Raw genomic sequence first — 288,358 nt, 5'->3', positions numbered from 1 at the left:
TGAGCATTGTCACCCTGGGCACTGTCATCATGGGCACGGTCACCGTGAGCACTATCTCCATGAGCACAGCCACTGTGAACACCATCACCATAATCACTGGCCTCATCGGTACTGTCACCATGAGCACTGTCACAATGAGCACTGTCAGCATGGGCACTTCCCCCATGAGCACTGTCTCTATGAGAACTGCTACCATGGGTATTTTCACCATGAGTACTGTCACCCTGTGAATTGTCACCATTTGCACTGTCACCATGTGGACTATTACCGTGAGCGCTATCACCGTGAGATCTCTCATCATGGTCACTCTCACCATGGCACCTTGTGCACTGTGGGCTGTCAACATGAGTGCTCTCACCATTGGCATTATCACCGTGAGCATTCTCACTGTGGTCAGTGTCACCATGAGCACTGTCAACATGGGCACTCCTACAGAGGGCACTGTCAATGTGAGAACTGTCACCATGGGTACTGCGACTATGAGCAGTTTCTCTGTGAGTACTGTCAGCATGGGTTTTTACCGTGAGGACTGTCACCATGAGCCCTGTCACCATTTTTCAGTGCCACCATGTACACTACCACCATGTGCACTCTCACCATGGGCACTATCACCGAGAACACTGTCACCATATGTACTCTCTTCATGTGCACTGTCATCAAGGGCACGGCCATCATGTGAACTGTAACCATTGTCAGTGTCACTGTGAGAAGTGTCACCATGGGAATTACCAACATAGGCACTGTCATCATGAGCACTTTCACAATGGGATCTGTCACCATGGGCACTATCACCGTGAGGATTCTCACCATTGGAATTATCGCCATGGGCACTCTCAGCATTAGAACTGTCACTGTGGTCGCTCTCACGATGGAATTTGTCACTGTGAGCACTGTCACGATACGCAAAGTAACGGTTTGCACTGTCCCTTTGGGCCCTGTCACAGTGAGCACTATCACTTTGACGGTGGTGTCCATGGGCACTGCCACCATGGACACTACCAACTTGAGAATTATCACCATTTGTACTCTCAGCGTGGTCATGGTCAACAAGTGCACTATCACTATGCTCACTATGACTGTGAGCACTGTCACCATGGGCACCTTAACCATGGGCACTATCACCGTGAGCACTATCACCATCGGCACTATCACCATGGACACTATCATGGAGAGCACAGTTAAAATGATCATTGTAAATGTGAGCACTGTCACAATGGGTATTGCAACCATGAGCCCAGTCACCGTGAGCACTGTCAGCATGGGTTGTCACCTTGTGCACTGTCAGCATGAGCACTGTCACCATGGGCACTATAACTATTTTTTAGTGCCGCCATGTGCATTACAAACATGTGCACTGTCACCTTGTACACAAACACCATGTGCACTGTCACCATGAATACTGTTATCATGGGCAATGACACAGCCACCATCTGCAATCTTACCATGGTCACTATCATTATGAGCTCTGTCACCAATGGAACTACCAACATGGGCACTGTCATCATGAGCACTTTCACCATACGAACTGTCACCATGGGCACTATGAACGTGAGAACGGTCACCATGGGCACTGTCACCATGAGCATTGTCACCATAGGCACTGTCACCGTGAGAACTGTCACCATGTGCAGTGTCAACAAGGGCACTATCACATGGAACATTATCACCATGTGTACTGTCACCATAGGCACTGTCACCATGGGCACAGTTACCAAGTACACTATCACTATGCTAACTCTTACTCAGAACACTGTCACCATGGGCACCTTAACCATGGGCACTATCTCTGGGAGCATTATCAGCATCGGTACCACAATCATGATAACTGTAACCATGGGTCGTATAACCGTAAGCACGGGTACCATGGGCACTGTCACCATGTGCACTGCCCCATCGGTACTCTCACAGTGGGAATTGCCACCATGAGTACTGTCACCATGAGCACTGACACCACGAGCCCTGCCACCGAGGGCACTTCAACCATGAGCACAGTCACCATGAGAAATGTTACTATGAGAAATGTAACCATGGGCATTTTCTCGATGAGTACTCTCACCTTGGGTATTTTCACCTTGGGCACTCTCAACGTAAACATTATTACCATGAGCACTTTCACTGTGAGCACTGTCACCATGGGCACTGTCATAGTGCGGAGTGTCACCATGAGCCATGTCACCATGGGAAATGTAACCGTGAGAAGTGTCACCATAGGCAATGTCACCATGGGCAATGTCACCATGGGAAATGCCATTTTGAGCACTGTCACCATGGGTACTGCCACCATGAGTACTGACACAATGAGTACTGTCACCATTGGCAGTATCACCATGGGAACTGTCACCATGGGCACTATCACCATGAAAACTCTCAGCGTGAGCACTGTCACTGTGGGCACTGGCATCGTCAGCAATTCCACCATGGGCAATGTCACCATGGGCACTATCACTGTGAGGACTCTCAACATGAGCACGTCAACATAAGCCCTGTCACCATGGGCAATGTCACCGTGAGAAGTGTCACCATAGGCAATGTCATCGTGGGCACTGTCACCATGATCACTGCCACCACTGTCACTGTCATTTTGAGCACTGTCACCAAGGGCACTGCAACCATGAGCACTGTCACCATGAGCACTGTCACCATTGCGAGTATCACCATGTGCACTGTCACCATGGGAACTATCACAATGAGAACTGTCAGCGTGGGCACTGTCACTGTTGGCAAGGGCACCGTGGGCACATCACCATGGACAACGTCACCATGGGCACTATCATTGTGAGCACTGTCAACATGAGCACGTCACCATGGGCACTGTCAACATGTGTACTATCTCGAAGGGCAATGTCACCATGAGCATAGTCAGGATGGGCAATTACACCAGGTGCACTGTCACCAAAGGCACTATCACCATGAGCAATGTCACTGTGGGCCGTGTCACCAGGGGCACTATCACCATGGTTAATGTTATCATTGGCACTTTCCCCGTGAGCATTGTCACCCTGGGCACTGTCATCATGGCACGGTCACCGTGAGCACTATCTCCATGAGCACAGCCACTGTGAACACCATCACCATAATCACTGGCCTCATCGGTACTGTCACCATGAGCACTGCCACAATGAGCACTGTCAGCATGGGCACTGTCACAATGCGGAGTGTCACCATGAGCCATATCACCATGGGAAATGTCACTGTGAGAAGTGTCACAATAGGCAATGTCACCATGGGCAATGTCACCATGGGAAATGCCATTTTGAGCACTGTCACCATGGGTACTGCCACCATAAGTACTGTCACCATGAGTACTGTAACCATTGGCAGTATGACCATGTGCACTTTCACGATGGGCACTATCACCATGACAACTCTCAGCGTGAGCACTGTCACTGTGGGAACTGGCATTGTGTGCAATTCCACCATGGGCAATGTGACCATGGGCACTATCACTGTGAGCACTGTCAATATGAGCACGTCTACATGAGCCCTGTCACCATGAGCAATGTCACCGTGAGAAGTGTCACTATAGGCATTGTCACCGTAGGCACTGTCACCATGGTCACTGCCACCACTGTCACTGTCATTTTGAGCACTGTCACCATGGGTACTGCAACCATGAGCACTGTCACCATGAGCACTGTCACCATTGCGAGTATCACCATGTGCACTGTCACCATGGGCACTCTCACAATGAGAACTGTCAGTGTGGGCACTGTCACTGTTGGCAAGGGCACCGTGGGCACTTCCACCATGGGCAATGTCACCATGGGCACTATCACTGTGAGCACTGTCAACATGAGCACGTCGCCATGGGCACTGTCAACATGGGTACTATCTCGAAGGGCAATGTCACCATGAGCATTGTCAGGATGAGCAATTTCACCATGAGCACTGTCACCAAAGGCACTATCACCATGAGCAATGTCACTCTGGGCCGTGTCACCAGGGGCACTATCACCATGGTTAATGTTATCATTGGCACTTTCCCCGTGAGCATTGTCACCCTGGGCACTGTCATGATGGGCACGATCACCGTGAGCACTATCTCCATGAGCACAGCCACTGTGAACACCATCACCATAATCACTGGCCTCATCGGTACTGTCACCATGAGCACTGCCACAATGAGCACTGTCAGCATGGGCACTACCCCCATGAGCACTGTCACTATGAGAACTGCTACCATGGGTATTTTCGCCATGAGTACTGTCACCCTGTATATTGTCACCATTTGCACTGTCACCATGAGGACTATTACCGTGAGCACTATCAAAGTGAGATCTCTCACCATGGTCACTGTCACCATGGCACATTGCACAATGGGGAATGTCAAAATGAGTGCTGTCACCATTGCCACTATCACCGTGAGCCTTCTCACTGTGGTCAGTGTCACCATGGGCACTGTCACCATGAGCACTGTCAGCATAGGCAATGTCACCGTGGTCAGTGTCACCATGAGCACTGTCAACATGGGCACTCATACAGTGGGCACTGTCACTGTGAGCACTGTCACCATGGGTACGGCCACCATGAGCAGTGTCTCTGTGAGTACTGTCAGCATGGGTTTTTACCGTGAGCACTGTCACCATGAGCCTTGTCACAATTTTTCAGTGCCACCATGTGCACAACCACCATGTGCACTCTCTCCATGGGCACTCTCACAGAGAACACTATCTCCATAAGAACTGTCTTCCTGGGCACTGTCACCAAGGGCACGGCCATCATGTGAACTGTAACCAATGTCAGTATCACTGTGAGAAGTGTCACCATGGGAATTACCAACATAGGCACTGTCATCATGAGCACTTTCAGAATGGGAACTGTCACCATGGGCCCTATCAACGTGAGGACTCTCACCATGGGAATGATCGCCATGGGCACTATCAGCATTAGAACTGTTACGGTGGTCACTGTCACGATGGAATTTGTCACTGTGAGCACTGTCACGATAGGCAAAATCACGGTTTGCACTGTCCCCTTGGGCCCTGTCACAGTGAGCACTATCACTTTGCCGGTGGTGTCCATGGGCACTGCCACCATGGACACAACCAACTTGATAATTATCACTATTTGTACTCTCAGCGTGGTCATGGTCAACAAGTGCACTACCACTATGCTCACTATGACCGTGAGCACTGTCACCATGGGCAACTTAACCATGGGCACTATCACCATGAGCACTATCACCATCGGCACTATCACTGTGATCACTATCACCATGGACACTATCATGGTGAGCACAGTTAACATGAGCATTGTAACAGTGAGCACTGTCACAATGGATAATGCAACCATGAGCCCAGTCACCGTGAGCACTGTCAGCATGGGTTGTCACCTTGTGCACTTTCAGCATGAGCACTGTCACCATGGGCACTATACATATTTTTCAGTGCCACCATTTGCATTACAACCATGTGCACTGTCACCTTGCACACTATCACCATGAACACTGTCACCATGAGTACTGTCATCATGGGCAATGGCACAGCCACCATCTGCAATCTTACCATGGTCACTATCACAGTGAGCACTGTCACCAATGGAACTACCAACATGGGCACTGTCATCATGAGCACTTTCACCATACGAACTGTCACCATGGGCACGATGAACGTGAGAATGCTCACAATGGGCACTGTCACCATGAGCATTGTCATCATAGGCAATGTCACCGTGAGAACTGTCATCATGCGCACTGTCCACAAGGGCACTATCACATTGAGCTGTAACACCATGTGTACTGTCATCTTGGGCACAGTCACCATGGGCACACTCACAAAGTACACTATCACTATGCTCACTATTATTCTGAAAACTGTCAACATGGGCACCGTAACCATGGGCACTATCACCGGGAGCATTATCAGCAATGGCACAACAGGCGTGATAACTGTCACCATGGGTCATATCACCGTGAGCATATTTGCCATGGGCACTGTCACGATGGGCAATGCCCCATTGGTACTCTCATCATGGGAACTGCCACCATGAGCACTGTCACCATGAGCTCTGACACCACGAGCACTGCCACCGAGGGCACTGCAACCATGAGCACTCTCACCATGAGAACTGTTACTATGAGAAATGTAACCATGGGCAATTTCTCGATGAGTACTCTCACCATGGGTATTTTCACCTTGGGCACTCTCAACGTAAACAGTATTACCATGAGCACTTTCACTGGGAGCACTGTCACCATGGTCACTGTCACAATGCGGGGTGTCACCATGAGCCATGTCACCATGGGAAATGTCACCGTGAGAAGTGTCAACATAGGCAATGTCACCATGGGCAATGTCACCATCGGAAATGCCATTTTGAGCACTGTCACCATGGGTACTGCCACCATGAGAACTGTCACAAGGAGTACTGTCACAATTGGCAGTATCACCATGGGCACTATCACCATGGGCACTATCACCATGACAACTCTCAGCGTGAGCACTGTCACTGTGGGCACTGGCATCGTGAGCAATTCCACCATGGGCAATGTCACCATGGGCACTATCACTGTGAGCACTCTCAACATGAGCACGTCACCATGAGCCCTGTCACCATGGGCAATGTCACCGTGAGAAGTGCCACCATAGGCAATGTCATCGTGGGCACTGTCACCATGGTCACTGCCACCACTGTCACTGTCATTTGGAGCACTGTCACCAAGGGTACTGCAACCATGAGCACTGTCACCATGAGCACTGTCACCATTGCGTGTATGACCATGTGCACTGTCACCTTGGGCACTATCACAATGAGAACTGTCAGCGTGGGCACTGTCACTGTTGGCAAGGGCACCGTGGGCACTTCCACCATGGGCAATGTCACCAAGGGCACTATCACTGTGAGCACTGTCAACATGAGCATGTCACCATGGGCACTGTCAACATGGGTACTATCTCGAAGGGCAATGTCACCATGAGCATTGTCAGGAAGGGCAATTTCACCAGGAGCACTGTCACCAAAGGCACTATCACCATGAGCAATGTCACTCTGGGCCGTGTCACCAGGGGCACTATCACCATGGTTAATGTTATCATTGGCACATTCCCCGTGATCATTGTCACCCTGGGCACTGTCATCATGGGCACGGTCACCGTGAGCACTATCTCCATGAGCACAGCCACTGTGAACACCATCACCATAATCACTGGCCTCATCGGTACTGTCACCATGAGCACTGTCACAATGAGCACTGTCAGCATGGGCACTTCTCCCATGAGCACTGTCGCTATGAGAACTGCTACCATGGGTATTTTCACCATGAGTACTGTCACCCTGTGTATTGTCACCATTTGCACTGTCACCATGAGGACTATTACCGTGAGCGCTATCACCGTGAGATCTCTCACCATGGTCACTCTCACCATGGCACCTTGCGCACTGTGGGCTGTCAACATGAGTGCTCTCACCATTGGTGTTATCACCGTGAGCATTCTCACTGTGGTCTGTGTCACCATGAGCACTGTCAACATGGTCACTCCTACAGTGGGCACTGTCAATGTGAGAACTGTCACCATGGGTACTGCGACTATGATCAGTGTCTCTGTGAGTATTGTCAGCATGGGTTTTTACCGTGAGCACTGTCACCATGAGCCCTGTCACCATTTTTCAGTGCCACCATGTGCACTACCACCATGTGCACTCTCACCATGGGCACTATCACCGAGAACACTGTCACCATATGTACTCTCTTCATGTGCACTGTCATCAAGGGCACGGCCATCATGTGAACTGTAACCATTGTCAGTGTCACTGTGAGAAGTGTCACCATGGGAATTACCAACATAGGCACTGTCATCATGAGCACTTTCACAATGGGAACTGTCACCATGGGCACTATCACCGTGAGGATTCTCACCATTGGAATTATCGCCATGGGCACTCTCAGCATTAGAACTGTCACTGTGGTCGCTGTCACGATGGAATTTGTCACTGTGAGCACTGTCACAATAGGCAAAGTCACGGTGTGTACTGTCCCCTTGGGCCCTGTCACAGTGAGCACTATCACTTTGACGGTGGTGTCCATGGGCACTGCCACCATGGACACTACCAACTTGAGAATTATCACCATTTGTACTCTCAGCGTGGTCATGGTCAACAAGTGCACTATCACTATGCTCACTATGACTGTGAGCACTGTCACCATGGGCACCTTAACCATGGGCACTATCACCGTGAGCACTATCACCATCGGCACTATCACCATGGACACTATCATGGTGAGCACAGTTAAAATGAGCATTGTAAATGTGAGCACTGTCACAATGGGTATTGCAACCATGAGCCCAGTCACCGTGAGCACTGTCAGCATGGGTTGTCACCTTGTGCACTGTCAGCATGAGCACTGTCACCATGGGCACTATAACTATTTTTTAGTGCCGCCATGTGCATTACAAACATGTGCACTGTCACCTTGTACACAAACACCATGTGCACTGTCACCATGAATACTGTTATCATGGGCAATGACACAGCCACCATCTGCAATCTTACCATGGTCACTATCATTATGAGCTCTGTCACCAATGGAACTACCAACATGGGCACTGTCATCATGAGCACTTTCACCATACGAACTGTCACCATGGGCACTATGAACGTGAGAACGGTCACCATGGGCACTGTCACCATGAGCATTGTCACCATAGGCACTGTCACCGTGAGAACTGTCACCATGCGCAGTGTCAACAAGGGCACTATCACATGGAACATTATAACCATGTGTACTGTCACCATTGGCACTGTCACCATGGGCACAGTTACCAAGTACACTATCACTATGCTCACTCTTACTCAGAACACTGTCACCAAGGGCACCTTAACCATGGGCACTATCTCTGGGAGCATTATCAGCATCGGTACCACAATCATGATAACTGTAACCATGGGTCATATAACCGTAAGCACGGTTACCATGGGCACTGTCAGCATGTGCACTGCCCCATCGGTACTCTCACAATGGGAATTGCCACCATGAGTACTGTCACCATGAGCACAGACACCACGAGCCCTGCCACCGAGGGCACTGCAACCATGAGCACTGTCACCATGAGAACTGTTACTATCAGAAATGTAACCATGGGCAATGTCTCGATGAGTACTCTCACCTTGGGTATTTTCACCTTGGGCACTCTCAACGTAAACATTATTACCATGAGCACTTTCACTGTGAGCACTGTCACCATGGGCACTGTCAACATGGGTACTATCTCGAAGGGCAATGTCACCATGAGCATTGTCAGGATGGGCAATTTCACCAGGAGCACTGTCACCAAAGGCACTATCACCATGAGCAATGTCACTGTGGGCCGTGTCACCAGGGGCACTATCACCATGGTTAATGTTATCATTGGCACTTTCCCCGTGAGCACTGTCACCCTGGGCACTGTCATCATGGCACGGTCACCGTGAGCACTATCTCCATGAGCACAGCCACTGTGAACACCATCACCATAATCACTGGCCTCATCGGTACTGTCACCATGAGCACTGCCACAATGAGCACTGTCAGCATGGGCACTGTCACAATGCAGAGTGTCACCATGAGCCATATCACCATGGGAAATGTCACTGTGAGAAGTGTCACCATAGGCAATGTCACCATGGGCAATGTCACCATGGGAAATGCCATTTTGAGCACTGTCACCATGGGTACTGCCACCATTAGTACTGTCACCATGAGTACTGTAACCATTGGCACTATGACCATGTGCACTTTCACGATGGGCACTATCACCATGACAACTCTCAGCGTGAGCACTGTCACTGTGGGAACTGGCATTGTGTGCAATTCCACCATGGGCAATGTGACCATGGGCACTATCACTGTGAGCACTGTCAATATGAGCACGTCTACATGAGCCCTGTCACCATGAGCAATGTCACCGTGAGAAGTGTCACTATAGGCAATGTCACCGTAGGCACTGTCACCATGGTCACTGCCACCACTGTCACTGTCATTTTGAGCACTGTCACCAAGGGTACTGCAACCATGAGCACTGTCACCATGAGCACTGTCACCATTGCGAGTATCACCATGTGCACTGTCACCATGGGCACTATCACAATGAGAAATGTCAGTGTGGGCACTGTCACTGTTGGCAAGGGCACCGTGGGCACTTCCACCATGGGCAATGTCACCATGGGCACTATCACTGTGAGCACTGTAAACATGAGCACATCACCATGGGCACTGTCAACATGGGTACTATCTCGAAGGGCAATGTCACCATGAGCATTGTCAGGATGGGCAATTTCACCATGAGCACTGTCACCAAAGGCACTATCACCATGAGCAATGTCACTGTGGGCGGTGTCACCAGAGGCACTATCACCATGGTTAATGTTATCATTGGCACTTTCCCCGTGAGCATTGTCACCCTGGGCACTGTCACCATGGGCACTGTCACCATGAGCACTGTCAGCATAGGCAATGTCACCGTGGTCAGTGTCACCATGAGCACTGTCAACATGGGAACTCATATAGTGGGCACTGTCACTGTGAGCACTGTCACCATGGGTACGGCCACCATGAGCAGTGTCTCTTTGAGTACTGTCAGCATGGGTTTTTACCGTGAGCACTGTCACCATGAGCCTTGTCACAATTTTTCAGTGCCACCATGTGCACAACCACCATGTGCACTCTCTCCATGGGCACTCTCACAGAGAACACTATCTCCATAAGAACTGTCTTCCTGGGCACTGTCACCAAGGGCACGGCCATCATGTGAACTGTAACCAATGTCAGTATCACTGTGAGAAGTGTCACCATGGGAATTACCAACATAGGCACTGTCATCATGAGCACTTTCAGAATGGGAACTGTCACCATGGGCCCTATCACCGTGAGGACTCTCACCATGGGAATGATCGCCATGGGCACTATCAGCATTAGAAATGTCACCGTGGTCACTGTCATGATGGAATTTTCACTGTGAGCACTGTCACGATAGGCAAAATCATGGTTTGCACTGTCCCCTTGGGCCCTGTCACAGTGAGCACTATCACTTTGACGGTGGTGTCCATGGGCACTGCCACCATGGACACTACCAACTTGAGAATTATCACCATTTGTACTCTCAGCGTGGTCATGGTCAACAAGTGCACTATCAATATGCTCACTATGACCGTGAGCACTGTCACTATGGGCACCTTAATCATGGGCACTATTACCGTGAGCACTATCAGCATCGGCACTATCACTGTGATCACTGTCACCATAGACACTATCATGGTGAGCACATTTAACATGAGCATTGTAACAGTGAGCACTGTCACAATGGGTAATGCAGCCATGAACCCAGTCACCGTGAGCACTGTCAGCATGGGTTGTCACCTTGTGCACTGTCAGCTTGAGCACTGTCACCATGGGCACTATAACTATTTTTCAGTGCAACCATGTGCATTACAACCATGTGCACTGTCACCTTGGACACTATCACCATGAGCACTGTCAACATGAGTAGTGTCATCATGGGCAATGGCACAGCCACCATCTGCAATCTTACCATGGTCACTATCACTGTGAGCACTGTCACCAATGGAACTACCAACATGGGCACTGTCATCATGAGCACTTTCACCATACGAACTGTCACCATGGGCACTATGTACGTGAGAACACTCACCATGGGCACTGTCACCATGAGCATTGTCACCATAGGCACTGTCACCGTGAGAACTGTCACCATGTGCAGGGTCAACAAGGGCACTATCACATGGAGCAGTATCACCATGTGTACTGTCACCATAGGCACTGTCACCATGGGCACGTTCACCAAGTACACTATCACTATGCTCACTATTACTCTGAACACTCTCAACATGGGCACTATCTCCGGGAGCATTATCAGCATCGGTACCGCAATCATGATTACTGTAACCATGGGTCATATTACCGTAAGCACGGATACTATGGGCACTGTCACCATGTGCACGGCCCCATCGGTACTCTCACCATGGGAACTGCCACCATGAGCACTGTTACCATGAGCACTGGCACCACGAGCACTGCCACCCAGGGCAGTGCCACCATGAGCACGGTCACCATAACTGTTGGTATGAGAATTGTAACCATGGGCCATTTCTCAATGAGTAATGTCACCATGTGTATTTTCACCTTGGGCACTCTCAACATAAACAGTATTACCATTAGCACTTTCACTGTGAGCACTGTCACCATGGGCACTGGCACAATGTCGTGTGTCACCATGAGCAATGTCACAATGGGAAATGTCACCGTGAGAAGTGTCACCATAGGCAATGTCACCATGGGCAATGTCACCATGGGAACTGCCATTTTGAGCACTGTCACCATGGGTGCTGCAACCATGAGTACTGTCACCATGAGTACTGTCACCATTGGCAGTATGACCATGTGCACTGTCACCATGGGCACTATCACCATGACAACTCTCAGCGTGAGCACTGTCACTGTGGGAACTGGCATTGTGTGCAATTCCACCATGGGCAATGTCACCATGGGCACTATCACTGCAAGCTCTGTCAATATGAGCACGTCTACATGAGCCCTGTCACCATGAGCAATGTCACCGTGAGAAGTGTCACTATAGGCAAGGTCACCGTAGGCACTGTCACCATGGTCACTGCCACCACTGTCACTGACATTTTGAGCACTGTAACCATGGGTACTGCAACCATGAGCACTGTCTCCATGAGCAGTGTCAACATGGGCACTCATACAGTGGGCGCTGTCACTGTGAGCACGGTCACCATGGGTACTGCCACCATGAGCAGTGTCTCTGTGAGTATTGTCAGCATGGGTTTTTACCGTGAGCACTGTCACCATGAGCCCTGTCACCATTTTTCAGTGCCACCATGTGCACTACAACCATGTGCACTCTCACCATGGGCACTATCACCGAGAAAACTGTCACCGTAAGTACTGTCTTCATGGGCACTGTCACCAAGGTCACGGCCAACATGTGAACTGTAACCATTGTCAGTATCACTGTGAGAAGTGTCACCATGGGAATTACCAACATAGGAACTCTCATCATGAGCACATTCAAAATGGGAACTGTCACCATGGACACTATCACCGTTTGGACTCTCACCATGGGAATGATCGCCATGGGCACTAACACCTTGAGAATTATCACCATGAGTACTGTCACCATGGGTATTGTCATTATGGGCACTATCAGCATTATAACTGTTACGGTGGTCACTGTCACGATGGAATTTGTCACTGTGAGCACTGTCACGATAGGCAAAGTCACGGTTTGCACTGTCCCCTTGGGCCCTGTCACAGTGAGCACTATCACTTTGACGGTGGTGTCCATGGGCACTGCCACCATGGACACAACCAACTTGAGAATTATCACTATTTGTACTCTCAGCGTGGTCATGGTCAACAAGTGCACTACCACTATGCTCACTATGACCGTGAGCACTGTCACCATGGGCAACTTAACCATGGGCACTATCACCATGAGCACTATCACCATCGGCACTATCACTGTGATCACTATCACCATGGACACTATCATGGTGAGCACAGTTAACATGAGCATTGTAACAGTGAGCACTGTCACAATGGATAATGCAACCATGAGCCCAGTCACCGTGAGCACTGTCAGCATGGGTTGTCACCTTGTGCACTTTCAGCATGAGCACTGTCACCATGGGCACTATACATATTTTTCAGTGCCACCATTTGCATTACAACCATGTGCACTGTCACCTTGCACACTATCACCATGAACACTGTAACCATGAGTACTGTCATCATGGGCAATGGCACAGCCACCATCTGCAATCTTACCATGGTCACTATCACTGTGAGCACTGTCACCAATGGAACTACCAACATGGGCACTGTCAACATGAGCACTTTCACCATACGAACTGTCACCATGGGCACGATGAACGTGAGAATGTTCACCATGGGCACTGTCACCATGAGCATTGTCATCATAGGCAATGTTACCGTGAGAACTATCATCATGCGCACTGTCCACAAGGGCACTATCACATTGAGCTGTAACACCATGTGTACTGTCATCTTGGGCACAGTCACCATGGGCACACTCACCAAGTACACTATCACTATGCTCACTATTACTCTGAACACTGTCACCATGGGCACCGTAACAATGGGCACTATCATCGGGAGCATTATCAGCATTGGCACAACAGGCGTGATAACTGTCACCATGGGTCATATCACCGTGAGCACTGTTGCCATGGGCACTGTCACGATGGGCAATGCCCCATTGGTACTCTCACCATGGGAACTGCCACCATGAGCACTGTCACCATGAGCACTGACACCACGAGCACTGCCACCGAGGGCACTGCAACCATGAGCACTGTCACCATGAGAACTGTTACTATGAGAAATGTAACCTTGGGCAATTTCTCGATGAGTACTCTCACCATGGGTATTTTCACCTTGGGCACTCTCAACGTAAACATTATTACCATGAGCACTTACACTGTGAGCACTGTCACCATGGGCAGTGTCACAGTGCAGAGTGTCACCATGAGCCATGTCACCATGGGAAATGTCACCGTGAGAAGTGTCACCATAGGCAATGTCACTATGGGCAATGTCACCATGGGAAATGCCATTTTGAGCACTGTCACCATGGGTACTGCCACCATGTGCACTGGCACCATGGGCACTATCACCATGACAACTCTCAGCATGAGCACTGTCACTGTGGGCACTGGCATCGTGAGCAATTCCACCATGGGCAATGTCACCATGGGCACTATCACTGTGAGCACTCTCAACATGAGCAAGTCACCATGAGCCCTGTCACTATGGGCAATGTCACCGTGAGTAGTGTCAACATAGGCAATGTCATCGTGGGCACTGTCACCATGAGCACCACTGTCACTGTCATTTTGAGCACTGTCACCAAGGGCACTGCAACCATGAGCACTGTCACCATTGCGAGTATCACCATGTGCACTGTCACCATGGGCACTATCACAATGAGAACTGTCAGTGTGGGCACTGTCACTGTTGGCAAGGGCACCGTGTGCACATCCACCATGGGCAATGTCACCATGAGCACTATCACTGTGAGCACTGTCAACATGAGCATGTCACCATGGGCACTGTCAACAAGGGTACTATCTCGAAGGGCAATGTCACCATGAGCGTTGTCAGGATGGGAAATTTCACCATGAGCACTGTCACCAAAGGCACTATCACCATGAGCAATGTCACTGTGGGCCGTGTCACCATGGGCACTATCACCATGGTTAATGTTATCATTGGCACTTTCCCCGTGAGCACTGTCACCCTGGGCACTGTCATCATGGGCACAGTCACCGTGAGCACTATATTCATGAGCACAGCCACTGTGAACACCATCACCATAATCACTGGCCTCATCGGTACTGTCACCACGAGCACTGCCACAATGAGCACTGTCAGCATGGGCACTTCCCCCATGAGCACTGTCACTATGAGAACTGCTACCATGGGTATTTTCGCCATGAGTACTGTCACCCTGTGTATTGTCACCATTTGCACTGTCACCATGAGGACTATTACCGTGAGCGCTATCACCGTGAGATCTCTCACCATGGTCACTGCCACCATGGCACCTTGCACAATGGGGGCTGTCAACACGAGTGCTGTCACCATTGGCACTATCACCGTGAGCATTCTCACTGTGGTCAGTGTCACCATGGGCAATGTCACCATGGGAAATGCCATTTTGAGCACTGTCACCATGGGTACTGCCACCATGAGTACTGTCACAAGGAGTACTGTCACCATTGGCAGTATCACCATGGGCACTGTCACCATGGGCACTATCACCATGACAACTCTCAGCGTGAGCACTGTCACTGTGGGCCCTGGCATCGTGAGCATTTCCACCATGGGCAATGTCACCATGGGCACTATCACTGTGAGCACTCTCAACATGAGCACGTCACCATGAGCCCTGTCACCATGGGCAATGTCACCGTGAGAAGTGCCACCATAGGCAATGTCATCGTGGGCACTGTCACCATGGTCACTGCCACCACTGTCACTGTCATTTTGAGCACTGTCACCAAGGGTACTGCAACCATGAGCACTGTCACCATGAGCACTGTCACCATTGCGAATATCACCATGTGCACTGTCACCTTGGGCAATATCACAATGAGAACTGTCAGCGTGGGCACTGTCACTGTTGGCAAGGGCACCGTGGGCACTTCCACCATGGGCAATGTCACCAAGGGCACTATCACTGTGAGCACTGTCAACATGAGCATGTCACCATGGGCACTGTCAACATGGGTACTATCTCGAAGGGCAATGTCACCATGAGCATTGTCAGGATGGGCAATTTCACCATGAGCACTGTCACCAAAGGCACTATCACCATGAGCAATGTCACTCTGGGCCGTGTCACCAGGGGCACTATCACCATGGTTAATATTATCATTGGCACTTTCCCCGTGAGCATTGTCACCCTGGGCACTGTCATCATGGGCACGGTCACCGTGAGCACTATCTCCATGAGCACAGCCACTGTGAACACCATCACCATAATCACTTGCCTCATCGGTACTGTCACCATGAGCACTGTCACAATGAGCACTGTCAGCATGGGCACTTCCCCCATGAGCACTGTCTCTATGAGAACTGCTACCATGGGTATTTTCACCATGAGTACTGTCACCCTGTGTATTGTCACCATTTGCACTGTCACCATGAGGACTATTACCGTGAGCGCTATCACCGTGAGATCTCTCACCATGGTCACTCTCACCATGGCACCTTGCGCACTGTGGGCTGTCAACATGAGTGCTCTCACCATTGGCATTATCACCGTGAGCATTCTCACTGTGGTCAGTGTCACCATGAGCACTGTCAACATGGGCACTCCTACAGTGGGCACTGTCAATGTGAGAACTGTCACCATGGGTACTGCGACTATGAGCAGTGTCTCTGTGAGTACTGTCAGCATGGGTTTTTACCGTGAGCACTGTCACCATGAGCCCTGTCACCATTTTTCATTGCCACCATGTGCACTACCACCATGTGCACTCTCACCATGGGCACTATCACCGAGAACACTGTCACCATATGTACTCTCTTCATGTGCACTGTCATCAAGGGCACGGCCATCATGTGAACTGTAACCATTGTCAGTGTCACTGTGAGAAGTGTCACCATGGGAATTACCAACATAGGCACTGTCATCATGAGCACTTTCAGAATGGGAACTGTCACCATGGGCACTATCACCGTGAGGATTCTCACCATTGGAATTATCGCCATGGGCACTCTCAGCATTAGAACTGTCACCGTGGTCGCTGTCACGATGGAATTTGTCACTGTGAGCACTGTCACGATACGCATAGTAACGGTTTGCACTGTCCCCTTGGGCCCTGTCACAGTGAGCACTATCACTTTGATGGTGGTGTCCATGGGCACTGCCACCATGGACACTACCAACTTGAGAATTATCACCATTTGTACTCTCAGCGTGGTCATGGTCAACAAGTGCACTATCACTATGCTCACTATGACTGTGAGCACTGTCACCATGGGCACCTTAACCATGGGCACTATCACCGTGAGCACTATCACCATCGGCACTATCACCATGGACACTATCATGGTGAGCACAGTTAAAATGAGCATTGTAAATGTGAGCACTGTCACAATGGGTATTGCAACCATGAGCCCAGTCACCGTGAGCACTGTCAGCATGGGTTGTCACCTTGTGCACTGTCAGCATGAGCACTGTCACCATGGGCACTATAACTATTTTTTAGTGCCGCCATGTGCATTACAAACATGTGCACTGTCACCTTGTACACAAACACCATGTGCAGTGTCACAATGAATACTGTTATCATGGGCAATGACACAGCCACCATCTGCAATCTTACCATGGTCACTATCATTATGAGCTCTGTCACCAATGGAACTACCAACATGGGCACTGTCATCATGAGCACTTTCACCATACGAACTGTCACCATGGGCACTATGAAAGTGAGAACGGTCACCATGGGCACTGTCACCATGAGCATTGTCACCATAGGCACTGTCACCGTGAGAACTGTCACCATGCGCAGTGTCAACAAGGGCACTATCACATGGAACATTATCACCATGTGTACTGTCACCATAGGCACTGTCACTATGGGCACAGTTACCAAGTACACTATCACTATGCTCACTCTTACTCAGAACACTGTCACCATGGGCACCTTAACCATGGGCACTATCTCTGGGAGCATTATCAGCATCGGTACCACAATCATGATAACTGTAACCATGGGTCATATAACCGTAAGCACGGTTAGCATGGGCACTGTCACCATGTGCCCTGCCCCATCGGTACTCTCACAATGGGAATTGCCACCATGAGTACTGTCACCATGAGCACTGACACCACGAGCCCTGCCACCGAGGGCACTGCAACCATGAGCACTGTCACCATGAGAACTGTTACTATGAGAAACGTAACCATGGGCAATTTCTCGATGAGTACACTCACCTTGGGTATTTTCACCTTGAGCACTCTCAACGTAAACATTATTACCATGAGCACTTTCACTGTGAGCACTGTCACCATGGGCACTGTCACAGTGCGGAGTGTCACCATGAGCCATGTCACCATGGGAAATGTCACCGTGAGAAGTGTCACCATAGGCAATGTCACCATGGGCAATGTCACCATGGGAAATGCCATTTTGAGCACTGTCACCATGGGTACTGCCACCATGAGTACTGACACAATGAGTACTGTCACCATTGGCAGTATCACCATGGGCACTGTCACCATGGGCACTATCACCATGACAACTCTCAGCGTGAGCACTGTCACTGTGGGCACTGGCATCGTCAGCAATTCCACCATGGGCAATGTCACCATGGGCACTATCACTGTGAGAACTCTCAACATGAGCACGTCAACATAAGCCCTGTCACCATGGGCAATGTCAACGTGAGAAGTGTCACCATAGGCAATGTCATCGTGGGCACTGTCACCATGATCACTGCCACCACTGTCACTGTCATTTTGGGCACTGTCACCAAGGGCACTGCAACCATGAGCACTGTCACCATGAGCACTGTCACCATTGCGAGTATCACCATGTGCACTGTCACCATGGGCACTATCACAATGAGAACTGTCAGCGTGGGCACTGTCACTGTTGGCAAGGGCACCGTGGGCACATCACCATGGGCAAAGTCACCATGGGCACTATCACTGTGAGCACTGTAAACATGAGCACGTCGCCATGGGCACTGTCAACATGGGTACTATCTCGAAGGGCAATGTCACCATGAGCATTGTCAGGATGGGCAATTTCACCATGAGTACTGTCACCAAAGGCACTATCACCATGAGCAATGTCACTGTGGGTCGTGTCACCAGAGGCACTATCACCATGGTTAATGTTATCATTGGCACTTTCCCCGTGAGCATTGTCACCCTGGGCACTGTCATCATGGGCACGGTCACCGTGAGCACTATCTCCATGAGCACAGCCACTGTGAACACCATCACCATAATCACTGGCCTCATCGGTACTGTCACCATGAGCACTGCCACAATGAGCACTGTCAGCATGGGCGCTACCCACATGAGCACTGTCACTATGAGAACTGCTACCATGGGTATTTTTGCCATGAGTACTGTCACCCTGTGTATTGTCACCATTTGCACTGTCACCATGAGGACTATTACCGTGAGCACTATCAAAGTGAGATCTCTCACCATGGTCACTGTCACCATGGCACCTTGCACAATGGGGAATGTCAAAATGAGTGCTGTCACCATTGCCACTATCACCGTGAGCCTTCTCACTGTGGTCAGTGTCACCATGGGCACTGTCACCATGAGCACTGTCAGCATAGGCAATGTCACCGTGGTCAGTGTCACCATGAGCACTGTCAACATGGGCACTCATACAGTGGGCACTGTCACTGTGAGCACTGTCACCATGGGTACGGCCACCATGAGCAGTGTCTCTGTGAGTACTGTCAGCATGGGTTTTTACCGTGAGCACTGTCACCATGAGCCTTGTCACAATTTTTCAGTGCCACCATGTGCACAACCACCATGTGCACTCTCTCCATGGGCACTCTCACAGAGAACACTATCTCCATAAGAACTGTCTTCCTGGGCACTGTCACCAAGGGCACGGCCATCATGTGAACTGTAACCAATGTCAGTATCACTGTGAGAAGTGTCACCATGGGAATTACCAACATAGGCACTGTCATCATGAGCACTTTCAGAATGGGAACTGTCACCATGGGCCCTATCAACGTGAGGACTCTCACCATGGGAATGATCGCCATGGGCACTATCAGCATTAGAACTGTCACCGTGGTGACTGTCATGATGGAATTTGTCACTGTGAGCACTGTCACGATAGGCAAAATCACGGTTTGCACTGTCCCCTTGGGCCCTGTCACAGTGAGCACTATCACTTTGACGGTGGTGTCCATGGGCACTGCCACCATGGACACTACCAACTTGAGAATTATCACCATTTGTACTCGCAGCCTGGTCATGGCCAACAAGTGCACTATCAGTATGCTCACTATGACCGTGAGCACTGTCACTATGGGCACCTTAATCATGGGCACTATTACCGTGAGCACTATCAGCATCGGCACTATCACTGTGATCACTGTCACCATAGACACTATCATGGTGAGCACATTTAACATGAGCATTGTAACAGTGAGCACTGTCACAATGGGTAATGCAGCCATGAACCCAGTCACCGTGAGCACTGTCAGCATGGGTTGTCACCTTGTGCACTGTCAGCTTGAGCACTGTCACCATGGGCACTATAACTATTTTTCAGTGCAACCATGTGCATTACAACCATGTGCACTGTCACCTTGGACACTATCACCATGAGCACTGTCACCATGAGTACTGTCATCATGGGCAATGGCACAGCCACCATCTGCAATCTTACCATGGTCACTATCACTGTGAGCACTGTCACCAATGGAACTACCAACATGGGCACTGACATCATGAGCACTTTCACCATACGACCTGTCACCATGGGCACTATGAACGTGAGAACACTCACCATGGGCACTGTCACCATGAGCATTGTCACCATAGGCACTGTCACCGTGAGAACTGTCACCATGTGCAGGGTCAACAAGGGCACTATCACATGGAGCAGAATCACCATGTGTACTGTCACCATAGGCACTGTCACCATGGGCACGTTCACCAAGTACACTATCACTATGCTCACTATTACTCTGAACACTCTCAACATGGGCACTATCTCCGGGAGCATTATCAGCATCGGTACCGCAATCATGATTACTGTAACCATGGGTCATATTACCGTAATCACGGATACTATGGGCACTGTCACCATGTGCACGGCCCCATCGGTACTCTCACCATGGGAACTGCCACCATGAGCACTGTCACCATGAGCACTGGCACCACGAGCACTGCCACCCAGGGCTGTGCCACCATGAGCACTGTCACCATAACTGTTGGTATGAGAATTGTAACCATGGGCCATTTCTCAATGAGTAATGTCACCATGTGTATTTTCACCTTGGGCACTCTCAACATAAACAGTATTACCATTAGCACTTTCACTGTGAGCACTGTCACATTGGGCACTGGCACAATGTCGTGTGTCACCATCAGCAATGTCACAATGGGAAATGTCACCGTGAGAAGTGTCACCATAGGCAATGTCACCATGGGCAATGTCACCATGGGAACTGCCATTTTGAGCACTGTCACCATGGGTGCTGCAACCATGAGTACTGTCACCATGAGTACTGTCACCATTGGCAGTATGACCATGTGCACTGTCACCATGGGCACTATCACCATGACAACTCTCAGCGTGAGCACTGTCACTGTGGGAACTGGCATTGTGTGCAATTCCACCATGGGCAATGTCACCATGGGCACTATCACTGCAAGCTCTGTCAATATGAGCACGTCTACATGAGCCCTGTCACCATGAGCAATGTCACCGTGAGAAGTGTCACTATAGGCAATGTCACCGTAGGCACTGTCACCATGGTCACTGCCACCACTGTCACTGTCATTTTGAGCACTGTAACCATGGGTACTGCAACCATGAGCACTGTCACCATGAGCAGTGTCAACATGGGCACTCATACAGTGGGCGCTGTCACTGTGAGCACGGTCACCATGGGTACTGCCACCATGAGCAGTGTCTCTGTGAGTATTGTCAGCATGGGTTTTTACCGTGAGCACTGTCACCATGAGCCCTGTCACCATTTTTCAGTGCCACCATGTGCACTACAACCATGTGCACTCTCACCATGGGCACTATCACCGAGAACACTGTCACCGTAAGTACTGTCTTCATGGGCACTGTCACCAAGGTCACGGCCAACATGTGAACTGTAACCATTGTCAGTATCACTGTGAGAAGTGTCACCATGGGAATTACCAACATAGGAACTCTCATCATGAGCACATTCAAAATGGGAACTGTCACCAAGGACACTATCACCGTGAGGACTCTCACCATGGGAATGATCGCCATGGGCACTAACACCTTGAGAATTATCACCATGAGTACTGTCACCATGGGTATTGTCATTATGGGCACTATCAGCATTAGAACTGTTACGGTGGTCACTGTCACGATGGAATTTGTCACTGTGAGCACTGTCACGATAGGCAAAGTCACGGTTTGCACTGTCCCCTTGGGCCCTGTCACAGTGAGCACTATCACTTTGCCGGTGGTGTCCATGGGCACTGCCACCATGGACAGAACCAACTTGAGAATTATCCCTATTTGTACTCTCAGCGTGGTCATGGTCAACAAGTGCACTACCATTATGCTCACTATGACCGTGAGCACTGTCACCATGGGCAACTTAACCATGGGCACTATCACCATGAGCACTATCACCATCGGCACTATCACTGTGATCACTATCACCATGGACACTATCATGGTGAGCACAGTTAACATGAGCATTGTAACAGTGAGCACTGTCACAATGGATAATGCAACCATGAGCCCAGTCACCGTGAGCACTGTCAGCATGGGTTGTCACCTTGTGCACTTTCAGCATGAGCACTGTCACCATGGGCACTATACATATTTTTCAGTGCCACCATTTGCATTACAACCATGTGCACTGTCACCTTGCACACTATCACCATGAACACTGTCACCATGAGTACTGTCATCATGGGCAATGGCACAGCCACCATCTGCAATCTTACCATGGTCACTATCACAGTGAGCACTGTCACCAATGGAACTACCAACATGGGCACTGTCATCATGAGCACTTTCACCATACGAACTGTCACCATGGGCACGATGAACGTGAGAATGCTCACAATGGGCACTGTCACCATGAGCATTGTCATCATAGGCAATGTCACCGTGAGAACTGTCATCATGCGCACTGTCCACAAGGGCACTATCACATTGAGCTGTAACACCATGTGTACTGTCATCTTGGGCACAGTCACCATGGGCACACTCACCAAGTACACTATCACTATGCTCACTATTACTCTGAACACTGTCACCATGGGCACCGTAACCATGGGCACTATCATTGGGAGCATTATCAGCATTGGCACAACAGGCGTGATAACTGTCTCCATGGGTCATATCACCGTGAGCACGGTTGCCATGGGCTCTGTCACGATGGGCAATGCCCCATTGGTACTTTCACCATGGGAACTGCCACCATGAGCACTGTCACCATGAGCACTGACACCACGAGCACTGCCACCGAGGGCACTGCAACCATGAGCCCTCTCACCATGAGAACTGTTACTATGAGAAATGTAACCATGGGCAATTTCTCGATGAGTACTCTCACCATGGCTATTTTCACCTTGAGCACTCTCAACGTAAACAGTATTACCATGAGCACTTTCACTGGGAGCACTGTCACCATGGTCACTGTCACAATGCGGGGTGTCACCATGAGCCATGTCACCATGGGAAATGTCACCGTGAGAAGTGTCAACATAGGCAATGTCACCATGGGCAATGTCACCATGGGAAATGCCATTTTGAGCACTGTCACCATGGGTACTGCCACCATGAGAACTGTCACAAGGAGTACTGTCACCATTGGCAGTATCACCATGGGCACTATCACCATGGGCACTATCACCATGACAACTCTCAGCGTGAGCACTGTCACTGTGGGCACTGGCATCGTGAGCAATTCCACCATGGGCAATGTCACCATGGGCACTATCACTGTGAGCACTCTCAACATGAGCACGTCACCATGAGCCCTGTCACCATGGGCAATGTCACCGTGAGAAGTGCCACCATAGGCAATGTCATCGTGGGCACTGTCACCATGGTCACTGCCAACACTGTCACTGTCATTTTGAGCACTGTCACCAAGGGCACTGCAACCATGAGCACTGTCACCATGAGCACTGTCACCATTGCGTGTATGACCATGTGCACTGTCACCTTGGGCACTATCACAATGAGAACTGTCAGCGTGGGCACTGTCACTGTTGGCAAGGGCACCGTGGGCACTTCCACCATGGGCAATGTCACCAAGGGCACTATCACTGTGAGCACTGTCAACATGAGCATGTCACCATGGGCACTGTCAACATGGGTACTATCTCGAAGAGCAATGTCACCATGAGCATTGTCAGGAAGGGCAATTTCACCAGGAGCACTGTCACCAAAGGCACTATCACCATGAGCAATGTCACTCTGGGCCGTGTCACCAGGGGCACTATCACCATGGTTAATGTTATCATTGGCACTTTCCCCGTGAGCATTGTCACCCTGGGCACTGTCATCATGGGCACGGTCACCGTGAGCACTATCTCCATGAGCACAGCCACTGTGAACACCATCACCATAATCACTGGCCTCATCGGTACTGTCACCATGAGCACTGTCACAATGAGCACTGTCAGCATGGGCACTTCCCCCATGAGCACTGTCGCTATGAGAACTGCTACCATGGGTATTTTCACCATGAGTACTGTCACCCTGTGTATTGTCACCATTTGCACTGTCACCATGAGGACTATTACCGTGAGCGCTATCACCGTGAGATCTCTCACCATGGTCACTCTCACCATGGCACCTTGCGCACTGTGGGCTGTCAACATGAGTGCTCTCACCATTGGCATTATCACCATGAGCATTCTCACTGTGGTCTGTGTCACCATGAGCACTGTCAACATGGTCACTCCTACAGTGGGCACTGTCAATGTGAGAACTGTCACCATGGGTACTGCGACTATGATCAGTGTCTCTGTGAGTACTGTCAGCATGGGTTTTTACCGTGAGCACTGTCACCATGAGCCCTGTCACCATTTTTCAGTGCCACCATGTGCACTACCACCATGTGCACTCTCACCATGGGCACTATCACCGAGAACACTGTCACCATATGTACTCTCTTCATGTGCACTGTCATCAAGGGCACGGCCATCATGTGAACTGTAACCATTGTCAGTGTCACTGTGAGAAGTGTCACCATGGGAATTACCAACATAGGCACTGTCATCATGAGCACTTTCACAATGGGAACTGTCACCATGGGCACTATCACCGTGAGGATTCTCACCATTGGAATTATCGCCATGGGCACTCTCAGCATTAGAACTGTCACTGTGGTCGCTGTCACGATGGAATTTGTCACTGTGAGCACTGTCACAATAGGCAAAGTCACGGTGTGTACTGTCCCCTTGGGCCCTGTCACAGTGAGCACTATCACTTTGACGGTGGTGTCCATGGGCACTGCCACCATGGACACTACCAACTTGAGAATTATCACCATTTGTACTCTCAGCGTGGTCATGGTCAACAAGTGCACTATCACTATGCTCACTATGACTGTGAGCACTGTCACCATGGGCACCTTAACCATGGGCACTATCACCGTGAGCACTATCACCATCGGCACTATCACCATGGACACTATCATGGTGAGCACAGTTAAAATGAGCATTGTAAATGTGAGCACTGTCACAATGGGTATTGCAACCATGAGCCCAGTCACCGTGAGCACTGTCAGCATGGGTTGTCACCTTGTGCACTGTCAGCATGAGCACTGTCACCATGGGCACTATAACTATTTTTTAGTGCCGCCATGTGCATTACAAACATGTGCACTGTCACCTTGTACACAAACACCATGTGCACTGTCACCATGAATACTGTTATCATGGGCAATGACACAGCCACCATCTGCAATCTTACCATGGTCACTATCATTATGAGCTCTGTCACCAATGGAACTACCAACATGGGCACTGACATCATGAGCACTTTCACCATACGAACTGTCACCATGGGCACTATGAACGTGAGAACGGTCACCATGGGCACTGTCACCATGAGCATTGTCACCATAGGCACTGTCACCGTGAGAACTGTCACCATGCGCAGTGTCAACAAGGGCACTATCACATGGAACATTATAACCATGTGTACTGTCACCATTGGCACTGTCACCATGGGCACAGTTACCAAGTACACTATCACTATGCTCACTCTTACTCAGAACACTGTCACCATGGGCACCTTAACCATGGGCACTATCTCTGGGAGCATTATCAGCATCGGTACCACAATCATGATAACTGTAACCATGGGTCATATAACCGTATGCACGGTTACCATGGGCACTGTCACCATGTGCACTGCCCCATCGGTACTCTCACAATGGGAATTGCCACCATGAGTACTGTCACCATGAGCACTGACACCACGAGCCCTGCCACCGAGGGCACTGCAACCATGAGCACTGTCACCATGAGAACTGTTACTATGAGAAATGTAACCATGGGCAATTTCTCGATGAGTACTCTCACCTTGGGTATTTTCACCTTGGGCACTCTCAACGTAAACATTATTACCATGAGCACTTTCACTGTGAGCACTGTCACCATGGTCACTGTCACAGTGCGGAGTGTCACCATGAGCCATGTCACCATGGGAAATGTCACCGTGAGAAGTGTCACCATAGGCAATGTCACCATGGGCAATGTCACCATGGGAAATGCCATTTTGAGCACTGTCACCATGGGTACTGCCACCATGAGTACTGACACCATGAGTACTGTCACCATTGGCAGTATCACCATGGGAACTGTCACCATGGGCACTATCACCATGACAACTCTCAGCGTGAGCACTGTCACTGTGGGCACTGGCATCGTGAGCAATTCCACCATGGGCAATGTCACCATGGGCACTATCACTGTGAGGACTCTCAACATGAGCACGTCAACATAAGCCCTGTCACCATGGGCAATGTCACCGTGAGAAGTGTCACCATAGACAATCTCATCGTGGGCACTGTCACGATGATCACTGCCACCACTGTCACTGTCATTTTGAGCACTGTCACCAAGGGCACTGCAACCATGAGCACTGTCACCATGAGCACTGTCACCATTGCGAGTATCACCATGTGCACTGTCACCATGGGCACTATCACAATGAGATCTGTCAGCGTGGGCACTGTCACTGTTGGCAAGGGCACCGTGGGCACATCACCATGGGCAAAGTCACCATGGGCACTATCACTGTGAGCACTGTCAACATGAGCACGTCACCATGGGCACTGTCAACATGTGTACTATCTCGAAGGGCAATGTCACCATGAGCATAGTCAGGATGGGCAATTACACCAGGAGCACTGTCACCAAAGGCACTATCACCATGAGCATTGTCACTGTGGGCCGTGTCACCAGGGGCACTATCACCATGGTTAATGTTATCATTGGCACTTTCCCCGTGAGCACTGTCACCCTGGGCACTGTCATCATGGCACGGTCACCGTGAGCACTATCTCCATGAGCACAGCCACTGTGAACACCATCACCATAATCACTGGCCTCATCGGTACTGTCACCATGAGCACTGCCACAATGAGCACTGTCAGCATGGGCACTGTCACAATGCAGAGTGTCACCATGAGCCATATCACCATGGGAAATGTCACTGTGAGAAGTGTCACCATAGGCAATGTCACCATGGGCAATGTCACCATGGGAAATGCCATTTTGAGCACTGTCACCATGGGTACTGCCACCATTAGTACTGTCACCATGAGTACTGTAACCATTGGCAGTATGACCATGTGCACTGTCACCATGGGCACTATCACCATGACAACTCTCAGCGTGAGCACTGTCACTGTGGGAACTAGCATTGTGTGCAATTCCACCATGGGCAATGTGACCATGGGCACTATCACTGTGAGCACTGTCAATATGAGCACGTCTACATGAGCCCTGTCACCATGAGCAATGTCACCGTGAGAAGTGTCACTATAGGCAATGTCACCGTAGGCACTGTCACCATGGTCACTGCCACCACTGTCACTGTCATTTTGAGCACTGTCACCAAGGGTACTGCAACCATGAGCACTGTCACCATGAGCACTGTCACCATTGCGAGTATCACCATGTGCACTGTCACCATGGGCACTATCACAATGAGAAATGTCAGTGTGGGCACTGTCACTGTTGGCCAGGGCACCGTGGGCACTTCCACCATGGGCATTGTCACCATGGGCACTATCACTGTGAGCACTGTAAACATGAGCACATCACCATGGGCACTGTCAACATGGGTACTATCTCGAAGGGCAATGTCACCATGAGCATTGTCAGGATGGGCAATTTCACCATGAGCACTGTCAACAAAGGCACTATCACCATGAGCAATGTCACTGTGGGCGGTGTCACCAGAGGCACTATCACCATGGTTAATGTTATCATTGGCACTTTCCCCGTGAGCATTGTCACCCTGGGCACTGTCACCATGGGCACTGTCACCATGAGCACTGTCAGCATAGGCAATGTCACCGTGTTCAGTGTCACCATGAGCACTGTCAACATGGGCACTCATATAGTGGGCACTGTCACTGTGAGCACTGTCACCATGGGTACGGCCACCATGAGCAGTGTCTCTGTGAGTACTGTCAGCATGGGTTTTTACCGTGAGCACTGTCACCATGAGCCATGTCACAATTTTTCAGTGCCACCATGTGCACAACCACCATGTGCACTCTCTCCATGGGCACTCTCACAGAGAACACTATCTCCATAAGAACTGTCTTCCTGGGCACTGTCACCAAGGGCACGGCCATCATGTGAACTGTAACCAATGTCAGTATCACTGTGAGAAGTGTCACCATGGGAATTACCAACATAGGCACTGTCATCATGAGCACTTTCAGAATGGGAACTGTCACCATGGGCCCTATCACCGTGAGGACTCTCACCATGGGAATGATCGCCATGGGCACTATCAGCATTAGAACTGTCACCGTGGTGACTGTCATGATGGAATTTTCACTGTGAGCACTGTCACGATAGGCAAAATCATGGTTTGCACTGTCCCCTTGGGCCCTGTCACAGTGAGCACTATCACTTTGACGGTGGTGTTCATGGGCACTGCCACCATGGACACTACCAACTTGAGAATTATCATCATTTGTACTCTCAGCGTGGTCATGGCCAACAAGTGCACTATCAATTTGCTCACTATGACCGTGAGCACTGTCACTATGGGCACCTTAATCATGGGCACTATTACCGTGAGCACTATCAGCATCGGCACTATCACTGTGATCACTGTCACCATAGACACTATCATGGTGAGCACATTTAACATGAGCATTGTAACAGTGAGCACTGTCACAATGGGTAATGCAGCCATGAACCCAGTCACCGTGAGCACTGTCAGCATGGGTTGTCACCTTGTGCACTGTCAGCTTGAGCACTGTCACCATGGGCACTATAACTATTTTTCAGTGCAACCATGTGCATTACAACCATGTGCACTGTCACCTTGGACACTATCACCATGAGCACTGTCAACATGAGTAGTGTCATCATGGGCAATGGCACAGCCACCATCTGCAATCTTACCATGGTCACTATCACTGTGAGCACTGTCACCAATGGAACTACCAACATGGGCACTGTCATCATGAGCACTTTCACCATACGAACTGTCACCATGGGCACTATGAACGTGAGAACACTCACCATGGGCACTGTCACCATGAGCATTGTCACCATAGGCACTGTCACCGTGAGAACTGTCACCATGTGCAGGGTCAACAAGGGCACTATCACATGGAGCAGTATCACCATGTGTACTGTCACCATAGGCACTGTCACCATGGGCACGTTCACCAAGTACACTATCACTATGCTCACTATTACTCTGAACACTCTCTACATGGGCACTATCTCCGGGAGCATTATCAGCATCGGTACCGCAATCATGATTACTGTAACCATGGGTCATATTACCGTAAGCACGGATACTATGGGCACTGTCACCATGTGCACGGCCCCATCGGTACTCTCACCATGGGAACTGCCACCATGAGCACTGTTACCATGAGCACTGGCACCACGAGCACTGCCACCCAGGGCAGTGCCACCATGAGCACTGTCACCATAACTGTTGGTATGAGAATTGTAACCATGGGCCATTTCTCAATGAGTAATGTCACCAAGTGTATTTTCACCTTGGGCACTCTCAACATAAACAGTATTACCATTAGCACTTTCACTGTGAGCACTGTCACCATGGGCACTGGCACAATGTCGTGTGTCACCATGAGCAATGTCACAATGGGAAATGTCACCGTGAGAAGTGTCACCATAGGCAATGTCACCATGGGCAATGTCACCATGGGGACTGCCATTTTGAGCACTGTCACCATGGGTGCTGCAACCATGAGTACTGTCACCATGAGTACTGTCACCATTGGCAGTATGACCATGTGCACTGTCACCATGGGCACTATCACCATGACAACTCTCAGCGTGAGCACTGTCACTGTGGGAACTGGCATTGTGTGCAATTCCACCATGGGCAATGTCACCATGGGCACTATCACTGCAAGCTCTGTCAATATGAGCACGTCTACATGAGCCCTGTCACCATGAGCAATGTCACTGTGAGAAGTGTCACTATAGGCAATGTCACCGTAGGCACTGTCACCATGGTCACTGCCACCACTGTCACTGTCATTTTGAGCACTGTAACCATGGGTACTGCAACCATGAGCACTGTCACCATGAGCAGTGTCAACATGGGCACTCATACAGTGGGCGCTGTCACTGTGAGCACGGTCACCATGGGTACTGCCACCATGAGCAGTGTCTCTGTGAGTATTGTCAGCATGGGTTTTTACCGTGAGCACTGTCACCATGAGCCCTGTCACCATTTTTCAGTGCCACCATGTGCACTACAACCATGTGCACTCTCACCATGGGCACTATCACCGAGAACACTGTCACCGTAAGTACTGTCTTCATGGGCACTGTCACCAAGGTCACGGCCAACATGTGAACTGTAACCATTGTCAGTATCACTGTGAGAAGTGTCACCATGGGAATTACCAACATAGGAACTCTCATCATGAGCACATTCAAAATGGGAACTGTCACCAAGGACACTATCACCGTGAGGACTCTCACCATGGGAATGATCGCCATGGGCACTAACACCTTGAGAATTATCACCATGAGTACTGTCACCATGGGTATTGTCATTATGGGCACTATCAGCATTAGAACTGTTACGGTGGTCACTGTCACGATGGAATTTGTCACTGTGAGCACTGTCACGATAGGCAAAGTCACGGTTTGCACTGTCCCCTTGGGCCCTGTCACAGTGAGCACTATCACTTTGCCGGTGGTGTCCATGGGCACTGCCACCATGGACAGAACCAACTTGAGAATTATCCCTATTTGTACTCTCAGCGTGGTCATGGTCAACAAGTGCACTACCATTATGCTCACTATGACCGTGAGCACTGTCACCATGGGCAACTTAACCATGGGCACTATCACCATGAGCACTATCACCATCGGCACTATCACTGTGATCACTATCACCATGGACACTATCATGGTGAGCACAGTTAACATGAGCATTGTAACAGTGAGCACTGTCACAATGGATAATGCAACCATGAGCCCAGTCACCGTGAGCACTGTCAGCATGGGTTGTCACCTTGTGCACTTTCAGCATGAGCACTGTCACCATGGGCACTATACATATTTTTCAGTGCCACCATTTGCATTACAACCATGTGCACTGTCACCTTGCACACTATCACCATGAACACTGTCACCATGAGTACTGTCATCATGGGCAATGGCACAGCCACCATCTGCAATCTTACCATGGTCACTATCACAGTGAGCACTGTCACCAATGGAACTACCAACATGGGCACTGTCATCATGAGCACTTTCACCATACGAACTGTCACCATGGGCACGATGAACGTGAGAATGCTCACAATGGGCACTGTCACCATGAGCATTGTCATCATAGGCAATGTCACCGTGAGAACTGTCATCATGCGCACTGTCCACAAGGGCACTATCACATTGAGCTGTAACACCATGTGTACTGTCATCTTGGGCACAGTCACCATGGGCACACTCACCAAGTACACTATCACTATGCTCACTATTACTCTGAACACTGTCACCATGGGCACCGTAACCATGGGCACTATCATTGGGAGCATTATCAGCATTGGCACAACAGGCGTGATAACTGTCTCCATGGGTCATATCACCGTGAGCACGGTTGCCATGGGCTCTGTCACGATGGGCAATGCCCCATTGGTACTTTCACCATGGGAACTGCCACCATGAGCACTGTCACCATGAGCACTGACACCACGAGCACTGCCACCGAGGGCACTGCAACCATGAGCCCTCTCACCATGAGAACTGTTACTATGAGAAATGTAACCATGGGCAATTTCTCGATGAGTACTCTCACCATGGCTATTTTCACCTTGAGCACTCTCAACGTAAACAGTATTACCATGAGCACTTTCACTGGGAGCACTGTCACCATGGTCACTGTCACAATGCGGGATGTCACCATGAGCCATGTCACCATGGGAAATGTCACCGTGAGAAGTGTCAACATAGGCAATGTCACCATGGGCAATGTCACCATGGGAAATGCCATTTTGAGCACTGTCACCATGGGTACTGCCACCATGAGAACTGTCACAAGGAGTACTGTCACCATTGGCAGTATCACCATGGGCACTATCACCATGGGCACTATCACCATGACAACTCTCAGCGTGAGCACTGTCACTGTGGGCACTGGCATCGTGAGCAATTCCACCATGGGCAATGTCACCATGGGCACTATCACTGTGAGCACTCTCAACATGAGCACGTCACCATGAGCCCTGTCACCATGGGCAATGTCACCGTGAGAAGTGCCACCATAGGCAATGTCATCGTGGGCACTGTCACCATGGTCACTGCCAACACTGTCACTGTCATTTTGAGCACTGTCACCAAGGGCACTGCAACCATGAGCACTGTCACCATGAGCACTGTCACCATTGCGTGTATGACCATGTGCACTGTCACCTTGGGCACTATCACAATGAGAACTGTCAGCGTGGGCACTGTCACTGTTGGCAAGGGCACCGTGGGCACTTCCACCATGGGCAATGTCACCAAGGGCACTATCACTGTGAGCACTGTCAACATGAGCATGTCACCATGGGCACTGTCAACATGGGTACTATCTCGAAGAGCAATGTCACCATGAGCATTGTCAGGAAGGGCAATTTCACCAGGAGCACTGTCACCAAAGGCACTATCACCATGAGCAATGTCACTCTGGGCCGTGTCACCAGGGGCACTATCACCATGGTTAATGTTATCATTGGCACTTTCCCCGTGAGCATTGTCACCCTGGGCACTGTCATCATGGGCACGGTCACCGTGAGCACTATCTCCATGAGCACAGCCACTGTGAACACCATCACCATAATCACTGGCCTCATCGGTACTGTCACCATGAGCACTGTCACAATGAGCACTGTCAGCATGGGCACTTCCCCCATGAGCACTGTCGCTATGAGAACTGCTACCATGGGTATTTTCACCATGAGTACTGTCACCCTGTGTATTGTCACCATTTGCACTGTCACCATGAGGACTATTACCGTGAGCGCTATCACCGTGAGATCTCTCACCATGGTCACTCTCACCATGGCACCTTGCGCACTGTGGGCTGTCAACATGAGTGCTCTCACCATTGGCATTATCACCATGAGCATTCTCACTGTGGTCTGTGTCACCATGAGCACTGTCAACATGGTCACTCCTACAGTGGGCACTGTCAATGTGAGAACTGTCACCATGGGTACTGCGACTATGATCAGTGTCTCTGTGAGTACTGTCAGCATGGGTTTTTACCGTGAGCACTGTCACCATGAGCCCTGTCACCATTTTTCAGTGCCACCATGTGCACTACCACCATGTGCACTCTCACCATGGGCACTATCACCGAGAACACTGTCACCATATGTACTCTCTTCATGTGCACTGTCATCAAGGGCACGGCCATCATGTGAACTGTAACCATTGTCAGTGTCACTGTGAGAAGTGTCACCATGGGAATTACCAACATAGGCACTGTCATCATGAGCACTTTCACAATGGGAACTGTCACCATGGGCACTATCACCGTGAGGATTCTCACCATTGGAATTATCGCCATGGGCACTCTCAGCATTAGAACTGTCACTGTGGTCGCTGTCACGATGGAATTTGTCACTGTGAGCACTGTCACAATAGGCAAAGTCACGGTGTGTACTGTCCCCTTGGGCCCTGTCACAGTGAGCACTATCACTTTGACGGTGGTGTCCATGGGCACTGCCACCATGGACACTACCAACTTGAGAATTATCACCATTTGTACTCTCAGCGTGGTCATGGTCAACAAGTGCACTATCACTATGCTCACTATGACTGTGAGCACTGTCACCATGGGCACCTTAACCATGGGCACTATCACCGTGAGCACTATCACCATCGGCACTATCACCATGGACACTATCATGGTGAGCACAGTTAAAATGAGCATTGTAAATGTGAGCACTGTCACAATGGGTATTGCAACCATGAGCCCAGTCACCGTGAGCACTGTCAGCATGGGTTGTCACCTTGTGCACTGTCAGCATGAGCACTGTCACCATGGGCACTATAACTATTTTTTAGTGCCGCCATGTGCATTACAAACATGTGCACTGTCACCTTGTACACAAACACCATGTGCACTGTCACCATGAATACTGTTATCATGGGCAATGACACAGCCACCATCTGCAATCTTACCATGGTCACTATCATTATGAGCTCTGTCACCAATGGAACTACCAACATGGGCACTGTCATCATGAGCACTTTCACCATACGAACTGTCACCATGGGCACTATGAACGTGAGAACGGTCACCATGGGCACTGTCACCATGAGCATTGTCACCATAGGCACTGTCACCGTGAGAACTGTCACCATGCGCAGTGTCAACAAGGGCACTATCACATGGAACATTATAACCATGTGTACTGTCACCATTGGCACTGTCACCATGGGCACAGTTACCAAGTACACTATCACTATGCTCACTCTTACTCAGAACACTGTCACCATGGGCACCTTAACCATGGGCACTATCTCTGGGAGCATTATCAGCATCGGTACCACAATCATGATAACTGTAACCATGGGTCATATAACCGTATGCACGGTTACCATGGGCACTGTCACCATGTGCACTGCCCCATCGGTACTCTCACAATGGGAATTGCCACCATGAGTACTGTCACCATGAGCACTGACACCACGAGCCCTGCCACCGAGGGCACTGCAACCATGAGCACTGTCACCATGAGAACTGTTACTATGAGAAATGTAACCATGGGCAATTTCTCGATGAGTACTCTCACCTTGGGTATTTTCACCTTGGGCACTCTCAACGTAAACATTATTACCATGAGCACTTTCACTGTGAGCACTGTCACCATGGTCACTGTCACAGTGCGGAGTGTCACCATGAGCCATGTCACCATGGGAAATGTCACCGTGAGAAGTGTCACCATAGGCAATGTCACCATGGGCAATGTCACCATGGGAAATGCCATTTTGAGCACTGTCACCATGGGTACTGCCACCATGAGTACTGACACCATGAGTACTGTCACCATTGGCAGTATCACCATGGGAACTGTCACCATGGGCACTATCACCATGACAACTCTCAGCGTGAGCACTGTCACTGTGGGCACTGGCATCGTGAGCAATTCCACCATGGGCAATGTCACCATGGGCACTATCACTGTGAGGACTCTCAACATGAGCACGTCAACATAAGCCCTGTCACCATGGGCAATGTCACCGTGAGAAGTGTCACCATAGACAATCTCATCGTGGGCACTGTCACGATGATCACTGCCACCACTGTCACTGTCATTTTGAGCACTGTCACCAAGGGCACTGCAACCATGAGCACTGTCACCATGAGCACTGTCACCATTGCGAGTATCACCATGTGCACTGTCACCATGGGCACTATCACAATGAGATCTGTCAGCGTGGGCACTGTCACTGTTGGCAAGGGCACCGTGGGCACATCACCATGGGCAAAGTCACCATGGGCACTATCACTGTGAGCACTGTCAACATGAGCACGTCACCATGGGCACTGTCAACATGTGTACTATCTCGAAGGGCAATGTCACCATGAGCATAGTCAGGATGGACAATTAGACCAGGAGCACTGTCACCAAAGGCACTATCACCATGAGCATTGTCACTGTGGGCCGTGTCACCAGGGGCACTATCACCATGGTTAATGTTATCATTGGCACTTTCCCCGTGAGCACTGTCACCCTGGGCACTGTCATCATGGCACGGTCACCGTGAGCACTATCTCCATGAGCACAGCCACTGTGAACACCATCACCATAATCACTGGCCTCATCGGTACTGTCACCATGAGCACTGCCACAATGAGCACTGTCAGCATGGGCACTGTCACAATGCAGAGTGTCACCATGAGCCATATCACCATGGGAAATGTCACTGTGAGAAGTGTCACCATAGGCAATGTCACCATGGGCAATGTCACCATGGGAAATGCCATTTTGAGCACTGTCACCATGGGTACTGCCACCATTAGTACTGTCACCATGAGTACTGTAACCATTGGCAGTATGACCATGTGCACTGTCACCATGGGCACTATCACCATGACAACTCTCAGCGTGAGCACTGTCACTGTGGGAACTAGCATTGTGTGCAATTCCACCATGGGCAATGTGACCATGGGCACTATCACTGTGAGCACTGTCAATATGAGCACGTCTACATGAGCCCTGTCACCATGAGCAATGTCACCGTGAGAAGTGTCACTATAGGCAATGTCACCGTAGGCACTGTCACCATGGTCACTGCCACCACTGTCACTGTCATTTTGAGCACTGTCACCAAGGGTACTGCAACCATGAGCACTGTCACCATGAGCACTGTCACCATTGCGAGTATCACCATGTGCACTGTCACCATGGGCACTATCACAATGAGAAATGTCAGTGTGGGCACTGTCACTGTTGGCCAGGGCACCGTGGGCACTTCCACCATGGGCAATGTCACCATGGGCACTATCACTGTGAGCACTGTAAACATGAGCACATCACCATGGGCACTGTCAACATGGGTACTATCTCGAAGGGCAATGTCACCATGAGCATTGTCAGGATGGGCAATTTCACCATGAGCACTGTCAACAAAGGCACTATCACCATGAGCAATGTCACTGTGGGTGGTGTCACCAGAGGCACTATCACCATGGTTAATGTTATCATTGGCACTTTCCCCGTGAGCATAGTCACCCTGGGCACTGTCACCATGGGCACTGTCACCATGAGCACTGTCAGCATAGGCAATGTCACCGTGTTCAGTGTCACCATGAGCACTGTCAACATGGGCACTCATATAGTGGGCACTGTCACTGTGAGCACTGTCACCATGGGTACGGCCACCATGAGCAGTGTCTCTGTGAGTACTGTCAGCATGGGTTTTTACCGTGAGCACTGTCACCATGAGCCTTGTCACAATTTTTCAGTGCCACCATGTGCACAACCACCATGTGCACTCTCTCCATGGGCACTCTCACAGAGAACACTATCTCCATAAGAACTGTCTTCCTGGGCACTGTCACCAAGGGCACGGCCATCATGTGAACTGTAACCAATGTCAGTATCACTGTGAGAAGTGTCACCATGGGAATTACCAACATAGGCACTGTCATCATGAGCACTTTCAGAATGGGAACTGTCACCATGGGCCCTATCACCGTGAGGACTCTCACCATGGGAATGATCGCCATGGGCACTATCAGCATTAGAACTGTCACCGTGGTGATTGTCATGATGGAATTTTCACTGTGAGCACTGTCACGATAGGCAAAATCATGGTTTGCACTGTCCCCTTGGGCCCTGTCACAGTGAGCACTATCACTTTGACGGTGGTGTCCATGGGCACTGCCACCATGGACACTACCAACTTGAGAATTATCATCATTTGTACTCTCAGCGTGGTCATGGCCAACAAGTGCACTATCAATTTGCTCACTATGACCGTGAGCACTGTCACTATGGGCACCTTAATCATGGGCACTATTACCGTGAGCACTATCAGCATCGGCACTATCACTGTGATCACTGTCACCATAGACACTATCATGGTGAGCACATTTAACATGAGCATTGTAACAGTGAGCACTGTCACAATGGGTAATGCAGCCATGAACCCAGTCACCGTGAGCACTGTCAGCATGGGTTGTCACCTTGTGCACTGTCAGCTTGAGCACTGTCACCATGGGCACTATAACTATTTTTCAGTGCAACCATGTGCATTACAACCATGTGCACTGTCACCTTGGACACTATCACCATGAGCACTGTCAACATGAGTAGTGTCATCATGGGCAATGGCACAGCCACCATCTGCAATCTTACCATGGTCACTATCACTGTGAGCACTGTCACCAATGGAACTACCAACATGGGCACTGACATCATGAGCACTTTCACCATACGAACTGTCACCATGGGCACTATGAACGTGAGAACACTCACCATGGGCACTGTCACCATGAGCATTGTCACCATAGGCACTGTCACCGTGAGAACTGTCACCATGTGCAGGGTCAACAAGGGCACTATCACATGGAGCAGTATCACCATGTGTACTGTCACCATAGGCACTGTCACCATGGGCAAGTTCACCAAGTACACTATCACTATGCTCACTATTACTCTGAACACTCTCAACATGGGCACTATCTCCGGGAGCATTATCAGCATCGGTACCGCAATCATGATTACTGTAACCATGGGTCATATTACCGTAAGCACGGATACTATGGGCACTGTCACCATGTGCACGGCCCCATCGGTACTCTCACCATGGGAACTGCCACCATGAGCACTGTTACCATGAGCACTGGCACCACGAGCACTGCCACCCAGGGCAGTGCCACCATGAGCACTGTCACCATAACTGTTGGTATGAGAATTGTAACCATGGGCCATTTCTCAATGAGTAATGTCACCAAGTGTATTTTCACCTTGGGCACTCTCAACATAAACAGTATTACCATTAGCACTTTCACTGTGAGCACTGTCACCATGGGCACTGGCACAATGTCGTGTGTCACCATGAGCAATGTCACAATGGGAAATGTCACCGTGAGAAGTGTCACCATAGGCAATGTCACCATGGGCAATGTCACCATGGGGACTGCCATTTTGAGCACTGTCACCATGGGTGCTGCAACCATGAGTACTGTCACCATGAGTACTGTCACCATGGGCACTATCACCATGACAACTCTCAGCGTGAGCACTGTCACTGTGGGAACTGGCATTGTGTGCAATTCCACCATGGGCAATGTCACCATGGGCACTATCACTGCAAGCTCTGTCAATATGAGCACGTCTACATGAGCCCTGTCACCATGAGCAATGTCACCGTGAAAAGTGTCACTATAGGCAATGTCACCGTAGGCACTGTCACCATGGTCACTGCCACCACTGTCACTGTCATTTTGAGCACTGTAACCATGGGTACTGCAACCATGAGCACTGTCACCATGAGCAGTGTCAACATGGGCACTCATACAGTGGGCGCTGTCACTGTGAGCACGGTCACCATGGGTACTGCCACCATGAGCAGTGTCTCTGTGAGTATTGTCAGCATGGGTTTTTACCGTGAGCACTCTCACCATGAGCCCTGTCACCATTTTTCAGTGCCACCATGTGCACTACAACCATGTGCACTCTCACAATGGGCACTATCACCGAGAACACTGTCACCGTAAGTACTGTCTTCATGGGCACTGTCACCAAGGTCACGGCCAACATGTGAACTGTAACCATTGTCAGTATCACTGTGAGAAGTGTCACCATGGGAATTACCAACATAGGAACTCTCATCATGAGCACATTCAAAATGGGAACTGTCACCAAGGACACTATCACCGTGAGGACTCTCACCATGGGAATGATCGCCATGGGCACTAACACCTTGAGAATTATCACCATGAGTACTGTCACCATGGGTATTGTCATTATGGGCACTATCAGCATTAGAACTGTTACGGTGGTCACTGTCACGATGGAATTTGTCACTGTGAGCACTGTCACGATAGGCAAAGTCACGGTTTGCACTGTCCCCTTGGGCCCTGTCACAGTGAGCACTATCACTTTGCCAGTGGTGTCCATGGGCACTGCCACCATGGACACAACCAACTTGAGAATTATCACTATTTGTACTCTCAGCGTGGTCATGGTCAACAAGTGCACTACCACTATGCTCACTATGACCGTGAGCACTGTCACCATGGGCAACTTAACCATGGGCACTATCACCATGAGCACTATCACCATCGGCACTATCACTGTGATCACTATCACCATGGACACTATCATGGTGAGCACAGTTAACATGAGCATTGTAACAGTGAGCACTGTCACAATGGATAATGCAACCATGAGCCCAGTCACCGTGATCACTGTCAGCATGGGTTGTCACCTTGTGCACTTTCAGCATGAGCACTGTCACCATGGGCACTATACATATTTTTCAGTGCCACCATTTGCATTACAACCATGTGCACTGTCACCTTGCACACTATCACCATGAACACTGTAACCATGAGTACTGTCATCATGGGCAATGGCACAGCCACCATCTGCAATCTTACCATGGTCACTATCACTGTGAGCACTGTCACCAATGGAACTACCAACATGGGCACTGTCAACATGAGCACTTTCACCATACGAACTGTCACCATGGGCACGATGAACGTGAGAACGTTCACCATGGGCACTGTCACCATGAGCATTGTCATCATAGGCAATGTTACCGTGAGAACTATCATCATGCGCACTGTCCACAAGGGCACTATCACATTGAGCTGTAACACCATGTGTACTGTCATCTTGGGCACAGTCACCATGGGCACACTCACCAAGTACACTATCACTATGCTCACTATTACTCTGAACACTGTCACCATGGGCACCGTAACAATGGGCACTATCATCGGGAGCATTATCAGCATTGGCACAACAGGCGTGATAACTGTCACCATGGGTCATATCACCGTGAGCACGGTTGCCATGGGCACTGTCACGATGGGCAATGCCCCATTGGTACTCTCACCATGGGAACTGCCACCATGAGCACTGTCACCATGAGCACTGACACCACGAGCACTGCCACCGAGGGCACTGCAACCATGAGCACTGTCACCATGAGAACTGTTACTATGAGAAATGTAACCTTGGGCAATTTCTCGATGAGTACTCTCACCATGGGTATTTTCACCTTGGGCACTCTCAACGTAAACAATATTACCATGAGCACTTACACTGTGAGCACTGTCACCATGGACAGTGTCACAGTGCAGAGTGTCACCATGAGCCATGTCACCATGGGAAATGTCACCGTGAGAAGTGTCACCATAGGCAATGTCACTATGGGCAATGTCACCATGGGAAATGCCATTTTGAGCACTGTCACCATGGGTACTGCCACCATGAGTACTGTCACCATGGGTACTGTCACCATAGGCAGTATCACCATGTGCACTGTCACCATGGGCACTATCACCATGACAACTCTCAGCATGAGCACTGTCACTGTGGGCACTGGCATCGTGAGCAATTCCACCATGGGCAATGTCACCATGGGCACTATCACTGTGAGCACTCTCAACATGAGCAAATCACCATGAGCCCTGTCACTATGGGCAATGTCACCGTGAGTAGTGTCAACATAGGCAATGTCATCGTGGGCACTGTCACCATGAGCACCACTGTCACTGTCATTTTGAGCACTGTCACCAAGGGCACTGCAACCATGAGCACTGTCACCATGAGCACTGTCACCATTGCGAGTATCACCATGTGCACTGTCACCATGGGCACTATCACAATGAGAACTGTCAGTGTGGGCACTGTCACTGTTGGCAAGGGCACCGTGTGCACATCCACCATGGGCAATGTCACCATGAGCACTATCACTGTGAGCACTGTCAACATGAGCATGTCACCATGGGCACTGTCAACATGGGTACAATCTCGAAGGGCAATGTCACCATGAGCGTTGTCAGGATGGGAAATTTCACCATGAGCACTGTCACCAAAGGCACTATCACCATGAGCAATGTCACTGTGGGCCGTGTCACCATGGGCACTATCACCATGGTTAATGTTATCATTGGCACTTTCCCCGTGAGCACTGTCACCCTGGGCACTGTCATCATGGGCACAGTCACGGTGAGCACTATATCCATGAGCACAGCCACTGTGAACACCATCACCATAATCATTGGCCTCATCAGTACTGTCACCGTGAGCACTGCCACAATGAGCACTGTCAGCATGGGCACTTCCCCCATGAGCACTGTCACTATGAGAACTGCTACCATGGGTATTTTCGCCATGAGTACTGTCACCCTGTGTATTGTCACCATTTGCACTGTCACCATGAGGACTATTACTGTGAGCGCTATCACCGTGAGATCTCTCACCATGGTCACTGCCACCATGGCACCTTGCACAATGGGGGCTGTCAACACGAGTGCTGTCACCATTGGCACTATCACCGTGAGCATTCTCACTGTGGTCAGTGTCACCATGGGCACTGTCCCCATGAGCACTGTCACCGTGGTCAGTGTCACCATGAGCACTGTCAACATGGGCACTCATACAGTGGGCACTCTCACTATGAGCACTGTCACCATGGGTACTGCCACCATGAGCAGTGTCTCTGTGAGTACTGTCAGCATGGGTTTTTACCGTGAGCAGTTTCACCATGAGCACTGTCACCATTTTTCATTGCCACCATGTGCACTACCACCATGTGCACACTCACCATGGGCACTATCACCGAGAACACTGTCACCATAAGTACTGTCTTCATGGGCACTGTCACCAAGGGCACGGCCAACATGTGAACTGTAACCATTGTCAGTTTCACTGTGAGAAGTGTCACCATGGGAATTACCAACATAGGCACTGTCATCATGAGCACTTTCAGAATGGGAACTGTCACCATGGGCACTATCACCATGAGGACTCTCACCATGGGAATGAGCGCCAGGGGCACTACCACCTTGAGAATTATCACCATGAGTACTGTCACCATGGGTATTGTCACTATGGGTACTATCAGCATTAGAACTGTTACTGTGGTCACTGTCACGATGGAATTTGTCACTGTGAGCACTGTCACAATAGGCAAAGTCACGGTGTGTACTGTCCCCTTGGGCCCTGTCACAGTGAGCACTATCACTTTGACGGTGGTGTCCATGGGCACTGCCACCATGGACACTACCAACTTGAGAATTATCAAAATTTGTACTCTCAGCGTGGTCATGGTCAACAAGTGCACTATCACTATGATCACTATGACCGCGAGCACTGTCACCATGGGCAAATTAACCATGGGCACTATCACCATGAGCACTATCACCATCGGCACAATCACTGTGATCACTATCACCTTGGACACTATCATGGTGAGCACAGTTAACATGAGCATTGTAACTGTGAGCACTGTCACAATGGGTAATGCAACCATGAGCCCAGTCACCGTGAGCACTGTCAGCATGGGTGGTCACCTTGTGCACGGTCAGCTTGAGCACTGTCACCATGGGAACTATAACTATTTTTCAGTTCCACCATGTGCATTACAACCATGTGCACTGTCACCTTGCACACTCTCACCATGAGCACTGTCACCATGTGTACTGTCATCATGGTCAATGGCACAGCCACCATCTGCAATCTTACCATGGTCACTATCACTGTGAGCACCGTCACCAATGGAACTACCAACATGGGCACTGTCATTATGAGCATTTTCACCATACGAACTGTCACCATGGGCACTATGAACGTGAGAACGTTCACCATGGGCACTGCCACCATGAGCATTGTCATCATCGGCAATGTCACCGTGAGAACTATCACCAGGCGCACTGTCCACAAGGGCACTATCACATTGAGCTTTATCACCATGTGTACTGTCATCTTGGGCACAGTCACCATGGGCACACTCACCAAGTACACTATCACTATGCTCACTATTATTCTGAAAACTGTCAACATGGGCACCGTAACCATGGGCACTATCACCGGGAGCATTATCAGCAATGGCACAACAGGCGTGATAACTGTCACCATGGGTCATATCACCGTGAGCATATTTGCCTTGGGCACTGTCACGATGGGCAATGCCCCATTGGTACTCTCATCATGGGAACTGCCACCATGAGCACTGTCACCATGAGCACTGACACCACGAGCACTGCCACCGAGGGCACTGCAACCATGAGCACTCTCAACATGAGAACTGTTACTATGAGAAATGTAACCATGGGCAATTTCTCGATGAGTACTCTCACCGTGGGTATTTTCACCTTGGGCACTCTCAACGTAAACAGTATTACCATGAGCACTTTCACTGGGAGCACTGTCACCATGGGCACTGTCACAATGCGGAGTGTCACCATGAGCCATGTCACCATGGGAAATGTCACCGTGAGAAGTGTCACCATAGGCAATGTCACTATGGGCAATGTCACCATGGGAAATGCCATTTTGAGCACTGTCACCATGGGTACTGCCACCATGAGTACTGTCACAAGGAGTACTGTCACCATTGGCAGTATCACCATGGGCACTGTCACCATGGGCACTATCACCATGACAACTCTCAGCGTGAGCACTGTCACTGTGGGCACTGGCATCGTGAGCAATTCCACCATGGGCAAAGTCACCATGGGCACTATCACTGTGAGCACTCTCAACATGAGCAAGTCACCATGAGCCCTGTCACCATGGGCAATGTCACCGTGAGAAGTGCCACCATAGGCAATGTCATCGTGGGCAATGTCACCATGGTCACTGCCACCACTGTCACTGTCATTTTGAGCACTGTCACCAAGGGTACTGCAACCATGAGCACTGGCACCATGAGCACTGTCACCATTGCGAGTATCACCATGTGCACTGTCACCTTGGGCACTATCACAATGAGAACTGTCAGTGTGGGCACTGTCACTGTTGGCAAGGGCACCGTGGGCACTTCCACCATGGGCAATGTCACCATGGGCACTATCACTGTGAGCACTGTAAACATGAGCACGTCACCATGGGCACTGTCAACATGGGTACTATCTCGAAGGGCAATGTCACCATGAGCATTGTCAGGATGGGCAATTTCACCATGAGCACTGTCACCATAGGCACTATCACCATGAGCAATGTCACTGTGGGCCGTGTCACCAGGGGCACTATCACCATGGTTAATGTTATCATTGGCACTTTCCCCGTGAGCATTGTCACCCTGGGCACTGTCATCATGGGCACGGTCACCGTGAGCACTATCTCCATGAGCACAGCCACTGTGAACACCATCACCATAATCACTGGCCTCATCGGTACTGTCACCATGAGCACTGCCACAATGAGCACTGTCAGCATGGGCACTTCCCCCATGAGCACTGTCACTATGAGAACTGCTACCATGGGTATTTTCGCCATGAGTACTGTCACCCTGTGTATTGTCACCATTTGCACTGGCACCATGAGGACTATTACCGTGAGCACTATCAAAGTGAGATCTCTCACCATGGTCACTGTCACCATGGCACCTTGAACAATGGGGAATGTCAAAATGAGTGCTGTCACCATTGCCACTATCACCGTGAGCTTTCTCACTGTGGTCAGTGTCACCATGGGCACTGTCACCATGAGCACTGTCAGCATAGGCAATGTCACCGTGGTCAGTGTCACCATGAGCACTGTCAACATGGGCACTCAGACAGTGGGCACTGTCACTGTGAGCACTGTCACCATGGGTACGGCCACCATGAGCAGTGTCTCTGTGAGTACTGTCAGCATGGGTTTTTACCGTGAGCACTGTCACCATGAGCCTTGTCACAATTTTTCAGTGCCACCATGTGCACAACCACCATGTGCACTCTCTCCATGGGCAATCTCACAGAGAACACTATCTCCATAAGAACTGTCTTCCTGGGCACTGTCACCAAGGGCACGGCCATCATGTGAACTGTAACCAATGTCAGTATCACTGTGAAAAGTGTCACCATGGGAATTACCAACATAGGCACTGTCATCATGAGCACTTTCAGAATGGGAACTGTCACCATGGGCCCTATCAACGTGAGGACTCTCACCATGGGAATGATCGCCATGGGCACTATCAGCATTAGAACTGTCACCGTGGTGACTGTCATGATGGAATTTGTCACTGTGAGCACTGTCACAATAGGCAAAATCACGGTTTGCACTGTCCCCTTGGGCCCTGTCACAGTGAGCACTATCACTTTGACGGTGGTGTCCATGGGCACTGCCACCATGGACACTACCAACTTGAGAATTATCACCATTTGTACTCTCAGCGTGGTCATGGCCAACAAGTGCACTATCAATATGCTCACTATGACCGTGAGCACTGTCACTATGGGCACCTTAATCATGGGCACTATTACCGTGAGCACTATCACCATCAGCACTATCACTGTGATCACTGTCACCATAGACACTATCATGGTGAGCACATTTAACATGAGCATTGTAACAGTAAGCTCTCTCACAATGGGTAATGCAGCCATGAACCCAGTCACCGTGAGCACTGTCAGCATGGGTTGTCACCTTGTGCACTGTCAGCATAAGCACTGTCACCATGGGCACTATAACTATTTTTCAGTGCAACCATGTGCATTACAACCATGTGCACTGTCACCTTGGACACTATCACCATGAGCACTGTCACCATGAGTACTGTCATCATGGGCAATGGCACAGCCACCATCTGCAATCTTACCATGGTCACTATCACTGTGAGCACTGTCACCAATGGAACTACCAACATGGGCACTGTCATCATGAGCACTTTCACCATACGAACTGTCACCATGGGCACTATGAACGTGAGAACACTCACCATGGGCACTGTCACCATGAGCATTGTCACCATAGGCACTGTCACCGTGAGAACTGTCACCATGTGCAGGGTCAACAAGGGCACTATCACATGGAGCAGTATCACCATGTGTACTGTCACCATAGGCACTGTCACCATGGGCACGTTCACCAAGTACACTATCACTATGCTCACTATTACTCTGAACACTCTCAACATGGGCACTATCTCCGGGAGCATTATCAGCATCGGTACCGCAATCATGATTACTGTAACCATGGGTCATATTACCGTAAGCACGGATACTATGGGCACTGTCACCATGTGCACGGCCCCATCGGTACTCTCACCATGGGAACTGCCACCATGAGCACTGTTACCATGAGCACTGGCACCACGAGCACTGCCACCCAGGGCAGTGCCACCATGAGCACTGTCACCATAACTGTTGGTATGAGAATTGTAACCATGGGCCATTTCTCAATGAGTAATGTCACCATGTGTATTTTCACCTTGGGCACTCTCAACATAAACAGTATTACCATTAGCACTTTCACTGTGAGCACTGTCACCATGGGCACTGGCACAATGTCGTGTGTCACCATGAGCAATGTCACAATGGGAAATGTCACCGTGAGAAGTGTCACCATAGGCAATGTCACCATGGACAATGTCACCATGGGAACTGCCATTTTGAGCACTGTCACCATGGGTGCTGCAACCATGAGTACTGTCACCATGAGTACTGTCACCATTGGCAGTATGACCATGTGCACTGTCACCATGGGCACTATCACCATGACAACTCTCAGCGTGAGCACTGTCACTGTGGGAACTGGCATTGTGTGCAATTCCACCATGGGCAATGTCACCATGGGCACTATCACTGCAAGCTCTGTCAATATGAGCACGTCTACATGAGCCCTGTCACCATGAGCAATGTCACCGTGAGAAGTGTCACTATAGGCAATGTCACCGTAGGCACTGTCACCATGGTCACTGCCACCACTGTCACTGACATTTTGAGCACTGTCACCATGGGTACTGCAACCATGAGCACTGTCACCATGAGCAGTGTCAACATGGGCACTCATACAGTGGGCGCTGTCACTGTGAGCACGGTCACCATGGGTACTGCCACCATGAGCAGTGTCTCTGTGAGTATTGTCAGCATGGGTTTTTACCGTGAGCACTGTCACCATGAGCCCTGTCACCATTTTTCAGTGCCACCATGTGCACTACAACCATGTGCACTCTCACCATGGGCACTATCACCGAGAACACTGTCACCGTAAGTACTGTCTTCATGGGCACTGTCACCAAGGTCACGGCCAACATGTGAACTGTAACCATTGTCAGTATCACTGTGAGAAGTGTCACCATGGGAATTACCAACATAGGAACTGTCATCATGAGCACGTTCAAAATGGGAACTGTCATCATGGACACTATCACCGTGAGGACTCTCACCATGGGAATGATCGCCATGGGCACTAACACCTTGAGAATTATCACCATGAGTACTGTCACCATGGGTATTGTCATTATGGGCACTATCAGCATTAGAACTGTTACGGTGGTCACTGTCACGATGGAATTTGTCACTGTGAGCACTGTCATGATAGGCAAAGTCACGGTTTGCACTGTCCCCTTGGGCTCTGTCACAGTGAGCACTATCACTTTGCCGGTGGTGTCCATGGGCACTGCCACCATGGACACAACCAACTTGAGAATTATCACTATTTGTACTCTCAGCGTGGTCATGGTCAACAAGTGCACTACCACTATGCTCACTATGACCGTGAGCACTGTCACCATGGGCAACTTAACCATGGGCACTATCACCATGAGCACTATCACCATCGGCACTATCACTGTGATCACTATCACCATGGACACTATCATGGTGAGCACAGTTAACATGAGCATTGTAACAGTGAGCACTGTCACAATGGATAATGCAACCATGAGCCCAGTCACCATGAGCACTGTCAGCATGGGTTGTCACCTTGTGCACTTTCAGCATGAGCACTGTCACCATGGGCACTATACATATTTTTCAGTGCCACCATTTGCATTACAACCATGTGCACTGTCACCTTGCACACTATCACCATGAACACTGTCACCATGAGTACTGTCATCATGGGCAATGGCACAGCCACCATCTGCAATCTTACCATGGTCACTATCACAGTGAGCACTGTCACCAATGAAACTACCAACATGGGCACTGTCATCATGAGCACTTTCACCATACGAACGGTCACCATGGGCACGATGAACGTGAGAATGCTCACAATGGGCACTGTCACCATGAGCATTGTCATCATAGGCAATGTCACCGTGAGAACTATCATCATGCGCACTGTCCACAAGGGCACTATCACATTGAGCTGTAACACCATGTGTACTGTCATCTTGGGCACAGTCACCATGGGCACACTCACCAAGTACACTATCACTATGCTCACTATTACTCTGAACACTGTCACCATGGGCCCCGTAACCATGGGCACTATCATCGGGAGCATTATCAGCATTGGCACAACAGGCGTGATAACTGTCACCATGGGTCATATCACCGTGAGCACGGTTGCCATGGGCTCTGTCACGATGGGCAATGCCCCATTGGTACTCTCACCATGGGAACTGCCACCATGAGCACTGTCACCATGAGCACTGACACCACGAGCACTGCCACCGAGGGCACTGCAACCATGAGCACTCTCACCATGAGAACTGTTACTATGAGAAATGTAACCATGGGCAATTTCTCGATGAGTACTCTCACCATGGGTATTTTCACCTTGGGCACTCTCAACGTAAACAGTATTACCATGAGCACTTTCACTGTGAGCACGGTCACCATGGGCAGTGTCACACTGCAGAGTGTCACCATGAGCCATGTCACCATGGGAAATGTCACCGTGAGAAGTGTCACCATAGGCAATGTCACTATGGGCAATGTCACCATGGGAAATGCCATTTTGAGCACTGTCACCATGGGTACTGCCACCATGAGTACTGTCACCATGGGTACTGTCACCATAGGCAGTATCACCATGTGCACTGTCACCATGGGCACTATCACCATGACAACTCTCAGCATGAGCACTGTCACTGTGGGCACTGGCATCGTGAGCAATTCCACCATGGGCAATGTCACCATGGGCACTATCACTGTGAGCACTCTCAACATGAGCACGTCACCATGAGCCCTGTCACCATGGGCAATGTCACCGTGAGTAGTGTCAACATAGGCAATGTCATCGTGGGCACTGTCACCATGAGCACCACTGTCACTGTCATTTTGAGCACTGTCACCAAGGGCACTGCAACCATGAGCACTGTCACCATGAGCACTGTCACCATTGCGAGTATCACCATGTGCACTGTCACCATGGGCACTATCACAATGAGAACTGTCAGTGTGGGCACTGTCACTGTTGGCAAGGGCACCGTGTGCACATCCAACATGGGCAATGTCACCATGAGCACTATCACTGTGAGCACTGTCAACATGAGCATGTCACCATGGGCACTGTCAACATGGGTACTATCTCGAAGGGCAATGTCACCATGAGCGTTGTCAGGATGGGAAATTTCACCATGAGCACTGTCACCAAAGGCACTATCACCATGAGCAATGTCACTGTGGGCCGTGTCACCATGGGCACTATCACCATGGTTAATGTTATCATTGGCACTTTCCCCGTGAGCACTGTCACCCTGGGCACTGTCATCATGGGCACAGTCACCGTGAGCACTATCTCCATGAGCACAGCCACTGTGAACACCATCACCATAATCACTGGCCTCATCGGTACTGTCACCATGAGCACTGCCACAATGAGCACTGTCAGCATGGGCACTGTCACAATGCAGAGTGTCACCATGAGCCATATCACCATGGGAAATGTCACTGTGAGAAGTGTCACCATAGGCAATGTCACCATGGGCAATGTCACCATGGGAAATGCCATTTTGAGCACTGTCACCATGGGTACTGCCACCATTAGTACTGTCACCATGAGTACTGTAACCATTGGCAGTATGACCATGTGCACTGTCACCATGGGCACTATCACCATGACAACTCTCAGCGTGAGCACTGTCACTGTGGGAACTGGCATTGTGTGCAATTCCACCATGGGCAATGTGACCATGGGCACTATCACTGTGAGCACTGTCAATATGAGCACGTCTACATGAGCCCTGTCACCATGAGCAATGTCACCGTGAGAAGTGTCACTATAGGCAATGTCACCGTAGGCACTGTCACCATGGTCACTGCCACCACTGTCACTGTCATTTTGAGCACTGTCACCAAGGGTACTGCAACCATGAGCACTGTCACCATGAGCACTGTCACCATTGCGAGTATCACCATGTGCACTGTCACCATGGGCACTATCACAATGAGAAATGTCAGTGTGGGCACTGTCACTGTTGGCAAGGGCACCGTGGGCACTTCCACCATGGGCAATGTCACCATGGGCACTATCACTGTGAGCACTGTAAACATGAGCACATCACCATGGGCACTGTCAACATGGGTACTATCTCGAAGGGCAATGTCACCATGAGCATTGTCAGGATGGGCAATTTCACCATGAGCACTGTCACCAAAGGCACTATCACCATGAGCAATGTCACTGTGGGCGGTGTCACCAGAGGCACTATCACCATGGTTAATGTTATCATTGGCACTTTCCCCGTGAGCATTGTCACCCTGGGCACTGTCACCATGGGCACTGTCACCATGAGCACTGTCAGCATAGGCAATGTCACCGTGGTCAGTGTCACCATGAGCACTGTCAACATGGGCACTCATATAGTGGGCACTGTCACTGTGAGCACTGTCACCATGGGTACGGCTACCATGAGCAGTGTCTCTGTGAGTACTGTCAGCATGGGTTTTTACCGTGAGCACTGTCACCATGAGCCTTGTCACAATTTTTCAGTGCCACCATGTGCACAACCACCATGTGCACTCTCTCCATGGGCACTCTCACAGAGAACACTATCTCCATAAGAACTGTCTTCCTGGGCACTGTCACCAAGGGCACGGCCATCATGTGAACTGTAACCAATGTCAGTATCACTGTGAGAAGTGTCACCATGGGAATTACCAACATAGGCACTGTCATCATGAGCACTTTCAGAATGGGAACTGTCACCATGGGCCCTATCACCGTGAGGACTCTCACCATGGGAATGATCGCCATGGGCACTATCAGCATTAGAACTGTCACCGTGGTGACTGTCATGATGGAATTTTCACTGTGAGCACTGTCACGATAGGCAAAATCATGGTTTGCACTGTCCCCTTGGGCCCTGTCACAGTGAGCACTATCACTTTGACGGTGGTGTCCATGGGCACTGCCACCATGGACACTACCAACTTGAGAATTATCACCATTTGTACTCTCAGCGTGGTCATGGCCAACAAGTGCACTATCAGTATGCTCACTATGACCGTGAGCACTGTCACTATGGGCACCTTAATCATGGGCACTATTACCGTGAGCACTATCAGCATCGGCACTATCACTGTGATCACTGTCACCATAGACACTATCATGGTGAGCACATTTAACATGAGCATTGTAACAGTGAGCACTGTCACAATGGGTAATGCAGCCATGAACCCAGTCACCGTGAGCACTGTCAGCATGGGTTGTCACCTTGTGCACTATCAGCTTGAGCACTGTCACCATGGGCACTATAACTATTTTTCAGTGCAACCATGTGCATTACAACCATGTGCACTGTCACCTTGGACACTATCACCATGAGCACTGTCACCATGAGTAGTGTCATCATGGGCAATGGCACAGCCACCATCTGCAATCTTACCATGGTCACTATCACTGTGAGCACTGTCACCAATGGAAGTACCAACATGGGCACTGTCATCATGAGCACTTTCACCATACGAACTGTCACCATGGGCACTATGAACGTGAGAACACTCACCATGGGCACTGTCACCATGAGCATTGTCACCATAGGCACTGTCACCGTGAGAACTGTCACCATGTGCAGGGTCAACAAGGGCACTATCACATGGAGCAGTATCACCATGTGTACTGTCACCATAGGCACTGTCACCATGGGCACGTTCACCAAGTACACTATCACTATGCTCACTATTACTCTGAACACTCTCAACATGGGCACTATCTCCGGGAGCATTATCAGCATCGGTACCGCAATCATGATTACTGTAACCATGGGTCATATTACCGTAAGCACGGATACTATGGGCACTGTCACCATGTGCACGGCCCCATCGGTACTCTCACCATGGGAACTGCCACCATGAGCACTGTTACCATGAGCACTGGCACCACGAGCACTGCCACCCAGGGCAGTGCCACCATGAGCACTGTCACCATAACTGTTGGTATGAGAATTGGAACCATGGGCCATTTCTCAATGAGTAATGTCACCATGTGTATTTTCACCTTGGGCACTCTCAACATAAACAGTATTACCATTAGCACTTTCACTGTGAGCACTGTCACCATGGGCACTGGCACAATGTCGTGTGTCACCATGAGCAATGTCACAATGGGAAATGTCACCGTGAGAAGTGTCACCATAGGCAATGTCACCATGGGCAATGTCACCATGGGAACTGCCATTTTGAGCACTGTCACCATGGGTGCTGCAACCTTGAGTACTGTCACCATGAGTACTGTCACCATTGGCAGTATGACCATGTGCACTGTCACCATGGGCACTATCACCATGACAACTCTCAGCGTGAGCACTGTCACTGTGGGAACTGGCATTGTGTGCAATTCCACCATGGGCAATGTCACCATGGGCACTATCACTGCAAGCTCTGTCAATATGAGCACGTCTACATGAGCCCTGTCACCATGAGCAATGTCACCGTGAGAAGTGTCACTATAGGCAATGTCACCGTAGGCACTGTCACCATGGTCACTGCCACCACTGTCACTGTCATTTTGAGCACTGTCACCATGGGTACTGCAACCATGAGCACTGTCACCATGAGCAGTGTCAACATGGGCACTCATACAGTGGGCGCTGTCACTGTGAGCACGGTCACCATGGGTACTGCCACCATGAGCAGTGTCTCTGTGAGTATTGTCAGCATGGGTTTTTACCGTGAGCACTGTCACCATGAGCCCTGTCACCATTTTTCAGTGCCACCATGTGCACTACAACCATGTGCACTCTCACCATGGGCACTATCACCGAGAACACTGTCACCGTAAGTACTGTCTTCATGGGCACTGTCACCAAGGTCACGGCCAACATGTGAACTGTAACCATTGTCAGTATCACTGTGAGAAGTGTCACCATGGGAATTACCAACATAGGAACTGTCATCATGAGCACGTTCAAAATGGGAACTGTCATCATGGACACTATCACCGTGAGGACTCTCACCATGGGAATGATCGCCATGGGCACTAACACCTTGAGAATTATCACCATGAGTACTGTCACCATGGGTATTGTCATTATGGGCACTATCAGCATTAGAACTGTTACGGTGGTCACTGTCACGATGGAATTTGTCACTGTGAGCACTGTCATGATAGGCAAAGTCACGGTTTGCACTGTCCCCTTGGGCTCTGTCACAGTGAGCACTATCACTTTGCCGGTGGTGTCCATGGGCACTGCCACCATGGACACAACCAACTTGAGAATTATCACTATTTGTACTCTCAGCGTGGTCATGGTCAACAAGTGCACTACCACTATGCTCACTATGACCATGAGCACTGTCACCATGGGCAACTTAACCATGGGCACTATCACCATGAGCACTATCACCATCGGCACTATCACTGTGATCACTATCACCATGGACACTATCATGGTGAGCACAGTTAACATGAGCATTGTAACAGTGAGCACTGTCACAATGGATAATGCAACCATGAGCCCAGTCACCGTGAGCACTGTCAGCATGGGTTGTCACCTTGTGCACTTTCAGCATGAGCACTGTCACCATGGGCACTATACATATTTTTCAGTGCCACCATTTGCATTACAACCATGTGCACTGTCACCTTGCACACTATCACCATGAACACTGTCACCATGAGTACTGTCATCATGGGCAATGGCACAGCCACCATCTGCAATCTTACCATGGTCACTATCACAGTGAGCACTGTCACCAATGGAACTACCAACATGGGCACTGTCATCATGAGCACTTTCACCATACGAACTGTCACCATGGGCACGATGAACGTGAGAATGCTCACAATGGGCACTGTCACCATGAGCATTGTCATCATAGGCAATGTCACCGTGAGAACTATCATCATGCGCACTGTCCACAAGGGCACTATCACATTGAGCTGTAACACCATGTGTACTGTCATCTTGGGCACAGTCACCATGGGCACACTCACCAAGTACACTATCACTATGCTCACTATTACTCTGAACACTGTCACCATGGGCCCCGTAACCATGGGCACTATCATCGGGAGCATTATCAGCATTGGCACAACAGGCGTGATAACTGTCACCATGGGTCATATCACCGTGAGCACGGTTGCCATGGGCTCTGTCACGATGGGCAATGCCCCATTGGTACTCTCACCATGGGAACTGCCACCATGAGCGCTGTCACCATGAGCACTGACACCACGAGCACTGCCACCGAGGGCACTGCAACCATGAGCACTCTCACCATGAGAACTGTTACTATGAGAAATGTAACCATGGGCAATTTCTCGATGAGTACTCTCACCATGGGTATTTTCACCTTGGGCACTCTCAACGTAAACAGTATTACCATGAGCACTTTCACTGTGAGCACGGTCACCATGGGCAGTGTCACACTGCAGAGTGTCACCATGAGCCATGTCACCATGGGAAATGTCACCGTGAGAAGTGTCACCATAGGCAATGTCACTATGGGCAATGTCACCATGGGAAATGCCATTTTGAGCACTGTCACCATGGGTACTGCCACCATGAGTACTGTCACCATGGGTACTGTCACCATAGGCAGTATCACCATGTGCACTGTCACCATGGGCACTATCACCATGACAACTCTCAGCATGAGCACTGTCACTGTGGGCACTGGCATCGTGAGCAATTCCACCATGGGCAATGTCACCATGGGCACTATCACTGTGAGCACTCTCAACATGAGCACGTCACCATGAGCCCTGTCACCATGGGCAATGTCACCGTGAGTAGTGTCAACATAGGCAATGTCATCGTGGGCACTGTCACCATGAGCACCACTGTCACTGTCATTTTGAGCACTGTCACCAAGGGCACTTCAACCATGAGCACTGTCACCATGAGCACTGTCACCATTGCGAGTATCACCATGTGCACTGTCACCATGGGCACTATCACAATGAGAACTGTCAGTGTGGGCACTGTCACTGTTGGCAAGGGCACCGTGTGCACATCCACCATGGGCAATGTCACCATGAGCACTATCACTGTGAGCACTGTCAACATGAGCATGTCACCATGGGCACTGTCAACATGGGTACTATCTCGAAGGGCAATGTCACCATGAGCGTTGTCAGGATGGGAAATTTCACCATGAGCACTGTCACCAAAGGCACTATCACCATGAGCAATGTCACTGTGGGCCGTGTCACCATGGGCACTATCACCATGGTTAATGTTATCATTGGCACTTTCCCCGTGAGCACTGTCACCCTGGGCACTGTCATCATGGGCACAGTCACCGTGAGCACTATCTCCATGAGCACAGCCACTGTGAACACCATCACCATAATCACTGGCCTCATCGGTACTGTCACCATGAGCACTGCCACAATGAGCACTGTCAGCATGGGCACTGTCACAATGCAGAGTGTCACCATGAGCCATATCACCATGGGAAATGTCACTGTGAGAAGTGTCACCATAGGCAATGTCACCATGGGCAATGTCACCATGGGAAATGCCATTTTGAGCACTCTCACCATGGGTACTGCCACCATTAGTACTGTCACCATGAGTACTGTAACCATTGGCAGTATGACCATGTGCACTGTCACCATGGGCACTATCACCATGACAACTCTCAGCGTGAGCACTGTCACTGTGGGAACTGGCATTGTGTGCAATTCCACCATGGGCAATGTGACCATGGGCACTATCACTGTGAGCACTGTCAATATGAGCACGTCTACATGAGCCCTGTCACCATGAGCAATGTCACCGTGAGAAGTGTCACTATAGGCAATGTCACCGTAGGCACTGTCACCATGGTCACTGCCAACACTGTCACTGTCATTTTGAGCACTGTCACCAAGGGTACTGCAACCATGAGCACTGTCACCATGAGCACTGTCACCATTGCGAGTATCACCATGTGCACTGTCACCATGGGCACTATCACAATGAGAAATGTCAGTGTGGGCACAGTCACTGTTGGCAAGGGCACCGTGGGCACTTCCACCATGGGCAATGTCACCATGGGCACTATCACTGTGAGCACTGTAAACATGAGCACATCACCATGGGCACTGTCAACATGGGTACTATCTTGAAGGGCAATGTCACCATGAGCATTGTCAGGATGGGCAATTTCACCATGAGAACTGTCAACAAAGGCACTATCACCATGAGCAATGTCACTGTGGGCGGTGTCAACAGAGGCACTATCACCATGGTTAATGTTATCATTGGCACTTTCCCCGTGAGCATTGTCACCCTGGGCACTGTCACCATGGGCACTGTCACCATGAGCACTGTCAGCATAGGCAATGTCACCGTGGTCAGTGTCACCATGAGCACTGTCAACATGGGCACTCATATAGTGGGCACTGTCACTGTGAGCACTGTCACCATGGGTACGGCCACCATGAGCAGTGTCTCTGTGAGTACTGTCAGCATGGGTTTTTACCGTGAGCACTGTCACCATGAGCCTTGTCACAATTTTTCAGTGCCACAATGTGCACAACCACCATGTGCACTCTCTCCATGGGCACTCTCACAGAGAACACTATCTCCATAAGAACTGTCTTCCTGGGCACTGTCACCAAGGGCACGGCCATCATGTGAACTGTAACCAATGTCAGTATCACTGTGAGAAGTGTCACCATGGGAATTACCAACATAGGCACTGTCATCATGAGCACTTTCAGAATGGGAACTGTCACCATGGGCCCTATCACCGTGAGGACTCTCACCATGGGAATGATCGCCATGGGCACTATCAGCATTAGAACTGTCACCGTGGTGACTGTCATGATGGAATTTTCACTGTGAGCACTGTCACGATAGGCAAAATCATGGTTTGCACTGTCCCCTTGGGCCCTGTCACAGTGAGCACTATCACTTTGACGGTGGTGTCCATGGGCACTGCCACCATGGACACTACCAACTTGAGAATTATCACCATTTGTACTCTCAGCGTGGTCATGGCCAACAAGTGCACTATCAGTATGCTCACTATGACCGTGAGCACTGTCACTATGGGCACCTTAATCATGGGCACTATTACCGTGAGCACTATCAGCATCGGCACTATCACTGTGATCACTGTCACCATAGACACTATCATGGTGAGCACATTTAACATGAGCATTGTAACAGTGAGCACTGTCACAATGGGTAATGCAGCCATGAACCCAGTCACCGTGAGCACTGTCAGCATGGGTTGTCACCTTGTGCACTGTCAGCTTGAGCACTGTCACCATGGACACTATAACTATTTTTCAGTGCAACCATGTGCATTACAACCATGTGCACTGTCACCTTGGACACTATCACCATGAGCACTGTCACCATGAGTAGTGTCATCATGGGCAATGGCACAGCCACCATCTGCAATCTTACCATGGTCACTATCACTGTGAGCACTGTCACCAATGGAACTACCAACATGGGCACTGTCATCATGAGCACTTTCACCATACGAACTGTCACCATGGGCACTATGAACGTGAGAACACTCACCATGGGCACTGTCACCATGAGCATTGTCACCATAGGCACTGTCACCGTGAGAACTGTCACCATGTGCAGGGTCAACAAGGGCACTATCACATGGAGCAGTATCACCATGTGTACTGTCACCATAGGCACTGTCACCATGGGCACGTTCACCAAGTACACTATCACTATGCTCACTATTACTCTGAACACTCTCAACATGGGCACTATCTCCGGGAGCATTATCAGCATCGGTACCGCAATCATGATTACTGTAACCATGGGTCATATTACCGTAAGCACGGATACTATGGGCACTGTCACCATGTGCACGGCCCCATCGGTACTCTCACCATGGGAACTGCCACCATGAGCACTGTCACCATGAGCACTGGCACCACGAGCACTGCCACCCAGGGCTGTGCCACCATGAGCACTGTCACCATAACTGTTGTTATGAGAATTGTAACCATGGGCCATTTCTCAATGAGTAATGTCACCATGTGTATTTTCACCTTGGGCACTCTCAACATAAACAGTATTACCATTAGCACTTTCACTGTGAGCACTGTCACCATGGGCACTGGCACAATGTCGTGTGTCACCATGAGCAATGTCACAATGGGAAATGTCACCGTGAGAAGTGTCACCATAGGCAATGTCACCATGGGCAATGTCACCATGGGAACTGCCATTTTGAGCACTGTCACCATGGGTGCTGCAACCATGAGTAGTGTCACCATGAGTACTGTCACCATTGGCAGTATGACCATGTGCACTGTCACCATGGGCACTATCACCATGACAACTCTCAGCGTGAGCACTGTCACTGTGGGAACTGGCATTGTGTGCAATTCCACCATGGGCAATGTCACCATGGGCACTATCACTGCAAGCTCTGTCAATATGAGCACGTCTACATGAGCCCTGTCACCATGAGCAATGTCACCGTGAGAAGTGTCACTATAGGCAATGTCACCGTAGGCACTGTCACCATGGTCACTGCCACCACTGTCACTGTCATTTTGAGCACTGTCACCATGGGTACTGCAACCATGAGCACTGTCACCATGAGCAGTGTCAACATGGGCACTCATACAGTGGGCGCTGTCACTGTGAGCACGGTCACCATGGGTACTGCCACCATGAGCAGTGTCTCTGTGAGTATTGTCAGCATGGGTTTTTACCGTGAGCACTGTCACCATGAGCCCTGTCACCATTTTTCAGTGCCACCATGTGCACTACAACCATGTGCACTCTCACCATGGGCACTATCACCGAGAACACTGTCACCGTAAGTACTGTCTTCATGGGCACTGTCACCAAGGTCACGGCCAACATGTGAACTGTAACCATTGTCAGTATCACTGTGAGAAGTGTCACCATGGGAATTACCAACATAGGAACTGTCATCATGAGCACGTTCAAAATGGGAACTGTCATCATGGACACTATCACCGTGAGGACTCTCACCATGGGAATGATCGCCATGGGCACTAACACCTTGAGAATTATCACCATGAGTACTGTCACCATGGGTATTGTCATTATGGGCACTATCAGCATTAGAACTGTTACGGTGGTCACTGTCACGATGGAATTTGTCACTGTGAGCACTGTCATGATAGGCAAAGTCACGGTTTGCACTGTCCCCTTGGGCTCTGTCACAGTGAGCACTATCACTTTGCCGGTGGTGTCCATGGGCACTGCCACCATGGACACAACCAACTTGAGAATTATCTCTATTTGTACTCTCAGCGTGGTCATGGTCAACAAGTGCACTACCACTATGCTCACTATGACCGTGAGCACTGTCACCATGGGCAACTTAACCATGGGCACTATCACCATGAGCACTATCACCATCGGCACTATCACTGTGATCACTATCACCATGGACACTATCATGGTGAGCACAGTTAACATGAGCATTGTAACAGTGAGCACTGTCACAATGGATAATGCAACCATGAGCCCAGTCACCGTGAGCACTGTCAGCATGGGTTGTCACCTTGTGCACTTTCAGCATGAGCACTGTCACCATGGGCACTATACATATTTTTCAGTGCCACCATTTGCATTACAACCATGTGCACTGTCACCTTGCACACTATCACCATGAACACTGTCACCATGAGTACTGTCATCATGGGCAATGGCACAGCCACCATCTGCAATCTTACCATGGTCACTATCACAGTGAGCACTGTCACCAATGGAACTACCAACATGGGCACTGTCATCATGAGCACTTTCACCATACGAACTGTCACCATGGGCACGATGAACGTGAGAATGCTCACAATGGGCACTGTCACCATGAGCATTGTCATCATAGGCAATGTCACCGTGAGAACTATCATCATGCGCACTGTCCACAAGGGCACTATCACATTGAGCTGTAACACCATGTGTACTGTCATCTTGGGCACAGTCACCATGGGCACACTCACCAAGTACACTATCACTATGCTCACTATTACTCTGAACACTGTCACCATGGGCCCCGTAACCATGGGCACTATCATCGGGAGCATTATCAGCATTGGCACAACAGGCGTGATAACTGTCACCATGGGTCATATCACCGTGAGCACGGTTGCCATGGGCTCTGTCACGATGGGCAATGCCCCATTGGTACTCTCACCATGGGAACTGCCACCATGAGCACTGTCACCATGAGCACTGACACCACGAGCACTGCCACCGAGGGCACTGCAACCATGAGCACTCTCACCATGAGAACTGTTACTATGAGAAATGTAACCATGGGCAATTTCTCGATGAGTACTCTCACCATGGGTATTTTCACCTTGGGCACTCTCAACGTAAACAGTATTACCATGAGCACTTTCACTGTGAGCACGGTCACCATGGGCAGTGTCACACTGCAGAGTGTCACCATGAGCCATGTCACCATGGGAAATGTCACCGTGAGAAGTGTCACCATAGGCAATGTCACTATGGGCAATGTCACCATGGGAAATGCCATTTTGAGCACTGTCACCATGGGTACTGCCACCATGAGTACTGTCACCATGGGTACTGTCACCATAGGCAGTATCACCATGTGCACTGTCACCATGGGCACTATCACCATGACAACTCTCAGCATGAGCACTGTCACTGTGGGCACTGGCATCGTGAGCAATTCCACCATGGGCAATGTCACCATGGGCACTATCACTGTGAGCACTCTCAACATGAGCACGTCACCATGAGCCCTGTCACCATGGGCAATGTCACCGTGAGTAGTGTCAACATAGGCAATGTCATCGTGGGCACTGTCACCATGAGCACCACTGTCACTGTCATTTTGAGCACTGTCACCAAGGGCACTGCAACCATGAGCACTGTCACCATGAGCACTGTCACCATTGCGAGTATCACCATGTGCACTGTCACCATGGGCACTATCACAATGAGAACTGTCAGTGTGGGCACTGTCACTGTTGGCAAGGACACCGTGTGCACATCCACCATGGGCAATGTCACCATGAGCACTATCACTGTGAGCACTGTCAACATGAGCATGTCACCATGGGCACTGTCAACATGGGTACTATCTCGAAGGGCAATGTCACCATGAGCGTTGTCAGGATGGGAAATTTCACCATGAGCACTGTCACCAAAGGCACTATCACCATGAGCAATGTCACTGTGGGCCGTGTCACCATGGGCACTATCACCATGGTTAATGTTATCATTGGCATTTTCCCCGTGAGCACTGTCACCCTGGGCACTGTCATCATGGGCACAGTCACCGTGAGCAATATATCCATGAGCACAGCCACTGTGAACACCATCACCATAATCACTGGCCTCATCGGTACTGTCACCATGAGCACTGCCACAATGAGCACTGTCAGCATGGGCACTTCCCCCATGAGCACTGTCACTATGAGAACTGCTACCATGGGTATTTTCGCCATGAGTACTGTCACCCTGTGTATTGTCACCATTTGCACTGTCACCATGAGGACTATTACCGTGAGCGCTATCACCGTGAGATCTCTCACCATGGTCACTGCCACCATGGCACCTTGCACAATGGGGGCTGTCAACACGAGTGCTGTCACCATTGGCACTATCACCGTGAGCATTCTCACTGTGGTCAGTGTCACCATGGGCACTGTCACCATGAGCACTGTCACCGTGGTCAGTGTCACCATGAGCACTGTCAACATGGGCACTCATACAGTGGGCACTGTAACTATGAGCACTGTCACCATGGGTACTGCCACCATGAGCAGTGTCTCTGTGAGTACTGTCAGCATGGGTTTTTACCGTGAGCAGTTTCACCATGAGCACTGTCACCATTTTTCATTGCCACCATGTGCACTACCACCATGTGCACTCTCACCATGGGCACTATCACCGAGAACACTGTCACCATAAGTCCTGTCTTCATGGGCACTGTCACCAAGGTCACGGCCAACATGTGAACTGTAACCATTGTCAGTATCACTGTGAGAAGTGTCACCATGGGAATTACCAACATAGGAACTGTCATCATGAGCACGTTCAAAATGGGAACTGTCATCATGGACACTATCACCGTGAGGACTCTCACCATGGGAATGATCGCCATGGGCACTAACACCTTGAGAATTATCACCATGAGTACTGTCACCATGGGTATTGTCATTATGGGCACTATCAGCATTAGAACTGTTACGGAGGTCACTGTCACGATGGAATTTGTCACTGTGAGCACTGTCATGATAGGCAAAGTCACGGTTTGCACTGTCCCCTTGGGCTCTGTCACAGTGAGCACTATCACTTTGCCGGTGGTGTCCATGGGCACTGCCACCATGGACACAACCAACTTGAGAATTATCTCTATTTGTACTCTCAGCGTGGTCATGGTCAACAAGTGCACTACCACTATGCTCACTATGACCGTGAGCACTGTCACCATGGGCAACTTAACCATGGGCACTATCACCATGAGCACTATCACCATCGGCACTATCACTGTGATCACTATCACCATGGACACTATCATGGTGAGCACAGTTAACATGAGCATTGTAACAGTGAGCACTGTCACAATGGATAATGCAACCATGAGCCCAGTCACCGTGAGCACTGTCAGCATGGGTTGTCACCTTGTGCACTTTCAGCATGAGCACTGTCACCATGGGCACTATACATATTTTTCAGTGCCACCATTTGCATTACAACCATGTGCACTGTCACCTTGCACACTATCACCATGAACACTGTCACCATGAGTACTGTCATCATGGGCAATGGCACAGCCACTATCTGCAATCTTACCATGGTCACTATCACAGTGAGCACTGTCACCAATGGAACTACCAACATGGGCACTGTCATCATGAGCACTTTCACCATACGAACTGTCACCATGGGCACGATGAACGTGAGAATGCTCACAATGGGAACTGTCACCATGAGCATTGTCATCATAGGCAATGTCACCGTGAGAACTATCATCATGCGCACTGTCCACAAGGGCACTATCACATTGAGCTGTAACACCATGTGTACTGTCATCTTGGGCACAGTCACCATGGGCACACTCACCAAGTACACTATCACTATGCTCACTATTACTCTGAACACTGTCACCATGGGCACCGTAACCATGGGCACTATCATCGGGAGCATTATCAGCATTGGCACAACAGGCGTGATAACTGTCACCATGGGTCATATCACCGTGAGCACGGTTGCCATGGGCTCTGTCACGATGGGCAATGCCCCATTGGTACTCTCACCATGGGAACTGCCACCATGAGCACTGTCACCATGAGCACTGACACCACGAGCACTGCCACCGAGGGCACTGCAACCATGAGCACTCTCACCATGAGAACTGTTACTATGAGAAATGTAACCATGGGCAATTTCTCGATGAGTACTCTCACCATGGGTATTTTCACCTTGGGCACTCTCAACGTAAACAGTATTACCATGAGCACTTTCACTGTGAGCACGGTCACCATGGGCAGTGTCACACTGCAGAGTGTCACCATGAGCCATGTCACCATGGGAAATGTCACCGTGAGAAGTGTCACCATAGGCAATGTCACTATGGGCAATGTCACCATGGGAAATGCCATTTTGAGCACTGTCACCATGGGTACTGCCACCATGAGTACTGTCACCATGGGTACTGTCACCATAGGCAGTATCACCATGTGCACTGTCACCATGGGCACTATCACCATGACAACTCTCAGCATGAGCACTGTCACTGTGGGCACTGGCATCGTGAGCAATTCCACCATGGGCAATGTCACCATGGGCACTATCACTGTGAGCACTCTCAACATGAGCACGTCACCATGAGCCCTGTCACCATGGGCAATGTCACCGTGAGTAGTGTCAACATAGGCAATGTCATCGTGGGCACTGTCACCATGAGCACCACTGTCACTGTCATTTTGAGCACTGTCACCAAGGGCACTGCAACCATGAGCACTGTCACCATGAGCACTGTCACCATTGCGAGTATCACCATGTGCACTGTCACCATGGGCACTATCACAATGAGAACTGTCAGTGTGGGCACTGTCACTGTTGGCAAGGGCACCGTGTGCACATCCACCATGGGCAATGTCACCATGAGCACTATCACTGTGAGCACTGTCAACATGAGCATGTCACCATGGGCACTGTCAACATGGGTACAATCTCGAAGGGCAATGTCACCATGAGCGTTGTCAGGATGGGAAATTTCACCATGAGCACTGTCACCAAAGGCACTATCACCATGAGCAATGTCACTGTGGGCCGTGTCACCATGGGCACTATCACCATGGTTAATGTTATCATTGGCACTTTCCCCGTGAGCACTGTCACCCTGGGCACTGTCATCATGGGCACAGTCACCGTGAGCACTATATCCATGAGCACAGCCACTGTGAACACCATCACCATAATCACTGGCCTCATCGGTACTGTCACCATGAGCACTGCCACAATGAGCACTGTCAGCATGGGCACTTCCCCCATGAGCACTGTCACTATGAGAACTGCTACCATGGGTATTTTCGCCATGAGTACTGTCACCCTGTGTATTGTCACCATTTGCACTGTCACCATGAGGACTATTACCGTGAGCGCTATCACCGTGAGATCTCTCACCATGGTCACTGCCACCATGGCACCTTGCACAATGGGGGCTGTCAACACGAGTGCTGTCACCATTGGCACTATCACCGTGAGCATTCTCACTGTGGTCAGTGTCACCATGGGCACTGTCACCATGAGCACTGTCACCGTGGTCAGTGTCACCATGAGCACTGTCAACATGGGCACTCATACAGTGGGCACTGTAACTATGAGCACTGTCACCATGGGTACTGCCACCATGAGCAGTGTCTCTGTGAGTACTGTCAGCATGGGTTTTTACCGTGAGCAGTTTCACCATGAGCACTGTCACCATTTTTCATTGCCACCATGTGCACTACCACCATGTGCACTCTCACCATGGGCACTATCACCGAGAACACTGTCACCATAAGTACTGTCTTCATGGGCACTGTCACCAAGGGCACGGCCAACATGTGAACTGTAACCATTGTCAGTTTCACTGTGAGAATTGTCACCATGGGAATTACCAACATAGGCACTGTCATCATGAGCACTTTCAGAATGGGAACTGTCACCATGGGCACTATCACCGTGAGGACTCTCACCATGGGAATGAGCGCCAGGGGCACTACCACCTTGAGAATTATCACCATGAGTGCTGTCACCATGGGTATTGTCACTATGGGTACTATCAGCATTAGAACTGTTACTGTGGTCACTGTCACGATGGAATTTGTCACTGTGAGCACTGTCACAATAGGCAAAGTCACGGTGTGTACTGTCCCCTTGGGCCCTGTCACAGTGAGCACTATCACTTTGACAGTGGTGTCCATGGGCACTGCCACCATGGACACTACCAACTTGAGAATTATCAAAATTTGTACTCTCAGCGTGGTCATGGTCAACAAGTGCACTATCACTATGATCACTATGACCGCGAGCACTGTCACCATGGGCAAATTAACCATGGGCACTATCACCATGAGCACTATCACCATCGGCACAATCACTGTGATCACTATCACCTTGGACCCTATCATGGTGAGCACAGTTAACATGAGCATTGTAACTGTGAGCACTGTCACAATGGGTAATGCAACCATGAGCCCAGTCACCGTGAGCACTGTCAGCATGGGTGGTCACCTTGTGCACGGTCAGCATGAGCACTGTCTCCATGGGAACTATAACTATTTTTCAGTTCCACCATGTGCATTACAACCATGTGCACTGTCACAATGCACACTCTCACCATGAGCACTGTCACCATGTGTACTGTCATCATGGTCAATGGCACAGCCACCATCTGCAATCTTACCATGGTCACTATCACTGTGAGCACCGTCACCAATGGAACTACCAACATGGGCACTGTCATTATGAGCATTTTCACCATACGAACTGTCGCCATGGGCACTATGAACGTGAGAACGGTCACCATGGGCACTGCCACCATGAGCATTGTCATCATCGGCAATGTCACCGTGAGAACTATCACCAGGCGCACTGTCCACAAGGGCACTATCACATTGAGCTTTATCACCATGTGTACTGTCATCTTGGGCACAGTCACCATGGGCACACTCACCAAGTACACTATCACTATGCTCATTATTATTCTGAAAACTGTCAACATGGGCACCGTAACCATGGGCACTATCACCGGGAGCATTATCAGCAATGGCACAACAGGCGTGATAACTGTCACCATGGGTCATATCACCGTGAGCATATTTTCCATGGGCTCTGTCACGATGGGCAATGCCCCATTGGTACTCTCATCATGGGAACTGCCACCATGAGCACTGTCACCATGAGCACTGACACCACGAGCACTGCCACCGAGGGCACTGCAACCATGAGCACTCTCACCATGAGAACTGTTACTATGAGAAATGTAACCATGGGCAATTTCTCGATGAGTACTCTCACCATGGGTATTTTCACCTTGGGCACTCTCAACGTAAACAGTATTACCATGAGCACTTTCACTGGGAGCACTGTCACCATGGTCACTGTCACAATGCGGAGTGTCACCATGAGCCATGTCACCATGGGAAATGTCACCGTGAGAAGTGTCAACATAGGCAATGTCACCATGGGCAATGTCACCATGGGAAATGCCATTTTGAGCACTGTCACCATGGGTACTGCCACCATGAGTACTGTCACAAGGAGTACTGTCACCATTGGCAGTATCACCATGGGCACTGTCACCATGGGCACTATCACCATGACAACTCTCAGCGTGAGCACTGTCACTGTGGGCACTGGCATCTTGAGCATTTCCACCATGGGCAATGTCACCATGGGCACTATCACTGTGAGCAGTCTCAACATGAGCACGTCACCATGAGCCCTGTCACCATGGGCAATGTCACCGTGAGAAGTGCCACCATAGGCAATGTCATCGTGGGCACTGTCACCATGGTCACTGCCACCACTGTCACTGTCATTTTGAGCACTGTCACCAAGGGTACTGCAACCATGAGCACTGTCACCATGAGCACTGTCACCATTGCGAGTATCACCATGTGCACTGTCACCTTGGGCAATATCACAATGAGAACTGTCAGCGTGGGCACTGTCACTGTTGGCAAGGGCACCGTGGGCACTTCCACCATGGGCAATGTCACCAAGGGCACTATCACTTTGAGCACTGTCAACATGAGCATGTCACCATGGGCACTGTCAATATGGGTACTATCTCGAAGGGCAATGTCACCATGAGCATTGTCAGGATGGGCAATTTCACCATGAGCACTGTCACCAAAGGCACTATCACCATGAGCAATGTCACTCTGGGCCGTGTCACCAGGGGCACTATCACCATGGTTAATATTATCATTGGCAATTTCCCCGTGAGCATTGTCACCCTGGGCACTGTCATCATGGGCACGGTCACCGTGAGCACTATCTCCATGAGCACAGCCACTGTGAACACCATCACCATAATCACTGGCCTCATCGGTACTGTCACCATGAGCACTGTCACAATGAGCACTGTCAGCATGGGCACTTCCCCCATGAGCACTGTCTCTATGAGAACTGCTACCATGGGTATTTTCACCATGAGTACTGTCACCCTGTGTATTGTCACCATTTGCACTGTCACCATGAGGACTATTACCGTGAGCGCTATCACCGTGAGATCTCTCACCATGGTCACTCTCACCATGGCACCTTGCGCAATGGGGGCTGTCAACATGAGTGCTCTCACCATTGGCATTATCACCGTGAGCATTCTCACTGTGGTCAGTGTCACCATGAGCACTGTCAACTTGGGCACTCCTACAGTGGGCACTGTCAATGTGAGAACTGTCACAATGGGTACTGCGACTATGAGCAGTGTCTCTGTGAGTACTGTCAGCATGGGTTTTTACCGTGAGCACTGTCACCATGAGCCCTGTCACCATTTTTCATTGCCACCATGTGCACTACCACCATGTGCACTCTCACCATGGGCACTATCACCGAGAACACTGTCACCATATGTACTCTCTTCATGTGCACTGTCATCAAGGGCACGGCCATCATGTGAACTGTAACCATTGTCAGTGTCACTGTGAGAAGTGTCACCATGGGAATTACCAACATAGGCACTGTCATCATGAGCACTTTCACAATGGGAACTGTCACCATGGGCACTATCACCGTGAGGATTCTCACCATTGGAATTATCGCCATGGGCACTCTCAGCATTAGAACTGTCACCGTGGTCGCTGTCACGATGGAATTTGTCACTGTGAGCACTGTCACGATACGCATAGTAACGGTTTGCACTGTCCCCTTGGGCCCTGTCACAGTGAGCACTATCACTTTGATGGTGGTGTCCATGGGCACTGCCACCATGGACACTACCAACTTGAGAATTATCACCATTTGTACTCTCAGCGTGGTCATGGTCAACAAGTGCACTATCACTATGCTCACTATGACTCTGAGCACTGTCACCATGGGCACCTTAACCATGGGCACTATCACCGTGAGCACTATCACCATCGGCACTATCACCATGGACACTATCATGGTGAGCACAGTTAAAATGAGCATTGTAAATGTGAGCACTGTCACAATGGGTATTGCAACCATGAGCCCAGTCACCGTGAGCACTGTCAGCATGGGTTGTCACCTTGTGCACTGTCAGCATGAGCACTGTCACCATGGGCACTATAACTATTTTTTAGTGCCGCCATGTGCATTACAAACATGTGCACTGTCACCTTGTACACAAACACCATGTGCACTGTCACCATGAATACTGTTATCATGGGCAATGACACAGCCACCATCTGCAATCTTACCATGGTCACTATCATTATGAGCTCTGTCACCAATGGAACTACCAACATGGGCACTGTCATCATGAGCACTTTCACCATACGAACTGTCACCATGGGCACTATGAACGTGAGAACGGTCACCATGGGCACTGTCACCATGAGCATTGTCACCATAGGCACTGTCACCGTGCGAACTGTCACCATGTGCAGTGTCAACAAGGGCACTATCACATGGAACATTATCACCATGTGTACTGTCACCATAGGCACTGTCACCATGGGCACAGTTACCAAGTACACTAACACTATGCTCACTCTTACTCAGAACACTGTCACCATGGGCACCTTAACCATGGGCACTATCTCTGGGAGCATTATCAGCATCGGTACCACAATCATGATAACTGTAACCATGGGTCATATAACCGTAAGCACGGTTACCATGGGCACTGTCACCATGTGCCCTGCCCCATCGGTACTCTCACAATGGGAATTGCCACCATGAGTACTGTCACCATGAGCACTGACACCACGAGCCCTGCCACCGAGGGCACTGCAACCATGAGCACTGTCACCATGAGAACTGTTACTATGAGAAATGTAACCATGGGCAATTTCTCGATGAGTACACTCACCATGGGTATTTTCACCTTGGGCACTCTCAACGTAAACATTATTACCATGAGCACTTTCACTGTGAGCACTGTCACCATGGGCACTCTCACAGTGCGGAGTGTCACCATGAGCCATGTCACCATGGGAAATGTCACCGTGAGAAGTGTCACCATAGGCAATGTCACCATGGGCAATGTCACCATGGGAAATGCCATTTTGAGCACTGTCACCATGGGTACTGCCACCATGAGTACTGACACAATGAGTACTGTCACCATTGGCAGTATCACCATGGGCACTGTCACCATGGGCACTATCACCATGACAACTCTCAGCGTGAGCACTGTCACTGTGGGCACTGGCATCATCAGCAATTCCACCATGGGCAATGTCACCATGGGCACTATCACTGTGAGGACTCTCAACATGAGCACGTCAACATAAGCCCTGTCACCATGGGCAATGTCACCGTGAGAAGTGTCACCATAGGCAATGTCATCGTGGGCACTGTCACCATGATCACTGCCACCACTGTCACTGTCATTTTGGGCACTGTCACCAAGGGCACTGCAACCATGAGCACTGTCACCATGAGCACTGTCACCATTGTGAGTATCACCATTTGCACTGTCACCATGGGCACTATCACAATGAGAACTGTCAGCGTGGGCACTGTCACTGTTGGCAAGGGCACCGTGGGCACATCACCATGGGCAAAGTCACCATGGGCACTATCACTGTGAGCACTGTAAACATGAGCACGTCGCCATGGGCACTGTCAACATGGGTACTATCTCGAAGGGCAATGTCACCATGAGCATTGTCAGGATGGGCAAATTCACCAGGAGCACTGTCACCAAAGGCACTATCACCATGAGCAATGTCACTGTGGGCCGTTTCACCAGAGGCACTATCACCATGGTTAATGTTATCATTGGCACTTTCCCCGTGAGCATTGTCACCCTGGGCACTGTCATCATGGGCACGGTCACCGTGAGCACTACCTCCATGAGCACAGCCACTGTGAATACCATCACCATAATCACTGGCCTCATCGGTACTGTCACCATGAGCACTGCCACAATGAGCACTGTCAGCATGGGCACTACCCCCATGAGCACTGTCACTATGAGAACTGCTACCATGGGTATTTTCGCCATGAGTACTGTCACCCTGTGTATTGTCACCATTTGCACTGTCACCATGAGGACTATTACCGTGAGCACTATCAAAGTGAGATCTCTCACCATGGTCACTGTCACCATGGCACCTTGCACAATGGGGAATGTCAAAATGAGTGCTGTCACCATTGCCACTATCACCGTGAGCCTTCTCACTGTGGTCAGTGTCACCATGGGCACTGTCACCATGAGCACTGTCAGCATAGGCAATGTCACCGTGGTCAGTGTCACCATGAGCACTGTCAACATGGGCACTCATACAGTGGGCACTGTCACTGTGAGCACTGTCACCATGGGTACGGCCACCATGAGCAGTGTCTCTGTGAGTACTGTCAGCATGGGTTTTTACCGTGAGCACTGTCACCATGAGCCTTGTCACAATTTTTCAGTGCCACCATGTGCACAACCACCATGTGCACTCTCTCCATGGGCACTCTCACAGAGAACACTATCTCCATAAGAACTGTCTTCCTGGGCACTGTCACCAAGGGCACGGCCATCATGTGAACTGTAACCAATGTCAGTATCACTGTGAGAAGTGTCACCATGGGAATTACCAACATAGGCACTGTCATCATGAGCACTTTCAGAATGGGAACTGTCACCATGGGCCCTATCAACGTGAGGACTCTCACCATGGGAATGATCGCCATGGGCACTATCAGCATTAGAACTGTCACCGTGGTGACTGTCATGATGGAATTTGTCACTGTGAGCACTGTCACGATAGGCAAAATCACGGTTTGCACTGTCCCCTTGGGCCCTGTCACAGTGAGCACTATCACTTTGACGGTGGTGTCCATGGGCACTGCCACCATGGACACTACCAACTTGAGAATTATCACCATTTGTACTCTCAGCGTGGTCATGGCCAACAAGTGCACTATCAGTATGCTCACTATGACCGTGAGCACTGTCACTATGGGCACCTTAATCATGGGCACTATTACCGTGAGCACTATCAGCATCGGCACTATCACTGTGATCACTGTCACCATAGACACTATCATGGTGAGCACATTTAACATGAGCATTGTAACAGTGAGCACTGTCACAATGGGTAATGCAGCCATGAACCCAGTCACCGTGAGCACTGTCAGCATGGGTTGTCACCTTGTGCACTGTCAGCTTGAGCACTGTCACCATGGGCACTATAACTATTTTTCAGTGCAACCATGTGTATTACAACCATGTGCACTGTCACCTTGGACACTATCACCATGAGCACTGTCACCATGAGTAGTGTCATCATGGGCAATGGCACAGCCACCATCTGCAATCTTACCATGGTCACTATCACTGTGAGCACTGTCACCAATGGAACTACCAACATGGGCACTGACATCATGAGCACTTTCACCATACGACCTGTCACCATGGGCACTATGAACGTGAGAACACTCACCATGGGCACTGTCACCATGAGCATTGTCACCATAGGCACTGTCACCGTGAGAACTGTCACCATGTGCAGGGTCAACAAGGGCACTATCACATGGAGCAGTATCACCATGTGTACTGTCACCATAGGCACTGTCACCATGGGCACGTTCACCAAGTACACTATCACTATGCTCACTATTACTCTGAACACTCTCAACATGGGCACTATCTCCGGGAGCATTATCAGCATCGGTACCGCAATCATGATTACTGTAACCATGGGTCATATTACCGTAATCACGGATACTATGGGCACTGTCACCATGTGCACGGCCCCATCGGTACTCTCACCATGGGAACTGCCACCATGAGCACTGTCACCATGAGCACTGGCACCACGAGCACTGCCACCCAGGGCTGTGCCACCATGAGCACTGTCACCATAACTGTTGGTATGAGAATTGTAACCATGGGCCATTTCTCAATGAGTAATGTCACCATGTGTATTTTCACCTTGGGCACTCTCAACATAAACAGTATTACCATTAGCACTTTCACTGTGAGCACTGTCACCATGGGCACTGGCACAATGTCGTGTGTCACCATCAGCAATGTCACAATGGGAAATGTCACCGTGAGAAGTGTCACCATAGGCAATGTCACCATGGGCAATGTCACCATGGGAACTGCCATTTTGAGCACTGTCACCATGGGTGCTGCAACCATGAGTACTGTCACCATGAGTACTGTCACCATTGGCAGTATGACCATGTGCACTGTCACCATGGGCACTATCACCATGACAACTCTCAGCGTGAGCACTGTCACTGTGGGAACTGGCATTGTGTGCAATTCCACCATGGGCAATGTCACCATGGGCACTATCACTGCAAGCTCTGTCAATATGAGCACGTCTACATGAGCCCTGTCACCATGAGCAATGTCACCGTGAAAAGTGTCACTATAGGCAATGTCACCATAGGCACTGTCACCATGGTCACTGCCACCACTGTCACTGTCATTTTGAGCACTGTCACCATGGGTACTGCAACCATGAGCACTGTCACCATGAGCAGTGTCAACATGGGCACTCATACAGTGGGCGCTGTCACTGTGAGCACGGTCACCATGGGTACTGCCACCATGAGCAGTGTCTCTGTGAGTATTGTCAGCATGGGTTTTTACCGTGAGCACTGTCACCATGAGCCCTGTCACCATTTTTCAGTGCCACCATGTGCACTACAACCATGTGCACTCTCACCATGGGCACTATCACCGAGAACACTGTCACCGTAAGTACTGTCTTCATGGGCACTGTCACCAAGGTCACGGCCAACATGTGAACTGTAACCATTGTCAGTATCACTGTGAGAAGTGTCACCATGGGAATTACCAACATAGGAACTCTCATCATGAGCACATTCAAAATGGGAACTGTCACCATGGACACTATCACCGTGAGGACTCTCACCATGGGAATGATCGCCATGGGCACTACCACCTTGAGAATTATCACCATGAGTACTGTCACCATGGGTATTGTCATTATGGGCACTATCAGCATTAGAACTGTTACGGTGGTCACTGTCACGATGGAATTTGTCACTGTGAGCACTGTCACGATAGGCAAAGTCACGGTTTGCACTGTCCCCTTGGGCCCTGTCACAGTGAGCACTATCACTTTGCCGGTGGTGTCCATGGGCACTGCCACCATGGACACAACCAACTTGAGAATTATCCCTATTTGTACTCTCAGCGTGGTCATGGTCAACAAGTGCACTACCACTATGCTCACTATGACCGTGAGCACTGTCACCATGGGCAACTTAACCATGGGCACTATCACCATGAGCACTATCACCATCGGCACTATCACTGTGATCACTATCACCATGGACACTATCATGGTGAGCACAGTTAACATGAGCATTGTAACAGTGAGCACTGTCACAATGGATAATGCAACCATGAGCCCAGTCACCGTGAGCACTGTCAGCATGGGTTGTCACCTTGTGCACTTTCAGCATGAGCACTGTCACCATGGGCACTATACATATTTTTCAGTGCCACCATTTGCATTACAACCATGTGCACTGTCACCTTGCACACTATCACCATGAACACTGTCACCATGAGTACTGTCATCATGGGCAATGGCACAGCCACCATCTGCAATCTTACCATGGTCACTATCACAGTGAGCACTGTCACCAATGGAACTACCAACATGGGCACTGTCATCATGAGCACTTTCACCATACGAATTGTCACCATGGGCACGATGAACGTGAGAATGCTCACAATGGGCACTGTCACCATGAGCATTGTCATCATAGGCAATGTCACCATGAGAACTGTCATCATGCGCACTGTCCACAAGGGCACTATCACATTGAGCTGTAACACCATGTGTACTGTCATCTTGGGCACAGTCACCATGGGCACACTCACCAAGTACACTATCACTATGCTCACTATTACTCTGAACACTGTCACCATGGGCACCGTAACCATGGGCACTATCATTGGGAGCATTATCAGCATTGGCACAACAGGCGTGATAACTGTCTCCATGGGTCATATCACCGTGAGCACGGTTGCCATGGGCTCTGTCACGATGGGCAATGCCCCATTGGTACTCTCATCATGGGAACTGCCACCATGAGCACTGTCACCATGAGCACTGACACCACGAGCACTGCCACCGAGGGCACTGCAACCATGAGCACTCTCACCATGAGAACTGTTACTATGAGAAATGTAACCATGGGCAATTTCTCGATGAGTACTCTCACCATGGGTATTTTCACCTTGGGCACTCTCAACGTAAACAGTATTACCATGAGCACTTTCACTGTGAGCACTGTCACCATGGGCAGTGTCACAGTGCAGAGTGTCACCATGAGCCATGTCACCATGGGAAATGTCACCGTGAGAAGTGTCACCATAGGCAATGTCACTATGGGCAATGTCACCATGGGAAATGCCATTTTGAGCACTGTCACCATGGGTACTGCCACCATGAGTACTGTCACCATGGGTACTGTCACCATAGGCAGTATCACCATGTGCACTGTCACCATGGGCACTATCACCATGACAACTCTCAGCATGAGCACTGTCACTGTGGGCACTGGCATCGTGAGCAATTCCACCATGGGCAATGTCACCATGGGCACTATCACTGTGAGCACTCTCAACATGAGCAAGTCACCATGAGCCCTGTCACCATGGGCAATGTCACCGTGAGTTGTGTCAACATAGGCAATGTCATCGTGGGCACTGTCACCATGAGCACCACTGTCACTGTCATTTTGAGCACTGTCACCAAGGGCACTGCAACCATGAGCACTGTCACCATGAGCACTGTCACCATTGCGAGTATCACCATGTGCACTGTCACCATGGGCACTATCACAATGAGAACTGTCAGTGTGGGCACTGTCACTGTTGGCAAGGGCACCGTGTGCACATCCACCATGGGCATTGTCACCATGAGCACTATCACTGTGAGCACTGTCAACATGAGCATGTCACCATGGGCACTGTCACCATGTGCCCTGCCCCATCGGTACTCTCACAATGGGAATTGCCACCATGAGTACTGTCACCATGAGCACTGACACCACGAGCCCTGCCACCGAGGGCACTGCAACCATGAGCACTGTCACCATGAGAACTGTTACTATGAGAAATGTAACCATGGGCAATTTCTCGATGAGTACACTCACCTTGGGTATTTTCACCTTGGGCACTCTCAACGTAAACATTATTACCATGAGCACTTTCACTGTGAGCACTGTCACCATGGGCACTCTCACAGTGCGGAGTGTCACCATGAGCCATGTCACCATGGGAAATGTCACCGTGAGAAGTGTCACCATAGGCAATGTCACCATGGGCAATGTCACCATGGGAAATGCCATTTTGAGCACTGTCACCATGGGTACTGCCACCATGAGTACTGACACAATGAGTACTGTCACCATTGGCAGTATCACCATGGGCACTGTCACCATGGGCACTATCACCATGACAACTCTCAGCGTGAGCACTGTCACTGTGGGCACTGGCATCATCAGCAATTCCACCATGGGCAATGTCACCATGGGCACTATCACTGTGAGGACTCTCAACATGAGCACGTCAACATAAGCCCTGTCACCATGGGCAATGTCACCGTGAGAAGTGTCACCATAGGCAATGTCATCGTGGGCACTGTCACCATGATCACTGCCACCACTGTCACTGTCATTTTGGGCACTGTCACCAAGGGCACTGCAACCATGAGCACTGTCACCATGAGCACTGTCACCATTGTGAGTATCACCATTTGCACTGTCACCATGGGCACTATCACAATGAGAACTGTCAGCGTGGGCACTGTCACTGTTGGCAAGGGCACCGTGGGCACATCACCATGGGCAAAGTCACCATGGGCACTATCACTGTGAGCACTGTAAACATGAGCACGTCGCCATGTGCACTGTCAACATGGGTACTATCTCGAAGGGCAATGTCACCATGAGCATTGTCAGGATGGGCAATTTCACCAGGAGCACTGTCACCAAAGGCACTATCACCATGAGCAATGTCACTGTGGGCCGTTTCACCAGAGGCACTATCACCATGGTTAATGTTATCATTGGCACTTTCCCCGTGAGCATTGTCAACCTGGGCACTGTCATCATGGGCACGGTCACCGTGAGCACTACCTCCATGAGCACAGCCACTGTGAATACCATCACCATAATCACTGGCCTCATCGGTACTGTCACCATGAGCACTGCCACAATGAGCACTGTCAGCATGGGCACTACCCCCATGAGCACTGTCACTATGAGAACTGCTACCATGGGTATTTTCGCCATGAGTACTGTCACCCTGTGTATTGTCACCATTTGCACTGTCACCATGAGGACTATTACCGTGAGCACTATCAAAGTGAGATCTCTCACCATGGTCACTGTCACCATGGCACCTTGCACAATGGGGAATGTCAAAATGAGTGCTGTCACCATTGCCACTATCACCGTGAGCCTTCTCACTGTGGTCAGTGTCACCATGGGCACTGTCACCATGAGCACTGTCAGCATAGGCAATGTCACCGTGGTCAGTGTCACCATGAGCACTGTCAACATGGGCACTCATACAGTGGGCACTGTCACTGTGAGCACTGTCACCATGGGTACGGCCACCATGAGCAGTGTCTCTGTGAGTACTGTCAGCATGGGTTTTTACCGTGAGCACTGTCACCATGAGCCTTGTCACAATTTTTCAGTGCCACCATGTGCACAACCACCATGTGCACTCTCTCCATGGGCACTCTCACAGAGAACACTATCTCCATAAGAACTGTCTTCCTGGGCACTGTCACCAAGGGCACGGCCATCATGTGAACTGTAACCAATGTCAGTATCACTGTGAGAAGTGTCACCATGGGAATTACCAACATAGGCACTGTCATCATGAGCACTTTCAGAATGGGAACTGTCACCATGGGCCCTATCAACGTGAGGACTCTCACCATGGGAAAGATCGCCATGGGCACTATCAGCATTAGAACTGTCACCGTGGTGACTGTCATGATGGAATTTGTCACTGTGAGCACTGTCACGATAGGCAAAATCACGGTTTGCACTGTCCCCTTGGGCCCTGTCACAGTGAGCACTATCACTTTGACGGTGGTGTCCATGGGCACTGCCACCATGGACACTACCAACTTGAGAATTATCACCATTTGTACTCTCAGCGTGGTCATGGCCAACAAGTGCACTATCAGTATGCTCACTATGACCGTGAGCACTGTCACTATGGGCACCTTAATCATGGGCACTATTACCGTGAGCACTATCAGCATCGGCACTATCACTGTGATCACTGTCACCATAGACACTATCATGGTGAGCACATTTAACATGAGCATTGTAACAGTGAGCACTGTCACAATGGGTAATGCAGCCATGAACCCAGTCACCGTGAGCACTCTCATCATGGGTTGTCACCTTGTGCACTGTCAGCTTGAGCACTGTCACCATGGGCACTATAACTATTTTTCAGTGCAACCATGTGTATTACAACCATGTGCACTGTCACCTTGGACACTATCACCATGAGCACTGACACCATGAGTAGTGTCATCATGGGCAATGGCACAGCCACCATCTGCAATCTTACCATGGTCACTATCACTGTGAGCACTGTCACCAATGGAACTACCAACATGGGCACTGACATCATGAGCACTTTCACCATACGAACTGTCACCATGGGCACTATGAACGTGAGAACACTCACCATGGGCACTGTCACCATGAGCATTGTCACCATAGGCACTGTCACCGTGAGAACTGTCACCATGTGCAGGGTCAACAAGGGCACTATCACATGGAGCAGTATCACCATGTGTACTGTCACCATAGGCACTGTCACCATGGGCACGTTCACCAAGTACACTATCACTATGCTCACTATTACTCTGAACACTCTCAACATGGGCACTATCTCCGGGAGCATTATCAGCATCGGTACCGCAATCATGATTACTGTAACCATGGGTCATATTACCGTAAGCACGGATACTATGGGCACTGTCACCATGTGCACGGCCCCATCGGTACTCTCACCATGGGAACTGCCACCATGAGCACTGTCACCATGAGCACTGGCACCACGAGCACTGCCACCCAGGGCTGTGCCACCATGAGCACTGTCACCATAACTGTTGGTATGAGAATTGTAACCATGGGCCATTTCTCAATGAGTAATGTCACCATGTGTATTTTCACCTTGGGCACTCTCAACATAAACAGTATTACCATTAGCACTTTCACTGTGAGCACTGTCACCATGGGCACTGGCACAATGTCGTGTGTCACCATGAGCAATGTCACAATGGGAAATGTCACCGTGAGAAGTGTCACCATAGGCAATGTCACCATGGGCAATGTCACCATGGGAACTGCCATTTTGAGCACTGTCACCATGGGTGCTGCAACCATGAGTACTGTCACCATGAGTACTGTCACCATTGGCAGTATGACCATGTGCACTGTCACCATGGGCACTATCACCATGACAACTCTCAGCGTGAGCACTGTCACTGTGGGAACTGGCATTGTGTGCAATTCCACCATGGGCAATGTCACCATGGGCACTATCACTGCAAGCTCTGTCAATATGAGCACATCTACATGAGCCCTGTCACCATGAGCAATGTCACCGTGAGAAGTGTCACTATAGGCAATGTCACCGTAGGCACTGTCACCATGGTCACTGCCACCACTGTCACTGTCATTTTGAGCACTGTCACCATGGGTACTGCAACCATGAGCACTGTCACCATGAGCAGTGTCAACATGGGCACTCATACAGTGGGCGCTGTCACTGTGAGCACGGTCACCATGGGTACTGCCACCATGAGCAGTGTCTCTGTGAGTATTGTCAGCATGGGTTTTTACCGTGAGCACTGTCACCATGAGCCCTGTCACCATTTTTCAGTGCCACCATGTGCACTACAACCATGTGCACTCTCACCATGGGCACTATCACCGAGAACACTGTCACCGTAAGTACTGTCTTCATGGGCACTGTCACCAAGGTCACGGCCAACATGTGAACTGTAACCATTGTCAGTATCACTGTGAGAAGTGTCACCATGGGAATTACCAACATAGGAACTGTCATCATGAGCACATTCAAAATGGGAACTGTCACCATGGACACAATCACCGTGAGGACTCTCACCGTGGGAATGATCGCCATGGGCACTACCACCTTGAGAATTATCACCATGAGTACTGTCACCATGGGTATTGTCATTATGGGCACTATCAGCATTAGAACTGTTACGGTGGTCACTGTCACGATGGAATTTGTCACTGTGAGCACTGTCACGATAGGCAAAGTCACGGTTTGCACTGTCCCCTTGGGCCCTGTCACAGTGAGCACTGTCACTTTGCCGGTGGTGTCCATGGGCACTGCCACCATGGACACAACCAACTTGAGAATTATCCCTATTTGTACTCTCAGCGTGGTCATGGTCAACAAGTGCACTACCACTATGCTCACTATGACCGTGAGCACTGTCACCATGGGCAACTTAACCATGGGCACTATCACCATGAGCACTATCACCATCGGCACTATCACTGTGATCACTATCACCATGGACACTATCATGGTGAGCACAGTTAACATGAGCATTGTAACAGTGAGCACTGTCACAATGGATAATGCAACCATGAGCCCAGTCACCGTGAGCACTGTCAGCATGGGTTGTCACCTTGTGCACTTTCAGCATGAGCACTGTCACCATGGGCACTATACATATTTTTCAGTGCCACCATTTGCATTACAACCATGTGCACTGTCACCTTGCACACTATCACCATGAACACTGTCACCATGAGTACTGTCATCATGGGCAATGGCACAGCCACCATCTGCAATCTTACCATGGTCACTATCACAGTGAGCACTGTCACCAATGGAACTACCAACATGGGCACTGTCATCATGAGCACTTTCACCATACGAACTGTCACCATGGGCACGATGAACGTGAGAATGCTCACAATGGGCACTGTCACCATGAGCATTGTCATCATAGGCAATGTCACCGTGAGAACTGTCATCATGCGCACTGTCCACAAGGGCACTATCACATTGAGCTGTAACACCATGTGTACTGTCATCTTGGGCACAGTCACCATGGGCACACTCACCAAGTACACTATCACTATGCTCACTATTACTCTGAACACTGTCACCATGGGCACCGTAACCATGGGCACTATCATTGGGAGCATTATCAGCATTGGCACAACAGGCGTGATAACTGTCTCCATGGGTCATATCACCGTGAGCACGGTTGCCATGGGCTCTGTCACGATGGGCAATGCCCCATTGGTACTCTCATCATGGGAACTGCCACCATGAGCACTGTCACCATGAGCACTGACACCACGAGCACTGCCACCGAGGGCACTGCAACCATGAGCACTCTCACCATGAGAACTGTTACTATGAGAAATGTAACCATGGGCAATTTCTCGATGAGTACTCTCACCATGGGTATTTTCACCTTGGGCACTCTCAACGTAAACAGTATTACCATGAGCACTTTCACTGTGAGCACTGTCACCATGGGCAGTGTCACAGTGCAGAGTGTCACCATGAGCCATGTCACCATGGGAAATGTCACCGTGAGAAGTGTCACCATAGGCAATGTCACTATGGGCAATGTCACCATGGGAAATGCCATTTTGAGCACTGTCACCATGGGTACTGCCACCATGAGTACTGTCACCATGGGTACTGTCACCATAGGCAGTATCACCATGTGCACTGTCACCATGGGCACTATCACCATGACAACTCTCAGCATGAGCACTGTCACTGTGGGCACTGGCATCGTGAGCAATTCCACCATGGGCAATGTCACCATGGGCACTATCACTGTGAGCACTCTCAACATGAGCAAGTCACCATGAGCCCTGTCACCATGGGCAATGTCACCGTGAGTTGTGTCAACATAGGCAATGTCATCGTGGGCACTGTCACCATGAGCACCACTGTCACTGTCATTTTGAGCACTGTCACCAAGGGCACTGCAACCATGAGCACTGTCACCATGAGCACTGTCACCATTGCGAGTATCACCATGTGCACTGTCACCATGGGCACTATCACAATGAGAACTGTCAGTGTGGGCACTGTCACTGTTGGCAAGGGCACCGTGTGCACATCCACCATGGGCATTGTCACCATGAGCACTATCACTGTGAGCACTGTCAACATGAGCATGTCACCATGGGCACTGTCACCATGTGCCCTGCCCCATCGGTACTCTCACAATGGGAATTGCCACCATGAGTACTGTCACCATGAGCACTGACACCACGAGCCCTGCCACCGAGGGCACTGCAACCATGAGCACTGTCACCATGAGAACTGTTACTATGAGAAATGTAACCATGGGCAATTTCTCGATGAGTACACTCACCTTGGGTATTTTCACCTTGGGCACTCTCAACGTAAACATTATTACCATGAGCACTTTCACTGTGAGCACTGTCACCATGGGCACTCTCACAGTGCGGAGTGTCACCATGAGCCATGTCACCATGGGAAATGTCACCGTGAGAAGTGTCACCATAGGCAATGTCACCATGGGCAATGTCACCATGGGAAATGCCATTTTGAGCACTGTCACCATGGGTACTGCCACCATGAGTACTGACACAATGAGTACTGTCACCATTGGCAGTATCACCATGGGCACTGTCACCATGGGCACTATCACCATGACAACTCTCAGCGTGAGCACTGTCACTGTGGGCACTGGCATCATCAGCAATTCCACCATGGGCAATGTCACCATGGGCACTATCACTGTGAGGACTCTCAACATGAGCACGTCAACATAAGCCCTGTCACCATGGGCAATGTCACCGTGAGAAGTGTCACCATAGGCAATGTCATCGTGGGCACTGTCACCATGATCACTGCCACCACTGTCACTGTCATTTTGGGCACTGTCACCAAGGGCACTGCAACCATGAGCACTGTCACCATGAGCACTGTCACCATTGTGAGTATCACCATTTGCACTGTCACCATGGGCACTATCACAATGAGAACTGTCAGCGTGGGCACTGTCACTGTTGGCAAGGGCACCGTGGGCACATCACCATGGGCAAAGTCACCATGGGCACTATCACTGTGAGCACTGTAAACATGAGCACATCGCCATGGGCACTGTCAACATGGGTACTATCTCGAAGGGCAATGTCACCATGAGCATTGTCAGGATGGGCAATTTCACCATGAGTACTGTCACCAAAGGCACTATCACCATGAGCAATGTCACTGTGGGCCGTTTCACCAGAGGCACTATCACCATGGTTAATGTTATCATTGGCACATTCCCCGTGAGCATTGTCACCCTGGGCACTGTCATCATGGGCACGGTCACCGTGAGCACTACCTCCATGAGCACAGCCACTGTGAATACCATCACCATAATCACTGGCCTCATCGGTACTGTCACCATGAGCACTGCCACAATGAGCACTGTCAGCATGGGCACTACCCCCATGAGCACTGTCACTATGAGAACTGCTACCATGGGTATTTTCGCCATGAGTACTGTCACCCTGTGTATTGTCACCATTTGCACTGTCACCATGAGGACTATTACCGTGAGCACTATCAAAGTGAGATCTCTCACCATGGTCACTGTCACCATGGCACCTTGCACAATGGGGAATGTCAAAATGAGTGCTGTCACCATTGCCACTATCACCGTGAGCCTTCTCACTGTGGTCAGTGTCACCATGGGCACTGTCACCATGAGCACTGTCAGCATAGGCAATGTCACCGTGGTCAGTGTCACCATGAGCACTGTCAACATGGGCACTCATACAGTGGGCACTGTCACTGTGAGCACTGTCACCATGGGTACGGCCACCATGAGCAGTGTCTCTGTGAGTACTGTCAGCATGGGTTTTTACCGTGAGCACTGTCACCATGAGCCTTGTCACAATTTTTCAGTGCCACCATGTGCACAACCACCATGTGCACTCTCTCCATGGGCACTCTCACAGAGAACACTATCTCCATAAGAACTGTCTTCCTGGGCACTGTCACCAAGGGCACGGCCATCATGTGAACTGTAACCAATGTCAGTATCACTGTGAGAAGTGTCACCATGGGAATTACCAACATAGGCACTGTCATCATGAGCACTTTCAGAATGGGAACTGTCACCATGGGCCCTATCAACGTGAGGACTCTCACCATGGGAATGATCGCCATGGGCACTATCAGCATTAGAACTGTCACCGTGGTGACTGTCATGATGGAATTTGTCACTGTGAGCACTGTCACGATAGGCAAAATCACGGTTTGCACTGTCCCCTTGGGCCCTGTCACAGTGAGCACTATCACTTTGACGGTGGTGTCCATGGGCACTGCCACCATGGACACTACCAACTTGAGAATTATCACCATTTGTACTCTCAGCGTGGCCATGGCCAACAAGTGCACTATCAGTATGCTCACTATGACCGTGAGCACTGTCACTATGGGCACCTTAATCATGGGCACTATTACCGTGAGCACTATCAGCATCGGCACTATCACTGTGATCACTGTCACCATAGACACTATCATGGTGAGCACATTTAACATGAGCATTGTAACAGTGAGCACTGTCACAATGGGTAATGCAGCCATGAACCCAGTCACCGTGAGCACTCTCATCATGGGTTGTCACCTTGTGCACTGTCAGCTTGAGCACTGTCACCATGGGCACTATAACTATTTTTCAGTGCAACCATGTGTATTACAACCATGTGCACTGTCACCTTGGACACTATCACCATGAGCACTGTCACCATGAGTAGTGTCATCATGGGCAATGGCACAGCCACCATCTGCAATCTTACCATGGTCACTATCACTGTGAGCACTGTCACCAATGGAACTACCAACATGGGCACTGACATCATGAGCACTTTCACCATACGAACTGTCACCATGGGCACTATGAACGTGAGAACACTCACCATGGGCACTGTCACCATGAGCATTGTCACCATAGGCACTGTCACCGTGAGAACTGTCACCATGTGCAGGGTCAACAAGGGCACTATCACATGGAGCAGTATCACCATGTGTACTGTCACCATAGGCACTGTCACCATGGGCACGTTCACCAAGTACACTATCACTATGCTCACTATTACTCTGAACACTCTCAACATGGGCACTATCTCCGGGAGCATTATCAGCATCGGTACCGCAATCATGATTACTGTAACCATGGGTCATATTACCGTAAGCACGGATACTATGGGCACTGTCACCATGTGCACGGCCCCATCGGTACTCTCACCATGGGAACTGCCACCATGAGCACTGTCACCATGAGCACTGGCACCACGAGCACTGCCACCCAGGGCTGTGCCACCATGAGCACTGTCACCATAACTGTTGGTATGAGAATTGTAACCATGGGCCATTTCTCAATGAGTAATGTCACCATGTGTATTTTCACCTTGGGCACTCTCAACATAAACAGTATTACCATTAGCACTTTCACTGTGAGCACTGTCACCATGGGCACTGGCACAATGTCGTGTGTCACCATGAGCAATGTCACAATGGGAAATGTCACCGTGAGAAGTGTCACCATAGGCAATGTCACCATGGGCAATGTCACCATGGGAACTGCCATTTTGAGCACTGTCACCATGGGTGCTGCAACCATGAGTACTGTCACCATGAGTACTGTCACCATTGGCAGTATGACCATGTGCACTGTCACCATGGGCACTATCACCATGACAACTCTCAGCGTGAGCACTGTCACTGTGGGAACTGGCATTGTGTGCAATTCCACCATGGGCAATGTCACCATGGGCACTATCACTGCAAGCTCTGTCAATATGAGCACATCTACATGAGCCCTGTCACCATGAGCAATGTCACCGTGAGAAGTGTCACTATAGGCAATGTCACCGTAGGCACTGTCACCATGGTCACTGCCACCACTGTCACTGTCATTTTGAGCACTGTCACCATGGGTACTGCAACCATGAGCACTGTCACCATGAGCAGTGTCAACATGGGCACTCATACAGTGGGCGCTGTCACTGTGAGCACGGTCACCATGGGTACTGCCACCATGAGCAGTGTCTCTGTGAGTATTGTCAGCATGGGTTTTTACCGTGAGCACTGTCACCATGAGCAATGTCACCATTTTTCAGTGCCACCATGTGCACTACAACCATGTGCACTCTCACCATGGGCACTATCACCGAGAACACTGTCACCGTAAGTACTGTCTTCATGGGCACTGTCACCAAGGTCACGGCCAACATGTGAACTGTAACCATTGTCAGTATCACTGTGAGAAGTGTCACCATGGGAATTACCAACATAGGAACTGTCATCATGAGCACATTCAAAATGGGAACTGTCACCATGGACACAATCACCGTGAGGACTCTCACCATGGGAATGATCGCCATGGGCACTACCACCTTGAGAATTATCACCATGAGTACTGTCACCATGGGTATTGTCATTATGGGCACTATCAGCATTAGAACTGTTACGGTGGTCACTGTCACGATGGAATTTGTCACTGTGAGCACTGTCACGATAGGCAAAGTCACGGTTTGCACTGTCCCCTTGGGCCCTGTCACAGTGAGCACTGTCACTTTGCCGGTGGTGTCCATGGGCACTGCCACCATGGACACAACCAACTTGAGAATTATCCCTATTTGTACTCTCAGCGTGGTCATGGTCAACAAGTGCACTACCACTATGCTCACTATGACCGTGAGCACTGTCACCATGGGCAACTTAACCATGGGCACTATCACCATGAGCACTATCACCATCGGCACTATCACTGTGATCACTATCACCATGGACACTATCATGGTGAGCACAGTTAACATGAGCATTGTAACAGTGAGCACTGTCACAATGGATAATGCAACCATGAGCCCAGTCACCGTGAGCACTGTCAGCATGGGTTGTCACCTTGTGCATTTTCAGCATGAGCACTGTCACCATGGGCACTATACATATTTTTCAGTGCCACCATTTGCATTACAACCATGTGCACTGTCACCTTGCACACTATCACCATGAACACTGTCACCATGAGTACTGTCATCATGGGCAATGGCACAGCCACCATCTGCAATCTTACCATGGTCACTATCACAGTGAGCACTGTCACCAATGGAACTACCAACATGGGCACTGTCATCATGAGCACTTTCACCATACGAACTGTCACCATGGGCACGATGAACGTGAGAATGCTCACAATGGGCACTGTCACCATGAGCATTGTCATCATAGGCAATGTCACCGTGAGAACTGTCATCATGCGCACTGTCCACAAGGGCACTATCACATTGAGCTGTAACACCATGTGTACTGTCATCTTGGGCACAGTCACCATGGGCACACTCACCAAGTACACTATCACTATGCTCACTATTACTCTGAACACTGTCACCATGGGCACCGTAACCATGGGCACTATCATTGGGAGCATTATCAGCATTGGCACAACAGGCGTGATAACTGTCTCCATGGGTCATATCACCGTGAGCACGGTTGCCATGGGCTCTGTCACGATGGGCAATGCCCCATTGGTACTCTCATCATGGGAACTGCCACCATGAGCACTGTCACCATGAGCACTGACACCACGAGCACTGCCACCGAGGGCACTGCAACCATGAGCACTCTCACCATGAGAACTGTTACTATGAGAAATGTAACCATGGGCAATTTCTCGATGAGTACTCTCACCATGGGTATTTTCACCTTGGGCACTCTCAACGTAAACAGTATTACCATGAGCACTTTCACTGTGAGCACTGTCACCATGGGCAGTGTCACAGTGCAGAGTGTCACCATGAGCCATGTCACCATGGGAAATGTCACCGTGAGAAGTGTCACCATAGGCAATGTCACTATGGGCAATGTCACCATGGGAAATGCCATTTTGAGCACTGTCACCATGGGTACTGCCACCATGAGTACTGTCACCATGGGTACTGTCACCATAGGCAGTATCACCATGTGCACTGTCACCATGGGCACTATCACCATGACAACTCTCAGCATGAGCACTGTCACTGTGGGCACTGGCATCGTGAGCAATTCCACCATGGGCAATGTCACCATGGGCACTATCACTGTGAGCACTCTCAACATGAGCAAGTCACCATGAGCCCTGTCACCATGGGCAATGTCACCGTGAGTTGTGTCAACATAGGCAATGTCATCGTGGGCACTGTCACCATGAGCACCACTGTCACTGTCATTTTGAGCACTGTCACCAAGGGCACTGCAACCATGAGCACTGTCACCATGAGCACTGTCACCATTGCGAGTATCACCATGTGCACTGTCACCATGGGCACTATCACAATGAGAACTGTCAGTGTGGGCACTGTCACTGTTGGCAAGGGCACCGTGTGCACATCCACCATGGGCATTGTCACCATGAGCACTATCACTGTGAGCACTGTCAACATGAGCATGTCACCATGGGCACTGTCACCATGTGCCCTGCCCCATCGGTACTCTCACAATGGGAATTGCCACCATGAGTACTGTCACCATGAGCACTGACACCACGAGCCCTGCCACTGAGGGCACTGCAACCATGAGCACTGTCACCATGAGAACTGTTACTATGAGAAATGTAACCATGGGCAATTTCTCGATGAGTACACTCACCTTGGGTATTTTCACCTTGGGCACTCTCAACGTAAACATTATTACCATGAGCACTTTCACTGTGAGCACTGTCACCATGGGCACTCTCACAGTGCGGAGTGTCACCATGAGCCATGTCACCATGGGAAATGTCACCGTGAGAAGTGTCACCATAGGCAATGTCACCATGGGCAATGTCACCATGGGAAATGCCATTTTGAGCACTGTCACCATGGGTACTGCCACCATGAGTACTGACACAATGAGTACTGTCACCATTGGCAGTATCACCATGGGCACTGTCACCATGGGCACTATCACCATGACAACTCTCAGCGTGAGCACTGTCACTGTGGGCACTGGCATCATCAGCAATTCCACCATGGGCAATGTCACCATGGGCACTATCACTGTGAGGACTCTCAACATGAGCACGTCAACATAAGCCCTGTCACCATGGGCAATGTCACCGTGAGAAGTGTCACCATAGGCAATGTCATCGTGGGCACTGTCACCATGATCACTGCCACCACTGTCACTGTCATTTTGGGCACTGTCACCAAGGGCACTGCAACCATGAGCACTGTCACCATGAGCACTGTCACCATTGTGAGTATCACCATTTGCACTGTCACCATGGGCACTATCACAATGAGAACTGTCAGCGTGGGCACTGTCACTGTTGGCAAGGGCACCGTGGGCACATCACCATGGGCAAAGTCACCATGGGCACTATCACTGTGAGCACTGTAAACATGAGCACGTCGCCATGTGCACTGTCAACATGGGTACTATCTCGAAGGGCAATGTCACCATGAGCATTGTCAGGATGGGCAATTTCACCAGGAGCACTGTCACCAAAGGCACTATCACCATGAGCAATGTCACTGTGGGCCGTTTCACCAGAGGCACTATCACCATGGTTAATGTTATCATTGGCACTTTCCCCGTGAGCATTGTCAACCTGGGCACTGTCATCATGGGCACGGTCACCGTGAGCACTACCTCCATGAGCACAGCCACTGTGAATACCATCACCATAATCACTGGCCTCATCGGTACTGTCACCATGAGCACTGCCACAATGAGCACTGTCAGCATGGGCACTACCCCCATGAGCACTGTCACTATGAGAACTGCTACCATGGGTATTTTCGCCATGAGTACTGTCACCCTGTGTATTGTCACCATTTGCACTGTCACCATGAGGACTATTACCGTGAGCACTATCAAAGTGAGATCTCTCACCATGGTCACTGTCACCATGGCACCTTGCACAATGGGGAATGTCAAAATGAGTGCTGTCACCATTGCCACTATCACCGTGAGCCTTCTCACTGTGGTCAGTGTCACCATGGGCACTGTCACCATGAGCACTGTCAGCATAGGCAATGTCACCGTGGTCAGTGTCACCATGAGCACTGTCAACATGGGCACTCATACAGTGGGCACTGTCACTGTGAGCACTGTCACCATGGGTACGGCCACCATGAGCAGTGTCTCTGTGAGTACTGTCAGCATGGGTTTTTACCGTGAGCACTGTCACCATGAGCCTTGTCACAATTTTTCAGTGCCACCATGTGCACAACCACCATGTGCACTCTCTCCATGGGCACTCTCACAGAGAACACTATCTCCATAAGAACTGTCTTCCTGGGCACTGTCACCAAGGGCACGGCCATCATGTGAACTGTAACCAATGTCAGTATCACTGTGAGAAGTGTCACCATGGGAATTACCAACATAGGCACTGTCATCATGAGCACTTTCAGAATGGGAACTGTCACCATGGGCCCTATCAACGTGAGGACTCTCACCATGGGAAAGATCGCCATGGGCACTATCAGCATTAGAACTGTCACCGTGGTGACTGTCATGATGGAATTTGTCACTGTGAGCACTGTCACGATAGGCAAAATCACGGTTTGCACTGTCCCCTTGGGCCCTGTCACAGTGAGCACTATCACTTTGACGGTGGTGTCCATGGGCACTGCCACCATGGACACTACCAACTTGAGAATTATCACCATTTGTACTCTCAGCGTGGTCATGGCCAACAAGTGCACTATCAGTATGCTCACTATGACCGTGAGCACTGTCACTATGGGCACCTTAATCATGGGCACTATTACCGTGAGCACTATCAGCATCGGCACTATCACTGTGATCACTGTCACCATAGACACTATCATGGTGAGCACATTTAACATGAGCATTGTAACAGTGAGCACTGTCACAATGGGTAATGCAGCCATGAACCCAGTCACCGTGAGCACTCTCATCATGGGTTGTCACCTTGTGCACTGTCAGCTTGAGCACTGTCACCATGGGCACTATAACTATTTTTCAGTGCAACCATGTGTATTACAACCATGTGCACTGTCACCTTGGACACTATCACCATGAGCACTGACACCATGAGTAGTGTCATCATGGGCAATGGCACAGCCACCATCTGCAATCTTACCATGGTCACTATCACTGTGAGCACTGTCACCAATGGAACTACCAACATGGGCACTGACATCATGAGCACTTTCACCATACGAACTGTCACCATGGGCACTATGAACGTGAGAACACTCACCATGGGCACTGTCACCATGAGCATTGTCACCATAGGCACTGTCACCGTGAGAACTGTCACCATGTGCAGGGTCAACAAGGGCACTATCACATGGAGCAGTATCACCATGTGTACTGTCACCATAGGCACTGTCACCATGGGCACGTTCACCAAGTACACTATCACTATGCTCACTATTACTCTGAACACTCTCAACATGGGCACTATCTCCGGGAGCATTATCAGCATCGGTACCGCAATCATGATTACTGTAACCATGGGTCATATTACCGTAAGCACGGATACTATGGGCACTGTCACCATGTGCACGGCCCCATCGGTACTCTCACCATGGGAACTGCCACCATGAGCACTGTCACCATGAGCACTGGCACCACGAGCACTGCCACCCAGGGCTGTGCCACCATGAGCACTGTCACCATAACTGTTGGTATGAGAATTGTAACCATGGGCCATTTCTCAATGAGTAATGTCACCATGTGTATTTTCACCTTGGGCACTCTCAACATAAACAGTATTACCATTAGCACTTTCACTGTGAGCACTGTCACCATGGGCACTGGCACAATGTCGTGTGTCACCATGAGCAATGTCACAATGGGAAATGTCACCGTGAGAAGTGTCACCATAGGCAATGTCACCATGGGCAATGTCACCATGGGAACTGCCATTTTGAGCACTGTCACCATGGGTGCTGCAACCATGAGTACTGTCACCATGAGTACTGTCACCATTGGCAGTATGACCATGTGCACTGTCACCATGGGCACTATCACCATGACAACTCTCAGCGTGAGCACTGTCACTGTGGGAACTGGCATTGTGTGCAATTCCACCATGGGCAATGTCACCATGGGCACTATCACTGCAAGCTCTGTCAATATGAGCACATCTACATGAGCCCTGTCACCATGAGCAATGTCACCGTGAGAAGTGTCACTATAGGCAATGTCACCGTAGGCACTGTCACCATGGTCACTGCCACCACTGTCACTGTCATTTTGAGCACTGTCACCATGGGTACTGCAACCATGAGCACTGTCACCATGAGCAGTGTCAACATGGGCACTCATACAGTGGGCGCTGTCACTGTGAGCACGGTCACCATGGGTACTGCCACCATGAGCAGTGTCTCTGTGAGTATTGTCAGCATGGGTTTTTACCGTGAGCACTGTCACCATGAGCCCTGTCACCATTTTTCAGTGCCACCATGTGCACTACAACCATGTGCACTCTCACCATGGGCACTATCACCGAGAACACTGTCACCGTAAGTACTGTCTTCATGGGCACTGTCACCAAGGTCACGGCCAACATGTGAACTGTAACCATTGTCAGTATCACTGTGAGAAGTGTCACCATGGGAATTACCAACATAGGAACTGTCATCATGAGCACATTCAAAATGGGAACTGTCACCATGGACACAATCACCGTGAGGACTCTCACCGTGGGAATGATCGCCATGGGCACTACCACCTTGAGAATTATCACCATGAGTACTGTCACCATGGGTATTGTCATTATGGGCACTATCAGCATTAGAACTGTTACGGTGGTCACTGTCACGATGGAATTTGTCACTGTGAGCACTGTCACGATAGGCAAAGTCACGGTTTGCACTGTCCCCTTGGGCCCTGTCACAGTGAGCACTGTCACTTTGCCGGTGGTGTCCATGGGCACTGCCACCATGGACACAACCAACTTGAGAATTATCCCTATTTGTACTCTCAGCGTGGTCATGGTCAACAAGTGCACTACCACTATGCTCACTATGACCGTGAGCACTGTCACCATGGGCAACTTAACCATGGGCACTATCACCATGAGCACTATCACCATCGGCACTATCACTGTGATCACTATCACCATGGACACTATCATGGTGAGCACAGTTAACATGAGCATTGTAACAGTGAGCACTGTCACAATGGATAATGCAACCATGAGCCCAGTCACCGTGAGCACTGTCAGCATGGGTTGTCACCTTGTGCACTTTCAGCATGAGCACTGTCACCATGGGCACTATACATATTTTTCAGTGCCACCATTTGCATTACAACCATGTGCACTGTCACCTTGCACACTATCACCATGAACACTGTCACCATGAGTACTGTCATCATGGGCAATGGCACAGCCACCATCTGCAATCTTACCATGGTCACTATCACAGTGAGCACTGTCACCAATGGAACTACCAACATGGGCACTGTCATCATGAGCACTTTCACCATACGAACTGTCACCATGGGCACGATGAACGTGAGAATGCTCACAATGGGCACTGTCACCATGAGCATTGTCATCATAGGCAATGTCACCGTGAGAACTGTCATCATGCGCACTGTCCACAAGGGCACTATCACATTGAGCTGTAACACCATGTGTACTGTCATCTTGGGCACAGTCACCATGGGCACACTCACCAAGTACACTCTCACTATGCTCACTATTACTCTGAACACTGTCACCATGGGCACCGTAACCATGGGCACTATCATTGGGAGCATTATCAGCATTGGCACAACAGGCGTGATAACTGTCTCCATGGGTCATATCACCGTGAGCACGGTTGCCATGGGCTCTGTCACGATGGGCAATGCCCCATTGGTACTCTCATCATGGGAACTGCCACCATGAGCACTGTCACCATGAGCACTGACACCACGAGCACTGCCACCGAGGGCACTGCAACCATGAGCACTCTCACCATGAGAACTGTTACTATGAGAAATGTAACCATGGGCAATTTCTCGATGAGTACTCTCACCATGGGTATTTTCACCTTGGGCACTCTCAACGTAAACAGTATTACCATGAGCACTTTCACTGTGAGCACTGTCACCATGGGCAGTGTCACAGTGCAGAGTGTCACCATGAGCCATGTCACCATGGGAAATGTCACCGTGAGAAGTGTCACCATAGGCAATGTCACTATGGGCAATGTCACCATGGGAAATGCCATTTTGAGCACTGTCACCATGGGTACTGCCACCATGAGTACTGTCACCATGGGTACTGTCACCATAGGCAGTATCACCATGTGCACTGTCACCATGGGCACTATCACCATGACAACTCTCAGCATGAGCACTGTCACTGTGGGCACTGGCATCGTGAGCAATTCCACCATGGGCAATGTCACCATGGGCACTATCACTGTGAGCACTCTCAACATGAGCAAGTCACCATGAGCCCTGTCACCATGGGCAATGTCACCGTGAGTTGTGTCAACATAGGCAATGTCATCGTGGGCACTGTCACCATGAGCACCACTGTCACTGTCATTTTGAGCACTGTCACCAAGGGCACTGCAACCATGAGCACTGTCACCATGAGCACTGTCACCATTGCGAGTATCACCATGTGCACTGTCACCATGGGCACTATCACAATGAGAACTGTCAGTGTGGGCACTGTCACTGTTGGCAAGGGCACCGTGTGCACATCCACCATGGGCATTGTCACCATGAGCACTATCACTGTGAGCACTGTCAACATGAGCATGTCACCATGGGCACTGTCACCATGTGCCCTGCCCCATCGGTACTCTCACAATGGGAATTGCCACCATGAGTACTGTCACCATGAGCACTGACACCACGAGCCCTGCCACCGAGGGCACTGCAACCATGAGCACTGTCACCATGAGAACTGTTACTATGAGAAATGTAACCATGGGCAATTTCTCGATGAGTACACTCACCTTGGGTATTTTCACCTTGGGCACTCTCAACGTAAACATTATTACCATGAGCACTTTCACTGTGAGCACTGTCACCATGGGCACTCTCACAGTGCGGAGTGTCACCATGAGCCATGTCACCATGGGAAATGTCACCGTGAGAAGTGTCACCATAGGCAATGTCACCATGGGCAATGTCACCATGGGAAATGCCATTTTGAGCACTGTCACCATGGGTACTGCCACCATGAGTACTGACACAATGAGTACTGTCACCATTGGCAGTATCACCATGGGCACTGTCACCATGGGCACTATCACCATGACAATTCTCAGCGTGAGCACTGTCACTGTGGGCACTGGCATCATCAGCAATTCCACCATGGGCAATGTCACCATGGGCACTATCACTGTGAGGACTCTCAACATGAGCACGTCAACATAAGCCCTGTCACCATGGGCAATGTCACCGTGAGAAGTGTCACCATAGGCAATGTCATCGTGGGCACTGTCACCATGATCACTGCCACCACTGTCACTGTCATTTTGGGCACTGTCACCAAGGGCACTGCAACCATGAGCACTGTCACCATGAGCACTGTCACCATTGTGAGTATCACCATTTGCACTGTCACCATGGGCACTATCACAATGAGAACTGTCAGCGTGGGCACTGTCACTGTTGGCAAGGGCACCGTGGGCACATCACCATGGGCAAAGTCACCATGGGCACTATCACTGTGAGCACTGTAAACATGAGCACATCGCCATGGGCACTGTCAACATGGGTACTATCTCGAAGGGCAATGTCACCATGAGCATTGTCAGGATGGGCAATTTCACCATGAGTACTGTCACCAAAGGCACTATCACCATGAGCAATGTCACTGTGGGCCGTTTCACCAGAGGCACTATCACCATGGTTAATGTTATCATTGGCACATTCCCCGTGAGCATTGTCACCCTGGGCACTGTCATCATGGGCACGGTCACCGTGAGCACTACCTCCATGAGCACAGCCACTGTGAATACCATCACCATAATCACTGGCCTCATCGGTACTGTCACCATGAGCACTGCCACAATGAGCACTGTCAGCATGGGCACTACCCCCATGAGCACTGTCACTATGAGAACTGCTACCATGGGTATTTTCGCCATGAGTACTGTCACCCTGTGTATTGTCACCATTTGCACTGTCACCATGAGGACTATTACCGTGAGCACTATCAAAGTGAGATCTCTCACCATGGTCACTGTCACCATGGCACCTTGCACAATGGGGAATGTCAAAATGAGTGCTGTCACCATTGCCACTATCACCGTGAGCCTTCTCACTGTGGTCAGTGTCACCATGGGCACTGTCACCATGAGCACTGTCAGCATAGGCAATGTCACCGTGGTCAGTGTCACCATGAGCACTGTCAACATGGGCACTCATACAGTGGGCACTGTCACTGTGAGCACTGTCACCATGGGTACGGCCACCATGAGCAGTGTCTCTGTGAGTACTGTCAGCATGGGTTTTTACCGTGAGCACTGTCACCATGAGCCTTGTCACAATTTTTCAGTGCCACCATGTGCACAACCACCATGTGCACTCTCTCCATGGGCACTCTCACAGAGAACACTATCTCCATAAGAACTGTCTTCCTGGGCACTGTCACCAAGGGCACGGCCATCATGTGAACTGTAACCAATGTCAGTATCACTGTGAGAAGTGTCACCATGGGAATTACCAACATAGGCACTGTCATCATGAGCACTTTCAGAATGGGAACTGTCACCATGGGCCCTATCAACGTGAGGACTCTCACCATGGGAATGATCGCCATGGGCACTATCAGCATTAGAACTGTCACCGTGGTGACTGTCATGATGGAATTTGTCACTGTGAGCACTGTCACGATAGGCAAAATCACGGTTTGCACTGTCCCCTTGGGCCCTGTCACAGTGAGCACTATCACTTTGACGGTGGTGTCCATGGGCACTGCCACCATGGACACTACCAACTTGAGAATTATCACCATTTGTACTCTCAGCGTGGCCATGGCCAACAAGTGCACTATCAGTATGCTCACTATGACCGTGAGCACTGTCACTATGGGCACCTTAATCATGGGCACTATTACCGTGAGCACTATCAGCATCGGCACTATCACTGTGATCACTGTCACCATAGACACTATCATGGTGAGCACATTTAACATGAGCATTGTAACAGTGAGCACTGTCACAATGGGTAATGCAGCCATGAACACAGTCACCGTGAGCACTCTCATCATGGGTTGTCACCTTGTGCACTGTCAGCTTGAGCACTGTCACCATGGGCACTATAACTATTTTTCAGTGCAACCATGTGTATTACAACCATGTGCACTGTCACCTTGGACACTATCACCATGAGCACTGTCACCATGAGTAGTGTCATCATGGGCAATGGCACAGCCACCATCTGCAATCTTACCATGGTCACTATCACTGTGAGCACTGTCACCAATGGAACTACCAACATGGGCACTGACATCATGAGCACTTTCACCATACGAACTGTCACCATGGGCACTATGAACGTGAGAACACTCACCATGGGCACTGTCACCATGAGCATTGTCACCATAGGCACTGTCACCGTGAGAACTGTCACCATGTGCAGGGTCAACAAGGGCACTATCACATGGAGCAGTATCACCATGTGTACTGTCACCATAGGCACTGTCACCATGGGCACGTTCACCAAGTACACTATCACTATGCTCACTATTACTCTGAACACTCTCAACATGGGCACTATCTCCGGGAGCATTATCAGCATCGGTACCGCAATCATGATTACTGTAACCATGGGTCATATTACCGTAAGCACGGATACTATGGGCACTGTCACCATGTGCACGGCCCCATCGGTACTCTCACCATGGGAACTGCCACCATGAGCACTGTCACCATGAGCACTGGCACCACGAGCACTGCCACCCAGGGCTGTGCCACCATGAGCACTGTCACCATAACTGTTGGTATGAGAATTGTAACCATGGGCCATTTCTCAATGAGTAATGTCACCATGTGTATTTTCACCTTGGGCACTCTCAACATAAACAGTATTACCATTAGCACTTTCACTGTGAGCACTGTCACCATGGGCACTGGCACAATGTCGTGTGTCACCATGAGCAATGTCACAATGGGAAATGTCACCGTGAGAAGTGTCACCATAGGCAATGTCACCATGGGCAATGTCACCATGGGAACTGCCATTTTGAGCACTGTCACCATGGGTGCTGCAACCATGAGTACTGTCACCATGAGTACTGTCACCATTGGCAGTATGACCATGTGCACTGTCACCATGGGCACTATCACCATGACAACTCTCAGCGTGAGCACTGTCACTGTGGGAACTGGCATTGTGTGCAATTCCACCATGGGCAATGTCACCATGGGCACTATCACTGCAAGCTCTGTCAATATGAGCACATCTACATGAGCCCTGTCACCATGAGCAATGTCACCGTGAGAAGTGTCACTATAGGCAATGTCACCGTAGGCACTGTCACCATGGTCACTGCCACCACTGTCACTGTCATTTTGAGCACTGTCACCATGGGTACTGCAACCATGAGCACTGTCACCATGAGCAGTGTCAACATGGGCACTCATACAGTGGGCGCTGTCACTGTGAGCACGGTCACCATGGGTACTGCCACCATGAGCAGTGTCTCTGTGAGTATTGTCAGCATGGGTTTTTACCGTGAGCACTGTCACCATGAGCAATGTCACCATTTTTCAGTGCCACCATGTGCACTACAACCATGTGCACTCTCACCATGGGCACTATCACCGAGAACACTGTCACCGTAAGTACTGTCTTCATGGGCACTGTCACCAAGGTCACGGCCAACATGTGAACTGTAACCATTGTCAGTATCACTGTGAGAAGTGTCACCATGGGAATTACCAACATAGGAACTGTCATCATGAGCACATTCAAAATGGGAACTGTCACCATGGACACAATCACCGTGAGGACTCTCACCATGGGAATGATCGCCATGGGCACTACCACCTTGAGAATTATCACCATGAGTACTGTCACCATGGGTATTGTCATTATGGGCACTATCAGCATTAGAACTGTTACGGTGGTCACTGTCACGATGGAATTTGTCACTGTGAGCACTGTCACGATAGGCAAAGTCACGGTTTGCACTGTCCCCTTGGGCCCTGTCACAGTGAGCACTGTCACTTTGCCGGTGGTGTCCATGGGCACTGCCACCATGGACACAACCAACTTGAGAATTATCCCTATTTGTACTCTCAGCGTGGTCATGGTCAACAAGTGCACTACCACTATGCTCACTATGACCGTGAGCACTGTCACCATGGGCAACTTAACCATGGGCACTATCACCATGAGCACTATCACCATCGGCACTATCACTGTGATCACTATCACCATGGACACTATCATGGTGAGCACAGTTAACATGAGCATTGTAACAGTGAGCACTGTCACAATGGATAATGCAACCATGAGCCCAGTCACCGTGAGCACTGTCAGCATGGGTTGTCACCTTGTGCATTTTCAGCATGAGCACTGTCACCATGGGCACTATACATATTTTTCAGTGCCACCATTTGCATTACAACCATGTGCACTGTCACCTTGCACACTATCACCATGAACACTGTCACCATGAGTACTGTCATCATGGGCAATGGCACAGCCACCATCTGCAATCTTACCATGGTCACTATCACAGTGAGCACTGTCACCAATGGAACTACCAACATGGGCACTGTCATCATGAGCACTTTCACCATACGAACTGTCACCATGGGCACGATGAACGTGAGAATGCTCACAATGGGCACTGTCACCATGAGCATTGTCATCATAGGCAATGTCACCGTGAGAACTGTCATCATGCGCACTGTCCACAAGGGCACTATCACATTGAGCTGTAACACCATGTGTACTGTCATCTTGGGCACAGTCACCATGGGCACACTCACCAAGTACACTATCACTATGCTCACTATTACTCTGAACACTGTCACCATGGGCACCGTAACCATGGGCACTATCATTGGGAGCATTATCAGCATTGGCACAACAGGCGTGATAACTGTCTCCATGGGTCATATCACCGTGAGCACGGTTGCCATGGGCTCTGTCACGATGGGCAATGCCCCATTGGTACTCTCATCATGGGAACTGCCACCATGAGCACTGTCACCATGAGCACTGACACCACGAGCACTGCCACCGAGGGCACTGCAACCATGAGCACTCTCACCATGAGAACTGTTACTATGAGAAATGTAACCATGGGCAATTTCTCGATGAGTACTCTCACCATGGGTATTTTCACCTTGGGCACTCTCAACGTAAACAGTATTACCATGAGCACTTTCACTGTGAGCACTGTCACCATGGGCAGTGTCACAGTGCAGAGTGTCACCATGAGCCATGTCACCATGGGAAATGTCACCGTGAGAAGTGTCACCATAGGCAATGTCACTATGGGCAATGTCACCATGGGAAATGCCATTTTGAGCACTGTCACCATGGGTACTGCCACCATGAGTACTGTCACCATGGGTACTGTCACCATAGGCAGTATCACCATGTGCACTGTCACCATGGGCACTATCACCATGACAACTCTCAGCATGAGCACTGTCACTGTGGGCACTGGCATCGTGAGCAATTCCACCATGGGCAATGTCACCATGGGCACTATCACTGTGAGCACTCTCAACATGAGCAAGTCACCATGAGCCCTGTCACCATGGGCAATGTCACCGTGAGTTGTGTCAACATAGGCAATGTCATCGTGGGCACTGTCACCATGAGCACCACTGTCACTGTCATTTTGAGCACTGTCACCAAGGGCACTGCAACCATGAGCACTGTCACCATGAGCACTGTCACCATTGCGAGTATCACCATGTGCACTGTCACCATGGGCACTATCACAATGAGAACTGTCAGTGTGGGCACTGTCACTGTTGGCAAGGGCACCGTGTGCACATCCACCATGGGCATTGTCACCATGAGCACTATCACTGTGAGCACTGTCAACATGAGCATGTCACCATGGGCACTGTCACCATGTGCCCTGCCCCATCGGTACTCTCACAATGGGAATTGCCACCATGAGTACTGTCACCATGAGCACTGACACCACGAGCCCTGCCACTGAGGGCACTGCAACCATGAGCACTGTCACCATGAGAACTGTTACTATGAGAAATGTAACCATGGGCAATTTCTCGATGAGTACACTCACCTTGGGTATTTTCACCTTGGGCACTCTCAACGTAAACATTATTACCATGAGCACTTTCACTGTGAGCACTGTCACCATGGGCACTCTCACAGTGCGGAGTGTCACCATGAGCCATGTCACCATGGGAAATGTCACCGTGAGAAGTGTCACCATAGGCAATGTCACCATGGGCAATGTCACCATGGGAAATGCCATTTTGAGCACTGTCACCATGGGTACTGCCACCATGAGTACTGACACAATGAGTACTGTCACCATTGGCAGTATCACCATGGGCACTGTCACCATGGGCACTATCACCATGACAACTCTCAGCGTGAGCACTGTCACTGTGGGCACTGGCATCATCAGCAATTCCACCATGGGCAATGTCACCATGGGCACTATCACTGTGAGGACTCTCAACATGAGCACGTCAACATAAGCCCTGTCACCATGGGCAATGTCACCGTGAGAAGTGTCACCATAGGCAATGTCATCGTGGGCACTGTCACCATGATCACTGCCACCACTGTCACTGTCATTTTGGGCACTGTCACCAAGGGCACTGCAACCATGAGCACTGTCACCATGAGCACTGTCACCATTGTGAGTATCACCATTTGCACTGTCACCATGGGCACTATCACAATGAGCACTGTCAGCGTGGGCACTGTCACTGTTGGCAAGGGCACCGTGGGCACATCACCATGGGCAAAGTCACCATGGGCACTATCACTGTGAGCACTGTAAACATGAGCACATCGCCATGGGCACTGTCAACATGGGTACTATCTCGAAGGGCAATGTCACCATGAGCATTGTCAGGATGGGCAATTTCACCATGAGTACTGTCACCAAAGGCACTATCACCATGAGCAATGTCACTGTGGGCCGTTTCACCAGAGGCACTATCACCATGGTTAATGTTATCATTGGCACATTCCCCGTGAGCATTGTCACCCTGGGCACTGTCATCATGGGCACGGTCACCGTGAGCACTACCTCCATGAGCACAGCCACTGTGAATACCATCACCATAATCACTGGCCTCATCGGTACTGTCACCATGAGCACTGCCACAATGAGCACTGTCAGCATGGGCACTACCCCCATGAGCACTGTCACTATGAGAACTGCTACCATGGGTATTTTCGCCATGAGTACTGTCACCCTGTGTATTGTCACCATTTGCACTGTCACCATGAGGACTATTACCGTGAGCACTATCAAAGTGAGATCTCTCACCATGGTCACTGTCACCATGGCACCTTGCACAATGGGGAATGTCAAAATGAGTGCTGTCACCATTGCCACTATCACCGTGAGCCTTCTCACTGTGGTCAGTGTCACCATGGGCACTGTCACCATGAGCACTGTCAGCATAGGCAATGTCACCGTGGTCAGTGTCACCATGAGCACTGTCAACATGGGCACTCATACAGTGGGCACTGTCACTGTGAGCACTGTCAACATGGGTACGGCCACCATGAGCAGTGTCTCTGTGAGTACTGTCAGCATGGGTTTTTACCGTGAGCACTGTCACCATGAGCCTTGTCACAATTTTTCAGTGCCACCATGTGCACAACCACCATGTGCACTCTCTCCATGGGCACTCTCACAGAGAACACTATCTCCATAAGAACTGTCTTCCTGGGCACTGTCACCAAGGGCACGGCCATCATGTGAACTGTAACCAATGTCAGTATCACTGTGAGAAGTGTCACCATGGGAATTACCAACATAGGCACTGTCATCATGAGCACTTTCAGAATGGGAACTGTCACCATGGGCCCTATCAACGTGAGGACTCTCACCATGGGAATGATCGCCATGGGCACTATCAGCATTAGAACTGTCACCGTGGTGACTGTCATGATGGAATTTGTCACTGTGAGCACTGTCACGATAGGCAAAATCACGGTTTGCACTGTCCCCTTGGGCCCTGTCACAGTGAGCACTATCACTTTGACGGTGGTGTCCATGGGCACTGCCACCATGGACACTACCAACTTGAGAATTATCACCATTTGTACTCTCAGCGTGGTCATGGCCAACAAGTGCACTATCAGTATGCTCACTATGACCGTGAGCACTGTCACTATGGGCACCTTAATCATGGGCACTATTACCGTGAGCACTATCAGCATCGGCACTATCACTGTGATCACTGTCACCATAGACACTATCATGGTGAGCACATTTAACATGAGCATTGTAACAGTGAGCACTGTCACAATGGGTAATGCAGCCATGAACCCAGTCACCGTGAGCACTCTCATCATGGGTTGTCACCTTGTGCACTGTCAGCTTGAGCACTGTCACCATGGGCACTATAACTATTTTTCAGTGCAACCATGTGTATTACAACCATGTGCACTGTCACCTTGGACACTATCACCATGAGCACTGTCACCATGAGTAGTGTCATCATGGGCAATGGCACAGCCACCATCTGCAATCTTACCATGGTCACTATCACTGTGAGCACTGTCACCAATGGAACTACCAACATGGGCACTGACATCATGAGCACTTTCACCATACGAACTGTCACCATGGGCACTATGAACGTGAGAACACTCACCATGGGCACTGTCACCATGAGCATTGTCACCATAGGCACTGTCACCGTGAGAACTGTCACCATGTGCAGGGTCAACAAGGGCACTATCACATGGAGCAGTATCACCATGTGTACTGTCACCATAGGCACTGTCACCATGGGCACGTTCACCAAGTACACTATCACTATGCTCACTATTACTCTGAACACTCTCAACATGGGCACTATCTCCGGGAGCATTATCAGCATCGGTACCGCAATCATGATTACTGTAACCATGGGTCATATTACCGTAAGCACGGATACTATGGGCACTGTCACCATGTGCACGGCCCCATCGGTACTCTCACCATGGGAACTGCCACCATGAGCACTGTCACCATGAGCACTGGCACCACGAGCACTGCCACCCAGGGCTGTGCCACCATGAGCACTGTCACCATAACTGTTGGTATGAGAATTGTAACCATGGGCCATTTCTCAATGAGTAATGTCACCATGTGTATTTTCACCTTGGGCACTCTCAACATAAACAGTATTACCATTAGCACTTTCACTGTGAGCACTGTCACCATGGGCACTGGCACAATGTCGTGTGTCACCATGAGCAATGTCACAATGGGAAATGTCACCGTGAGAAGTGTCACCATAGGCAATGTCACCATGGGCAATGTCACCATGGGAACTGCCATTTTGAGCACTGTCACCATGGGTGCTGCAACCATGAGTACTGTCACCATGAGTACTGTCACCATTGGCAGTATGACCATGTGCACTGTCACCATGGGCACTATCACCATGACAACTCTCAGCGTGAGCACTGTCACTGTGGGAACTGGCATTGTGTGCAATTCCACCATGGGCAATGTCACCATGGGCACTATCACTGCAAGCTCTGTCAATATGAGCACATCTACATGAGCCCTGTCACCATGAGCAATGTCACCGTGAGAAGTGTCACTATAGGCAATGTCACCGTAGGCACTGTCACCATGGTCACTGTCACCACTGTCACTGTCATTTTGAGCACTGTCACCATGGGTACTGCAACCATGAGCACTGTCACCATGAGCAGTGTCAACATGGGCACTCATACAGTGGGCGCTGTCACTGTGAGCACGGTCACCATGGGTACTGCCACCATGAGCAGTGTCTCTGTGAGTATTGTCAGCATGGGTTTTTACCGTGAGCACTGTCACCATGAGACCTGTCACCATTTTTCAGTGCCACCATGTGCACTACAACCATGTGCACTCTCACCATGGGCACTATCACCGAGAACACTGTCACCGTAAGTACTGTCTTCATGGGCACTGTCACCAAGGTCACGGCCAACATGTGAACTGTAACCATTGTCAGTATCACTGTGAGAAGTGTCACCATGGGAATTACCAACATAGGAACTGTCATCATGAGCACATTCAAAATGGGAACTGTCACCATGGACACTATCACCGTGAGGACTCTCACCATGGGAATGATCGCCATGGGCACTACCACCTTGAGAATTATCACCATGAGTACTGTCACCATGGGTATTGTCATTATGGGCACTATCAGCATTAGAACTGTTACGGTGGTCACTGTCACGATGGAATTTGTCACTGTGAGCACTGTCACGATAGGCAAAGTCACGGTTTGCACTGTCCCCTTGGGCCCTGTCACAGTGAGCACTATCACTTTGCCGGTGGTGTCCATGGGCACTGCCACCATGGACACAACCAACTTGAGAATTATCCCTATTTGTACTCTCAGCGTGGTCATGGTCAACAAGTGCACTACCACTATGCTCACTATGACCGTGAGCACTGTCACCATGGGCAACTTAACCATGGGCACTATCACCATGAGCACTATCACCATCGGCACTATCACTGTGATCACTATCACCTTGGACACTATCATGGTGAGCACAGTTAACATGAGCATTGTAACAGTGAGCACTGTCACAATGGATAATGCAACCATGAGCCCAGTCACCGTGAGCACTGTCAGCATGGGTTGTCACCTTGTGCACTTTCAGCATGAGCACTGTCACCATGGGCACTATACATATTTTTCAGTGCCACCATTTGCATTACAACCATGTGCACTGTCACCTTGCACACTATCACCATGAACACTGTCACCATGAGTACTGTCATCATGGGCAATGGCACAGCCACCATCTGCAATCTTACCATGGTCACTATCACAGTGAGCACTGTCACCAATGGAACTACCAACATGGGCACTGTCATCATGAGCACTTTCACCATACGAACTGTCACCATGGGCACGATGAACGTGAGAATGCTCACAATGGGCACTGTCACCATGAGCATTGTCATCATAGGCAATGTCACCGTGAGAACTGTCATCATGCGCACTGTCCACAAGGGCACTATCACATTGAGCTGTAACACCATGTGTACTGTCATCTTGGGCACAGTCACCATGGGCACACTCACCAAGTACACTCTCACTATGCTCACTATTACTCTGAACACTGTCACCATGGGCACCGTAACCATGGGCACTATCATTGGGAGCATTATCAGCATTGGCACAACAGGCGTGATAACTGTCTCCATGGGTCATATCACCGTGAGCACGGTTGCCATGGGCTCTGTCACGATGGGCAATGCCCCATTGGTACTCTCATCATGGGAACTGCCAACATGAGCACTGTCACCATGAGCACTGACACCACGAGCACTGCCACCGAGGGCACTGCAACCATGAGCACTCTCACCATGAGAACTGTTACTATGAGAAATGTAACCATGGGCAATTTCTCGATGAGTACTCTCACCATGGGTATTTTCACCTTGGGCACTCTCAACGTAAACAGTATTACCATGAGCACTTTCACTGTGAGCACTGTCACCATGGGCAGTGTCACAGTGCAGAGTGTCACCATGAGCCATGTCACCATGGGAAATGTCACCGTGAGAAGTGTCACCATAGGCAATGTCACTATGGGCAATGTCACCATGGGAAATGCCATTTTGAGCACTGTCACCATGGGTACTGCCACCATGAGTACTGTCACCATGGGTACTGTCACCATAGGCAGTATCACCATGTGCACTGTCACCATGGGCACTATCACCATGACAACTCTCAGCATGAGCACTGTCACTGTGGGCACTGGCATCGTGAGCAATTCCACCATGGGCAATGTCACCATGGGCACTATCACTGTGAGCACTCTCAACATGAGCAAGTCACCATGAGCCCTGTCACCATGGGCAATGTCACCGTGAGTAGTGTCAACATAGGCAATGTCATCGTGGTCACTGTCACCATGAGCACCACTGTCACTGTCATTTTGAGCACTGTCACCAAGGGCACTGCAAGCATGAGCACTGTCACCATGAGCACTGTCACCATTGCGAGTATCACCATGTGCACTGTCACCATGGGCACTATCACAATGAGAACTGTCAGCGTGGGCACTGTCACTGTTGGCAAGGGCACCGTGGGCACATCACCATGGGCAAAGTCACCATGGGCACTATCACTGTGAGCACTGTCAACATGAGCACGTCACCATGGGCACTGTCAACATGTGTACTATCTCGAAGGGCAATGTCACCATGAGCATAGTCAGGATGGGCAATTACACCAGGAGCACTGTCACCAAAGGCACTATCACCATGAGCAATGTCACTCTGGGCCGTGTCACCAGGGGCACTATCACCATGGTTAATGTTATCATTGGCACTTTCCCCGTGAGCATTGTCACCCTGGGCACTGTCATCATGGGCACGGTCACCGTGAGCACTATCTCCATGAGCACAGCCACTGTGAACACCATCACCATAATCACTGGCCTCATCGGTACTGTCACCATGAGCACTGTCACAATGAGCACTGTCAGCATGGGCACTTCCCCCATGAGCACTGTCGCTATGAGAACTGCTACCATGGGTATTTTCACCATGAGTACTGTCACCCTGTGTATTGTCACCATTTGCACTGTCACCATGAGGACTATTACCGTGAGCGCTATCACCGTGAGATCTCTCACCATGGTCACTCTCACCATGGCACCTTGCGCACTGTGGGCTGTCAACATGAGTGCTCTCACCATTGGCGTTATCACCGTGAGCATTCTCACTGTGGTCTGTGTCACCATGAGCACTGTCAACATGGTCACTCCTACAGTGGGCACTGTCAATGTGAGAACTGTCACCATGGGTACTGCGACTATGATCAGTGTCTCTGTGAGTACTGTCAGCATGGGTTTTTACCGTGAGCACTGTCACCATGAGCCCTGTCACCATTTTTCAGTGCCACCATGTGCACTACCACCATGTGCACTCTCACCATGGGCACTATCACCGAGAACACTGTCACCATATGTACTCTCTTCATGTGCACTGTCATCAAGGGCACGGCCATCATGTGAACTGTAACCATTGTCAGTGTCACTGTGAGAAGTGTCACCATGGGAATTACCAACATAGGCACTGTCATCATGAGCACTTTCAGAATGGGAACTGTCACCATGGGCACTATCACCGTGAGGATTCTCACCATTGGAATTATCGCCATGGGCACTCTCAGCATTAGAACTGTCACTGTGGTCGCTGTCACGATGGAATTTGTCACTGGGAGCACTGTCACAATAGGCAAAGTCACGGTGTGTACTGTCCCCTTGGGCCCTGTCACAGTGAGCACTATCACTTTGACGGTGGTGTCCATGGGCACTGCCACCATGGACACTACCAACTTGAGAATTATCACCATTTGTACTCTCAGCGTGGTCATGGTCAACAAGTGCACTATCACTATGCTCACTATGACTGTGAGCACTGTCACCATGGGCACCTTAACCATGGGCACTCTCACCGTGAGCACTATCACCATCGGCACTATCACCATGGACACTATCATGGTGAGCACAGTTAAAATGAGCATTGTAAATGTGAGCACTGTCACAATGGGTATTGCAACCATGAGCCCAGTCACCGTGAGCACTGTCAGCATGGGTTGTCACCTTGTGCACTGTCAGCATGAGCACTGTCACCATGGGCACTATAACTATTTTTTAGTGTCGCCATGTGCATTACAAACATGTGCACTGTCACCTTGTACACAAACACCATGTGCACTGTCACCATGAATACTGTTATCATGGGCAATGACACAGCCACCATCTGCAATCTTACCATGGTCACTATCATTATGAGCTCTGTCACCAATGGAACTACCAACATGGGCACTGTCATCATGAGCACTTTCACCATACGAACTGTCACCATGGGCACTATGAACGTGAGAACGGTCACCATGGGCACTGTCACCATGAGCATTGTCACCATAGGCACTGTCACCGTGAGAACTGTCACCATGCGCAGTGTCAACAAGGGCACTATCACATGGAACATTATAACCATGTGTACTGTCACCATTGGCACTGTCACCATGGGCACAGTTACCAAGTACACTATCACTATGCTCACTCTTACTCAGAACACTGTCACCATGGGCACCTTAACCATGGGCACTATCTCTGGGAGCATTATCAGCATCGGTACCACAATCATGATAACTGTAACCATGGGTCATATAACCGTAAGCACGGTTACCATGGGCACTGTCACCATGTGCACTGCCCCATCGGTACTCTCACAATGGGAATTGCCACCATGAGTACTGTCACCATGAGCACTGACACCACGAGCCCTGCCACCGAGGGCACTGCAACCATGAGCACTGTCACCATGAGAACTGTTACTATGAGAAATGTAACCATGGGCAATTTCTCGATGAGTACTCTCACCTTGGGTATTTTCACCTTGGGCACTCTCAACGTAAACATTATTACCATGAGCACTTTCACTGTGAGCACTGTCACCATGGTCACTGTCACAGTGCGGAGTGTCACCATGAGCCATGTCACCATGGGAAATGTCACCGTGAGAAGTGTCACCATAGGCAATGTCACCATGGGCAATGTCACCATGGGAAATGCCATTTTGAGCACTGTCACCATGGGTACTGCCACCATGAGTACTGACACCATGAGTACTGTCACCATTGGCAGTATCACCATGGGAACTGTCACCATGGGCACTATCACCATGACAACTCTCAGCGTGAGCACTGTCACTGTGGGCACTGGCATCGTGAGCAATTCCACCATGGGCAATGTCACCATGGGCACTATCACTGTGAGGACTCTCAACATGAGCACGTCAACATAAGCCCTGTCACCATGGGCAATGTCACCGTGAGAAGTGTCACCATAGACAATCTCATCGTGGGCACTGTCACGATGATCACTGCCACCACTGTCACTGTCATTTTGAGCACTGTCACCAAGGGCACTGCAACCATGAGCACTGTCACCATGAGCACTGTCACCATTGCGAGTATCACCATGTGCACTGTCACCATGGGCACTATCACAATGAGAACTGTCAGCGTGGGCACTGTCACTGTTGGCAAGGGCACCGTGGGCACATCACCATGGGCAAAGTCACCATGGGCACTATCACTGTGAGCACTGTCAACATGAGCACGTCACCATGGGCACTGTCAACATGTGTACTATCTCGAAGGGCAATGTCACCATGAGCATAGTCAGGATGGGCAATTACACCAGGTGCACTGTCACCAAAGGCACTATCACCATGAGCAATGTCACTGTGGGCCGTGTCACCAGGGGCACTATCACCATGGTTAATGTTATCATTGGCACTTTCCCCGTGAGCACTGTCACCCTGGGCACTGTCATCATGGCACCGTCACCGTGAGCACTATCTCCATGAGCACAGCCACTGTGAACACCATCACCATAATCACTGGCCTCATCGGTACTGTCACCATGAGCACTGCCACAATGAGCACTGTCAGCATGGGCACTGTCACAATGCAGAGTGTCACCATGAGCCATATCACCATGGGAAATGTCACTGTGAGAAGTGTCACCATAGGCAATGTCACCATGGGCAATGTCACCATGGGAAATGCCATTTTGAGCACTGTCACCATGGGTACTGCCACCATTAGTACTGTCACCATGAGTACTGTAACCATTGGCAGTATGACCATGTGCACTTTCACGATGGGCACTATCACCATGACAACTCTCAGCGTGAGCACTGTCACTGTGGGAACTGGCATTGTGTGCAATTCCACCATGTGCAATGTGACCATGGGCACTATCACTGTGAGCACTGTCAATATGAGCACGTCTACATGAGCCCTGTCACCATGAGCAATGTCACCGTGAGAAGTGTCACTATAGGCAATGTCACAGTAGGCACTGTCACCATGGTCACTGCCACCACTGTCACTGTCATTTTGAGCACTGTCACCAAGGGTACTGCAACCATGAGCACTGTCACCATGAGCACTGTCACCATTGCGAGTATCACCATGTGCACTGTCACCATGGGCACTATCACAATGAGAAATGTCAGTGTGGGCACTGTCACTGTTGGCAAGGGCACCGTGGGCACTTCCACCATGGGCAATGTCACCATGGGCACTATCACTGTGAGCACTGTAAACATGAGCACATCACCATGGGCACTGTCAACATGGGTACTATCTCGAAGGGCAATGTCACCATGAGCATTGTCAGGATGGGCAATTTCACCATGAGCACTGTCACCAAAGGCACTATCACCATGAGCAATGTCAATGTGGGTGGTGTCACCAGAGGCACTATCACCATGGTAAATGTTATCATTGGCACTTTCCCCGTGAGCATTGTCACCCTGGGCACTGTCACCATGGGCACTGTCACCATGAGCACTGTCAGCATAGGCAATGTCACCGTGGTCAGTGTCACCATGAGCACTGTCAACATGGGCACTCATATAGTGGGCACTGTCACTGTGAGCACTGTCACCATGGGTACGGCCACCATGAGCAGTGTCTCTGTGAGTACTGTCAGCATGGGTTTTTACCGTGAGCACTGTCACCATGAGCCTTGTCACAATTTTTCAGTGCCACCATGTGCACAACCGCCATGTGCACTCTCTCCATGGGCACTCTCACAGAGAACACTATCTCCATAAGAACTGTCTTCCTGGGCACTGTCACCAAGGGCACGGCCATCATGTGAACTGTAACCAATGTCAGTATCACTGTGAGAAGTGTCACCATGGGAATTACCAACATAGGCACTGTCATCATGAGCACTTTCAGAATGGGAACTGTCACCATGGGCCCTATCACCGTGAGGACTCTCACCATGGGAATGATCGCCATGGGCACTATCAGCATTAGAACTGTCACCGTGGTGACTGTCATGATGGAATTTTCACTGTGAGCACTGTCACGATAGGCAAAATCATGGTTTGCACTGTCCCCTTGGGCCCTGTCACAGTGAGCACTATCACTTTGACGGTGGTGTCCATGGGCACTGCCACCATGGACACTACCAACTTGAGAATTATCAAAATTTGTACCCTCAGCGTGGTCATGGTCAACAAGTGCACTATCAATATGCTCACTATGACCGTGAGCACTGTCACTATGGGCACCTTAATCATGGGCACTATTACCGTGAGCACTATCAGCATCGGCACTATCACTGTGATCACTGTCACCATAGACACTATCATGGTGAGCACATTTAACATGAGCATTGTAACAGTGAGCACTGTCACAATGGGTAATGCAGCCATGAACCCAGTCACCGTGAGCACTGTCAGCATGGGTTGTCACCTTGTGCACTGTCAGCTTGAGCACTGTCACCATGGGCACTATAACTATTTTTCAGTGCAACCATGTGCATTACAACCATGTGCACTGTCACCTTGGACACTATCACCATGAGCACTGTCACCATGAGTAGTGTCATCATGGGCAATGGCACAGCCACCATCTGCAATCTTACCATGGTCACTATCACTGTGAGCACTGTCACCAATGGAACTACCAACATGGGCACTGTCATCATGAGCACTTTCACCATACGAACTGTCACCATGGGCACTATGAACGTGAGAACACTCACCATGGGCACTGTCACCATGAGCATTGTCACCATAGGCACTGTCACCGTGAGAACTGTCACCATGTGCAGGGTCAACAAGGGCACTATCACATGGAGCAGTATCACCATGTGTACTGTCACCATAGGCACTGTCACCATGGGCACGTTCACCAAGTACACTATCACTATGCTCACTATTACTCTGAACACTCTCAACATGGGCACTATCTCCGGGAGCATTATCAGCATCGGTACCGCAATCATGATTACTGTAACCATGGGTCATATTACCGTAAGCACGGATACTATGGGCACTGTCACCATGTGCACGGCCCCATCGGTACTCTCACCATGGGAACTGCCACCATGAGCACTGTTACCATGAGCACTGGCACCACGAGCACTGCCACCCAGGGCAGTGCCACCATGAGCACTGTCACCATAACTGTTGGTATGAGAATTGTAACCATGGGCCATTTCTCAATGAGTAATGTCACCATGTGTATTTTCACCTTGGGCACTCTCAACATAAACAGTATTACCATTAGCACTTTCACTGTGAGCACTGTCACCATGGGCACTGGCACAATGTCGTGTGTCACCATGAGCAATGTCACAATGGGAAATGTCACCGTGAGAAGTGTCACCATAGGCAATGTCACCATGGGCAATGTCACCATGGGAACTGCCATTTTGAGCACTGTCACCATGGGTGCTGCAACCATGAGTACTGTCACCATGAGTACTGTCACCATTGGCAGTATGACCATGTGCACTGTCACCATGGGCACTATCACCGTGACAACTGTCAGCGTGAGCACTGTCACTGTGGGAACTGGCATTGTGTGCAATTCCACCATGGGCAATGTCACCATGGGCACTATCACTGCAAGCTCTGTCAATATGAGCACGTCTACATGAGCCCTGTCACCATGAGCAATGTCACCGTGAGAAGTGTCACTATAGGCAATGTCACCGTAGGCACTGTCACCAGGGTCACTGCCACCACTGTCACTGTCATTTTGAGCACTGTAACCATGGGTACTGCAACCATGAGCACTGTCACCATGAGCAGTGTCAACATGGGCACTCATACAGTGGGCGCTGTCACTGTGAGCACGGTCACCATGGGTACTGCCACCATGAGCATTGTCTCTGTGAGTATTGTCAGCATGGGTTTTTACCGTGAGCACTGTCACCATGAGCCCTGTCACCATTTTTCAGTGCCACCATGTGCACTACAACCATGTGCACTCTCACCATGGGCACTATCACCGAGAACACTGTCACCGTAAGTACTGTCTTCATGGGCACTGTCTCCAAGGTCACGGCCAACATGTGAACTGTAACCATTGTCAGTATCACTGTGAGAAGTGTCACAATGGGAATTACCAACATAGGAACTCTCATCATGAGCACATTCAAAATGGGAACTGTCACCATGGACACTATCACCGTGAGGACTCTCACCATGGGAATGATCGCCATGGGCACTAACACCTTGAGAATTATCACCATGAGTACTGTCACAATGGGTATTGTCATTATGGGCACTATCAGCATTAGAACTGTTACGGTGGTCACTGTCACGATGGAATTTGTCACTGTGAGCACTGTCACGATAGGCAAAGTCACGGTTTGCACTGTCCCCTTGGGCCCTGTCACAGTGAGCACTATCACTTTGCCGGTGGTGTCCATGGGCACTGCCACCATGGACACAACCAACTTGAGAATTATCACTATTTGTACTCTCAGCGTGGTCATGGTCAACAAGTGCACTACCACTATGCTCACTATGACCGTGAGCACTGTCACCATGGGCAACTTAACCATGGGCACTATCACCAAGAGCACTATCACCATCGCCACTATCACTGTGATCACTATCACCATGGACACTATCATGGTGAGCACAGTTAACATGAGCATTGTAACAGTGAGCACTGTCACAATGGATAATGCAACCATGAGCCCAGTCACCGTGATCACTGTCAGCATGGGTTGTCACCTTGTGCACTTTCAGCATGAGCACTGTCACCATGGGCACTATACATATTTTTCAGTGCCACCATTTGCATTACAACCATGTGCACTGTCACCTTGCACACTATCACCATGAACACTGTCACCATGAGTACTGTCATCATGGGCAATGGCACAGCCACCATCTGCAATCTTACCATGGTCACTATCACTGTGAGCACTGTCACCAATGGAACTACCAACATGGGCACTGTCAACATGAGCACTTTCACCATACGAACTGTCACCATGGGCACGATGAACGTGAGAACGTTCACCATGGGCACTGTCACCATGAGCATTGTCATCATAGGCAATGTTACCGTGAGAACTATCATCATGCGCACTGTTCACAAGGGCACTATCACATTGAGCTGTAACACCATGTGTACTGTCATCTTGGGCACAGTCACCATGGGCACACTCACCAAGTAAACTATCACTATGCTCACTATTACTCTGAACACTGTCACCATGGGCACCGTAACAATGGGCACTATCATCGGGAGCATTATCAGGATTGGCACAACAGGCGTGATAACTGTCACCATGGGTCATTTCACCGTGAGCACGGTTGCCATGGGCACTGTCACGATGGGCAATGCCCCATTGGTACTCTCACCATGGGAACTGCCACCGTGAACACTGTCACCATGAGCACTGACACCACGAGCACTGCCACCGAGGGCACTGCAACCATGAGCACTGTCACCATGAGAACTGTTACTATGAGAAATGTAACCTTGGGCAATTTCTCGATGAGTACTCTCACCATGGGTATTTTCACCTTGGGCACTCTCAACGTAAACAGTATTACCATGAGCACTTACACTGTGAGCACTGTCACCATGGGCAGTGTCACAGTGCAGAGTGTCACCATGAGCCATGTCACCATGGGAAATGTCACCGTGAGAAGTGTCACCATAGGCAATGTCACTATGGGCAATGTCACCATGGGAAATGCCATTTTGAGCACTGTCACCATGGGTACTGCCACCATGAGTACTGTCACCATGGGTACTGTCACCATAGGCAGTATCACCATGTGCACTGTCACCATGGGCACTATCACCATGACAACTCTCAGCATGAGCACTGTCACTGTGGGCACTGGCATCGTGAGCAATTCCACCATGGGCAATGTCACCATGGGCACTATCACTGTGAGCACTCTCAACATGAGCAAGTCACCATGAGCCCTGTCACTATGGGCAATGTCACCGTGAGTAGTGTCAACATAGGCAATGTCATCGTGGGCACTGTCACCATGAGCACCACTGTCACTGTCATTTTGAGCACTGTCACCAAGGGCACTGCAACCATGAGCACTGTCACCATGAGCACTGTCACCATTGCGAGTATCACCATGTGCACTGTCACCATGGGCACTATCACAATGAGAACTGTCAGTGTGGGCACTGTCACTGTTGGCAAGGGCACCGTGTGCACATCCACCATGGGCAATGTCACCATGAGCACTATCACTGTGAGCACTGTCAACATGAGCATGTCACCATGGGCACTGTCAACATGGGTACTATCTCGAAGGGCAATGTCACCATGAGCATTGTCAGGATGGGAAAGTTCACCATGAGCACTGTCACCAAAGGCACTATCACCATGAGCAATGTCACTGTGGGCCGTGTCACCATGGGCAGTATCACCATGGTTAATGTTATCATTGGCACTTTCCCCGTGAGCACTGTCACCCTGGGCACTGTCATCATGGGCACAGTCACCGTGAGCACTATATCCATGAGCACAGCCACTGTGAACACCATCACCATAATCACTGGCCTCATCAGTACTGTCACCGTGAGCACTGCCACAATGAGCACTGTCAGCATGGGCACTTCCCCCATGAGCACTGTCACTATGAGAACTGCTACCATGGGTATTTTCGCCATGAGTACTGTCACCCTGTGTATTGTCACCATTTGCACTGTCACCATGAGGACTATTACCGTGAGCGCTATCACCGTGAGATCTCTCACCATGGTCACTGCCACCATGGCACCTTGCACAATGGGGGCTGTCAACACGAATGCTGTCACCATTGGCACTTTCACCGTGAGCATTCTCACTGTGGTCAGTGTCACCATGGGCACTGTCACCATGAGCACTGTCACCGTGGTCAGAGTAACCATGAGCACTGTCAACATGGGCACTCATACAGTGGGCACTCTCACTATGAGCACTGTCACCATGGGTACTGCCACCATGAGCAGTGTCTCTGTGAGTACTGTCAGCAAGGGTTTTTACCGTGAGCAGTTTCACCATGAGCACTGTCACCATTTTTCATTGCCACCATGTGCACTACCACCATGTGCACACTTACCACGGGCACTATCACCGAGAACACTGTCACCATAAGTACTGTCTTCATGGGCACTGTCACCGAGGGCACGGCCAACATGTGAACTGTAACCATTGTCAGTTTCACTGTGAGAAGTGTCACCATGGGAATTACCAACATAGGCACTGTCATCATGAGCACTTTCAGAATGGGAACTGTCACCATGGGCACTATCACCGTGAGGACTCTCACCATGGGAATGAGCGCCAGGGGCACTACCACCTTGAGAATTATCACCATGAGTACTGTCACCATGGGTATTGTCACTATGTGTACTATCAGCATTAGAACTGTTACTGTGGTCACTGTCACGATGGAATTTGTCACTGTGAGCACTGTCACAATAGGCAAAGTCACGGTGTGTACTGTCCCCTTGGGCCCTGTCACAGTGAGCACTATCACTTTGACGGTGGTGTCCATGGGCACTGCCACCATGGACACTACCAACTTGAGAATTATCAAAATTTGTACTCTCAGCGTGGTCATGGTCAACAACTGCACTATCACTATGATCACTATGACCGCGAGCACTGTCACCATGGGCAAATTAACCATGGGCACTATCACCATGAGCACTATCACCATCGGCACAATCACTGTGATCACTATCACCTTGGACACTATCATGGTGAGCACAGTTAACATGAGCATTGTAACTGTGAGCACTGTCACAATGGGTAATGCAACCATGAGCCCAGTCACCGTGAGCACTGTCAGCATGGGTGGTCACCTTGTGCACGGTCAGCTTGAGCACTGTCACCATGGGAACTATAACTATTTTTCAGTTCCACCATGTGCATTACAACCATGTGCACTGTCACCTTGCACACTCTCACCATGAGCACTGTCACCATGTGTACTGTCATCATGGTCAATGGCACAGCCACCATCTGCAATCTTACCATGGTCACTATCACTGTGAGCACCGTCACCAATGGAACTGCCAACATGTGCACTGGAACTACCAACATGGGCACTGTCATTATGAGCATTTTCACCATACGAACTGTCACCATGGGCACTATGAACGTGAGAACGTTCACCATGGGCACTGCCACCATGAGCATTGTCATCATCGGAAATGTCACCGTGAGAACTATCACCAGGCGCACTGTCCACAAGGGCACTATCACATTGAGCTTTATCACCATGTGTACTGTCATCTTGGGCACAGTCACCATGGGCACACTCACCAAGTACACTATCACTATGCTCACTATTATTCTGAAAACTGTCAACATGGGCACCGTAACCATGGGCACTATCACCGGGAGCATTATCAGCAATGGCACAACAGGCGTGATAACTGTCACCATGGGTCATATCACCGTGAGCATATTTGCCATGGGCACTGTCACGATGGGCAATGCCCCATTGGTACTCTCATCATGGGAACTGCCACCATGAGCACTGTCACCATGAGCACTGACACCACGAGCACTGCCACCGAGGGCACGGCAACCATGAGCACTCTCACCATGAGAACTGTTACTATGAGAAATGTAACCATGGGCAATTTCTCGATGAGTACTCTCACCATGGGTATTTTCACCTTGGGCACTCTCAACGTAAACAGTATTACCATGAGCACTTTCACTGGGAGCACTGTCACCATGGGCACTGTCACAATGCGGAGTGTCACCATGAGCCATGTCACCATGGGAAATGTCACCGTGAGAAGTGTCACCATAGGCAATGTCACTATGGGCAATGTCACCATGGGAAATGCCATTTTGAGCACTGTCACCATGGGTACTGCCACCATGAGTACTGTCACAAGGAGTACTGTCACCATTGGCAGTATCACCATGGGCACTGTCACCATGGGCACTATCACCATGACAACTCTCAGCGTGAGCACTGTCACTGTGGGCACTGGCATCGTGAGCAATTCCACCATGGGCAATGTCACCATGGGCACTATCACTGTGAGCACTCTCAACATGAGCAAGTCACCATGAGCCCTGTCACCATGGGCAATGTCACCGTGAGAAGTGCCACCATAGGCAATGTCATCGTGGGCAATGTCACCATGGTCACTGCCACCACTGTCACTGTCATTTTGAGCACTGTCACCAAGGGTACTGCAACCATGAGCACTGTCACCATGAGCACTGTCACCATTGTGAGTATCACCATGTGCACTGTCACCTTGGGCACTATCACAATGAGAACTGTCAGCGTGGGCACTGTCACTGTTGGCAAGGGCACCGTGGGCACTTCCACCATGGGCAATGTCACCATGGGCACTATCACTGTGAGCACTGTAAACATGAGCACGTCACCATGGGCACTGTCAACATGGGTACTATCTCGAAGGGCAATGTCACCATGAGCATTGTCAGGAAGGGCAATTTCACCATGACCAGTGTCACCAAAGGCACTATCACCATGAGCAATGTCACTGTGGGCCGTGTCACCAGAGGCACTATCACCATGGTTAATGTTATCATTGGCACTTTCCCCGTGAGCATTGTCACCCTGGGCACTGTCATCATGGGCACGGTCACCGTGAGCACTATCTCCATGAGCACAGCCACTGTGAACACCATCACCATAATCACTGGCCTCATCGGTACTGTCACCATGAGCACTGCCACAATGAGCACTGTCAGCATGGGCACTACCCCCATGAGCACTGTCACTATGAGAACTGCTACCATGGGTATTTTCGCCATGAGTACTGTCACCCTGTGTATTGTCACCATTTGCACTGTCACCATGAGGACTATTACCGTGAGCACTATCAAAGTGAGATCTCTCACCATGGTCACTGTCACCATGGCACCTTGCACAATGGGGAATGTCAAAATGAGTGCTGTCACCATTGCCACTATCACTGTGAGCCTTCTCACTGTGGTCAGTGTCACCATGGGCACTGTCACCATGAGCACTGTCAGCATAGGCAATGTCACCGTGGTCAGTGTCACCATGAGCACTGTCAACATGGGCACTCATACAGTGGGCACTGTCACTGTGAGCACTGTCACCATGGGTACGGCCACCATGAGCAGTGTCTCTGTGAGTACTGTCAGCATGGGTTTTTACCGTGAGCACTGTCACCATGAGCCTTGTCACAATTTTTCAGTGCCACCATGTGCACAACCACCATGTGCACTCTCTCCATGGGCAATCTCACAGAGAACACTATCTCCATAAGAACTGTCTTCCTGGGCACTGTCACCAAGGGCACGGCCATCATGTGAACTGTAACCAATGTCAGTATCACTGTGAGAAGTGTCACCATGGGAATTACCAACATAGGCAATGTCATCATGAGCACTTTCAGAATGGGAACTGTCACCATGGGCCCTATCAACGTGAGGACTCTCACCATGGGAATGATCGCCATGGGCACTATCAGCATTAGAACTGTCACCGTGGTGACTGTCATGATGGAATTTGTCACTGTGAGCACTGTCACGATAGGCAAAATCACGGTTTGCACTGTCCCCTTGGGCCCTGTCACAGTGAGCACTATCACTTTGACGGTGGTGTCCATGGGCACTGCCACCATGGACACTACCAACTTGAGAATTATCACCATTTGTACTCTCAGCGTGGTCATGGCCAACAAGTGCACTATCAATATGCTCACTATGACCGTGAGCACTGTCACTATGGGCACCTTAATCATGGGCACTATTACCGTGAGCACTATCACCATCAGCACTATCACTGTGATCACTGTCACCATAGACACTATCATGGTGAGCACATTTAACATGAGCATTGTAACAGTGAGCACTCTCACAATGGGTAATGCAGCCATGAACCCAGTCACCGTGAGCACTGTCAGCATGGGTTGTCACCTTGTGCACTGTCAGCATAAGCACTGTCACCATGGGCACTATAACTATTTTTCAGTGCAACCATGTGCATTACAACCATGTGCACTGTCACCTTGGACACTATCACCATGAGCACTGTCACCATGAGTAGTGTCATCATGGGCAATGGCACAGCCACCATCTGCAATCTTACCATGGTCACTATCACTGTGAGCACTGTCACCAATGGAACTACCAACATGGGCACTGACATCATGAGCACTTTCACCATACGACCTGTCACCATGGGCACTATGAACGTGAGAACACTCACCATGGGCACTGTCACCATGAGCATTGTCACCATAGGCACTGTCACCGTGAGAACTGTCACCATGTGCAGGGTCAACAAGGGCACTATCACATGGAGCAGTATCACCATGTGTACTGTCACCATAGGCACTGTCACCATGGGCAAGTTCACCAAGTACACTATCACTATGCTCACTATTACTCTGAACACTCTCAACATGGGCACTATCTCCGGGAGCATTATCAGCATCGGTACCGCAATCATGATTACTGTAACCATGGGTCATATTACCATAAGCACGGATACTATGGGCACTGTCACCATGTGCACGGCCCCATCGGTACTCTCACCATGGGAACTGCCACCATGAGCACTGTTACCATGAGCACTGGCACCACGAGCACTGCCACCCAGGGCAGTGCCACCATGAGCACTGTCACCATAACTGTTGGTATGAGAATTGTAACCATGGGCCATTTCTCAATGAGTAATGTCACCATGTGTATTTTCACCTTGGGCACTCTCAACATAAACAGTATTACCATTAGCACTTTCACTGTGAGCACTGTCACCATGGGCACTGGCACAATGTCGTGTGTCACCATGAGCAATGTCACAATGGGAAATGTCACCGTGAGAAGTGTCACCATAGGCAATGTCACCATGGGCAATGTCACCATGGGGACTGCCATTTTGAGCACTGTCACCATGGGTGCTGCAACCATGAGTAGTGTCACCATGAGTACTGTCACCATTGGCAGTATGACCATGTGCACTGTCACCATGGGCACTATCACCATGACAACTCTCAGCGTGAGCACTGTCACTGTGGGAACTGGCATTGTGTGCAATTCCACCATGGGCAATGTCACCATGGGCACTATCACTGCAAGCTCTGTCAATATGAGCACGTCTACATGAGCCCTGTCACCATGAGCAATGTCACCGTGAGAAGTGTCACTATAGGCAATGTCACCGTAGGCACTGTCACCATGGTCACTGCCACCACTGTCACTGTCATTTTGAGCACTGTAACCATGGGTACTGCAACCATGAGCACTGTCACCATGAGCAGTGTCAACATGGGCACTCATACAGTGGGCGCTGTCACTGTGAGCACGGTCACCATGGGTACTGCGACCATGAGCAGTGTCTCTGTGAGTATTGTCAGCATGGGTTTTTACCGTGAGCACTGTCACCATGAGCCCTGTCACCATTTTTCAGTGCCACCATGTGCACTACAACCATGTGCACTCTCACCATGGGCACTATCACCGAGAACACTGTCACTGTAAGTACTGTCTTCATGGGCACTGTCACCAAGGGCACGGCCAACATGTGAACTGTAACCATTGTCAGTATCACTGTGAGAAGTGTCACCATGGGAATTACCAACATAGGAACTGTCATCATGAGCACGTTCAAAATGGGAACTGTCATCATGGACACTATCACCGTGAGGACTCTCACCATGGGAATGATCGCCATGGGCACTAACACCTTGAGAATTATCACCATGAGTACTGTCACCATGGGTATTGTCATTATGGGCACTATCAGCATTAGAACTGTTACGGTGGTCACTGTCACGATGGAATTTGTCACTGTGAGCACTGTCATGATAGGCAAAGTCACGGTTTGCACTGTCCCCTTGGGCTCTGTCACAGTGAGCACTATCACTTTGCCGGTGGTGTCCATGGGCACTGCCACCATGGACACTACCAACTTGAGAATTATCAAAATTTGTACTCTCAGCGTGGTCATGGTCAACAACTGCACTATCACTATGATCACTATGACCGCGAGCACTGTCACCATGGGCAAATTAACCATGGGCACTATCACCATGAGCACTATCACCATCGGCACAATCACTGTGATCACTATCACCTTGGACACTATCATGGTGAGCACAGTTAACATGAGCATTGTAACTGTGAGCACTGTCACAATGGGTAATGCAACCATGAGCCCAGTCACCGTGAGCACTGTCAGCATGGGTGGTCACCTTGTGCACGGTCAGCTTGAGCACTGTCACCATGGGAACTATAACTATTTTTCAGTTCCACCATGTGCATTACAACCATGTGCACTGTCACCTTGCACACTCTCACCATGAGCACTGTCACCATGTGTACTGTCATCATGGTCAATGGCACAGCCACCATCTGCAATCTTACCATGGTCACTATCACTGTGAGCACCGTCACCAATGGAACTGCCAACATGTGCACTGGAACTACCAACATGGGCACTGTCATTATGAGCATTTTCACCATACGAACTGTCACCATGGGCACTATGAACGTGAGAACGTTCACCATGGGCACTGCCACCATGAGCATTGTCATCATCGGAAATGTCACCGTGAGAACTATCACCAGGCGCACTGTCCACAAGGGCACTATCACATTGAGCTTTATCACCATGTGTACTGTCATCTTGGGCACAGTCACCATGGGCACACTCACCAAGTACACTATCACTATGCTCACTATTATTCTGAAAACTGTCAACATGGGCACCGTAACCATGGGCACTATCACCGGGAGCATTATCAGCAATGGCACAACAGGCGTGATAACTGTCACCATGGGTCATATCACCGTGAGCATATTTGCCATGGGCACTGTCACGATGGGCAATGCCCCATTGGTACTCTCATCATGGGAACTGCCACCATGAGCACTGTCACCATGAGCACTGACACCACGAGCACTGCCACCGAGGGCACGGCAACCATGAGCACTCTCACCATGAGAACTGTTACTATGAGAAATGTAACCATGGGCAATTTCTCGATGAGTACTCTCACCATGGGTATTTTCACCTTGGGCACTCTCAACGTAAACAGTATTACCATGAGCACTTTCACTGGGAGCACTGTCACCATGGGCACTGTCACAATGCGGAGTGTCACCATGAGCCATGTCACCATGGGAAATGTCACCGTGAGAAGTGTCACCATAGGCAATGTCACTATGGGCAATGTCACCATGGGAAATGCCATTTTGAGCACTGTCACCATGGGTACTGCCACCATGAGTACTGTCACAAGGAGTACTGTCACCATTGGCAGTATCACCATGGGCACTGTCACCATGGGCACTATCACCATGACAACTCTCAGCGTGAGCACTGTCACTGTGGGCACTGGCATCGTGAGCAATTCCACCATGGGCAATGTCACCATGGGCACTATCACTGTGAGCACTCTCAACATGAGCAAGTCACCATGAGCCCTGTCACCATGGGCAATGTCACCGTGAGAAGTGCCACCATAGGCAATGTCATCGTGGGCAATGTCACCATGGTCACTGCCACCACTGTCACTGTCATTTTGAGCACTGTCACCAAGGGTACTGCAACCATGAGCACTGTCACCATGAGCACTGTCACCATTGTGAGTATCACCATGTGCACTGTCACCTTGGGCACTATCACAATGAGAACTGTCAGCGTGGGCACTGTCACTGTTGGCAAGGGCACCGTGGGCACTTCCACCATGGGCAATGTCACCATGGGCACTATCACTGTGAGCACTGTAAACATGAGCACGTCACCATGGGCACTGTCAACATGGGTACTATCTCGAAGGGCAATGTCACCATGAGCATTGTCAGGAAGGGCAATTTCACCATGACCAGTGTCACCAAAGGCACTATCACCATGAGCAATGTCACTGTGGGCCGTGTCACCAGAGGCACTATCACCATGGTTAATGTTATCATTGGCACTTTCCCCGTGAGCATTGTCACCCTGGGCACTGTCATCATGGGCACGGTCACCGTGAGCACTATCTCCATGAGCACAGCCACTGTGAACACCATCACCATAATCACTGGCCTCATCGGTACTGTCACCATGAGCACTGCCACAATGAGCACTGTCAGCATGGGCACTACCCCCATGAGCACTGTCACTATGAGAACTGCTACCATGGGTATTTTCGCCATGAGTACTGTCACCCTGTGTATTGTCACCATTTGCACTGTCACCATGAGGACTATTACCGTGAGCACTATCAAAGTGAGATCTCTCACCATGGTCACTGTCACCATGGCACCTTGCACAATGGGGAATGTCAAAATGAGTGCTGTCACCATTGCCACTATCACTGTGAGCCTTCTCACTGTGGTCAGTGTCACCATGGGCACTGTCACCATGAGCACTGTCAGCATAGGCAATGTCACCGTGGTCAGTGTCACCATGAGCACTGTCAACATGGGCACTCATACAGTGGGCACTGTCACTGTGAGCACTGTCACCATGGGTACGGCCACCATGAGCAGTGTCTCTGTGAGTACTGTCAGCATGGGTTTTTACCGTGAGCACTGTCACCATGAGCCTTGTCACAATTTTTCAGTGCCACCATGTGCACAACCACCATGTGCACTCTCTCCATGGGCAATCTCACAGAGAACACTATCTCCATAAGAACTGTCTTCCTGGGCACTGTCACCAAGGGCACGGCCATCATGTGAACTGTAACCAATGTCAGTATCACTGTGAGAAGTGTCACCATGGGAATTACCAACATAGGCAATGTCATCATGAGCACTTTCAGAATGGGAACTGTCACCATGGGCCCTATCAACGTGAGGACTCTCACCATGGGAATGATCGCCATGGGCACTATCAGCATTAGAACTGTCACCGTGGTGACTGTCATGATGGAATTTGTCACTGTGAGCACTGTCACGATAGGCAAAATCACGGTTTGCACTGTCCCCTTGGGCCCTGTCACAGTGAGCACTATCACTTTGACGGTGGTGTCCATGGGCACTGCCACCATGGACACTACCAACTTGAGAATTATCACCATTTGTACTCTCAGCGTGGTCATGGCCAACAAGTGCACTATCAATATGCTCACTATGACCGTGAGCACTGTCACTATGGGCACCTTAATCATGGGCACTATTACCGTGAGCACTATCACCATCAGCACTATCACTGTGATCACTGTCACCATAGACACTATCATGGTGAGCACATTTAACATGAGCATTGTAACAGTGAGCACTCTCACAATGGGTAATGCAGCCATGAACCCAGTCACCGTGAGCACTGTCAGCATGGGTTGTCACCTTGTGCACTGTCAGCATAAGCACTGTCACCATGGGCACTATAACTATTTTTCAGTGCAACCATGTGCATTACAACCATGTGCACTGTCACCTTGGACACTATCACCATGAGCACTGTCACCATGAGTAGTGTCATCATGGGCAATGGCACAGCCACCATCTGCAATCTTACCATGGTCACTATCACTGTGAGCACTGTCACCAATGGAACTACCAACATGGGCACTGACATCATGAGCACTTTCACCATACGACCTGTCACCATGGGCACTATGAACGTGAGAACACTCACCATGGGCACTGTCACCATGAGCATTGTCACCATAGGCACTGTCACCGTGAGAACTGTCACCATGTGCAGGGTCAACAAGGGCACTATCACATGGAGCAGTATCACCATGTGTACTGTCACCATAGGCACTGTCACCATGGGCAAGTTCACCAAGTACACTATCACTATGCTCACTATTACTCTGAACACTCTCAACATGGGCACTATCTCCGGGAGCATTATCAGCATCGGTACCGCAATCATGATTACTGTAACCATGGGTCATATTACCATAAGCACGGATACTATGGGCACTGTCACCATGTGCACGGCCCCATCGGTACTCTCACCATGGGAACTGCCACCATGAGCACTGTTACCATGAGCACTGGCACCACGAGCACTGCCACCCAGGGCAGTGCCACCATGAGCACTGTCACCATAACTGTTGGTATGAGAATTGTAACCATGGGCCATTTCTCAATGAGTAATGTCACCATGTGTATTTTCACCTTGGGCACTCTCAACATAAACAGTATTACCATTAGCACTTTCACTGTGAGCACTGTCACCATGGGCACTGGCACAATGTCGTGTGTCACCATGAGCAATGTCACAATGGGAAATGTCACCGTGAGAAGTGTCACCATAGGCAATGTCACCATGGGCAATGTCACCATGGGGACTGCCATTTTGAGCACTGTCACCATGGGTGCTGCAACCATGAGTAGTGTCACCATGAGTACTGTCACCATTGGCAGTATGACCATGTGCACTGTCACCATGGGCACTATCACCATGACAACTCTCAGCGTGAGCACTGTCACTGTGGGAACTGGCATTGTGTGCAATTCCACCATGGGCAATGTCACCATGGGCACTATCACTGCAAGCTCTGTCAATATGAGCACGTCTACATGAGCCCTGTCACCATGAGCAATGTCACCGTGAGAAGTGTCACTATAGGCAATGTCACCGTAGGCACTGTCACCATGGTCACTGCCACCACTGTCACTGTCATTTTGAGCACTGTAACCATGGGTACTGCAACCATGAGCACTGTCACCATGAGCAGTGTCAACATGGGCACTCATACAGTGGGCGCTGTCACTGTGAGCACGGTCACCATGGGTACTGCGACCATGAGCAGTGTCTCTGTGAGTATTGTCAGCATGGGTTTTTACCGTGAGCACTGTCACCATGAGCCCTGTCACCATTTTTCAGTGCCACCATGTGCACTACAACCATGTGCACTCTCACCATGGGCACTATCACCGAGAACACTGTCACTGTAAGTACTGTCTTCATGGGCACTGTCACCAAGGGCACGGCCAACATGTGAACTGTAACCATTGTCAGTATCACTGTGAGAAGTGTCACCATGGGAATTACCAACATAGGAACTGTCATCATGAGCACGTTCAAAATGGGAACTGTCATCATGGACACTATCACCGTGAGGACTCTCACCATGGGAATGATCGCCATGGGCACTAACACCTTGAGAATTATCACCATGAGTACTGTCACCATGGGTATTGTCATTATGGGCACTATCAGCATTAGAACTGTTACGGTGGTCACTGTCACGATGGAATTTGTCACTGTGAGCACTGTCATGATAGGCAAAGTCACGGTTTGCACTGTCCCCTTGGGCTCTGTCACAGTGAGCACTATCACTTTGCCGGTGGTGTCCATGGGCACTGCCACCATGGACACAACCAACTTGAGAATTATCACTATTTGTACTCTCAGCGTGGTCATGGTCAACAAGTGCACTACCACTATGCTCACTATGACCGTGAGCACTGTCACCATGGGCAACTTAACCATGGGCACTATCACCATGAGCACTATCACCATCGGCACTATCACTGTGATCACTATCACCATGGACACTATCATGGTGAGCACAGTTAACATGAGCATTGTAACAGTGAGCACTGTCACAATGGATAATGCAACCATGAGCCCAGTCACCGTGAGCACTGTCAGCATGGGTTGTCACCTTGTGCACTTTCAGCATGAGCACTGTCACCATGGGCACTATACATATTTTTCAGTGCCACCATTTGCATTACAACCATGTGCACTGTCACCTTGCACACTATCACCATGAACACTGTCACCATGAGTACTGTCATCATGGGCAATGGCACAGCCACCATCTGCAATCTTACCATGGTCACTATCACAGTGAGCACTGTCACCAATGGAACTACCAACATGGGCACTGTCATCATGAGCACTTTCACCATACGAACTGTCACCATGGGCACGATGAACGTGAGAATGCTCACAATGGGCACTGTCACCATGAGCATTGTCATCATAGGCAATGTCACCGTGAGAACTATCATCATGCGCACTGTCCACAAGGGCACTATCACATTGAGCTGTAACACCATGTGTACTGTCATCTTGGGCACAGTCACCATGGGCACACTCACCAAGTACACTATCACTATGCTCACTATTACTCTGAACACTGTCACCATGGGCACCGTAACCATGGGCACTATCATCGGGAGCATTATCAGCATTGGCACAACAGGCGTGATAACTGTCACCATGGGTCATATCACCGTGAGCACGGTTGCCATGGGCTCTGTCACGATGGGCAATGCCCCATTGGTACTCTCACCATGGGAACTGCCACCATGAGCACTGTCACCATGAGCACTGACACCACGAGCACTGCCACCGAGGGCACTGCAACCATGAGCACTCTCACCATGAGAACTGTTACTATGAGAAATGTAACCATGGGCAATTTCTCGATGAGTACTCTCACCATGGGTATTTTCACCTTGGGCACTCTCAACGTAAACAGTATTACCATGAGCACTTTCACTGTGAGCACGGTCACCATGGGCAGTGTCACACTGCAGAGTGTCACCATGAGCCATGTCACCATGGGAAATGTCACCGTGAGAAGTGTCACCATAGGCAATGTCACTATGGGCAATGTCACCATGGGAAATGCCATTTTGAGCACTGTCACCATGGGTACTGCCACCATGAGTACTGTCACCATGGGTACTGTCACCATAGGCAGTATCACCATGTGCACTGTCACCATGGGCACTATCACCATGACAACTCTCAGCATGAGCACTGTCACTGTGGGCACTGGCATCGTGAGCAATTCCACCATGGGCAATGTCACCATGGGCACTATCACTGTGAGCACTCTCAACATGAGCACGTCACCATGAGCCCTGTCACCATGGGCAATGTCACCGTGAGTAGTGTCAACATAGGCAATGTCATCGTGGGCACTGTCACCATGAGCACCACTGTCACTGTCATTTTGAGCACTGTCACCAAGGGCACTGCAACCATGAGCACTGTCACCATGAGCACTGTCACCATTGCGAGTATCACCATGTGCACTGTCACCATGGGCACTATCACAATGAGAACTGTCAGTGTGGGCACTGTCACTGTTGGCAAGGGCACCGTGTGCACATCCACCATGGGCAATGTCACCATGAGCACTATCACTGTGAGCACTGTCAACATGAGCATGTCACCATGGGCACTGTCAACATGGGTACTATCTCGAAGGGCAATGTCACCATGAGCGTTGTCAGGATGGGAAATTTCACCATGAGCAGTGTCACCAAAGGCACTATCACCATGAGCAATGTCACTGTGGGCCGTGTCACCATGGGCACTATCACCATGGTTAATGTTATCATTGGCACTTTCCCCGTGAGCACTGTCACCCTGGGCACTGTCATCATGGGCACAGTCACCGTGAGCACTATATCCATGAGCACAGCCACTGTGAACACCATCACCATAATCACTGGCCTCATCGGTACTGTCACCATGAGCACTGCCACAATGAGCACTGTCAGCATGGGCACTTCCCCCATGAGCACTGTCACTATGAGAACTGCTACCATGGGTATTTTCGCCATGAGTACTGTCACCCTGTGTATTGTCACCATTTGCACTGTCACCATGAGGACTATTACCGTGAGCGCTATCACCGTGAGATCTCTCACCATGGTCACTGCCACCATGGCACCTTGCACAATGGGGGCTGTCAACACGAGTGCTGTCACCATTGGCACTATCACCGTGAGCATTCTCACTGTGGTCAGTGTCACCATGGGCACTGTCACCATGAGCACTGTCACCGTGGTCAGTGTCACCATGAGCACTGTCATCATGGGCACTCATACAGTGGGCACTGTAACTATGAGCACTGTCACCATGGGTACTGCCACCATGAGCAGTGTCTCTGTGAGTACTGTCAGCATGGGTTTTTACCGTGAGCAGTTTCACCATGAGCACTGTCACCATTTTTCATTGCCACCATGTGCACTACCACCATGTGCACTCTCACCATGGGCACTATCACCGAGAACACTGTCACCATAAGTACTGCCTTCATGGGCACTGTCACCGAGGGCACGGCCAACATGTGAACTGTAACCATTGTCAGTTTCACTGTGAGAAGTGTCACCATGGGAATTACCAACATAGGCACTGTCATCATGAGCACTTTCAGAATGGGAACTGTCACCATGGGCACTATCACCGTGAGGACTCTCACCATGGGAATGAGCGCCAGGGGCACTACCACCTTGAGAATTATCACCATGAGTGCTGTCACCATGGGTATTGTCACTATGGGTACTATCAGCATTAGAACTGTTACTGTGGTCACTGTCACGATGGAATTTGTCACTGTGAGCACTGTCACAATAGGCAAAGTCACGGTGTGTACTGTCCCCTTGGGCCCTGTCACAGTGAGCACTATCACTTTGACGGTGGTGTCCATGGGCACTGCCACCATGGACACTACCAACTTGAGAATTATCAAAATTTGTACTCTCAGCGTGGTCATGGTCAACAAGTGCACTATCACTATGATAACTATGACCGCGAGCACTGTCACCATGGGCAAATTAACCATGGGCACTATCACCATGAGCACTATCACCATCGGCACAATCACTGTGATCACTATCACCTTGGACACTATCATGGTGAGCACAGTTAACATGAGCATTGTAACTGTGAGCACTGTCACAATGGGTAATGCAACCATGAGCCCAGTCACTGTGAGCACTGTCAGCATGGGTGGTCAACTTGTGCACGGTCAGCATGAGCACTGTCACAATGGGAACTATAACTATTTTTCAGTTCCACCATGTGCATTACAACCATGTGCACTGTCACCTTGCACACTCTCACCATGAGCACTGTCACCATGTGTACTGTCATCATGGTCAATGGCACAGCCACCATCTGCAATCTTACCATGGTCACTATCACTGTGAGCACCGTCACCAATGGAACTACCAACATGGGCACTGTCATTATGAGCATTTTCACCATACGAACTGTCGCCATGGGCACTATGAACGTGAGAACGGTCACCATGGGCACTGCCACCATGAGCATTGTCATCATCGGCAATGTCACCGTGAGAACTATCACCAGGCGCACTGTCCACAAGGGCACTATCACATTGAGCTTTATCACCATGTGTACTCTCATCTTGGGCACAGTCACCATGGGCACACTCACCAAGTACACTATCACTATGCTCACTATTATTCTGAAAACTGTCAACATGGGCACCGTAACCATGGGCACTATCACCGGGAGCATTATCAGCAATGGCACAACAGGCGTGATAACTGTCACCATGGGTCATATCACCGTGAGCATATTTGCCATGGGCTCTGTCACGATGGGCAATGCCCCATTGGTACTCTCATCATGGGAACTGCCACCATGAGCACGGTCACCATGAGCACTGACACCACGAGCACTGCCACCGAGGGCACGGCAACCATGAGCACTCTCACCATGAGAACTGTTACTATGAGAAATGTAACCATGGGCAATTTCTCGATGAGTACTCTCACCATGGGTATTTTCACCTTGGGCACTCTCAACGTAAACAGTATTACCATGAGCACTTTCACTGGGAGCACTGTCACCATGGTCACTGTCACAATGCGGAGTGTCACCATGAGCCATGTCACCATGGGAAATGTCACCGTGAGAAGTGTCAACATAGGCAATGTCACCATGGGCAATGTCACCATGGGAAATGCCATTTTGAGCACTGTCACCATGGGTACTGCCACCATGAGTACTGTCACAAGGAGTACTGTCACCATTGGCAGTATCACCATGGGCACTGTCACCATGGGCACTATCACCATGACAACTCTCAGCGTGAGCACTGTCACTGTGGGCACTGGCATCGTGAGCATTTCCACCATGGGCAATGTCACCATGGGCACTATCACTGTGAGCACTCTCAACATGAGCACGTCACCATGAGCCCTGTCACCATGGGCAATGTCACCGTGAGAAGTGCCACCATAGGCAATGTCATCGTGGGCACTGTCACCATGGTCACTGCCACCACTGTCACTGTCATTTTGAGCACTGTCACCAAGGGTACTGCAACCATGAGCACTGTCACCATGAGCACTGTCACCATTGCGAGTATCACCATGTGCACTGTCACCTTGGGCAATATCACAATGAGAACTGTCAGCGTGGGCACTGTCACTGTTGGCAAGGGCACCGTGGGCACTTCCACCATGGGCAATGTCACCAAGGGCACTATCACTCTGAGCACTGTCAACATGAGCATGTCACCATGGGCACTGTCAACATGGGTACTCTCTCGAAGGGCAATGTCACCATGAGCATTGTCAGGATGGGCAATTTCACCATGAGTACTGTCACCAAAGGCACTATCACCATGAGCAATGTCACTCTGGGCCGTGTCACCAGGGGCACTATCACCATGGTTAATATTATCATTGGCACTTTCCCCGTGAGCATTGTCCCCCTTGGGCACTGTCATCATGGGCACGGTCACCGTGAGCACTATCTCCATGAGCACAGCCACTGTGAACACCATCACCATAATCACTTGCCTCATCGGTACTGTCACCATGAGCACTGTCACAATGAGCACTGTCAGCATGGGCACTTCCCCCATGAGCACTGTCTCTATGAGAACTGCTACCATGGGTATTTTCACCATGAGTACTGTCACCCTGTGTATTGTCACCATTTTCACTGTCACCATGAGGACTATTACCGTGAGCGCTATCACCGTGAGATCTCTCACCATGGTCACTCTCACCATGGCACCTTGCGCAATGGGGGCTGTCAACATGAGTGCTCTCACCATTGGCATTATCACCGTGAGCATTCTCACTGTGGTCAGTGTCACCATGAGCACTGTCAACATGGGCACTCATACAGTGGGCACTGTCACTGTGAGAACTCTCACCATGGGTACTGCCACTATGAGCAGTGTCTCTGTGAGTACTGTCAGCATGGGTTTTTACCGTGAGCACTGTCACCATGAGCCCTGTCACCATTTTTCATTGCCACCATGTGCACTACCACCATGTGCACTCTCACCATGGGCACTATCACCGAGAACACTGTCACCATATGTACTCTCTTCATGTGCACTGTCATCAAGGGCACGGCCATCATGTGAACTGTAACCATTGTCAGTGTCACTGTGAGAAGTGTCACCATGGGAATTACCAACATAGGCACTGTCATCATGAGCACTTTCACAATGGGAACTGTCACCATGGGCACTATCACCGTGAGGATTCTCACCATTGGAATTATCGCCATGGGCACTCTCAGCATTAGAACTGTCACCGTGGTCGCTGTCACGATTGAATTTGTCACTGTGAGCACTGTCACGATACGCATAGTAACGGTTTGCACTGTCCCCTTGGGCCCTGTCACAGTGAGCACTATCACTTTGATGGTGGTGTCCATGGGCACTGCCACCATGGACACTACCAACTTGAGAATTATCATCATTTGTACTCTCAGCGTGGTCATGGTCAACAAGTGCACTATCACTATGCTCACTATGACTGTGAGCACTGTCACCATGGGCACCTTAACCATGGGCACTATCACCGTGAGCACTATCACCATCGGCACTATCACCATGGACACTATCATGGTGAGCACAGTTAAAATGAGCATTGTAAATGTGAGCACTGTCACAATGGGTATTGCAACTATGAGCCCAGTCACCGTGAGCACTGTCAGCATGGGTTGTCACCTTGTGCACTGTCAGCATGAGCACTGTCACCATGGGCACTATAACTATTTTTTAGTGCCGCATGTGCATTACAAACATGTGCACTGTCACCTTGTACACAAACACCATGTGCACTGTCACCATGAATACTGTTATCATGGGCAATGACACAGCCACCATCTGCAATCTTACCATGGTCACTATCATTATGAGCTCTGTCACCAATGGAACTACCAACATGGGCACTGTCATCATGAGCACTTTCACCATACGAACTGTCACCATGGGCACTATGAATGTGAGAACGGTCACCATGGGCACTGTCACCATGAGCATTGTCACCATAGGCACTGTCACCGTGAGAACTGTCACCATGCGCAGTGTCAACAAGGGCACTATCACATGGAACATTATCACCATGTGTACTGTCACCATAGGCACTGTCACCATGGGCACAGTTACCAAGTACACTATCACTATGCTCACTCTTACTCAGAACACTGTCACCATGGGCACCTTAACCATGGGCACTATCTCTGGGAGCATTATCAGCATCGGTACCACAATCATGATAACTGTAACCATGGGTCATATAACCGTAAGCACGGTTACCATGGGCACTGTCACCATGTGCCCTGCCCCATTGGTACTCTCACAATGGGAATTGCCACCATGAGTACTGTCACCATGAGCACTGACACCACGAGCCCTGCCACCGAGGGCACTGCAACCATGAGCACTGTCACCATGAGAACTGTTACTATGAGAAATGTAACCATGGGCAATTTCTCGATGAGTACACTCACCTTGGGTATTTTCACCTTGGGCACTCTCAACGTAAACATTATTACCATGAGCACTTTCACTGTGAGCACTGTCACCATGGGCATTGTCACAGTGCGGAGTGTCACCATGAGCCATGTCACCATGGGAAATGTCACCATGAGAAGTGTCACCATAGGCAATGTCACCATGGGCAATGTCACCATGGGAAATGCCATTTTGAGCACTGTCACCATGGGTACTGCCACCATGAGTACTGACACAATGAGTACTGTCACCATTGGCAGTATCACCATGGGCACTGTCACCATGGGCACTATCACCATGACAACTCTCAGCGTGAGCACTGTCACTGTGGGCACTGGCATCGTCAGCAATTCCACCATGGGCAATGTCACCATGGGCACTATCACTGTGAGGACTCTCAACATGAGCACGTCAACATAAGCCCTTTCACCATGGGCAATGTCACCGTGAGAAGTGTCACCATAGGCAATGTCATCGTGGGCACTGTCACCATGATCACTGCCACCACTGTCACTGTCATTTTGGGCACTGTCACCAAGGGCACTGCAACCATGAGCACTGTCACCATGAGCACTGTCACCATTGCGAGTATCACCATTTGCACTGTCACCATGGGCACTATCACAATGAGAACTGTCAGCGTGGGCACTGTCACTGTTGGCAAGGGCACCGTGGGCACATCATCATGGGCAAAGTCACCATGGGCACTATCACTGTGAGCACTGTAAACATGAGCACGTCGCCATGGGCACTGTCAACATGGGTACAATCTCGAAGGGCAATGTCACCATGAGCATTGTCAGGATGGGCAATTTCACCATGAGTACTGTCACCAAAGGCACTATCACCATGAGCAATGTCACTGTGGGCCGTGTCACCAGAGGCACTATCACCATGGTTAATGTTATCATTGGCACTTTCCCCGGGAGCATTGTCACCCTGGGCACTGTCATCATGGGCACGGTCACCGTGAGCACTATCTCCATGAGCACAGCCACTGTGAACACCATCACCATAATCACTGGCCTCATTATTACTGTCACCATGAGCACTGCCACAATGAGCACTGTCAGCATGGGCACTACCCCCATGAGCACTGTCACTATGAGAACTGCTACCATGGGTATTTTCACCATGAGTACTGTCACCCTGTGTATTGTCACCATTTGCACTGTCACCATGAGGACTATTACCGTGAGCACTATCAAAGTGAGCTCTCTCACCATGGTCACTGTCACCATGGCACCTTGCACAATGGGGAATGTCAAAATGAGTGCTGTCACCATTGCCACTATCACCGTGAGCCTTCTCACTGTGGTCAGTGTCACCATGGGCACTGTCACCATGAGCACTGTCAGCATAGGCAATGTCACCGTGGTCAGTGTCACCATGAGCACTGTCAACATGGGCACTCATACAGTGGGCACTGTCACTGTGAGCACTGTCACCATGGGTACGGCCACCATGAGCAGTGTCTCTGTGAGTACTGTCAGCATGGGTTTTTACCGTGAGCACTGTCACCATGAGCCTTGTCACAATTTTTCAGTGCCACCATGTGCACAACCACCATGTGCACTCTCTCCATGGGCACTCTCACAGAGAACACTATCTCCATAAGAACTGTCTTCCTGGGCACTGTCACCAAGGGCACGGCCATCATGTGAACTGTAACCAATGTCAGTATCACTGTGAGAAGTGTCACCATGGGAATTACCAACATAGGCACTGTCATCATGAGCACTTTCAGAATGGGAACTGTCACCATGGGCCCTATCAACGTGAGGACTCTCACCATGGGAATGATCGCCATGGGCACTATCAGCATTAGAACTGTCACCGTGGTGACTGTCAAGATGGAATTTGTCACTGTGAGCACTGTCACGATAGGCAAAATCACGGTTTGCACTGTCCCCTTGGGCCCTGTCACAGTGAGCACTATCACTTTGACGGTGGTGTCCATGGGCACTGCCACCATGGACACTACCAAATTGAGAATTATCACCATTTGTACTCTCAGCGTGGTCATGGCCAACAAGTGCACTATCAATATGCTCACTATGACCGTGAGCACTGTCACTATGGGCACCTTAATCATGGGCACTATTACCGTGAGCACTATCACCATCAGCACTATCACTGTGATCACTGTCACCATAGACACTATCATGGTGAGCACATTTAACATGAGCATTGTAACAGTGAGCACTCTCACAATGGGTAATGCAGCCATGAACCCAGTCACCGTGAGCACTCTCATCATGGGTTGTCACCTTGTGCACTGTCAGCTTGAGCACTGTCACCATGGGCACTATAACTATTTTTCAGTGCAACCATGTGCATTACAACCATGTGCACTGTCACCTTGGACACTATCACCATGAGCACTGTCAACATGAGTAGTGTCATCATGGGCAATGGCACAGCCACCATCTGCAATCTTACCATGGTCACTATCACTGTGAGCACTGTCACCAATGGAACTACCAACATGGGCACTGTCATCATGAGCACTTTCACCATACGAACTGTCACCATGGGCACTATGAACGTGAGAACACTCACCATGGGCACTGTCACCATGAGCATTGTCACCATAGGCACTGTCACCGTGAGAACTGTCACCATGTGCAGGGTCAACAAGGGCACTATCACATGGAGCAGTATCACCATGTGTACTGTCACCATAGGCACTGTCACCATGGGCACGTTCACCAAGTACACTATCACTATGCTCACTATTACTCTGAACACTCTCAACATGGGCACTATCTCCGGGAGCATTATCAGCATCGGTACCGCAATCATGATTACTGTAACCATGGGTCATATTACCGTAAGCACGGATACTATGGGCACTGTCACCATGTGCACGGCCCCATCGGTACTCTCACCATGGGAACTGCCACCATGAGCACTGTTACCATGAGCACTGGCACCACGAGCACTGCCACCCAGGGCAGTGCCACCATGAGCACTGTCACCATAACTGTTGTTATGAGAATTGTAACCATGGGCCATTTCTCAATGAGTAATGTCACCATGTGTATTTTCACCTTGGGCACTCTCAACATAAACAGTATTACCATTAGCACTTTCACTGTGAGCACTGTCACCATGGGCACTGGCACAATGTCGTGTGTCACCATGAGCAATGTCACAATGGGAAATGTCACCGTGAGAAGTGTCACCATAGGCAATGTCACCATGGGCAATGTCACCATGGGAACTGCCATTTTGAGCACTGTCACCATGGGTGCTGCAACCATGAGTACTGTCACCATGAGTACTGTCACCATTGGCAGTATGACCATGTGCACTGTCACCATGGGCACTATCACCATGACAACTCTCAGCATGAGCACTGTCACTGTGGGAACTGGCATTATGTGCAATTCCACCATGGGCAATGTCACCATGGGCACTATCACTGCAAGCTCTGTCAATATGAGCACGTCTACATGAGCCCTGTCACCATGAGCAATGTCACCGTGAGAAGTGTCACTATAGGCAATGTCACCGTAGGCACTGTCACCATGGTCACTGCCACCACTGTCACTGTCATTTTGAGCACTGTAACCATGGGTACTGCAACCATGAGCACTGTCACCATGAGCAGTGTCAACATGGGCACTCATACAGTGGGCGCTGTCACTGTGAGCACGGTCACCATTGGTACTGCCACCATGAGCAGTGTCTCTGTGAGTATTGTCAGCATGGGTTTTTACCGTGAGCACTGTCACCATGAGCCCTGTCACCATTTTTCAGTGCCACCATGTGCACTACCACCATGTGCACTCTCACCATGGGCACTATCAACGAGAACACTGTCACCGTAAGTACTGTCTTCATGGGCACTGTCACCAAGGGCACGGCCAACATGTGAACTTAACCATTGTCAGTATCACTGTTAGAAGTGTCACTATGGGAATTACCACCATAGGCACTGTCATCATGAGCACTTTCAGAATGGGAACTGTCACCATTGGCACTATCACCGTGAGGACTCTCACCATGGGAATTATCGCCATGGGCAGTATCAGCATTAGAACTGTCACCTTGGTCACTGTCACGATGGAATTTGTCACTGTGAGCACTGTCACGATAGGCAAAGTCACGGTTTGCTCTGTCCCCTTGGGCCCTGTCACAGTGAGCACTATCACTTTGACAGTGCTGTCCATGGGCACTGCCACCATGGACACTACCAACTTGAGAATTATCACCATTTGTACTCTCAGCGTGGTCATGGTCAACAAGTGCACTATCACTATGCTCACTATGTCCGTGAGCTCTGTCACCATAGGCACTATCACTGTGATCACTATCACCATGGACACTATCATGGTGAGCACAGTTAACATGAGCATTGTAACTGTGAGCACTGTCACAATGGGTAATGCAACCATGAGCCCAGTCACCGTGAGCACTGTCAGCATGGGTTGTCACATTGTGCACTGTCAGCATGAGCACTGTCACCATGGGCACTATAACTATTTTTCAATACCACCATATGCATTACAAACATGTGCACTGTCACCTTGTTCACAAACACCATGAGCACTGTCACCATGAGTACTGTCATCATGGGCAATGTCACAGCCAACATCTGCAATCTTACCATGGACACTATCACTGTGAGCACTGTCACCAATGGAACTACCAACATGGGCACTGTCATCATGAGCACTTTCACCATACGAACTGTCACCATGGGCATGATGAACGTGAGAACGGTCACCATGGGCACTGTCACCATGAGCATTTTCACCATAGGCACTGTCACCGTGCGAACTGTCACCATGCGCAGGTTCAACAAGGGCACTATCACATGGAGCATTATCACCATGTGTACTGTCACCATAGGCACTGTCACCATGGGCACACTCACCAAGTACACTATCACTATGCTCACTCTTACTCAGAACACTGTCACCATGGGCACCTTAACCATGGGCACTAACTCCGGGAGCATTATCAGCATCGGTACCACAATCATGATAACTGTAACCATGGGTCATATAACCGTAAGCACGGTTACCATGGGCAATGTCACCATGGGAAATGCCATTTTGAGCACTGTCACCATGGGTACTGCCACCATTAGCACTGTCACCATGAGCACTGACACCACGAGCAGTGTCACCCAGGGCAGTACCACCATGAGCACTGTCACCTTAACTGTTGCTATGAGAATTGTAACCATGGGCAATTTCTCAATGAGTAATGTCACCATGTGTATTTTCACCTTGGGCACTCTCAACGTAAACAGTATTACCATTAGCACTTTCACTGTGAGCACTGTCACCTTGGGCACTGGCACAATGCGGTGTGTCACCGTGAGCCATGACACCATGGGAAATGTCACCGTGAGAAGTGTCACCATAGGCAATGTCACCATGGGCAAAGTCACCATGGGAAATGCCATTTTTTAGCACTGTCACCATGGGTACTGCAACCATGAGTACTGTCACCATTGGCAGTATGACCATGTGCACTGTCACCATGGGCACTATCACCATAACAACTCTCAGCGTGAGCACTGTCACTGTGGGAACTGGCATAGTGTGCAATTCCACCATGGGCAATGTCACCATGGGCACTATCACTGCAAGCACTGTCAATATGAGCACGTCAACATGAGCCCTGTCACCATGAGCAATGTCACCGTGAGAAGTGTCACTATAGGCAATGTCACCGTAGGCACTGTCACCAGGGTCACTGCCACCACTGTCACTGTCATTTTGAGCACTGTCACCATGGGTACTGCAACCATGAGCACTGTCACCATGAGCAGTGTCAACATTGCCACTCATACAGTGGGCGTTGTCACTGTGAGCACGGTCACCATGGGTACTGCCACCATGAGCAGTGTCTCTGTGAGTACTGTCAGCATGGGTTTTTACCGTGAGCACTGTCACCATGAGCAATGTCACCATTTTTCAGTGCCACCATGTGCACTACAACCATGGGCACTCTCACCATGGGCACTATCACCGAGAACACTGTCACCGTAAGTACTGTCTTCATGGGCACTGTCACCCAGGGCACGGCCAACATGTGAACTGTAACCATTGTCAGTATCACTGTGAGAAGTGTCACCATGGGAATTACCAACATAGGAACTGTCATCATGAGCACATTCAAAATGGGAACTGTCACCATGGACACTATCACCGTGAGGACTCTCACCATGGGAATGATCGCCATGGGCACTAACACCTTGAGAATTATCACCATGAGTACTGTCACCATGGGTATTGTCATTATGGGCACTATCAGCATTAGAACTGTTACGGTGGTCACTGTCACGATGGAATTTGTCACTGTGAGCACTGTCACGATAGGCAAAGTCACGGTTTGCACTGTTCCCTTGGGCCCTGTCACAGTGAGCACTATGATTTTGATGGTGGTGGCCATGGGCACTGCCAACATGGACACAACCAACTTGAGAATTATCACTATTTGTACTCTCAGCGTGGTCATGGTCAACAAGTGCACTACCACTATGCTCACTATGACCATGAGCACTGTCACCATGGGCAACTTAACCATGGGCACTATCACCATGAGCACTATCACCATCGGCACTATCACTGTGATCACTATCACCATGGACAGTATCATGGTGAGCACAGTTACCATGAGCATTGTAACAGTGAGCACTGTCACAATGTGTCTTGCAACCATGAGCCCAGTCACCGTGAGCACTGTCAGCATGGGTTGTCACCTTGTGCATTGTCAGCATGAGCACTGTCACCATGGGCACTATAACTATTTTTCAGTGCCACCATGTGCATTACAACCATGTGCACTGTCACCTTGCACACTATCACCATGAGCACTGTCACCATGAGTACTGTCATCATGGGCAATGGCACAGCCACCATCTGCAATCTTACCATGGTCACTATCACTGTGAGCACTGTCACCAATGGAACTACCAACATGGGCACTGTCATCATGAGCACTTTCACCATACGAACTGTCACCATGGGCACGATGAACGTGAGAACGGTCACCATGGGCACTGTCACCATGAGCATTGTCATCATAGGCAATGTTACCGTGAGAACTATAATCATGCGCACTGTCCACAAGGGCACTATCACTTTGAGCTGTAACACCATGTGTACTATCATCTTGGGCACAGTCCCCATGGGCACACACACCAAGTACACTATCACTATGCTCACTATTACTCTGAACACTGTCCCCATGGGCACAGTAACCATGGGCACTATCACCGGGAGCATTATCAGCATCGGCACAACAGGCGTGATAACTGTCACCATGGGTCATATCACCGTGAGCACGGCTGCCATGGGCACTGTCACGATGGGCAATGCCTCATTGGTACTCTCACCATGGGAACTGCCACCATGAGCACTGTCACCATGAGCACTGACACCACGAGCACTGCCACCGAGGGCACTGCAACCATGAGCACTGTCACCATGAGAACTGTTACTATGAGAAATGTAACCATGGGCAATTTCTCGATGAGTACTCTCACCATGGGTATTTTCACCTTGGGCACTCTCAACGTAAACAGTATTACCATGAGCACTTTCACTGTGAGCACTGTCACCATGGGCAGTGTCACAGTGCAGAGTGTCACCATGAGCCATGTCACCGTGGGAAATGTCACCGTGAGAAGTGTCACCATAGGCAATGTCACTATGGGCAATGTCACCATGGGAAATGCCATTTTGAGCACTGTCACCATGGGTACTGCCACCATGAGTACTGTCACCAAGGGTACTGTCACCATAGGCAGTATCACCATGTGCACTGTCACCATGGGCACTATCACCATGACAACTCTCAGCATGAGCACTGTCACTGTGGGCACTGGCATCGTGAGCAATTCCACCATGGGCAATGTCACCATGGGCACTATCACTGTGAGCACTCTCAACATGAGCACGTCACCATGAGCCCTGTCACCATGGGCAATGTCACCGTGAGTAGTGTCAACATAGGCAATGTCATCGTGGGCACTGTCACCATGAGCACCACTGTCACTGTCATTTTGAGCACTGTCACCAAGGGCACTGCAACCATGAGCACTGTCACCATGAGCACTGTCACCATTGCGAGTATCACTATGTGCACTGTCACCATGGGCACTATCACAATGAGAACTGTCAGTGTGGGCACTGTCACTGTTGGCAAGGGCACCGTGTGCACATCCACCATGGGCAATGTCACCATGAGCACTATCACTGTGAGCACTGTCAACATGAGCATGTCACCATGGGCACTGTCAACATGGGTACTATCTCGAAGGGCAATGTCACCATGAGCGTTGTCAGGATGGGAAATTTCACCATGAGCACTGTCACCAAAGGCACTATCACCATGAGCAATGTCACTGTGGGCCGTGTCACCATGGGCACTATCACCATGGTTAATGTTATCATTGGCACTTTCCCCGTGAGCACTGTCACCCTGGGCACTGTCATCATGGGCACAGTCACCGTGAGCACTATCTCCATGAGCACAGCCACTGTGAACACCATCACCATAATCACTGGCCTCATCGGTACTGTCACCATGAGCACTGCCACAATGAGCACTGTCAGCATGGGCACTTCCCCCATGAGCACTGTCACTATGAGAACTGCTACCATGGGTATTTTCGCCATGAGTACTGTCACCCTGTGTATTGTCACCATTTGCACTGTCACCATGAGGACTATTACCGTGAGCGCTATCACCGTGAGATCTCTCACCATGGTCACTGCCACCATGGCACCTTGCACAATGGTGTGCTGTCAACACGAGTGCTGTCACCATTGGCACTATCACCGTGAGCATTCTCACTGTGGTCAGTGTCACCATGGGCACTGTCACCATGAGCACTGTCACCGTGGTCAGTGTCACCATGAGCACTGTCAACATGGGCACTCATACAGTGGGCACTGTCACTATGAGCACTGTCACCATGGGTACTGCCACCATGAGCAGTGTCTCTGTGAGTACTGTCAGCATGGGTTTTTACCATGAGCAGTTTCACCATGAGCACTGTCACCATTTTTCATTGCCACCATGTGCACTACCACCATGTGCACTCTCACCATGGAAACTATCACCGAGAACACTGTCACCGTAAGTACTGTCTTCATGGGCACTGTCACCAAGGTCATGGCCAACATGTGAACTGTAACCATTGTCAGTTTCACTGTGAGAAGTGTCACCATGGGAATTACCAACATAGGAACTGTAATCATGAGCACTTTCAGAATGGGAACTGTCACCATGGGCACTATCACCGTGAGGACTCTCACCATGGGAATGAGCGCCAGGGGCACTACCACCTTGAGAATTATCACCATGAGTACTGTCACCATGGGTATTGTCACTATGGGTACTATCAGCATTAGAACTGTTACTGTGGTCACTGTCACGATGGAATTTGTCACTGTGAGCACTGTCACAATAGGCAAAGTCACGGTGTGTACTGTCCCCTTGGGCCCTGTCACAGTGAGCACTATCACTTTGACGGTGGTGTCCATGGGCACTGCCACCATGGACACTACCAACTTGAGAATTATCAAAATTTGTACTCTCAGCGTGGTCATGGTCAACAAGTGCACTATCACTATGACCACTATGACCGCGAGCACTGTCACCATGGGCAAATTAACCATGGGCACTATCACCATGAGCACTATCACCATCGGCACAATCACTGTGATCACTATCACCTAGGACACTATCATGGTGAGCACAGTTAACATGAGCATTGTAACTGTGAGCACTGTCACAATGGGTAATGCAACCATGAGCCCAGTCACCGTGAGCACTGTCAGCATGGGTGGTCACCTTGTGCACGGTCAGCATGAGCACTGTCACCATGGGCACTATAACTATTTTTCAGTTCCACCATGTGCATTACAACCATGTGCACTGTCACCTTGCGCACTCTCACCATGAGCACTGTCACCATGTGTACTGTCATCATGGTCAATGGCACAGCCACCATCTGCAATCTTACCATGGTCACTATCACTGTGAGCACCATCACCAATGGACCTACCAACATGGGCACTGTCATTATGAGCATTTTCACCATACGAACTGTCACCATGGGCACTATGAACGTGAGATCGTTCACCATGGGCACTGCCACCATGAGCATTGTCATCATCGGCAATGTCACCGTGAGAACTATCACCAGGCGCACTGTCCACAAGGGCACTATCACATTGAGCTTTATCACCATGTGTACTGTCATCTTGGGCACAGTCACCATGGGCACACTCACCAAGTACGCTATCACTATGCTCACTATTATTCTGAAAACTGTCAACATGGGCACCGTAACCATGGGCACTATCACCGGGAGCATTATCAGCAATGGCACAACAGGCGTGATAACTGTCACCATGGGTCATATCACCGTGAGCATATTTGCCATGGGCACTGTCACGATGGGCAATGCCCCATTGGTACTCTCATCATGGGAAATGCCACCATGAGCACGGTCACCATGAGCACTGACACCACGAGCACTGCCACCGAGGGCACGGCAACCATGAGCACTCTCACTATGAGAACTGTTACTATGAGAAATGTAACCATGGGCAATTTCTCGATGAGTACTCTCACCATGGGTATTTTCACCTTGGGCACTCTCAACGTAAAGAGTATTACCATGAGCACTTTCACTGGAAGCACTGTCACCATGGTCACTGTCACAATGCGGAGTGTCACCATGAGCCATGTCACCATGGGAAATGTCACCGTGAGAAGTGTCAACATAGGCAATGTCACCATGGGCAATGTCACCATGGGAAATGCCATTTTGAGCACTGTCACCATGGGTACTGCCACCATGAGTACTGACACCATGAGTACTGTCACCATTGGCAGTATCACCATGGGCACTGTCACCATGGGCACTATCACCATGACAACTCTCAGCGTGAGCACTGTCACTGTGGGCACTGGCATCGTGAGCATTTCCACCATGGGCAATGTCACCATGGGCACTATCACTGTGAGCACTCTCAACATGAGCACGTCACCATGAGCCCTGTCACCATGGGCAATGTCACCGTGAGAAGTGCCACCATAGGCAATGTCATCGTGGGCACTGTCACCATGAGCACCACTGTCACTGTCATTTTGGGCACTGTCACCAAGGGCACTGCAACCATGAGCACTGTCACCATGAGCAGTGTCACCATTGCGAGTATCACCAAGTGCACTGTCACCATGGGCACTATCACAATGAGAACTGTCAGCGTGGGCACTGTCACTGTTGGCAAGGGCACCGTGGGCACATCACCATGGGCAAAGTCACCATGGGCACTATCACTGTGAGCACTGTAAACTTGAGCACGTCACCATGGGCACTGTCAACAAGGGTACTATCTCGAAGGGCAATGTCACCATGAGCATTGTCAGGATGGGCAATTTCACCATGAGTACTGTCACCAAAGGCACTATCACCATGAGCAATGTCACTGTGGGCCGTGTCACCAGAGGCACTATCACCATGGTTAATGTTATCATTGGCACTTTCCCCGTGAGCATTGTCACCCTGGGCACTGGCATCATGGGCACGGTCACCGTGAGCACTATCTCCATGAGCACAGCCACTGTGAACACCATCACCATAATCACTGGCCTCATCGGTACTGTCACCATGAGCACTGCCACAATGAGCACTGTCAGCATGGGCACTACCCCCATGAGCACTGTCACTATGAGAACTGCTACCATGGGTATTTTCGCCATGAGTACTGTCACCCTGTGTATTGTCACCATTTGCACTGTCACCATGAGGACTATTACCGTGAGCACTATCAAAGTGAGATCTCTCACCATGGTCACTGTCACCATGGCACCTTGCACAATGGGGAATGTCAAAATGAGTGCTGTCACCATTGCCACTATCACCGTGAGCCTTCTCACTGTGGTCAGTGTCACCATGGGCACTGTCACCATGAACACTGTCAGCATGGGCAATGTCACCGTGGTCAGTGTCACCATGAGCACTGTCAACATGGGCACTCATACAGTGGGCACTGTCACTGTGAGCACTGTCACCATGGGTACGGCCACCAGGAGTAGTGTCTCTGTGAGTACTGTCAGCATGGGTTTTTACCGTGAGCACTGTCACCATGAGCCTTGTCACAATTTTTCAGTGCCACCATGTGCACAACCACCATGTGCACTCTCTCCATGGGCACTCTCACAGAGAACACTATCTCCATAAGAACTGTCTTCCTAGGCACTGTCACCAAGGGCACGGCCATCATGTGAACTGTAACCAATGTCAGTATCACTGTGAGAAGTGTCACCATGGGAATTACCAACATAGGCACTGTCATCATGAGCACTTTCAGAATGGGAACTGTCACCATGGGCCCTATCAACGTGAGGACTCTCACCATGGGAATGATCGCCATGGGCACTATCAGCATTAGAACTGTCACCGTGGTGACTGTCATGATGGAATTTGTCACTGTGAGCACTGTCACGATAGGCAAAATCACGGTTTGCACTGTCCCCTTGGGCCCTGTCACAGTGAGCACTATCACTTTGACGGTGGTGTCCATGGGCACTGACACCATGGACACTACCAAATTAAGAATTATCACCATTTGTACTCTCAGCGTGGTCATGGCCAACAAGTGCACTATCAATATGCTCACTATGACCGTGAGCACTGTCTCTATGGGCACCTTAATCATGGGCACTATTACTGTGAGCACTATCACCATCGGCACTATCACTGTGATCACTGTCACCATAGACACTATCATGGTGAGCACATTTAACAAGAGCATTGTAACAGTGAGCACTGTCACAATGGGTAATGCAGCCATGAACCCAGTCACCGTGAGCACTGTCAGCATGGGTTGTCACCTTGTGCACTGTCAGCTTGAGCACTGTCACCATGGGCACTATAACTATTTTTCAGTGCAACCATGTGCATTACAACCATGTGCACTGTCACCTTGGACACTATCACCATGAGCACTATCACCATGAGTAGTGTCATCATGGGCAATGGCACAGCCGCCATCTGCAATCTTACCATGGTCACTATCACTGTGAGCACTGTCACCAATGGAACTACCAACATGGGCACTGTCATCATGAGCACTTTCACCATACGAACTGTCACCATGGGCACTATGAACGTGAGAACACTCACCATGGGCACTGTCACCATGAGCATTGTCACCATAGGCACTGTCACCATGAGAACTGTCAGCATGTGCAGGGTCAACAAGGGCACTATCACATGGAGCAGTATCACCATGTGTACTGTCACCATAGGCACTGTCACCATGGGCACGTTCACCAAGTACACTATCACTATGCTCACTATTACTCTGAACACTCTCAACATGGGCACTATCTCCGGGAGCATTATCAGCATCGGTACCGCAATCATGATTACTGTAACCATGGGTCATATTACCGTAAGCACGGATACTATGGGCACTGTCACCATGTGCACGGCCCCATCGGTACTCTCACCATGGGAACTGCCACCATGAGCACTGTTACCATGAGCACTGGCACCACGAGCACTGCCACCCAGGGCAGTGCCACCATGAGCACTGTCACCATAACTGTTGGTATGAGAATTGTAACCATGGGCCATTTCTCATTGAGTAATGTCACCATGTGTATTTTCACCTTGGGCACTCTCAACATAAACAGTATTACCATTAGCACTTTCACTGTGAGCACTGTCACCATGGGCACTGGCACAATGTCGTGTGTCACCATGAGCAATGTCACAATGGGAAATGTCACCGTGAGAAGTGTCACCATAGGCAATGTCACCATGGGCAATGTCACCATGGGAACTGCCATTTTGAGCACTGTCACCATGGGTGCTGCAACCATGAGTACTGTCACCATTGGCAGTATGACCATGTGCACTGTCACCATGGGCACTATCACCATGACAACTCTCAGCGTGAGCACTGTCACTGTGGGAACTGGCATTGTGTGCAATTCCACCATGGGCAATGTCACCATGGGCACTATCACTGCAAGCTCTGTCAATATGAGCACGTCTACATGAGCCCTGTCACCATGAGCAATGTCACCGTGAGAAGTGTCACTATAGGCAATGTCACCGTAGGCACTGTCACCATGGTCACTGCCACCACTGTCACTGTCATTTTGAGCAATGTAACCTTGGGTACTGCAACCATGAGCACTGTCACCATGAGCACTGTCAACATGGGCACTCATACAGTGGGCGCTGCCACTGTGAGCACGGTCACCATGGGTAATGCCACCATGAGCAGTGTCTCTGTGAGTACTGTCAGCATGGGTTTTTACCGTGAGCACTGTCACCATGAGCCTTGTCACAATTTTTCAGTGCCACCATGTGCACAACCACCATGTGCACTCTCTCCATGGGCACTCTCACAGAGAACACTATCTCCATAAGAACTGTCTTCCTGGGCACTGTCACCAAGGGCACGGCCATCATGTGAACTGTAACCAATGTCAGTATCACTGTGAGAAGTGTCACCATGGGAATTACCAACATAGGCACTGTCATCATGAGCACTTTCTGAATGGGAACTGTCAACATGGGCCCTATCAACGTGAGGACTCTCACCATGGGAATGATCGCCATGGGCACTATCAGCATTAGAACTGTCACCGTGGTGACTGTCATGATGGAATTTGTCACTGTGAGCACTGTCACAATAGGCAAAATCACGGTTTGCACTGTCCCCTTGGGCCCTGTCACAGTGAGCACTATCACTTTGACGGTGGTGTCCATGGGCACTGCCACCATGGACACTACCAAATTAAGAATTATCACCATTTGTACTCTCAGCGTGGTCATGGCCAACAAGTGCACTATCAATATGCTCACTATGACCGTGAGCACTGTCTCTATGGGCACCTTAATCATGGGCACTATTACTGTGAGCACTATCACCATCGGCACTATCACTGTGATCACTGTCACCATAGACACTATCATGGTGAGCACATTTAACAAGAGCATTGTAACAGTGAGCACTGTCACAATGGGTAATGCAGCCATGAACCCAGTCACCGTGAGCACTGTCAGCATGGGTTGTCACCTTGTGCACTGTCAGCTTGAGCACTGTCACCATGGGCACTATAACTATTTTTCAGTGCAACCATGTGCATTACAACCATGTGCACTGTCACCTTGGACACTATCACCATGAGCACTATCACCATGAGTAGTGTCATCATGGGCAATGGCACAGCCACCATCTGCAATCTTACCATGGTCACTATCACTGTGAGCACTGTCACCAATGGAACTGCCAACATGGGCACTGTCATCATGAGCACTTTCACCATACGAACTGTCACCATGGGCACTATGAACGTGAGAACACTCACCATGGGCACTGTCACCATGAGCATTGTCACCATAGGCACTGTCACCGTGAGAACTGTCACCATGTGCAGGGTCAACAAGGGCACTATCACATGGAGCAGTATCACCATGTGTACTGTCACCATAGGCACTGTCACCATGGGCACGTTCACCAAGTACACTATCACTATGCTCACTATTACTCTGAACACTCTCAACATGGGCACTATCTCCGGGAGCATTATCAGCATCGGTACCGCAATCATGATTACTGTAACCATGGGTCATATTACCGTAAGCACGGATACTATGGGCACTGTCACCATGTGCACGGCCCCATCGGTACTCTCACCATGGGAACTGCCACCATGAGCACTGTTACCATGAGCACTGGCACCACGAGCACTGCCACCCAGGGCAGTGCCACCATGAGCACTGTCACCATAACTGTTGGTATGAGAATTGTAACCATGGGCCATTTCTCATTGAGTAATGTCACCATGTGTATTTTCACCTTGGGCACTCTCAACATAAACAGTATTACCATTAGCACTTTCACTGTGAGCACTGTCACCATGGGCACTGGCACAATGTCGTGTGTCACCATGAGCAATGTCACAATGGGAAATGTCACCGTGAGAAGTGTCACCATAGGCAATGTCACCATGGGCAATGTCACCATGGGAACTGCCATTTTGAGCACTGTCACCATGGGTGCTGCAACCATGAGTACTGTCACCATTGGCAGTATGACCATGTGCACTGTCACCATGGGCACTATCACCATGACAACTCTCAGCGTGAGCACTGTCACTGTGGGAACTGGCATTGTGTGCAATTCCACCATGGGCAATGTCACCATGGGCACTATCACTGCAAGCTCTGTCAATATGAGCACGTCTACATGAGCCCTGTCACCATGAGCAATGTCACCGTGAGAAGTGTCACTATAGGCAATGTCACCGTAGGCACTGTCACCATGGTCACTGCCACCACTGTCACTGTCATTTTGAGCAATGTAACCTTGGGTACTGCAACCATGAGCACTGTCACCATGAGCACTGTCAACATGGGCACTCATACAGTGGGCGCTGCCACTGTGAGCACGGTCACCATGGGTAATGCCACCATGAGCAGTGTCTCTGTGAGTACTGTCAGCATGGGTTTTTACCGTGAGCACTGTCACCATGAGCCTTGTCACAATTTTTCAGTGCCACCATGTGCACAACCACCATGTGCACTCTCTCCATGGGCACTCTCACAGAGAACACTATCTCCATAAGAACTGTCTTCCTGGGCACTGTCACCAAGGGCACAGCCATCATGTGAACTGTAACCAATGTCAGTATCACTGTGAGAAGTGTCACCATGGGAATTACCAACATAGGCACTGTCATCATGAGCACTTTCAGAATGGGAACTGTCACCATGGGCCCTATCAACGTGAGGACTCTCACCATGGGAATGATCGCCATGGGCACTATCAGCATTAGAACTGTCACCGTGGTGACTGTCATGATGGAATTTGTCACTGTGAGCACTGTCACGATAGGCAAAATCACGGTTTGCACTGTCCCCTTGGGCCCTGTCACAGTGAGCACTATCACTTTGACGGTGGTGTCCATGGGCACTGCCACCATGGACACTACCAAATTAAGAATTATCACCATTTGTACTCTCAGCGTGGTCATGGCCAACAAGTGCACTATCAATATGCTCACTATGACCGTGAGCACTGTCTCTATGGGCACCTTAATCATGGGCACTATTACTGTGAGCACTATCACCATCGGCACTATCACTGTGATCACTGTCACCATAGACACTATCATGGTGAGCACATTTAACAAGAGCATTGTAACAGTGAGCACTGTCACAATGGGTAATGCAGCCATGAACCCAGTCACCGTGAGCACTGTCAGCATGGGTTGTCACCTTGTGCACTGTCAGCTTGAGCACTGTCACCATGGGCACTATAACTATTTTTCAGTGCAACCATGTGCATTACAACCATGTGCACTGTCACCTTGGACACTATCACCATGAGCACTATCACCATGAGTAGTGTCATCATGGGCAATGGCACAGCCGCCATCTGCAATCTTACCATGGTCACTATCACTGTGAGCACTGTCACCAATGGAACTGCCAACATGGGCACTGTCATCATGAGCACTTTCACCATACGAACTGTCACCATGGGCACTATGAACGTGAGAACACTCACCATGGGCACTGTCACCATGAGCATTGTCACCATAGGCACTGTCACCGTGAGAACTGTCACCATGTGCAGGGTCAACAAGGGCACTATCACATGGAGCAGTATCACCATGTGTACTGTCACCATAGGCACTGTCACCATGGGCACGTTCACCAAGTACACTATCACTATGCTCACTATTACTCTGAACACTCTCAACATGGGCACTATCTCCGGGAGCATTATCAGCATCGGTACCGCAATCATGATTACTGTAACCATGGGTCATATTACCGTAAGCACGGATACTATGGGCACTGTCACCATGTGCACGGCCCCATCGGTACTCTCACCATGGGAACTGCCACCATGAGCACTGTTACCATGAGCACTGGCACCACGAGCACTGCCACCCAGGGCAGTGCCACCATGAGCACTGTCACCATAACTGTTGGTATGAGAATTGTAACCATGGGCCATTTCTCATTGAGTAATGTCACCATGTGTATTTTCACCTTGGGCACTCTCAACATAAACAGTATTACCATTAGCACTTTCACTGTGAGCACTGTCACCATGGGCACTGGCACAATGTCGTGTGTCACCATGAGCAATGTCACAATGGGAAATGTCACCGTGAGAAGTGTCACCATAGGCAATGTCACCATGGGCAATGTCACCATGGGAACTGCCATTTTGAGCACTGTCACCATGGGTGCTGCAACCATGAGTACTGTCACCATTGGCAGTATGACCATGTGCACTGTCACCATGGGCACTATCACCATGACAACTCTCAGCGTGAGCACTGTCACTGTGGGAACTGGCATTGTGTGCAATTCCACCATGGGCAATGTCACCATGGGCACTATCACTGCAAGCTCTGTCAATATGAGCACGTCTACATGAGCCCTGTCACCATGAGCAATGTCACCGTGAGAAGTGTCACTATAGGCAATGTCACCGTAGGCACTGTCACCATGGTCACTGCCACCACTGTCACTGTCATTTTGAGCAATGTAACCTTGGGTACTGCAACCATGAGCACTGTCACCATGAGCACTGTCAACATGGGCACTCATACAGTGGGCGCTGCCACTGTGAGCAGGGTCACCATGGGTAATGCCACCATGAGCAGTGTCTCTGTGAGTACTGTCAGCATGGGTTTTTACCGTGAGCACTGTCACCATGAGCCTTGTCACAATTTTTCAGTGCCACCATGTGCACAACCACCATGTGCACTCTCTCCATGGGCACTCTCACAGAGAACACTATCTCCATAAGAACTGTCTTCCTGGGCACTGTCACCAAGGGCACAGCCATCATGTGAACTGTAACCAATGTCAGTATCACTGTGAGAAGTGTCACCATGGGAATTACCAACATAGGCACTGTCATCATGAGCACTTTCAGAATGGGAACTGTCACCATGGGCCCTATCAACGTGAGGACTCTCACCATGGGAATGATCGCCATGGGCACTATCAGCATTAGAACTGTCACCGTGGTGACTGTCATGATGGAATTTGTCACTGTGAGCACTGTCACGATAGGCAAAATCACGGTTTGCACTGTCCCCTTGGGCCCTGTCACAGTGAGCACTATCACTTTGACGGTGGTGTCCATGGGCACTGCCACCATGGACACTACCAAATTAAGAATTATCACCATTTGTACTCTCAGCGTGGTCATGGCCAACAAGTGCACTATCAATATGCTCACTATGACCGTGAGCACTGTCTCTATGGGCACCTTAATCATGGGCACTATTACTGTGAGCACTATCACCATCGGCACTATCACTGTGATCACTGTCACCATAGACACTATCATGGTGAGCACATTTAACAAGAGCATTGTAACAGTGAGCACTGTCACAATGGGTAATGCAGCCATGAACCCAGTCACCGTGAGCACTGTCAGCATGGGTTGTCACCTTGTGCACTGTCAGCTTGAGCACTGTCACCATGGGCACTATAACTATTTTTCAGTGCAACCATGTGCATTACAACCATGTGCACTGTCACCTTGGACACTATCACCATGAGCACTATCACCATGAGTAGTGTCATCATGGGCAATGGCACAGCCACCATCTGCAATCTTACCATGGTCACTATCACTGTGAGCACTGTCACCAATGGAACTGCCAACATGGGCACTGTCATCATGAGCACTTTCACCATACGAACTGTCACCATGGGCACTATGAACGTGAGAACACTCACCATGGGCACTGTCACCATGAGCATTGTCACCATAGGCACTGTCACCGTGAGAACTGTCACCATGTGCAGGGTCAACAAGGGCACTATCACATGGAGCAGTATCACCATGTGTACTGTCACCATAGGCACTGTCACCATGGGCACGTTCACCAAGTACACTATCACTATGCTCACTATTACTCTGAACACTCTCAACATGGGCACTATCTCCGGGAGCATTATCAGCATCGGTACCGCAATCATGATTACTGTAACCATGGGTCATATTACCGTAAGCACGGATACTATGGGCACTGTCACCATGTGCACGGCCCCATCGGTACTCTCACCATGGGAACTGCCACCATGAGCACTGTTACCATGAGCACTGGCACCACGAGCACTGCCACCCAGGGCAGTGCCACCATGAGCACTGTCACCATAACTGTTGGTATGAGAATTGTAACCATGGGCCATTTCTCATTGAGTAATGTCACCATGTGTATTTTCACCTTGGGCACTCTCAACATAAACAGTATTACCATTAGCACTTTCACTGTGAGCACTGTCACCATGGGCACTGGCACAATGTCGTGTGTCACCATGAGCAATGTCACAATGGGAAATGTCACCGTGAGAAGTGTCACCATAGGCAATGTCACCATGGGCAATGTCACCATGGGAACTGCCATTTTGAGCACTGTCACCATGGGTGCTGCAACCATGAGTACTGTCACCATTGGCAGTATGACCATGTGCACTGTCACCATGGGCACTATCACCATGACAACTCTCAGCGTGAGCACTGTCACTGTGGGAACTGGCATTGTGTGCAATTCCACCATGGGCAATGTCACCATGGGCACTATCACTGCAAGCTCTGTCAATATGAGCACGTCTACATGAGCCCTGTCACCATGAGCAATGTCACCGTGAGAAGTGTCACTATAGGCAATGTCACCGTAGGCACTGTCACCATGGTCACTGCCACCACTGTCACTGTCATTTTGAGCAATGTAACCTTGGGTACTGCAACCATGAGCACTGTCACCATGAGCACTGTCAACATGGGCACTCATACAGTGGGCGCTGCCACTGTGAGCACGGTCACCATGGGTAATGCCACCATGAGCAGTGTCTCTGTGAGTACTGTCAGCATGGGTTTTTACCGTGAGCACTGTCACCATGAGCCTTGTCACAATTTTTCAGTGCCACCATGTGCACAACCACCATGTGCACTCTCTCCATGGGCACTCTCACAGAGAACACTATCTCCATAAGAACTGTCTTCCTGGGCACTGTCACCAAGGGCACAGCCATCATGTGAACTGTAACCAATGTCAGTATCACTGTGAGAAGTGTCACCATGGGAATTACCAACATAGGCACTGTCATCATGAGCACTTTCAGAATGGGAACTGTCACCATGGGCCCTATCAACGTGAGGACTCTCACCATGGGAATGATCGCCATGGGCACTATCAGCATTAGAACTGTCACCGTGGTGACTGTCATGATGGAATTTGTCACTGTGAGCACTGTCACGATAGGCAAAATCACGGTTTGCACTGTCCCCTTGGGCCCTGTCACAGTGAGCACTATCACTTTGACGGTGGTGTCCATGGGCACTGCCACCATGGACACTACCAAATTAAGAATTATCACCATTTGTACTCGCAGCGTGGTCATGGCCAACAAGTGCACTATCAATATGCTCACTATGACCGTGAGCACTGTCTCTATGGGCACCTTAATCATGGGCACTATTACTGTGAGCACTATCACCATCGGCACTATCACTGTGATCACTGTCACCATAGACACTATCATGGTGAGCACATTTAACAAGAGCATTGTAACAGTGAGCACTGTCACAATGGGTAATGCAGCCATGAACCCAGTCACCGTGAGCACTGTCAGCATGGGTTGTCACCTTGTGCACTGTCAGCTTGAGCACTGTCACCATGGGCACTATAACTATTTTTCAGTGCAACCATGTGCATTACAACCATGTGCACTGTCACCTTGGACACTATCACCATGAGCACTATCACCATGAGTAGTGTCATCATGGGCAATGACACAGCCACCATCTGAAATCTTACCATGGTCACTATCACTGTGAGCACTGTCACCAATGGAACTGCCAACATGGGCACTGTCATCATGAGCACTTTCACCATACGAACTGTCACCATGGGCACTATGAACGTGAGAACACTCACCATGGGCACTGTCATCATGAGCATTGTCACCATAGGCACTCTCACCATGAGAACTGTCACCATGTGCAGGGTCAACAAGGGCACTATCACATGGAGCAGTATCACCATGTGTACTGTCACCATAGGCACTGTCACCATGGGCACGTTCACCAAGTACACTATCACTATGCTCACTATTACTCTGAACACTCTCAACATGGGCACTATCTCCGGGAGCATTATCAGCATCGGTACCGCAATCATGATTACTGTAACCATGGGTCATATTACCGTAAGCACGGATACTATGGGCACTGTCACCATGTGCACGGCCCCATCGGTACTCTCACCATGGGAACTGCCACCATGAGCACTGTTACCATGAGCACTGGCACCACGAGCACTGCCACCCAGGGCAGTGCCACCATGAGCACTGTCACCATAACTGTTGGTATGAGAATTGTAACCATGGGCCATTTCTCAATGAGTAATGTCACCATGTGTATTTTCACCTTGGGCACTCTCAACATAAACAGTATTACCATTAGCACTTTCACTGTGAGCACTGTCACCATGGGCACTGGCACAATGTCGTGTGTCACCATGAGCAATGTCACAATGGGAAATGTCACCGTGAGAAGTGTCACCATAGGCAATGTCACCATGGGCAATGTCACCATGGGAACTGCCATTTTGAGCACTGTCACCATGGGTGCTGCAACCATGAGTACTGTCACCATTGGCAGTATGACCATGTGCACTGTCACCATGGGCACTATCACCATGACAACTCTCAGCGTGAGCACTGTCACTGTGGGAACTGGCATTGTGTGCAATTCCACCATGGGCAATGTCACCATGGGCACTATCACTGCAAGCTCTGTTAATATGAGCACGTCTACATGAGCCCTGTCACCATGAGCAATGTCACCGTGAGAAGTGTCACTATAGGCAATGTCACCGTAGGCACTGTCACCATGGTCACTGCCACCACTGTCACTGTCATTTTGAGCAATGTAACCTTGGGTACTGCAACCATGAGCACTGTCACCATGAGCACTGTCAACATGGGCACTCATACAGTGGGCGCCGCCACTGTGAGCACGGTCACCATGGGTAATGCCACCATGAGCAGTGTCTCTGTGAGTACTGTCAGCATGGGTTTTTACCGTGAGCACTGTCACCATGAGCCTTGTCACAATTTTTCAGTGCCACCATGTGCACAACCACCATGTGCACTCTCTCCATGGGCACTCTCACAGAGAACACTATCTCCATAAGAACTGTCTTCCTGGGCACTGTCACCAAGGGCACGGCCATCATGTGAACTGTAACCAATGTCAGTATCACTGTGAGAAGTGTCACCATGGGAATTACCAACATAGGCACTGTCATCATGAGCACTTTCAGAATGGGAACTGTCACCATGGGCCCTATCAACGTGAGGACTCTCACCATGGGAATGATCGCCATGGGCACTATCAGCATTAGAACTGTCACCGTGGTGACTGTCATGATGGAATTTGTCACTGTGAGCACTGTCACGATAGGCAAAATCACGGTTTGCACTGTCCCCTTGGGCCCTGTCACAGTGAGCACTATCACTTTGACGGTGGTGTCCATGGGCACTGCCACCATGGACACTACCAAATTAAGAATTATCACCATTTGTACTCTCAGCGTGGTCATGGCCAACAAGTGCACTATCAATATGCTCACTATGACCGTGAGCACTGTCTCTATGGGCACCTTAATCATGGGCACTATTACTGTGAGCACTATCACCATCGGCACTATCACTGTGATCACTGTCACCATAGACACTATCATGGTGAGCACATTTAACAAGAGCATTGTAACAGTGAGCACTGTCACAATGGGTAATGCAGCCATGAACCCAGTCACCGTGAGCACTGTCAGCATGGGTTGTCACCTTGTGCACTGTCAGCTTGAGCACTGTCACCATGGGCACTATAACTATTTTTCAGTGCAACCATGTGCATTACAACCATGTGCACTGTCACCTTGGACACTATCACCATGAGCACTATCACCATGAGTAGTGTCATCATGGGCAATGGCACAGCCACCATCTGCAATCTTACCATGGTCACTATCACTGTGAGCACTGTCACCAATGGAACTGCCAACATGGGCACTGTCATCATGAGCACTTTCACCATACGAACTGTCACCATGGGCACTATGAACGTGAGAACACTCACCATGGGCACTGTCACCATGAGCATTGTCACCATAGGCACTGTCACCGTGAGAACTGTCACCATGTGCAGGGTCAACAAGGGCACTATCACATGGAGCAGTATCACCATGTGTACTGTCACCATAGGCACTGTCACCATGGGCACGTTCACCAAGTACACTATCACTATGCTCACTATTACTCTGAACACTCTCAACATGGGCACTATCTCCGGGAGCATTATCAGCATCGGTACCGCAATCATGATTACTGTAACCATGGGTCATATTACCGTAAGCACGGATACTATGGGCACTGTCACCATGTGCACGGCCCCATCGGTACTCTCACCATGGGAACTGCCACCATGAGCACTGTTACCATGAGCACTGGCACCACGAGCACTGCCACCCAGGGCAGTGCCACCATGAGCACTGTCACCATAACTGTTGGTATGAGAATTGTAACCATGGGCCATTTCTCATTGAGTAATGTCACCATGTGTATTTTCACCTTGGGCACTCTCAACATAAACAGTATTACCATTAGCACTTTCACTGTGAGCACTGTCACCATGGGCACTGGCACAATGTCGTGTGTCACCATGAGCAATGTCACAATGGGAAATGTCACCGTGAGAAGTGTCACCATAGGCAATGTCACCATGGGCAATGTCACCATGGGAACTGCCATTTTGAGCACTGTCACCATGGGTGCTGCAACCATGAGTACTGTCACCATTGGCAGTATGACCATGTGCACTGTCACCATGGGCACTATCACCATGACAACTCTCAGCGTGAGCACTGTCACTGTGGGAACTGGCATTGTGTGCAATTCCACCATGGGCAATGTCACCATGGGCACTATCACTGCAAGCTCTGTCAATATGAGCACGTCTACATGAGCCCTGTCACCATGAGCAATGTCACCGTGAGAAGTGTCACTATAGGCAATGTCACCGTAGGCACTGTCACCATGGTCACTGCCACCACTGTCACTGTCATTTTGAGCAATGTAACCTTGGGTACTGCAACCATGAGCACTGTCACCATGAGCACTGTCAACATGGGCACTCATACAGTGGGCGCTGCCACTGTGAGCAGGGTCACCATGGGTAATGCCACCATGAGCAGTGTCTCTGTGAGTACTGTCAGCATGGGTTTTTACCGTGAGCACTGTCACCATGAGCCTTGTCACAATTTTTCAGTGCCACCATGTGCACAACCACCATGTGCACTCTCTCCATGGGCACTCTCACAGAGAACACTATCTCCATAAGAACTGTCTTCCTGGGCACTGTCACCAAGGGCACAGCCATCATGTGAACTGTAACCAATGTCAGTATCACTGTGAGAAGTGTCACCATGGGAATTACCAACATAGGCACTGTCATCATGAGCACTTTCAGAATGGGAACTGTCACCATGGGCCCTATCAACGTGAGGACTCTCACCATGGGAATGATCGCCATGGGCACTATCAGCATTAGAACTGTCACCGTGGTGACTGTCATGATGGAATTTGTCACTGTGAGCACTGTCACGATAGGCAAAATCACGGTTTGCACTGTCCCCTTGGGCCCTGTCACAGTGAGCACTATCACTTTGACGGTGGTGTCCATGGGCACTGCCACCATGGACACTACCAAATTAAGAATTATCACCATTTGTACTCGCAGCGTGGTCATGGCCAACAAGTGCACTATCAATATGCTCACTATGACCGTGAGCACTGTCTCTATGGGCACCTTAATCATGGGCACTATTACTGTGAGCACTATCACCATCGGCACTATCACTGTGATCACTGTCACCATAGACACTATCATGGTGAGCACATTTAACAAGAGCATTGTAACAGTGAGCACTGTCACAATGGGTAATGCAGCCATGAACCCAGTCACCGTGAGCACTGTCAGCATGGGTTGTCACCTTGTGCACTGTCAGCTTGAGCACTGTCACCATGGGCACTATAACTATTTTTCAGTGCAACCATGTGCATTACAACCATGTGCACTGTCACCTTGGACACTATCACCATGAGCACTATCACCATGAGTAGTGTCATCATGGGCAATGACACAGCCACCATCTGAAATCTTACCATGGTCACTATCACTGTGAGCACTGTCACCAATGGAACTGCCAACATGGGCACTGTCATCATGAGCACTTTCACCATACGAACTGTCACCATGGGCACTATGAACGTGAGAACACTCACCATGGGCACTGTCATCATGAGCATTGTCACCATAGGCACTGTCACCATGAGAACTGTCACCATGTGCAGGGTCAACAAGGGCACTATCACATGGAGCAGTATCACCATGTGTACTGTCACCATAGGCACTGTCACCATGGGCACGTTCACCAAGTACACTATCACTATGCTCACTATTACTCTGAACACTCTCAACATGGGCACTATCTCCGGGAGCATTATCAGCATCGGTACCGCAATCATGATTACTGTAACCATGGGTCATATTACCGTAAGCACGGATACTATGGGCACTGTCACCATGTGCACGGCCCCATCGGTACTCTCACCATGGGAACTGCCACCATGAGCACTGTTACCATGAGCACTGGCACCACGAGCACTGCCACCCAGGGCAGTGCCACCATGAGCACTGTCACCATAACTGTTGGTATGAGAATTGTAACCATGGGACATTTCTCAATGAGTAATGTCACCATGTGTATTTTCACCTTGGGCACTCTCAACATAAACAGTATTACCATTAGCACTTTCACTGTGAGCACTGTCACCATGGGCACTGGCACAATGTCGTGTGTCACCATGAGCAATGTCACAATGGGAAATGTCACCGTGAGAAGTGTCACCATAGGCAATGTCACCATGGGCAATGTCACCATGGGAACTGCCATTTTGAGCACTGTCACCATGGGTGCTGCAACCATGAGTACTGTCACCATTGGCAGTATGACCATGTGCACTGTCACCATGGGCACTATCACCATGACAACTCTCAGCGTGAGCACTGTCACTGTGGGAACTGGCATTGTGTGCAATTCCACCATGGGCAATGTCACCATGGGCACTATCACTGCAAGCTCTGTTAATATGAGCACGTCTACATGAGCCCTGTCACCATGAGCAATGTCACCGTGAGAAGTGTCACTATAGGCAATGTCACCGTAGGCACTGTCACCATGGTCACTGCCACCACTGTCACTGTCATTTTGAGCAATGTAACCTTGGGTACTGCAACCATGAGCACTGTCACCATGAGCACTGTCAACATGGGCACTCATACAGTGGGCGCCGCCACTGTGAGCACGGTCACCATGGGTAATGCCACCATGAGCAGTGTCTCTGTGAGTACTGTCAGCATGGGTTTTTACCGTGAGCACTGTCACCATGAGCCTTGTCACAATTTTTCAGTGCCACCATGTGCACAACCACCATGTGCACTCTCTCCATGGGCACTCTCACAGAGAACACTATCTCCATAAGAACTGTCTTCCTGGGCACTGTCACCAAGGGCACGGCCATCATGTGAACTGTAACCAATGTCAGTATCACTGTGAGAAGTGTCACCATGGGAATTACCAACATAGGCACTGTCATCATGAGCACTTTCAGAATGGGAACTGTCACCATGGGCCCTATCAACGTGAGGACTCTCACCATGGGAATGATCGCCATGGGCACTATCAGCATTAGAACTGTCACCGTGGTGACTGTCATGATGGAATTTGTCACTGTGAGCACTGTCACGATAGGCAAAATCACGGTTTGCACTGTCCCCTTGGGCCCTGTCACAGTGAGCACTATCACTTTGACGGTGGTGTCCATGGGCACTGCCACCATGGACACTACCAAATTAAGAATTATCACCATTTGTACTCTCAGCGTGGTCATGGCCAACAAGTGCACTATCAATATGCTCACTATGACCGTGAGCACTGTCTCTATGGGCACCTTAATCATGGGCACTATTACTGTGAGCACTATCACCATCGGCACTATCACTGTGATCACTGTCACCATAGACACTATCATGGTGAGCACATTTAACAAGAGCATTGTAACAGTGAGCACTGTCACAATGGGTAATGCAGCCATGAACCCAGTCACCGTGAGCACTGTCAGCATGGGTTGTCACCTTGTGCACTGTCAGCTTGAGCACTGTCACCATGGGCACTATAACTATTTTTCAGTGCAACCATGTGCATTACAACCATGTGCACTGTCACCTTGGACACTATCACCATGAGCACTATCACCATGAGTAGTGTCATCATGGGCAATGGCACAGCCACCATCTGCAATCTTACCATGGTCACTATCACTGTGAGCACTGTCACCAATGGAACTACCAACATGGGCACTGTCATCATGAGCACTTTCACCATACGAACTGTCACCATGGGCACTATGAACGTGAGAACACTCACCATGGGCACTGTCACCATGAGCATTGTCACCATAGGCACTGTCACCGTGAGAACTGTCACCATGTGCAGGGTCAACAAGGGCACTATCACATGGAGCAGTATCACCATGTGTACTGTCACCATAGGCACTGTCACCATGGGCACGTTCACCAAGTACACTATCACTATGCTCACTATTACTCTGAACACTCTCAACATGGGCACTATCTCCGGGAGCATTATCAGCATCGGTACCGCAATCATGATTACTGTAACCATGGGTCATATTACCGTAAGCAAGGATACTATGGGCACTGTCACCATGTGCACGGCCCCATCGGTACTCTCACCATGGGAACTGCCACCATGAGCACTGTTACCATGAGCACTGGCACCACGAGCACTGCCACCCAGGGCAGTGCCACCATGAGCACTGTCACCATAACTGTTGTTATGAGAATTGTAACCATGGGCCATTTCTCAATGAGTAATGTCACCATGTGTATTTTCACCTTGGGCACTCTCAACATAAACAGTATTACCATTAGCACTTTCACTGTGAGCACTGTCACCATGGGCACTGGCACAATGTCGTGTGTCACCATGAGCAATGTCACAATGGGAAATGTCACCGTGAGAAGTGTCACCATAGGCAATGTCACCATGGGCAATGTCACCATTGGAACTGCCATTTTGAGCACTGTCACCATGGGTGCTGCAACCATGAGTACTGTCACCATGAGTACTGTCACCATTGGCAGTATGACCATGTGCACTGTCACCATGGGCACTATCACCATGTCAACTCTCAGCGTGAGCACTGTCACTGTGGGAACTGGCATTGTGTGCAATTCCACCATGGGCAATGTCACCATGGGCACTATCCCTGCAAGCTCTGTCAATATGAGCACGTCTACATGAGCCCTGTCACCATGAGCAATGTCACCGTGAGAAGTGTCACTATAGGCAATGTCACCGTAGGCACTGTCACCAGGGTCACTGCCACCGCTGTCACTGTCATTTTGAGCACTGTCACCATGGGTACTGCAACCATGAGCACTGTCACCATGAGCAGTGTCAACATGGGCACTCATACAGTGGGCGCTGTCACTGTGAGCACGGTCACCATGGGTACTGCCACCATGAGCAGTGTCTCTGTGAGTATTGTCAGCATGGGTTTTTACCGTGAGCACTGTCACCATGAGCCCTGTCACCATTTTTCAGTGCCACCATGTGCACTACAACCATGTGCACTCTCACCATGGGCACTATCACCGAGAACACTGTCACCGTAAGTACTGTCTTCATGGGCACTGTCACCAAGGTCACGGCCAACATGTGAACTGTAACCATTGTCAGTATCACTGTGAGAAGTGTCACCATGGGAAATACCAACATAGGAACTGTCATCATGAGCACATTCAAAATGGGAACTGTCACCATGGACACTATCACCGTGAGGACTCTCACCATGGGAATGATCGCCATGGGCACTAACACCTTGAGAATTATCACCATGAGTACTGTCACCATGGGTATTGTCATTATGGGCACTATCAGCATTAGAACTGTTACGGTGGTCACTGTCACGATGGAATTTGTCACTGTGAGCACTGTCACGATAGGCAAAGTCACGGTTTGCACTGTCCCCTTGGGCCCTGTCACAGTGAGCACTATCACTTTGCCGGTGGTGTCCATGGGCACTGCCACCATGGACACAACCAACTTGAGAATTATCCCTATTTGTACTCTCAGCGTGGTCATGGTCAACAAGTGCACTACCACTATGCTCACTATGACTGTGAGCACTGTCACCATGGGCAACTTAACCATGGGCACTATCACCATGAGCACTATCACCATCGGCACTATCACTGTGATCACTATCACCATGGACACTATCATGGTGAGCACAGTTAACATGAGCATTGTAACAGTGAGCACTGTCACAATGGATAATGCAACCATGAGCCCAGTCACCGTGAGCACTGTCAGCATGGGTTGTCACCTTGTGCACTTTCAGCATGAGCACTGTCACCATGTGCACTATAAATATTTTTCAGTGCCACCATTTGCATTACAACCATGTGCACTGTCACCTTGCACACTATCACCATGAACACTGTCACCATGAGTACTGTCATCATGGGCAATGGCACAGCCACCATCTGCCATCTTACCATGGTCACTATCACAGTGAGCACTGTCACCAATGGAACTACCAACATGGGCACTGTCATCATGAGCACTTTCACCATACGAACTGTCACCATGGGCACGATGAACGTGAGAATGCTCACAATGGGCACTGTCACCATGAGCATTGTCATCATAGGCAATGTCACCGTGAGAACTATCATCATGCGCACTGTCCACAAGGGCACTATCACATTGAGCTGTAACACCATGTGTACTGTCATCTTGGGCACAGTCACCATGGGCACACTCACCAAGTACACTATCACTATGCTCACTATTACTCTGAACACTGTCACCATGGGCACCGTAACCATGGGCACTATCATCGGGAGCATTATCAGCATTGGCACAACAGGCGTGATAACTGTCACCATGGGTCATATCACCGTGAGCACGGTTGCCATGGGCTCTGTCACGATGGGCAATGCCCCATTGGTACTTTCACCATGGGAACTGCAACCATGAGCACTGTCACCATGAGCACTGACACCACGAGCACTGCCACCGAGGGCACTGCAACCATGAGCACTCTCACCATGAGAACTGTTACTATGAGAAATGTAACCATGGGCAATTTCTCGATGAGTACTCTCACCATGGGTATTTTCACCTTGGGCACTCTCAACGTAAACAGTATTACCATGAGCACTTTCACTGTGAGCCCTGTCACCATGGGCAGTGTCACAGTGCAGAGTGTCACCATGAGCCATGTCACCATGGGAAATGTCACCGTGAGAAGTGTCACCATAGGCAATGTCACTATGGGCAATGTCACCATGGGAAATGCCATTTTGAGCACTGTCACCATGGGTACTGCCACCATGAGTACTGTCACCATGGGTAATGTCACCATAGGCAGTATCACCATGTGCACTGTCACCATGGGCACTATCACCATGACAACTCTCAGCATGAGCACTGTCACTGTGGGCACTGGCATCGTGAGCAATTCCACCATGGGCAATGTCACCATGGGCACTATCACTGTGAGCACTCTCAACATGAGCAAGTCACCATGAGCCCTGTCACCATGGGCAATGTCACCGTGAGTAGTGTCAACATAGGCAATGTCATCGTGGGCACTGTCACCATGAGCACCACTGTCACTGTCATTTTGAGCACTGTCACCAAGGGCACTGCAACCATGAGCACTGTCACCATGAGCACTGTCACCATTGCGAGTATCACCATGTGCACTGTCACCATCGCACTATCACAATGAGAACTGTCAGTGTGGGCACTGTCACTGTTGGCAAGGGCACCGTGTGCACATCCACCATGGGCAATGTCACCATGAGCACTATCACTGTGAGCACTGTCAACATGAGCATGTCACCATGGGCACTGTCAACATGGGTACTATCTCGAAGGGCAATGTCACCATGAGCGTTGTCAGGATGGGAAATTTCACCATGAGCACTGTCACCAAAGGCACTATCACCATGAGCAATGTCACTGTGGGCCGTGCCACCATGGGCACTATCACCATGGTTAATGTTATCATTGGCACTTTCCCCGTGAGCACTGTCACCCTGGGCACTGTCATCATGGGCACAGTCACCGTGAGCACTATCTCCATGAGCACAGCCACTGTGAACACCATCACCATAATCACTGGCCTCATCGGTACTGTCACCATGAGCACTGCCACAATGAGCACTGTCAGCATGGGCACTTCCCCCATGAGCACTGTCACTATGAGAACTGCTACCATGGGTATTTTCGCCATGAGTACTGTCACCCTGTGTATTGTCACCATTTGCACTGTCACCATGAGGACTATTACCGTGAGCGCTATCACCGTGAGATCTCTCACCATGGTCACTGCCACCATGGCACCTTGCACAATGGGGGCTGTCAACACGAGTGCTGTCACCATTGGCACTATCACCGTGAGCATTCTCACTGTGGTCAGTGTCACCATGGGCACTGTCACCATGAGCATTGTCACCGTGGTCAGTGTCACCATGAGCACTGTCAACTTGGGCACTCATACAGTGGGCACTGTCACTATGAGCACTGTCACCATGGGTACTGCCACCATGAGCAGTGTCTCTGTGAGTACTGTCAGCATGGGTTTTTACCGTGAGCAGTTTCACCATGAGCACTGTCACCATTTTTCATTGCCACCATGTGCACTACCACCATGTGCACTCTCACCATGGGCACTATCACCGAGAACACTGTCACCATAAGTACTGTCTTCATGGGCACTGTCACCAAGGGCACGGCCAACATGTGAACTGTAACCATTGTCAGTTTCACTGTGAGAAGTGTCACCATGGGAATTACCAACATAGGCACTGTCATCATGAGCACTTTCAGAATGGGAACTGTCACCATGGGCACTATCACCGTGAGGACTCTCACCATGGGAATGAGCGCCAGGGGCACTACCACCTTGAGAATTATCACCATGAGTACTGTCACCATGGGTATTGTCACTATGGGTACTATCAGCATTAGAACTGTTACTGTGGTCACTGTCACGATGGAATTTGTCACTGTGAGCACTGTCACAATAGGCAAAGTCACGGTGTGTACTGTCCCCTTGGGCCCTGTCACAGTGAGCACTATCACTTTGACGGTGGTGTCCATGGGCACTGCCACCATGGACACTAGCAACTTGAGAATTATCAAAATTTGTACTATCAGCGTGGTCATGGTCAACAAGTGCACTATCACTATGATCACTATGACCGTGAGCACTGTCACCATGGGCAAATTAACCATGGGCACTATCACCATGAGCACTATCACCATCGGCACAATCACTGTGATCACTATCACCTTGGACACTATCATGGTGAGCACAGTTAACATGAGCATTGTAACTGTGAGCACTGTCACAATGGGTAATGCAACCATGAGCCCAGTCACCGTGAGCACTGTCAGCATGGGTGGTCACCTTGTGCATGGTCAGCATGAGCACTGTCACCATGGGCACTATAACTATTTTTCAGTGCCACCATGTGCATTACAACCATGTGCACTGTCACCTTGCACACTATCACCATGAGCACTGTCAACATGAGTACTGTCATCATGGTCAATGGCACAGCCACCATCTGCAATCTTACCATGGTCACTATCACTGTGAGCACCGTCACCAATGGAACTACCAACATGGGCACTGTCATTATGAGCATTTTCACCATACGAACTGTCACCATGGGCACTATGAACGTGAGAACGTTCACCATGGGCACTGCCACCATGAGCATTGTCATCATCGGCAATGTCACCGTGAGAACTATCACCAGGCGCACTGTCCACAAGGGCACTATCACATTGAGCTTTATCACCATGTGTACTGTCATCTTGGGCACAGTCACCATGGGCACACTCACCAAGTACACTATCACTATGCTCACTATTATTCTGAAAACTGTCAACATGGGCACCGTAACCATGGGCACTATCACCGGGAGCATTATCAGCAATGGCACAACAGGCGTGATAACTGTCACCATGGGTCATATCACCGTGAGCATATTTGCCATGGGCACTGTCACGATGGGCAATGCCCCATTGGTACTCTCATCATGGGAACTGCCACCATGAGCACTGTCACCATGAGCACTGACACCACGAGCACTGCCACCGAGGGCACTGCAACCATGAGCACTCTCACCATGAGAACTGTTACTATGAGAAATGTAACCATGGGCAATTTCTCGATGAGTACTCTCACCATGGGTATTTTCACCTTGGGCACTCTCAACGTAAACAGTATTACCATGAGCACTTTTACTGGGAGCACTGTCACCATGGTCACTGTCACAATGCAGAGTGTCACCATGAGCCATGTCACCATGGGAAATGTCACCGTGAGAAGTGTCAACATAGGCAATGTCACCATGGGCAATGTCACCATGGGAAATGCCATTTTGAGCACTGTCACCATGGGTACTGCCACCATGAGTACTGTCACAAGGAGTACTGTCACCATTGGCAGTATCACCATGGGCACTGTCACCATGGGCACTATCACCATGACAACTCTCAGCGTGAGCACTGTCACTGTGGGCACTGGCATCGTGAGCAATTCCACCATGGGCAATGTCACCATGGGCACTATCACTGTGAGCACTCTCAACATGAGCACGTCACCATGAGTCCTGTCACCATGGGCAATGTCACCGTGAGAAGTGCCACCATAGGCAATGTCATCGTGGGCACTGTCACAATGGTCACTGCCACCACTGTCACTGTCATTTGGAGCACTGTCACCAAGGGTACTGCAACCATGAGCACTGTCACCATGAGCACTGTCACCATTGCGAGTATCACCATGTGCACTGTCACCTTGGGCACTATCACAATGAGAACTGTCAGCGTGGGCACTGTCACTGTTGGCAAGGGCACCGTGGGCACTTCCACCATGGGCAATGTCAACAAGGGCACTATCACTGTGAGCACTGTCAACATGAGCATGTCACCATGGGCACTGTCACAATGGGTTCTATCTCGAAGGGCAATGTCACCATGAGCATTGTCAGGATGGGCAATTTCACCAGGAGCACTGTCACCAAAGGCACTATCACCATGAGCAATGTCACTCTGCGCCGTGTCACCAAGGGCACTATCACCATGGTTAATGTTATCATTGGCACTTTCCCCGTGAGCATTGTCACCCTGGGCACTGTCATCATGGGCACGGTCACCGTGAGCACTGACACCACGAGCACTGCCACCGAGGGCACTGCAACCATGAGCACTCTCACCATGAGAACTGTTACTATGAGAAATGTAACCATGGGCAATTTCTCGATGAGTACTCTCACCATGGGTATTTTCACCTTGGGCACTCTCAAGGTAAACAGTATTACCATGAGCACTTTCACTGGGAGCACTGTCACCATGGTCACTGTCACAATGCGGAGTGTCACGATGAGCCATGTCACCATGGGAAATGTCACCGTGAGAAGTGTCACCATAGGCAATGTCACTATGGGCAATGTCACCATGGGAAATGCCATTTTGAGCACTGTCACCATGGGTACTGCCACCATGAGTACTGTCACAAGGAGTACTGTCACCATTGGCAGTATCACCATGGGCACTGTCACCATGGGCACTACCACCATGACAACTCTCAGCGTGAGCACTGTCACTGTGGGCACTGGCATCGTGAGCAATTCCACCATGGGCAATGTCACCATGGGCACTATCACTGTGAGCACTCTCAACATGAGCACGTCACCATGAGCCCTGTCACCATGGGCAATGTCACCGTGAGAAGTGCCACCATAGGCAATGACATCGTGGGCACTGTCACCATGGTCACTGCCACCACTGTCACTGTCATTTTGAGCACTGTCACCAAGGGTATTGCAACCATGAACACTGTCACCAAGTGCACTGTCACCTTGGGCACTATCACAATGAGAACTGTCAGCGTGGGCACTGTCACTGTTGGCAAGGGCACCGTGGGCACTTCCACCATGGGCAGTGTCACCAAGGGCACTATCACTCTGAGCACTGTCAACATGAGCATGTCACCATGGGCACTGTCAACATGGGTACTATCTCGAAGGGCAATGTCACCATGAGCATTGTCAGGATGGGCAATTTCACCAGGAGCACTGTCACCAAAGGCACTATCACCATGAGCAATGTCACTCTGAGCCGTGTCACCAGGGGCACTATCACCATGGTTAATGTTATCATTGGCACTTTCCCCGTGAGCATTGTCACCCTGGGCACTGTCATCATGGGCACGGTCACCGTGAGAACTATCTCCATGAGCACAGCCACTGTGAACACCATCACCATAATCACTGGCCTCATCGGTACTGTCACCATGAGCACTGTCACAATGAGCACTGTCAGCATGTGCACTTCCCCCATGAGCACTGTCTCTATGAGAACTGCTACCATGGGTATTTTCACCATGAGTACTGTCACCCTGTGTATTGTCACCATTTGCACTGTCACCATGAGGACTATTACCGTGAGCGCTATCACCGTGAGATCTCTCACCATGGTCACTCTCACCATGGCACCTTGCGCAATGGGGGCTGTCAACATGAGTGCTCTCACCATTGGCATTATCACCGTGAGCATTCTCACTGTGGTCAGTGTCACCATGAGCACTGTCAACATGGGCACTCCTACAGTGGGCACTGTCAATGTGAGAACTGTCACCATGGGTACTGCGACTATGAGCAGTGTCTCTGTGAGTACTGTCAGCATGGGTTTTTACCGTGAGCACTGTCACCATGAGCCCTGTCACCATTTTTCAGTGCCACCATGTGCACTACCACCATGTGCACTCTCACCATGGGCACTATCACCGAGAACACTGTCACCATATGTACTCTCTTCATGTGCACTGTCATCAAGGGCACGGCCATCATGTGAACTGTAACCATTGTCAGTGTCACTGTGAGAAGTGTCACCATGGGAATTACCAACATAGGCACTGTCATCATGAGCACTTTCACAATGGGAACTGTCACCATGGGCACTATCACCGTGAGGATTCTCACCATTGGAATTATCGCCATGGGCACTCTCAGCATTAGAACTGTCACCGTGGTCACTGTCACGATGGAATTTGTCACTGTGAGCACTGTCACGATACGCATAGTAACGGTTTGCACTGTCCCCTTGGGCCCTGTCACAGTGAGCACTATCACTTTGACGGTGGTGTCCATGGGCACTGCCACCATGGACACTACCAACTTGAGAATTATCACCATTTGTACTCTCAGCGTGGTCATGGTCAACAAGTGCACTATCACTATGCTCACTATGACTGTGAGCACTGTCACAATGGGCACCTTAACCATGGGCACTCTCACCGTGAGCACTATCAACATCGGCACTATCACCATGGACACTATCATGGTGAGCACAGTTAAAATGAGCATTGTAAATGTGAGCACTGTCACAATGGGTATTGCAACCATGAGCCCAGTCACCGTGAGCACTATCAGCATGGGTTGTCACCTTGTGCACTGTCAGCATGAGCACTGTCACCATGGGCACTATAACTATTTTTTAGTGCCGCCATGTGCATTACAAACATGTGCACTGTCACCTTGTACACAAACACCATGTGCACTGTCACCATGAATACTGTTATCATGGGCAATGACACAGCCACCATCTGCAATCTTACCATGGTCACTATCATTATGAGCTCTGTCACCAATGGAACTACCAACATGGGCACTGTCATCATGAGCACTTTCACCATACGAACTGTCACCATGGGCACTATGAACGTGAGAACGGTCACCATGGGCACTGTCACCATGAGCATTGTCACCATAGGCACTGTCACCGTGAGAACTGTTACCATGCGCAGTGTCAACAAGGGTACTATCACATGGAACATTATCACCATGTGTACTGTCACCATAGGCACTGTCACCATGGGCACAGTTACCAAGTACACTATCACTATGCTCAGTCTTACTCAGAACACTGTCACCATGGGCACCTTAACCATGGGCACTATCTCTGGGAGCATTATCAGCATCGGTACCACAATCATGATAACTGGAACCATGGGTCATATAACCGTAAGCACGGTTACCATGGGCACTGTCACCATGTGCACTGCCCCATCGGTACTCTCACAATGGGAATTGCCACCATGCGTACTGTCACCATGAGCACTGACACCACGAGCCCTGCCACCGAGGGCACTGCAACCATGAGCACTGTCACCATGAGAACTGTTACTATGAGAAATGTAACCATCGGCAATTTCTAGATGAGTACTCTCACCTTGGGTATTTTCACCTTGGGCACTCTCAACGTAAACATTATTACCATGAGCACTTTCACTGTGAGCAATGTCACCATGGGCACTGTCACAGTGCGGAGTGTCACCATGAGCCATATCACCATGGGAAATGTCACCGTGAGAAGTGTCACCATAGGCAATGTAACCATGGGCAATGTCACCATGGGAAATGCCATTTTGAGCACTGTCACCATGGGTACTGCCACCATGAGTACTGACACAATGAGTACTGTCACCATTGGCAGTATCACCATGGGCAATGTCACCATGGGCACTATCACCATGACAACTCTCAGCGTGAGCACTGTCACTGTGGGCACTGGCATCGTGAGCAATTCCACCATGGGCAATGTCACCATGGGCACTATCACTGTGAGGACTCTCAACATGAGCAGGTCAACATAAGCCCTGTCACCATGGGCAATGTCACCGTGAGAAGTGTCACCATAGGCAATGTCACTATGGGCAGTGTCACCATGGGAACTGCCATTTTGACCACTGTCACCATGGGTGCTGCAACCATGAGTACTGTCACCATGAGTACTGTCACCATTGGCAGTATGACCATGTGCACTGTCACCATGGGCACTATCACCATGACAACTCTCAGCGTGAGCACTGTCACTGTGGGAACTGGCATTGTGTGCAATTCCACCATGGGCAATGTGACCATGGGCACAATCACTGTGAGCACTGTCAATATGAGCACGTCTACATGAGCCCTGTCACCATGAGCAATGTCACCGTGAGAAGTGTCACTATAGGCAATGTCACCGTAGGCACTGTCACCATGGTCACTGCCACCACTGTCACTGTCATTTTGAGCACTGTCACCATGGGTACTGCAACCATGAGCACTGTCACCATGAGCACTGTCACCATTGCGAGTATCACCATGTGCACTGTCACCATGGGCACTATCACAATGAGAACTGTCAGTGTGGGCACTGTCACTGTTGGCAAGGGCACCTTGGGCACTTCCACTATGGGCAATGTCACCATGGGCACTATCACTGTGAGCACTGTAAACATGAGCACGTCACCATGGGCACTGTCAACATGGGTACTATCTCGAAGGGCAATGTCACCATGAGCATTGTCAGGATGGGCAATTTCACCAGGAGCACTGTCACCAAAGGCACTATCACCATGAGCAATGTCACTGTGGGCCGTGTCACCAGAGGCACTATCACCATGGTTAATGTTATCATTGGCACTTTCCCCGTGAGCATTGTCACCCTGGGCACTGTCATCATGGGCACGGTCACCGTGAGCACTATCTCCATGAGCACAGTCACTGTGAACACCATCACCATAATCACTGGCCTCATCGGTACTGTCACCATGAGCACTGCCACAATGAGCACTGTCAGCATGGGCACTACCCCCATGAGCACTGTCACTATGAGAACTGCTACCATGGGTATTTTCGCCATGAGTACTGTCACCCTGTGTATTGTCACCATTTGCACTGTCACCATGAGGACTATTACCGTGAGCACTATCAAAGTGAGATCTCTCACCATGGTCACTGTCACCATGGCACCTTGCACAATGGGGAATGTCAAAATGAGTGCTGTCTCCATTGCCATTATCACCGTGAGCCTTCTCACTGTGGTCAGTGTCACCATGGGCACTGTCACCATGAGCACTGTCAGCATAGGCAATGTCACCGTGGTCATTGTCACCATGAGCACTGTCAACATGGACACTCATACAGTGGGCACTGTCACTGTGAGCACTGTCACCTTGGGTACTGCCACCATGAGCAGTGTCTCTGTGAGTACTGTCAGCATGGGTTTTTACCGTGAGCACTGTCACCATGAGCCTTGTCACAATTTTTCAGTGCCACCATGTGCACAACCACCATGTGCACTCTCTCCATGGGCACTCTCACAGAGAACACTATCTCCATAAGAACTGTCTTCCTGGGCACTGTCAACAAGGGCACGGCCATCATGTGAACTGTAACCAATGTCAGTATCACTGTGAGAAGTGTCACCATGGGAATTACCAACATAGGCACTGTCATCATGAGCACTTTCAGAATGGGAACTGTCACCATGGGCCCTATCAACGTGAGGACTCTCACCATGGGAATGATCGCCATGGGCACTAACACCTTGACAATTATCACCATGAGTACTGTCACCATGGGTATTGTCATTATGGGCACTATCAGCATTAGAACTGTTACGGTGGTCACTGTCACGATGGAATTTGTCACTGTGAGCACTGTCACGATAGGCAAAGTCACGGTTTGCACTGTCCCCTTGGGCCCTGTCACAGTGAGCACTATCACTTTGCCGGTGGTGTCCATGGGCACTGCCACCATTGACACAACCAACTTGAGAATTATCACTATTTGTACTCTCAGCGTGGTCATGGTCAACAAGTGCACTATCAATATGCTCACTATGACCGTGAGCACTGTCACCATGGGCAACTTAACCATGGGCACTATCACCATGAGCACTATCACCATCGGCACTATCACTGTGATCACTATCACCATGGACACTATCATGGTGAGCACAGTTAACATGAGCATTGTAACAGTGAGCACTGTCACAATGGATAATGCAACCATGAGCCCAGTCACCGTGAGCACTGTCAGCATGGGTTGTCACCTTGTGCACTTTCAGCATGAGCACTGTCACCATGGGAACTATACATATTTTTCAGTGCCACCATTTGCATTACAACCATGTGCACTGTCACCTTGCACACTATCACCATGAACACTGTCACCATGAGTACTGTCATCATGGGCAATGGCACAGCCACCATCTGCAATCTTACCATGGTCACTATCACAGTGAGCACTGTCACCAATGGAACTACCAACATGGGCACTGTCATCATGAGCACTTTCACCATACGAACTGTCACCATGGGCACGATGAACGTGAGAATGCTCACAATGGGCACTGTCACCATGAGCATTGTCATCATAGGCAATGTCACCGTGAGAACTATCATCATGCGCACTGTCCACAAGGGCACTATCACATTGAGCTGTAACACCATGTGTACTGTCATCTTGGGCACAGTCACCATGGGCACACTCACTAAGTACACTATCACTATGCTCACTATTACTCTGAACACTGTCACCATGGGCACCGTAACCATGGGCACTATCATCGGGAGCATTATCAGCATTGGCACAACAGGCGTGATAACTGTCACCATGGGTCATATCACCGTGAGCACGGTTGCCATGGGCTCTGTCACGATGGGCAATGCCCCATTGGTACTCTCACCATGGGAACTGCCAACATGAGCACTGTCACCATGAGCACTGAAACCACGAGCACTGCCACCGAGGGCACTGCAACCATGAGCACTCTCACCATGAGAACTGTTACTATGAGAAATGTAACCATGGGCAATTTCTCGATGAGTACACTCACCTTGGGTATTTTCACCTTGGGCACTCTCAACGTAAACAGTATTACCATGAGCACTTTCACTGTGAGCACTGTCACCATGGGCAGTGTCACAGTGCAGAGTGTCACCATGAGCCATGTCACAATGGGAAATGTCACCGTGAGAAGTGTCACCATAGGCAATGTCACTATGGGCAATGTCACCATGGGAAATGCCATTTTGAGCACTGTCACCATGGGTACTGCCACCATGAGTACTGTCACCATGTGTACTGTCACCATAGGCACTGTCACCATGGGCACAGTTACCAAGTACACTATCACTATGCTCACTCTTACTCAGAACACTGTCACCATGGGCACCTTAAACATGGGCACTATCTCTGGGAGCATTATCAGCATCGGTACCACAATCATGATAACTGTAACCATGGGTCATATAACCGTAAGCACGGTTACCATGGGCACTGTCACCATGTGCACTGCCCCATCGGTACTCTCACAATGGGAATTGCCACCATGAGTACTGTCACCATGAGCACTGACACCACGAGCCCTGCCACCGAGGGCACTTCAACCATGAGCACTGTCACCATGAGAACTGTTACTATGAGAAATGTAACCATGGGCAATTTCTCGATGAGTACTCTCACCTTGGGTATTTTCACCTTGGGCACTCTCAACGTAAACATTATTACCATGAGCACTTTCACTGTGAGCAATGTCACCATGGGCACTGTCACAGTGCGGAGTGTCACCATGAGCCATGTCACCATGGGAAATGTCACCGTGAGAAGTGTCACCATAGGCAATGTCACCATGGGCAATGTCACCATGGGAAATGCCATTTTGAGCACTGTCACCATGGGTACTGCCACCATGAGTAGTGTCACAAGGAGTACTGTCACCATTGGCAGTATCACCATGGGCACTGTCACCATGGGCACTATCACCATGACAACTCTCAGCGTGAGCACTGTCACTGTGGGCACTGGCATCGTGAGCAATTCCACCATGGGCAATGTCACCATGGGCACTATCACTGTGAGGACTCTCAACATGAGCACGTCAACATAAGCCCTGTCACCATGGGCAATGTCACCGTGAGAAGTGTCACCATAGACAATCTCATCGTGGGCACTGTCACGATGATCACTGCCACCACTGTCACTGTCATTTTGAGCACTGTCACCAAGGGCACTGCAACCATGAGCACTGTCACCATGAGCACTGTCACCATTGCGAGTATCACCATGTGCACTGTCACCATGGGCACTATCACAATGAGAACTGTCAGCATGGGCACTGTCACTGTTGGCAAGGGCACCGTGGGCACATCACCATGGGCAAAGTCACCATGGGCACTATCACTGTGAGCACTGTCAACATGAGCACGTCACCATGGGCACTGTCAACATGTGTACTATCTCGAAGGGCAATGTCACCATGAGCATAGTCAGGATGGGCAATTACACCAGGAGCACTGTCACCAAAGGCACTATCACCATGAGCAATGTCACTGTGGGCCGTGTCACCAGGGGCACTATCACCATGGTTAATGTTATCATTGGCACTTTCCCCGTGAGCACTGTCACACTGGGCACTGTCATCATGGCACGGTCACCGTGAGCACTATCTCCATGAGCACAGCCACTGTGAACACCATCACCATAATCACTGGCCTCATCGGTACTGTCACCATGAGCACTGTCAGCATGGGCACTGTCAGCATGGGCACTGTCACAATGCGGAGTGTCACCATGAGCCATATCACCATGGGAAATGTCACTGTGAGAAGTGTCACCATAGGCAATGTCACCATGGGCAATGTCACCATGGGAAATGCCATTTTGAGCACTGTCACCATGGGTACTGCCACCATTAGTACTGTCACCATGAGTACTGTAACCACTGGCAGTATGACCATGTGCACTTTCACGATGGGCACTATCACCATGACAACTCTCAGCGTGAGCACTGTCACTGTGGGAACTGGCATTGTGTGCAATTCCACCATGGGCAATGTGACCATGGGCACTATCACTGTGAGCACTGTCAATATGAGCACGTCTACATGAGCCCTGTCACCATGAGCAATGTCACCGTGAGAAGTGTCACTATAGGCAATGTCACCGTAGGCACTGTCACCATGGTCACTGCCACCACTGTCACTGTCATTTTGAGCACTGTCACCATGGGTACTGCAACCATGAGCACTGTCACCATGAGCACTGTCACCATTGCGAGTATCACCATGTGCACTGTCACCATGGGCACTATCACAATGAGAACTGTCAGTGTGGGCACTGTCACTGTTGGCAAGGGCACCGTGGGCACTTCCACCATGGGCAATGTCACCATGGGCACTATCACTCTGAGCACTGTCAACATGAGCACGTCACCATGGGCACTGTCAACATGGGTACTATCTCGAAGGGCAATGTCACCATGAGCATTGTCAGGATGGGCAATTTCACCATGAGCACTGTCACCAAAGGCACTATCACCATGAGCAATGTCACTGTGGGCCGTGTCACCAGAGGCACTATCACAATGGTTAATGTTATCATTGGCACTTTCCCCGTGAGCATTGTCACCCTGGGCACTGGCATCATGGGCACGGTCACCGTGAGCACTATCTCCATGAGCACAGCCACTGTGAACACCATCACCATATTCACTGGCCTCATCGGTACTGTCACCATGAGCACTGCCACAATGAGCACTGTCAGCATGGGCACTACCCCCATGAGCACTGTCACTATGAGAACTGCTACCATGGGTATATTCGCCATGAGTACTGTCACCCTGTGTATTGTCACCATTTGCACTGTCACCATGAAGACTATTACCGTGAGCACTATCAAAGTGAGATCTCTCACCATGGTCACTGTCACCATGGCACCTTGCACAATGGGGAATGTCAAAATGAGTGCTGTCACCATTGCCACTATCACCGTGAGCCTTCTCACTGTGGTCAGTGTCACCATGGGCACTGTCACCATGAGCACTGTCAGCATAGGCAATGTCACCGTGGTCAGTGTCACCATGAGCACTGTCAACATGGGCACTCATACAGTGGGCACTGTCACTGTGAGCAGTGTCACCTTGGGTACTGCCACCATGAGCAGTGTCTCTGTGAGTACTGTCAGCATGGGTTTTTACCGTGAGCACTGTCACCATGAGCCTTGTCACAATTTTTCAGTGCCACCATGTGCACAACCACCATGTGCACTCTCTCCATGGGCACTCTCACAGAGAACACTATCTCCATAAGAACTGTCTTCCTGGGCACTGTCACCAAGGGCACGGCCATCATATGAACTGTAACCAATGTCAGTATCACAGTGAGAAGTGTCACCATGGGAATTACCAACATAGGCACTGTCATCATGAGCACTTTCAGAATGGGAACTGTCACCATGGGCCCTATCAACGTGAGGACTCTCACCATGGGAATGATCGCCATGGGCACTATCAGCATTAGAACTGTCACCGTGGTGACTGTCATGATGGAATTTGTCACTGTGAGCACTGTCACGATAGGCAAAATCACGGTTTGCACTGTCCCCTTGGGCCCTGTCACAGTGAGCACTATCACTTTGACGGTGGTGTCCATGGGCACTGCCACCATGGACACTACCAAATTGAGAATTATCACCATTTGTACTCTCAGCGTGGTCATGGCCAACAAGTGCACTATCAATATGCTCACTATGACCGTGAGCACTGTCACTATGGGCACCTTAATCATGGGCACTATTACCGTGAGCACTATCACCATCGGCACTATCACTGTTATCACTGTCACCATAGACACTATCATGGTGAGCACATTTAACATGAGCATTGTAACAGTGAGCACTGTCACAATGGGTAATGCAGCCATGAACCCAGTCACCGTGAGCACTGTCAGCATGGGTTGTCACCTTGTGCACTGTCAGCATAAGCACTGTCACCATGGGCACTATAACTATTTTTCAGTGCAACCATGTGCATTACAACCATGTGCACTGTCACCTTGGACACTATCACCATGAGCACTATCACCATGAGTAGTGTCATCATGGGCAATGGCACAGCCACCATCTGCAATCTTACCATGTTCACTATCACTGTGAGCACTGTCACCAATGGAACTACCAACATGGGCACTGTCATCATGAGCACTTTCACCATACGAATTGTCACCATGGGCACTATGAACGTGAGAACACTCACCATGGGCACTGTCACCATGAGCATTGTCACCATAGGCACTGTCACCGTGAGAACTGTCACCATGTGCAGGGTCAACAAGGACACTATCACATGGAGCAGTATCACCATGTGTACTGTCACCATAGGCACTGTCACCATGGGCACGTTCACCAAGTACACTATCACTATGCTCACTATTACTCTGAACACTCTCAACATGGGCACTATCTCCGGGAGCATTATCAGCATCGGTACCGCAATCATGATTACTGTAACCATGGGTCATATTACCGTAAGCACGGATACTATGGGCACTGTCACCATGTGCACGGCCCCATCGGTACTCTCACCATGGGAACTGCCACCATGAGCACTGTTACCATGAGCACTGGCACCACGAGCACTGCCACCCAGGGCAGTGCCACCATGAGCACTGTCACCATAACTGTTGTTATGAGAATTGTAACCATGGGCCATTTCTCAATGAGTAATGTCACCATGTGTATTTTCACCTTGGGCACTCTCAACATAAACAGTATTACCATTAGCACTTTCACTGTGAGCACTGTCACCATGGGCACTGGCACAATGTCGTGTGTCACCATGAGCAATGTCACAATGGGAAATGTCACCGTGAGAAGTGTCACCATAGGCAATGTCACCATGGGCAATGTCACCATGGGAACTGCCATTTTGAGCACTGTCACCATGGGTGCTGCAACCATGAGTACTGTCACCATGAGTACTGTCACCATTGGCAGTATGACCATGTGCACTGTCACCATGGGCACTATCACCATGTCAACTCTCAGCGTGAGCACTGTCACTGTGGGAACTGGCATTGTGTGCAATTCCACCATGGGCAATGTCACCATGGGCACTATCCCTGCAAGCTCTGTCAATATGAGCACGTCTACATGAGCCCTGTCACCATGAGCAATGTCACCGTGAGAAGTGTCACTATAGGCAATGTCACCGTAGGCACTGTCACCAGGGTCACTGCCACCACTGTCACTGTCATTTTGAGCACTGTCACCATGGGTACTGCAACCATGAGCACTGTCACCATGAGCAGTGTCAAAATGGGCACTCATACAGTGGGCGCTGTCACTGTGAGCACGGTCACCATGGGTACTGCCACCATGAGCAGTGTCTCTGTGAGTATTGTCAGCATGGGTTTTTACCGTGAGCACTGTCACCATGAGCCCTGTCACCATTTTTCAGTGCCACCATGTGCACTACAACCATGTGCACTCTCACCATGGGCACTATCACCGAGAACACTGTCACTGTAAGTACTGTCTTCATGGGCACTGTCACCAAGGTCACGGCCAACATGTGAACTGTAACCATTGTCAGTATCACTGTGAGAAGTGTCACCATGGGAATTACCAACATAGGAACTGTCATCATGAGCACATTCAAAATGGGAACTGTCACCATGGACACTATCACCGTGAGGACTCTCACCATGGGAATGATCGCCATGGGCACTAACACCTTGAGAATTATCACCATGAGTACTGTCACCATGGGTATTGTCATTATGGGCACTATCAGCATTAGAACTGATACGGTGGTCACTGTCACGATGGAATTTGTCACTGTGAGCACTGTCACGATAGGCAAAGTCACGGTTTGCACTGTCCCCTTGGGCCCTGTCACAGTGAGCACTATCACTTTGACGGTGGTGTCCATGGGCACTGCCACCATGGACACAACCAACTTGAGAATTATCCCTATTTGTACTCTCAGCGTGGTCATGGTCAACAAGTGCACTACCACTATGCTCACTATGACTGTGAGCACTGTCACCATGGGCAACTTAACCATGGGCACTATCACCATGAGCACTATCACCATCGGCACTATCACTGTGATCACTATCACCATGGACACTATCATGGTGAGCACAGTTAACATGAGCATTGTAACAGTGAGCACTGTCACAATGGATAATGCAACCATGAGCCCAGTCACCGTGAGCACTGTCAGCATGGGTTGTCACCTTGTGCACTTTCAGCATGAGCACTGTCACCATGTGCACTATAAATATTTTTCAGTGCCACCATTTGCATTACAACCATGTGCACTGTCACCTTGGACACTATCACCATGAACACTGTCACCATGAGTACTGTCATCATGGGCAATGGCACAGCCACCATCTGCAATCTTACCATGGTCACTATCACAGTGAGCACTGTCACCAATGGAACTACCAACATGGGCACTGTCATCACGAGCACTTTCACCATACGAACTGTCACCATGGGCACGATGAACGTGAGAATGCTCACAATGGGCACTGTCACCATGAGCATTGTCATCATAGGCAATGTCACCGTGAGAACTATCATCATGCGCACTGTCCACAAGTACACTATCACATTGAGCTGTAACACCATGTGTACTGTCATCTTGGGCACAGTCACCATGGGCACACTCACCAAGTACACTATCACTATGCTCACTATTACTCTGAACACTGTCACCATGGGCACCGTAACCATGGGCACTATCATCGGGAGCATTATCAGCATTGGCACAACAGGCGTGATAACTGTCACCATGGGTCATATCACCGTGAGCACGGTTGCCATGGGCTCTGTCACGATGGGCAATGCCCCATTGGTACTCTCACCATGGGAACTGCCACCATGAGCACTGTCACCATGAGCACTGACACCACGAGCACTGCCACCGAGGGCACTGCAACCATGAGCACTCTCACCATGAGAACTGTTACTATGAGAAATGTAACCATGGGCAATTTCTCGATGAGTACTCTCACCATGGGTATTTTCACCTTGGGCACTCTCAACGTAAACAGTATTACCATGAGCACTTTCACTGTGAGCCCTGTCACCATGGGCCGTGTCACAGTGCAGAGTGTCACCATGAGCCATGTCACCATGGGAAATGTCACCGTGAGAAGTGTCACCATAGGCAATGTCACTATGGGCAATGTCACCATGGGAAATGCCATTTTGAGCACTGTCACCATGGGTACTGCCACCATGAGTACTGTCACCATGGGTACTGTCACCATAGGCAGTATCACCATGTGCACTGTCACCATGGGCACTATCACCATGACAACTCTCAGCATGAGCACTGTCACTGTGGGCACTGGCATCGTGAGCAATTCCACCATGGGCAATGTCACCATGGGCACTATCACTGTGAGCACTCTCAACATGAGCAAGTCACCATGAGCCCTGTCACCATGGGCAATGTCACCGTGAGTAGTGTCAACATAGGCAATGTCATCGTGGGCACTGTCACCATGAGCACCACAGTCACTGTCATTTTGAGCACTGTCACCAAGGGCACTGCAACCATGAGCACTGTCACCATGAGCACTGTCACCATTGCGAGTATCACCATGTGCACTGTCACCATGGGCACTATCACAATGAGAACTCTCAGTGTGGGCACTGTCACTGTTGGCAAGGGCACCGTGTGCACATCCACCATGGGCAATGTCACCATGAGCACTATCACTGTGAGCACTGTCAACATGAGCATGTCACCATGGGCACTGTCAACATGGGTACTATCTCGAAGGGCAATGTCACCATGAGCGTTGTCAGGATGGGCAATTTCACCATGAGCACTGTCACCAAAGGCACTATCACCATGAGCAATGTCACTGTGGGCCGTGCCACCATGGGCACTATCACCATGGTTAATGTTATCATTGGCACTTTCCCCGTGAGCACTGTCACCCTGGGCACTGTCATCATGGGCACAGTCACCGTGAGCACTATCTCCATGAGCACAGCCACTGTGAACACCATCACCATAATCACTGGCCTCATCGGTACTGTCACCATGAGCACTGCCACAATGAGCACTGTCAGCATGGGCACTTCCCCCATGAGCACTGTCACTATGAGAACTGCTACCATGGGTATTTTCGCCATGAGTACTGTCACCCTGTGTATTGTCACCATTTGCACTGTCACCATGAGGACTATTACCGTGAGCGCTATCACCGTGAGATCTCTCACCATGGTCACTGCCACCATGGCACCTTGCACAATGGGGGCTGTCAACACGAGTGCTGTCACCATTGGCACTATCACCGTGAGCATTCTCACTGTGGTCAGTGTCACCATGGGCACTGTCACCATGAGCATTGTCACCGTGGTCAGTGTCACCATGAGCACTGTCAACATGGGCACTCATACAGTGGGCACTGTCACTATGAGCACTGTCACCATGGGTACTGCCACCATGAGCAGTGTCTCTGTGAGTACTGTCAGCATGGGTTTTTACCGTGAGCAGTTTCACCATGAGCACTGTCACCATTTTTCATTGCCACCATGTGCACTACCACCATGTGCACTCTCACCATGGGCACTATCACCGAGAACACTGTCACCATAAGTACTGTCTTCATGGGCACTGTCACCAAGGGCACGGCCAACATGTGAACTGTAACCATTGTCAGTTTCACTGTGAGAAGTGTCACCATGGGAATTACCAACATAGGCACTGTCATCATGAGCACTTTCAGAATGGAAACTGTCACCATGGGCACTATCACCGTGAGGACTCTCACCATGGGAATGAGCGCCAGGGGCACTACCACCTTGAGAATTATCACCATGAGTACTGTCACCATGGGTATTGTCACTATGGGTACTATCAGCATTAGAACTGTTACTGTGGTCACTGTCACGATGGAATTTGTCACTGTGAGCACTGTCACGATAGGCAAAGTCACGGTTTGCACTGTCCCCTTGGGCCCTGTCACAGTGAGCACTATCACTTTGACGGTGGTGTCCATGGGCACTGCCACCATGGACACTAGCAACTTGAGAATTATCAAAATTTGTACTCTCAGCGTGGTCATGGTCAACAAGTGCACTATCACTATGATCACTATGACCGTGAGCACTGTCACCATGGGCAAATTAACCATGGGCACTATCACCATGAGCACTATCACCATCGGCACAATCACTGTGATCACTATCACCTTGGACACTATCATGGTGAGCACAGTTAACATGAGCATTGTAACTGTGAGCACTGTCACAATGGGTAATGCAAACATGAGCCCAGTCACCGTGAGCACTGTCAGCATGGGTGGTCACCTTGTGCACGGTCAGCATGAGCACTGTCACCATGGGCACTATAACTATTTTTCAGTGCCACCATGTGCATTACAACCATGTGCACTGTCACCTTGCACACTATCACCATGAGCACTGTCAACATGAGTACTGTCATCATGGTCAATGGCACAGCCACCATCTGCAATCTTACCATGGTCACTATCACTGTGAGCACCGTCACCAATGGAACTACCAACATGGGCACTGTCATTATGAGCATTTTCACCATACGAACTGTCACCATGGGCACTATGAACGTGAGAACGTTCACCATGGGCACTGCCACCATGAGCATTGTCATCATCGGCAATGTCACCGTGAGAACTATCACCAGGCGCACTGTCCACAAGGGCACTATCACATTGAGCTTTATCACCATGTGTACTGTCATCTTGGGCACAGTCACCATGGGCACACTCACCAAGTACACTATCACTATGCTCACTATTATTCTGAAAACCGTCAACATGGGCACCGTAACCATGGGCACTATCACCGGGAGCATTATCAGCAATGGCACAACAGGCGTGATAACTGTCACCATGGGTCATATCACCGTGAGCATATTTGCCATGGGCACTGTCACGATGGGCAATGCCCCATTGGTACTCTCATCATGGGAACTGCCACCATGAGCACTGTCACCATGAGCACTGACACCACGAGCACTGCCACCGAGGGCACTGCAACCATGAGCACTCTCACCATGAGAACTGTTACTATGAGAAATGTAACCATGGGCAATTTCTCGATGAGTACTCGCACCATGGGTATTTTCACCTTGGGCACTCTCAACGTAAACAGTATTACCATGAGCACTTTTACTGGGAGCACTGTCACCATGGTCACTGTCACAATGCAGAGTGTCACCATGAGCCATGTCACCATGGGAAATGTCACCGTGAGAAGTGTCAACATAGGTAATGTCACCATGGGCAATGTCACCTTGGGAAATGCCATTTTGAGCACTGTCACCATGGGTACTGCCACCATGAGTACTGTCACAAGGAGTACTGTCACCATTGGCAGTATCACCATGGGCACTGTCACCATGGGCACTATCACCATGACAACTCTCAGCGTGAGCACTGTCACTGTGGGCACTGGCATCGTGAGCAATTCCACCATGGGCAATGTCACCATGGGCACTATCACTGTGAGCACTCTCAACATGAGCACGTCACCATGAGTCCTGTCACCATGGGCAATGTCACCGTGAGAAGTGCCACCATAGGCAATGTCATCGTGGGCACTGTCACAATGGTCACTGCCACCACTGTCACTGTCATTTGGAGCACTGTCACCAAGGGTACTGCAACCATGAGCACTGTCACCATGAGCACTGTCACCATTGCGAGTATCACCATGTGCACTGTCACCTTGGGCACTATCACAATGAGAACTGTCAGCGTGGGCACTGTCACTGTTGGCAAGGGCACCGTGGGCACTTCCACCATGGGCAATGTCACCAAGGGCACTATCACTGTGAGCACTGTCAACATGAGCATGTCACCATGGGCACTGTCACAATGGGTTCTATCTCGAAGGGCAATGTCACCATGAGCATTGTCAGGATGGGCAATTTCACCAGGAGCACTGTCACCAAAGGCACTATCACCATGAGCAATGTCACTGTGGGCCGTGTCACCAAGGGCACTATCACCATGGTTAATGTTATCATTGGCACATTCCCCGTGAGCATTGTCACCCTGGGCACTGTCATCATGGGCACGGTCACCGTGAGAACTATCTCCATGAGCTCAGCCACTGTGAACACCATCACCATAATCACTGGCCTCATCGGTACTGTCACCATGAGCACTGTCACAATGAGCACTGTCAGCATGGGCACTTCCCCCATGAGCACTGTCTCTATGAGAACTGCTACCATGGGTATTTTCACCATGAGTACTGTCACCCTGTGTATTGTCACCATTTGCACTGTCACCATGAGGACTATTACCGTGAGTGCTATCACCGTGAGATCTCTCACCATGGTCACTCTCACCATGGCACCTTGCGCAATGGGGGCTGTCAACATGAGTGCTCTCACCATTGGCATTATCACCGTGAGCATTCTCACTGTGGTCAGTGTCACCGTGAGCACTGTCAACATGGGCACTCCTACAGTGGGCACTGTCAATGTGAGAACTGTCACCATGGGTACTGCGACTATGAGCAGTGTCTCTGTGAGTACTGTCAGCATGGGTTTTTACCGTGAGCACTGTCACCATGAGCCCTGTCACCATTTTTCAGTGCCACCATGTGCACTACCACCATGTGCACTCTCACCATGGGCACTATCACCGAGAACACTGTCACCATATGTACTCTCTTCATGTGCACTGTCATCAAGGGCACGGCCATCATGTGAACTGTAACCATTGTCAGTGTCACTGTGAGAAGTGTCACCATGGGAATTACCAACATAGGCACTGTCATCATGAGCACTTTCACAATGGGAACTGTCACCATGGGCACTATCACCGTGAGGATTCTCACCATTGGAATTATCGCCATGAGCACTCTCAGCATTAGAACTGTCACCGTGGTCTCTGTCACGATGGAATTTGTCACTGTGAGCACTGTCACGATACGCAAACTAACGGTTTGCAGTGTCCCCTTGGGCCCTGTCACAGTGAGCACTATCACTTTGACGGTGGTGTCCATGGGCACTGCCACCATGGACACTACCAACTTGAGAATTATCACCATTTGTACTCTCAGCGTGGTCATGGTCAACAAGTGCACTATCAGTATGCTCACTATGACTGTGAGCACTGTCACCATGGGCACCTTAACCATGGGCACTCTCACCGTGAGCACTATCACCATCGGCACTATCACCATGGACCCTATCATGGTGAGCACAGTTAAAATGAGCATTGTAAATGTGAGCACTGTCACAATGGGTATTGCAACCATGAGCCCAGTCACCGTGAGCACTGTCAGCATGGGTTGTCACCTTGTGCACTGTCAGCATGAGCACTGTCACCATGGGCACTATAACTATTTTTTAGTGCCGCCATGTGCATTACAAACATGTGCACTGTCACCTTGTACACAAACACCATGTGCACTGTCACCATGAATACTGTTATCATGGGCAATGACACAGCCACCATCTGCAATCTTACCATGGTCACTATCATTATGAGCTCTGTCACCAATGGAACTACCAACATGGGCACTGTCATCATGAGCACTTTCACCATACGAACTGTCACCATGGGCACTATGAACGTGAGAACGGTCACCATGGGCACTGTCACCATGAGCATTGTCACCATAGGCACTGTCACCGTGAGAACTGTCACCATGCGCAGTGTCAACAAGGGCACTATCACATGGTACATTATCACCATGTGTACTGTCACCATAGGCACTGTCACCATGGGCACAGTTACCAAGTACACTATCACTATGCTCACTCTTACTCAGAACACTGTCACCATGGGCACCTTAACCATGGGCAATATCTCTGGGAGCATTATCAGCATCGGTACCACAATCATGATAACTGTAACCATGGGTCATATAACCGAAAGCACGGTTACCATGCGCACTGTCACCATGTGCCCTGCCCCATCGGTACTCTCACAATGGGAATTGCCACCATGAGTACTGTCACCATGAGCACTGACACCACGAGCCCTGCCACCGAGGGCACTGCAACCATGAGCACTGTCACCATGAGAACTGTTACTATGAGAAATGTAACCATGGGCAATTTCTCGATGAGTACTCTCACCTTGGGTATTTTCACCTTGGGCACTCTCAACGTAAACATTATTACCATGAGCACTTTCACTGTGAGCACTGTCACCATGGTCACTGTCACAGTGCGGAGTGTCACCATGAGCCATGTCACCATGGGAAATGTCACCGTGAGAAGTGTCACCATAGGCAATGTCACCATGGGCAATGTCACCATGGGAAATGCCATTTTGAGCACTGTCACCATGGGTACTGCCACCATGAGTACTGACACAATGAGAACTGTCACCATTGGCAGTATCACCATGGGCACTGTCACCATGGGCACTATCACCATGACAACTCTCAGCGTGAGCACTGTCACTGTGGGCACTGGCATCGTGAGCAATTCCACCATGGGCAATGTCACCATGGGCACTATCACTGTGAGGACTCTCAACATGAGCACGTCAACATAAGCCCTGTCACCATGGGCAATGTCACCATGAGAAGTGTCACCATAAGCAATGTCATCGTGGGCACTGTCACCATGATCACTGCCACCACTGTCACTGTCATTTTGAGCACTGTCACCAAGGGCACTGCAACCATGAGCACTGTCACCATGAGCACTGTCACCATTGCGAGTATCACCATGTGCACTGTCACCATGGGCACTATCACAATGAGAACTGTCAGCGTGGGCACTGTCACTGTTGGCAAGGGCACCGTGGGCACATCACCATGGGCAAAGTCACCATGGGCACTATCACTGTGAGCACTGTCAACATGAGCACGTCACCATGGGCACTGTCAACATGTGTACTATCTCGAAGGGCAATGTCACCATGAGCATAGTCAGGATGGGCAGTTACACCAGGAGCACAGTCACCAAAGGCACTATCACCATGAGCAATGTCACTGTGGGCCGTGTCACCAGGGGCACTATCACCATGGTTAATGTTATCATTGGCACTTTCCCCATGAGCACTGTCACCCTGGGCACTGTCATCATGGCACGGTCACCGTGAGCACTATCTCCATGAGCACAGCCACTGTGAACACCATCACCATAATCACTGGCCTCATCAGTACTGTCACCATGAGCACTGCCACAATGAGCACTGTCAGCATGGGCACTGTCACAATGCGGAGTGTCACCATGAGCCATATCACCATGGGAAATGTCACTGTGAGAAGTGTCACCATAGGCAATGTCACCATGGGCAATGTCACAATGGGAAATGCCATTTTGAGCACTGTCACCTTGGGTACTGCCACCATTAGTACTGTCACCATGAGTACTGTAACCATTGGCAGTATGACCATGTGCACTTTCACGATGGGCACTATCACCATGACAACTCTCAGCGTGAGCACTGTCACTGTGGGAACTGGCATTGTGTGCAATTCCACCATGGGCAATGTCACCATGGGCACTATCACTGTGAGCACTGTCAATATGAGCACGTCTACATGAGCCCCGTCACCATGAGCAATGTCACCGTGAGAAGTGTCACTATAGGCAATGTCACCGTAGGCACTGTCACCATGGTCACTGCCACCACTGTCACTGTCATTTTGAGCACTGTCACCATGGGTACTGCAACCATGAGCACTGTCACCATGAGCACTGTCACCATTGCGAGTATCACCATGTGCACTGTCACCATGGGCACTATCACAATGAGAACTGTCAGTGTGGGCACTGTCACTGTTGGCAAGGGCACCATGGGCACTTCCACCATGGGCAATGTCACCATGGGCACTATCACTGTGAGCACTGTAAACATGAGCACGTCACCATGGGCACTGTCAACATGGGTACTATCTCGAAGGGCAATGTCACCATGAGCATTGTCAGGATGGGCAATTTCACCATGAGCACTGTCACCAAAGGCACTATCACCATGAGCAATGTCACTGTGGGCCGTGTCACCAGGGGCACTATCACCATGGTTAATGTTATCATTGGCACTTTCCCCGTGAGCACTGTCACCCTGGGCACTGTCATCATGGGCACGGTCACCGTGAGCACTATCTCCATGAGCACAGCCACTGTGAACACCATCACCATAATCACTGGCCTCATCGGTACTGTCACCATGAGCACTGCCACAATGAGCACTGTCAGCATGGGCACTACCCCCATGAGCACTGTCACTATGAGAACTGCTACCATGGGTATTTTCGCCATGAGTACTGTCACCCTGTGTATTGTCACCATTTGCACTGTCACCATGAGGACTATTACCGTGAGCACTATCAAAGTGAGATCTCTCACCATGGTCACTGTCACCATGGCACCTTGCACAATGGGGAATGTCAAAATGAGTGCTGTCACCATTGCCACTATCACCGTGAGCCTTCTCACTGTGGTCAGTGTCACCATGGGCACTGTCACCATGAGCACTGTCAGCATAGGCAATGTCACCGTGGTCAGTGTCACCATGAGCACTGTCAACATGGGCACTCATACAGTGGGCACTGTCACTGTGAGCACTGTCACCATGGGTACGGCCACCATGAGCAGTGTCTCTGTGAGTACTGTCAGCATGGGTTTTTACCGTGAGCACTGTCACCATGAGCCTTGTCACAATTTTTCAGTGCCACCATGTGCACAACCACCATGTGCACTCTCTCCATGGGCACTCTCACAGAGAACACTATCTCCATAAGAACTGTCTTCCTGGGCACTGTCACCAAGGGCACGGCCATCATGTGAACTGTAACCAATGTCAGTATCACTGTGAGAAGTGTCACCATGGGAATTACCAACATAGGCACTGTCATCATGAGCACTTTCAGAATGGGAACTGTCACCATGGGCCCTAAAAACGTGAGGACTCTCACCATGGGAATGATCGCCATGGGCACTATCAGCATTAGAACTGTCACCGTGGTGACTCTCATGATGGAATTTGTCACTGTGAGCACTGTCACGCTAGGCAAAATCACGGTTTGCACTGTCCCCTTGGGCCCTGTCACAGTGAGCACTATCACTTTGACGGTGGTTTCCATGGGCACTGCCACCATGGACACTACCAAATTGAGAATTATCACCATTTGTACTCTCAGCGTGGTCATGGCCAACAAGTGCACTATCAATATGCACACTATGACCGTGAGCACTGTCACTATGGGCACCTTAATCATGGGCACTATTACCGTGAGCACTATCACCATCGGCACTATCACTGTGATCACTGTCACCATAGACACTATCATGGTGAGCACATTTAACATGAGCATTGTAACAGTGAGCACTGTCACAATGGGTAATGCAGCCATGAACCCAGTCACCGTGAGCACTGTCAGCATGGGTTGTCACCTTGTGCACTGTCAGCTTGAGCACTGTCACCATGGGCACTATAACTATTTTTCAGTGCAACCATGTGCATTACAACCATGTGCACTGTCACCTTGGACACTATCACCATGAGCACTGTCACCATGAGTAGTGTCATCATGGGCAATGGCACAGCCACCATCTGCAATCTTACCATGGTCACTATCACTGTGAGCACTGTCACCAATGGAACTACCAACATGCGCACTGTCATCATGAGCACTTTCACCATACGAACTGTCACCATGGGCACTATGAACGTGAGAACACTCACCATGGGCACTGTCACCATGAGCATTGTCACCATAGGCACTGTCACCGTGAGAACTGTCACCATGTGCAGGGTCAACAAGGGCACTATCACATGGAGCAGTATCACCATGTGTACTGTCACCATAGGCACTGTCACCATGGGCACGTTCACCAAGTACACTATCACTATGCTCACTATTACTCTGAACACTCTCAACATGGGCACTATCTCCGGGAGCATTATCAGCATCGGTACCGCAATCATGATTACTGTAACCATGGGTCATATTACCGTAAGCACGTATACTATGGGCACTGTCACCATGTGCACGGCCCCATCGGTACTCTCACCATGGGAACTGCCACCATGAGCACTGTTACAATGAGCACTGGCACCACGAGCACTGCCACCCAGGGCAGTGCCACCATGAGCACTGTCACCATAACTGTTGGTATGAGAATTGTAACCATGGGCCATTTCTCAATGAGTAATGTCACCATGTGTATTTTCACCTTGGGCACTCTCAACATAAACAGTATTACCATTAGCACTTTCACTGTGAGCACTGTCACCATGGGCACTGGCACAATGTCGTGTGTCACCATGAGCAATGTCACAATGGGAAATGTCACCGTGAGAAGTGTCACCATAGGCAATGTCACCATGGGCAATGTCACCATGGGAACTGCCATTTTGAGCACTGTCACCATGGGTGCTGCAACCATGAGTACTGTCACCATGAGTACTGTCACCATTGGCAGTATGACCATGTGCACTGTCACCATGGGCACTATCACCATGACAACTCTCAGCGTGAGCACTGTCACTGTGGGAACTGGCATTGTGTGCAATTCCACCATGGGCAATGTCACCATGGGCACTATCACTGCAAGCTCTGTCAATATGAGCACGTCTACATGAGCCCTGTCACCATGAGCAATGTCACCGTGAGAAGTGTCACTATAGGCAATGTCACCGTAGGCACTGTCACCATGGTCACTGCCACCACTGTCACTGACATTTTGAGCACTGTCACCATGGGTACTGCAACCATGAGCACTGTCACCATGAGCACTGTCAACATGGGCACTCATACAGTGGGCGCTGTCACTGTGAGCACGGTCACCATGGGTACTGCCACCATGAGCAGTGTCTCTGTGAGTATTGTCAGCATGGGTTTTTACCGTGAGCACTGTCACCATGAGCCCTGTCACCATTTTTCAGTGCCACCATGTGCACTACAACCATGTGCACTCTCACCATGGGCACTATCACCGAGAACACTGTCACCATAAGTACTGTCTTCATGGGCACTGTCACCAAGGTCACGGCCAACATGTGAACTGTAACCATTGTCAGTATCACTGTGAGAAGTGTCACCATGGGAATTACCAACATAGGAACTGTCATCATGAGCACGTTCAAAATGGGAACTGTCATCATGGACACTATCACCGTGAGGACTCTCACCATGGGAATGATCGCCATGGGCACTAACACCTTGAGAATTATCACCATGAGTACTGTCACCATGGGTATTGTCATTATGGGCACTATCAGCATTAGAACTGTTACGGTGGTCACTGTCACGATGGAATTTGTCACTGTGAGCACTGTCATGATAGGCAAAGTCACGGTTTGCACTGTCCCCTTGGGCTCTGTCACAGTGAGCACTATCACTTTGCCGGTGGTGTCCATGGGCACTGCCACCATGGACACAACCAACTTGAGAATTATCACTATTTGTACTCTCAGCGTGGTCATGGTCAACAAGTGCACTACCACTATGCTCACTATGACAGTGAGCACTGTCACCATGGGCAACTTAACCATGGGCACTATCACCATGAGCACTATCACCATCGGCAGTATCACTGTGATCACTATCACCATGGACACTATCATGGTGAGCACAGTTAACATGAGCATTGTAACAGTGAGCACTGTCACAATGGATAATGCAACCATGAGCCCAGTCACCGTGAGCACTGTCAGCATGGGTTGTCACCTTGTGCACTTTCAGCATGAGCACTGTCACCATGGGCACTATACATATTTTTCAGTGCCACCATTTGCATTACAACCATGTGCACTGTCACCTTGCACACTATCACCATGAACACTGTCACCATGAGTAGTGTCATCATGGGCAATGGCACAGCCACCATCTGCAATCTTACCATGGTCACTATCACAGTGAGCACTGTCACCAATGGAACTACCAACATGGGCACTGTCATCATGAGCACTTTCACCATACGAACTGTCACCATGGGCACGATGAACGTGAGAATGCTCACAATGGGCACTGTCACCATGAGCATTGTCATCATAGGCAATGTCACCGTGAGAACTATCATCATGCACACTGTCCACAAGGGCACTATCACATTGAGCTGTAACACCATGTGTACTGTCATCTTGGGCACAGTCACCATGGGCACACTCACCAAGTACACTATCACTATGCTCACTATTACTCTGAACACTGTCACCATGGGCACCGTAACCATGGGCACTATCATCGGGAGCATTATCAGCATTGGCACAACAGGCGTGATAACTGTCACCATGGGTCATATCACCGTGAGCACGGTTGCCATGGGCTCTGTCACGATGGGCAATGCCCCATTGGTACTCTCACCATGGGAACTGCCACCATGAGCACTGTCACCATGAGCACTGACACCACGAGCACTGCCACAGAGGGCACTGCAACCATAAGCACTGTCACCATGAGAACTTTTACTATGAGAAATGTAACCATGGGCAATTTCTCGATGAGTACTCTCACCATGGGTATTTTCACCTTGGGCACTGTCAACGTAAACAGTATTACCATGAGCACTTTCACTGTGAGCACTGTCACCATGGGCACGGTCACAGTGCGGAGTGTCACCATGAGCCATGTCACCATGGGAAATGTCACCGTGAGAAGTGTCACCATAGGCAATGTCACTATGGGCAATGTCACCATGGGAAATGCCATTTTGAGCACTGTCACCATGGGTACTGTCACCATAGGCAGTATCACCATGTGCACTGTCAAAATGGGCACTATCACTATGACAACTCTCAGCGTGAGCACTGTCACTGTGGGCACTGGAATCGCGAGCAATTCCACCATGGGCAATGTCACCATGGGCTCTATCACTGTGAGCACTCTCAACATGAGCACGTCACCATGAGCCCTGTCACCATGGGCAATGTCACCGTGAGAAGTGTCACCATAGGCAAGGTCATCGTGGGCACTGTCACCATGATCAATGCCACCACTGTCACTGTCATTTTGAGCACTGTCACCAAGGGTACTGCAACCATGAGCACTGTCACCATGAGCACTGTCACCATTGCGAGTATCACCATGTGCACTGTCACCATGGGCACTATCACAATGAGAACTGTCAGCGTGGGCACTGTCACTGTTGGCAAGGGCACCGTTGGCACATCCACCAAGGGCAATGTCACCATGGGTACTATCTCGAAGGGCAATGTCACTATGAGCGTTTTCAGGATGGGCAATTTCACCATGAGCACTGTCACCAAAGGCACTATCACCATGAGCAATGTCACTGTGGGCCGTGTCACCATGGGCACTATCACCATGGTTAATGTTATCATTGGCACATTCCCCGTGAGCATTGTCACCCTGGGCACTGTCACCATGGGCACGGTCACCGTGAGCACTATCTCCATGAGCACAGCCACTGTGAACACCATCACCATAATCACTGGCCTCATCGGTACTGTCACCATGAGCACTGCCACAATGAGCACTGTCAGCATGGGCACTTCCCCCATGAGCACTCTCACTATGAGAACTGCTACCATGGGTATTTTCACCATGAGTACTGTCACCCTGTGTATTGTCACCATTTGCACTGTCACCATGAGGACTATTACCTTGAGCGCTATCACCGTGAGATCTCTCACCATGGTCACTGCCACCATGGCACCTTGCACAATGGGGGCTGTCAACACGAGTGCTGTTACCATTGGCACTATCACCGTGAGCATTCTCACTGTGGTCAGTGTCACCATGGGCACTGTCACCATGAGCTCTGTCACCATAGGCAATGTCACCGTGGTCAGTGTCACCATGAGCACTGTCAACATGGGCACTATAACTATTTTACAGTGCCACCATGTGCATTACCACCATGTTCACTGTCACCTTGCACACTCTCACCATGAGCACTGTCACCATGAGTACTGTCATCATGGGCAAAGGCACAGCCACCATCTGCAATCTTACCATGGTCACTACAACTGTGAGCACTGTCACCAATGGAACTACCAACATGGGCACTGTCATCATGAGCACTCTCACCATACGAACTGTCACCATGGTCACTATGAACGTGAGAACGGTAACCATGGGCACTGTCACCATGAACATTGTCATCATCGGCAATGTCACCGTGAGAACTATCACCAGGCGCACTGACCACAAGGGCACTATAACATTGAGCTGTATCACCATGTGTACTGTCATCTTGGGCACAGTCACCATGGGCACACTCACCAAGTACACTATCACTATGCTCTCTATTACTCTGAACACTGTCAACATGGGCACCGTAACCATGGGCACTATCACCGGGAGCATTATCAGCATTGGCACAATAGGCGTGATAACTGTCACCATGGATCATATCATCGTGAGCACATTTGCCATGGGCACTGTAACGATGTGCAATGCCCCATTGGTACTCTCACCATGGGAACTGCCACCATGAGCACTGTCACCATGAGCACTGACACCACGAGCACTGCCACTGACGGCACTGCAACCATGAGCACTGTCACCATGAGAACTGTTACTATGAGAAATGTAACCATGGGCAATTTCTCGATGAGTACTCTCACCATGGGTATTTTCACCTTGGGCACTCTCAACGTAAACTGTATTACCATGAGCACTTGCACTGTGAGCACTATCACCATGGGCACTGTCACAATGCGGAGTGTCACCATGAGCCATGTCACCATGGGAAATATCACCGTGAGAAGTGTCACCATAGGCAATGTCACCATGGGCAATGTCACCATGGGACATGCCATTTTGGGCACTGTCACCATGGGTACTGCCACCATGAGTACTGTCACCATTGGCAGTATCACCATGGGCACTGTCACTATGGGCATTATCACCATGACAACTCTCAGCGTGAGCACTGTCACAGAGGGAACTGGCATCGTGAGCAATTCCACCATGGGCAATGTCACCATGGGCACTATCACTGTGAGCACTCTCAACATGAGCACATCACCATGAGCCCTGTCACCATGGGCAATGTCACCGTGAGAAGTGTCACCATAGGCAATGTCATCGTGGGCACTGTCACCATGATCACTGCCACCACTGTCACTGTCATTTTGAGCACTGTCACCAAGGGCACTGCCACCATGAGCACTGTCACCATGAGCACTGTCACCATTGCGATTATCACCATGTGCACTGTCACCATGGGCACTATCACAATGAGAAATGTCAGTGTGGGCACTGTCACTGTTGGCAAGGGCACCGTGGGCACATCCACCGTGGGCAATGTCACCATGGGCACTATCACTGTGAGCACTGTCAACATGAGAACGTCACAATGGGCACTGTCAACATGGGTACTATCTTGAAGGGCAATGTCACCATGAGCATTGTCAGGATGGGCAATTTCACCATGAGCACTGTCACCAAAGGCACTATCACCATGAGCAATGTCACTGTGGGCCGTGTCACCAGAGGCACTATCACCATGGTTAATGTTATCATTGGGACTTTCCCCATGAGCACTGTCACCCTGGGCACTGTCATCATGGGCACGGTCACTGTGAGCACTATCTCCATGAGCACAGCAACTGTGAACACCATCACCATAATCACTGGCCTCATCGGTACTGTCACCATGAGCACTGCCACAATGAGCACTGTCAGCATGGGCACTTCCCCCATGAGCACTGTCACTATGAAAACTGCTACCATGGGTATTTTCGCCATGAGTACTGTCACCCTGTGTATTGTCACCATTTGCACTGTCACCATGAGGACTATTACCGTGAGCGTTACCACCGTGAGATCTCTCACCATGGTCACTGCCACCATGGCACCTTGCACAATGGGGACTGTCAACATGAGTGCTGTCACCATTGGCAATATCACCGTGAGCATTCTCACTGTGGTGAGTGTCACCATGGGCACTGTCACCATGAGCACTGTCACCGTTGTCAGTGTCACCATGAGCACTGTCAACATGGGCACTCATACAGTGGGCACTGTCACTATGAGCACTGTCACCATGGGTACTGCCACCATGAGCAGTGTCTCTGTGAGTACTGTCAGCATGGGTTTTTACCGTGAGCACTGTCACCATGAGCTCTGTCACCATTTTTCATTGCCACCATGTGCACTACCACCATGTGCATTCTCACCATGGGCACTATCACCGAGAACACTGTCACCATAAGTACTGTCTTCATGGGCACTGTCACGAAGGGCATGGCCAACATGTGAACTGTAACCATTGTCAGTATCACTGTGAGAAGTGTCACCATCGGATTTACCAACATAGGCACTGTCATCATGAGCACTTTCAGAATGGGAACTGTCACCATGGACACTATCACCGTGAGGACTCTCACCATGGGAATGATCGCCATGGGCACTAACACCTTGAGAATTATCACCATGAGTACTGTCACCATGGGTATTGTCATTATGGGCACTATCAGCATTAGAACTGTTACGGTGGTCACTGTCACGATGGAATTTGTCACTGTGAGCACTGTCACGATAGGCAAAGTCACGGTTTGCACTGTCCCCTTGGGCCCTGTCACAGTGAGCACTATCACTTTGCCGGTGGTGTCCATGGGCACTGCCACCATGGACACAACCAACTTGAGAATTATCACTATTTGTACTCTCAGCGTGGTCATGGTCAACAAGTGCACTACCACTATGCTCACTATGACCGTGAACACTGTCACCATGGGCAACTTAACCATGGGCACTACCACCAAGAGCACTATCACCATCGGCACTATCACTGTGATCACTATCACCATGGACACTATCATGGTGAGCACAGTTAACATGAGCATTGTAACAGTGAGCACTGTCACAATGGGTAATGCAACCATGAGCCCAGTCACCGTGAGCACTGTCAGCATGGGTTGTCACCTTGTGCACTGTCAGCATGAGCACTGTCACCATGGGCACTATAACTATTTTTCAGTGCCACGATGTGCATTACAACCATGTGCACTGGCACCTTGCACACTATAACCATGAGCACTGTCACCATGAGTACTGTCATCATGGGCAATGGCACAGCCACCATCTGCAATCTTACCATGGTCACTATCACTGTGAGCACTGTCACCAATGGAACTACCAACATGGGCACTGTCATCATGAGCACTTTCACCATACGAGCTGTCACCATGGGCACGATGAACGTGAGAACGGTCACCATGGGCACTGTCACCATGAGCATTGTCATCATAGGCAATGTCACCGTGAGAACTATCATCATGCGCACTGTCCACAAGGGCACTATCACATTGAGCTGTAACACCATGTGTACTGTCATCTTGGGCACTTTCCCCATGGGCACACTCACCAAGTGCACTATCACTATGCTCACTATTACTCTGAACACTGTCACCATGGGCACCGTAACCATGGGCACTATCACCGGGAGCATTATCAGCATCGGCACAACAGGCATGATAACTGTCACCATGGGTCATATCACCGTGAGCACGGTTGCCATGGGCACTGTCACGATGGGCAATGCCCCATTGGTACTCTCACCATGGGAACTGCCACCATGAGCACTGTCACCATGAGCACTGACACCACGAGCACTGCCACCGAGGGCACTGCAAACATGAGCACTGTCACCATGAGAACTGTTACTATGAGAAATGTATCCATGGGCAATTTCTCGATGAGTACTCTCACCATGGGTATTTTCACCTTGGGCACTCTAAACGTAAACAGTATTACCATGAGCAATTTCACTGTGAGCACTGTCACCATGGGCACTGTCACAGTGCGGAGTGTCACCATGAGACATGTCACCATGGGAAATGTCACCGTGAGAAGTGTCACCATAGGAATGTCACTATGGGCAATGTCACCATGGGAAATGCCATTTTGAGCACTTTCACCGTGGGTACTGCCACCATGAGTACTGTCACCATGGGTACTGTCACCATTGGCAGTATCACCATGCACACTGTCACCATGGGCACTATCACCATGACAACTCTCAGCGTGAGCACTCTCACTGTGGGCACTGGCATCGTGAGCAATTCCACCATGGGCAATGTCACCATGGGCACTATCACTGTGAGCACTCTCAAAATGAGCACGTCACCATGAGCCCTGTCACCATGGGCAATGTCACCGTGAGAAGTGTCACCATAGGCAATGTCATCGTGGGCACTGTCACCATGGTCACTGCCACCACTGTCACTGTCATTTGGAGCACTGTCACCAAGGGTACTGCAACCATGAGCACTGTCACCATGAGCACTGTCACCATTGCGAGTATCACCATGTGCACTGTCACCATGGGCACTATCACAATGTGAACTGTCAGCGTGGGCACTGTCACTGTTGGCAAGGGCACCGTGGGCACTTCCACCATGGGCAATGTCACCATGGGCACTATCACTGTGAGCACTGTCAACATGAGCACATCACCATGGGCACTGTCAACATGGGTACTATCTCGAAGGGCAATGTCACCATGAGCATTGTCAGGATGGGCAATTTCACCATGAGCACTGTCACCAAAGGCACTATCACCATGAGCAATGTCACTGTGGGCCGTGTCACCAGGGGCACTATCACCATGGTTAATGTTATCATTGGCACTTTCCCCGTGAGCACTGTCACCCTGGGAACTGTCATCATGGGCACGGTCACCGTGAGCACTATCTCCATGAGCACAGCCACTGTGAACACCATCACCATAATCACTGGCCTCATCGGTACTGTCACCATGAGCACTGCCACAATGAGCACTGTCAGCATGGGCACTTCCCCCATGAGCACTGTCACTATGAGAACTGCTACCATGGGTATTTTCACCATGAGTACTGTCACCCTGTGTATTGTCACCATTTGCACTGTCAACATGAGGACTATTACCGTAGGCGCTATCACCGTGAGATCTCCCACCATGGTCACTGTCACCATGGCACCTTGCACAATGTGGGCTGACAACATGAGTGCTGTCACCATTGGCACTATCACCGTGAGCATTCTCACTGTGGTCACTGTCACCATGGGCACTGTCACCGTGAGCACTGTCACCATAGGCAATGTCACCGTGGCCAGTGTCACCATGAGCACTGTCAACATGGGCACTCATACAGTGGGCACTGTCACTGTGAGAACTCTCACCATGAGTACTGCCACTATGAGCAGTGTCTCTGTGAGTACTGTCAACATGGGTTTTTACCGTGAGCACTGTCACCATGAGCCCTGTCACCATTTTTCAGTGCCTCCATGTGCACTACCACCATGTGCACTCTCACCATGTCCACTATCACTGAGAACACTGTCACCATAAGTACTGTCTTCATGGGCACTGTCATCAAGGGAACGGCCAACATGTGAACTGTAACCATTGTCAGTGTCACTGTGAGAAGTGTCACCATGGGAATCACCAACATAGGCACTGTCATCATGAGCACTTTCTGAATGGGAACTGTCTCCATGGGCACTATCACCGTGAGGATTCTCACCATGGGAATTATCGCTATGGGCACTATCAGCATTAGAACTGTCACTGTGGTCACTGTCACGATGGAATTTGTCACTGTGAGCACTGTCACGATAGGCAAATTCACGGTTTGCTCTGTCCCCTTGGGCCCTGTCACAGTGAGCACTATCACTTTGACAGTGCTGTCCATGGGCACTGCCACCATGGACACTACCAACTTGAGAATTATCACCATTTGTACTCTCAGCGTGGTCATGGTCAACAAGTGCACTATCACTATGCTCACTATGAACGTGAGCACTGTTACCTTGGGCACCTTAATCATGGGAACTATCACCGTGAGCACTATCACCATCGGCACTATCACTGTGATCACTGTCACCATAGACACTATCATGGTGAGCACACTTAACATGAGCATTGTAACTGTGAGCACTGTCACAGTGGGTAATGCAACCCTGAGTCCAGTCACCGTGATCACTGTCAGCATGGGTTGTCACCTTGTGCACTGTCAGGATGAGCACTGTCACCATGGGCACTATAACAATTTTTCAGTGCCACCATGTGAATTACAAACATGTGCACTGTCACCATGTACACAAACACCAGGAGCACTGTCACCATGAGTATTGTCATCATGGGCAATGGCACAGCCACCATCTGCAATCTTACCATGGTCACTATCACTGTGAGCACTGTCACCAATGGAACTACCAACTTGGGAACTGTCATCATGAGCACTTTCACCATACGAACTGTCACCATGGGCACTATGAACGTGAGAACGGTCACCATGGGCACTGTCACCATGAGCATTGTCACCATAGGCACTGTCACCGTTAGAACTGTCACCATGCTCAGGGTCCCCAAGGGCACTATCACATGGAGAAGTATCACCATGTGTACTGTCACCATAGGCACTGTCACCATGGTCACGGTCACCAAGTACACTATCACTATGCTCACTATTACTCTGAACACTGTCACCATGGGCACCTTAACCATGGGCACTAACTCCGGGAGCATTATCAACTTCGGTACCACAATCATGATAACTGTAACCATGGGTCATATCACCGTAAGCACGGTTACCATGGGCACTGTCACCATGTGCACTGCCCCATTGGTACTCTCAACATGGGAACTGCCACCATGAGCACTGACACCACGAGCACTGCCACCCAGGGCAGTTCCACCAAGAGCACTGTCACCATAACTGTTGCTATGAGAATTGTAACCATGGGCAATTTCTCAATGAGTAATGTCACCATGTGTATTTTCACCTTGGGCACTCTCAACGTAAACAGTATTACCATGAGCACTTTCACTGTGAACACTGTCTCCAAGGGCACAGGCACAATGTGGTGTGTCACCATGAGCCATGACACCATGGGAAATATCACCATAGGCAATGTCACCGTGGTCAGTGTCACCATGAGCAATGTCTCCATGGGCACTCCTATAGTGGGCACTGTCACTGTGCAAACTGTCACCATGGTTACTGCCACTATGAGCAGTGTCTCTCTGAGTACTGTCAGCATGGGTTTTTACCGTGAGCACTGTCACCATGAGCCCTGTCACCATTTTTCAGTGCCACCATGTGCACTACCACCATGTGCACTCTCACCATGGGCACTATCACCGATAACACTGTCACCATAAGTACTGTCTTCATGGGCACTGTCACCAAGGGCACGGCCAACATGTGACCTGTAACCATTGTCAGTGTCACTGTGAGAAGTGTCACCATGGGAATTAACAACATAGGCACTCTCATCATGAGCACTGTCACCATGAGCACTGACACCACGAGCACTGTCACCCAAGGCAGTGCCACCATGAGCACTGTCACCATAACTGTTGCTATGAGAATTGTAACCATGGGCAATTTCTCAATGAGTAATGTCACCATGTGTATTTTCACCTTGGGCACTCTCAAAGTAAACAGTATTACCATGAGCACTTTCACTGTGAACACTGTCACCATGGGCACTGGCACAATGTGGTGTGTCACCATGAGCCATGTCACCATGGGAAATGTCACCGTGAGAAGTGTCACCATAGGCAATGTCACCATGGGCAATGTCACCATGGGAACTGCCATTTTGAGCACTGTCACCATGGGTACTGCCACCATGAGTACTGTCACCATGAGTAATTTAACCTTTGGCAGTATGACCATGTGCACTGTCACCATGGGCACTATCACCATGACAACTCTCAGCGTGAGCACTGTCACTGTTGGAAATGGCATTGTGTGCAATTCCACCATGGGCAATGTCACCATGGACATTATCGCTGTGAGCACTGTCAATATGAGCACGTCAACATGAGCCCTGTCACCATGGGCAATGTCACTGTGAGAAGTGTCACTATCGGCAATGTCACCGTGGGCACTGTCACCATGGTCACTGCCACCACTGTCACTGTCATTTTGAGCACTGTCACCATGGGTACTGCAACCATGAGCGCTGTCACCATGAGCACTGTCACCATTGCAAGTATCACCATGTGCACTGTCACCATGGGCACTATCACAATGAGAACTGTCAGCATGGGCACTGTCACTCTTGGCAATGTCACCATGGGCACTATCACTGTGAGCACTGTGAACATGAGCACGTCACCATGGGCACTGTCAACATGGGTACTATCTCGAAGGGCAATGTCACCATGAGCATTGTCAGGATAGGCAACTCCACCATGAGCACTGTCACCAAAGGCACTATCACCATGAGCAATGTCACTGTGGGCCATGTCACCAGGGGCACTATCACCATGGTTAATGTTATCATTGGCAATTTCCCCGTGAGCACTGTCACCCTGGGCACTGTCATCATGGGCATGGTCACCGTGAGCACTATCTCCATGAGCACAGCCACTGTGAACACCATCACCATAATCACTGGCCTCATCGGTACTGTCACCATGCGCACTGCCACAATGAGCACTGTCAGCATGGGCACATCCCCCATGAGCACTCTCACTATGAGAACTGCTACCATGGGTATTTTCTCCATGAGTACTGTCACCCTGTGTATTGTCACCATTTGCACTGTCACCATGAGGACTATTACCTTGAGCGCTATCACCGTGAGGTCTCTCACCATGGTCACTGCCACCATGGCACCTTGCACAATGGGGGCTGTCAACACGAGTGCTGTTACCATTGGCACTATCACCGTGAGCATTCTCACTGTGGTCAGTGTCACCATGGGCACTGTCACCATGAGCACTGTCACCATAGGCAATGTCACCGTGGTCAGTGTCACCATGAGCACTGTCAACATGGGCACTATAACTATTTTACAGTGCCACCATGTGCATTACAACCATGTGCACTGTCACCTTGCACACTCTCACCATGAGCACTGTCACCATGAGTACTGTCATCATGGGCAAAGGCACAGCCACCATCTGCAATCTTACCATGGTCACTACAACTGTGAGCACTGTCACCAATGGAACTACCAACATGGGCACTGTCATCATGAGCACTCTCACCATACGAACTGTCACCATGGTCACTATGAACGTGAGAACGGTAACCATGGGCACTGTCACCATGAACATTGTCATCATCGGCAATGTCACCGTGAGAACTATCACCAGGCGCACTGACCACAAGGGCACTATAACATTGAGCTGTATCACCATGTGTACTGTCATCTTGGGCACAGTCACCATGGGCACACTCACCAAGTACACTATCACTATGCTCTCTATTACTCTGAACACTGTCAACATGGGCACCGTAACCATGGGCACTATCATCGGGAGCATTATCAGCATTGGCACAATAGGCGTGATAACTGTCACCATGGATCATATCATCGTGAGCACATTTGCCATGGGCACTGTAACGATGTGCACTGCCCCATTGGTACTCTCACCATGGGAACTGCCACCATGAGCACTGTCACCATGAGCACTGACACCACGAGCACTGCCACCGAGGGCACTGCAACCATGAGCACTCTCACCATGAGAACTGTTACTATGAGAAATGTAACCATGGGCAATTTCTCGATGCGTACTCTCACCATGGGTATTTTCACCTTGGGCACTCTCAACGTAAACAGTATTACCATGAGCACTTGCACTGTGAGCACTGTCACCATGGGCACTGTCACAATGCGGAGTGTCACCATGAGCCATGTCACCATGGGAAATATCACCGTGAGAAGTGTCACCATAGGCAATGTCACCATGGGCAATGTCACCATGGGACATGCCATTTTGGGCACTGTCACCATGGGTACTGCCACCATGAGTACTGTCACCATTGGCAGTATCACCATGGGCACTGTCACTATGGGCATTATCACCATGACAACTCTCAGCGTGAGCACTGTCACAGTGGGCACTGGCATCGTGAGCAATTCCACCATGGGCAATGTCACCATGGGCACTATCACTGTGAGCACTCTCAACATGAGCACGTCACCATGAGCCCTGTCACCATGGGCAATGTCACCGTGAGAAGTGTCACCATAGGCAATGTCATCGTGGGCACTGTCACCATGATCACTGCCACCACTGTCACTGTCATTTTGAGCACTGTCACCAAGGGCACTGCCACCATGAGCACTGTCACCATGAGCACTGTCACCATTGCGAGTATCACCATGTGCACTGTCACCATGGGCACTATCACAATAAGAACTGTCCGCGTGGGCACTGTCACTGTTGGCAAGGGCACCGTGGGCACATCCACCGTGGGCAATGTCACCATGGGCACTATCACTGTGAGCACTGTAAACATGAGCACGTCACCATGGGCACTGTCAACATGGGTACTATCTTGAAGGGCAATGTCACCATGAGCATTGTCAGGATGGGCAATTTCACCATGAGCACTGTCACCAAAGGCACTATCACCATGAGCAATGTCACTGTGGGCCGTGTCACCAGAGGCACTATCACCATGGTTAATGTTATCATTGGCACTTTCCCCGTGAGCACTGTCACCCTGGGCACTGTCATCATGGGCACGGTCACTGTGAGCACTATCTCCATGAGCACAGCCACTGTGAACACCATCACCATAATCACTGGCCTCATCGGTACTGTCACCATGAGCACTGCCACAATGAGCACTGTCAGCATGGGCACTTCCCCCATGAGCACTGTCACTATGAAAACTGCTACCATGGGTATTTTCGCCATGAGTACTCTCACCCTGTGTATTGTCACCATTTGCACTGTCACCATGAGGACTATTACCGTGAGCGTTACCACCGTGAGATCTCTCACCATGGACACTGCCACCATGGCACCTTGCACAATGGGGACTGTCAACATGAGTGCTGTCACCATTGGCAATATCACCGTGAGCATTCTCACTGTGGTCAGTGTCACCATGGGCACTGTCACCATGAGCACTGTCACCGTGGTCAGTGTCACCATGAGCACTGTCAACATGGGCACTCATACAGTGGGCACTGTCACTATGAGCACTGTCACTATGGGTACTGCCACCATGAGCAGTGTCTCTGTGAGTACTGTCAGCATGGGTTTTTACCGTGAGCACTGTCACCATGAGCTTTGTCACCATTTTTCATTGCCACCATGTGCACTACCACCATGTGCACTCTCACCATGGGCACTATCACCGAGAACACTGTCACCGTAAGTACTGTCTTCATGGGCACTGTCACCAAGGGCATGGCCAACATGTGAACTGTAACAATTGTCAGTATCACTGTGAGAAGTGTCACCATCGGAGTTACCAACATAGGCACTGTCATCATGAGCACTTTCAGAATGGGAACTGTCACCATGGACACTAGTACCGTGAGGACTCTCACCATGGGAATGATCGCCATGGGCACTAACACCTTGAGAATTATCACCATGAGTACTGTCACCATGGGTATTGTCATTATGGGCACTATCAGCATTAGAACTGTTACGGTGGTCACTGTCACGATGGAATTTGTCACTGTGAGCACTGTCACGATAGGCAAAGTCACGGTTTGCACTGTCCCCTTGGGCCCTGTCACAGTGAGCACTATCACTTTGCCGGTGGTGTCCATGGGCACTGCCACCATGGACACAACCAACTTGAGAATTATCACTATTTGTACTCTCAGCGTGGTCATGGTCAACAAGTGCACTACCACTATGCTCACTATGACCGTGAGCACTGTCACCATGGGCAACTTAACCATGGGCACTACCACCAAGAGCACTATCACCATCGGCACTATCACTGTGATCACTATCACCATGGACACTATCATGGTGAGCACAGTTAACATGAGCATTCTAACAGTGAGCACTGTCACAATGGGTAATGCAACCATGAGTCCAGTCACCGTGAGCACTGTCAGCATGGGTTGTCACCTTGTGCACTGTCAGCATGAGCACTGTCACCATGGGCACTATAACTATTTTTCAGTGCCACGATGTGCATTACAACCATGTGCACTGGCACCTTGCACACTATCACCATGAGCACTGTCACCATGAGTACTGTCATCATGGGCAATGGCACAGCCACCATCTGCAATCTTACCATGGTCACTATCACTGTGAGCACTGTCACCAATGGAACTACCAACATGGGCACTGTCATCATGAGCACTTTCACCATACGAGCTGTCACCATGGGCACGATGAACGTGAGAACGGTCACCATGGGCACTGTCACCATGAGCATTGTCATCATAGGCAATGTCACCGTGAGAACTATCATCATGCACACTGTCCACAAGGGCACTATCACATTGAGCTGTAACACCATGTGTACTGTCATCTTGGGCACTTTCCCCATGGGCACACTCACCAAGTGCACTATCACTATGCTCACTATTACTCTGAACACTGTCACCATGGGCACCGTAACCATGGGCACTATCACCGGGAGCATTATCAGCATCGGCACAACAGGCGTGATAACTGTCACCATGGGTCATATCACCGTGAGCACGGTTGCCATGGGCACTGTCACGATGGGCAATGCCCCATTGGTACTCTCACCATGGGAACTGCCACCATGAGCACTGTCACCATGAGCACTGACACCACAAGCACTGCCACCGAGGGCACTGCAAACATGAGCACTGTCACCATGAGAACTGTTACTATGAGAAATGTATCCATGGGCAATTTCTCGATGAGTACTCTCACCATGGGTATTTTCACCTTGGGCACTCTCAACGTAAACAGTATTACCATGAGCAATTTCACTGTGAGCACTGTCACCATGGGCACTGTCACAGTGCGGAGTGTCACCATGAGACATGTCACCATGGGAAATGTCACCGTGAGAAGTGTCACCATAGGCAATGTCACTATGGGCAATGTCACCATGGGAAATGCCATTTTGAGCACTGTCACCGTGGGTACTGCCACCATGAGTACTGTCACCATGGGTACTGTCACCATTGGCAGTATCACCATGCACACTGTCACCATGGGCACTATCACCATGACAACTCTCTGCGTGAGCACTCTCACTGTGGGCACTGGCATCGTGAGCAATTCCACCATGGGCAATGTCACCATGGGCACTATCACTGTGAGCACTCTCAAAATGAGCACGTCACCATGAGCCCTGTCACCATGGGCAATGTCACCGTGAGAAGTGTCACCATAGGCAATGTCATCGTGGGCACTGTCACCATGGTCACTGCCACCACTGTCACTGTCATTTGGAGCACTGTCACCAAGGGTACTGCAACCATGAGCACTGTCACCATGAGCACTGTCACCATTGCGAGTATCACCATGTGCACTGTCACCATGGGCACTATCACAATGTGAACTGTCAGCGTGGGCACTGTCACTGTTGGCAAGGGCACCGTGGGCACTTCCACCATGGGCAATGTCACCATGGGCACTATCACTGTGAGCACTGTCAACATGAGCACATCACCATGGGCACTGTCAACATGGGTACTATCTCGAAGGGCAATGTCACCATGAGCATTGTCAGGATGGGCAATTTCACCATGAGCACTGTCACCAAAGGCACTATCACCATGAGCAATGTCACTGTGGGCCGTGTCACCAGGGGCACTATCACCATGGTTAATGTTATCATTGGCACTTTCCCCGTGAGCACTGTCACCCTGGGAACTGTCATCATGGGCACGGTCACCGTGAGCACTATCTCCATGAGCACAGCCACTGTGAACACCATCACCATAATCACTGGCCTCATCGGTACTGTCACCATGAGCACTGCCACAATGAGCACTGTCAGCATGGGCACTTCCCCCATGAGCACTGTCACTATGAGAACTGCTACCATGGGTATTTTCACCATGAGTACTGTCACCCTGTGTATTGTCACCATTTGCACTGTCAACATGAGGACTATTACCGTAGGCGCTATCACCGTGAGATCTCCCACCATGGTCACTGTCACCATGGCACCTTGCACAATGTGGGCTGACAACATGAGTGCTGTCACCATTGGCACTATCACCGTGAGCATTCTCACTGTGGTCACTGTCACCATGGGCACTGTCACCGTGAGCACTGTCACCATAGGCAATGTCACCGTGGCCAGTGTCACCATGAGCACTGTCAACATGGGCACTCATACAGTGGGCACTGTCACTGTGAGAACTCTCACCATGAGTACTGCCACTATGAGCAGTGTCTCTGTGAGTACTGTCAACATGGGTTTTTACCGTGAGCACTGTCACCATGAGCCCTGTCACCATTTTTCAGTGCCTCCATGTGCACTACCACCATGTGCACTCTCACCATGTCCACTATCACTGAGAACACTGTCACCATAAGTACTGTCTTCATGGGCACTGTCATCAAGGGAACGGCCAACATGTGAACTGTAACCATTGTCAGTGTCACTGTGAGAAGTGTCACCATGGGAATCACCAACATAGGCACTGTCATCATGAGCACTTTCTGAATGGGAACTGTCTCCATGGGCACTATCACCGTGAGGATTCTCACCATGGGAATTATCGCTATGGGCACTATCAGCATTAGAACTGTCACTGTGGTCACTGTCACGATGGAATTTGTCACTGTGAGCACTGTCACGATAGGCAAATTCACGGTTTGCTCTGTCCCCTTGGGCCCTGTCACAGTGAGCACTATCACTTTGACAGTGCTGTCCATGGGCACTGCCACCATGGACACTACCAACTTGAGAATTATCACCATTTGTACTCTCAGCGTGGTCATGGTCAACAAGTGCACTATCACTATGCTCACTATGAACGTGAGCACTGTTACCTTGGGCACCTTAATCATGGGAACTATCACCGTGAGCACTATCACCATCGGCACTATCACTGTGATCACTGTCACCATAGACACTATCATGGTGAGCACACTTAACATGAGCATTGTAACTGTGAGCACTGTCACAGTGGGTAATGCAACCCTGAGTCCAGTCACCGTGATCACTGTCAGCATGGGTTGTCACCTTGTGCACTGTCAGGATGAGCACTGTCACCATGGGCACTATAACAATTTTTCAGTGCCACCATGTGAATTACAAACATGTGCACTGTCACCATGTACACAAACACCAGGAGCACTGTCACCATGAGTATTGTCATCATGGGCAATGGCACAGCCACCATCTGCAATCTTACCATGGTCACTATCACTGTGAGCACTGTCACCAATGGAACTACCAACTTGGGAACTGTCATCATGAGCACTTTCACCATACGAACTGTCACCATGGGCACTATGAACGTGAGAACGGTCACCATGGGCACTGTCACCATGAGCATTGTCACCATAGGCACTGTCACCGTTAGAACTGTCACCATGCTCAGGGTCCCCAAGGGCACTATCACATGGAGAAGTATCACCATGTGTACTGTCACCATAGGCACTGTCACCATGGTCACGGTCACCAAGTACACTATCACTATGCTCACTATTACTCTGAACACTGTCACCATGGGCACCTTAACCATGGGCACTAACTCCGGGAGCATTATCAACTTCGGTACCACAATCATGATAACTGTAACCATGGGTCATATCACCGTAAGCACGGTTACCATGGGCACTGTCACCATGTGCACTGCCCCATTGGTACTCTCAACATGGGAACTGCCACCATGAGCACTGACACCACGAGCACTGCCACCCAGGGCAGTTCCACCAAGAGCACTGTCACCATAACTGTTGCTATGAGAATTGTAACCATGGGCAATTTCTCAATGAGTAATGTCACCATGTGTATTTTCACCTTGGGCACTCTCAACGTAAACAGTATTACCATGAGCACTTTCACTGTGAACACTGTCTCCAAGGGCACAGGCACAATGTGGTGTGTCACCATGAGCCATGACACCATGGGAAATATCACCATAGGCAATGTCACCGTGGTCAGTGTCACCATGAGCAATGTCTCCATGGGCACTCCTATAGTGGGCACTGTCACTGTGCAAACTGTCACCATGGTTACTGCCACTATGAGCAGTGTCTCTCTGAGTACTGTCAGCATGGGTTTTTACCGTGAGCACTGTCACCATGAGCCCTGTCACCATTTTTCAGTGCCACCATGTGCACTACCACCATGTGCACTCTCACCATGGGCACTATCACCGATAACACTGTCACCATAAGTACTGTCTTCATGGGCACTGTCACCAAGGGCACGGCCAACATGTGACCTGTAACCATTGTCAGTGTCACTGTGAGAAGTGTCACCATGGGAATTAACAACATAGGCACTCTCATCATGAGCACTGTCACCATGAGCACTGACACCACGAGCACTGTCACCCAAGGCAGTGCCACCATGAGCACTGTCACCATAACTGTTGCTATGAGAATTGTAACCATGGGCAATTTCTCAATGAGTAATGTCACCATGTGTATTTTCACCTTGGGCACTCTCAAAGTAAACAGTATTACCATGAGCACTTTCACTGTGAACACTGTCACCATGGGCACTGGCACAATGTGGTGTGTCACCATGAGCCATGTCACCATGGGAAATGTCACCGTGAGAAGTGTCACCATAGGCAATGTCACCATGGGCAATGTCACCATGGGAACTGCCATTTTGAGCACTGTCACCATGGGTACTGCCACCATGAGTACTGTCACCATGAGTAATTTAACCTTTGGCAGTATGACCATGTGCACTGTCACCATGGGCACTATCACCATGACAACTCTCAGCGTGAGCACTGTCACTGTTGGAAATGGCATTGTGTGCAATTCCACCATGGGCAATGTCACCATGGACATTATCGCTGTGAGCACTGTCAATATGAGCACGTCAACATGAGCCCTGTCACCATGGGCAATGTCACTGTGAGAAGTGTCACTATCGGCAATGTCACCGTGGGCACTGTCACCATGGTCACTGCCACCACTGTCACTGTCATTTTGAGCACTGTCACCATGGGTACTGCAACCATGAGCGCTGTCACCATGAGCACTGTCACCATTGCAAGTATCACCATGTGCACTGTCACCATGGGCACTATCACAATGAGAACTGTCAGCATGGGCACTGTCACTCTTGGCAATGTCACCATGGGCACTATCACTGTGAGCACTGTGAACATGAGCACGTCACCATGGGCACTGTCAACATGGGTACTATCTCGAAGGGCAATGTCACCATGAGCATTGTCAGGATAGGCAACTCCACCATGAGCACTGTCACCAAAGGCACTATCACCATGAGCAATGTCACTGTGGGCCATGTCACCAGGGGCACTATCACCATGGTTAATGTTATCATTGGCAATTTCCCCGTGAGCACTGTCACCCTGGGCACTGTCATCATGGGCATGGTCACCGTGAGCACTATCTCCATGAGCACAGCCACTGTGAACACCATCACCATAATCACTGGCCTCATCGGTACTGTCACCATGCGCACTGCCACAATGAGCACTGTCAGCATGGGCACATCCCCCATGAGCACTCTCACTATGAGAACTGCTACCATGGGTATTTTCTCCATGAGTACTGTCACCCTGTGTATTGTCACCATTTGCACTGTCACCATGAGGACTATTACCTTGAGCGCTATCACCGTGAGGTCTCTCACCATGGTCACTGCCACCATGGCACCTTGCACAATGGGGGCTGTCAACACGAGTGCTGTTACCATTGGCACTATCACCGTGAGCATTCTCACTGTGGTCAGTGTCACCATGGGCACTGTCACCATGAGCACTGTCACCATAGGCAATGTCACCGTGGTCAGTGTCACCATGAGCACTGTCAACATGGGCACTATAACTATTTTACAGTGCCACCATGTGCATTACAACCATGTGCACTGTCACCTTGCACACTCTCACCATGAGCACTGTCACCATGAGTACTGTCATCATGGGCAAAGGCACAGCCACCATCTGCAATCTTACCATGGTCACTACAACTGTGAGCACTGTCACCAATGGAACTACCAACATGGGCACTGTCATCATGAGCACTCTCACCATACGAACTGTCACCATGGTCACTATGAACGTGAGAACGGTAACCATGGGCACTGTCACCATGAACATTGTCATCATCGGCAATGTCACCGTGAGAACTATCACCAGGCGCACTGACCACAAGGGCACTATAACATTGAGCTGTATCACCATGTGTACTGTCATCTTGGGCACAGTCACCATGGGCACACTCACCAAGTACACTATCACTATGCTCTCTATTACTCTGAACACTGTCAACATGGGCACCGTAACCATGGGCACTATCATCGGGAGCATTATCAGCATTGGCACAATAGGCGTGATAACTGTCACCATGGATCATATCATCGTGAGCACATTTGCCATGGGCACTGTAACGATGTGCACTGCCCCATTGGTACTCTCACCATGGGAACTGCCACCATGAGCACTGTCACCATGAGCACTGACACCACGAGCACTGCCACCGAGGGCACTGCAACCATGAGCACTCTCACCATGAGAACTGTTACTATGAGAAATGTAACCATGGGCAATTTCTCGATGAGTACTCTCACCATGGGTATTTTCACCTTGGGCACTCTCAACGTAAACAGTATTACCATGAGCACTTGCACTGTGAGCACTGTCACCATGGGCACTGTCACAATGCGGAGTGTCACCATGAGCCATGTCACCATGGGAAATATCACCGTGAGAAGTGTCACCATAGGCAATGTCACCATGGGCAATGTCACCATGGGACATGCCATTTTGGGCACTGTCACCATGGGTACTGCCACCATGAGTACTGTCACCATTGGCAGTATCACCATGGGCACTGTCACTATGGGCATTATCACCATGACAACTCTCAGCGTGAGCACTGTCACAGTGGGCACTGGCATCGTGAGCAATTCCACCATGGGCAATGTCACCATGGGCACTATCACTGTGAGCACTCTCAACATGAGCACGTCACCATGAGCCCTGTCACCATGGGCAATGTCACCGTGAGAAGTGTCACCATAGGCAATGTCATCGTGGGCACTGTCACCATGATCACTGCCACCACTGTCACTGTCATTTTGAGCACTGTCACCAAGGGCACTGCCACCATGAGCACTGTCACCATGAGCACTGTCACCATTGCGAGTATCACCATGTGCACTGTCACCATGGGCACTATCACAATAAGAACTGTCCGCGTGGGCACTGTCACTGTTGGCAAGGGCACCGTGGGCACATCCACCGTGGGCAATGTCACCATGGGCACTATCACTGTGAGCACTGTAAACATGAGCACGTCACCATGGGCACTGTCAACATGGGTACTATCTTGAAGGGCAATGTCACCATGAGCATTGTCAGGATGGGCAATTTCACCATGAGCACTGTCACCAAAGGCACTATCACCATGAGCAATGTCACTGTGGGCCGTGTCACCAGAGGCACTATCACCATGGTTAATGTTATCATTGGCACTTTCCCCGTGAGCACTGTCACCCTGGGCACTGTCATCATGGGCACGGTCACTGTGAGCACTATCTCCATGAGCACAGCCACTGTGAACACCATCACCATAATCACTGGCCTCATCGGTACTGTCACCATGAGCACTGCCACAATGAGCACTGTCAGCATGGGCACTTCCCCCATGAGCACTGTCACTATGAAAACTGCTACCATGGGTATTTTCGCCATGAGTACTCTCACCCTGTGTATTGTCACCATTTGCACTGTCACCATGAGGACTATTACCGTGAGCGTTACCACCGTGAGATCTCTCACCATGGACACTGCCACCATGGCACCTTGCACAATGGGGACTGTCAACATGAGTGCTGTCACCATTGGCAATATCACCGTGAGCATTCTCACTGTGGTCAGTGTCACCATGGGCACTGTCACCATGAGCACTGTCACCGTGGTCAGTGTCACCATGAGCACTGTCAACATGGGCACTCATACAGTGGGCACTGTCACTATGAGCACTGTCACTATGGGTACTGCCACCATGAGCAGTGTCTCTGTGAGTACTGTCAGCATGGGTTTTTACCGTGAGCACTGTCACCATGAGCTTTGTCACCATTTTTCATTGCCACCATGTGCACTACCACCATGTGCACTCTCACCATGGGCACTATCACCGAGAACACTGTCACCGTAAGTACTGTCTTCATGGGCACTGTCACCAAGGGCATGGCCAACATGTGAACTGTAACAATTGTCAGTATCACTGTGAGAAGTGTCACCATCGGAGTTACCAACATAGGCACTGTCATCATGAGCACTTTCAGAATGGGAACTGTCACCATGGACACTATTACCGTGAGGACTCTCACCATGGGAATGATCGCCATGGGCACTAACACCTTGAGAATTATCACCATGAGTACTGTCACCATGGGTATTGTCATTATGGGCACTATCAGCATTAGAACTGTTACGGTGGTCACTGTCACGATGGAATTTGTCACTGTGAGCACTGTCACGATAGGCAAAGTCACGGTTTGCACTGTCCCCTTGGGCCCTGTCACAGTGAGCACTATCACTTTGCCGGTGGTGTCCATGGGCACTGCCACCATGGACACAACCAACTTGAGAATTATCACTATTTGTACTCTCAGCGTGGTCATGGTCAACAAGTGCACTACCACTATGCTCACTATGACCGTGAGCACTGTCACCATGGGCAACTTAACCATGGGCACTACCACCAAGAGCACTATCACCATCGGCACTATCACTGTGATCACTATCACCATGGACACTATCATGGTGAGCACAGTTAACATGAGCATTCTAACAGTGAGCACTGTCACAATGGGTAATGCAACCATGAGTCCAGTCACCGTGAGCACTGTCAGCATGGGTTGTCACCTTGTGCACTGTCAGCATGAGCACTGTCACCATGGGCACTATAACTATTTTTCAGTGCCACGATGTGCATTACAACCATGTGCACTGGCACCTTGCACACTATCACCATGAGCACTGTCACCATGAGTACTGTCATCATGGGCAATGGCACAGCCACCATCTGCAATCTTACCATGGTCACTATCACTGTGAGCACTGTCACCAATGGAACTACCAACATGGGCACTGTCATCATGAGCACTTTCACCATACGAGCTGTCACCATGGGCACGATGAACGTGAGAACGGTCACCATGGGCACTGTCACCATGAGCATTGTCATCATAGGCAATGTCACCGTGAGAACTATCATCATGCACACTGTCCACAAGGGCACTATCACATTGAGCTGTAACACCATGTGTACTGTCATCTTGGGCACTTTCCCCATGGGCACACTCACCAAGTGCACTATCACTATGCTCACTATTACTCTGAACACTGTCACCATGGGCACCGTAACCATGGGCACTATCACCGGGAGCATTATCAGCATCGGCACAACAGGCGTGATAACTGTCACCATGGGTCATATCACCGTGAGCACGGTTGCCATGGGCACTGTCACGATGGGCAATGCCCCATTGGTACTCTCACCATGGGAACTGCCACCATGAGCACTGTCACCATGAGCACTGACACCACAAGCACTGCCACCGAGGGCACTGCAAACATGAGCACTGTCACCATGAGAACTGTTACTATGAGAAATGTATCCATGGGCAATTTCTCGATGAGTACTCTCACCATGGGTATTTTCACCTTGGGCACTCTCAACGTAAACAGTATTACCATGAGCAATTTCACTGTGAGCACTGTCACCATGGGCACTGTCACAGTGCGGAGTGTCACCATGAGACATGTCACCATGGGAAATGTCACCGTGAGAAGTGTCACCATAGGCAATGTCACTATGGGCAATGTCACCATGGGAAATGCCATTTTGAGCACTGTCACCGTGGGTACTGCCACCATGAGTACTGTCACCATGGGTACTGTCACCATTGGCAGTATCACCATGCACACTGTCACCATGGGCACTATCACCATGACAACTCTCTGCGTGAGCACTCTCACTGTGGGCACTGGCATCGTGAGCAATTCCACCATGGGCAATGTCACCATGGGCACTATCACTGTGAGCACTCTCAAAATGAGCACGTCACCATGAGCCCTGTCACCATGGGCAATGTCACCGTGAGAAGTGTCACCATAGGCAATGTCATCGTGGGCACTGTCACCATGGTCACTGCCACCACTGTCACTGTCATTTGGAGCACTGTCACCAAGGGTACTGCAACCATGAGCACTGTCACCATGAGCACTGTCACCATTGCGAGTATCACCATGTGCACTGTCACCATGGGCACTATCACAATGTGAACTGTCAGCGTGGGCACTGTCACTGTTGGCAAGGGCACCGTGGGCACTTCCACCATGGGCAATGTCACCATGGGCACTATCACTGTGAGCACTGTCAACATGAGCACATCACCATGGGCACTGTCAACATGGGTACTATCTCGAAGGGCAATGTCACCATGAGCATTGTCAGGATGGGCAATTTCACCATGAGCACTGTCACCAAAGGCACTATCACCATGAGCAATGTCACTGTGGGCCGTGTCACCAGGGGCACTATCACCATGGTTAATGTTATCATTGGCACTTTCCCCGTGAGCACTGTCACCCTGGGAACTGTCATCATGGGCACGGTCACCGTGAGCACTATCTCCATGAGCACAGCCACTGTGAACACCATCACCATAATCACTGGCCTCATCGGTACTGTCACCATGAGCACTGCCACAATGAGCACTGTCAGCATGGGCACTTCCCCCATGAGCACTGTCACCATGAGAACTGCTACCATGGGTATTTTCACCATGAGTACTGTCACCCTGTGTATTGTCACCATTTGCACTGTCAACATGAGGACTATTACCGTAGGCGCTATCACCGTGAGATCTCCCACCATGGTCACTGTCACCATGGCACCTTGCACAATGTGGGCTGACAACATGAGTGCTGTCACCATTGGCACTATCACCGTGAGCATTCTCACTCTGGTCAGTGTCACCATGGGCACTGTCACCGTGAGCACTGTCACCATAGGCAATGTCACCGTGGCCAGTGTCACCATGAGCACTGTCAACATGGGCACTCATACAGTGGGCACTGTCACTGTGAGAACTCTCACCATGAGTACTGCCACTATGAGCAGTGTCTCTGTGAGTAATGTCAGCATGGGTTTTTACCGTGAGCACTGTCACCATGAGCCCTGTCACCATTTTTCAGTGCCTCCATGTGCACTACCACCATGTGCACTCTCACCATGTCCACTATCACTGAGAACACTGTCACCATAAGTACTGTCTTCATGGGCACTGTCATCAAGGGAACGGCCAACATGTGAACTGTAACCATTTTCAGTGTCACTGTGAGAAGTGTCACCATGGGAATCACCAACATAGGCACTGTCATCATGAGCACTTTCAGGATGGGAACTGTCTCCATGGGCACTATCACCGTGAGGATTCTCACCATGGGAATTATCGCTATGGGCACTATCAGCATTAAAACTGTCACTGTGGTCACTGTCACGATGGAATTTGTCACTGTGAGCACTGTCACGATAGGCAAATTCACGGTTTGCTCTGTCCCCTTGGGCCCTGTCACAGTGAGCACTATCACTTTGACAGTGCTGTCCATGGGCACTGCCACCATGGACACAACCAACTTGAGATTATCACCATTTGTACTCTCAGCATGGTCATGGTCAACAAGTGCACTATCACTATGCTCACTATGAACGTGAGCACTGTTACCTTGGGCACCTTAATCATGGGAACTATCACCGTGAGCACTATCACCATCGGCACTATCACTGTGATCACTGTCACCATAGACACTATCATGGTGAGCACACTTAACATGAGCATTGTAACTGTGAGCACTGTCACAGTGGGTAATGCAACCCTGAGTCCAGTCACCGTGAGCACTGTCAGCATGGGTTGTCACCTTGTGCACTGTCAGGATGAGCACTGTCACCATGGGCACTATAACAATTTTTCAGTGCCACCATGTGAATTACAAACATGTGCACTGTCACCATGTACACAAACACCAGGAGCACTGTCACCATGAGTATTGTCATCATGGGCAATGGCACAGCCACCATCTGCAATCTTACCATGGTCACTATCACTGTGAGCACTGTCACCAATGGAACTACCAACTTGGGAACTGTCATCATGAGCACTTTCACCATACGAACTGTCACCATGGGCACTATGAACGTGAGAACGGTCACCATGGGCACTGTCACCATGAGCATTGTCACCATAGGCACTGTCACCGTTAGAACTGTCACCATGCTCAGGGTCCCCAAGGGCACTATCACATGGAGAAGTATCACCATGTGTACTGTCACCATAGGCACTGTCACCATGGTCACGGTCACCAAGTATACTATCACTATGCTCACTATTACTCTGAACACTGTCACCATGGGCACCTTAACCATGGGCACTAACTCCGGGAGCATTATCAGCTTCGGTACCACAATCATGATAACTGTAACCATGGGTCATATCACCGTAAGCACGGTTACCATGGGCACTGTCACCATGTGCACTGCCCCATTGGTACTCTCAACATGGGAACTGCCACCATGAGCACTGACACCACGAGCACTGCCACCCAGGGCAGTTCCACCAAGAGCACTGTCACCATAACTGTTGCTATGAGAATTGTAACCATGGGCAATTTCTCAATGAGTAATGTCACCATGTGTATTTTCACCTTGGGCACTCTCAACGTAAACAGTATTACCATGAGCACTTTCACTGTGAACACTGTCTCCAAGGGCACAGGCACAATGTGGTGTGTCACCATGAGCCATGACACCATGGGAAATATCACCATAGGCAATGTCACCGTGGTCAGTGTCACCATGAGCAATGTCTCCATGGGCACTCCTATAGTGGGCACTGTCACTGTGCAAACTGTCACCATGGTTACTGCCACTATGAGCAGTGTCTCTCTGAGTACTGTCAGCATGGGTTTTTACCGTGAGCACTGTCACCATGAGCCCTGTCACCATTTTTCAGTGCCACCATGTGCACTACCACCATGTGCACTCTCACCATGGGCACTATCACCGATAACACTGTCACCATAAGTACTGTCTTCATGGGCACTGTCACCAAGGGCACGGCCAACATGTGACCTGTAACCATTGTCAGTGTCACTGTGAGAAGTGTCACCATGGGAATTAACAACATAGGCACTCTCATCATGAGCACTGTCACCATGAGCACTGACACCACGAGCACTGTCACCCAAGGCAGTGCCACCATGAGCACTGTCACCATAACTGTTGCTATGAGAATTGTAACCATGGGCAATTTCTCAATGAGTAATGTCACCATGTGTATTTTCACCTTGGGCACTCTCAAAGTAAACAGTATTACCATGAGCACTTTCACTGTGAACACTGTCACCATGGGCACTGGCACAATGTGGTGTGTCACCATGAGCCATGTCACCATGGGAAATGTCACCGTGAGAAGTGTCACCATAGGCAATGTCACCATGGGCAATGTCACCATGGGAACTGCCATTTTGAGCACTGTCACCATGGGTACTGCCACCATGAGTACTGTCACCATGAGTAATTTAACCTTTGGCAGTATGACCATGTGCACTGTCACCATGGGCACTATCACCATGACAACTCTCAGCGTGAGCACTGTCACTGTTGGAAATGGCATTGTGTGCAATTCCACCATGGGCAATGTCACCATGGACATTATCGCTGTGAGCACTGTCAATATGAGCACGTCAACATGAGCCCTGTCACCATGGGCAATGTCACTGTGAGAAGTGTCACTATCGGCAATGTCACCGTGGGCACTGTCACCATGGTCACTGCCACCACTGTCACTGTCATTTTGAGCACTGTCACCATGGATACTGCAACCATGAGCGCTGTCACCATGAGCACTGTCACCATTGCAAGTATCACCATGTGCACTGTCACCATGGGCACTATCACAATGAGAACTGTCAGCATGGGCACTGTCACTCTTGGCAATGTCACCATGGGCACTATCACTGTGAGTACTGTGAACATGAGCACGTCACCATGGGCACTGTCAACATGGGTACTATCTCGAAGGGCAATGTCACCATGAGCATTGTCAGGATAGGCAACTCCACCATGAGCACTGTCACCAAAGGCACTATCACCATGAGCAATGTCACTGTGGGCCATGTCACCAGGGGCACTATCACCATGGTTAATGTTATCATTGGCACTTTCCCCGTGAGCACTGTCACCCTGGGCACTGTCATCATGGGCATGGTCACCGTGAGCACTATCTCCATGAGCACAGCCACTGTGAACACCATCACCATAATCACTGGCCTCATCGGTACTGTCACCATGCGCACTGCCACAATGAGCACTGTCAGCATGGGCACATCCCCCATGAGCACTGTCACTATGAGAACTGCTACCATGGGTATTTTCACAATGTGTACCCTCACCCTCTGTATTGTCACCATTTGCACTGTCACCATGAGGACTATTACCGTGAGCGCTATCAAAGTGGGATCTCTCACCATGGTCACTGTCACCATGGCAACTTGCACAATGGGGGCTGACAACATGAGTGCTGTCACCATTGGCACTATCACCGTGAGCATTCTCACTGTGGTCAGTGTCACCATGGGCACTGTCACCATGAGCACTGTCACCATAGGCAATGTCACCGTGGCCAGTGTCACCATGAGCACTGTCAACATGGGCACTCATACAGTGGGCACTGTCACTGTGAGAACTCTCACCATGGGTACTGCCACTATGAGCAGTGTCTCTGTGAGTACTGTCAGCATGGGTTTTTACCGTGAGCACTGTCACCATGAGCCCTGTCACCATTTTTCAGTGCCTCCATGTGCACTACCACCATGTGCACTCTCACCATGTCCACTATCACTGAGAACACTGTCACCATAAGTACTGTCTTCATGGGCACTGTCATCAAGGGCACGGCCAAAATGTGAACTGTAACCATTTTCAGTGTCACTGTGAGAATTGTCACCATGGGAAGTACCAACATAGGCACTGTCATCATGAGCACTTTCAGAATGGGAACTGTCACCATGGGCACTATCACCGTGAGGATTCTCACCATGGGAATTATCGCTATTGGCACTATCAGCATTAGAACTGTCACTGTGGTCACTGTCACGATTGAATTTGTCACTGTGAGCACTGTCACGATAGGCAAAGTCACGGTTTGCTCTGTCCCCTTGGGCCCTGTCACAGTGAGCACTATCACTTTGACAGTGCTGTCCATGGGCACTGCCACCATGGACACTACCAACTTGAGAATTATCACCATTTGTACTCTCAGCGTGGTCATGGTCAACAAGTGCACTATCACTATGCTCACTATGACCGTGAGCACTGTTACCATGGGCACCTTAATCATGGGCACTATCAGCGTGAGCACTATCACCATCGGCACTATCACTGTGATCACTGTCACCATAGACACTATCATGGTGAGCACACTTAACATGAGCATTGTAACTGTGAGCACTGTCACAGTGGGTAATGCAACCCTGAGTCCAGTCACCGTTAGCACTGTCAGCATGGGTTGTCACCTTGTGCACTGTCAGGATGAGCACTGTCACCATGGGCACTATAACTATTTTTCAGTGCCACCATGTGAATTACAAACATGTGCACTGTCACCTTGTACACAAACACCAGGAGCACTGTCACCATGAGTATTGTCATCATGGGCAATGGCACAGCCACCATCTGCAATCTTAACATGGTCACTATCACTGTGAGCACTGTCACCAATGGAACTACCAACATGGGCACTGTCATCATGAGCACTTTCACCATACGAACTGTCACCATGGGCACTATGAACGTGAGAATGATCACCATGGGCACTGTCACCATGAGCATTGTCACCATAGGCACTGTCACCGTGAGAACTGTCACCATGCTCAGGGTCCCCAAGGGCACTATCACATGGAGAAGTATCACCATGTGTACTGTCACCATAGGCACTGTCACCATGGGCACGGTCACCAAGTACACTATCACTATGCTCACTATTACTCTGAACACTGTCACCATGGGCACCTTAACCATGGGCACTAACTCCGGGAGCATTATCAGCATCGGTACCACAATCATGATAACTGTAACCATGGGTCATATCACCGTAAGCACGGTTACCATGGGCACTGTCACCATGTGCACTGCCCCATCGGTACTCTCACCATGGGAACTGCCACCATGAGCACTGACACCACAAGCACTGCCACCCAGGGCAGTTCCACCAAGAGCACTGTCACCATAACAGTTGCTATGAGAATTGTAACCATGGGCAATTTCTCAATGAGTAATGTCACCATGTGTATTTTCCCCTTGGGCACTCTCAACGTAAACAGTATTACCATGAGCACTTTCACTGTGAACACTGTCACCAAGGGCACTGGCACAATGTGGTTTGTCACCATGAGCCATGTCACCATGGGAAATGTCAACGTGAGAATTGTCACCATAGGCAATGTCACCATGGGCAATGTCACCATGGGAACTGCCATTTTGAGCACTGTCACCATGGGTACCGCCACCATGAGTACTGTCACCATGAGTAATTTAACCATTGGCAGTATGGCCATGTGCACTGTCACCATGGGCACTATCACCATGACAACTCTCAGCATGAGCACTGTCACTGTGGGAACTGGCATTGTGTGCAATTCCACCATGGTCATTGTCACCATGGACATTATCTTTGTGAGCACTGTCAATATGAACACGTCAACATGAGCCCTGTCACCATGGGCAATGTCACAGTGAGAATTGTCACTATAGGCAATGTCATCGTGGGCTCTGTCACCATGGTCACTGCCACCACTGTCACTATCATTTTGAGCACTGTCACCATGGGTACTGCAACCATGAGCGCTGTCACCATGAGCACTGTCACCATTTCGAGTATCACAATGTGCACTGTCACCATGGGCACTGGCACAATGTCGTGTGTCACCTTGAGCAATGTCACCATGGGAAATGTCACCGTGAGATTGTCACCATAGGCAATGTCACCATGGGCAATGTCACCATGGGCAATGCCATTTTGCACACTGTCACCATGGGTACTGCAACCATGAGTAATGTCACCATTGGCAGTATGACCATGTGCACTGTCACCATGGGCACTATCACCATGACAACTCTCAGCGTGAGCACTGTCATTGTGGGAACTGGCATTGTGTGCAATTCCACCATGGGCAATGTCACCATGGGCACTATCACTGTGAGCACTGTCAATATAAGCACATCAACATGAGCCCTGTCACCATTGGCAATGTCACTGTGAGAAGTGTCACTATAGGCAATGTCACCGTAGGCACTGTCACCATGGTCACTGCCACCACTGTCACTGTCATTTTGAGCACTGTCACCATGGGTATTGCAACCATGAGCACTGTCACCATGAGCACTGTCACCATTTTGATTATCACCATGTGTACTGTCACCATGGGCACTATCACAATGAGAACTGTCAGCGTGGGCACTGTCACTGTTGGCAAGGGCACCGTGGGCTCTTCCACCATGGGCAATGTCACCATGGGCACTATCACTGTGAGCACTGTCAACATGAGCACGTCACCATGGGCACTGTCAACATGGGTACTATCTCGAAGGGCAATGTCACCATGAGCATTGTCAGGATGGGCAATTTCACCATGAGCACTGTCACCAAAGGCACTATCACCATGAGCAATGTCACTGTGGGCCGTGTCACCAGGGTCACTATCACCATGGTTAATGTTATCATTGACACTTTCCCCGTGAGCACTGTCACCCTGGGCACTGTCATCATGGGCACGGTCACCGTGAGCACTATCTCCATGAGCACAGCCACTGTGAACACCATCACCATAATCACTGGCCTCATCGGTACTGTCACCATGAGCACTGCCACAATGAGCACTGTCAGCATGGGCACTTCCCCCATGAGCACTGTCACTATGAGAACTGCTATCATGGGTATTTTCACCATGAGTACTGTCACCCTCTGTATTGTCACCATTTGCACTGTCACCATCAGGACTGTTACCGTGAGATCTCTCACCATGGTCACTGTCACCATGGCACCTTGCACAATGGGTGCTCTCAACATGAGTGCTGTCACCATTGGCACTATCACCGTGAGCATTCTCACTGTGGTCAGAGTCAACATGGGCTCTGTCACCATGAGCACTGTCACCATAGGCAATATCACCGTGGTCAGTGTCACCATGAGCAATGTCTCCATGGGCACTCCTACAGTGGGCACTGTCACTGTGCGAACTGTCACCATGGTTACTGCCACTATGAGCAGTGTCTCTCTGAGTACTGTGAGCATGGGTTTTTACCGTGAGCACTGTCACCATGAGCCCTGTCACCATTTTTCAGTGCCACCATGTGCACTACCACCATGTGCACTCTCACCATGGACACTATCACCGATAACACTGTCACCATAAGTACTGTCTTCATGGGCACTGTCACCAAGGGCACGGCCAACATGTAACCTGTAACCATTGTCAGTGTCACTGTGAGAAGTGTCACCATGGGAATTACCAACATAGGCACTGTCATCATGAGCACTTTCAGAATGGGAACTGTCACCGTGGGCACTATCACCGTGAGGACTCTCACCATGGGAATTATCGCCATGGGCACTATCAGCATTAGAAATGTCATCTTGGTCACTGTCACGATGGAATTTGTCCCTGTGAGCACTGTCACAATAGGCAAAGTCACGGTTTGCACTGTCCCCTTGGGCCCTGTCACAGTGAGAATTATCACTTTGACGGTGGTGTCCATGGGCACTGCCACCATGGACACTACCCACTTGAGAATTATCACCATTTGTACTCTCAGCGTGGTCATGGTCAACAAGTGCACTATCACCATGCTCACTATGACCATGAGCACTGTCACCATGGGCACCTTAACCATGGGCACTATCACCGTGAGCACTATCACCATCAGCACTATCACTGCGATCACTGTCACCATAGACACTATCATGGTGAGCACACTTAACATGAGCATTGTAACTCTGAGCACTGTCACAGTGGGTAATGCAACCATGAGCCCAGTCACCGTGAGCACTGTCAGCATGGGTTGTCACCTTGTGCACTGTCAGCATGAGCACTGTCACCATGGGCACTATAACTATTTTTCAGTGACACCATGTGCATTACAACCATGTGCGCTGTCACCTTGGACACTATCACCATGAGCACTGTCACCATGAGTACTGTCATCATGGGCAATGTCACAGCCACCATCTGCAATCTTACCATGGTCACTACAACTGTGAGCACTGTCACCAATGGAACTACCAACATGGGCACTGTCATCATGAGCACTTTCACCATACGAACTGTCACCATGGGCACTATGAACGTGAGAACGGTCACCATGGGCACTGTCACCATGAGCATTGTCATCATCGGCAATGTCACCGTGAGAACTATCACCAGGCGCACTGTCCACAAAGTCACTATCATATTGAGCTGTATCACCATGTGTACTGTCATCTTGGATACAGTCACCATGGGCACACTCACCAAGTACACTATCACTATGCTCAATATTACTCTAAACACTGTCACCATGGGCACCGTAACCATGGACAATATCACCGGGATCATTATCAGCATCGGCACAACAGGCGTGATAACTGTCACCATGGGTCATATCACCGTGAGCACGGTTGCCATGGGCACTGTCACGATGGGCAATGCCCCATTGGTACTCTCACCATGGGAACTGCCACAGTGAGCACTGTCACCATGAGCACTGACACCACGAGTACTGCCACCGAGGGCACTGCAACCATGAGCACTTTCACCATGAGTACTGTTACTATGAGAAATATAACCATGGGCAATTTCTCAATGAGTAATGTCACCATGGGTATTTTCACCTTGGGCACTCTCAACGTAAACAGTATTACCATGAGCACTTTCACAGGGAGCACTGTCACCATGGGCACTGTCACAATGCGGAGTGTCACCATGAGCCATGTCACCATGGGAAATGTCACCGTGAGAAGTGTCACCATAGGCAATGTCACCATGGGCAATGTCACCATGGGAAATGCCATTTTGAGCACTGTCACCATGGGTACTGCCACAATGAGTACTGTCACCATGAGTACTGTCACCATTGGCAGTATCACCATGCGCACTTTCACCATGGGCACTATCACCATGACAACTCTCAGCGTGAGCACTGTCACTGTGGGCACTGGCATCGTGAGCAATTCCACCGTGGGCAATGTCACCATGGGCACTATCACTGTGAGCACTCTCAACATGAGCACGTCACCATGAGCCCTGTCACCATGGGCAATGTCACCGTGAGAAGTGTCACCATAGGCAATGTCATCGTGGGCACTGTCACCATGGTCACTGCCACCACTGTCACTGTCATTTTGAGCACTGTCACCAAGGGTACTGCAACCATGAGCACTGTCACCATGAGCACTGTCACCATTGCGAGTATCACCATGTGCACTGTCACCATGGGCACTATCACAATGAGAACTGTCAGCGTGGGCACTGTCACTGTTGGCAAGGGCACCGTGGGCACTTCCACCATGGGCAATGTCACCATGGGCACTATCACTGTGAGTACTGTCAATATGAGCACGTCACCATGGGCACTATCAACATGGGCACTCATACAGTGGGCACTGTCACTGTGAGCACTGTCACCATTTGTACTGTCACCATTTGCAGTGTCCCTGTGAGTACGGTCAGCATGGGTTTTTACCGTGAGCACTGTCACCATGAGCCCTGTCACTATTTTTCAGTGCCACCATGTGCACTACCACCATGTGCACTCTCACCATGGGCACTATCACCAGGAAAACTGTCACCATAAGTACTGTCTTCATGGGCACTGTCACCAAGGGCATGGCCAACATGTGAACTGTAACCATTTTCAGTATCTCTGTGAGAAGTGTCACCATGGGAATTACCAACATAGGCACTGTCATCATGAGCACTTTCAGAATGGGAACTGTCACCATGGGCACTATCACCGTGAGGACTCTCACCATGGGAATGATCGCCATGGGCACTATCAGCATTAGAACTGTCACCGTGGTCACTGTCACGAAGGAATGTGTTACTGTGAGCACTGTCATGATAGGCAACGTCACGGTTTGCACTCTCCCCTTGGGCCCTGTCACAGTGAGCACTATCACTTTGATGGTGGTGTCCATGGGCACTGCCACCATGGGGACTACCAACTTGAGAATTATCACCATTTGTACTCTCAGCGTGGTCACGGTCAACAAGTGCACTATCACTATGCTCACTAGGACCGTGAGCCCTGTCACCATGGGAACCTTAATCATGGGCACTATCACCGTGAGCACTATCACCATCGGCACTATCACTGCGATCACTGTCACCATAGACACTATCATAGTGAGCACAGTCAACACGAGCATTGTAACTGTGAGCACTGTCACAATGGGTTATGCAACAATGAGCCCAGTCACCGTGAGCACTGTCAGCATGGTTTGTCACCTTGTGCACGGTCAGCATGAGCACTGTCACCATGGGCACTATAACTATTTTTCAGTGCCACCATGTGCATTACAACCATGAGCACTGTCACCATGAGCACTGTCACCATTGCGAGTATCACCATGTGCACTGTCACTGTGGGCACTATCACAATGAGAACTGTCAGCGTGGGCACTGTCACTGTTGGCAAGGGCACCGTGGGCACTTCCACCATGGGCAATGTCACCATGGGCACTATCACTGTGAACACTGTCAACATGAGCACGTCACCATGGGCATTGTCAACATGGGTACTATCTCGAAGGGCAATGTCACCATGAGCATTGTCAGGAAGGGCAATTTCACCATGAGCACTGTCACCAAAGGCACTATCACCATGAGCAATGTCACTGTGGGCCGTGTCACCAGGGGCACTATCACCATGGTTAATGTTATCATTGGCAATTTCCCCGTGAGCACTGTCACCCTGGGCACTGTCATCATGGGCATGGTCACCGTGAGCACTATCTCCATGAGCACAGCCACTGTGAACACCATCACCATAATCACTGGCCTCATCGGTACTGTCACCATGAGCACTGCCACAATGAGCACTGTCAGCATGGGCACTTCCCCCATGAGCACTGTCAATATGAGAACTGCTAGCATGGGTATTTTCACCATGAGTACTGTCACCCTGTGTATTGTCACCATTTGCACTGTCACCATGAGGACTATTACCGTGAGCGCTATCACCATGAGATCTCTCACCATGGTCACTGTCACCATGGCACCTTGCACAATGGGGGCTGTCAACATGAGTGCTGTCACCATTGGCACTATCACCGTGAGCATTCTCACTGTGGTCAGTGTCACCATGGGCACTGTCACCATGAGCACTGTCACCATAGGCAATGTCACCGTGGTCAGTGTCACTATGAGCACTGTCAACATGGGCACTCCTACAGTGGGCACTGTCACTGTGAGCACTGTCACCATGTGTACTGTCACCATTTGCAGTGTCTCTGTGAGTACTGTCAGCATGGGTTTTTACCGTGAGCACTGTCACCATGAGCCCTGTCACCATTTTTCAGTGCCATCATGTGTACTACCACCATTTGCACTCTCACCATGGGCACTATCACCGAGAACACTGTCACCATAAGTACTGTCTTCATGGGCACTGTCATCAAGGGAACGGCCAACATGTGAACTGTTACCATCGTCAGTATCACTGTGGGACGTGTCACCATGGGAATTACCAACATAGGCACTGTCGTCATGAGCACTTTCAGAATGGGAACTGTCACCATGGGCACTATCACCGTGAGGACTCTCACCATGGGAATGAGCGCCAGGGGCACTACCACCTTGAGAATTATCACCATGAGTACTGTCACCATGTGTATTGTCACTATGGGCACTATCAGCATTAGAACTGTTATGGTGGTCACTCTCACGATGGAATTTGTCACAATGGAATTTGTCACTATGCTCACTATTACTCTGAACACTGTCACCATGGGCACCGTAACCATGGACACTATCACCGGGAGCATTATCAGCATCGGCACAACAGGCGTGATAACTGTCACCATGGGCACTATCACCGTGAGGACTCTCACCATGGGCACTGTGACCATGGGCACTACCACCTTGAGAATTATCAGCATTAGTACTTTCACCATGGGTATTATCACTATGGGCACTATCAGCATTAGAGCAGTCACCGTGGTCACTGTTACGATGGAATTTATCACTGTGAGCACTGTCACGATAAGCAAAGTCAAGGTTTGCACTGTCCTCATTGGCCCTGTCATAGTCAGCGCTATCACTTTGACAGTGGTGTCCATGTGCAGTGCCACCATGGGCACTACCAACTTGAGAATTATCACCATGTGTACTCTCATCTTGGGCATGGTCAAGAAGTGCACTATCACTGTTCTTACTCTTACCATGAGCACTGTCACCATGGGCACTATCACTGTGATCACTGTCACCATAGACACTATCATGGTGAGCACAGTTAACATGAGCATTTTAACTATGAGCACTGTCACAATGGGTAATGCAACCATGAGCCCAGTCACCGTGAGCACTGTCAGCATGGGTTGTCACCTTGTGCACTGTCAGCATGAGCACTGTCACCATGGGCACTATAACTATTTTTCAGTGCCAGCATGTTCATTACAACCATGTGCACTGTCACCTTGCACACTATCACCATGAGCACTGTCACCATGAGTACTCTCATCATGGGCAATGGCACAGCAACCATCTGCAATCTTATCATGTTCACTATCACTGTGAGCACTGTCACCCATGGAACTACCAACATGGGCACTGTCATCATGAGCACTTTCACCATATGAACTGTCACCATGGGCACTATGAACGTGAGAATGGTCACCATGGGCACTGTCACCCTGAGCATTTTCATCATAGGCACTGTCACCGTGAGATCTGTCACCATGCGCACTGTCCACAAGGGCACTATCACATTGAGCTGTATCACCATGTGTACTGTCATCTTGGGCACAGTCACCATGGGCACACTCACCAAGTACACTATCACTATGCTCACTATTACTCTGAACACTGTCACCATGGGCACCATAACCATGGGCACTATCATCGGGAGCATTATCAGCATCGGCACAACTGGCGTTATAACTGTCACCTTGGGTCATATCACCATGGGCACGTTTGCCATGGGCAATGTCACCATGTGAATTGCCCCATCGGTACTCTCATCATGCGAACTTCCACCATGAGCACTTTCACCATGAGCACTGACACCATGAACATTGACACCAAGGGCACTGCCACGATGAGCACTGTTACCATGAAAACTGTTACTATGAGAATTGTAACCATGGGCAATTTCTCGATGAGTGCTGTCACCATGGGTATTTTTACCTTTGGCACTCTCACCGTAAACAATATTACCACGAACACTTTCACTGTGAGCACTCTCACCTTGGGCACTGGCACAATGTGGACTGTCACCATGATCCCTGTCACCATGGGCAATGTCACCCTGAAAATTGTAACCACAGGCAATGTCACCATGGGCAATGTCACCATGGGCAATGCCATTTTGAGCACTGTCACCATGGGTACTGCAAACATGGGCACTGTCACCATGGGCACTGTCAACATGAGAACTGTCAGCATGAGCACTGTCACTGTTGGCACTGATATCGTGATCAATTCCACCGTGGGCATTGTCACCATGGGAACTAGCACTGTGAGCACTGTAAACATGAGCACGTCACCATGCGAACTCTCAACATGTGTATTCTCTCCAATGGCAATGTCACCGTGAGCATTGTCAGCATGGGCAATTTCACCATGAGTACTGTCAACAAAGGCAATATTTCCATGAGCACTGTCACCATGGGCACTGTCACCAGGGGCACTATCACCGTGCTTAATGTTATTATTGGCACTTTCCTCATGAGCACTGTCACCATGGGCTGTGTCATCATGGGCGTTGTCACCATGAGCACTGTCACGATGAGTATTGTCTCTATGACGATTGCCTCTGGTGGCACTGTCACCTTTTCACTGTCACCGTGAGCTCTCTCAACATTGCACTGTGATCTAGGGCACTCTCAACATGGGTCTATCATCGTGGTTATTGCCAGCATGTGCAGTGTCACTATGGGCACTGCCACCATGAGCACTATCACCTAGAGCACAGACACTGTGAACACTCTCACCATAAGCACTCTCATCATCGGCACTGTCCCCATGAGCAGTGCCACAATGAGCACTGTCACCATGGGAACTTCCACGATGAGCACTGTAACCATGAGTACTGTCACAATGAGGAGGGTCTCCATGGGCAATGTCACAATGGGCACTATCACTGTGTGCACTATCACCGTGAGCACGGTTACCATAGGCACTGTCACCTTGTGCACTACCCCATCGTTACTCTCACCATGGGACTGCCACCATGAGCACTGTCACCATGAGCACTGTCACCACGAGCACTGCCTCCTTGGCCACTGCTACCATGAGCACTGTCACCATGAAAAGTTTCATTATGAGAATTGCCACCATGGGCACTTTCTCGATGAGTACTGTCACCATGGGTAATTTCACCGTGGGCACTGTCACCATGAGCAGTATTACCATGAGCACTTTCACTGTGAGAATTGTCACCATGGGCACTGGCACAATGCGAACTGTCACCATGAGCCCTGTCACCATGGGCACTATCACCGTGAGCACTCTCACCTTGGTCACTGTCACCATGGACACTGTCACTTTGAGCAATGTCACCTTCGGCACTGGCACAATGCGGACTGTCACATTGTGGCCTGTCACCATGGGAAATGTCACCGTGAGAACTGTCACCATAGCCAATGTCACCGTGGGCACTGTCACCATGGGCACTGCCACCATTGGCACTGTTATTTTTAGCACTGTCACCATGGGTATTGCAACCATGAGCACTGTCGCCATTTGCAGTATGACCATGTGCACTGCCACCCTGGGCATTATCACCATGAGAACTCTCAGCGTGGGCACTGTCACTGTTGGCACTTCCTATGGGCAATGTCACCATGGGCACTATCACTGGAGCACTGTCAACATGAGCACGTCACCATGGGCACTGTCAATATGGGTACTCTGTCGAAGGGCAATGTCACCATGAGCATTGTCAGCATGGGCAATTTCACCATGAGCACTGTCACCAAAGGCACTGTCACCATAAGCAATGTCATCGTGGGCACTGTCTCCATGGGCACTATCATCATGGTTAATATTATCATGGGCAGTTTCCCCGTGAGCACTGTCACCCTGGGCAATGTCATCATAGGCATTGTCACCGTGAGCACTATCTCCATGAGCACAGCCACTGTGAACACCATCACCATAAGCACTGGCATCAATGGCACTGTCACCATGAGCACTGCCACAATGAGCACCGTCAGCATGGGCACTTCGACCATGAGCACTCTCACTATGAGAACTTCCACCATGTGTATTTTCACCATGAGTACTGTAACCCTGGTTATTGTCACCATTGAAACTGTCACCATGAGCACTATTACCATGAGCACTATCACTGTGAGACTTCTCACCATGGTCACTGTCACCATGGGCAATGTCACGATGGGCAATGGCAAAATGGGGACCGTCACCATGAGGGTTGTCCCCATGGGCACTATCACCATGAGCATTCTCACTGTGGTCAGTGTCACCATGTGCACTGTCTCCGTGAGAACTGTCAGCATATGCAATGTCACCATGGGCACTATCATCATGGGCAGTGTCACCATGAGCACTGTCACCATGGGCACTCATACCATGGGCACTGTCACTGTGAGCTCTGTCACCATGGGGACTGCAACCATGAGCAGTGTCACTGTGAGTACTGTCAGCATGGGTTTTCACTGTGTGCACTGTCACGTTGAGCACTGTTACCATTTTTCACTGTAACCATGTGGACTCCCACCATGTGCACTCTCACCATGGTCACTATCACCGTGAGCACTGTCACAGTGAGTACTGTCTTCATGGGCACTGTCACCAAGGGCACGGCCACCATGTGAACTGTTACCATCATCAGTATCACTGTGAGCACTGACACCATGGGAATTACCAACATAGGCCCTGTCGTCATGAGCACTTTCAGAATGGGAACTATCACCATGGACACTATCACCGTGAGGACTCTCACCATGGGCACTATCGCCATGGGCACTATCACCTTGAGAATTATCACCATGAGTACTGTCACCATGGGTATTGTCACTATGGGTACTTGCAGCATTAGAACTGTCACCGTCGTCACTGTCACCATGGACTTTGTCACTGTGAGCACAGTCTTGATAGGCAAAGTCACAGTTTGCACTGTCCCCATGGGCCCTGTCACAGTGAGCACTATCACATTGAGGGTGGTGTCCATGGGCACTGCCACCATGGGCACTACCAACTTGAGAATTTTCACCATATGTACTGTCAGTATGGGCACGGTCAACAAGTGTACTATCACTGTGCTCACTATGACCGTTAGCACTGTCACCATGAGCAACTTAACCATGTGCACTATCACTGTGAGCACTATTACCATTGGCACTATCACAGTGATCACTGTCACCATGGACACTATCATGGTGAGCCCTGTTATTATGGGCACTCTAACTGTGAGCACTGTCACAATGTGTAATGCAACCATGAGCCCAGTCACTGTGTGCACTGTCACCATGAGCACTATCACCGTGGGCTCTGTCACCATTTTTCACTGTCATCATGTGCATTACAACAATGTGCACTCTCACTATGGACACTATCACCATGAACACTGTCACCATGAGTACTGTCATCATGGGCAATGTCTCCAATTCCATGGCCACCAACTGCAACCTTGCCATGGTCACTATCACTGTGAGCACTGTCATCAATGGAAATACCAACATGGGCACTGTCATTATGAGAACTGTCATTATGAGAATTTCCACCATGGGCACTTTCTCAATGAGTACTGTCACCATTGGTAATTTCACCTTGGGCACTGTCACCATGAGCAGTATTACCATGAGCACTTTCACTGTGAGTACTCTCACCGTGGGCACTGGCACAATGAGTACTGTATCATGAGCCCTGTCACCATGGGCACTATCACCGTTAGCACTCTCACCTTGGTCACTGTCACCATGGACACTGTCACCGTGAGCACTGTCACCTTTGGCAATGGCACAATGCGGACTGTCATATTGATCCCTGTCACCATGGGCAATGCCACCGTGAGAAGTGTCACCATACGCAATGTCACTGTTGGCACTGTCACCATGGGCACTGCCACCATTGGCATTGGCATTTTTAGCACTGTCACCATGGGTACTGCAACCATGAGCACTGTCACCTTGAGTAATGTAACCATTGGCAGTATGACCATGTGCACTGTCACCATGGGCACTATCACCATGAGAACTCTCAGCGTGGTCACTGTCACTGTGGGCAAGGGCACGGTGGGCACTTCCACCATGGGCAATGTCACCATGGTCACTATGACTGTGAGCACTGTCAACATGAGCACATCACCATGGGCACTGTCAATATGGGTACTCTCTCGAAGGGCAATGTCACCATGAGCATTGTCAGGATGGGCAATTTCACCATGAGCACTGTCACCCAAGGCACTATCACCATGAGCAATATCACCATGGGCACTGTCACCAGGGGCACTATCACCATTTTTAATGGTATCATGGGCAGTTTCCCCATGAGCACTGTCACCCTGGGCACTGTCATCATAGGCACTGTCACCGTGAGCACTATCTCCATAAGCATAGCCACTGTGAACACCATCACCATAAGCACTGGCATCATCGTCACTGTCACCATGAGCACTGCTACAATGAGCACTGTCAGCCTGGGCAGTTCCACCACGAGCACTCTCACTATAAGAACTGCCACCATGGGTATTTTCACCATGAGTACTGTCACCCTGGGTATTGTCACTATTGGCATTTTCACCATGAGCACTATTACCGTGAGCACTATAACCATGAGACGTCTCACCGTGGTCACTGTCACCATGGGCAATGGCACAATGGGGACTGTCACCATGAGTGCTGTCGACATGGGCACTATCACCGAGAGCATTCTCACTGTGGTCAGTGTCACCATGTGTACTGTCTCCGTGAGCAATGTCACCATATGCAATGTCACCATGGGCACTGTCACAATGGGCACTCTCATCATGGGCAGTGTCACCATGAGCACTGTCACCATGGGCACTCATACCGTGGGTACTGTCACAGTGAGCACTGTCACCATGGGTACTGCAACCATGAGCAGTGTCACTGTGAGTACTGTCAGCATGGGTTTTCACCGTGTGCACTATCACCTTGAGCATTGTCACCATTTTTCACTGCCAGCATGTGCACTACCACCATGTGCACTCTCACCATGGGCACTATCACCGTGAGCACTGTCACCATGAGTACTGTCATCATGGGCACTGTCACCAAGGGCACGGCCACCATGTGAACTGTTACCACCATCAGTATCACCGTGAGCACTGTCACCATTGGAATTGCCAACATAGGCACTGTCGTCATGAGCACATTCAGAATGGAAACTATCAGCATTGGCACTATCACCGTGAGGACTCTCACCATGGGCACTATCCCCATGGGCACTATCACCTTGAGCATTATCACCATGAGTACTGTCACCATGGGTATTGTCACTATGGGTACTATCAGCATTAGAACTGTAACCGTGGTCACTGTCACCATGGGCTTTGTCACTCTGATCACACTCTCGGATAGGCAAAGTCACAGTTTGCACTGTCCCAATGGGCCCTGTCACAGTGAGCACTATCACCTTGAGGGTGGTGTCTATGGGCACTGCCACCATGGGCACTACCAACTTGAGAATTATCACCATGTGTACTGTCAGCATGGGCACGGTCAACAAGTGCACTCTCACTATGCTCACTATTACCACGAGCACTGTCATCATGGGCAACTTAACCATGGGCACTATCACTGTGAACACTGTCACCATCGGCACTATCACTGTGATCACTGTCACCATGGATACTATCATGGTGAGCACGGTTACAATGGGCACTGCAAATGTGAGCACTGTCACAATGTGTAATGCAACCATGAGCCCTCTCACCGTGTGCACTGTCACCATGAGCACCGTCACCATGGGCTCCTTCACCATTTTTCACTGCCACCATATGCATTACAACAATGTGCACTGTCACTATGGACACTATCACTGTGAGAACTGTCATCATGAGGACTGTCATCATGGGCAATGTCACCAATGTCACGGCCATCATCTGCAATTTTGCCATTGTCACTATCACTGTGAGCACTGTCACCAATGGTACTACCAACATGGGCACTGTCATCAGGAGAATTTTCACCAAGCGAACTGTCACCAGGCGCACTATCAATGTGAGAATGGTCAACATGGGAACTGTCACCATGAGTATTGTCACAATATGCACTGTCACTGTGAGAACTATCATCATGTGCACTGTCACCAATGGCACTATAACCTTGAGCTCAGACACTGTGAACACTATCACCATAAGCACTGTCATCATCGGCACTGCCCCTTTAGCACTGCCACAATGAGCAATGTCACCATGGGCATTTCCAGCATGAGCACGGTAACCATGAGCACTGTCACAGTGAGGATGGTCTCCATTGGCAATGTCACAATGGGCACTATCACCGTTTGCACTATCACCATGAGCATGGTTACAATGGGCACTCTCATCTTGTGCACTACCCCTTCGGTACTCTCACCATGGGATCTGCCACCATCAGCACTGTCACCATGAGCACTTCCACCCAGGGCACTTGCACCATGAACTTTGTCACCATGAGAACTATCATTATGAGAATTCCCACAATGGGCATTATCTCGATGAGTACGGTCACCATGGGAGATTTCACATTGGACACTGTCACAGTGAGCAGTATTACCATGAGCACTTTCACTATGAGCACTGTCACCATGGGCATTGGCACAATGCGGACTGTCCCCATGAGCCCTGTCACCATGGGCACTATCACCGTGAGCACTCTCACGTTGGTCACTGTCACCATGGACACTGTCACCATTAGCACTGTCACCTTCAGGACCGGCACAATGCAGGCTGTCACCATGAGCCCTGACACCATGTGCAATGTCAACATGAGAAGTGTCTCCATAGGAAATGTCACCGTGGGCACTGTTCTCCATGGGCACTGTCATTATGGGCAATGTCACCAATGGCATGGCCATCATCTGCAATCTTACCATGGTCACTATCACTGTGAGCACTGTCACCAATGGAACTACCAACATGGGCACCATCATCATGAGCACTTTCACCTCACAAGGCTCCATGCCCTTGTCATTACAATCCTCCATGACCATGAATCACAGGGTTCTGTGCCCTTGTCATCACAATGCTCATTGCCCACTCTCATCACAATAATCCATGGAACATTTCAGACCAATGCTCCATGCCCTTGTCATCAAAATGATCCATTACCCCTGTCATAACAATGCTCCATGACCCCTGCCATCACAATGTTCCAAGGCCGTGTCATCACAAGGCTCCATGACCCTTGTTATCACAATGCTCCAAGATCCCTGTAATCAAAATTCTCCATTCCCTTGTCATCACAAATCTCCATGACACATGTCATCAGAATGCTCCATGGACTTCTCATCACAATGCTCCATGCCATTGTCATCACAATGCTCCCAGACCCCTGTAATCACAATGCTCCATGCCCCTTTGCATCTCAATGCTCCATGAACCCTATCATCACAATGCACCATGCCCATTATCATAATGCTTCATGCTATTGTTATCACAATGAAATCAAAATGCTCCATGACCTCTGTCATCACAATGCTCCAAACCCTTGTGATCACAATGTTCCATAACACTTGTCATCACAATGCCCCATGACGCTTGTCATCACAATTATCCATGGTCTTCTCATCACAAGGCTCCATGAACGTTGTCATTACAATGCTCAATACAGTTGTCATCACCATGCACCCTGACACATGCTGTCAGTATGCTCCTTGAACACTGTCATGACAAGGCTCCATGCCTTTTTCATCACAATGATCCATGCCCTTTTCATCACAATGCTGCAAGACCACTGGAATCACAATGCTCCATGTCCTTGTCATCACAAAGCTCCATGACGCATGTCATCAGAATGCTCCATGGCCTTCTCCTCACAATCCTCCAAGCCCTTGTCATCACAATGCTCCCAGACCCCTGTAATCACAATGCTCCATGCCACTTTTTATCTCAATGCTCCATGAACCCTGTCATCACAATGCACCATGCCCATCATCATAATGCTTCATACTATTGTCATCACAATGAAATCATAATGCTCCATGACTTCTATCATCACAATGCTCCAAACCCTTGTGATCACAATGTTCCATAACACTTGTCATCACAATGATCCATGATCGCTGTCATCACAACGCTCCATGACCCCTGACAACACAATGATACGGGACTCTTGTCATCACAATGCTCCGTGACACTTGTCATCACAGTGTTCCATGACCCTTGTCATCACAATGCTCCATGACTTTGTCAGCAAAATGCTAGATGACCTTGTTATCACAATGCTCCATGCGCTTGTCATCACAATCATCCATGAACCCTGGGATCACATTGATTCCTGCCCTTGTCATTACAATGCTCTATGCTCCTTGAAAGCAAAATGATCCATGACCTCTCTCATCACAATGCTCCAAATCCTTGTGATCACAATGTTCCATAACACTTGTCATCACAACGCTCCATGATGACTGTCATCACAATACTCCATGCCCTTTTCATCACAATGCTCCATGACCTTTGTCATCACAATGATCCATGACCCCTGTCATCACAATGCTCCATAACACCTGTCATCACAATGCTCCATTACCTTTGTCATCACAATCCTCCATGACACTTGGCATTACAATGCTCCATGCCATTGTCATCACAATGGACCATGACATATATCATCACAATGCTCCCTGTCACCTTTTTTCACAATACTCCATGACCTTGTCATCACAATGCTCCATGCTCTTGTCATTACAGTGCGCCATGCCCATTGTCATCACAATAATCCATAAAACTTGTCAGACCAAAGCTCCATGCCCCATCATCACAATGCTCCATGCCCTTGTCATCACAATGCTCCATGACACTTGTCATCACAATGGTCCGTGACTCCAGTCATCAAAATGCTTCATGACCTTTGTCATCACAATGGTCCATGCCCGCATCATGACAAGGCTCTGTGACCTTTGTCACCACAATGCTCCATGAAATTTTCACAATTCTCTGTGACCCTTGTCATCACAATGCTCCACGCCTTTGTCAGCACAATGCTCCATGACCCTTGTCATGACAATGCTCCATGCGCTTGTCAGCACAATGCTCCATGAACCATGTCATCACAAAGCACAAAGCGCTTGTCAGCACAATGCTCCATAAACATTGTCGTCACAATGCTCCATGCACTTCTCATCAAAATGCTCTCTCACCACTGATATCACAATGTTCCATCACTAGTCATCACAATACTCCCTCACCCCTGTCATCACAATGTTCCAAGACCGCATCATTACAATGCTACATGTCCTTATAATCACAATACTCCATGAAGCCTGACATCACAATGTTTCACAATACCTGTCATCAAAATGCTCCATGACACGTTTCATCACAATGCTTCATGACCCCTGACATCACAGTGTTCCATAACACCTGTCATCAAAATGTCCCATGACCCTTTTCATCAAATTGCTCCATGACTCTGTTATCACAATGCTCCCTGCCCTTCTCATCACAATGCACCATGCCCTTGTCATCACAATGCTCCAAGACCCCTGTAATCACAATGTTCCATGCCCCTTTTCATCAGAATGCTCCATGAGACTTGTCATAGCAAGGCTCCATGGGCTTCTCATCACAAAGCTCCAGGACTTTGTCATCACAATGCTCCATTCCCTTGTCATCAGAGTGCTCCATGACCCTTGTCATCACAATGCTCAACGCCTTTGTCAGCAAAATGCTCCATGTCCATTGTCATCACAATTCTCCTTGTCCTTGTCTTCACAATGCTCCATGACAGTTCTCATCACAATGTTACATGGTCTTGTCATCAAAATTCTCCATGCACTTGTCATCACAATGCTCCATAACCCCTGTCATAGCAAGCTTCATACGCTTGTCATCACAATGCTTCACGAAATTTTCATGAAAATTCTCAATAATCCTTGTCATCACAATGCTCCATGCACTTGTCATAACAATGCTCCTTTAGATTTGTCATCACAAACCTCCATGACACTTGGCATCACAATGCTCCATGCCATTGTCATCACAATGGACCATGACATATGTCATCACAATGCTCCCTGACACCAGTCTTCACAATTGTCCATGAACTTGTCATTACAATGCACCATGCCTTTGTCATCACAATGCTCCATGACGTTTGTCATCAGAATGGTCCATGCCCTCGTCATCAGAAGGCTCTGTGACATTTGTCACCACAATGCTCCATGAACTTTTCATCAGAATGCTCCATGACAATTGTCATCACAATGCTTCATGCGCTTGTCAGCACCATGCTCCATGACCCATGTCATCACACAGCGACATGCACTTGTAATCACAATGCTACTCAAACTTGTTATCACAATGCTCCATAAACCTTGTCATCACAATGCTCCATTCACTTCTCATCAAAATGCTCTCTCACCACTGACATCACAATGATCCATCACTACTCATCACAATACTCCCTCACCCCTGTAATCGCAATGTTCCATGAACCCTGTCATCACAATGCTACATCCCCTTATCATCACAATGCTCCATGACCCCTGACATCACAATGTTCCATAATGCCTGTCCTCAAAATGCTCCATGACCCTTTTCATCACAATGCTCCATATCCCTGATATCACAATGTTCCATATCCCCTGTCATCAAAATATTCCATGACACTTTTCATCAAAGTGCTCCATGATCCTGTCATCACAATGCTCCCTGCCCTTCTCATCACAATGCACCACGCCCTTGTCATCAAAATGCTCCATGACCATTGTCATCACAAAGCTCCATAACCATTGGCATCAAAATGCTACATGCAATTGTCATCACAATGCTTCATGAACACTCTCAGCGCATTGCTCCATGCCCTTGGCATCACAAAGCTCCATGACGCTTGTCATCACAATGCTCGATTCCTTTCTCATCACAATGCTCCATGCCCTTGTCATTACAATCCTCCATGACCCATGTATCACAGTATTCCGTGACCTTGTTATCACAATGCTCCATGCCCAATCTCATCACAATAAACCATGAAACATTTCACACCAATGTTTCATTCCCTTGTCCTCACAATGCTCCATTACCCCTGTCATAACCATGCTCCATGAACACTGCCATCACAATGTTCCTCGGCCTTGTCATCACAAGACTCCTTAACCCTTGTCATCACAATGCTCCATGACGCATGCCATCAGAATGCTCCATGGACTTCTCATCAAAATGCTACATTCCCTTCTCAAAACAATGCTCCAAGATGGCTGTAATCAGAATGCTCCATGCCCCTTTTCATCTCAATGTTCCATGAACACTGTCATCACAATGCTGCAAACCCTTGTGACCACAATGTTCCATAACACTTGTCATCACAATGCCCCTTGACTCTCGTCATCACAATTTTCCACGTCCTTGTCATCACAATGCTGCATGACACTTCTCATCACAATGTTACATGCTCTTGTCATCACAATTCTCCATGAACTTGTCATCGCAATGCTCCATGACCCCTGTCATAGCAAGCTCCATGCGCTTGTCATCACAATGCTTCACGAACTTGTCATCAAAATTCTCAATGGCACCTGTCATTACAATGCTCCATGACCCTTGTCATCACAATGCTCCAACCCCTTGTCATCACAATGCTCCATTTCCTTTGTCATCACAATCCTCCATGACACTAGGCATCACAATGCTCCATGCCATTGTCATCATAATGGACCATGACATATGTCATCACAATGCTCCCTGACACCGGTCTTCACAATACTCCATGACCGTGTCATCACAATGCTCCATGACCCTGTCATCACAATGCTCCGTGACTCCAGTCATCACAATACTTCATGACCTTTGTCAGCACAATGGTCAATGCCCTCGTCATCACAAGGTTCTGTGACCTCTGTCACCACAATGCTCCATGAACATTTCCTCGCAATGCTCCGTGACCCTTGTCATCACAATGCTCCATGCATTTGTCAGCACAATGCTCCATGACCCATATCATCAAAATGCTCCATGCGCTTGTCTGTGCAATGCTCCATGATCCATGTCATCACAATGTGCCATGTGGTTGTGATCACAATTCTCCACAACCTTCTCATCACAATTCCCCATAAACCTTGTTATCACAATGCTCCATGCACTTCTCATCAAAATGCTCACTCACCACTGATATCACGATGTTCCATCACTAGTCATCACAATACTCCCTCTCCCGTGTCATCACAATCTTCCATGACCCCTGTCATCATGATGCTACATGGCCTTATCATCACAATGCTCCATGAACACGGACATCACAATGCTCCATAACAACTGTCATCAAAATGTTCCATGACCCTTTTCATCACAATGCTCCATGACCCCTGACATCACAATGTTCCATAAACATTGTCATCACAATTTTCCAAAACCACTGTCATCAAAATGTTCCATGACCCTTTTCATCATGTTGCTCCATGACCCTGTCATCTCAGTGCTCACGGCCCTTCTCATCACAATGCACCACGCACTTGTCATCAAAATGCTCCATGACCATTGTCATCACAATGCTCCATGACACTAGGCCTCACAATGCTCCATTCCATTGTCATCACAATGTTCCATGAACCCTCTCATCACATTGGTCCATGCCCTTGTCATCAGAAAGCTCCATGACACTTGTCATCACAATGCTCCATGCCCTTGTCATTACAATCCACAATGACCCATGTATCACAGTGTTCAGTGCCCTTGTCATCAGAATGCTCCATACCCAATTTCATCACAATAATCTGTGAAATATTTCAGACCAATGTTCCATGTACCTGTCATCACAATGCTCAATTAACCCTGTCATAACAATGCTCCATAACACCTGCCATCACAATGTTCCATGGCCTTGGCATCACAAGGCTCCATGACCCTTGTCATCACAATGCCCCAAGACCCCTGTAATCACAATACTCCATGCCCTTGTCATCACAAAGTTCCATGACACATATCATCAGAATGTTCCATGGACTTCTCATCACAATGCTCCATGCCCTTGTCATCACAATGCTCCAAGACCCCTGTAATCACAATGTTCCATGCCCCTTTTCATCGCAATGCTCCATGAACCCTGTCATCACAATGCACCATGCCCATCATCATAATGGTTCATGCTATTGTCATCACAATGAAATCAAAATGCTCCATGACCTCTGTCATCACAATGCTCCAAACCCTTGTGATCACAATGTTCCATAACACTTGTCATCTCAATGCCCAATGACGTCCGTCATCACAATTGTCCATGGTCTTCTCATCACAATGCTCCGTGACCTTTGTCATCACAATGCTCAATACATCTGTCATCACAATGCTCCCGGAAACTTGTCGTCAGTATGCCCCTTGAACCCTGTCATGACAAGGCTCCATGGCTTTTTCATCACAATGATCCATGCCAATTTCCTCACAATGCTCCAAGACCACTGTAATCACAATGCTCAATGCCCTTGTCATCACAAAACTCCTTGACGCATGTCATCAGAATGCTCCATGGCCTTCTCATCACAATGCTCCATGCCCTTGTCATCACAATGCTCCAAGACCCCTGTAATCACAATGCTCCATGCCCCTTTTCATCAGAATGCTCCATGAGACTTGTCATCAGAATGCTCCATGGTCTTCTCATCACAATGCTCCAGGAACTTGTCTATCACAATGCTCCATTCCCCTGTCAACACAATGCTACATGAACATTTTCAGCCCAATGCTCCATGACCTTCTCATCACAATGCCCCATGACACCTGTCATCACAATGCTCCATGACCACTCTCATCACAACGCTCCATGAATCCTGAACAAATCAAAGTTCCGGGACTCTTGTCATAACAATACTCCATGAACATTTTAAGCCCAATCTTCATGAACTTCTCATCACAATTATCCATGGCCTTGCCATCAAAATGCTCCATACCCTGGTCAACAAAATGCTCCATATCCCTTGTCATCACAATTCTCCACGTCTTTGTCATCACAATGCTCCATGACACTTCTCATCACAATGTTACATGCTCTTGTCATCACAATTCTCCATGCACTTGTCATCACAATGCTCCATGACCCCTGTCATAGCAAGCACCATGTGCGTGTCATCACAATGCTTCAGGAACTTGTCATCAAAATTCTCATTGGTCCTTGTCATCACAATGCTCCATGCCCTTGTCATCACAATGCTCCATGAGCCATGTCATCACCATGCTCAAAGCCCTTGTCAACACAGTGCTAAATTACCTTTGTCATCACAATCCTCCATGACACTTGGCATCACAATGCTCCATGCCATTGTCATCAAAATGGACCATGACATATGCCATCATAAGGCTTCCTGTCACCAGTCTTCACAATACTCCATGATCTTGTCATCACAATGCTCCATGCCCTTGTCATCACAATGAGCCATGCCCACTGTCATCACAATAATCCATGAAAATTGTCAGACCAATGCTCCATGCCCCTGTCATCACAATTCTCCATGCCCTTGTCATCAAAACGCTCCGTGCCTCCAGTCATCATAATGCTTCCTGACCTTTGTCATCACAATGGCCCATGCCCACGTCATCAGAAGGCTCTGTGACCTTTGTCACAACAATGATCCATGAACTTTTCATCACAATGCTCCATGACCCTTGCCATCACAATACTCCATGCCTTTCTCAGCACAATGCTCCATGACACTTGTCATCACAATGCTCCATGTGCTTGTCAGCACAATGCTCCATGACACGTCATCACAATGAACGATGCGCTTATCATCACAGTACTCCACAACATTGTCATCACAATGCTCCATGCACTTCTCATCAAAATGCTCTCTCACCACTGATATCACAATGTTCAAACACAAGTCATCACAATAGTCCCTCACACATTTCCTCACAATGTTCCATGAACACTGTCATCAAAATGCTACATGTCCTTATCATCACAATGCTCCATGACCCTTTTCATCACAATGCTCCATCACCCCTGACATCACAATGTTCCATAATCCCTGTCATCAAAATGTTCCAAGGCACTTTTCATCAAATTGCTCCATGACCCTGTCATCACAATGTTCCCTGCCCTTCTCATCACAGTGCACCATGCCCTTGTCATCACAATGTTCCATGACCTTTGTCATCAAAAGCTCCATGACCCTTGGCATCACAGTGCTTCATGCCATTGTCATCACAAGGCAACATGAATCCTCTCATCACATTGCTCCATGCCCTTTTCATCACAAAGCTCCTGATGCTCGTCATCACAATGCTCGGTGCCCTTCTCATCACAATGCTCGATGCCCTTGTCATTACAATCCTCCATGTCCCATGTATCACAGAGTTCCATGCCCTTTTCATCACAATACTCCCTGCCCACTCTAATCACAATAATACATGAAATTTTTCATATCAATGCTCCATGCCCTTCTCATCACAATGCTCCATAACACCTGTCATAACAATGCTCCATGACCACTGTCATCTCAGTGTTCCACGGCCTTGTCATCACAAGCCTCCATGACCCTTGTCATCACAATGATCCAAGAACCCTGTAATCACAATGCTCCATGCCCTTGTCATTACAATGCTCCAAGACCCCTGTAATCACAATGCTCCATGCCACTTTTCATCTCAATGCTCCATGAACCCTGTCATTACAATGCACCATGCCCATTATTATAATGCTTCATGCTATTGTCATCACAATGAAATCAAAATGCTCCATGACCTCTGTCATCACAATGCTCCAAACCCTTGTGATCACAATGTTCCATAACACTTGTCATCACAACCCCCCATGATGCTCATCATCACAATTATCCCTGGTCTTCTCATCACAATGCTCCATGAACTTTGTCATCACAATGCTCAATACACTTGTCATCACAATGCTCCCTGACACTTGCCGTCAGTATGCTCCTTGAACCCTGTTATCACAAGGCTCCATGCCTTTTTCATCACAATGATCCAATACCCCTGTAATCACAATGCTCCATGCCCCTGTCATCACAAACCTCCATGCCGCATGTCATCAGAATGTCCCATGGCTTTCCCATCACAATGCTCCATGCCCTTGTCATCACAATGCTCCAAGAGCCCTGTAATCACAATGCTCCATGCCTCTTTTCATCAGAATGCTCCATGAGACTTGTCATCAAATGGCTCCATGGTCTTCTCATCACAATGCTCCAGGAACTTGTCTTCACAATGCTCCATTCCCCGGTCATCACAATGCTCCATGACCCCTGTCATCACAATACTCCATGAACATTTTCAGCCCAATGCTCCATGACCTTCTCATCACAATGCTCCATGACTCCTGTCATCACAATGCTCCATGACCACTGTCATAACAACGCTCCATGACCCATGACAACAGAATGATCCGGGACTTTTGTCATCAAAATGCTCCATGATGCTTGTCATCACAATGATCCATGCCCTTGTCATCCCAATGCTCCATGACCCCTGTAAGCACAATGCTTCCTGACGCTTGTCATCACAGTGCTCCATGACCCTTTTCATCACAATGCTCCATGCCTTTATCAGCAAAGTGCTACATGACCTTGTCATCACAATGCACCATGCGCTTGTCATCAGAATATTCCATTAACATTGTCATCACAATCCACCCTGAACCTTGTCAGCACAATGCTCCATGCCCTTTTCATAACAAAGCTCCATGCTCCATGAACTCAAAATGTTCTATGACCTCTGTCATCACAATGCTCCAAACATTTCTGATCACGAAGTTCCATAACACTTGTCATCACATCGTGCCATGATGCCTGTCATCACCAGGCTCCCTGACACCTGTCATCACAATGCTCCATGACCCTTGTAATTACAGTGCTCCATGATGCTCGTCATCACACATATCCACGGTCTTCTCATCACAATGTTCCACGGTCTTGCCATCACAATGCTCCATGCCCTGGTCATCACAAAGCTCCATATCCTTTGTCATCACAATTATCCATGCCCTGGTCATCACAATGGTCCATGACACTACTCATCAAAATATTACATGCTCTTGGCATCACAATTCTCCATGCACTTGTCATTGTAATGCTCCATGACCCCTGTCATAGCAAGCTCCATGCGCTTGTCATCACAAAGTTTCACGACCTTGTCATCAAATTTCTCAATGGCACTTATCATCACAATGCTCCATGCCCTTGTCATTACAATGCTCCAAGCCCTTGTCACCACAATGCTCCATTACCGTTGTCATCACATTCCTCCATGACACTTCGCATCACAATGCTCAAAGCCATTGTCATCACAATGGACCATGACATATGTCATCACAATTCTCCCTGACATCTGTCTTCACAATACTCCATGACCTTGTCATCACAATGCTCCCTGCCCTTGTCATCACAATGCACCACGCCCTTGTCATCCCAATGCTCCCTGACACTTGCCATCAGTATGCTCCTTGAACCCTGTCATGACAAGGCTCCATGCCTTTTTCATCACAATGATCCATGCCCTTTTCATCACAATGCTGCAAGACCCATGTAATCACAATGCTCCATGCCCTTTTCATCACAAATCTCCGTGATGCATGTCATCAGAATGCTCCATGTCCTTCACATCACAATGCTCCATGCCCTTGTCATCACAATGCTCCAAGACCTCTGTAATCACAATGCTCCATGCCCCTTTTCATCAGAATGCTCCACGAGACTTCTCATCACAAGGCTCCATGGTCTTCACATCACAATGCTCCAGGACCTTGTTATCACAATGCTCCATTCCCTTGTCATCACAATGATCCATGACCTCTTTCATCACAATACTACATGAATATTTTCAGCCCAATGCTCCATGACCTTCTCAGCACAATGCTCCCTGACCACTGTCATCACAATGCTCCATGAAACCTGTCATCACAATGCTCCATGACTTCAGTCATCACAATGCTTTATGACCTTTGTCATCACAATGGTCCATGCCCTCGTCATCACAAGTCTCTGTGACCATGGTCACCACAATGCTCCATGAACTTTTCATCACAATCCTCCGTGACACTTGTCATCAAAATGCTCCATGCATTTGTCAGCACAATGCTCCATGACCCTTGTCATCCCAATGCTCCATGCGCTTGTCAGCACAATGCTCCATGACCCATGTCATCAAAATGTGCCATGAACTTGTCAACACAATGCTCCACAACTTTGTCAGCACAATGCTCCTTAAACCTTGTCATCACAATGCTCCATGCACTTCTCATCAAAATGATCTCTCACAACTGATATCACAATGTTCCATCACTAGTGATCACAATACTCCCTAACCCCTGTCATCACAATGATCCATGACCCCTGTCATCACAATGCTACATGCCCTTATCATCACAATGCTCCATGACCCCTGACATCACAATGTTCCATAACACCTGTCATCAAAATGCTCCATGACCCTTTTCATCACAGTGCTCCGTGACCACCGACATCACAATGTTCCATGACACTTTTCATCTAATTGCTCCATGACCCTGTCATCACAATGCTCCCTGAAATTCTCATCACAATGCAACACGCCTTGTCATCAAAATGTTCCATGACATTTTCATCACAATGCTCCATGACCCTTGGCATCAAAATGCTCCATGCCATTGTCATCACAATGCTCCATGAAACCTCTCATCTCATTGCTCCATGCCGTTGTCATCACAAAGCTCCATGACACATGTCATCACAATGCTCGATGCCCTTCTCATCACAATGTTCCATGTCCTTCTCATTACAGTCCTCCATGACCCATGTATCACAGTGTTCCGTGCCCTTGTAATCATAATGCTCCATGCCCACTCTCATCAGAAAAATCCACGAAACTTTTCATACCAATGCTCCATGCCCTTGTCATCACAATGCTCCATTACACCTGTCATAACAATGCTCCATGACACCTGCCATCACAATGTTACACGGCCTTGTCATAACAAGGCTCCATGACCCTTGTCATCACAATGCTCCAAGACCACTCTAATCACAATGATCCATGCCCTTGTCATCACAATTCTCCAAGACCCCTTTAATCACAATGCTCCATGCCCTTGTCATCACAAAACTCCATGATGCATGTCATCAGAATGCTCCATGCCCTTCTCATCACAATGCTCCATGCTCTTTACATCACAAAGCTCCATGCCCTTGTCATCACAAAGCTCGATGACGCATGTCATCAGAATGCTCCATGGACTTCCCATCACAATGCTCCTTGCCCTTGTCATCACAATGTTCCAGGCCACTGTAATCACAATGCTCCATGCCCCTATACATCAGAATGCTCCATGAGACTTGTCATCACAAGGCTCCATTGTCTTCTCATCACAATTCTCCAGGACCTTGTCACCACAATGCTCCATGAAACCTGTCATCACAATACTCCATGAACATTTGTAGCCCAATGCTTCATGACCTTCTCATCACAATGCTCCATGACCCCTGACATCACGATGCTCCATGCTATTGTCATTAGAATGGACCACGACATATGTCATCACAATGCTTCCAGACACCTGTCTTCACAATACTCCATGACCTTGTCATCACAATGGTCGATGCCCTTGTCATCACAATGTGCCATGCCCACTGTCATCACCATAATCCATGAAACATTCAGACCAATGATCCATGCCCCTGTCATCACAATGATCCATGCCCTTGTCATCACAATGCTCCATGACACCTGTCATCACAATGCTCCATGACTTAAGTCAACACATTGCTTCATGACCTTTGTCATCACAATGGTCCATGCCCTCGTCATCACAAGGCTCTGTGACCATTGTAACCACAATGCTCCATGAACTTTTCATCACAATGCTCCATGTCCCTTTTCATCACAATTCTCCACGTCCTTGTCATCACAATGCTCCATAACACTTCTTATCACAATGTTACATGCTCTTGTCATCACAATTCTCCATGCACTTGTCATCACAGTGCTCTATGACACCTGTCATAGCACGCTCCATGCACTTGTCATCACAAAGCCTCACGAATTTGTCATCAAAGTTCTCAATGGCCATTGTTATCACAATGATCCATGCCCTTGTAATCACAATGCTCCCTGACCCTTGTCATCACAATGCTCCAAGCCCTTGTCATCACAATCCTCCATGATAATCGGCATCACGATGCTCCATGACCCCTGTCATAACAATGCACCATGCCATTTTCATCACAATGGACCATGACCTATGTCATCACAATGCTCCCTGACACCTGTCTTCACAATACTCCGTGACCTTGTCATCACAATGTTCCATGCCCTTGTCATCACAATGCACCATGCCCACTGTCATCACAATAATCCATGAAACGTGTCAGACCAATGATCCATGCCCCTTTAATCACAATTCTCCATGCCCTTGTCATCACAATGCTCCAAGCCCTTGTCATCACATTGCTCCATTAACTTTGTCATCACAATCCTCCATGATAATCGGCATCACAATGCTCCATGACCCCTGTCATCACAATGATCCATGACTCCAGTCATCACAATGCTTCATGACCTTTTACATCACAATGGTCCATGCCCTCGTCATCACAAGGCTCTGTGACCTTTGTCAGCACAATGCTCCATGAACATTTCATCACAATGCTCCATGGCCCTTGTCATCACAATGCTCCATGCGCTTGTCAGCACCATGCTCCATGACCCATATCATCACAATGTGCCATGTGCTTGTCATCACATTCTTCCACAAACTTGTCATCACAATGCTCCATAAAACTTGTCATCACAATGCTCCATGCACTGCCCATCAAAATGGTCTCTCACCACTGATATCACAATGTTCCATAACTAGTCATCACAATACTCCCTCACCCCTCTCATCACAATGTCCCATGACCCGTAATCAGAGTGCTACATGCCCTTATCATCACAATGCTCCATGACTTCTGACATCACAATGTTCCATAACAGCTGTCATCAACGTGCTCCATGACCCATTTCATCACAATGCTCCATGACCTCTGACATCACAGTGTTCCATAACCCCTGTCATCAACGTGCTCCATGACACATTTCATCACAATGCTCCATAACCTCTGACATCACAATGTTCCATAACCCCTGTCATCAAAATGATCCATGACACGTTACATCAAATTGCTCCAAGACGCTGTCATCTCAATGCTCCCTGCCATTCACATCACAATGAACCACGCCCTTATCATCAAAATGCTCCATGACCTTTGTCATCACACAGTTCCTTGACACTTGGCATCACAATTCTCCATGTCATTTTCATCACAATGCTCCATGAACCCTCACATCACATTGCTCCATGCCCTTCTCATCAAAATGCTCCATGACCTCTGACATCACAATGTTCCATAACCCCTGTCATCAACGTGCTCCATGACCCATTTCATCACAATGCTCCATGACCTCTGACATCACAATGTTCCATAACACCTGTCATCAAAATGATCCATGACACTTTTCATCAAATTGCTCCAAGACGCTGTCATCTCAATGTTCCCTGCCCTTCTCATCACAATATACCACGCCCTTGTCATCAAAATGCTCCATGACCTTTGTCATCACACAGTTCCTTGACCCTTGGCATCACAATTCTCCATGTCATTGTCATCACAATGCTCCATGACACATGCCATTGCAATGTTCCACAGCCTTTTCATCACGTGGCTCCATGACCCTTGTTATCACAATGCTCAAAGACACCTGTAATCACAATGTTCCATGCCCTTGTCACACAAATCTCGATGACGTGTGTCATCAGAATGCTCCATGGCCTTCTCATCAGAATGCTCCATGCCCTTGTCATCACAAGGCTCCATGACCCTTGTCATCACAAGGCTCCAAAACCCCTGTAATCACAATGATCCATGCCCCTTGTCATTAAAGTGCTCCATAATGCTTGTCATCACAATTATCCATGGTCTTCTCTTCACAATGCTCCACGGTCTTTCCATCACAATCTCCATATCCTGATCATCAAATGCTCCATGTCCTTTGTCATCACAATTCTCCACGATATTGTCATCACAATGCTCCATGACAATTCTCATCACAATGTTACATGCTCTTTTCATCACAATTCTCCATGCACTTGTCATCACAATGCTCCATGACCCCTGTCGTTGCAAGCACCATGCACTTGTCATCAAAATATTTCACGACATTGTCATCAAAATTCTCAATTGCCCTTGTCATCACAATGCTCCATGACCCTTGTCATCACAATGCTCCATTACCTTTGTCATCAGAATCCTCCATGACACTGGGCATCACAATGCTCTATGCCATTGTCATCACAATGGACCATGACATATGTCATCACAATGCTCCCTGACACCTGTCTTCACAATAATCTATAACCTTGTCATCACCATGCTCCATGCCCTTGTCATCACAATGCGCCATGACCACTGTCATCACAACAATCCATGAAATTGTAAGACCAATGCTCCTTGCCCCTGTCATCACAATGCTCCATGACGCCTCTCATCACAATGCTCCGTGACTCCAGTCATCACAATGATTCATGACATTTGTCATCAAAATGGTCCATGCCCTCGTCATCACATGGCTATGTGACCTTTGTCACCACAATGCTCCATGAACTTTGCATCACAATGCTCTGTTACCCTTGTTATCACAATGCTCCAAGCCTTTGTCAGCACAATGCTCCATGACACTTGCCATCAGTATCCTCCTTGAACCATGTCATGACAAGGCTCCATGCCTTTTTCATCACAATGATCCATGCCATTTTCTTCACAATACTCCAAGACCCGTGTAATGACAATGCTCCATGCCCTTGTCATCACAATGCTCCATGAGGCATGTCATCAGAGTTCTCAATGGCCTTCTCATCTCAATGCTCCATGCCCTTGTCATCACAATGCTCCAAGACACCTGTAATGACAATGTTCCATGCCCCTTTTCATCAGAATGCTCCATGAGACTTGTCATCACAAAGCTCCATGGTGTTCTCATCACAATGTTCCAGGAACTTGTCATCACCATACTCCACTCCCTTGTCATCCCAATGTTCCATGACCCCTGTCATCACAATACTCCATGAACATTTTCAGACCAATTCTTTTGACCTTCTCATCACAATGCTCCATGACCACTGCCATCACAATACTCCATGAATATTTTCAGCCAAATGCTCCATGACCTTCTCATCACAATGCTCCATGACCACTGTCATCACAATGCTCCATGACCCTGAAAACATAATGATCCAGGGCTCTTGTCATCAAAATGCTCCATGACACTTGTCATCACAGAGATCCACGCCCTTGTTATCCCAATGCTCCATCACCCCTGTAATCAAAATGCTCCGTGACGCTTGTCATTGCAGTGCTACATGACCCTTGTCATCACAATGCTCCATGACCTTGTCATCACAATGCTCCATTTCCATTGTCATCACAATCCTCCATGAACCTTGGGATCACATTGCTTCATGCCCTTGTCATCACAATGCTCCCTGCCATTCTCATTACAATGCACCATGCCCTTGTCATCAAAATGCTCCATGACCTTTGTCGTCACACTGTTCCTTGACCCTTGGCATCACAATGCTCCATGTCATTGTCATCACAATGCTCCATGAACCCTCTCATCACATTGCTCCATGCTCTTGTAATCACAAAGTTCCATGACGCTTGTCATCACAATGTTTGATGCCCTTCTCATCACAATGCTCCATTCCCTTGTCATTACAATCCTCCATGACCCATGTATCACAGTGTTCCGTGCCCTTGTCATCACAATGCTCCATGCCCACTCTCATCACAATAATCCATGAAACTTTTCAGACCAATGCTCCATGCCGTTGTCATCACAATGCTCCATTACCCCTGTCATCACAATGCTCCATGACACCTGCCATTGCAATGTTCCACAGCCTTTTCATCACATGGCTCCATGACCCTTGTCATCATGATGCTCCATGACCCCTGTAATCACAATTCACCATGCCCTGGTCACACAAAGCTCAATGACGCATGTCATCAGAATGCTCCATGGCCTTCTCATCAGAATGCTCCATGCTCTTGTCATCACAAGGCTCCATGACACTTGTCATCACAATGCTCCAAGACCCCTGTAATCACAATCATCCATGCCCCTTGTCATTAAAGTGCTCCATAATGCTCGTCATCACAATTATCCATGGACTTCTCATTACAATGTTCCACGGTCTTTCCATCAAAATGCTCCATGCCCTGGTCATCACAATGCTCCATGTCCCTTGTCACAATTCTCCACGTCCTTGTCATCACAATGCTCCATGACACTTCTCATCACAATGTTTCATGCTCTTGTCATCACAATTCTCCATAAACTTGTCATCGCAATGCTCCATGACCCCTGTCATAGCAAGCTCCATGCGCTTGTCATCACAATGCTTGACGACCTTATCATCAAAGTACTCAATGGCCCTTTTCATCACAATGCTCCATGCCCTTGTCATCACAATGCTCCATCACCCATGTCATCACAATGCTCCATTCGCTTGTCAGCACAATGTTCCATGCCGTTGTCAGCACAATGCTCCATGACCCTTGTCATCACAATGCTCCATTCGCTTGTCAGGACAATGCTCCATGAAACATGCCATCACAGTTCGCCATGCACTTGTCATCACAATGCTCCACAACCTTGTCATGACAATACTCCATAAAGCTTGTCATCACAATGCTCCATGCACTTCTCATCAAAATGCTCTCTCACCACTGATATCACAATGTTCCATCACTACTTATCACAATACACCCTCACCCCTGTCATCACAAAGTTCCATGACCCCTGTCATCACAATGTTACATGCCCTTATCATCACAATGCTCCATGACACCTGACATCACAATGTTCCATAACCCCTGTCATCAAAATGTTCCATGAGGGCTTCCCTGGTGGCGCAGTGGTTGAGAGTCCGCCTGCCGATGCAGGGGACACGGGTTCGTGCCCCGGTCCGGGAGGATCCCACATGCCGCGGAGTGGCTGGGCCTGTGAGCAATGGCTGCTGGGCCTGCACGTCCGGAGCCTGTGCTCCACAACGGGAGAGGCCACAGCGGTGAGAGGCCCGCATACCGCAAAAAAAAAAAAAAAAAAAGAAAAAAAATGTTCCATGAATTTTTCATCAAATTGCTCCATGACACTGTCTTCACAATGATCCCTGCCCATCTCATCACAATGCACCACGCCCTTGACATCAAAATGCTCCATGACATTTGTCATCACAAAGCTCCATGACCCTTAGCATCACAATGCTCCATGCCATTGTCATCACAATGCTCCATGAACCCTCTCATCACATTGCTCCATGCCCTTGTCATCACAAAGCTCCATGAGGCTTGTCATCACAATGCTCGATGCCCTTCTCATCACAATGCTCCATGCCCTTGTCATTACAATCCTCTATGACCCATTTATCACATTGTTCCGGCCCTTGTCATCACAATGCTCCATGCCCACTCTCATCACAATAATCCATGAAACTTTTCACACCAATGCTCCATGCCCTTGTCATCAAAATGCTCCATTACCCTGTCATAACAATGCTCCATGTCCCCTGCCATCACAATGTTCCACGGCCTTGTCATCACAAGACTCCATGACCATTGTCATCACGATGCTCCAAGAGCCCTGTAATCACAATGCTCCATGCCCTTGTTATCACAAAGCTCCACGATGCATGTCATCAGAATGCTCCATGGCCTTCTCCTCACAATGTTCCATGACCTTGTCATCACAATGCTCCAAGCCCCCTGTAATCACAATGCTCCATGCCCCTTTTCATCAGAATGCTCCATGAGACTTGTCATCACAAGGCTCCATGGTTTTCTCATCACAATGCTTCAGGACCTTCTCATCGCAATGCTCCATTCCCTTGTCATCACAATGTTCCCTGACAATTGTCGTCAGAATGCTCTTTGAGCCCTGTCATGAAAAGGCTCCATGCCTTTTTCATCACAACTCTCCATGCTCTTTTCATCTCAATGCTCCATGCAATTCTCATCACAATACTCCACAAGCTTGTCAACAGAATTCTCCATGACCCTTGTCATCACAATGCTCCATAAACTTTGTCATAACAATTCTCCATGAACTTCTCATCAAAATGCTCTCTCACCACTGATATCACAATGTTCCATAACAAGTCATCACAATATTCCCTCACCACTGTCATCAAAATGTTCCATGACCCTGTCATCACACTGCTACATGCCCTTATCATCACAATGCTCCATGACTCCTGACATCATTATTTTCCATAAACCCTGTCATCAAAATGACCCATGACCCTTTTAATCACAATGCTCCATGACCGCTGATATCACAATGTTCCATACCCCCTGTCATCCAAATGTGTCATGACCCTTTTCATCAAATTGCTCCATGACCCTGTCATCACAATGCTCCCTGCCCTTCTCATTACAATGCACCACACCCTTGTCATCAAAAGGCTCCCTGACTTATTTCATCACAATGCTCTACTGCCCTTCTCATCACAAAGAACCACGCCCTTGTCATCAAAATGCTCCATGACTATTGTCATCACAAATTTTCATGACGCTTGTCATCACGATGCTCCATGCCACTGTCATCACAATTCTGCAAGATACCTGTTATAACAATGCTCCAGGCCTTTGTCATCACAAAGCTCCATGACACATGTCATCAGAGTGGTCCATGGACTTCTCATCACAATACTCCATGCCATTGTCATCACAGTGCCCCAAGACCCCTGTAATCACAATGTTCCATGCCCCTTTTCATCTCAAAGCTCCATGAACCCTGTCATCACAATGCACCATGCCCATCATCATAATGCTTCATGCTATTGTCATCACAATGAAATCAAAACGCTCCATGACCTCTGTCATCACAATGCTCCAAACCCTTGTGATCACAATGTTCCATAACACTTGTCATCACAAAGCCCCATGACGCTTGTCATCACAATTATCCATGGTCTTCTAATCACAATGCTCCATGATATTTGTCATCATAATGCTCAATACCCTTGCCATCACAATGCTCCTTGACACTTGTCATCAGTATGCTCCTTGAACCCTGTCATGACAAGGCTCTATGCATTTTTTCATCACAATGATCCATGCCCTTTTCATCACAGTGCTCCATGACCCCTGTAATCACAATGCTCCATGCCCTTGTCATCACAAAGCTGCTTGACGCATGTCATCAGAATGTTCCATGGCCTTCTCATCACAATGCTCCACAACCCCTGTAATCACAATGCTCCATGCCCCTTTTCATCAGAATGCTCCATGAGACTTGTCATCACAAGGCTCCATAGTCTTCTCCTCACAATGCTCCAGGACCTTGTCATCACAATTCTCCATTCCCTGGTCATCACAATGCTCCATAACCCCTGTCATCACAATTCTCCATGAATATTTTCAGTCCAATGCTCCATGACCTTCTCATCACAATGCTCAATGACCCCTGTCATCACAATGCTCAATGACCACTGTCATCAGAACACTGCATGAACCCTGCCAACGAAATGATCCAGGAGTCTTTTCATCAAAATGCTCCATGATACTTGACTTCACACTGACCCATGCCCTTGACATCCCAATGTTCCATAACCCCTGTAATCACAATGTTCCGTTATGCTTGTCATCACAGTGCTAGATGACGCTTGTCATCACAATGCTCCATGCCTTTGTCAGCAAAATGCTACATGACCTTGTCATCACAATGCTCCATGCGCTTGTCATCACAATACTCCATTCCCATTGTCATCACAATCCTCCATGAATCTGGGATCACATTGCTTCATGCCCTTGTCATCACAATGCTCCATGCTCCATGAAATCAAAATGATCCATGACCTCTGTCATCACAATGCTCCAAACTCTTGTGATCACAATGTGCCATAACACTTGTCGTCACAATGCTCCATGATGCCTTTCATCACAATACTCCATTCCCTTGTCATCACAATGCTCCATGACGTTTGTCATCATAATGCTCAATACGCTTGTCATCACAATGCTCCCTGAGACTTGTCGTCACAATGGTCCTTGAACCGTGTCATGAAAAGGCTCCTTGCCTTTTTCATCACAAGGATCCATGCCCTTTTCATCAAATGCTCCATGCCATTGTCATTACAATACTCCACAAGCTTGTCATCAGAATGTTCCATGAATATTGTCATCTCAATGGACCATGACCCTGTCATCACAATGGTCCATGACACCTGTCATCACAATGCTCCATGCCCCATGTCATTACAGTGCTCCATGACGCTCGTCATCACAATTATCCATGGACTTCTCATCACAATGCTCCACGGTCTTGCCATCACAATGCTACATGCCCTGGTCATCACAATGCTCCATGTCCCTTGTCATCAAAATTCTCCACCTCCTTGTCATCACAATGCTCCATGACACTTCTCATCACAATGTAACATGCTCTTGTCGTCAAAATTCTCCATGCATTTGTCATTGCAATGCTCCATGACCGCTGTCATAGCAAGTTCCATGTGCTTGTCATTAAAATGCTTCATGAATTTGACATCAAAATTCTCAATGGCTATTATCCTCACAAGGCTCCATGCCCTTGTCATCACAATGCTCCATGACCCTTGTCATCACAATGCTCCATTCCCTTGTAATCACAATACTCCATGACCCCTGTCATCAAAATACTCCATGAATATTTTCATCCCAATGCTCCATGACCTTCTCATCACAATGCTCCATGACCCCTGTCATCACAAAGCTCCATGACCCATGACAACACAATGATCCGGGACTCTTGTCATCAAAATGCTCCATGAACCTGGTCATCAAAATGATCCATGCTCTTGTCATCCCAATGCTCCATGACACCTGTAATAACAATGCTCCGTGACGCTTCTCACCACAGTTCTCCATGACACTTGTCATCACAATGCTCCATGCCTTTGTCAGCAAAATTCTACATGACCTTCTCATCACAATTATCCATGCGCTTGTCATCACAATACTCCTTTCCCATTATCATCACAATCCCCCATGAACCTTGGGACCATATTGCTTCATGTCCATGTCATCACAATGCTCCATGCTCCTTGAAATCAAAATGTTCCATGACCTCTGTCATCACAATGCCTCAAACCCTTGTGATCACAATGAGCCATAACACTTGTCATCACAAAGCTCCATGATGCCTGTCATCACAATACTCCATGACCTTGTCATCACAATGCTCAATGACCTTTGTCATCACAATGCTCAATACACATGTCATCACAATGCTCCATGACACTTGTCGTCAGAATGCTCCTTGAACCCTGTCATGAAAAGGCTCCATCCCTTTTTCATCAAAATGCTCCATGCCCTTTTCATCGCAATGCTCCATGCCATTGTCATCACAAAACTCCAGGAGCTTTTCATCACAATACTCCATTCCCATTGTCATCACAATCCTCCATGAACCTTGAGATCACTGTGCTTCATGTCCTTGTCTTCACAATGCTCTAAGCTCCATGAAATCAAAATGATCCATGACATCTGTCATCACAATGCTCCAAATCCTTGTGATCACAATGTTCCATAACAGTTGTCATCACAACACTCCATGTTGCCTGTCATCACAATATCACATGCCCTTGTCATCACAATGCTCAATGATCTTTTTCATCACAATGCTGAATACACTTGTCATCACAATGTTCCCTGACACTTGTCTTCAGAACCCTTTCATGAAAAGGCTCCATGCCTTTTTCATCACAATGCTCCATGCCCTTTTCATCACAATGCTCCACGTCCTTGTCATCACAATGCTCCATGACACTTCTCATCACAATGTTACATGCTCTTTTCATCACAATTCTCCATGCACTTGTCATCACAATCCTCCATGACCCCTGTCATTGCAAGCACCATGCACTTGTCATCACAATATTTCACGACATTGTCATCAAAATTCTCAATGGCCCTTGTCATCATAATGCTCCATGACCCTTGTCATCACAATTCTACATAATCCTTGTCATCAAAATGCTCCATGACCTTTGTCATCACAATCCTCCATGACACTTGACATCACAATGCTCCATGCCATTGTCATCACAATGGACCATGACATATGTCATCACAATGCTCCCTGACACCTGTCTTCACAATATTCTATGACCTTGTCATCACAATGCTCCATGCCCTTGACATCACAACGCACCATGCCCACTGTCATCACAACAATCCATGAAACTTGTAAGACCAATGCTCCATGCCCTTGTCATCACAATGCTCCATGACTTCAGTCATCACAATGCTTCATGACATTTCTCATCACAATGGTCCTTGCCCTTGTCATCACATGGCTATGTGACCTGTGTCACCACAATGCTCCATGAACTTTTCATCACAATTCTCTGTGACCCTTGTCATCACAATGCTCCAAGCCTTTGCCAGCACAGTGTTCCATGACACTTGCCATCAGTATGCTCCTTGAACCCTGTCATGACAAGGCTCCATGGCTTTTTCATCAAAATGATCCATGCCATTTTCTTCAAAATGCTCCAAGACCCCTGTAATGACAATGCTCCATGCCCTTGTCATCACAAAGCTCCATGAGGCATGTGATCACAGTGCTCCATGGCCTTCTCATCACAATGCTCCATGCCCTTGTCATCACAATGCTCCATGACACATGTAATCACAATGCTCCATGCCCCTTTTCATCAGAATGCTCCATGAGACTTGTCATCACAAAGCTCCATGGTGTTCTTATCACAATGCTCCAGGACCTTGTCATCACCATACTCCATTCCCTTGTCATCACAATGTTCCATGACCCCTGTCATCACAATACTCCATGAACGTTTGCAGCCCAATTTTCTTTGACCTTCTCATCACAATGCTCCATGACCACTGACATAACAATGCTCCATGAACACAGTCATCACAATGCTCCATGACCCTGACAACAAAATGATCCGGGACTCTTGTCATCAAAATGCTCCATGACACTTCTCATCACAATGATCCATGCCCTTGTCATCCCAATGCTCCATGACCCCTGTAATCAAAATGCTCTGTGACGCTTGTCATCACAGTGCTCAATGACCCTTGTCATCACAATGCTCCATGCCTTTGTCAGAAAAATGCTACATGACCTTGTCATCACAATGCTCCATGAGCTTGTTATCACCAATACTCCATTCCCATTGTCATCATAATCCTCCATGAAGCTTCGGATCACATTGCTTCATGTCCTTGTCATCACAACGCTCCATGCCCTTGTCATCACAATGCTCCATGACACCTGTCTTCACAATGCTCCGTGACTTCAGTCATCACATTGCTTCATGACATTTGTCATCACAATGGCCCATGCCCTCGTCATCACAAGGCTCGGTGACCATGGTAACCACAATGCTCCATGAACTTTTCACCACAATGCTCCATGTCCCTTATCATCACAATTCTCCACGTCCTTGTCATCACAATGCTCCATGACACTTCTCATCACAATGTCACATGCTCTTGTCTTCCCAATTCTCCATGCACTTGTCATCACAATGCTCCATGACACCTGTCATAGCACGCTCCATGCGCTTGTCATCACAATGCTACACGACTTTGTCATCAAAATTCTCAATGGCCATTGTCATCAGAATGATCCATGCCCTGGTAATCACAATGCTCCCTGACCCTTGTCATCACAATGCTCCATTACCTTTGTCATCACAATCCTCCATGACACTTGGCATCACAATGCACCATGCCATTTTCATCACAATGGACCATGACATATGTCATCACAATGCTCCCTGACACCTGTCTTCAAAATACTCCATGACCTTGTCATCACAATTCTCCATGCCCTTGTCATCACAATGCACCATGCCCACTGTCATCACAATAATCCATGAAATTTGTCAGAACAATGCTCCATGCCCCTTTAATCACAATGCTCCATGCCGATTTCATCACAGCTCTCCATGACCCCTGTCATCACAATGCTCCGTGACTCCAGTCATCACAATGCTTCATGACCTTTGTCATCACAATGGTCCATGAACTTTTCATCACAATGCTCTGTGACCCCTGTCATCACAATGCTCCATGCGCTTGTCAGCACAATGCTCCATGACCCATGTCATCAAAATGTGCCTTGCGTTTGTCATCACAATGCTCCACAACCTTGTCATCACAATGCTCCATAAACCTTGTCATCACGATGATCCATTCACTTCTCATCAAAATGCAATCTCACAACTGATATCAAAACGTTCCATCACTAGTCATCAAAATACACCCTCGCCCCTGTCATCACAATGTTCCATGACCCCGTCATCACAATGCTACATGCCCTTATCATCACAATACTCCACGATCCCTGACTTCACAATGTTCAATAACCCCTGTTATCAAAATGCTCCATGACCCTTTTCATCACAATGCTCCATGACCCCTGACATCATAATGTTCCATAAACACTGTCATCAAAATGTTCCATGACAGTTTTCATCAATTTGCTCCATGACCCTGTCATCACAGTGCTCCCTGCCCTTCTCATCACAATGCACCACGCCCTTGTCAACAAAATGCTCCATGACGTTTGTCATCACAAAGCTCCATGACCATTGGCATCACAATGCTCCATGCCATTGTCATCACAATGCTCCATGACACCTGCCATTGCAATGTTCCACAGCCTTTTCATCACGTGGCTCCATGCCCCTTTTCATCTCAATGCTTCATGAACCCTGTCATCACAATGCACCATGCCCATCATCATAATGCTTCACGCTATTGTCATCACAATGAAATATAAATGTTCCATGACCTCTGTCATTACAATGCTCCAAACCCTTGTGATCACAATGTTCCATAACACTTGTCATCACAACGCCCCATGATGCTCATCATCACAGTTAACCATGGGCTTCTCATCACAAGGCTCCATGACCTTTGTCATCACAAAGCTCAACACACTTGTCATCACAATGCTCCCTGACACTTGTCGTCAGCATGCAACTTGAACCCTGTCATGAAAAGGCTCCATGCCTTTTTCATCACAGTGATCCATGCCCTTTTCATCACAATGCTCCATGACACCTCTCATCACAATGCTCCATGCCCCTTGTCATTAAAGTGCTCAATGACGCTCATCATCATAATTATCTACGGTCTTCTCATCACAATGCTCCACGGTCTTTCCATCACAATGCTCCATGCCCTGGTCATCACAATGCTCCATGTAATTTGTCATCACAATTCTCCTCCTCCTTGTCATCACAATGCTCCATGACAATTCTCATCACAATGTTACATGCTCTTGTCTTCACAATTCTCCATGCACTTGTCATCACAATGCTCCATGGCCCCTGTCATAGCAAGCTCCATGTGCTTGTCATCACAATGCTTCACGTCTTGTCATCAAAATTCTCAATGGCCCTTGTCATCACAATACTCCATGCCCTTGTCATCACAATGCTCCAAGCACTTGTCATCACATTTCTCCATTAACTTTGTCATCACAATCCTCCATGATAATTGGCACCACGATGCTCCATGACCCCTGTCATCACAATGCTCCGTGACTCCAGTCATCACAATGCTTCATGACCTTTTTCATCACAATGGTCCATGCCCTCGTAATCACAAGGCTCTGTGACCTTTGTCACCACAATGCTCCATGAACATTTCATCACAATGCTCCATGACCCTTGTCATCACAATGCTCCATGACGCTTGTCATCACAATGTTCGATGCCCTTCTCATCACAATGCTCCACGCCCTTGTCATTACAATCCTCCATGACCCATGTATCACAGTGTTCCGTGCCCTTGTCATCACAATGCTCCATGCGCACTCTCATCACAAAAATCCATGAAAATTTTCAGACCAATGCTCCATGCCTTTGCCATCACAATGCTCCATTACCCCTGTCATCACAATGCTCCATGACACCTGCCATTGCAGTGTTCCACAGCCTTTTCATCACGTGCCTCCATGACCCTTGTCATCACGATGCTCCATGACCCCTTTAATCACAATGCACCATGCCCTGGTTACACAATTCTCAATGACACACTTCATCAGAATGCTCCATGGCCTTCTCATCAGAATGTTCCATGCCCTTGTCATCACAGGGCTCCATGACCCTTGTGATCACAATGCCCTAAGAACCCTGTAATCACAATGATACATGCCTCTTGTCATTAAAGTAATCCATAATGCTCGTCATCACAATTATCCATGGTCTTCTCTTCAAAATGCTCCACGGTCTTTCCATCAAAATGCTCCATGCCCTGGTCATCACAATGCTCCATGTCCCTTGTCCTCACAATTCTCCACATCCTTGTCATCACAATGCTCCATGACACTTCTCTTCACAGTGTTACATGCTCTTGTCATCACAATGCTCCATGAACCCTGTCATAGCAAGCTCCATGCGCTTGTCATCACAATGCTTGACGACCTTGTCATCAAAATTCTCAATGGCCCTTGTCATCACAATGCTCCATGCCCTTGTCATCACAATGCTCCATGACCCATGTCATCACAATGTTCCAAGACCTTCTCATCAAATTTCTCCATGCCGTTGTCAGGACAATGCTCCATGACCCTTGTCATCACAATGCACCATGCCCACTGTCATCACAATAATCCATGAAACTTGTCAGACCAATGCTCCATGCCCCTTTAATCACAATGCTCCATGCCGTTTTCATCACAACTCTCCATGACCCCTGTCATCACAATGCTCCGTGACTCCAGTCATCACAATGTTTCATGACCTTTGTCATCACAATGGTCCATGAACTTTTCATCACAATGCTCTGTGACCCCTGTCATCACAATGCTCCATGCGCTTGTCACCACAATGCTCCATGACCCATGTCATCAAAATGCTCCTTGCGTTTGTCATCACAATGCTCCACAACCTTGTCATCACAATGCTCCATAAACCTTGTCATCACGATGATCCATTCACTTCTCATCAAAATGCAATCTCACAACTGATATCAAAACGTTCCATCACTAGTCATCAAAATACACCCTCGCCCCTGTCATCAAAATGTTCCATGACCCCATCATCACAATGCTACATGCCTTATCATCACAATACTCCACGATCCCTGACTTCACAATGTTCAATAACCCGTTATCAAAATGCTCCATTACCCTTTTCATCACAATGCTCCATGACCCCTGACATCATAATGTTCCATAAACACTGTCATCAAAATGTTCCATGACAGTTTTCATCAATTTGCTCCATGACCCTGTCATCACAACGCTCCCTGCCCTTCTCATCACAATGTACCACGCCCTTGTCAACAAAATGCTCCATGACGTTTGTCATCACAAAGCTCCATGACCATTGGCATCACAATGCTCCATGCCATTGTCATCACAATGCTCCATGACACCTGCCATTGCAATGTTCCACAGCCTTTTCATCACGTGGCTCCATGCCCCTTTTCATCTCAATGCTTCATGAACCCTGTCATCACAATGCACCATGCCCATCATCATAATGCTTCACGCTATTGTCATCACAATGAAATATAAATGCTCCATGACCTCTGTCATTACAATGCTCCAAACCCTTGTGATCACAATGTTCCATAACACATGTCATCACAACGCCCCATGACGCTCATCATCACAATTAACCATGGGCTTCTCATCACAAGGCTCCATGAACTTGGTTATCACAAATCTCAACACACTTGTCATCATAATGCTCCCTGACACTTGTCGTCAGCATGCAACTTGAACCCTGTCATGAAAAGGCTCCATGCCTTTTTCATCACAGTGATCCATGCCCTTTTCATCACAATGCTCCATGACACCTCTCATCACAATTCTCCATGCCTCTTGTCATTAAAGTGCTCCATGACGCTCATCATCACAATTATCTATGGTCTTCTCATCACAATGCTCCACGGTCTTTCCATCACAATGCTCCATGCCCTGGTCATCACAATGCTCCATGAACTTTGTCATCACAATTCTCCTCCTCCTTGTCATCACAATGCTCCATGACAATTCTCATCACAATGTTACATGCTCTTGTCTTCACAATTCTCCATGCACTTGTCATCACAATGCTCCATGACCCCTGTCATAGCAAGCTCCATGCGCTTGTCATCACAATGCTTCACGTCTTGTCATCAAAATTCTCAATGGCCCTTGTCATCACAATACTCCATGCCCTTGTCATCACAATGCTCCAAGCACTTGTCATCACATTTCTCCATTAACTTTGTCATCACAATCCTCCATGATAATCAGCATCACGATGCTCCATGACCCCTGTCATCACAATGCTCCGTGACTCCAGTCATCACAATGCTTCATGACCTTTTTCATCACAATGGTCCATGCCCTCGTAATCACAAGGCTCTGTGACCATTGTCACCACAATGCTCCATGAACATTTCATCACAATGCTCCATGACCCTTGTCATCACAATGCTCTATGACGCTTGTCATCACAATGTTCGATGCCCTTCTCATCACAATGCTCCACGCCCTTGTCATTACAATCCTCCATGACCCATGTATCACAGTGTTCCGTGCCCTTGTCATCACAATGCTCCATGCGCACTCTCATCACAAAAATCCATGAAAATTTTCAGACCAATGCTCCATGCCTTTGCCATCACAATGCTCCATTACCCCTGTCATCACAATACTCCATGACACCTGCCATTGCAGTGTTCTACAGCCTTTTCATCACGTGCCTCCATAACCCTTGTCATCATGATGCTCCATGACCCCTTTAATCACAATGCACCATGCCCTGGTTACACAATTCTCAATGACACACTTCATCAGAATGCTCCATGGCCTTCTCATCAGAATGTTCCATGCCCTTGTCATCACAGGGCTCCATGACCCTTGTGATCACAATACCCCAAGAACCCTGTAATCACAATGATACATGTCTCTTGTCATTAAAGTAATCCATAATGCTCGTCATCACAATTATCCATGGTCTTCTCTTCAAAATGCTCCACGGTCTTTCCATCAAAATGCTCCATGCCCTGGTCATCACAATGCTCCATGTCCCTTGTCCTCACAATTCTCCACATCCTTGTCATCACAATGCTCCATGACACTTCTCTTCACAGTGTTACATGCTCTTGTCATCACAATGCTCCATGAACCCTGTCATAGCAAGCTCCATGCGCTTGTCATCACAATGCTTGACGACCTTGTCATCAAAATTCTCAATGGCCCTTGTCATCACAATGCTCCATGCCCTTGTCATCACAATGCTCCATGACCCATGTCATCACAATGTTCCAAGACCTTCTCATCAAATTTCTCCATGCCGTTGTCAGGACAATGCTCCATGACCCTTGTCATCACAATGCTCCATGCCCTTGTCATCAAAATGTGCCATGCCCAGTGTCATTGCAATAATTCATGAAACTTGTCAGACCAATGCTCCATGCCCCTGTCATCACAATGCTCCTTGCCCTTGTCATCAAAATGCTCCATGACCCCTGTAAACGCAATGCTCCATGATTCCACTCATCACAATGCTTCATGAAATTTGTCATTAGAATAGTCCATGCCCTCGTCACCCAAGGCTCTGTGACACTTGTCATTACAATGCTCCATGCATTTGTCAGCACAATGCTCCAAGACCCTTGTCATCACAATGCTCCATGCGCTTGTCACCACAATGCTCCATGACCCATGTCATCACAATGTACCATGTGCTTGTCATCACAATGCTTCAAAACATTGTCACCACAATGCTCTATAAACTTTGTCCTCACAATGCTCCATGCACTTCCCATCAAAATGCCCTCTCACCACTGATATCACAGTGTTCCATCACTAGTCATCACAATACTCCCTCAGCCCTGTCATCACAATGTTCCATGACCCATGTAATCACAATGCTACATGACCTTATAATCACAATGCTACATGACCCCTGACATCACAATGTTCCATAACACCTGTCATCAAAATGCTCCAAGACCCTTTTCATCACAATGCTCCATGACCCCTGACATCACAATGTTCCATAACCCCTGTCATCAAAATATTCCATGACACTTTTCATCAAATTGCTCCGTGCCCCTGTCATCACAATATTCCCTGCCCTTTTCATCACAATGCTCCATGACCCCTGTCATCGCAATGCTCCATGATTCCACTCATCACAATGCTCCATGCCATTGTCATCACAATGCTCCATGAACACTCATGTAATGCTCCATGCCCTTTTCATCACAAAGCGCCATGACGCTTCTGATCACAATGCTCGATGCACTTCTCATCAAAATGCTCCATGCCCTTGTCATTACAATCCACCATGAACCATGTATCACAGTGTTCCGTGCCCTTGTCACCACAATGCTCCATGCCCATTCTCAATCTAATAATCCATGAAATTTTTCACACCAATGTTCCATGCACTTGTCCTCACAATGCTCCATTACCCCTGTCTTAACAATGCTCCATGACCCCTGCCATCACAATATTCCAATGCCTTCTCATCACAAGGCTCCATAACCCTTGTCATCACAATGGTCCATGCCGTTTTCATCACAAAGCTCCATGACGCATGTCATCAGAATGCTCCATCGCCTTCTCAACACAATGCTCCATGCCCTTGTCATCACAATGCCCCAAGACCACTGTAATCACAAAGCTCCATGCCCCTTTTCATCTCAATGTTCCATGAACCCTGTCATCACAATGCAACATGCCCATCATTATAATGCTTCATGCTATTGTCATCACAATGAAATCAAAATGCTCCATGACGTCTGTCATCACAATGCTCCAAACCCTTGTGATCACAATGTTCCATAACACTTGTCATCACAACGCTACATGAGGCCTGTCATCACAATAATCCATGCCCTTGTCATCACAATGCTCCATGCCCTTTCTCATCACAATACTCAATACACATTTCATCACAATGCTCCCTGATACTTGTCGTCAGAATGCTCCTTGAATCCTGTCATGAAAAGACTCCTTGCCCTTTTCATCACAATGCTTCTTGCCCTTTTCACCACAATGCTCCATGCCATTGTCATCACAAATCTCTATGAGCTTGTCGTCACAATGCTCCATGAGCTTGTTATAACCAATACTCCATTCCCATTGTCATCACAATCCTCTAAGAACCTTGGGATCACTTTGCTTCATGCCCTTGCATCACAATGCTCCATTCTCCATGAAATCAAAATGCTCCATGACCTCTGTCATCACAATGCTCCAAACCCTGTGATCACAATGTTCCATAACACTTGTCATCACAACGCTCCATGATGCCTATCATCACAATAATCCATGAACTTGTCATCGCAATGCTCCATGACCTTTGTCATCACAATGCTCAATACATTGTCATCACAATGCTCTCGGACACTTGTCATCAGAATGCTCCTTGAACCCTGTCATGAAAAGGCTCCATGCCTTTTTCATCACAATGCTCCATGCCATTGTCATCACAATACTCCACAAGCTTGTCATCAGAATGTTCCATGACACTTGTCATCACAATGCTCCATGACCCATGTCATGACAATGCTCCATGACACCTGTCATCACAATGCTCCATGCCCCTTGTCATTACAGTGCTCCATGACGCTCGTCATCACAATTATCCGGGGTCTTCTCATCACAGTGCTCCACGGTCTTGCCATCACTATGCTCCATGTCCCGGTCATCACAATGCACCATGCCCCTTTGCATCACAATTCTCCACGTCCCTGTCATCACAATGCTCCAAGACACTTCTCATCAAAATGTTACATGCTCTGGTCCTCACAATTCTCCATGCACTTGTCATCACAATGCTCCATGACCCTGTCATAGAAAGCTCCATGCGCATGTCATCACAATGCTTCACGAACTTGTCATCAAAATTCTCAATGGACCTTGTCATCACAATGCTCCATGACCCTTTTCATCACAATGCTCCAGGCCCTTGTCATCACAATGCTCCATTACCTTTGCCATCATAAACATCTATGACCTTGTCATAACAATGCTCCATGCCCTTGTCATCAAAATACGCCATGCCCAATGTCATTGCAATAATCCATGAAAATTGTCAGACCAATGCTCCATGCCCATGTCAACACAATGCTCCTTGCCCTTGTCATCCCAGTGCTCCATGATCCCTGTCATCGCAATGCTCCATGATTCTACTCATCACAATGCTCCATGAACTTTGTCATCACAATGGTCCATACCGTCGTCAACCCAAGGCTCTGTTAACTTTGTCACCACAATGCTCCATGAATTTTTCATCACAATTTTCTGTGACCCTTGTCATCACAATGTGCCATGCCTTTATCAGCACAATGCTCCAGACCTTTGTCATCACAATGCTCCATGCGCTTTTCAGCAAAATGCTCCATGACCCATGTCATCAGAATGTACCATGCGCTTGTCATCAAAATGCTCCACAATATTGTCATCACAATGCTCCATAAAGCTTGACCTCACAATGATCCATGCACTTCCCATCAAAGTGCTATCTCACCACTGATATCACAATGTTCCATTACTAGTCATCACAATACTCCCTCACCCCTGTCATCACAATGTTCCATGACCCCAGTCATCACAATGCTACATGACCTTATCATCACAATGCTCCATGGCCACTGACATCACAATGTTCCAAAACACCTATCATTAAAATGATCCATGACCCTTTTCATCACAATGCTCCATGACCCCTGACATCACAATGTTCCATAACCCATGTCATCAAAATATTCCATGACCCTTTTCATCAAATTGCTCCATGCCCCTGTCATCACAATGCTCCTTGCCCTTGTCATCACAATGCTCCATGACCCCTGTCATCGCAATGCTCCATGATTCCACTCATCACAATGCTCCATGCCATTGTCATCACAATGCTCCATGAATGCTCACGCACTGCTCCATGCCCTTTTCATCACAAAGCTCCATGACGCTTCTCATCACAATGCTCGATGCCCTTCTCATCAGAATGCTCCATGCCCTTGTCATTACAATCCACCATGAACCATGTATCACAGTGTTCCGTGCCCTTGTCACCACAATGCTCCATTCCCACTCTCATCCCAATAATCCATGAAACGTTTCACACCAATGCTCCATGCACTTGTCCTCACAATGTTCCATTACCCCTGTAATAACAATGCTTCATGACCCCTGCCATCACAGTGTTCCAAGGCCTTGTCATCACAAGGCTCCATGTCCCTTGTCATCACAATGCTCCATGCCGTTTTCATCACAAAGCTCCATGACACATGTCATCAGAATGCTCCAAGGCCTTCTCAACACAATGCTGCATGCCCTTGTCATCACAATGCCCCAAGACACCTGTAATCACAAGGCTCCATGCCCCTTTGCATCTCAATGTTCCATGAACACTGTCATCACAATGCACCACGCCCATCACATAATGCTTCATGCCATTGTCATCACAATGAAATCAAAATGCTCCATGACCTCTGTCATCACAAGGCTCCAAAACCTTGTGATCACAATGTTCCAAAACACTTGTTATCACAACGCCCCATGACGCTCATCATCACAATTATCCATGCTCTTCTCATCACAATGCTCCAAGACCTTGTCATCACATTGCTCCATTACCTTTGTCATCAGAATCCTCCATGATACTTGACATCATAATGCACCATGCCATTGTCATCACAAGACTCAGTACACATGTCAGAATGCTCCTTGAACCCTGTCATGAAAAGGCTCCATGCCTTTTTCATCACAATGCTCCATGCCATTGTCATCACAATGGACCATGACATATGTCATCACAATGCTCCCTGACACCTGTCTTCACAAAATTCTATTACCTTGTCTTCACAATGCTCCATGCCCTTGTCATCACAATGCGCCATGCCCACTGTCATCACAATAATCCATGAAAGGTGTAAGACCAATGCTCCATGCCCCTATCATCACAATGCTCCATGCCCTTGTCATCACAATGCTCCATGACGACTGTCATCACAATGCTCCGTGACTCTTGTCATCACAATGCTTCATGACATTTGTCATCACAATGGTCCATTCCCTCGTCATCACATAGCTATGTGACCTGTGTCACCACAATGCTCCATGAACTTTTCATCACAATTATCTGTGACCCTTGTCATCACAATGCTCCAAGCCTTTGTCAGCACAATGCTCCATGACACTTGCCATCAGTATGCTCCTTGAACCCTGTCATGACAAGGCTCCATGCCTTTTTCATCACAATGATCCATGCCATTTTCTTCACAATGCTCCAAGACCCCTGTAATGACAAAGCTCCATGCCCCTGTCATCACAAAGCTCCACGAGGCATGTCATCAGAGTGCTCCATGGCCTTCTCATCACAATGCTCCATGCCCTTGTCATCACAATGCTCCAAGACACCTGTAATCGCAATGCCCCATGCCCCTGTTCATCAGAATGCTCCATGAGACTTGTCATCACAAAGCTCCATGGTGTTCTCATCACAATGCTCCAGGACATTGTCATCACCATACACCATACCCTTGTCATCACAAAGCTCCATGATCCCTGTCATCACAATACTCCATGAACATTGTCAGCCCAATTCTCTTTGACTTTCTCATCACAATGCTCCAAGACCAATGTCATCACAATACTCCATGAATATTTTTAGCCCAATGCTCCATGACCTTCTCATCACAAGGCTCCATGACCCTTAGCATCACAATGCTCCATGCCGTTTTCATCACAAAGCTCCATGACGCATGTCATCAGAATGCCCCAAGACCCCTGTAATCACAATGATCCATGCCCCTTTGCATCTCAATGCTCCATGAACCCTGTCATCACAATGCACCATGCCCATCATCATAATGCTTCATGCTATTGTCATCACAATGAAATCAAAATGCTCCATGACCTCTGTCATTACAAGGCTCCAAACCCTTGTGATCACAATGTTCTATAACACTTGTTATCACAACGCCCCATGAGGCTCATCATCACAATTATCCATGGTCTTCTCATCACAATGCTCCAAGCCCTTGTCATCACATTGCTCCATTATCTTTGTCATCACAATCCTCCATGATACTTGACATCACAAGGCTGCATGCCATTGTCATCACAATGGACCATGTCATATGTCATCACAATTCTCCCTGACACCTGTCTTCACAATACTCCATGACCTTGTCATCACAATTCTCCATTCCCTTGTCATCACAATGCACCATGCCCACTGTCTCCACAAGAATACATGAAACTTGTCAGACAATTGCTCCAAGACGCTGTCATCACAATTCTCCATGCCCTTGTCATCACAATTCTCCATGACCCCTGTCATCACAATGCTCCATGGCTCAAGTCCTCACAATGCTTCATGACATTTTTCGTCACAATGGTCCATGCCCTCGTCATCACAAGGCTCTGTGACCATTGTCACCACAATGATCCATGAACTTTTCATCACAATGCTCCATGACCCTTGTCATCACAATGCTCCATGTGCTTGTCAGCACCATGCTCCATGACCCATATCATCACAATGAGCCATGCGCTTGTCATCACATTCCTCCACATCCTTGTCATCACAATGCTCCATAAACCTTGTCATCATAATGCTCCATGCACTTCCCATCAAAATGCTCTCTCACCACTGATATCACAATGTTCCATAACTAGTCATCACAATACTCCCTCACCCCTCTCATCAAAATGTCCAATGACCCCTGTCATCACAGTGCTACATGCCCTTATTATCACAATGCTCCATGACCTCTGACATCAAAATGTTCCATAAACTCTGTCATCAAAATGCTCCATGACCCATTTCATCACAATGCTCCATAACCTCTGACATCACAATGTTCCATAAGCCCTGCCATCAAAATGATCCATGACCATTTTCATCAAATTGCTCCAAGACCATGTCATCACAATGCACCCTGCTCTTCTCATCACAGTGCACCATGCCCTTGTCATCAAAATGTTCCATGACCTTTGTCATCACACAGTTCCTTGACCCTTGGCATCACAATGCTCCATGTCATTGTCATCACAATGCTCCATGAACCCTCTCATCCCATTGCTTCATGCCCTTGTCATCACAAAGCACCATGACGCTTGTCGTCACAATATTCAATGCCCTTCGCATCACAATGCTCCACCACCTTGTCATTACAATCCTCCATGACCCATGTATCACAGGGTTCCTTGCCCTTGTCATCACATTGCTCCATGCCCACTCTCATCACAACAATCCATGAAAGTTTCAGACCAATGCTCCATGCCCTTGTCCTCACAATGCTCCATTACCCCTGTCATAACAATGCTCCATGACCCCTGCCATTGCAAAGTTCCACAGACTTATCACGTGGCTCCATGACGCTTGTCATCACAATGCTCTAAGACCCCTCTAATCACAATGCTCCATGCCCCTGTCACACAAAGCTCCATGACGCATGTCATCAGAATACTCCATGGCCTTCTCATCAGAATGCTCCATGCCCTTGTCATCACAAGGCTCCATGACCCTTGTCATCACAATGCTCCAAGACCCATGTAATCACAATGATCCATGCCCCTTGTTATTACAGTGCTCCATAATGCTCGTCATCACAATTATCCATGGCCTTCTCATCACAATGCTCCACGGTCTTTCCATCAAAATGCTCCATGCCCTGGTCATCACAATGCTCCATGTCCCTTGTCCTCACAATTCTCCACGTCCTTGTCATCACAATGCTCCATGACTCTTCTTATCACAATGTTACATGCTCTTGTCATCACAATTCTCCATGAAATTGTCATTGCAATGCTCCATGACCCCTGTCATTGCAAGCACCATGCACTTGTCATCACAATGCTACACGACCTTGTCATCAAAATTCTCAATGGCCCTTGTCATCACAATGCTCCATGACCCTTGTCATCACAATGCTCCATGACCTTTGTCATCACATTCCTCCATGACACTTGGCATCACAATGCTCCATGCCATTGTCATCACAATGGACCATGACATATGTCATCACAATGCTCCCTGACACCTGTCTTCACAATACTCTATGACCTTGTCATCACAATGCTCCATGCCCTTGTCATCACAATGCGCCATGCCCACTGTCATCACAATAATCCGTGAAACGTGTAAGACCAATGCTCCATGCCCCTGTCATCACAATGCTCCATGCCCTTGTCATCGCAATGCTCCATGACGCCTGTCATCACAATGCTCCGTGACTCCAGTCATCACAAAGCTTAATGACATTTGTTATCACAATGGTCCATGCCCTCGTCATCACATGGCTATGTGACCTGTGTCACCACAATGCTCCATGAACATTTCATCACAATTCTCTCTGACACTTGTCAGCACAATGCTCCAAGCCTTTGTCAGCACAATGCTCCATGACACTTGCCATCAGTATCCTCTTTGAACCATGTCATGAAAAGGCTCCATGCCTTTTTCATCACAGTGATCCATGCCATTTTCTTCACAATGCCCCAAGACCCCTGTAATGACAATGCTCTATGCCCTTGTCATCACAAAGCTCCATGAGGCAAGTCATCAGAGTGCTCCATGGCCTTCTCATCACAATGCTCCATGCCCTTGTCATCACAATGCTCCAAGACACCTGTAATCACAATGATCCATGCCTCTTTTCATCAGAATGCTCCATGAGACTTGTCATCACAAAGCTCCATGGTGTTCTCATCACAATGCTCCAGGACCTTGTCATCACCATACTCCATTCCCTTGTCATCACAATGTTCCAGGACCCATGTCATCACAATACTCCAGGAACATTTTCAGCCCAATTCTCTTTGACCTTCTCATCACAATGCTCCATGACCACTGTCATCACAGTGTTCCATGACCACAGTCATCACAATGCGCCATGACCCTGACAACAAAATGATCCGGGACTCTTGTCATCAAAATGCTCCATGACAATTGTCATCACGATGATCCATGCCGTTGTCATCCCAATGCTCCATGACCCCTGTAATCACAATGCTCCGTGATGCTTTTCATCACAGTGCACCATGACGCTTGTCATCACAATGCTCCATGCCTTTGTCATAAAAATGCTACATGACCTTGTCATCACAATGCTCCATGAGCTTGTTATCACCAATACTCAATTCCCATTGTCATCACAATCCTCCATGAACCTTGGGATCACATTGCTTCATGCCCTTGACATCACAATGCTCCATGCTCCTTGAAATCAAAATGATCCATGACCTCTGTCATCACAATGCTCCAAACCCTTGTGATCACAATGTTCCATAACACTTGTCATCACAACGCTCCATGAGACCTGTCATCACAATAATCCATGCCCTTGTCATCACAATGCTCCATGCCCTTTCTCATCACAATACTCAATACACATGTCATCACAATGCTCCCTGATACTTGTCGTCAGAATGCTCCTTGAATCCTGTCATGAAAAGGCTCCTTGCCCTTTTCATCACAATGCTTCTTGCCCTTTTCACCACAATGCTCCATGCCATTGTCATCACAAATCTCCACGAGCTTGTCATCAGAATGCTCCATGAGCTTGTTATCACCAATACTCCATTCCCATTGTCATCACAATCCTCCAAGAACCTTGGGATCACTTTGCTTCATGCCCTTGTCATCACAATGCTCCATTCTCCATGAAATCAAAATGCTCCATGACCTCTGTCATCACAATGCTCCAAACCCTGTGATCACAATGTTCCATAACACTTGTCATCACAACGCTCCATGATGCCTATCATCACAATAATCCATGACCTTGTCATCGCAATGCTCCATGACCTTTGTCATCACAATGCTCAATACATTGTCATCACAATGCTCTCGGACACTTGTCATCAGAATGCTCCTTGAACACTGTCATGAAAAGGCTCCATGCCTTTTTCATCACAATGCTCCATGCCATTGTCATCACAATACTCCACAAGCTTGTCATCAGAATGTTCCATGACACTTGTCATCACAATGCTCCATGACCCATGTCATTACAATGCTCCATGACACCTGTCATCACAATGCTCCATGCCCCTTGTCATTACAGTGCTCCATGACGCTCATCATCACAATTATCCGGGGTCTTCTCATCACAGTGCTCCACGGTCTTGCCATCACTATGCTCCATGCCCCGGTCATCACAATGCACCATGTCCCTTTGCATCACAATTCTCCACGTCCCTGTCATCACAATGCTCCAAGACACTTCTCATCAAAATGTTACATACTCTGGTCCTCACAATTCTCCATGCACTTGTCATCGCAATGCTCCATGACCCTGTCATAGAAAGCCCCATGCGCATGTCATCACAATGCTTCACGAACTTGTCATCAAAATTCTCAATGGACCTTTTCATCGCAATGCTCCATGCCCTTGTCATTACAATGCTCCCTGACCCTTTTCATCACAATGTTCCAGGCCCTTGTCATCACAACGCTCCATTACCTTTGCCATCACAATCATCCATGACCTTGTCATAACAATGCTCCATGCCCTTGTCATCAAAATTCGCCATGCCCAATATCATTGCAATAATCCATGAAACTTGTCAACACAATGCTCCTTGCCCTTGTCATCCCAATGCTCCTTGACCCCTGTCATCGCAATGCTCCATGATTCCACTCATCACAATACTTCATGAACTTTGTCATCACAATGGTCCATACCCTCGTCATCCCAAGGCTCTGTTACCTTTGTCACCACAATGCTCCATGAATTTTTCATCACAATTCTCTGTGACCCTTGTCATCACAATGTGCCATGCCTTTATCAGCACAATGCTCCATGACCCTTGTCATCACAATGCTCCATGCGCTTGTCAGCAAAATGCTCCATGACCCATGTCATCACAATGTTCCATGACCCCAGTCATCACAATGCTCCATGGCCCCTGACATCACAATGTTCCATAACACCTATCATCAAAATGCTCCATGACCCTTTTCATCACAATGCTCCATGACCCCTGACATCACAATGTTCCATAACCCCTGTCATCAAAATGTTCCATGACACTTTTCATCAAATTGCTCCATGCCCCTGTCATCACAATGTTCCTTGCCCTTGTCATCACAATGCTCCATGACCCCTGTCATCGCAATGCTCCATGATTCCACTCATCACAATGCTCCATGCCATTGTCATCACAATGCTCCATGAACACTCACGCACTGCTCCATGCCCTTTTCATCACAAAGCTCCATGACGCTTCTCATCACAATGCTCGATGCACTTCTCATGACAATGCTCCATGCCCTTGTCATTACAATCCACCATGAACCATGTATCACAGTGTTCCATGCCCTTGTCACCACAATGCTCCATTCCCACTCTCATCCCAATAATCCATGAAACTTTTCACACCAATGCTCCATGCACTTGTCCTCACAATGCTCCATTACCACTGCCATCACAATGTTCCAAGGCCTTGTCATCACATGGCTCCTTGACCCTTTTAATCACAATGTTCCATGCCGTTTTCATCACAAAGCTCCATGACGCATGTCATCAGAATGCTCCAAGGGCTTCTCAACACAATGCTCCATGCCCTTGTCATCACAATGCCCCAAGACCCCTGTAATCACAAGGCTCCATGCCCCTTTGCATCTCAATGTTCCATGAACCCTGTCATCACAATGCACCATGCCCATCATCATAATGCTTCATGCTATTGTCATCACAATGAAATCAAATTGCTCCATGACCTCTGTCATCACAAGGCTCCAAAACCTTGTGATCACAATGTTCCAAAACACTTGTTATCATAACGCCCCATGACGCTCATCATCACAATTATCCATGCTCTTCTCATCACAATGCTCCAAGACCTTGTCATCACATTGCTCCATTACCTTTGTCATCAGAATCCTCCATGATACTTGGCATCACAATGCACCATGCCATTGTCATCACAATACTCAATACACATGTCAGAAGGCTCCTTGAACCCTGTCATGAAAAGGCTCCATGCCTTTTTCATCACAATGCTCCATGCCATTGTCATCACAATGGACCATGACATATGCCATCACAATGCTCCCTGACACCTGTCTTCACAAAACTCTATTACCTTGCCTTCACTATGCTCCATGCCCCTATCATCACAATGCTCCATGCCCTTGTCATCACAATGCTCCATGACGACTGTGATCACAATGCTCCGTGACTCCTGTCATCACAATGCTTCATGACATTTGTCATCACAATGGTACATGCCCTCGTCATCACATGGCTATGTGACCTGTGTCACCACAATGCTCCATGAACTTTTCATCACAATTATCTGTGACCCTTGTCATCACAATGTTCCAAGCCTTTGTCAGCACAATGCTCCATGACACTTGCCATCAGTATGCTCCTTGAACCCTGTCATGACAACGCTCCGTGCCTTTTTCATCACAATGACCCATGCCATTTTCTTCACAATGCTCCAAGACCCCTGTAATGACAATGCTCCATGCCCTTGTCATCACAAAGCTCCACGAGGCATGTCATCAGAGTGCTCCATGGCCTTCTCATCACAATGCTCCATGCCCTTGTCATCACAATGCTCCAAGACACCTGTAATCACAATGCCCCATGCCCCTGTTCATCAGAATGCTCCATGAGACTTGTCATCACAAAGCTTCATGGTGTTCTCATCACAATGCTCCAGGACATTGTCATCACCATACTCCATTCCCTTGTCATCACAAAGCTCCATGATCCCTGTCATCACAATACTCCATGAACATTGTCAGCCCAATTCTCTTTGACTTTCTCATCACAATGCTCCAAGACCAATGTCATCACAATACTCCATGAATATTTTTAGCCCAATGCTCCATGACCTTCTCATCACAAGGCTCCATGACCCTTGGCATCACAATGTTCCATGCCGTTTTCATCACAAAGCTCCATGACGCATGTCATCAGAATGCCCCATGGTCTTCTCAACACAATGCTCCATGCCCTTGTCATCAAAATGCCCCAAGACCCCTGTAATCACAAGGCTCCATGCCCCTTTGCATCTCAATGCTCCATGAACCCTGTCATCATAATGCACCATGCCCATCATCATAATGCTTCATGCTATTGTCATCACAATGAAATTAAAATGCTCCATGACCTCTGTCATCACAAGGCTCCAAACCCTTGTGATCACAATGTTCTATAACACTTGTTATCACAACGCCTCATGAGGCTCATCATCACAATTATCCATGGTCTTCTCATCACAATGCTCCAAGCCCTTGTCATCACATTGCTCCATTATCTTTGTCATCACAATCCTCCATGATACTTGACATCACAATGCTCCATGCCATTGTCATCACAATGGACCATGTCATATGTCATCACAATTCTCCCTGACACCTGTCTTCACAATACTCCATGACCTTGTCATCACCATTCTCCATTCCCTTGTCATCACAATGCACCTTGCCCACTGTCTCCACAAGAATACATGAAACTTGTCAGACAATTGCTCCAAGACGCTGTCATCACAATTCTCCATGCCCTTGTCATCACAATTCTCCATGAACCCTGTCATCACAATGCTCCATGGCTCAAGTCCTCACAATGATTCATGACATTTTTCGTCACAATGGTCCATGCCCTCGTCATCACAAGGCTCTGTGACCATTGTCACCACAATGATCCATGAACTTTTCATCACAATGCTCCATGACCCTTGTCATCACAATGCTCCATGTGCTTGTCAGCACCATGCTCCATGACCCATATCATCACAATGAGCCATGCGCTTGTCATCACATTCCTCCACATCCTTGTCATCACAATGCTCCATAAACCTTGTCATCATAATGCTCCATGCACTTCCCATCAAAATGCTCTCTCACCACTGATATCACAATGTTCCATAACTAGTCATCACAATACTCCCTCACCCCTCTCATCAAAATGTCCAATGACCCCTGTCATCACAGTGCTACATGCCCTTATTATCACAATGCTCCATGACCTCTGACATCACAAGGTTCCATAAGCCCTGCCATCAAAATGATCCATGACCATTTTCATCAAATTGCTCCAAGACCATGTCATCACAATGCACCCTTCTCTTCTCATCACAGTGCACCACGCCCTTGTCATCAAAATGCTCCATGACCTTTGTCATCACACAGTTCCTTGACCCTTGGCATCACAATGCTCCATGTCATTGTCATCACAATGCTCCATGAACCCTCTCATCCCATTGCTCCATGCCCTTGTCATCACAAAGCTCCATGACGCTTGTCATCACAATATTCAATGCCCTTCGCATCACAATGCTCCACCACCTTGTCATTACAATCCTCCATGACCCATGTATCACAGGGTTCCGTGCCCTTGTCATCACATTGCTCCATGCCCACTCTCATCACAACAATCCATGAAAGTTTCAGACCAATGCTCCATGCCCTTGTCCTCACAATGCTCCATTACCCCTGTCATAACAATGCTCCATGACCCCTGCCATTGCAAAGTTCCACAGACTTATCACGTGGCTCCATGACGCTTGTCATCACAATGCTCTAAGACCCCTCTAATCACAATGCTCCATGCCCCTGTCACACAAAGCTCCATGACGCATGTCATCAGAATACTCCATGGCCTTCTCATCAGAATGCTCCATGCCCTTGTCATCACAAGGCTCCATGACCCTTGTCATCACAATGCTCCAAGACCCATGTAATCACAATGATCCATGCCCCTTGTTATTACAGTGCTCCATAATGCTCGTCATCACAATTATCCATGGCCTTCTCATCACAATGCTCCACGGTCTTTCCATCAAAATGCTCCATGCCCTGGTCATCACAATGCTCCATGTCCCTTGTCCTCACAATTCTCCACGTCCTTGTCATCACAATGCTCCATGACTCTTCTTATCACAATGTTACATGCTCTTGTCATCACAATTCTCCATGAAATTGTCATTGCAATGATCCATGACCCCTGTCATTGCAAGCACCATGCACTTGTCATCACAATGCTACACGACCTTGTCATCAAAATTCTCAATGGCCCTTGTCATCACAATGCTCCATGACCCTTGTCATCACAATGCTCCATGACCTTTGTCATCACATTCCTCCATGACACTTGGCATCACAATGCTCCATGCCATTGTCATCACAATGGACCATGACATATGTCATCACAATGCTCCCTGACACCTGTCTTCACAATACTCTATGACCTTGTCATCACAATGCTCCATGCCCTTGTCATCACAATGCGCCATGCCCACTGTCATCACAATAATCCGTGAAACGTGTAAGACCAATGCTCCATGCCCCTGTCATCACAATGCTCCATGCCCTTGTCATCGCAATGCTCCATGACGCCTGTCATCACAATGCTCCGTGACTCCAGTCATCACAAAGCTTAATGACATTTGTTATCACAATGGTCCATGCCCTCGTCATCACATGGCTATGTGACCTGTGTCACCACAATGCTCCA

This window comes from Mesoplodon mirus (genome assembly GCF_964341445.2).
Source record: "Mesoplodon mirus genome assembly, chromosome: 1".
Classification (NCBI taxonomy): Eukaryota; Metazoa; Chordata; class Mammalia; order Artiodactyla; family Ziphiidae; genus Mesoplodon; species Mesoplodon mirus.
Note: the sequence above shows the minus strand (reverse complement) of the source record.